General features: G+C 42.0%; 4 protein-coding genes across 11 annotated transcripts; 1 reads left to right on the top strand and 3 right to left on the bottom strand.

Annotated features, from left to right (window-relative positions):
* Positions 1 to 29,544: 29,544 nt before the first annotated feature.
* tgfbrap1 (transforming growth factor, beta receptor associated protein 1) lies at positions 29,545 to 125,712 on the bottom strand. 4 transcript variants are annotated; one of them, XM_078545590.1, is made up of 13 exons: positions 125,421 to 125,589; positions 111,091 to 111,189; positions 109,565 to 110,266; positions 89,042 to 89,236; positions 82,993 to 83,150; positions 81,894 to 81,976; positions 80,648 to 80,989; positions 75,201 to 75,258; positions 69,199 to 69,342; positions 68,194 to 68,340; positions 66,351 to 66,510; positions 65,250 to 65,683; positions 44,819 to 47,121 (listed from the first exon to the last, which is right to left on the bottom strand). In XM_078545590.1, the coding sequence occupies exons 3-13, from the start codon at positions 110,247 to 110,249 to the stop codon at positions 46,933 to 46,935; spliced, it is 2,595 nt and encodes an 864-aa protein (XP_078401716.1). In that variant the 5' UTR covers positions 110,250 to 110,266; positions 111,091 to 111,189; positions 125,421 to 125,589; the 3' UTR covers positions 44,819 to 46,932. The 4 variants fall into 4 exon arrangements, with proteins under 4 accessions (XP_078401718.1, XP_078401716.1, XP_078401715.1 ...); XM_078545592.1 differs by lacking the exons at positions 44,819 to 47,121; positions 111,091 to 111,189; positions 125,421 to 125,589 and adding exons at positions 29,545 to 29,749; positions 125,627 to 125,712; XM_078545589.1 differs by lacking the exons at positions 111,091 to 111,189; positions 125,421 to 125,589 and adding an exon at positions 125,627 to 125,712.
* Positions 125,713 to 125,803: 91 nt separating this feature from the next.
* c7h2orf49 (chromosome 7 C2orf49 homolog) lies at positions 125,804 to 138,607 on the top strand. The gene is made up of 4 exons (XM_078545588.1): positions 125,804 to 126,090; positions 127,973 to 128,142; positions 130,016 to 130,385; positions 137,932 to 138,607. Exons 1-4 carry the CDS (start codon positions 125,992 to 125,994, stop codon positions 137,986 to 137,988), a joined length of 696 nt encoding a protein of 231 aa, XP_078401714.1. The 5' UTR covers positions 125,804 to 125,991; the 3' UTR covers positions 137,989 to 138,607.
* A 23,378-nt stretch (positions 138,608 to 161,985) lies between these two features.
* Positions 161,986 to 162,532, bottom strand: LOC144682473 (trafficking protein particle complex subunit 2-like protein). The gene has a single exon (XM_078544871.1). The coding sequence runs from the start codon at positions 162,463 to 162,465 to the stop codon at positions 162,109 to 162,111; it is 357 nt and encodes a 118-aa protein (XP_078400997.1). The 5' UTR covers positions 162,466 to 162,532; the 3' UTR covers positions 161,986 to 162,108.
* Positions 162,533 to 173,013: 10,481 nt separating this feature from the next.
* On the bottom strand, positions 173,014 to 234,888 carry LOC144682823 (four and a half LIM domains protein 2). Of its 5 annotated transcripts, XM_078545582.1 has the most exons (7): positions 234,763 to 234,888; positions 227,915 to 227,965; positions 209,732 to 209,913; positions 196,484 to 196,658; positions 190,374 to 190,543; positions 182,928 to 183,114; positions 173,014 to 174,121 (listed from the first exon to the last, which is right to left on the bottom strand). In XM_078545582.1, exons 3-7 carry the CDS (start codon positions 209,885 to 209,887, stop codon positions 173,970 to 173,972), a joined length of 840 nt encoding a protein of 279 aa, XP_078401708.1. In that variant the 5' UTR covers positions 209,888 to 209,913; positions 227,915 to 227,965; positions 234,763 to 234,888; the 3' UTR covers positions 173,014 to 173,969. The 5 variants fall into 5 exon arrangements, with proteins under 5 accessions (XP_078401708.1, XP_078401709.1, XP_078401712.1 ...); XM_078545583.1 differs by lacking the exon at positions 227,915 to 227,965; XM_078545586.1 differs by lacking the exons at positions 227,915 to 227,965; positions 234,763 to 234,888 and adding an exon at positions 227,536 to 227,559.
* Between the last annotated feature and the right edge of the window lie 15,900 nt (positions 234,889 to 250,788).

Here is a 250,788-nt window from a genome sequence, read left to right as displayed (position 1 = left end):
TTTTCATAAAAATATCACTGAACGTTACAGACATGGTCAGTCTGCAAGAATCCAAAAGAGAGAGAGAGAGAGTGAGCGAGCAAGCAGAGAGATAGAGGCAGCAAGTCTCTATTGTTTACCATCCAGGATGCAGGTAGGAGCTCACACTTGGATTGAAGAGACCAAGTTCGTGAGGGCTTAAATGAAGCTAGAAGATTTGCCTAGCTTTTGTAACAGGGAGAGATCTCCAATTCATCCCTCACTGTGAAAGTCAGTTGGGGGAGAAGAAGTTGTTATCTGCCTGAAAAAGGAAAAAGGAGCTGAGAATACCTTTAGACTGGTTCCTGCAGAATGAAGTGCCTACTTAAGGGATGGAGTAAAGTAACCATGGCAGGGGGATTTTCGGTCATTGTAAAAGTTAAATGGGAGATCTTTTCCATAGTTTAGTGTGGTGTTTGTGTTTAACATTATGATTTTTGTAAAAGGAAATTTAAGTTAAAAAGAAGTGTTATATAAAAAACCTGACAGTAGGGTGTGCTAAGTCCTGATGTATTGCCCTCTGGTGTAGAATAAGGAATAAAGGAACCTTCTGTTTTTTTATAAAGGAAGTTGGGGTTCAGAAGCAGAATGCTGTGTGTGTGTGTGTGTGTGTATTCTTAATTATTAAGAAGTGACAAAACATTTCAAATGGTGATGAGGATGGGATCATCATTATTAGGAGCTTTAGAGGTTTTTGATCCAGCTACTATGGATTTTGTAGTTTATGTCAAGCAAATGGAACAGCTTTTCATTGTAAATGAGATTGAAGAGGAAAAGCAGCCTCAGTGTTTCTTACAGTAATCAGAATGAAAAATTTCACTACTGAGAAATGTCATATCTGCTGGTATGTGAGGAGCAAAAAGCTTTAAAGAGCTTGTGGACATTTTGAAAAAGCACTTCGATCCCAGACCAGCAATTATTGCCGAGAGATTCAAGTTTCACCGACGAGAACAGCATGAGGGTGAGTCAGTTTCCCAGTTCCTGGCTGAGTTGAGAAAACTAGCGGAACATTGTGACTTTAAAGGTTACCTGGAAGAAGCGTCACATGATCGCTTGGTTTGTGGACCAAGAAATTAAAGAATTCAGTGTAGATTGTTAGCGGAGCAAGAGTTGACACTGAAGAAAGCATTCGAGATTGCGCAAAGCATAGAAATGGCAGAGAAATAAGCTGGAGATTTGAAAGTGCATTCTAACAATGCCAAAGTTAAAATAGTAAAGTCAGGGTATACTCACTTCCAAGCATGTTAGTGCTGTAATGGAATAGGGCATGATGAAGAAGTCTGTAAGTGGAAAACCGCTGATTGTCGCTACTGTGGAAGGAAAGGATACATACAGCATGCATGTAGATCAAAGGCTGATCACAGAAAAGCAGCACAACCAAGAGAAGGGCATCACGAGGAGTACACAGACAAGTTGTGCTTGAAAATAAACAGACAGTTTAAAAAGACACATTACTTGGAAACAAAGTACAAAAATAATGCGAGTCCAGATGAGACAGAAAGTGAAACCAATAGCGACAATGCAGAAGAGCAAGTGTATTGCATTCAGTCTGATCTGAAACTCGGTGAAGGGCTAAAAGTTGCCATTGCCTTAAATGGTAAAATGGAGGTTGACACTCGAGCATCTGTTTCTACTGCTTCAGAGAAGACGTAGGAGAAAATTTTCATGAAATGCCCCATTGGAGAAAACCCTCCTCCAGCTTAGTGCCTACACTGGTGAGTCTGTGGACATACTTAGAAAAATGTCGGTTCAAGCTAAATACGGAGATCAAATAGCAAGGCTACCACTTATCATTGTGAAAGGGGATCATTCATCGCTTATGGGCAGGAACTGACTAAAAGAAATTTGGCTGGACTGGAATAGAATAGATAAAGTGCATTGCAACCCCATGTTGCAGTCCTTCTTAGGCAAGCATACTGATGCCTTCAAAGGTGGTCCTGGGGTTATTAAAGACATTGAAGCCAAACACGCCGTGAAGGCATTAGCTTATCCAAGGTTCTTCAAACCACGTTCAGTTCCCTACTCAATGCGACAGAAAATCGAGCAGGAACTAGAACGACTTGAAAACTTCCAGATAATTGAGAAAGTTGATTATGTAGAGTGGGCAGCTCCAGAAGTCCCAGTAGTGAAGGATGACAAGTCTATCAGAATATCTGGCGACTATAAAATCACCATTAATCCTTTCCTGGAAGTGCATCAGTACCCACTACTGAAAATTGAGGACCTGTTTGCTACTCTGAATGGAGGTGAATTATTCACAAAGCTTGACCTATCACAGGCATTTTTGCAAATGCAGCTAAGTGAAGATTCCAGGAAGTATACAACCATCCGCACACACGGAGGTCTATATCAATATAAACAACTACCATTTGGAATCGCGTCATCACCAGCCTTATTCCAGCAGGCCATGGGCAAAGTACCACAGGGCCTCCCTGGTGTAATCTGCTTCCAAGACGACATGCTCATCACCAGGAAAAAGCTACCAACTCATTTAGAGAACCTAGGCAGGGTCCTGCGTAGACTGGAAAAATACAGCATCCACTGTAAGAAATCCAAATGCTCATTCCTGAAGCCCTCAGTGGATTGCCTGGGGCATGTGATCGCCAAAATTGGCCTCTCAACCTCACCCAGAAAGGTGGAGACATTGGTGAATGCACCACAGCCCAAAAATGTTAAGGAGCTTTATTCGTTTTTGGGACTTGTGAATTACTACGGCAAGTTCATTTCCAGTTTGGCTACCAAGGCAGCACCACTGAATAATCTGCTGAAGAAGAAAGCAAAATGCGATTGGTCACAAGCCTGTCAGGAAAGTTTCAAGGAACTCAAGCAAGAGCTCACTTCTGCTAAAGCCCTGGCACGTTTCAATGAAAAGTTACCTGTCAGCCTGGCTTGTGATGCATCTGGATATGGTGTTGGAGCTGTCATCTGCCACACATTTCCTGATGGCAGTGAAAGGCCCATTGCATATGCCTCATGCACATTGTCCAAGGCAGAACAAAATTATGCCCAAATTGAGAAGGAAGCTCTTGCATTAATCTATGGAGTCAAGAAGTTCCACCAATATTTGTATGGGTGTAAATTCACATTAATTACAGACCACAAGCCTTTAACCTGGTTGCTTAGCCCAAAGTCACAAACCCCAACACTTGCCGCTGCACGCCTACAAAGGTGGGTACTGATCTTATCTGCTTACCAGTACGAAATTACATTTTGCTCTACTGAGAATCATGGAAATGCAGACGCACTTTTCAGACTTCCGTTACACCACAGCTCCACAACCCGAAGTGAAGTCACTGCTTTCCATGTGAACCAGATAGATATGCTACCTGTTAAAGCGCATCAGATTTGACTTGAAATGCAGAGGGATGCTTTGCTCTCCAAAGTTTACCTGTACACACAGAAGGGTTGGTGTGTACCTCAAGAAGTGACTACTGAGCTTAAACCTTACTACATGCATAGATTTGAGCTGACTCTGCAAGATGGTTGTTTGTTATGAGGAATCAAAGTTGTTGTGCCTCCAAAATTCCAAACACGAGTGTTAGAAGAATTTCACCTCAGTCACATGGGTATCATCAAAATGAAAGCGTTGGCTTGCTTACATGTATGGTGGCCACGCCTGGATAAAGACATCGAAAGCATGGTTGGTGATTGTCTTCCATGCCAAGAAACAAAGTCTTCTCCTGAACCTGCCCCATTACATCTGTCGGCTTGGCATGACCATCGATGGCAGAGACTTCATGTGGACTTATTCGGGCCACTTCTTGGACATACGTCCCTGATTGTGGTGGATGCCCACACAAAGTGGCCTCATGTTATTCCCATGAAGTCGACTATTTCAGCAAAGATCATTGATGCTCTCCGGAATGTGTTCACTACTTTTGGATTGACGAAGCAGATTGTGTCTGACAATGGCACACAGTTCACATCATGTGAATTTCGAACATTCCTGAAAAACAATGGGGATCAAGCAGATTCTCATCTCGCCTTACCACCCATCCTGAAATGGTAAAGTGGAGTGTTTTGTCCAAACATTCAAAATGGCCATATTGAAGGGGTGGACGCAAACAGATTGGAAGTTGAAGCTGAAGAACTTTTTGATGCTGTATCGTAACACTCCGCATTCAACAACAGGCATATCTCCTGCTGAGCTGATGTTTGGAAGATGACTGCATACCAGAATGGATTTGCTGTGTACAGATTTGAAAGGAAAGATTGGTTCAAGGCAACTTGATCAGAAAAGATCACATGACACAAGTAAACCAGCTTGTGAGTTTAATCTGGATCAGTCTGTTTGGGTCCAAAATTACTGTGGAACACCCAAGTGACTCCTGGGAAGAAACATCATGCGTCGAGGACCACTGTCTATGATGTTGAATCTTCCTGTGGAATCTGGAAGAGACACACTGACCAGATTAGAGAAGCCAAATTCAAGGAACCAAATTTCCAGGGATCTCCAGTCACAGTGGAAGGTTTCTGGGAAACATCTACTCCAGTTGGTGAAACCCGGCTTGATTCAACTGAAAAACCTTTGGCACCTGTAGCTGCAACTGTTGAACCTGAACAGAAACAAGTGGAACAGCAGAACCTTCCATTTCTAAGCAAACAAACTGAGATACCTAAGCCAACACTCCTCTCTAGACCAAAGTGAATCTGCAAACTGCCTGACTGATTTGTTCCTAGCTAAAGGGGGAGGAGATGTGATGTTTGTGTTTAACGTTCATGATTTTTTGTAAAAGGACATTTTAGTTAAGAAGAAGTGTTATATAAAAAACCTGACTGTAGGATGTGCTAAGTCCAGAATGTATTGCCTTCTGGTGTAGAATAAGGAATAGAGAAACCTGTTTTTTTTTCACACACAGGAAGTTGGGGTTCAGAAGCAGATAGCTGTGTGTGTGTGTGTATTCTTAATTGTTAAGAAGTGACAAAACACTTAATTTAGTGTATAGGTTGCCTACTGAAATAGTGTTTAGTCAATTCTGCTTTTAGTTTGTCTGTTACAGTAAAAGTTTTAAAATCTGAAATCTTGCCGTGTGATCCTTTCAGCATTCACTGGAAGTTTGAATTTCTTTTTAAAAGTTAATCGGTGTCTACAGGGATCATAACAAGTTGGGGACTTATCCAGGATTTTGAATCCACACCCTGGGACAAGTACACTGGGATTTGCTAGAGTTTAAATAAACCAGATTTCGCAGTGAAAGTACCTTGCAACAGTTAATAAAGATTCTGAAGAAGAGTCATATTCAACTCGAAACATTAACTCTGTTTCTATCTCCTCAGTTACTGTCAGACCTGCTGAGTATTTTCAGCATTTTCTGTTTTTAAGATTTCACAGTGACTTTTGCTGTATTAATTGAAAAGTTGTCATGGCTATGTGATTTGCTGAAGCATTCCTCGAAAGACAGGATCTGTCTTTCAGTGCTTTGCAGCAGTTAACAAAGGTTAATTTGAAGGTGATAGCAGAGAAGTTGGAAAAAGATTTAAGAGTAGGTGCTAAGAAAGCAGAGATAGTTGAGGTATTGGCTCAACATTTGAACCTTTAGGAAGGGAAAAGTAATCCAGGTAAAATGCAGGTTGAGTTGGCCAGGATTCAGTTGCAAATGAAGCAACTTAAATTAGAATTACAAAGGGGAAAAGAGAGAAAGAAAGAGAAATGGGAAAAAAAAAACTTGAGCTGGAAAGAGAGGCATGAGTAAAAGACCAAGGGAAATTCCAAAGGGAAGAAAAAGGAAAAGACAGGATTTCAAAGACAGAGAGAGAAGCCAGAAAATTTGAACTGAACAGAACAGGCTTCAATTATGCAAACAGGGAAGACTTGACAATGAGTCAGCTTAAACTCCTGCTTTTGATTTGGCAAGGAAAAGTAAGTATTTTGGTAGGGAAAGAGCCGGAGGTTTATTTGACCCTTTTGGATGAACAGTCTGTGAGGTTATGAAATGGTTAAGACTGCTGTGCTTAATGCATATGAGTTAATTCCAGAACGTCACAAACAAGAGTTTAGAAATCTGAGGAATAGATGGAATCAGACTTTTGTGGAATTTACTAGAGAGAAAGAAATAGTATTTGATAGATGGTATAGAGTGGTGAAGCTTGAGCAAGATTTTGAAAACCTTCGATTTAGAGAGGTAAAAAAATTAAAGACAGTATCCCTTTAGAAATAAGCTTTCGTCTGGAAGACCATAAAGTTTTGAAAATAAGAGAAGCTGCTGTTATGGCTGATGATTACATATTATCCCACAAACACATAGGTGGCAGCAAACCTTTGTTTGCAAGCCCACACAGAAACTGGAGAGATATGAGAAGTGATCATGAACAGGATACTAATTACCATGAGGGGCATGGGAGAAATGAAAAGAAAGATGCTTCTGGAGGTAGTAAAAAAGTCAGTGTGGGAATGAGTATAATTCAAGGGGACCAACGTTTACTTTTGTCATAAGGCGGGGCATGTAAAAGCAGATTTCTGGAAATTAAAAGCTAAACTGGTGGCATTTGTAGGTGTGCCTAATGAATTTTCAGACTACGCTGTACCAGTGAATGGAGCTTGTGACCAACCAATACCATCTAATGTATTCACAGTGGGTGTACATTGGAACATAAAACATAATGGGAGTTTTATATTTGAGAATAAAGGAACTCAATTTTTGTCCGATAAAGGTGTCAAATAGATTTAATGTTTTGAGTCTGTATGACTCCAGAGCTCTGTATTTTGCTTTTATCTTAGTGCCAAATAGATTGTTATTCTTTGAGATACAGGGGTCAGCGCAATCTCTGATGTTAGCAAAAGATCTGAATTTCTCTCTGGAAAGTTCACTAAATAAAAGTGGATTGATAGAGGACATCGATGGAAATTGTTTATCTGTACCATTGTGTAGGGTGAATTTAAACTGTGCTTTAGTCAGTGGTTCTGTTATTGTGGGAGTGGTGTCAAGATTGCCTATTAATTATATTGACTTTATCTTGGGAAACAATGTAACTAGAAACCATGTGCTGCCTCCAGACATTTCCACAAAATCCACTGAAGTTGTTAAAGATACAGATATATCAGCAAAATCAATGGACATGGGAAAACATATGCATGTCTCTGAATCTGTTGTAAAGAACAATGGTTCGACTTAAGAGGGTTCCGGAGATTCAAAAGCTCAGACTTCTGAGATTAAAAAGATACTGAAACCTCAGTCTGACAACAAAGAGTTAAATAAACTGGAAACAGACTGTCTGAATTAAGCCTGCCTGCACACCCTAAGCCAAGGTGTCAAAGCAGCTGCACTCCAGGCTGATGGAGAAACGCCGTGCTTTAGAACAATGACTTGGCTGTAAATCATGCTGATACTGTGGAACTACGAGGACAAATTCAAGTTTTAATTGGAACTTAATTTAAAACTTCAGAAGGATGAAGCTGTTGCTCTTGTGAGAGAGGAGTTGAGCAAAGATTGTGCTAATTGGGGAAAAGAATTGAAAATAATTCATGAACTGGCTAAAAAAAGAAAGTATCAGAATTTTTTGACTGATTATCAACGTGACCCTAACAAGATTCCTAAAGCGATGAAGGAGAACCATAATCCTGCATTTAAACAGGAAAAGGACATGTCAGTTGTTTGATTGGTTGAGACTTTTTTTTCACCCTGTGGGCAATAAAAAATTTACTATCATGAAAGAGAATGGAGATCCAGAGTTAAAAGCTGAACAAAGTGGTTCACTGACTGTGTTTAGGAGTCAACACCCTATTGACAATGTAACATCTAATTCTGAGGAAGAACAAAAGGACATACTGAAGCCACATGAGGAGGAGTTGTGACAGATTTTGTCTCAATTTACAGCTTACAGCTAATGGAATTTGAAAATCGCAGGGATTGTCAGCAAGTAACAGTATGTTTCTTTACAAAGTTACCCAGACTGAACCAATTGTGCCATCAACCAATGACATAGGAACTTAATTCAACATGAGAAAGGAGATTTACTGTGACACAAGACAGAAAGTGAAGCTACCAGTAGCGGCATGAGCTCCCATTCAGAGAGCTGGAGCTCTTACATGCATTTGGTTGATACAGGTTAAACATTGTGATACTGCCAAGATGGACAGTTTAATACTGAAATTTGACAAGGAAGAGATTGATAAGTATGCTGTGTGTAATAAGTTAGTTGTTAAAATGTGTAGAATGTTATCAATTGAAACGTTTTGGATAGTGTTTTTTTTTTGAAAACTCATCGTTTTGATGATGACTTTTCAACTTTTAGATGGGAGGTGTTACAAGTGCAAGAATTAATAAGATTGTTGTGTTTTGGAACTGTCTCTTTAATTTAGGGTAAAATGAAGGGCGTCATGTGACTTACACTGAATTATGCTCACAACAAGCCTAGGTGGCTTGGTTAAAGTTGGGGGGGGGTGCAGGTTTTAAGAAGGTGCAAGATATTCACACCTGTAAACAATAATCCGAGCAGCTGTGCTGATGGTAGATAGACTGTTATCCATCTGGAAAAGGGAAAAGAAGTTGAGAATAGCTTTGGACTGGTTCCTTGAAATTGAAGTGTCCATTTCAGGGACACAGTAGTGGATTTTCGGTCGTTGTAAAAGTTAAATGGGGAATCTTTTCTGTAGTTTAGAAGTTGCCTACTAAAATAGTATTTAGTCATTGTTGCTTTTAATTTGTTTGTTATAGTAAAAGTCTTAAAGCCTGAAATCTTCTTGTGGTGATCCTTTCAGTCAAATTTCTTTTTAAAGGTTATTAGTCTCTATGGAGACTATAACAAAGCCCATGTGCACTCATGGATACTAGAAGGCTTCAACTCATACAATGTGTGTCAACTGTGGCTCAGTGGGAACACTCTTGCCTCTGAGTCACAAGGTTCTGGCTTCAACTCCTCCTCCAGCACTTGAGAATAAAAATCAAGGCTGACACTCCAGTGGAGTACTAAAGGAGCGCTGCATTATGAGAGGTGCTGTCCTTTGGATGGGATGTTAAACTGAGGTAAAATCAAAAAACTACTGCGGATGCTGGAAATCCAAAACAAAAACAGAATTACCTGGAAAAACTCAGCAGGTCTGGCAGCAACGGCGGAGAAGACAAGAGTTGACGTTTCAAGTCGTCATGACCCTTCAACAGAACTAAGTAAAAATAGGAGAGGGGTGAAATATAAGCTGGTTTAAGGTGGGGAGGGGGAGAGAAGTTGGGGGGGGGGTGGTTGTAGGGACAAGCAAGCAGTGATAGGAGCAGATAATCAAAAGATGTCACAGACAAAGGAACAAAGAGGTGTTGAAGGTGGTGATATTATCTAAGAGAATGTGCTAATTAAGAATGGATGGCAGGGCACTCAAGGTTCAGCTCTAGTGAGGGTGGGGTGGAAAGACTGACAGGGCATTACAGGTATAGATTTAAAAATAATGGAAATAGGTGGGAAAAGAAAAATCTAAATAAATTATTGGAAAAAACAAAAGGGGGGGGGGAAGAAACGGAAAGGGGGTGGGGATGGAGGAGGGAGTTCAATATCTAAAGTTGTTGAATTCAATATTCAGTCCGGAAGGCTGTAAAGTGCCTAGTCGGAAGATGAGGTGCTGTTCCTCCAGTTTGCGTTGGGCTTCACTGGAACAATGCAGCAAGCCAAGGACAGACATATGGGCAAGAGAGCAGGGTGGAGTGTTAAAATGACAAGCGACAGGGATGTTTGGGTCTTTCTTGCGGACAGACCGCAGGTGTTCTGCAAAGCAGTCGCCCAGTTTACGTTTGGTCTCTCCAATGTAGAAGAGACCGCATTGGGAGCAACAAATGCAGTAGACTAAGTTAGGGGAAATGCAAGTGAAATGTTGCTTCACTTGAAAGAAGTGTTTGGGCCCTTGGACGGTGAGGAGAGAGGAATGGAAGGGGCAGGTGTTGCATCTTCTGCGTGGGCATGGGGAGGTGCCATAGGTGGGGGTTGAGGAGTAGGAGGTGATGGAGGAGTGGACCAGGGTGTCCCGGAGGGAACAATCCCTACGGAATGCCGCCGGGGGGGGTGAAGGGAAGATGTGTTTGGTGGTGGCATCATACTGGAGTTGGCGGAAATGGCGGAGGATGATCCTTTGAATGCGGAGGCTGGTGGGGTGATAAGTGAGGACAAGGGGGACCCTATCATGTTTCTGGGAGGGAGGTGAGGGCGGATGCGCGGGAGATGGGCCGGACACGGTTGAGGGCCCTGTCAACGACCGTGGGTGGAAAACCTCGGTTAAGGAAGAAGGAGGGCATGTCAGATGAACTGTTTTTGAAGGTAGCATCATCAGAACAGATGCGACGGAGGCGAAGGAACTGAGAGAATGGGATGGACTCCTTACAGGAAGTGGGGTGTGAGGAGCTGTAGTCGAGGTAGCTGTGGGAGTCGGTAGGCTTGTAATGGATATTGGTAGACAGTTTATCACCAGAAATTGAGACAGAGAGGTCAAGGAAGGGAAGGGAAGTGTCAGAGATGGACCGTGTGAAAATGATGATGGGGTGGAAATTGAAGCAAAATTAATTTACTTGAATAAATTAACTTCTCACACTGAACCATTTCTCCTTTAACTCCTCTCACTTCCTCCAAATAAAAGGTGTGGCTATGGGTACCCGCATGGGCCCCAGCTATGCCTGTCTCTTTATGGGGTACTTGGAACATTCCTTGTTCCAGTCCTACTCCGGCCCCCTCACACAACTCTTTCTCCGGTACATCGACGATTACTTCAGTGCTGCTTCATGCTCTCGTTGGGACCTGGAAAAATGTATTAATTTTGATTCCAATCTCCACCCCTCCATCATTTTCACATGGTCCATCTCTGACACTTCCCTTCCCTTCCTTGACCTCTCTGTCTCAATTTCTGGTGATAGACTGTCTACCAATATCCATTACAAGCCTACCGACTCCCACAGCTACGTCGACTACAGCTCCTCACACCCCACTTCCTGTAAGGAGTCCATCCCATTCTCTCAGTTCCTTCGCCTCCGTCGCATCTGTTCTGATGATGCTACCTTCAAAAACAGTTCATCTGACATGCCCTTCTTCTTCCTTAACCGAGGTTTTCCACCCACGGTCGTTGACAGGGCCCTCAACCGTGTCTGGCCCATCTCCCGCGCATCCGCCCTCACGCCTTCTCCTCCCTCCCAGAAACATGATAGGGTCCCCCTTGTCCTCACTTATCACCCCACCAGCCTCCGCATTCAAAGGATCATCCTCCGCCATTTCCGCCAACTCCAGCATGATGCCACCACCAAACACATCTTCCCTTCACCCCCCCTGGTGGCATTCCGTAGGGATCGTTCGCTCCGGGACACCCTGGTGCACTCCTCCATCACCCCCTACTCCTCAACCCCTACCTATGGCACCTCCCCATACCCACGCAGAAGATGCAACACCTGCCCCTTCACTTTCTCTCTCCTCACCGTCCAAGGGCCCAAACACTTCTTTCAAGTGAAGCAACATTTCACTTGCATTTCCCCTAACTTAGTCTACTGCATTCATTGCTCCCAATGCGGTCTCCTCTACATTGGAGAGACCAAACGTAAACTGGGCGACTGCTTTGCAGAACACCTGCGGTCTGTCCGCAAGAAAGACCCAAACATCCCTGTCGCTTGTCATTTTAACACTCCACCCTGCTCTCTTGCCCACACGTCTGTCCTTGGCTTGCTGCATTGTTCCAGTGAAGCCCAACGCAAACTGGAGGAACAGCACCTCATCTTCCGACTAGGCACTTTACAGCCTTCCGGACTGAATATTGAATTCAACAACTTTAGATCTTGAACTTCCTCGTCCATCCCCACCCCCTTTCCGTTTCTTCCCCCTCCCTTTTGTTTTTTCCAATAATTTGTATAGATTTTTCTTTTCCCACCTATTTCCATTATTTTTAAATTTATACCTGTAACGCCTTGTCAGTCTTTCCACCCCACCCCCACTAGAGCTGTGCCTTGAGTGTCCTGCCATCCATTCTTAATTAGCACATTCTCTTAGATAATATCAACACCTCTTTGTTCCTTTATCTGTGACATCTTTTGATTCTCTGCTCTTATCACTGCTTGCTTGTCCCTACAACCACCCCCCACCCCCCAACTTCTCTCCCCCCCACCTTAAACTAGCTTATATTTCACCCCTCTCCTATTTTTACTTAGTTCTGTTGAAGGGTCATGAGGACTCGAAACGTCTACTCTTGTCTTCTCCGCTGATGCTGCCAGACCTGTTGAGTTTTTCCAGGTAATTCTGTTTTTGTTTTGTTAAACTGAGGTGCCATTTGCCTGTTCAGGTGGCTTTGAAGGATCCCATGGCACTATTTTCAAGAACAGCAGGGGAGTTATCCCTGCTGCCCTGGCCAATATTTGTTCCTTAGTCAACATTACAAAAACAGAGTATCTGGTCGTTGTCACTTTGTTGTTTGTAGGAATTTGCTGTATACATATTGGCTGCTGTGCTTCCTACATGACAACAATGACTGCATTTCAAAAGCATTTCATTGGCTGTAACGTGCTTTGAGATGTCTGGTAGTCATGAAAAGTGCTATAATAAATGAAAGTCTTTCTTAAATGTCTGCCTCCATATTTTTTGTCTTTATTCTTTCATGGGATCACTGTCAAGGCCAGCATTTGTTGCCCATCCCTTATCGTCAGAAAACTGAGCAGCTTGCTAGGCCATTTCATAGGGCAGCTAAGAGTCAACTACATCTTTATGGGTCTGGGGTCACATGTAGGCCAGACCAGGTAAGGACCGCAGATTTCCTTCCCTAAAGGGCATTAGTGAACCAGATAGGTTTTTACAACAATCGATGATAGTTTCATAGCCACCATTACTGAGACTAGCTTTTTATTCCAAATTTATTAATTGAATTTAAATTCCACCTGCTGCCATGGTGGGATTTGAACCCATGTCCCCAGAGCATTAGCCTGGGCCTCTGGATTACTAGCCTAGTGACATTACCACCACATCACCATCTCCCCAGACACAGTAGGTCCCAGTGCTACTGGAAGAATGGAAACTCCAAACGTATGGAAACTCAGTGGTTGAATCTGCCCGTTGGTAGTTAATGGACATTTAGAAGTTCTGTCCATTACAAAACATTCAGAAACTCCCTGAAATAGTGAAGGAATAAAACCCTGATAATTATGGGAACTTGATTGTATCAAAGGTTATTTCAAACAGACTCATTATTATTTATCTATCTCGAAAAAAAGGTGTTTAAAGCAATTTTGTTCCAGGGTCAATGCTTACATTTAAGTCCCAAAATTGCAATGGGATTCTTCAGGACTGACCTCACTACAAGTGGTGAATCTGGCCCCACAGATTGTAATAGGCTCCCAGCTCTTCTAAAAGTGGGGCAGTGGCTCTAAAAATCTGCTGCTCACCCTGAAAGGTGAATGTAATGGAGCCAATGGATAATGGAGGCTACATCCGATAGACCCCAAAAATGGGTGTAGGAATCATCCTGCAGGGTTAACCTGTGCCTGTTGCTTTCGATGCAGGTAGCATGCCAACTCCCTGCTGCCTGCTAATTAATATAATTGCAGGGTGCCACAATGTCGAGTGGATGCATGCCTCAGTGGAAGGCCCAAAACGGCGAGAGGCCATCACTAGTTAAAGCTGCACTACTTAAAGCCCCTGCTTAAAAGGGAGGTGCTTTGTGGCTAGAGCAGGTGCTAGAAGTCATAATGGAACTCATTCTGACATGGAAGATGTTGTAACATTGGCAGAGGGCGGGCTCCAAGATTTAATAATGCTGCACTAACGGCGGGTCAAGGAGGTAGAGAGCAGAGAAATTCTATCCACAGTGAACGAGGAGGCCCTCCAAACAATCCCTCAGAAGGCATTAGGACCAAAAAACTGCAGTGGTCAATGCCAGGAATCAAGCCCCAAGGACCTGAATGCAGCACTGCAAAAAGTTCATTGGCCTCAACATGAGTGGTCAATGTCTTATCCTACCATTCGCACCACATGTACCACACCCCCAACATTCACCTACCAACTATCTCTATCAATCAGGATTCACAACAAACATTCATTGCTTCATCTCACAAACTTAGCATTTCTGCAAGCCTCACAACCATGCCTCACAACTTGCACACACAGCCAGCTATTCAACTATGACGGCCATATCACCCAATCATATTGCACTATACTCACTGAGACACATCCCTTTCAGGACAAGATAATGTATAACCCACAGGCAAAAATACCTAACTGGTGGGTGACAGGTGCGACTGCATGCCCTCATCCCAATGGAGGAGACAGTGTTCACCATCATTAGAGTAGCCATTGTTGTGGCCAGTGGCAGGTATGAGAGCATTGAAAATGCCTAATCGTCCTTCTCACATTCCATTTCCCCCTCATCCCACAATCTCTTCAGAGTTAGAATCTGCAGATAGTGTAAGCATGCAGCTTTGTGTGATTAAGAGATGGCTGGAGCATAGAGCTTCAAAATGTCTGTCCAGGCATCAAATTAGCATTATAGGCCTACTCTACATACTTTAGGCAGATACTCACTGCGCACACCAGCCCCAACAACATGACATCTAGTGCCACTTGCACCGTAAGTCTGCGCATATGCTGCAGATGTCGTTTTGGACCTCCAGCATCACTCGTAGTGTCCAAAAAACAGATGTTATGTATCCAAATTTTGCATTTGTGGAAATTGCTGCCGTTCAGGCAGCATTGGATATACCCTTGCAGGGTAGGCAAAGGAGGATGACATTCTTTGGAGCAGGGGGCTACCTTCCAATAAAAGCATAGCTAGCTAGCTGCCTGGTTGGGGGTAGGGAAAGGGATTCATGGAGTGTTAAAAATCATGAAACCTGGATATAGTTCACCCAGATAAAGTTCATCAAGAATGTCAAAATATGTGAGTAGATATACTTTAATTAACATCTAGGCAAAAAACAAATTTGTGATTCACAGTGCCTCAGTGGGTGCCTTGCAAAGTATCTAAACAAGTTTTCTCCTTTTCTATACAATTGCAGAAAATGCAAAGTGCAATATTTTTAAGCTGTGACAAAGAAACGTGAAAAAGTGTGCTCCAAACCTACATTACCAATAGATGCCACACATATACTGCTTAGATTTCATTTGCACCGGGAGGGATATGTGGTTCTCACAGGAATGATTATCTGGGTGACTCTCAATTTCCAACAACTGGATGGCTTGAGTGCACTTTCTGGAAAAGGCTGCTCATGACCACCATGAGTGAATGTATGGAGGTAGTGGATCACTGCAACTGATCCAATTTTAGGAGGTGACCATAAACATATTTAATGTTAAATCAGTGAAGGAATGAGGGAAGATATGTTTGGAGGGAGAATACATCTTTCCAACAAGTAGCCTTTACTTGCATTCATTATTCTTTGGCAGTGCCTTACAAACCCAGGATCTATACTGCTTAGAAGAACAAGGCAACAGACACATGGGAATGCCATCACCTGCAAGTTCCCCTCCAACCCACACACCCTCCTGACTTGAAAATATATCACTGTTCCTTCTTCATCACTGGGTCAAAATCCTGGAACTCCCATTCTAACAGCAATGTGGGTGCACCTACACCATACAGCCTGCGGCATTTCCAGGAGACGACTGATCACCATCTTCTCAAGGACAATTAAGGATGGGCAATAAATGCTGGCTTCACCAGTGACACCCTCGTCCCGTGAACAAATAAAATAAAATTGTAACCTTTGCTCTCTCACTTAGTGACATGGAGGTAAACACAGCACAACAGCAGCACAGTGCACATTACCTTGGTATTTACATGTATTACATCCCAAATCCAAATACACTTTTTTTTCTCTTCTTGGCTTTTCCAAAAATTAGATTGAATCAGCTGGGGCACCAGGAACAAAACGCTTCACATCATGTTGCACCATACAAACACACCAGTTGCTGTAAGCACCATCACAGGTCCACGGACCCCATGGAATCTAAAGAGAGAGTTTAAGGCGGATTTAGTAGCTTGCAACACTGATCACAAGTAAGGAGCAGCAAGTGGAACTGGCAACTGAAGGACAGCAAACAACTGCCAATTAATATCCTACCAACAGACAACCACCAACAGCTACTTCAGAAGACAGTACATGGACGATCACAAACTCATTATGACATTCTTTGGTGCAGTGCCAAACAGCCTTCAAGGGGTGTTAGTGATATGCAGGAAAATGAGAAAAGACTTTGGACAGATATGCCGACGTGCTCCCACCTCCTTCTGCTTTCCCAGGGGCGACTTCTGTGCATCAACAGCAGCCCACCCGGCAGCAGCGGGAAATCAATTGAGGTTGTTAATGATGCAATTAGAAGATATTTTGTGAGGGAAGTGGAATTGATACTAGTGGTGCATGGGACCCCAGCTGTGTTTACAGCTTATCAACTCACAGGAGATGACTGCATAGCGAAGGTTTGGAACACCATGAGAATAATATGCAATCTGCATGTTAACAGTGCAAATCGGCAAGGCTGAGGCCATCCACAGGTAAAGGCATGATTATCACCTGGAGACTGATGTCACGGATGTTTCCTCCAACTGTTTCGGCCCCTTATCATCCCATTCAACACTCTCACTGCAGACACACTGAAGGTTGACGGGCACCTTAGCAACGGTGCACGCTGAATTATCCTCCCTCCCCCTCAATCCAGCTGTTGTCCCGAATTGGTCAGCGATCCCAGAAGCTTGTACCGGCAGTCCCCATACTGCAGTGATCGGGTTTGCAACCTGAAAATGGTACAGAAAAATACTAAAGTGGGGGAATTCATCCCAATATGTGAAGGAATTGCACAGTGCGTGATTCCATTACTTGACAAGATGGTGACTACTTCGCAAGCAACGGCAACAACGGACAAATATTATGACTCACTACCGGAGACCTTGGGCTCTCACTTACAGACTGACTTGATCAATTGGTTTGAGAAAGATCTGACAGTAGGATTCACCCACCTCAGGTAAACAGCTGCTGTAGACGTGTCCAGAACCTGAGACATGGAAGAGAGAAACAATGAAGTTGCTTTCTCTCAGGGCAATGTTAAGAGACCTATACTTCCCTTCGGGGGTCGGAAACTCCGGTTTCCAATGAACCTCAGGCCTCGTGCCTGCACTGGCGGGGAAATGGCCGCACATGCGCAGTTCGAAAAAACGGTCGCTGACCGGCCCCGCGTGCCTGTGCAGAAGGGAAAAGAGAAAATGGCGTGAAGAAGGTCAGAACAACTGATAGGGATCGCCATTGTAGTCAGCGTGTCCCAGGGAGCAGGATATGGGAGGTGGGCAGGGAGAAGGCCCCAACCAGGGAAGGGCACAGTGAGAAGTCCCAAAAAGTAGTCCCAGGTAAGGTCCTGAAAGAAGTGGAGTGAGATAGTTGATGCATTGCTTTTAATTTTCCAAAATTCCCTAGATTCAGGGAAGGTTCTATTAGATTGGAAAATAGCTAATATAACTCCTTTATTCGAAAAGGGATACAGAAAGCAGAAAACTACAGGCCAGTTAGCTTAACATCTGTCATAGAGAAAATATTAGAAGCTATTATTAAAGATGTTATAGCAGGGCACTTAGAAAAATTTAAGACTACCAGGCAGAGTCAACATGGTTTTGTAAAAAGGAAACCATGTTTAACTAATTTATTAGAGTTCTTTGAAGGAAACACATGTGCTGCGGATAAAGGGGAACTGGTGGGTGTACTGTACTTAGATTTCCAGAAGGCATTTGATAAGGTGCTGCATCAAAGGTTATTGTGGAAAATAAAAGCTCATGGTGTAACGGGGAACGTATTGGCATGAATAGAAGATTGGCTAGCTAACAGGAAGCAGAGAATTGGCACAAATGCATCTTTTTCAGGTTGGCAGGATGTGACGAGTGGTGTGCCACAGGGATCAGTGATGGGGCCTCAACTTTTTACAATTTATATAGATGGCTTGGACAAAGGGACCAAAGGTATGGTTGCTAAATTTGCTAATGCCACAAAGATAGGTCAGAAAGTAAATTGTGAAGAGGACATAAGGAAGTTACAAAGGGACATAGATTAGTTAAGTGAGTGGGCAAAGATCTGGCAAATGGAGTATAATGTGGGCAAATATGAAATTGTCCATTTTGGCAGGAAGATTAAAAAGAAACTTATTATCTAAATGGTGAGAGATTGCAGGGCTCTGAAATTCAGAGGGATCTGGGAATCCTAGTACAAGAGTCACAAAAGGCTAGTATGCAGGTACAGCAGGTAATTAGGAAAGCTAAGAGAATGTTATTGTTTATTGTGAGAGGAATTGATTACAAAAGTAGGGAGGTTATGCTTCAGTTGTATAGGTCACTGGTGAGACCACATGTGGAGTAGCGTGAACAGTATTGGTCTCCTTATTTAAGGAAAGATGTAAATGTGTTACCAGTTCAGAAAAGGTTTACTAGACTAACATCAGGAACAAGTGGGTTGTCTTATGAGGAAAGGTTGGACAGGTTAAGCTCATATCCACTGGAGTTTAAAAGAGTAAGGGGCAACTTGATCAAAACATTTAAACATCCTGAGGGGTCTTACAGGGTGGATGTGGAGAGGATGTTTCCTCTTGTGGGAGAATCTAGAACTAAGAGTCAATGTTTAAAAATAAGGGGTTGCTTATTTAAGTCAGAGATGAGGAGAAATATTTTCTCTCAGAGGGTCGTGAGTCTTTGAAACTTTCTTCCTCAAAGCGTGGTGGAAGCAGAGTCTTCAAATATTTTTAAGGCAGAGCTAGATGGATTCTTGATTAACAAGGGAGTGAAAGGTTATCAGGGGTAGGCAGGAATGTGGGGTTGAGGTTACAATCAGATCAGCCATGATCTTATTAAATGGTAGAGCAGGTTCGAGGGGCTGAGTGGCCTACTCCTGCTCTTGATTCATATGTTCGTATGTATTTCCCAGGTAAGGGGTGATGACAGGGGACGGGAGTAGGTCCCGTTAAGTAAAGTTATAAGAAACGAGCAGAGTAATAGGCTTCAAATTCAAGAGCAAGCTGCAGGGAGCAGGCTTTGAGCAAAATGGGCACGAAAGGAGCCCTGAAGATCAGAAAAGGCAGCCAAAGGTTGGTGACTCCATGCTGTGGGCCTTTAGGGTGAAGAAACAGTGGTGTTCTGCTTGGCACCACTGAAGATCTGAGATTGTTTATGGAAAGTGAAGCTTCATTGTACTCGGAGATCCAGGAGAAAACAATCTCAGAAGGTAAGATTGAAGCCAGGCGAGGTGGGTCATTGCTGAAGATGTCCGAGTGGGAGCGACTTTTGAAGAAAATTCCAAGGCAAGATCTTCAAATGTGGAGATTGGAAACCCTTGTGAGAAAGACGAAGTTTCACTCAGATTCGTTGGCTCACAATGTGACAAACGTCTGAATGGTTTATTGGGAAATCCATGCTATCTATTTTGGTCGCATGTGTCAGCTATCGTGTAGTGTGGTGTGTCTAACCACTGTTCGCCTGTTAATTCACATGTACCTCATACTTACCCTGTATGTTAGAGTATAAGATAAATATTGTAAATTGTTTCATCTTTCTGAACTTGGAAAGTTTATTTTTGTTTGTTCCAAACCCATGGAATCTTGTGGCTTTATTTACTTAGTAAGCGTCTTGACTCTCAAACTTTATCTACTTTAAACAAAGTGTTATTGATTTCCCTCCACGTCCACACCTGGCCAAGGATCATAACAAATCACATTTCCAACAAAGCACAATGGTAGACAGTAGAAACATATTTTTATATAAATTTCAGCTGATAATTTTTGAGCACTTTGTTTATCTTTATGCTTCTGTCGGTTGGTAAGATGGTGTAAAATGCTTGTTAAACTAGAGTATACAGAAATGCACAGCTTATTGTTTGGATGCACTTTATACTGCTTCATTCATTTACAATATTTGTGAAAGCATCTGGAAATTACAGAAACAGCAAGCAACTCCTGTGTACTAATCTTCCAAGCTGTAATCTTCCTCTACTACTTCTGTACCCTAAACCAGTTCCTCCTGTTTCATGCTGGCACCTCTTTGGTTTGCAAAGCTGTGCAACATGCAGCAGGTGATGTTTATGTGGGCCAGTTTTGCACAGAGACAGAGATGTCCAGTCCTGACTTTTCTAAATAGTAAACTCTTTGCTTCAGCAATAATGAATGCCCTACAATTTCTAGTTGAGGCATGCACTTCAATGCAGTTACATTTCGTTGCTGTTCAGGAGTTTCACGGTGTGATGGCAGTTAGCAGAGTTTCAAATATTAGGAAACTAATATTGGCTTGTCTTCCAGTGGCCATCTATGAGTCTTTATGTAATGCTGACATTGTTGGCTGCCTTATAATGAAGACATCATGGGTGTTGCCAGAATAACAAACAGACTTGCATTAGGATGTTTCTGTGGTCAGACACCACCTGCAAATTAATTGAATGAAAACACTTTCATGTCAGAAGTAAGTTTACTAATCTTTTTCTAAGTTATTCTTAGAAGTGTAAAGAAAAATGCAAAAGTGACATTTTAAAAGGTTACATTGCTTCAAATACTGGCTTTAAAACTCAAAACCCATTGGCCAAGATTTTCCCAAATGAGAGGAAGTCCCGAAACCAGGACTAAATTCAGGTCCTGCAGCCGCATGGCCGAGTACCAGGACATCCTCCAGGATTTTCCCTGTCTGCAGCTAATTAACATCCATCATGTGGGAGAGCCAGCTAATATCAGGTGGCGGGCAGGAGAGAAGGAAGGCACCATATTTAGTCAGCAGCCTTCATCCAGGTGGCACACGGAGGGCATTGGAAGGGAATTTGAACAAGGGAGGCTGAGAAGGAATGGCTGGAGTCAGAGGAAGGGTGGCTCCAAGGTTCAGTGATGTCTCCCTGAAGGTGCTCCTGCTGGTGGCAAGAACACAGACAGGTGCTCTTCCCAGTGAACGGGAGGAGGAGGCTAGTAAGTCTCGTGAAGAAGGCATACCTTGAGGTTGCTGAGAAAGTCAGCAGCCACGGGACGGTTGCAGAAACATGGGTGCAGTGCCGGAGGCATTTCAATGACTTTGTACAGTCTGGCAAGATGAGTGGTATTTATAATTATAAATTCACAGCCCTGCATGGCATAAATGGCACCTATGACACATGAGACAAGATGGCCAACCCATTCATTAGGCATAACCAGGGGCCAGTGCCCACAGTTAGATGCGGAGTTGACAAACACCAGAGGTCTGTGGTCAGTCAGAGTTAATCACCACATTGACAATACTGAATAGGCACTTGCAGTCAGCCTCCATGTGGCACAATGCTGGAATGGAAAGTGATAGGCTGATGAGTGCAGCTGGGCTAAGATATACATTGAAACAAGAGTGACACTATGTTTGCAGGAGAGGCATACTCACAATGCAAAGGATGGAGAAAAACTGGAGAAGGTGTGCAATTCATAGCATTGAATTTAATGGAGGAGGAAGCAATGGAACTAAGATGGGTTACTGAAGGGCACCCTATCAGTGAGGGCAAGGCAGGCGTGAACTCCATAGAGAATAAGCAGCATGATGGATGCTGGCATCTTCTGACGAGCACTAACTATGGTGCACATGCGGGCCTTGAACGCAAGGAACTCCAGTTCAAAGACCTGATCAAGGACAGCCAGCTGGGGTTAGTTGGAAGCACAGCACCCTAACATGACTTGTGTCTTCCGCAGGTCCGGTAGCGGATAAGGGAACCAGTAATTTCTCAAAAATCACAAGACCTCAGAGGAGAATCCCCTGTCTGAGGAGACAGTTTCACATCAGTCCAGCATACCCTCCACTAGTACAGATACTTTCACGTCAGTGGGCTTTGATGTGCCATTAGAAAGTATGGCGAGCACAGCATAGATGCGCAAGGGCAGCTAACGGAGGCAGTGACAGCTGTGGCCACTCCCCATTGGAGGACTGAGGAGGGTCCAGCGATGCTCAGCTTCATGTCGATGCCGAGTCTCGGGAGTCACTAGCAAAGTGGCGGATGCTGGAACAGCAGCATGAAATGTGTGGATATCGGTCAGAGTTTTGAGGCTGTTCACTCCCATGCACATAAAATGGAGGAGTCTCTGAGCACATGGCATTGAGATAGTGGCAACTCTCATGAAGAGCCATGTGCAGCAAACTACCCAGTGGACACAGGTGTGTGCTGACCTGCGTACTATTAACTTATCCAGAGCTGTATTAAGCAATGAGTGGGTGAAATGGGCCTGAGACACTGAGCCCCATTGCCAGTTGCTCAAACAGTTCAAGTGCACAGGATAGGTCAGATGGGCCTCAAAGGTATGGAGGAGAGACTGCTTGAAGCCCATGGTGGCTCTTTGTATTGATAGTGAACCCTTGGCCCCTTAGATGGTGACACAAAAACTCCATGAAGCCACGTGACAGTGGCAGCTCCTGAACAGATGAAGATGGTCCCCCATGTGCAGGGGCGCTCTCGGGCACAGGCACCCAATGACCATCCAAAATCATTCATCTCCTGCACCAGAGCAGAAAAGACAACAGCCTGTCTCCAAATCAACTGCAAGTGCCAGGAGATTATAGTGTAGAGACACACAAAGGTTTGCATAAATCTACCCACCTGTTCTTGGGGTCTCACTGGGTGGTAGTTTCTTGTTGAATGTCAAAGCCATAGATATACCTGTCAATTTAAAGGTCATTTACATAATATAAAGTCTAGTTTGCTCGTTTCTGCACAGTGGACCTTTCCAGCTGATGAACACTTGACAAGGAGAGCATGAAAAGAAATGCTCAGAATGAGGGCGATGGTGAATTATGTAATGACAGGGTCACTAAAATGGTTAGGGGATTTAATGAAAGACCACCAAAGTTACCTCAGGGAGATATCTGAATCATCTCCAGTGTCTGGAGAAATGTGCACTTATCAGTGAAGTGCATATGTTCCCTGGTATGCACGTCAATGCTGTTGACATCAAATTCATGGTTGTATTCCTATTGGCTACATGGTTTTGACCCATGTCCAACTGTTCCCCCTCCCAAGAAGAGGAGGTGCTGTGTTCAATGAGATTACCCTCTTCCAATGTTATTCCCTTCTAGAGCACCAGTTTGTGCAGAGCACAGCATACCACAATGATATGTGAAACCCTCGATGGGACATATCGCAGGGTTCCTCCAGACCTATCCCGGTATCTGAACCTCATTTTCACCAGATCAATGGTCTGTTAAATTGTGGCCCTTGTAGCCACATGGCAGCTGTGTCTTCAGCCTGTGTTAGGATTCTACACAGGTGTAAAATACCATGTCTTTATAGCATAGCCCTCGTCATCCAATATCCATCCACGAAGCTGAGGCAGCTGGGACTATCTCATGATGGATGAGTTGTTCCCAGGAACCCTGCATACACCTGCAGGATACTTTTGCTAACTGAACATTCAGAGAGTGGGACCTTTCCTTTTGACAAAGTTCTTAATTACTCTTGGTGGCCACATAGATGCAGTCAATTCCCCCTTCCGTCTGGAGTAATCCAGTGTTGGCCTTGAACCCATCACTCCTGCAGTTGGCTGGCTTGATTTGTCTGACACTTGATGTATTGCCCTTCCCTCTGGTACATGGCATCCTTTACCTGCTTGATGCAGCAATGGGTCACTACTGGGAGATCCCACAGATGTCTCCAGAAGATCACTGGAATGATCCTGAGGCATAAAAGCTGAATGCCACAGTCACCTTCACCACTGCAGGCAGAGTGGCCACTACACCCCATTGACCTCAACACTGCATCCAACATTCCCAGACAGGTCTGCTACCACTTGCCTGGACAGAGGCAGATTTTGAAGGTACTGGAGCTCCAACATCTCCATGAAGCATAGCCTCTATATGTCAACCCTTTCTGCTGGGTAGTGTCTTCTGCCAGCATGAGTCTGCATTCTAGGCCCTATGCACCCTCCTTGATTGCAGACCCTAACCACCTCATGAGGCTAGTACTCCTCTGGCTTTTGCAGCCTCACTCCATGTAATTGAAGCTGCTCTCTCCCTCTCACTGGGGTAGAAAATTCAGAGTGAATGCCACCCATTGAGAACTGGAGCCCTTAAGGGTCAAAGCATCTCAATCCTCTTGTGCACTATAAGAAGTGGACCTTGGAGGCACTCTTCCAATAAGCAGCCCTTGATATGGGCTCTCACTGTACAATCCCTCCAACTTTTCAATCCTTGGTTGAATGAACTTTAGCCTGCCTGTTTCACAATGCAGCTGAACTCAATTGGATGTCAACTCCAGCCAGCACTCACCTGCCACTGAGCTCTCGCCTCCTTTTAGCAGGCGAGCCACTAACGCTGGGTGGAATCAGTATGCTCCAGGGAAAATTTAAAATGCACCTCAAAATTGCAGTCAGTTGGCTGATTAACAGCCCCCGTTGTCTGCTCACAAATGCCCTGCACATTCACAATCCCACTGCCTGAATGGCCCTGGTGTTATGATCTCCGTAGAGACCACTAACTTTTAAAAGGAGATTCGAATTTTCAGTTATTAGCTGAAAGAATGAATGATAAGATTTCACATTCTAAAACTTTTACTGTGACAAATAACAAAAAAACACTAAACACTATTTTCTTTTTGTAGATAACTTATACTTTAAACTACAGAGAGGAAAATTCCCCTTTTACGCTTATCACCCATCACACACTCAACAGAATTTCAATTTTACAGTTCTCCCAGCTTCCAATGGGTTCCTGTACCCCAGCTTTGCCAAGTAGTAACTTTGAGTGACTGTTTCCAGGTGCATTACTCAGTTTTTGTAAAGTTTCTTAAACCCACAACCGGCAGTAAAGCCAGTTCCAATGATTCTTCTTACCCTGGCGATGCCAGGAAAAATCTCCCAGAATCCTTAGGTGGCTGCGGGATGCATCTCTTCGACTAGATACCATCTTCCTCCCGCATCTGACTGTGGTAGCTCACAAAGTCAAGCAGCTTTTTCTTTGCTGACCACACAGAATCTCTGCTGTCTTTCTATGATATTCATTGATTTGTATGGAAGCCTGCAATCTAATCTCAAAAAATGGCTTTCTCTGCCCTCTTCCCCATGGTAAGATGAAACACATTACCCTTGCATCCAGGTAGAAATGCTAAATAGCTATCCTTGATACCAGCTCCCTTTCATCTTAGGCTTAAATGGACATCTTACAGCATAAGCGTTTTCAACCCGATAGCAAAACCACCTTTCTGGGACTTTGGGAGACTCAGCATCTATTCAACGCAAACACAGACTGCTGTCATTATCTCCAAGCGTAAAATACCTTGCACCTTCTTCTCAGCAAAATAATCTAAACCTTCCTTTGATCTCTAATAATCAAGCCACCCAGTCTTACTATCAGGTAGACATCAGAATAGGTCACATGACTCCCTTCATTTACAGGGTAATTGGGATACAGGGTAATTTGATAAGGTGGATTCAAAATTGGCTTAGTTGTAGGAGACAGAGGGTGATGACAGAAGGATGCTTTAGTGACTGGAAGCCAGTGTCCAGTGGCGTACCAGAGGGATCTGTGCTGGGTCCCCTATTATTCGCCATTTATATAAACGACATAGATGACTATGTGGGGGGTAGGATTAGTAAGTTTGCAGATGACACAAAAATTGGCCGGCTGGTTAACAGTGAGGGTGAGTGCCTTGGGCTACAGGAAGATATAGATGGGATGGTCAAATGGGCAGATAAGTGGCAGATGGAATTTAACCCTGAAAAGTGTGAGGTGATACACTTTGGAAGGAGTAATTTGACAAGGAAGTATTCAATGAACGGCATGACACCAGGAAGTTCTGAGGAACAAAGGGACCTTGGCGTGTGTGTCCATAGATCTCTGAAGGCAGAGGAGCATGTTAGTGGGGTAGTGAAAAACGCATCTGTGACACTTGCCTTTGTCAATCGAGGCACAGATTACAAAAGTAGGGAGATCATGTTGGAACAAAAACAAAAATACCTGGAAAAACTCAGCAGGTCTGACAGCATCTGCGGAGAGGAATACAGTTCACGTTTAGAGTCTGTATGACTCTTCATCAGATCTTTTTCGAGTCATACAGACTCGAAACATCAACTGTATTCCTCACTGCAGATGCTGTCAGACCTGCTGAGTTTTTCAAGGTATTTTTGTTTTTGTTTCAGATTTCCAGCATCCGCAGCATTTTGCTTTTATCTTAGATCATGTTGGAGTTGTATAGAGCCTTGGTGAGGCCATAGCTGGAGTACTGTGTGCAGTTCTGGTTGCCACATTATAGGAAGGATGTGATTGCACTGGAGGGGGTGCAGAGGAGATTCACTAGGATGTTGTCTGGGATGAAACATTTAAGTTATGAAGAGGGGTTGGATAGACTTGGGTTGTTTTCGTTGGAGCAGAGAAGACTGAGGGGTGACCTGATCGAGGTGTACAAGATTATGAGGGGCATGGACAGGGTGGATAGGGAGCAGCTGTTTCCCGTAGTTGAAGGGTCAGTCATGTGGGGACATAAGTTCAAGGTGAAAGGCAGGAGGTTTGGGGGGGATGTGAGGAAAAACTTTTTTACCCAGAGGGTGGTGACGGTCTGGAATGCACTGCCTAGGAGGGTGGTGGAGGCGGGTTGCCTCACATCCTTTAAAAAGTACCTGGATGAGCACTTGGCATGTCATAATATTCAAGGCTATGGGCCAAGTGCTGGTAAATGGGATTAGGTAGGTAGGTCAGGTGTTTCTCACGTGTTGGTGCAGACTTGATGGGCCAAAGGGCCTCTTCTGCACTCTGTGATTCACCCTAAATTTAAAGCTACATTCTCAAAACATGATCTTATAAACGTCATTCATAACATTGGAAAATTTTCCTGGTGTTAGGAAGCCACTGTCCCTCTCCAATGCATTCTCCTGCCATTTTACTGACCCCCAGCCCTTCCCCAAGTCTGTCACCAAGGTGTTGGTAAAATTCCATTCATTAATTCGACCAAATTTTCAGTCACCTCTCCTAATTTCTTGCACTATGCCACAAAGTCCATTTCTTTATTTTTATTGCTTGGGGACATTTTTCTATACTGGAAAAGGTAAAAAATGCAAGTTGTTATTGTTGTTGCCCTGTTCCATTTGAATTTGTATTTTGCTGATCCTGCATGTTATCATTTTACTGAAAAATCTAAATATTGTGAACTTCATGTGGCTGGAACCTTAAAATGCTGGATAGGTTTGCATCCACACAGAAATATCAAAGCATCACCGAAAAGGTTCCGTTCACTGCAGCCACCCCCCGCCCCCCCAGTACTCTAAATCACTATCTGCTGCTGATTATAATTTTAGTGAGTTTAAATGTTGTACAGAAAAAAGTAAAACTATCTTACACATTACAGTCTAATCATTTAACAGCCCGTCTTGACAGGAACAAAGCAATGTCATGTTATCATGTAGGTTTATAGTGAGGTCAGGAAAGCAACTTTTATCTGCAACATTGTAAAATAACTTTTTCAAATAGTTTTTTAAAAAGTTTTTTTTAAAGCAGTGATAAGGTAATGGGGTGATTACGTTAATAGGGGCAAGAATCGGCAAAGCAGCATTGAGTTTCCAGTGGCTGAGGGGAGACCTGATAGAGGTATACAAAATTATGAGGAGCATAGATAGGATAGATAGGAATAAATTTTTTCCCTTCGCGGGGGTGTCAATAACCAGGGGGCATAGATTTAAGGCAAGGGGCAGGAGTTTAGAGGGGATTTGAAGAAAAAATTTTTCACCCAGAGAGTGGTTGGTATCTGGAACACACTGCCCGAGGGGGTGGTAGAGGCATGAACCCTCACAACATTTAAGAAGTATTTAGATGAGCACTTGAAATGCAATAGCATAAAGGGCTACAGGCCAAGTGCTGGAAAATGGGATTAGAATAGATAGATGCTGAATGGCTGGCATGGGCACGATGGGCTAAAGGGTCTGTTTCTGTGCTGTATAACTCTATGACAATCTATGTCAGCGAAGCCTTGAAGAACAGCAAAGGTGACGCCTAAGTTGAACATCTTTCACCAGCTCTGTCTATGTAAGAAACTGGGCATCACATGGAGAGACATCATAAATGAGGAAGTGCTATAGCGGACTGGTCAGAGGTGCCTGCAGGACATTGTGACGGAGAGCTAACTGATGCTGGCAGTACACGTATTTTGCCTTCCGGACGTACACCCCACCAGAGTGACAGTAGACTGGACACAACCAAATGGCAGAGGAAGATGACAGGGCTGGCCAAAGAAGACTTGGCAAAGTACATTTGAGGACGACCTTCAAGAGCAGGACACCACCTGGGCTGTAGCGAAAGAGATTGTGATGGACCTAGGCCGGGAGGAGTCCTGCTGCCCATTGTCCTGCAAGGGACCTGAGGAACTAAATCTAAGTCTAACTAAGTATGTTAATGGACCAATAATCACATATAGCAGTTTGAGAACTTGAATTCAGTTAAAAAAACAATCTGGAAGTAAAATTCTAGCAGCAGTAAGACTGACCAGAAAGCTGTTGGATTGTTTTATTCACATCGAGAATGAGAAAAAACAGTGAAACGGTAAAGGTATTATGTAAAAACTGTGTAGCTGCTAAATGCTTAAAATGTTAATAGTGATTTAAGGGCAATTTTTTTACATTATAACATTTGATTAAATAGTGCAATTGCTATTAAACATGTTTTATGAACTGAATTATGGTATATTAGCAATGCTAGACCATTTTATGTGTAAACAATTTACAATGCTGTGCTTTTGGACCCACTAGAGGTTTCAATCTCTGAAGATTTAGGCAGCGTATACTATTCCCTCTCCTTCCATTCTGCAATATTTCTGTGGTTACATTTAATAAACAAGGTGGTATGTTTTTGTCTTCACCATCTGGGCAGTAATCTGGCAGGGAAGATTGCTGGCTCTTTATAGATTTTCATTTTGGCAAATTAAAAACTTAGGTGGCAAACAGAAAACCAATTGTCTAAAAGAATTACCAAGTGGATCTTCCAGTATCTTAACCTATTTCATACAGTCCGTATTTTCCTTTAATTATAAATGTGAATCATTATTTTAAGTTTATCGAGTAACATTCAGAGAATGCTTCCAGGAGCAGATGTTAGGCCCATTTGTTTTTAATCAGGTCCCTTACAAACACAAGAATCAGGAATGTTCTAATAGTGTGTAGGTTAAGATGGAGTGAAAACAGCATTCTATATACACATACTTTTGCGGCCACATCATTCTAACAATACAGTTGGACCAAAATTTACTTAAAAAATAATTACGACTTTAATTCTGCCCGCCATTATTAGTATCTAAATCAGCGAGAAGTGTAGTGAGAGATACCCCCATGAGTTGCAAAATGCAATAAGTTGCTGGATAATTTGAACTGCCCAGCTGTCAACTTTTTGAAAACAGCAGCTCACTGTGAACGTGCCCGTGTGTTTCAAGAAATTTTCTGCATTTGCACATTAATTACCAATTAAACTTGCCGCAGTATGTTAGGGCTAGTATGAAACAGAATTAAGTACCCTTTTAATGATAAAATTTATGTTCATGCAGTGCCACTCAACCTCTCCAGCTCAGAAAGGGAACAAGTGAAACTGCGGAGTTTCATTCTACAGGTAATAAATTGTTCATAGAAACTTACAAATTTTACAATTTCTTCTTACTTTTCTTTGTCTCTCTTGGTCCAATCTTCAATTTCCTCTTTATTTCTCTTTCTGTACCTGATTTTACTCTAATTCATCCTATTTCCTTCTGTTTCTTTCCCAATTCTTAAACTTCATTGCATAAGGGGATACATTGTTGGTCCTACCATTCACCTATTGACCTTGTCATGCTGTTCCGTCTCGTACATCCAACAATTTGAGATGCAAAGATTTTTTGAGCTGAAGGATGAAAGAAAAAGTCTAACAGGCCATGCTGTGAGATGCCCTGCTCCAGAAAATTCTGGGCTAATAAATAACAAATGGCTGAATGTTGGCTGTGCTGAAGTGATCCAAGCATGATGGAAATTCATCTATCTGAAGTGTTTCAACAATGGTACATTACACTATTTTTAATTTTTTCAACTATGAACTGTGCTTTTTGCTATTATGATTTTCTCTTTCGTAGTGTTCACTTTTTACTTCAACAGTTTGCTTCCTATGTATAAAAAAACTTTGGGAAATCAGAAACAGCTAACAAGAAACCACATATGCAAGGCTTACCAGTAATCTTGTAAAAGTTCCGAGGGAGGTTGTTGGAACGCTTTGTTGAAAGTGAAGACTTCTGTGGCACAATTGGGCTGCCAGTCTTCCCTCTACAAAGCTTGCATTCGGTCGTACTTTTAGTGTAGAAAATTGTCCTGAGGAACTTCAGAGGCAAAAAAATATTGGTACTGAGTCAAAGAAAGAGATGTTAGGACAACATGACCAAAAGCTTTGTTGAAGATATAATGGAGGTTTGCGTGTACAAATACAAGTTATTGTTGATGGTGAGTTGGTAAGGCAGCACTGTACATTTAACTCATATCCAGATTGACTGAATTACACATTACAGAAGACTGGGAATGATTGAGGAGCAGAAACTCAACCCATCACCAATTGAGAAGTACAGAGCGTTGGTGGCTGAGAGCGAGAGCAGTGCTTCAGGGAAAGAGAAGTGGCAGTACAGGGAATTGAAATGAATGCCCTTGGACCTGAATGCACAAAATGAAACCATGCCCTCAGAGAACAAAAGTAGGAGTCTAAGAGAAGAGTGACATCTCAGGCAATTGATATGGCAGCCCATGGGCAGACAAGCAGATGCTGTAGTCAAGGAACCATCAGGACAGAACAGATGTAGCCGCAGGTAATTTGATGGTTTCTGGTTTGGTTTTAATTTGGAAATATTTATCAACAGAAGGAAATCATTTTGGTCTCTCACAGAAGCACATTTGGAAATGGAATAACATGGAAAATACTTAAACATAACAGGATAGTTTTGTTCTAGTGGGAATATTTTTCAATGCAGTTCATCATTCAAAACTATGCAATAGAATAGAATTTACACTGAAGTTTCTTATACCATGTTATTTTTCAAATGGAATGCTTGAATGCTAAAATAGGCAGTGTTATACAGATTTTAGTTACACTGCAATTTCTATAGTTTAAGTTCTATTTGTACTAATAAAGGGATAGGCAGAATTCAGTGGCACAACAGTACTGTGAAACTATGAACTGATCAACAGGAAATACTACCACTAGGACTATAAAGCCATGTTTATGCCAAGAATACAAGACTTGCTGGACCTGCATGACAACATTCTGTAATAGTGCAAAAATTCTGTACATTATATTGTTGTAGCATATTGTTCATAATTTATGTTTGTGGCACTCACTCCCAAACAATTATTTATTCAGTTAGTCAGCATAAGAAGCCTTGCTGTATTCATATTAAACAAGCAGTGCATCATTGCAATTAAAATACTCAGTCAGCTACCAATTCTGTACAGTATCAATCTTATTCCTTTTTGTTAAACTGGTATTATTTTGCCAAATTTGTCATCATTCTAAATTTAAGTCTGAACAAACCAGCTAGGTGAAAATGTCCCCATAATTCTGCTATTTAATAGAGAGATGCAAAATGAATATAGTGCATAGGATAATTGTCACATGATTCAACAGTGGGACTGCATGAATCACAGTGATAGGGGACCAATCCTAGAAAGATCTATCAACAGTTGGTGCATTGTTAGCTTCTAATAAAATGTACTCCCATGTACATGTGGAATGCTAGAGGTAAAACGGCAGAACCTGTTTTAGAACCCCAACATAACCAATATGAGTAGAGATGGCCCTATTAACATGGGCTGTCACAGTGAGACAGTTTCACCAGGCTACTTAGCATATTATGAAAAATGGCAGGTGTGATTTGTGCCCAACATCATCTTTCTGACCATTCTGTTGCCAGGCAACTTTGTTTAATGCCAAGTTTCAATTGGCAAACAATTAACTTCCAGAATCAAATACGCATAGAGTTGTGGAGACTGATTTTCTGCATCAGCAGGCCTCTGGGAAAATGAGTCTGCTTGCCACCAATTTCACCACAGTTTGAATTAATGCTGCATTTAGTATCTTAGTTGAGAGCTGCCAAAATTGCCTGCCAACAGTGTGGCAAATGACAGGCATCTCTAGAGCCCATGACAATCTGGTTCGGTGTCTCAAGGAAATTGTATTCAGGTTAGCCAGCAAGACGACAGTTGATTATTTTATCCCTTTTAAAAATTATTTTACAGAACATGGCCGTACTGGCAAAGCCAGTGTTTGTTACATAGTTCTAATATGTAATTCTATGAAGTGGTTGTGAGCTGTTTCCTCGAACTGCTGCAATCCGCGTGATGAAGGCTATTAGGGAGGGAGTTCCAGGATTTTGACCCAAAGCTGAAGAAGGAACAGCAATGTATTTCCAAGCTAGGATTGTGTGTGACTTGGAGGGGAACTTGGAGATGGTGATGTTCCCATGTACCTGCTGCATTTGTCTTTCTAGGTGGTAGACGCCCTGGATTTGGGAGGTACTGTTGAAGCAGCCTTGGAGAGTTGCTGTAGTGTATTTTATAGATGGTACACACTGCTACACTGTGTGCTGGTGGTGGAGGGAGTAAATATTTAAACTGGTGGATGGGGTGCCAATCAAACAGGCTATGAACAAAGAACAAAGAAAAGTACAGCACAGGAACAGGCCCTTCGGCCCTCCAAGCCTGCGCCGATCATATTGCCCGTCAACTAAAACATTTTGCACTTCCGGGGTCCGTATCCCTCTATTCCCATCCTATTCATGTATTTGTCAAGCTGCCTCTTAAACACCACTATCGTACCTGCTTCCACCACCTCCTCTGGCAGCGAATTCCAGACACTCACTACCCTCTGCGTAAAAAACTTGCCCCGCACATCTCCTCTATAGTTTTCTCCTCTCACCTTAAATCTATGTCCCCTAGTAATTGACTCTTCCACCCTGGGAAAAAGCTTCTGACTATCTACCCTGTCCATGCCACTCATAATTTTGTAAACTTCTATCAAGTCACCCCTCAATCTCCGTCGCTCTAGTGAGAACAATCCGAGTTTCTCCAACCTCTCCTCATAGCTAATAACCACCAGACCAGGCAGCATCCTGGTAAATCTCCTCTGCACCCTCTCCAACGCCTCCATATCCTTCTGGTAATGTGGCGACCAGAATTGCACACAATATTCCAAGTATGGCCTAACCAAGGTTCTATACAGCTGCAGCATGACTTCCCAGCTTTTATACTCAATACCCCTGCCAATGAAGGCAAGCATGCCATATGCCTTCCTGACTACCTTATCCACCTGCGTTGCCACTTTCAGTGACCTGTGGACCTGTACACCCAGATCCCTCTGCCCGTCAATGCACTTAAGTGTTCTGCCATTTACTGTATAATTCCTGCCTATATTAGACCTTCCAAAATGCATTACCTCGCATTTGTCCAGATTAAACTCCATTTGCCATTTCTCCGTCCAAGTCTCCAACCGATCTATATCCCTTTGTATCCTTTGACAATCCTCTTCACTATCTGCAACTCCTCCAACCTTAGTGTTGTCTGCAAACTTACTAATTAGCCCGGTTACATTTTCCTCTAAATCATTTACGTATACTACAAACAGCAAAGGTCCCAGCACTGATCCCTGCGGAACTGCACTAGTCACAGCTCTCCATTCAGAAAAGCACCCTTCCACTGCTACCCTCTGTCTTCTATGACCAAGTCAATTCTGTATCCATCTTGCCAGCTCACCTCTGATCCTGTGCAACTTTACCTTCTGTACCAGTCTGCCATGAGGGACCTTGTCAAAGGCCTTACTGAAATCCATGTATATAACATCCACGCCCTTCCATCGTCGATCATCTTTGTCACTTCCTCGAAAAATTCGATCAAGTTAGTGAGACACGACCTCCCCTTCACAAAACCATGCTGCCTTTCACTAATACGCCCATTTGCTTCCAAATGGTAGTAAATCCTGTCACAAAGAATCTTCTCCAATAATTTCCCTATCACTGACGTAAGGCTCACCGGCCTGTAATTTCCTGGATTATCCCTGCTACCCTTCTTAAACAATGGAACAACATTGGCCATTCTCCAGTCCTCTGGGACCTCACCCGTAGCCAGTGAGGATGCAAAGATTTCTGTCAAGGCCCCAGCAATCTCCTCCCTTGCCTCCCTCACTACTCTGGGGTAGATCCCATCTGGCCCAGGGGACTTATCCACCTTAATATTCTTCAAGACGCTTAACACCTCTTTTTTGATCTCAACATGATCCAGGCTATCTACACACTCTTCCCTAGACAAATCAACCGCTAAGTCCTTCTCTTTGGTGAATACTGATGAGAAGTATTCATGTCCTGGATGTTGTCAAGTTTCTTGAGCATTATTAGAGCTGCACTCATCCAGGCAAGTGGAGAGTATTTCATCACACTCCTGACTTCTTTGTAGATGGTAGAAAGGCATTGGGGAGGTGAGTCACTTGTGGTTACAAGAGCCAACACTTCCCATTAATTGTTTAGTTATCCACCAACATTCATGACTAGATATAGCAGTACTGTAAAACCTGATCTTTTGGCTGTGGGATAGCTTAGTTCTGTCCACAGCATGGTGCTCCCACTGTTTAGCATGCATGTAGTCCTGTGCTGTAGCTTCACCAGGTTGACACCTCATTTTTAGATATGGCCAGTGCTGCTCTTGGCATGCTCTTCCACACTAGTCATTGAGCCAAAGGTTGGTCCTCTGGCTTAGTGGTAATGGCAGAATGAGGGATTTGCCTGGCTCTGAGATTACAAATTGTGGTTGAGTACAACTCTATTGCAGTTGATGGCCCACAATACCTCAAGGATGCCCAGTTTTGAGCTGGACTGAATGGTCTTCTCATTTCAGTTTACGTTCTTAACTTTCACAGTTTATTTCTAGCTTGCTGCAGAAATTCAATTAAATAGTTTTCAATCTCATCTCAACTGAAACATTTGTGCATGTGTGGTACTAGACCTTTTTAAATTTAGTATGCATGACAGGAATGCTACAAGAATGCAACATTTCCATTGTGTAGAAGGACTCCAAGAAACTGAAAGAATTCAGCAAATTGTGGAAGCCACAACTTAAATATGGAACTTTTAAGGTCAATGTGGGAGGATGAGCTCCAAGTTTAACATGAAAAACTAGTGAAAGTCATCAAGTGGAATTTTTAAAAATTTCTAATTATTTCATTATTGCACTGCTGCCGTTATGGAATTTTTGGGGGCAAATGGCTGATTGCAAGCTTCTCCACAGATTCAGGGATGGTGTGGTGGGGGCTGACAAGGAAGGTGGCGAAATCAAATAGCACAACCCTCATGCACCTCCTCAAAGCTGCTTAGGGCATTTGAGTGGGATAAGTTCTTATAAGCCACATTTATAGAAAGGAATTATTTTAAAGAGTATCTGATATAAGTATTAAATGCAGGCATGAGTAATTGCAGCCAGGTTCTCTGATACCCTTAAGAAAGGTCCTTAAACTGAACTGTTTCTCTCTCCATAGATGCTGCCAGATCTGCTGAGTACTTCCAGCATTTTGTTTTTAATACCTTCTATTTGGGCTGAATACAAAGGTCAGTTTACACAAGCAAGTTCCTATGAACTGTCAATGGCCTTCTGGGCAAAGTAGCACATCTGAGATAGAGGACTTCCAGAGGACCTTCCAGCCTTATCATTGAAGTCTGCTATGTATTGTAGAGAATTAGATACCGCTGAATATTCCCAATTTCTCTACCTGACAAGAACCATATTGACAAAACTGCCAGCTTAGATGAAAACTCTTCATTTTTAATTAATTGGTAGGATTAAGCAAAAGAACAAGTCAGTAAATTAACACCAAGTGCTTACTGGCCTAGATTTTGATATGGTAGTGACAGTAAAACTGTCAGCGTTCGCCATCGTTACTTAACTGAAACAGACAAAAAAGTTTTGAAACTGCAAATGTGCAGAATGATGTGGAAATCCTGAAGTTACTGTCAGTGATTCTACACTTTTCTAGAGGGTGCACTGTTAATGCAAGCCCCAGACTGCGATCAAACTGATGAGAACTTCCACTCTTGTTGTTCTCACTGTGAAAATTGTTCTTAACACGTCAACATAAGCGGGTAGGGATATAGGTCCAATATCTTATCAACTCTCTTCAGCAGCCAGAGAAGTCACCAAAAAAAGATTCTTAACCTAGAAAAAATCCAGTGATATTACTGCAAGGCACTCACTGTTTGCTATTGGGAAGATATTTCACAGGCTTCTCTCTCCCTCTCACTTGACAATGGAAATCCAAGGCTTGTAACAAAACCTTCTTTCTGGACTAAAAAAAAAACTTTTCTGGGGTGGCTAGAGGCTGCTTACTTCACAGGCTTGTCCTCGCACAGCACAGTCTTCAATGGCCACACACCCCATACAGTTTTCAATCTTTCCTTAAATATATTTTTCTCTTTCATCTTTAAACCCACTGTCCTTAACTTTCTTTGGAAGTTACCTTTCCCAGAATATAAAAATCTTTCATGTTGTCTTCATGGTCATTACTTTCGGGAAAAATAAACTTAACTTTACTTCACTCATTTATGATATTTGCCAGTTGTAAAACTTCCTTTATGTCTCTTTGAAATTCAACAGTTAAAAATTCAATTCCTCATTTAACTTCTAATACAAATTCCTATTCATGCTGTATCTACTGGTATCCTATCTTAGCTTGTTCATCTCTACTTCAAAATGCCTGCTTTTACACCTAACCTTTTGATGATTTAAACCTTGCAGTCTGACTGTCTTCAGTTTAATTAACTTAGTCACATACACAAATATACACAGTCCCCACATGCTTCACAGTATCCCACCGTAATATTAGAAAAAATGATATTTTCTTTACAAAGAGGAGAAAATGGAAAACCTAGGACCACATAGCATTCTTCCTGTTGATTTTTTAAAAATCTGTAGTGTTGGTTTGGTAATCATTTTGCAATTAAAACTTTTGCCATAATAAAACAAGGGAGGCCCTTCAAATTCCTGACTTATTCAAACATTCAGGATTGCTTAAAAAACACATTCCATAAAATCATAAGACATAGATGCAGGGGGTCATTCAGCCCATCGAGCCTGCTCCATCGTTCGATAAGATCACGGCTGATCTGATTGTAGCTTTAACTCCACTTTCCCATCCATACCCCAAAACCTTTGACTCCCTTGCCAATCAAAAATCTGAATATATTCAAGGTTGAATTAGACAATGACCCAGTCTCCACTGCCCTCTATGGATGAGAATTCCAAAGATCAACAATCCTCGAAGAAATTCCTCATATCCTTAATTGGGAGACACTTTATTTTTAAAATGTGCCCCCCCCAGTTATAGATTCCTCCATGAGGGGGAACATTCTTTCAGCATCTATCATGTCAAGCCCCCAGAATCTTATATATTTCAATGAGATCACCGCTCATTCTTCTAAACTCCAATGACTATAGGCTCAACGTGCTCAATCTTTCCTCATATGGCAACCCCTTCATGCCAGGAATCAGACTAGTGAACTTTCTCTGAACTGCTTCCAATGAAAGTATATCCCTCCTTAAGTAAGAGACCAAAACTGTATCGAGTTCTCCAGCCATAGTCTCACCCAATGCAGTGAACAGTTGTAGCAAAACTTCAGTACTTTAATACTCAATTCCCCTTCCAATGAAGTCGAACATTTCAAAAATAAAAATACCTGGAAAAACCCAGCAGGTTTGGCAGCATCTGCAGAGAGGAACATTTTGTTTGCTGCCTTAATCACTTGCTGTGCCTGCATGCAAACTTTGAGATTCATATACAAGGACACCCAAGTCCCTCTGCACCACAGCATTATGCTGTGTCTCTCCATTTTAATAATATTCTACCTTTCTATTCTCGTTGCCAAAGTGGACAACCTCACATTTCCACACATTTTACTCCTTCCAACTTTTTGCCCACTCACTTAATCTTTCTATATCCCTTTGCACTCTTCCTCCTATTCTCCTCACAACTTGCTTTCCTACTTATCAGCAAATTTGACTAGAATACAGTCTCTGCCTTCATCCAAGTCATTACTACAGACAGTAAATAGTTAAGCCCCCAGCACTGATCCCTGCAGCATTCCACTACTTACAATTTGCCAACCTGAAATTACTCATTTATTCTGACTCTCTGTATCCTATCTTTAGAGGATAGAACCAACCCTCTATCCATTACTAATTCCCCAGTCACACCCTCTAAGGCTAATCTTTTTCTTTATATTTTTAGAAGCCTTTATTGTCTGATTGTGTATTTCTTGCTAGTTTTTTTCTCATACTCCAATTTCTCCCTCTATTATTCTTTTAGTCATCTTTTGCTGGTTTCTAAAATTTTCCCAATCTTCTGCGCTACTACTAATCTTTGCAGCACGTATCTTTTCTTTCAATTTTATACATCCTTAAATTAGTTAGCCATAGATGGTAAGCCTTCTCAGTCATTTTAATGGAATATATCTTTGTTATGAAATGTCTCCTTCAATGTCTGTCACTGCTTCTCTACCATCTTACCTTTTAACCTATTTTCCCATTTCACTTTGGCCCACTCTGTCTTCATACCCTTGTAATTGCCTTTAAGACATTAGTTTCAGATCCACATTTCTCACCCTCAAACTGAATTGTGAAATTCTATCATATGATGATCCGTTTTACTTAGAGGATCATTTACTGTGAGGTCATTAATTAATCCCATCTCATAACACATTAGTAGGTCTAAAATAGCCTGTTCCCTGGTTGGCCGCAGAATGTAATGTTCTAAGAAACTATCCCAAACACACTATGAACTCATCCACCGGGCTACTTTTGCCAATTTAATTTGTCCAATCGAAATGAGGATTAAAATATCTCATGATTATTTCAGTATCTATCTTACAAACCCCCATTATTTCTTGATTTATTATCTGTCCTACAGGTATTTTGCTTTGGTCTTCACTATAAAAGGACACAAGTAACATCCTGGAAATAGCTAAAAATCAGGAAATGAAAGGGAGGGAGGAACTCGGAAAAATTACAAATCATTAGGGAAGTGGTATTAAGTAAATTGTTGGGGCTGCGGGCTGACAAATCCCCAGGTCCGGATGGATTTCACCCTAAGGTCTTGAAAGAAGTGGCTAGTGAGATAGTTGATACACTGGTTTTAATTTTCCAAAATTCTCTAGGTTCGGAGAAGGTTCCATTAGATTGGAAAATAGCAAACGTAACTCCTTTGTTCAAAAAGGGAGACAGAAAGCAGGAAACTACAGGCCAGTTAGGCTAACATCTGGCATAGGGAAAATGCTAGAAGCTATTAAAAATGTTTTAGCAGGGCACTTTGAAAAACTCAAGGCAATCAGGCAGTGTCAACATGGTTTTATAAAAAGGAAACCATGTTTAACCAATTTATTGGAGTTCTTTGATGGAGTCACATGTGCTGTGGATAAAGGAGAACCGGTGGATGTACTGTACTTAGATTTCCAGAAGGCATTTGATAAAGTGCCACATCAAAGTTTATTGCAGAAAATAAAAGCTCATGGTATAGGGGGGTAACATGTTGGCATGGATAGAAGATTGGCTAGCTAACATGAAGCAGAGTTGCCATAAATGGGTCTTTTTCTGGTTGGCAGGATGAGACAAATGGTATGCCACAGGACCAATGCTGAGGCCTCAACTTCTTACAATTTATATAAATGACTTAGATGTAGGGACCGAAGGAATGGTTACTAAATTTGCTGAATACACAAAGATAGGTAGGAAAATAAATTATGAAGAGGATGTAAGGAGGCTACAACATGTAATAGATAGGTTAAGTGCGTGGGCAAAGATCTGGCAAATGGAGTATAATGTGGGCAAATGTGAAATTGTTCATTTTGGCAGGAAGAATAAAAAAGAAATTTATTATCTAAATGGTGAGAGATCGCAGAGCTCTGCGATTCAGAGGGATTTGGGTGTCCTAGTGCATGAATCACAGGTTAGTATGCAGGTACAGCAGGTAATTAGGAAAGCTCATAGAATGTTATCATTTGTGAGGGGAATTGATTACAAAAGTAGGGAGGTTATATTTCAGTTGTACAGGGCATTGGTGAGACCACATCTGGAGTATTGCGTACAGTACTGGTCTCCTTATTTAAGGAAAGATGTAACTGCGTTAGCAGTTGAGGTTTACTAGACTAATACCAGGAATGGACGAGCTGTCTTATGAGGAAAGGCTGGACAGGTTAGGCTTATATCCCCTGGAATTTAGGTGAGTAAGAGGCGACTTAATTGAAACCTTTAGGATCCTGAGGGGTCTTGACAGGGTGGATGAGGACGGGATACTCCTTCTTGTAGGAGAATTTAGAACTCGGGGTCACTGTTTAAAAATAAGGGATTGCTCATTTAAGACGGAGGTAAGGAGAAATTTTTTCCGAGGGATGAGTGTCTTTGAAACGCTCTTCCTCAAAAGATGGTGGAAGCACAGTCTTTGAATATTTTTAAGGCAGAGCTGGATAGATTTTTGATTAACGAGGGGGTGAAAGGTTATCCGGGTAGGCAGAAATGTGGGGTTGAGGTTTCTTTCAGATCAATAAGATCATGATCTTATTGAATTGTGGAGCAGGCTCGAGGGGCCAAGTGGCCTACTCCTGGCTGCTGCTAGGGGCCCAATTAACTACTCCCACCAGTGACTTCTTTCATTTGCTATTACCTCCATCCAAACTGATTCTACGTCTTGCTCTTCTGAACCAAGATAATTTCTCACTGCTTGACCAATCTCATCCTTTATTAAAAGAGCTACCCCACCTCCTTTTCCTTTCTTCCTGTCCTTCTGAAATGCCAAATACCCATGAATATTCTGGTCCCCACGGTGGTCACTTGGCAACCATATCTATGTAATAGCTATCATATCATACTCATTTATTTCTACTTGTTCAAGCAATTCATCCATCTTGTTACAAATGCTGTGTGCACTGAAATAAAGAGCCTTCAATTCTGTTTTTTTTTTTAACCATTTTTCCCTACTCTGACCTTATTACTGGTACACTCTTATGTTTGTACGCTCTGTCCCTTCTTGACCGACTCGAGTTATCATTACCCGCATCGTGACCCTGCACTATTGCCTTGTACTTCCTCTTTAACTTTCAAGATCTCCCCCTCATGTGAGCACCCTGCCCCCACTATTTAAAATCCTCTCAACAGCCCTAGTTAGATAATTCTCCAGTATGCTGGTTTGAGCATGGTTCAGGTGAAGTCATCCCAAAAGTACAGCTCCCTCTTTCCTCAGTGCTGGTGCCACAAATCGAAACCCATTTCTTCCATACCAATCTTTAAGCCATGCAATTCAACTCTCTATTTACCCTATGCCAATTTGTTCGTGGATCAAGGAACAATCCAGAGATTACCAGCTTTGTGGTTCTGCTTTTTTAATTTAGCCCCTAGCTGCTTATACTCCCACAGTAGAACCTCTTTCTTAGTCCTAGCTATGTCATTTGTACACACGTAGAGCATGACAACTGAATCCTCCCACGCCAAGTTTTTCCCGAATACTGAGGGGATGTCCTTAACCCTGGTAATGGGCAGGCAACACATCCTTTGGGCTCATGCTCTTGGATGCATAGAACAATATCCACCCCCCTAACTATACTGCTCTCTATTACAACTACATTCCTTTTTATGTCCTCCAATTGAATAGCCCCCTGCACCATGGTGTCATGGTCAGTTTGCTCATCCTCCCTGCAGTCCTTGCCTTTGTCCACACAAGATGCAAGAACATGGAATCTATCAAACAATTGCAAAGACTGAGGCTCCTCCAGTTCTACCTTCTAAGTCCCCATTCCTGCCTCAGTCATGGTCACACTCTGGTCCCTGACCACGGACCAAATCATAAGTACTTAGGCTGTCTCCTGGAAAAAAAAGTGTCCAGGTAACTTTCCCCCTCCTTTATGCATTGCAGTGTTCAAAGCTTGGGCTTCAGCTCATTAACTCACAGCCATGGTTCCTCGAGCTGCAGACATTTACTGTAGATGTGGTTGTTGTGGAATACACAGGCCCAACATGCAACAGCTGCAACACTTCACCTGTCCTGCCATCTTTATGGTATTTTATCTAACTAATTAGATTTCAAGTTTAGATAAATCACCCAACTGTAGTTATGGTTATATTAAGTAGCTCAACCTGTTAAGCTATAAATATAATTAATAGTTACATCACCGCAGTCCCAGTTTAAATTACTGCCCCTGTTTAGAGGGATAAAATCTTAAAACTCACCAATCACCTACCAGTTCACCTATTTAATGCTTTTAAACACTCACCTGCTACTGGAGGCTGAAAGAATGTATTAAAAAAAAAAGCACCTCCTTTCCTCTCTGCACCAATTTCCCAAGTTCTCAAAATATTCAAATTGCAATTGCTAAATCAACTTCCTGCTACAGTAATTAACATCTATTCAGGCAACCACTTTCAACTGATTGACAGATAACTGCCACTGCCAGGCAGTTTCTTTTAAGCTGGGCTTTCTTTTAAAACTAACTTTCAGTTTTAAAGTTCCAAGTCAGAGTCTGACTGTTAATCTAAACTATGGGGAGAATTTTCTCCCCATCAGGGGGGTTAAACGGGAGCAGGCGTGCAGCCGATTTAAGCAATAGACGGTTATATCTTCCTCAGTACAGGGAATCAAGAAAATTTCTGGCAAAATGAAATCACAGAAGCTATTTTAAAGTTGTCACTATACTCTTATAGCTACAAATTCCTATTAAATGTATAAAGGGGTCTTAAGATTTGAAACAAGAAGGATGGTCTATCAAATCAACCTTATCAGCTTTGCAGGTTTATACCACATCTCATCATGGGACTGTTCATAAGGAAAAAGTAGTGCTGATGGAGCAAACAGTTACTTTCCAACTGTAGCAGTCCAAGGGTAATTACCTCCAGAATGATCCAATTGATAAACCTTTGGATTTTCCCATTTGCAATATTGCCTGTATTAAACTAGTAGCAATCTTAAGTAGTGGCGTTTTTCCTTCAAACAGCAAAGAATACAGGCAGCTAAGGGCAAGCTGGAAAGAATGGGCAGTACCAACAAAATCAGAATTCATCCCTGTCGGCACAGTGGAAAACCATGCATGTCTGCAATCGAGCCCTACCGCCACATTAGAATGCACAACAGATGACACGACGCAGGCAAGAAATAGACATCTTCAATAACGAAGGGAAACCAATGACGAAACAAGTAGTTCAAAATTAGTCAAATTCAGACAACCTCCCATAGAGAATCAGCTCGGTGCACATAAACATAATGGATCATCTTTATGATAAGGAAGTTTTCACTCGGTAACTTCAGTACAACAATTTTGAATATGAAAGTTAAATTTCCTTTCATAGGTTAACCAAGAAATAATAGTTTAACAGTGGTTGAACAGGATTACTAATTAGGAGTGAAATGATATTTCGACAATTTTTATGCCCCCAAATTTAAAAGGAAAATTGATGTCAGGCAGCAATTAAGATGAAAGCTAGGTGGTGACTTGAAGGCAAGATCAAAGTTAGAGAAATCAAGTTCACATTCCCAAGTTTATGGCAATTTTTAAAAGGAAAACAGGGCACAATTAAAGTTCATATTTCTTTAAGTTCATATATAGAAACCATATATGCAAGAAATTGCAAACTAAACATATGCTTCATTAACCCTTTCATTTTTAAAAAATTCATTCATGGGATGTGGGCATCACTGGATAGGCCAGCATTTATTGCCCATCCCTAATTGTCCTCAAGGTGATGGTGGTGAGCTGCCTTTTTCAACTGCTGCAGTCCATGTGGTGTAGATACACCCAGAGTGCTGTTAGGGAGTGAGTTCCAGGATTTTAACCCAGCGACAGTGGAAGAATGGCGATCTGTCAGAATGATGAATGACTTGGAGGGGAACTTCAAGTGTCTGCTGCCCTTGTCCTTCTAGCTGGTAGTGGTCTTGGGTTTGGAAGGTGCCATCTAAGGAGCCTTGGTGAATTCCTGCAGTGCATCTACACACTGCTGCCACTGTGCATCGGTGGTGGAGGGAGTGAATGTTTGTGGATGGGATGCCAGTCAAGTGGGCTGCTTTGTCCTGGATAATATCAAGCTTCTTGAGTGTTTTTGGAGAGTATTCCATCACACTCCTGACTTGAACCTTGTAGATGGTGGACAGGCTTTGGGGAATCAGGTGGTAAGTTATGCCTTGCAGGATTCCCAGCATCTGACCGGCTCTTGTAGCTACAGTATTTATATGGCTAGTCCAGTTCAGTTTCTGGTCAATGGTAACTCCCAGGATGTTGATAGTGGAGGATTCAGCAATGATAATTCAGCCATTGAATGTCAAGGAGTGATGGCTAGATTGTCTCTTGTCGGAGATGATCATTGCCTGGCACTTGTGTGGTGCGAATGTTATTTGTCAGCCCAATCCTGAATATTGTCCAGGTCTTGCTGCATTTGGACATGGACTGCTTCCGTATCTGACGAATTGCAAATGTGCAGTCATCAGCAAACATCCCCGCTTCTGACCTCATGATGGAAAGAAGGTGATGAAGCAGCTGAAGATGCTTGGGCCTAGGACACTACCCTGAGGAACTTCTGCAGTGATGTCCTGGAACTGAGATGATTGGCCTCTTTTTTTGTGCTAGGTATTATAGTTTGTACTATTAAGGCTGGAACATGCAAACAATATATATTTGAATCAATGACTCAAAAAATTATTGATCAAATGCATGTACTGAAACAATCATAATCTACATCTTATACTGTAGAATTTAATTTTTAAGCACTGGTCAGATAATTGTTCTTGATAATTTGGTGATGTCCATAAACCCATGTTCATCCAAATCCCTGTTGCCTGTATCCTAACCTACAGCACACTTGACTTGCTGGTGTACACTGACTTACATAAGCTCTGGTTCACTAATGCCTTAATTTTAAAATTCTCATGCAATTCTATTTTCCCAATGAAAGAATTTATTAAAATTGCCATCTGTACATTTATACAATTAAGTATGTCACCAAATATTTACAGTGCAAAGTTTAATAGAAGCAGAGCAGTTGAATACAACAATTAAAGTAGAAACTACTTCACCGCATTAGGCAATTTGCAAAGGTTAAAATGTTTCCACTTAGATGTCACCAGGCTTATGTGAGCACACAGAGGAAACAAAGTTTAGATCATAATCCAACATATACATTACTGCTACAAGCACTAATGCATATGCGCATACACTACAAAACCACAGAAACAATAAGTGCATATCTGTGATTCAATAGTAAACATGCACTTTGGTTCAGTTTTTCACATTTGATTACATTGTTTAAAACTTACTGAAATTTTAAACTTGGTTGTTTGCTATTTGAAACAAAAGTTTTTATGTTTTCCCTTTTAAAATTTGGTACAATTCACAAATTGTAAAAATATGCACTTTTTAGTAGAAAATCTTTCACTAAGTTTAGAATACACCTTCTAAAGTATGATGTAACAGAACTGGAAGTTATCATTGATTAAAATTTTTGAAATATATATCAAACAAAATGTAATTGGAGATAGAGGCATTAATGAAGATTTAGTTGCAAAAAAAATTGGAAGGATATGGAGGAAACACTAAAGAAAGTGCAAATCTTGACCTAATTTTTTTTATATCAGTAATCAACATGTTCAAAACACTCTTATCCATTACTGCAAACGTTTAAAAGGTGTAGTAGGGATGGAGTTAAACTGCATCAAATCTTTCATCCAATACTTAATAAAGCCTTCAGCATTTGGGGATACAGAAACACCTGAAAAAGATACATCTGACCAGGGTGGAGGCTCTCTATAAACAAGATTTATAAATTAAATGTTTACTTACTATGGAAGTATAATCAATACAAGATGGAAGATTACTTAAACAAAACTCAGCCAGTTATAAGTTAATTGAGTTATGTTAATATGCTAATAAATTAATGGCATCACTGATAAATATATAGCTGTAGATTAAACAGATGGTTATTAACAGGGTCAAAGGGGTTATTTATTCTCATCTTTATAGACTTAATAGTCAAACATTTTGTTTCATGAAATAATGCTCCAGATCATTTAGATAAATTAACATTCTCAAAGTAGCCAAAATGCTATCTTTTCGAACTGAATAGAATTATGTGAACTAAAGTCGAGTCAATCAGCTTCTCCCCATCCTTTCCCTTTAAAATTCTGTAGAAATTACATGCATATGTCAGAATATACATATTGGAGCATATTGAGCATATTGGAGATCAGACAATCATTATTCTCATGGGTTTTTTATGTTCTCTCCACCCTCTTCCCCCACCCATTGTTCATCAACAGCCTGTAATACATCATCACTGGTGGGAAAATCAGATTAGAAGATGGATAAGAAGGGAAGTGTAATGCTTGCAAATTCATTATGTAAAACAGCTGGTCAGGACTAAGTTATAGATACAAATAAGACATCATACCATTAGCCTGTAAATGGCCTCACAACCCTCCCACTATATACATACTGGCCCAAGTGTGACACATACATCTATAGTTCACCCCTATCAGTTATTCTATGACAGAATTATTAGACAGTCATAAGTCTATCACAGATGTTCAAATGGTCAAAAAGTTGGAGTTCTTTCAGGAGCAGCAGGGGTAGCCCACACATATCCAACGGAAGGCCAAAATTCAAGGGATAATATGATACTTGCACATTCAAATAGAACAATATTCCCAAACCGTCAAGTAGTACAGAACCGAAGTCTAAGTCACCATACTGTGAAGTTAAACATGGCCAGATCATCAAAGATCAGTGTGTTTTCTGCATGTTGCATATTACAGCTAATAGCATCACCTTTAGTATTAGGGAATTTGAAAAGTTCAAGTAATGCTTGGCTGCATTTCCTTTGTAAATCAGTGCAGTCAGTTTCAAATAATGCAAGTTGCTGGAAATCTCTAGCAGATGCAGACTGGTTTCTTTTTCTTCTTCCTTCTTGATTAGCAGCATGTTCCTCTTCCTTACTGTGATCTTCGATAAGGTAGTTTTTAAACTGACCAACTGCCTGGCTGTGGCCAATATTTCATAGCTGATTTCTAGGGCTGGCAAAGTTCTGATCAGTGGCAGACAGGCTGTGGAGTTTTGTAGCACACTGGATGTGAGCAAGACGACCATCTGGGTATCGCACAAAGACTGGCTCAGTGAAAAAGTCCCGGCATACTTGGCAGACTTTTTTATCTGAAAGTGTAATAATGTTTCCTCTTGATTTTACCTGAAAAGTGAGGAATAGAAAATAAAAACAAACAGGGGACTATGTTTCAGCTCATTTCAGTTTAAGATCTTAAAACTTGAACTGGAAAAGTATCTGATAAACTATAGGATACAGTACAAGGCCAACGTGTGCGCCAAAATTGAAACAGTTAAAAATTTTCTAGTATTGTACTGTACAAAACAAATATAGCAGGCATTATCTTCGTTCGTCATGCCCTGGATTTTGAAAAATGACTTTTTGGGTGCAGTTGTATGGAAGTTTCGATTTAACTCATGCAAGCAGTTGCTGCACTCACTGCTTGGTTTGTACCTGCTATTGAAGCTTGCCTATCTTAAGGCTGACAGAATTAGAATAAAATATACTTTGTGCAACATTAGGGCGCAGCCAAAGGCAACGGTATAATAGACAACATTTTATGGCTTTGCTCCGAATGAAATTTTATCCTGGGAGCACAGACAGATATTTCTTAAAGTCTAATGCGTACTCCATACAGAGGTAAAGCCAAGACAAGGCCTCTCATATTGATGCCCAGAACAGACAGACAAGAGTGAATTGTTGGTTATTCCACCTATACTACAGCAGCTGTTACTTGTTCTTCAACTTGGATAGACTTGGGTTGTTTTCGTTGGAGCAGAGAAGACTGAGGGGCCACCTGATCGAGGTGTACAAGATTATGAGGGGCATGGACAGGGTGTTCCCCTTAGTTGAAGGTCAGTCACAAGGGGGCATAAGTTCAAGGCGAGGGACAGGAGGTTTAGGGGGGATGTGAGGAAAAACTTTTTTACCCAGAGGGTGGTGACGGTCTAGAATGCACTGCCTGGGAGGGTGGTGGAGGCGGGTTGCCTCACATCCTTTAAAAAGTACCTGGATGAGCACTTGGCACATCATAACATTCAAGGCTATGGGCCAAGTGCTGGTAAATGGGATTAGGTAGGTAGGTCAGGTGTTTCTCACCTGTCGGTGCAGACTCGATGGGCCAAAGGGCCTCTTCTGCACTGTGCTTCTGTGTGATTGATGAAACCTGCTTAGTTTGAAGAAAGAGACAGTATTGTATTCTCAATAGATTTTAATCAATTTTGTCTCCCCTAGAACTCGAGATGGCCAGAGGATAGATAATGGGTGTCGAAAGCTGGTCACTGACTGAACATTCAAGGTACAGCTTTGGACAATGTTGCGGCAAGCTGTAAAAAGAAAACAATAAATGTACTGCTCTGTGCACTCAGGCAAAAGTTCTTGGGGGCATTGAAGTACCCAAGACAGGCATAAACCTGAATCAAGAAATGGCAATAGTCATAAAGATAAGAGTGGAGTGGACAGATAAGGGAGGAAAATGAAATGGCCAGAGGTGGAGAAGTTGAAGAGAATGATGAAACAGTCGAAGTCACAAAGGATGTCATTTGTGATTTTGACCAGTACAGTCTCTGTGTTGCAGATGTGACAAACCAAAATGCAGGGTCTCATAAGGAATGATGGAAGCTTGAGTGAGGAAACATGCGCCAAATTTTTCTACTACAGAACCATAGTCATCTTGCTTTTTCATTCACTCCTTCCTATTCTTTGATCACATAGGGCAGAAATTTTCACTCGGCAGGTGGGCGTGTGCCTGACCCGCTCGAGCTTGAAATGACGCGCGGTGATGTCGGCCAAACGTGTCGACGTTATCACGCAGTCGCATGATAGTTCAGTCGGAGATCATTAAGTTATCAATTAACAAAGTCTAACAGTTGGCGGGCAGGTGAAAATGCCAAGCGGCCTTTATATTTTTTTTGGAAACTTCATCCACAAAAGCAAATAAAAACAAAATAAAAACTTTAATTTTCCATTAATAACATGTCCCTGCTCATGTGACAGTCACATGAGGGGACATGTTTTATTACATTTTTATTTTTACATATCATCTGCCTGAGGCACAATGAAGGTCAGTGTACAGAGGTCACATAAGTGAGAATTGGTGCAGGTTTGGGCACAGAGTCTGGGGTGAGCTCAAGTTTATGGAATGTTATCATTTATATTCCATTTCCCTTGCAATTAAAATAGGGAATGTTTTGCAACAGTTGTACAAGGCATTGGTGGGACCACATCTAGGGTACTGTATACAGTTTTGGTCTCCTTATTTAAGAAAGGACCTAACTGCATTAGAAGCAGTTCAGAGAAGGTTCGGGCGATTGATTCCTGAGATGAGGCGGTTATCTTATGAGGAAAGGTTGAACAGGTTGGGCCAATGTCCATTGGAGTTTAGAAGAATGAGAGCTGATGTTACTGAAACAGATTGGATGCTGAGAGGTTGTTTCACCTTGTGGGAGAGACTAAAACCAGGGGACACAGTTTAAAAATAAGGGATCACTCATTTGAGATGAAAATGAGGTGAAATTTTTTGCTGTGAGGGTTATGAGTCTGTGGAACTCTCTCCTCCAGTAAGCGATGGAGGCAGGGGCATTGAATATTTTTAAGGCAGAGATAGGTAGATTCTTGACTAACAAGGGAGTCAAAGTGTATAGAGAGTAAGCAGGAAAGAGGCCACAATCAGATCAGCCATGATTTTGTTGAATGGCTGAGCAGGCTTGAGGGGCCAAATGGCCTACTCCTGCTCCTAATTCATACGTTTGTAAAGGACGCAGAGAGATCAAGAAAGACAAGGAGGTTCAGAGTGCCAGGTCACTGGTAATATCACTTGTGACTTTGTTTGGCCCGTTTAAGGCTGTGGTAGGGACAGATATTACGATTAAAATAGGCACAGATTTGAGAGCAACACATCAAAAGGATTTGACAGAAAATGGTGGCTGAGATGGGGTAATAGATTGCAAGAAGGGTCCAGGGTGTTTTTTTTAAAAAAGAGGATGGTAATGTTCTAGTTTTGAAAGGGCGGGAGAGGACGAGAAGAGACAACCATTTACAATATCAGCTAGCAGGTGGGGCAGGAAGGGATATTGGGTGGTTAATAGTTTAGTGGGAATGGAGTTAACTGCAGGAGGTGTGTTTTATGGACAAGCTGCACTCAGAGGTGTAATGGGGGAAAACAAAAGAGACAGGTTCAAAGCGAGGGCTGTGGAGGTTTCCTTTGGTGAGCAAGGAACAGTGAGGTTTGGGGACAAAGATGTCCAAGAGCTCTTGGCACTTGTTAAAGACGATAGTGGGATGAGGCAGGGGACAGCAGTTTAAGGAGATAATTGGTAGAGAAGAAAAGACACAAGTTTATCTTTGCTTTCCAGAATAATCCTGGAGTAGTAAGCAGTTTCACAAAGGACAGCACTTGCTGTGTTCCAGCCAGATCTGGCGATAAATAGCTACACCAGTTATGCATCAGCTATGTCATACCTGGGGAAACAATCAGGATGGGAGAGGGGAAAGAATTTACTGGGCATCAAAAGCAGGCAATGGAGCAAATGAACAGATTGACAGGAAAATAGAACAAGCAGTAGGTCTTCCATCTTCTCGAGCTCATTCCACCATTGTCAGATCACGGTTGATCTGCATCAACTCCTTTGATCCAGATCCTTTGAAACCCTTACTAAACAAAAATCTAACGTTCTCAGCCTTGGAAATTTCAGTTGACCTAGCATCCGCAGACTTTTGAGAACAACTTCTATTACCCTATGAATGAAAACCTCTTTCCTGATTTCACACCTGAATGATCTTGTTCTCATTTTAAAATTGTACTCCCTTGATCTGAATTCACCCAGTAGAGGAAATCTCATCTCAGGGCAAACAACCAGGGTGAGGGGGGGGGGGCAAAAATTTTACTGGATATCAGAAGTGGAGATGAGGAAAAAATGAGCAAATTGACAGGAATATGGAACTAGGGGTCTGAATAGGAATAGGAAAATATGGAAATTTCTATGAACTTTGGCTGAGTGATAGCACTTCCATCAAATAGTTGTGCATTCAAGTGATTTTTCTTTTAATTTGTTCTTGGGATGTAAGTGCCCCTGGCAGGGCCAGCATTTATTGCCTATCATTAATTGCCATTCTGAACTGCCTTCTTGAATTGCTGCAGTGCATGTGGTGTAGGTACACCCACAGTGTTGTTAGGGTGCAAGTTCCAGGATTTTGACCTGACAACACTGAAGGAATGGCCATATAGTTCCAAGTCAGGATGGTGAGTGACTTGGAAGCAAAACTTGCAGCTGGTGGCATTCCTATGTATCTCCTGCCCTTTTGTCTTCTAGGTGGTCAAAGTCACAGGTTTGGAAGGTGCTGTCAAAGGGGGCTTGACGAGTTGCTGCAGTACATCTTATAGATGATACACACTGCTGCCACTGTGCACTGGTGGTGAAAGAAGTGAACATTTAAGACATATGAACATACAACTTGGGAGGAGTAGGCCACTCAGCCCCTCGAGCCTGCTCTGCTATCCAATAAGATCATGGCTGAATTGATTGTTACCTCAACTCCACATTCCCACCTACCCCTAATAACCTTTCACTGCCTCGCTTATCAAGAATCTGCCTTAAAAAGTGTTCAAATACTCTGCTTCCACCAGAGTGCCAAAGACTCATGAACCTCTGAAAAAGTTTCTCATCTGGCCAAAATGTCACCCCAAGTTGTAGATACTGCCACAAGAGGAAAAATCTTCTCCACATCCACCTTGTCAAGACCCTTCAGGATCTTGTATAGTTCAATCAAGTCACCTCATACTGTTCTAAACTCCAGCGGATACAAGCCTAACCTGTCCAAACTTTCCCCATTACACAGCCCGCCCATTCCAAGTAATAGTCTAGTAAACCTTCTCTGAACTACTCACAATGCATTTACATCTTTTATTAAATGAGACCAATACTGCACACAGTACTCTAGAAGTGGCCTCACCAATGCCCTGTATAACTGAAGCATAACCTCCCTATTTTTGCATTCAATTCCCCTCGCAATAAACGATAACATTCTATTAGCTTTCGTAGTTACTTGCTGTACCTGCATACTAACCTTTTGCGATTCCTGCACCAGGACACCCAGATCACGCTACATCTCAGAGCTCTGCAAACGCTCATCATTTAGATAATATGCTTTTTTATTCTTCCAGCCAAAATGGACAATTTCACATGTTCCACTATTATACTTCATTTGCCAGATCTTTGCCCACTCACTTAATGGATCTATATTTCTTTGTAGCCTCCGTATATCCTCTTCACAACTTACTTTCCTAGCTCTCTTTGTGTCAGCAGCAAATTAGCAGCCAGGCCTTTAGTTCCTTCATCCAAATCATTTATACAAATTGTAAAAAGTTGAGGCCCCTGCACTGACCCCTGTGGCACACCACTAGTCACCACAGCCAACCAGAAAAAGACTCATTTATGGCTACCCTCTGTTTCCTGTTAGCTAGCCAATCTTCTATCCATGTCAATATGTTACCCCATACACCATGAGCTTTTATTTTCGCAATAACCTTTAATGTGAGACCTTATCAAATGCCTTCTGGAAATCTATACAGTACACCCAGTGCTTCCCCTTCATCCACAACACATGTTACTTCTTCAAATAACTCCAATAAATTGGTTAAACATGATTTCCCTCTCACAAAACCATGGTGACTGCCTGATTATCTTGGATTTTTCTAAGTGCCCTGGTATAATGTCTTTAATAACAGTTTCTGACATATTCCCTATGACACAGGTTAAGCTGTAATGAAGAGATTAATGTCTATAATGTTATAGGAAATTATTTTAAAATTGGACTTGTAGTAGGGTCTGTGTGTGTGTGTCTGTGTTTTTTTTTGTTTTCTTTATTCATTCATGGGATATGGGCTTCGCTGGCTGGGCTAGCATTTATTACTCATCCCTGGTTGCCCTTAAGGTGGTGGTGAGTTGCCTTCTTGAACCGCTGCAGTCCATGTGGTGTAGGTACACCCACAGTGCTGTTAGGGAGGGAGTTCCAAGATTTAGACTCAGCGACAGTGAAGGAACGGCAATATATTTCCAAGTCCGGATGGTGAGTGACATGGAGGGGAACTTCCAGGTGGTGGTGTTCCCATCTATCTACTGCCCTTGTCCTTCTAGATCGTAGTGGTCATGAGTTTGGAAGTGCTGTTGAAGGAGCCTCGGTGAATTCCTGCAATGCATCTTGTAGATGGTACACACTGCTGCTACTGTGCGTCAGTGGTGGAGGGAGTGAATGTTTGTGCACGTGGTGCCAATCAAGTGGGCTACTTTGTCCTGGACGGTGTCAAGCTTCTTGAGTGCTGTGGGAGCTGCACTCATCCAGGCAAGTGGGGAGTATTCCATCACACTCCTGACTTGTAGATGGTGTACAACCTTTGGGGAGTCAGGAGGTGAGTTACTCGTCGCACGATTCCTAGCCTCTGACCTGCTCTTGTAGCCATAGTATTTATATGGCTTGTTCAGTTCAGTTTCTGGTCAATGATAACCCCCAGGATGTTCATAGTGGGGGATTCAGTGATGGTAATGCCATTGAACATCAAGAGGCGATGGTTGGATTCTCTCTTGTTGGAGATGGCCATTGTCTGGCACTTGTGTGGAGTGAATGTTACTTGCCACTTGTCAGCCCAAGCCTGGATATTGTCCAGGTCTTGCTGCATTTGGACACGGACTGCTTCAGTATCTGGGGAGTCGCCAATGGTGCTGAACCTTGCACAATCAGCAGCGAACATCCCCACTTCTGACCTGATGGAAGGAAGGTCATTGATGAAGCAGCTGAAGATGGTTGGGCCTAGGGCACTACCCTGAGGAACTTCTGCAGTGATGTCCTGGAGCCGAGATGACTGACCTTCAACAACCACATCCTTCCAGAGGAGGATGAGATGGATCATCCACTCAGCACTTCTGGCTGAAGATTGTAGCAAATGCTTCAGCCTTACCTTTGCAGTGATGTGCTGGGCTCCTTCATCATTGAGGATGGGGATATTTGTGGAGCCTCCTCCTCCAGTGAGTTGTTTAGTTGTCCACCAGCATTCACGACTGGATGTGGCAGGACTGCAGAGCTTAAATCTGATCCGTTGGTTGTGGGATCGCTTAGTCCTGTCTATCACTTGCTGCTTATGCTGTTTGGCATGCAAGTAGTCCTGTGTTATAACTTCACCAGGTTGACACCTCATTTTTAGGTATGCCTGATGTTGCGCCTGGTATGCCCTCCTGCACTCTTCATTGAACCAGGGTTGATCCTCTGGCTTGAAGGTAATGGTAGAGTGGGGGATATGCCAGGCCATGAGATTACAGATTGTGTTCAAGTACAATTCTGCTGCTGCTGCTGGCCCACAGTGCCTCATGGATGCCCAGTCGAGTTGCTAGATCTGTTTAAAATTTATCCCATTTAGCATGGTGGTAGTGCCACATAACACGATGGAGGGTATCCTCAATGTGAAGGCAGGACTTCATCTCCACAACGACTGTGCGGTGGTCACTCCTACCGATACTGTCATGGATAGATGCATCTGCAGCAAGCAGGCTAGAGAGGATGAGGTTAAGTATGTTTTTGCCTCATGTTGGTTCCCTCACCACCTGCCGCAGACCCAGTCTAGCAGCTTAATTGTGTGGCTTAATTGGATTAAAGCCAGCTAGTCTGGGTGCTTTGATATATAATAGTTTGGTATGTTAATTTGATAAATGTAATTAAAAGGTAAAAAGAGTATATTTGCATGTGTTGAATAAACCATTCAAAAGAATGGGTAAAAGCTTGCGCCTAGCTGGGAGACACCCAGCAATGTGTTTATATTACTAATAAAGCTGGTGGAATGAAAGGATTATTGTTAGGAGAGGTAATTTTTTTTTAAACTAGTAATGCAATGGAAAATTTACATTCAAGGGAAAGCTCAGTATAAACCAAAAGGAGTGTGTGTGTGAGAGTCAGAACCATGTAAGATCTAACCAGCCTGTAAGCCAACAACTGTCTGTAAAGGAACCAAATTGCAAGGGACCTCATTTTGAATTCATAAGGTTAAATGTACTTTGCCTGGTGTCTGTTTAAAGTCTATGGGTTACTGTTGCCTTGGTGAAGATTTATCTGGGAGTGCTTAATTTGGGGACTTGCTGAAAAGTTATTATGGTAGTAGTTTGTAGACTGTATGTGTTTAATTTGTTGTTAAAATTAATAAATGTTTAATTTAGTTTTATATAAAAACCTCTTGAGGCTTGGCGGTTTTACTCCTGAATTCAGAGCTGTATCTCAAACATGCTAACTGAAAGTATAGGTTATGACATTTGTTCAAGTTTCCCTCTGGGACTTAAACAACTCAGCCTTTATCAACTGCTGTGGCATAACAAAGCTAACTGGCCTATAGTTTTCCGCTTTCTGTCTCCCTCCATTTTTGAATAAAGGCGTTACATTCACTATTTTTCAATCTAATGGAACCTTCCCTGAATCTAGCAAATTTTGGAAAATTAAAACCAACACCTCAACTATCTCACTAACCACTACTTTTAAGGCCCCAGGGTGAAGTCCAACAGGACCCGGGGACTTGTCAGTCCACAGCTCCAACAATTTGCTCAGTACCACTTCTTTGGTGATTGTAATACAATTAGGCAGAGTTAGCATGATTTTTTGAAAGAGAAACAGTGCTTGACAAGTTTATTAGAGTTCTTTGAAGATGTAATAAACAGGGTGGAGAAAGGGGGACCAGTAAATGCAGTGTATTTGGATTTCCAAAGACATTCAATAAGATGCCATATAAAAGGTTACTACACAAGATAAGAGGTTATGGTGTTGGGGCTGATATATTAGCTTAACTAACAGGAAACAGAGTAAGGATAAATGAGTAATTTTTAGGATGGGAAACTATAACTAATGGAGTGCAACTGGGATCAATGCTGGGGCCTCAACGATTTAGAAACATAGAAGATAGGAGCAGGAATAGGTCATTTCGCCCTTTGAGCCTGCTCCGCCATTCAATTAGGATCATGGTTGATCCTCTATCTCAACGTCATACTCACGCTCTCTCCCCATGCCTTTAGAGTCCAGAAATCCAACCATTTTGTTGGATTTGCATCCAGTCTGTCCATCCCTGTCAGAATTTTATACGTTTCAATGACATCCCCTTCTCATTCTTCGAAACTCCAGTAAATACAGGCCCAGTCGTCCCAATCTCTCCTCATATGACAGTCATGGCATCCCAGGAATCAGTCGTGTGAACCCTTTCTGCACTCTCTCTATGACAGGTATATCCTCTTTTAGGTAAGGAGGCCAAAACTGCACACAATACTCCAGGTGTGGTCTCACCAAGACCCTGTACAGCTGCAGTAAGACGTCCTTGCTCCTGAACTCAATTCCTCTTTCAACGAAGGCTAACAGACTATTTGCCTTCTTAACTACTTGCTGCACCTGAATTCTTGCTTTCAGTGACTGGTGTATAAGGACACTCACGTCCCTCCGTACAGCAACATTTCCCAATCTATCGCCATTTAAATAATACACTGCCATTTTGTTTTTCTGACCAAAGTGGATAACTTTACACTTATCCACGTTATACTGCATCTGCCATGTATTTGCCCATTCACTCAACCTGTTTGAATCACCTTGAAGCCTCTTAACACCCTCATCATCGCTCACATTCCCACCAAGTTTCATGGTATCAGCAAACTTGGAAATATTACATTTGGTTCCCTCATCCAAATCATTGATATATATTGTGAATAGCTGGGGCCCAAGCACTGATCCGTGTGGTGCCCCACTAGTCACCGCCTGCCACTCTGAAAAAGACACGCTCATTCCTACTGTTTCCTGCCTGCTAAACAATTCTCAATCCATGCCAATATATCACCCTCAATCCCATGCGCTTTCATTTGACACACTAACCTCTTGTGGGACTTTATCAAAAGCTTTCTGAAAATACATATACACCACATCCACTGGTTCACTCTTATCTATTCTGCTAGTAATGTCCTCAAAAAGCCCCAATAGGTTTTTCAAACATGATTTCCCTTTCATAAATCCATACTGACTTTGTATAATCCCGTTCATATTTTCTAAGTGTCCTGTCATCACATCCTTTACAATGGACTCTAGCACTTTCCTTACTACTGATGTTAGGCTAACCAGTCTGTAATTCCCCGTTTTCTCCCTCCCTCCTTTTTTAAATAGTGGGGTTACATTTGCCACCCTCCAATCTGCCTGGGCTGTTTCAGAATCTACAGGATTTTGGAAGATGACAACCAACGCATTCATTATTTCCATGGCCACCTCCTTTAGTACCCTGGGATGTAGATCATCAGGCCCTGGAAATTTATCAGCTTTCAGTTTCACTAATTTCTCCAGCACTATTGTTTTAGTAATTCTAATTTCCTTCATTTCCTGCTTCTCACTAGAGCCTTGGTTCCCTAGCACTTCTGTGAAGCAATTTGCACCTTCCTCCGTGAAGACAGAACTGAAGTAGTTGTGTATATGCTCTGCCATTTCCATTCCAAATGGAATCTTTGTTCTCGATTATAAATTCTCCCATTTCGGACTGTAAGGGACCTACATATGCCTTCTTTTAGCATGTACAAAGACAAAAAAATGAGTGAAACTTTTACAGTTCGCTTTTATGTTCCTTGCATGTTTACTCTCGTACTCTATTTTCCCCATCTTTTGGTCCTCCGTTGCTGAATTCTAAACTGCTCCCAATCCTCAGGATTGCTACTTTTTCTAGCAACTTTATATCACTCCTCTTTAAATCTAATACTACCCTTAATTTCTTTTGTGAGCCATAGTTGGGCCACTTTTCCTGTTGTGTTTTTGTGCCAGAAACGAATGCATAACTGTTGCAATGCATACATTTGTTCCTTAAATATTAGGCATTGCCTAACCATCATCATGCCTTTTAATGAAATTCCCAATCTAGCTTAGCTAACTCTCACCTCATACCTTTGTAGTTTCCTTTTATTTAGGGCGCTAGTTTCAGATCAGACTACTTCACTTTCCTTCCTAATGAAGAATTATGTTATGGTCACTGTTCCCTAAAGGACTCTGAATAACATGATTATTAATCCCTTCTCATTGCACAATACCGAACCTAGGATAGCCTGTTCCCTAGTCGGTTACTCGACATACTGGTCCGCCATAGTATTATTGCCAATTTGGTTTGCCCAGTCTATATGTAGATTGAAGTCACCCGTGATTACTTTAACACCCTTGTTAGATGCATCTCCAGTTTCCTGTTTAATGCTGTCCCCTACCTTACCACTGCTGTTTGGAGGCTTATAGATAACTCCCACTAATGTTTTCCACCCCTTGCTGCTTCTTAGCTCCACCCAGACTGATTGCATATCTAGATTTTCAGAACTAATGTCCTCTCTCACTATTGCACTGATTTCATCCATAACCAACAAAGCCACCCCACCTCCTTTTCCTTTTTGTCTGTCCTTCCTAAATATAGAGTACCCTTGGATATTCAGGTTCCCCACCTTGGTCACCCTGCACCCAGGTCTCCGTAATCATAATCATATCGTACCCATTTACATCTATTTGTGCTGTTAATTAATCTACCTTATTGCGAATGCTCCGTGCATTCAGATACAGTGCCTTTAGAGTTGTTTTTCTAACACTTTTATACATTTCTTTTGTACTATGACCAAATTTGCTGCCAGCCCTTGTTTCCCTTGCCTTTCACTTTTGCTTTCTACTCTTTTGTCTTTCATTCCTATCCTTGATTCCCTCTCGTGTCTCCCCGCTCAAGTTCCCACCCCCCCTGCTAATCTGGTTTAAGCCCTCCCCACAGTACTAGCAAAGAGCCCTGCGAGGATATTGGACCCAGTCCTGCTGGGGTGCAACCTGTCCAGCTTGTACAGGTCCCATCTTCCCCAGAATCGGTTCCAATGCCTCAGGAATCTAAATCCTCCCCTCCTACACCATCTCTCCAGCCATGCATTCATTGGGTTTATTCTCCTATTCCTGATCTCGCTAGCACTGAGATTACTACCTTTGAGGCCCTGCTTTTTAATTTATTTCCTACCTCCTTATATTCTGTTTTCTGGACCTCATCCCTCTTTTTACCTATGTTGTTGGTACCGATATGGACCACGGCCTCTGGCTGTTCACCCTCCCCCAACAGTATGCCCTGCAGCCGCTCGGAGGCATCCTTGACTCTAGCACCAGGGAAGCAACATACCACCCTGGTGTCATGTCCGTGGCCACAGAAACTTCCATCTGTTCCCCTTATGATAGAATCTCCTATCACTATTGTTCTCCCACTCTTTTCATTCTCCCCCGCCCCATGCAGCTGAGCCACTCATGGTGCCACGCACTTGGCTCTTGCTGCAATCCCGAGAAACCATCTCTCCCAGCAGTATCCAAAATGGAAAATCTGTTAGAGAGGGAGATGGACTCAGGGGACTCCTGCACTAACTGCCTAGTGCTTTTACTGTGCCTGGAGGTCACCCATTCCTTTTCTGCCTGTGCAATCTTTACCTATGGTGTGACCACCTCACTGTACATGCTATCCATGAAGATCTCATCCTTGCAGATGCACCACAGTGACTCCAGCCGCAGCTCCAACTCCGAATTGCGGATTTCGAGTAGCCATAGCTGAAGACACTTCCTGCGCACGTTGTCACCCTGGACATTGGAAGTGTCCCTGACTTCCCACGTCGCACAAGAGCAGCATTTCACTTGGCTGAGCTGCCCTGTCAAGGCTTACCCTTAAATTACTCCCTTTAGTTTTACACCCTCTAGTTTAGAGAATATTAAGGACAGAATACCCACCAGGTTCTACTTACCAAGGTTGCTGCTCTTCTTACTGAGGAAAGATAGAAAATGAAAGGATCCCTCCTTCCCTCTTCACCAAACTCCCTCTCACACCAAACTCCAACTTAAGCACTCTATTGCAGCCCAAAGCAGACAAAAACAGCACTGTAGATGGCTTGCTTTTATGCTGTCTGAATCTAGCTTCTGAAAACCTGTTCAACTTGTTAACTAGCTGCAGCCGCAAGCAGAGCCTGTCTAATCCCGCTTTTATAGATTGTCCAAAACTCACCTTCTCCCAACTCAAAGCGCAACTTTTAGTTAGCTGCTAAGTTAAAGAAAGATTAGGCTTGGATGATGGGGCCGAATGTATTATGACCAAATTTGATGCAAAGGTATGTGGGAAAGCAAGTTGTGAGGGATACAAAGCATCTGCAAAGGGATATAGATAGGTTAAGTGAGTTTTTTTTTATTCGTTCATGGGATGTGGGCACCGCTGGCTAGGCCAGCATTTATTACCTATCCCTAACTGCCCTTGTTCAGAGGGCATTTAAGACTCAACCACATTGCTGTGGGTCTAGAGTCATATGTAGGCCAGACCAGGTAAGGACGATAGATTAAAAACAAAAAGATAAAAACAAAAAACTGCGGATGTTGGAAATCCAAAACAAAAACAGAAATACCTGGAAAAGCTCAGCAGGTCTGGCAGCATCGGCGGAGAAGAACAAAGTTGACGTTTCGAGTCCTCATGACCCTTCTTTTGGTTATCTGCTCCTATCACTGCTTGCTTGTCCCAACACCCACCCACCCCCGTAAACCAGCTTATATTTCACCCCTTTCCTATTTCTACTTAGTTCTGTTGAAGGGTCATGAGGACTCGAAACGTCAACTTTGTTCTTCTCCGCCGATGCTACCAGACCTGCTGAGTTTTTCCAGGTATTTCTGTTTTTGTTAAGGAGGGTAGATTTCCTTCCCTAAAGGACATTAGAGAACCAGATGGGGTTTTCTGACAATCGGCAATGGTTTCGTGGTCATCAGACTTCTAATTCCAGATTTTTATTGAATTCAAATTTCACTACCTTCCATGGTGGGATTCGAACCCAGGTCTCCAGAGCATTACCCTGGGTCTCTAGGATACTAGTTCAGTGACAATACCACTATGCCACCACTTCCGCAAAGATTTGGCAAATGGAGTGTAAGGTGGGAAAATGTGAGGTTGTCCACTTTGGCAGGAAAAATAGAAAAGCAGAACATTATTTAAATGGATAGGGACTGCAGAATGCTGCAGTACAAAGGGACCTGGGTGTCCTATTACATGAATCCTGGAACACTCTCCCTAACAGCACTGTGGGTGTACCTAGACCATATGAACTGTAGTAGTTCAAAAAGGCAACGCACCACCACCTTCTCAAGGACAATTAGCAATGGGCAATAAATGCTGGCCCTGTCAGCAATGACTACATCCCATGAATGAATAATTTAAAAAGTCAGCATGCAAGTACAGGAACTAATTATGGCGTCAAATGGAATATTAACCTTTATCGCAAGAGGGGAGAGAATATAAAAATAGGGAAGGCTTGTTACGACTGAGATCACACCTAGAATACTATGTACAGTTTTGATGTCTTTACTTAAAGAGGGACATACTTTCATTGGAAGCCGTTCTGAGAAGGTTCACGAGGTCCATTCCTGGGATGAAGGAGTTGTATTATAAGGAGAGGTTGGCCTATGTTCACTGGAGTTTAGGAAAAAGACAGGTGATCTTGTTGAAATGAGATTCTGAGGGGGATTCAGAAGCTGTTTCCCTTCGCGGGGGACTCTAGAATCGGGTACACGGTTTCAAAATAAGAATCTCCCATTTAAGATGGAGAGGGGAGGAATTTCTTCTCTCAGAGGGTCATTAGTCTTTGGAATTCTCTTCTTCAGTGAGCAGTGGAGGCTGGGTCCTTGAATATATTCAAGGTTGAGTTGGACAAATTTTTTGATCAAGATTGTCAAGGGTTATGGGGAGACAGGTAGAAAAGTAGAGTTAAGGCCACAGTCAGATCAGTCATGATCTTAATGAACAGTGGAGCAGGCTCAAGAGGCCAAATGGCCTACTCTTGCTCCTATTTCTTATGCTCTTATGACCAAACATAACCCTTAACCAACATCTCAAACAGATTATCTTGTTTGTGGCACCTAGGGTGCCAACTGGCTGCTGCATTTCCCTACATAACAATATAGAGAACACTTCTGAAGTAATTCAATAGCTATTAAGTGCTTAGTTCCGAGTGTGTGGAAGGTGCTATATGCAATGCAAATTCTCTTTTTATATCAAACTCCTTTATCATTTTAAACATCTTGATTACAGCATGATCTTGAACTTCTAAACGTCTTCCAATAATTTAACCCTTTAAACCCAGGTATAATTTTACTGAATCTGCCTTACAACCTCTTCCGAGGCCAATATATCCTTCCAGTGGTGAGATTGGGTCTGACCAAGGCATGGCACAATCAAAGCACAACTTCTGCTTCTTTTCAAGGCTCCTTGGGATAATGGCCAATATTAAATTAGTCTTTTAAATTAATTTTGCACCTGTACATTTGCTTTTTGTGATTTGTGTACCTTGACAACTAAATTTCTTTGTTGTTCCTCAGTTGCTAGCCTCTAATGATCAAGAAAATATTCTGATTCATCTTTCTTGGATCCAAAGTTGATTGAACTGCACCTGCCAGTTTTCTTCAATCACTTAATCCATCTATGCTCCTTTGAAACATCCTGTTGCCATTTATGCAGCTTACTGAGCCTCCTCATTTATTGTCAAATGTAAATTTGGATAAGCAACACTTGACCCCTAACCAAACTGTTCCAGTACAGCTACAACAGTGTCATCTACCTGGCAATGTAGAAAATTTCCCAGATATGTTCTGTCCAGAAAATGGTCAAATCCAACTCAGCCAATTACTAAAACAAAAACAGAATTACCTGGAAAAACTCAGCAGGTCTGGCAGCATCGGCGGAGAAGAAAAGAGTTGACGTTTCGAGTCCTCATGACCCTTCAGCAGAACTGAGTGAAGTTAGGAGAGGGGTGAAATATAAGCTGGTTTAAGGTGGGGGGCGGGGGGAGAGAAGTTGGGGAGTGGGGTGGTTGTAGGGACAAGCAAGCAGTGATAGGAGCAGATAATCAAAAGATGTCACAGACAAAAGGAACAAAGAGGTGTTAAAGGTGGTGATATTATCTAAGAAAATGTGCTAATTAAGAATGGATGGCAGGACACTCAAGGTACAGCTCTAGTGGGGGTGGGGTGGAAAGACTAACAAAGTATTAGTTGTAGATTTAAAAATAATGGAAATAGGTGGGAAAAGAAGAATCTATATAAATTATTGAAAAAAAAAAGGAGGGGGAAGAAACGGGGTGGGGGTGGGGGGAGGGGGAGTTTAAGATCTAAAGTTGTTGAATTCAATATTCAGTCCGGAAGGCTGTAAAGTGCCTAGTCGGAAGATGAGGTGCTGTTCCTCCAGTTTGCGTTGGGCTTCACTGGAACAATGCAGCAAGCCAAGGACAGACATGTGGGCAAGAGAACAGGGTGGAGTGTTAAAATGGCAAGCGACAGGGAGCTTTGGGTCTTTCTTGTGGACAGACCGCAGGTGTTCTGCAAAGCGGTCGCCCAGTTTGCGTTTGGTCTCTCCAATGTAGAGGAGACCACATTGGGAGCAACGAATGCAGTAGACTAAGTTAGGGGAAATGCAAGTGAAATGCTGCTTCACTTGAAAGGAGTGTTTGGGCCCTTGGACGGTGAGGAGAGAGGAAGTGAAGGGGCAGGTGTTGCATCTTCTGCGTGGGCATGGGGAGGTGCCATAGGTGGGGGTTGAGGAGTAGGGGGTCCACTCCTCCATCACCCCCTACTCCTCAACCCCCACCTATGGCACCTCCCCATGCCCACGCCATATCGCCATTCCTTCACTGTCGCTAGATCAAAATCGTGGAACTAACTCCCTAACAGCACTGTGGGTGTACCTACACCACATGGACTGCAGCGGTTCAAGGCGGCGGCTCACCATCACCTTCTCAAGGACAATTAGGGATGGGCAATAAATGCTGGCTTAGCATTTATTGCCCATGAAGGAATAAAAAATTTCTCTTCATTTAAGTCATTGATATATGGTATAAAACTAATGGCCCAGTAAGATCCCTGGGGAATGCCGCTGGTCATATCCCTCCAATCAGATTATTCCTATTTCTGCCCCTAACTCCCAAATATAAAGCCTTGTTCACAAGATTACTTCCAATTGTTGTTTTACTAACAATTTCCTGTGGAACCGCATCAAATGCCTTCTGGAAGTCCATATAGACACTTTCCTACCCACTCTGTTAGTGACAGCTACAAAAAAATTGAACTAAATTAGTTACACATGACTGACGCTTCATAAATCCATGCTGACTTTCTGATTGCTCTAACAGTTCAACTGAACAGAGGGCCAATATTGAGGTAGTTGAGAATTTCAAGAAGTGATTTTGTGGGGAGCTTTTTTCAGGGCAACACAGAAAGAAGTGGGATATAAAATGGTGAGGGATTTGGGGAGGTGATCAGCGATAGTCCTGTCTGTGACTAAAATAATGGGAATACAGAGGACAAGATGGCAAGCTTGAGGTAATGGTTAGAAAAATGGGTGGGAGAGTTCAGGCGCAGCAAGAGGTTAAAGGAAGACAAGAGAGAGTGAAATTAAAGGAGAGAGGGCAAGATGAGTTGACATGGATTGAAATTACAAACAAGCCATTGTTCAGAGTAGAAAGTGAGGAAATCACTTTAAAAAAATTGTGGTGGGGCTTGGGTGGGCAGCAGAGAACAAAATTCGGATCAAAATCGTTAGGGGTGGAACAAAGTGAGGTGCTCAAAAATGAAGGTGCACGAGCAAGAGGAGGATGAAACTAAGGTGAGACTTGATAAGGACCATGGCAGTGATTTGGGTGTGCGAGGTACTGGAAAGTATCCAGAAGGATAGAGTTTAATAGCAGTAATGATGTTGTCACCCATAAGCCAAGTTTCCATTAATACAATTATGTATGTATGATGTCAATGCAATCATCAATTTTAAAAGGTGGTGAATGACAAAGACGAGTAACAAAGGGAGATGCAGAGGAGTGATAATTACTGATCAGCTGACAGAGTCCATGAAATCAGTGGTGGAAGGGATCAGCAAGATGCAAAGGAGTTTGGCAAGATTAGCCCAAGTTCTTTGGGAACAATACAGAAGCATATCAACAAATAAAATATTACCTTTCAAATATATTGGTTCTGGAATTATATTAAAGCCACTATAGAAGAGTATAACTAAGATAAAGAGGACTACATTGGTATATTATGTAGATATTGCAGCTTATTTTTAGTTATTACCTTAATATAGAAATTCAAATGCAAATTTAGAATAATTCTATTCATAGCATTTGTTATTTTAATTTTTTTCTAATTCACCTAACACATGGAAGATTGAAAAATAGCAAGTAATTTAAGTGCAAGGTTTCCTTCTACTGAAAGCTACCCACCTTTGCATATTTATAATTTAAGTTTTCGGATCTTGCCAAGCCTGATGAAAGTTCTGCTGTGCATTTGGAATGAAAGCTCCCTCTCATTGCTCTAGTTAGGAATGGTGAAAGTAGTTGTATTGACCAATTTTCAGGGACCAGCTGTAAAACGCGAATTGCATCAAACTCAACAGCACGGTTATTTAGAAGGTCCACACCAGCCATTGCTAATGCATCACTGGTGACACCTGGGTGCAGGTAAAGTGCTAATAACATGTGGAAGAGCCTCTGCCGGCATGAAGGATCCTTTCCATGAGAATTCCACAAACAGTAGTCCTCAGCTGCTTGGAAATCCTTTAACTTGTGAACCAGGATTTCAAGAGCTTTCTCATGCTCTTCCAGTTTTCCGTGTAAAATTGCACATTCCATGTAGAGGTCAGTGTCTTTAATTTTGCCTGCAAAGACAGGAGGGAAGAACACATATTAGTTTCCAAGTTAAGAAATAAAATGCTGCTTCTATCCTTCTAGATGGCATAGTGTAAAATGATCACTTTTCAAAACTATCTAAGTATACCCTTTTATTATACCGTCAGTTATAAAAATATGAATACAAAGTGCTGCACACAACAAGTCAGGTACAGGTCTCTGCTAAGAAATGCTCTACTGCTGCCAGCAGCTTGATAAAAATCCAATAGGTGGGACCACAGTGTGCACAGATTTCTCCTATTCAGGAATTTCCTGATCTATACTCAAGGGAAACCTAGATATCAGTCCATGCTTGCCTATGTAAAGCTACTTGTTGGCCTTCCAGCTGTAGGCATCAGCTAATGTCATGAGGGTAGCTCACTACTGAAGGAATGTCTGAAAATTATGGGTCGCCTTAGGTTTGAAAAACATGACTGGCTCTTGCCAAGATAGTTAGATAAATCTAGCATTTAGGTTGGAAGAAGCAAGGTTGTACATTGCAAGTATTTAGCCATTTTTTTCTCCTTTTATGCAATGAAAGCACAGGTTATATAAATAGATTTCTTTCAAGCCAATATGACAAGTTTAAATATTACAAGTTTTATTTTGCATTGCTTTAAAATGTTGAATGAACAGCAATATGTTGGCAGGAATTACCTAGCAAAAGATGAACTCTATAGAGGTTAGAGTGCTGCAGCAGGTTCTTGAAACTGCGACGTGCTGAAATTAGTTCTTCTGAAATGTTCCCTGCCTGGGAGTATAATCCTAGAACTTTGTCCAGGTACAATACAGCCAAATGAGTGTGGTACTTCTCCTTCTGTAGATGTAAATATATCAAGGATAATTCACTCCAATGATTAAAAACAAGAAATAAAAATTAACAGAAATTTGATGTACAGTTTGGGAGCTATCAAATAGCCAGATAGACCACAATTGTCTTTTATAGTCCGTACATTCCTAAATGCCTATCAAACCAGATTTAGACAACTAGAACAGTGGCCACAGCAACATATACAGCAACTGAAGATGGACTGTTAAATACAAGGAGGCAATTCTGGGAATAGAGTAGGAATTAGACAAAATAGGTAAGTGATTAAATGGAGTCAGTTTAATAAATATTTGTTTAAGATTACTATTACAAAACAGGACAAAAAGGACACGAACACAAATTCAAACTAGTCAAGGGAATATTTCAGATTGATGTCAGATTTTTTTTCACACAAATGCTGAACAAATGGAATAGGCTTCCAAGGTGGAGTAATGCAGGTGATCCATTGAATGTTTAATCATTGGATTCTGTGATGGGATGGAGGGGAGGGACAAGCATGAGAATATGACCTTTCAGAGTGCATAAGGTTTGCAGGGCCAAACAGTCTTCCTCTTCTAAAAATCAATCTTGTAGTCATCTATGCTAAAAAGCAATTTCTAGCATTAACTTTCTAAACTAAAGGAATGCATTCCACTAAAAGTTACTTCAAGAGTGACAGCTACTTAACTGGCACAAAGGGATAACTGTACAATTCAGTTTTCTATTGGGTGTTTGCATAGTTTAAATATTCCAGCAAAAACTATGGCCCACGTGGTTGGGGGTTTTGGGGTGGGGGGGGCTGACCCCCAACCCTAGAAGCAAAGTCAGCGTGGAGCCCGCTCCTCCACACCAGCCCACCCCACAGCCATAAACATGCTGTGGTGGGCTAAATAGGTGTAGTGTGGGACTTCTGCCCTTAATGGGGAGGGAGTCCCGCCCTCAGGAGCTGCTACACAGTCAGGCTGGCCGGCAGCTCCAGCAGTCCTGGCAGGACCAAGAGCACATTAGTGGGTGCTGCGTGGACTGCAAGCAGGAACAAAGCGGCGCAGCTCATGGATCCCAGAGCAAGGGAAGTCCATCGTCTTTTTTTTTGGGGGGGGGGGGGGGGAAAGAGGGGGTTTGGGGAGTTTAAGGAGTGGGGGACGGGTTGGATGGGCATGGTGTGTTTAAAGAGCAGGAACATAGGAAGAAAGGGAGGGTACTATCTTGGGGAGTTGCCCCAATGCACAAAGGGCACCCTCTGAAGATAGTGCCCCCCACTTCCTTTCTCACCCTTTAAAAAAGTTTTTTTAAAAAGGCGGCTTGCCCACTCCCGCCCAACTGCCCATGCTGTGTTCTGGTGTGGGCAGCATGATTGGCTTGTTAACAAGCTCAACTGACCCTTGATTATTTAAATATGGCGGGCGGCCTGTCGATTTCAGCACCCGCCCACCTCGCTGTATTATGGGGTGAGCGCAGGGGTAGGTGGGAAAGTGGTGGTGATTGGTCCCTGCCTTATTTTATGTGTGCCCCCTCCCTCCACCTGCCGGAAACATGCCCGGAGTGGGCACGTAAAATCCAGCATTAAGTTGCAAGTTGGGTTTTTTGATCTTGGGTCTTCCCAAATAAAGAATATTGTGCCCCATAAATACCGGGCAATATTTTTCAATTTCAAAGCTGCATATTTAAACTATAGGTTTGCTGAAGATTTACCTGAATATTTCTTTCAAATACCAAGTGTTCCAAGTATACAACAACAGCTTTCTTGTACTTGTGAAGGTAGTTGACAATGTCATCTGGATTCATACAGCTCGTCTGGTTTTCATCCAAAGGGCGCCTTGTGAAAATTTGTATGCCAACCTACACCGCAACAGCAAAACGATAACTATATCACTGCAGGGATCCTTAATTTACCTCATCCTGAAGACTTTCCACTGACTGCTAAGTTTCTGCTAACTTATCACAGAACATAAGCTTTGGGAATTTCTCAGTTAAACCATTAAAAATAAGCTTACAATTGCTTGACAGATGATGTGTTTACAAAATTCACTCAGGAGTGGACTTAAATGACAGTCATAGGTTGAGTTCCCAGAGCTTGTCTATGTAGCTCAGAAGTATACAATCTACAACTTGTTCAGGTAAATGAGTATTTTTTTAAAAAGAAAATATCTTCCAGAGATTTGTTCAGCACCAATTCTGAAGCCAGCTGGTACTTAATTATAAATTTTCTAATTCATAAACAGGTTGTGACTTTTAATTTAAACCTTGCCGTTCATTTTTATGAAACAGATTCACACATTGTGGAGAATATTGTTCTATTTTTCAATTTTCAAACTAAAGATAAACCATTATCTTTTTAGCCTCTATTTCGTTCACCCAATAGGATCTTGCATCAATTTCTCCAATACACTGTTGGTGCTTACGATAGTAATTAATAAATATATCCCCTTCTATATAAGCTAAACCTGTGAATACAAGTAACTCAAGTTCAACTTGTGCTATAAGAAATTAATTCAGTGTTAGTTTTTTTAAAAAACATATATTACATACGTATACATTAAAATCAGTTGCATTTGTAAACTATTATGGGGCAGTTGCTCTTTGTAAATTATGCATTCAAATCTTCAGATGAGACCAGATTGCAAAACAGTAATAATAAACATTAAGACAATGACAACTCATCTAGCACCTGCAACCATGAAATTAAAAAAAGCAAACCTCTTCATTTTTCAGCAAGGCCCAGTCTGCATACTTCCACACCAGTTCATGGTTAGGGCAGAAACTAAGAAAATCCACAATATACTCAAAAAGATCTGAACGGGTTGCATCTTGGAGCTGTCCATCAACTATCTTCACCCACAACTGTTAGGAAAAGAAAGGAAAAAACTAGTTGTATAAATGCCTCAAATTATCAGACATAATGGGCCAGAACTTCTGAGGAGTGGCAATCAAGGTCAGATTGCCACTCGTTTTTACTTATCTCAGTCGGGAGCTGCACATTTCTCTCTCGCTCTTCCAGCTCTGGGCCTAGTGAGAAATGTGCAGCGCAGCAAGTTCCTGAGGCGTTCAGCCTACTGCAGCACAGTGGAACAGTGAAGAAGGGCAAAAGAAGGAGGTTAAATTGGAGTGGGACAGGTAATTGAATTGATAATTGTTGGGAAGTGAAGCCACATCCCCTATTTACGGCGTTAGCTGCCGTAAAGCAGATAAACTTAAAGGTTCCAGCTACTTTGAGAGGCCAGGGAGAATGTAAGTGTATAAGGTAAGTGAATAGGCTGTGGGGGGATGCAGCAGGGGTGTCACTTGTATAGTTACCTAGGAGCTAGAAGTGGTTTTAATTCTAACTTTTCCTGGGTAACTATTCTGCTAAGAGTTGGAACCCTGCAAAGTCTTCAATTTAAATCAAAGTATTGGATGGTTCTAGGTGCAGGGTAATTGCCCATCAGAAGTTTAAACTTCCTGGGCAATTCCCATGCAGTCCTTGTATGGGGGCTTCTGGGGGATCCCCCAGCACAGCTTCTGCGTACCTCCTGGGTACGACTCCCACCGCCCCCAGAGATCGGAAGCTCTAGGCTGAGTGCATAATTTGAAATAGAAAAGGCAGTTATTGAGCTGGAGTTTGCAATCTATATACTTATGTTTTTTTTTGCCCAAATAAAGCTAAGTATAAAATTACAAACTCAAAGGCTTTCACCATGTGCACAGTCAATATGTCAATGTTAAACCTCCAAACTGCCACACCATCACCCTTATGAGAACAACTGGTGCATTTCAGCATTGAAGAAATCAGAATCTAATAGCCTTGTAATTAATGGCTGACTGAACAGTGGAAATTGATGAGGTAAATGGGAGATACAAAGTCCCTTAATCTTAAACACCTCTACCTGCTCTCTTCTAAAATGGAGACAAACACAGATTAAATGGCTACTTTGCCAAACCCACGTTCTATTCACAAGTATGACTCAACCTTCCTGTCAATTGTCAATTTAGTTGCCTGTCCTACTTCAATTTAACTTCCACCTTTTGCCCTTCTTTACTGTTCCAATTGAGCTCAACACAGACTTGAGGGACAACACTCTTTTTGTCCTGTTTCTTTTTAAAAGTTCTGCAGCAGGAATTTCTTAGTTCTGACAAAAGGTCTACACCTCAAATGCTAACATATCCATTCTCTCCAAAGATACTGTTCGGCTTGCTAAGTGTTTAACATTTTCAGGTTTTGTTTCAGATTTTCAGCACCTGCAGCATTTTGCTTTTTCTCCTCTTAATGTTCTTTGTTGCAACAAAATGTCTGCTTATATCCCATCATCATCCCTGGTACTTTAGTAAATCTCACTTACACCTTCACAATGACCTGGCCATTTGTTCCTGAAGTGAGGCACCCAAAATCTAACTGCAGCCCAATCACCAATTTGTACAGATTTAACATTGCTTCTTTTCATTTGTATTTCAGTTCCCATAGTAATCCAAGTACTCATCTTAAAAATATACCAAATTAATTTTTTTTAAATTAAATGAGGATTATGCTGGCAGCCAAGACTAGACTAAGATACAGATTTGTGCACTTGTTTGAGAAAGCCGATGAAGACTGTGACCTTGAACTGAAAGCAAGTCCCTTGACCTAAACCTCTTCATCACCCTCTATTTCATTAAGACATGCGTTAAAAGACACCTCTTTTGATCAAGCTTTTAGTCGTCCCATCTTCTTGTGCTGTGTGCCAATTCTTTTTTTGATTACACTACCGTGAAATACAGTTTTGCTCTGTTAAAGGCACTATATAAATGCAGGTAGCTACTATCATTAACTTTCAAAAAAATATTTGTTGAAAACAAATATAGCACAAAGTAGGGGTAGCTTGAATCAGGGCTGCTATTTTCACTCAGTTTCTGAAGTGAGTGCGGTACAATGACTTGGTTCTCTTTTTAATGATTAAAGAACGAATCTCATCTTTCACATAGCTTCAATTTTACATTCTGTAATCAAAACATCAAAAAGGAGCATGACAAAGAATAACGTGATGTGCTAAAATATTAAAAATTAACAAGACAAACAATAAAAGAAATTCTGCAGTGAGCGGCATCAGAACTTGTTGCATTTAAAAATAGTACAAAGGTGGCATAGTAAACTGCCAAACTATGCAGATAGCACTGAACTGGGTTTCAAATAAATTGGGAAATCTATTACTTGACAAATGAATATTCATTAAAAACTATTTCAAGTCAAGTCAGATTTACGTTAATTATATACGGACAAGCTGACAATCAGTTCAGAGATCTGCAACACTCTGAAAAACGATAACAAGCCACAAAGGTATGAACTGAGCTATACCCAAGGGGCACATTTACTTATATTTGATTTCCTTCATGCCTGTTGGGAATTTTAAACTGATTCTGCATTCACAGTCACTACTTTCCATTACAGCAAAGCCTGCATGCCCCTGACTGCTCAGTGAAGGTGACATTTCTTAATACAACCACGATCTGTATAATCGCATTAACTTCTCCAAAATTTGCAATCTTTCCTATTGTTGTTTTCCAGAGTGCTAAGAAATATTTAAAAATTGGCATGAACAGAAAGTAGTGGGACACCACAGAAAAACAAAAGGTTGAGTGTTCATTTTAAATCACAGACATCAGTTTAAAAAAACTACTGAAGGATTTCACGCTATTTACCAATTATGTTTTAATTAAATTTTGGTAAGGCTGAAACCATTGTTTTTTGGTTCTCACTCCAAACTCCATTACCTAATTACTGACTCCATCCTGCTCTCTGGCAACAGCCTGGGATTAAGCAAGTTTGTTTGCAATCTTGGTGTCACATTTGATCCCAAGATGAGCTTCTGACCTCATATCCGCACCATCACTGAGCTCACCTATTTCCATCTCTAACACTTTGCCTGTCTCAACTCATTTGCTGCTGAAACCCTCATTCGTGCCTTTGTTATTTCTAGATCCAACTATTCCAACACACTCTTGGCTGGTCTCCAACATACATCTTTCCATTAACTTGAGGTCATTCAGAATTCTGCTGCCCGTGTTTTAACTCTCACCAGGGACCATCCATTTATCACCCCATAAATTTGCTGACCCAGATTGTCTCACAGTCAAGGAGCACCTTCCTTTAAAGTTCTCATAATCATTTTCAAATCCCTCCATGGCCTCACCCTTCCCTATCTCTGTAATCTCCTCCAGTCCCACAACACTCATACCTGCACTCCTCTCATTCTGGCCTCTTGGGCACCCCCGATTTTAATTGCTCTACCTTTGGTGGCCATGCCAACTACCAAAGCCCTAAGCTCTGGAATATCTTCCCTACTCCTCGCCACCTCTCTACCATGCTTTCTTCTTTTAAGGCAGTCCTTAGAACCCAACTCTATTACCAAGATCTGACCTAATATCATCTTATGTGGCTCGGTGTCATGTTCTGTTTTATAGTGCTCCTGTGAGGTGCTATAGGATGTTTTATGTTAAAGGCATTATAAGTTATTGCCATGCTAGCCCATATTATGATCACTTAAGATTTACAGGAATAATACATTAATACACTGTGTTTGCATTCAGACACCCTTTCTTAGTTAATGTCATGGGCCTGAGTCATGGGCCTGCTGCATCTATAGTTGCTATCCAATACTAGATTTGGAGGACCAATCTACAAACCAATCTTACTGGATTGCCCCTTTTATGGGCAGTGGTCTCCACCTGGGGGAGGGAGGGGTAGGTGTTAGGGGAGGAGAAAAATCTCAATGTCTCTAGGCAGACCTTTATATTGCTAGACTCAACTCGCATAAGCACTTCACCTACAATTGCTGTGGGAAGGGATTTGCATTACATATTATGGTCAAAAGGGCACATTGTTATATATAATTGCACATTTTAGTAAATTCTCATAACCAGCTATGTTGGACAGCAGTGAATTTCTCTGTTGATCCCAGTTAGAATCAGGAATTTTAAATAGATGCTCTTCCTAGATGAAGTATTGACTGACCTTCCTAGATGAAATTTTCAATCTCATTGCATTTACATGTGCTATTCTAATTCCATAACCAGTAAAATCTCCAAGTCAGAACATTACGAACAACATTGACATTCAACGCCACTACCATCGCTGAATTCCCCCACTAGCAACATCCTGCGGGGGGGGTTACCACTGACCAGAAACTGAACTGGACTAGCCATATAAATACTGCGGCTACAAGTGCAGGTCAAAGGCTAGAAAATCAGCGGTGAGTAACTCACCTCCTGACTCCCCAAAGTCTGTACATCACCTACAAGGCATAAGTCAGGAGTGTGATGGAATACTCTCAACTTACCTGGATTAGTGCAGCTCCAACACTACTCAAGAAGTTTGACACCATCCAGGAAAAAGCTGCCCACTTGATTGGCACCCCATCCACAAACATTCACTCCCTCCACCACCAACGCACAGTGGCAGCAGTGTGTACCATCTACAAGATGCACTGCAGGAACTCACCAATGCTCCTTAGATAGCACCTTCCAAACTCGCCACAGCTAACATCTAGAAGACAAGGGCAGCAGATGCATGGGACCACCATCACCTGGAAGTTCCCCTCCAAGCCAAACACCATCCTGACTTGGAAACATATCACCGATGTTCTTTCACTGTTGCTGGGTCAAAGTCCTGGAACACCCTCCCTAACAGCACTGTGGGTGTACATAGACCACATGGATTGCAGTGCTTCAAGAAGGCAGCTCACCACCACCTTCTCAAGGTCAATCAGGGATGGGCAATAAATGCTGGCCTGGCCAGCGACACCCAGATCCCATAAGTGAATAATTTTTCAAAAAAGCATTCCATCGTAATTACATGAAACTTCTCTGCAGGAATCCCAATACGTGTTCTCACAGCAAGTGATTTACATTGGGCTATTTCTAAACCAAGTACTTATCGTACATTTCATGGCATCACCATCTACAACAGTGAACTTTCACTTACCCTCATAATTGCTCGCCCTCAACTGTGAGAAGAATCTATTTAATATCATTGTATATGGACCCATCAACACATCATAGTTGTAAGCAATTTCATGTTGCACTAAGACTACTGTGTTCCCCAATTGTGGGTGCCCTGCAACCAGCTGCAAATGAAGTACGAAATTGCTTTGATTCGTCAAGATTAGAAATCTGAAATAAAAGCAAAATACTGCGGATGCTGGAAATCTGAAACAAAAACAGCTGGAAAAAATCAGCAGGTCTGACAGCATCTGCGGAGAGGAATACAATTAACATTTCGAGTCTGTATGACTCTTTATCAGAACTTCATCTGATGAAGAATCAAATGGACTCGAAACGTTAACTGTATTCCTCTTTTGGAAACCTGAAAGTCTGGCTGAGTCCTGCACTATATAAAAAGCACCTACATCAGTGATGTGCTATTGACCACCACAGCTTCCATCACTACTTCCACCCATTTGAGTAGCTAGAAGACAAATGTAAAAAAAAGTCTGGATTGTTCAAATTTAGCAAGCTTCATGACACATGCACAGAAGGCAATGAAATACAGAAAATTAGCCAGCCAAATCAGCCAGCTTATGATGGCAGTGCTCCTGGGCTATATAGCTGAGTCATTATTCATATTTCCCCCCTCCTCACCCCAACTCACTAATTGAGAGACTTCAATCTATTTCCTCCAGTGAGTCGCGCCAATGCAGAGATCACAGCGAGTAACAAAGGTATTTAAATAAGGTGTGTAAGCACCAATTTACCTGCAGTGCTGCTTCATTTTGACCATTATGATGGTAAAGAAGACCAAGTGCAAAATACCTATGTTCAGAAAAACACAAGTTAAAACATTAGTTCACGTACCTTAAAAATTCAAGTGTTATAGCATTTAGCTGGATTTCGGGTGTGCATATCTTTTGTACTAGACATCAGAAAATACTCAAACTTTTTTTTAAAAAAAGATACATTCGAGTTGCTTTCATGGTGTTCCTAACCTTGGGTACAGGCAATCTTTTCATCTTATTACAGTATCACTTTCTATAATACCCAAGTCAAGTGGCCATTTAAGTGGCCCAAGTGAAGCAGCTTTAAACTGTGGAAGATTGGGGGGCTGGGGGAGTTGGATATGGGAGGAGTCAGGAAAAATTAAGCAGTTTAAATGAAGGATTTAGAAGATTCAGGAAAAAGGGTAATTCAAAAGTCGTAAGAGAAAAGACAAGTTTGTAACACAGTAACAGTTTGGGTAGATTGGGCAAACAAGATCTGGAATAATAGAGGAATGCATTCAATTTAGTTATCTAGGTCAATGTCAAGGAACCAACTGGGGAAAGGCTATTTTAGATGTAGTTTTGTGCAATAAGACAGGGTTAATTAATAACCTTGTAGCAAAGGAAACTCTGGGGAAAAGTGACCATGATCTGATATCATTAAATCCAAAACTAGGGTACGAAACCGGAATAAAGCAAACCATGTAGGTACAAAGGGCATGGCAGCTAAGGTAGGTCAGCAAACTAGATTAAATAGATATGATAGTAGATAAGCAATGGCAAACATATAAAGAAATAATTCATAATTCTTAATGAATACATATTCTGGAGGAATAAAAGCCCACAGGAAAAGTCATCCAACCCTGGCTAACAAGAGAAGTTAAAGATTGTATTAGATTAAAAGAAGCAGCTGATAATACACTGTAACCTCTCCAGTCCGGAATTGGGACCAAGACATTTTTGGATTACAGAATGACGTTAGAATGCCTAACCACAAGATTGTAAACCGTAGATATAAATATTTACCTGAAACATAAAACAATGATAAAAATTATAAAGCAGTACTAAAAGCTGTTTTACTTATCCAAATACTGTTTCTTCCATTAAATTAAATTCCATTTAAAGAATTTAAATAGTTTTTCATGCTGCTTCTTGATGTCATAAACTGTCAAGTTGCTTGGATCTGCTCAAAAAATTTCCGGACAACTGGTGATTGTGAACAATAGATTTCCAGATTGAAGAAGTTAGTGTATTGACAAAAAAGTAGCGAGAGCATTGCCAAAAAAGAGAGAGAGAGAGAGAGAGTCACTCACACAGAGAAAACAGAATTGGAGTAGACCAGCAAGAGATATAAAGGCTTTTACAATCTTTGTTTATCAGGTATATAAATAAAGTGGGATTGATGAAAGTAAACTTGTGTCCCCTAGAGGGAGGGAAGGAGAAATAATAAAGGGAACAATAAAATGGCAGAGACATGAATTAATACTTTGCACCTATCTTTTCAACAGAAAGACACAATGAACATTTCAGAAATATTGGGGAATAAGGGTCTAGTGAGAATGAAGAAATTTTTTAAAATTAAAAAAGTTCTAGAGAATTATTTAAAAATTGACAAATCCCCAACATCAGATGGGCTATTCCTTGAGGTTTTAAAAGAGCTAGCTACAGAAATCGTGGATGCAGAGGTTTTCATCATTCTGAATTTCTTAGATTTTAGAACGGTTCTCATGGATTAGAAGGTAGCAAACATAACCTTGCTATTAAAGAAACAAGGGAATAAATAAAACAGGGAACTGTAGGTCAGTTAGCCTAACCTGCAATAAGGAAAATGCTAAAATCTATTATTAAGGACATGGTAATAGCACACTTTGAAAATCATAGTACGATTGGGCAGAGTCAATATGGATTTGTGAAAGGGGAATGATGTTTAACATCTCTTAAGAATTACAATTAACAGGGAAGGTAAGAGGGAACAATGGAAGTAATGCTAGGTATGTAGGATGTATTTCCCAAAGACTGGCAGGTAATATGAAACAGCATGTCCCTTCTGCTGTTTGCAGTGGGCAAGGTATGGCCCATACCCAACCAGCCCGTGCTTGCAAAACTCAAAACACAGTGTCCAACATTAGAAGCGGTTCTGCAATTGGACAACATTGCTAAATAATCCTCAGTGTGCTAAGAATTACACTGACAACCAATTTGAGATGGTCAGTTGGACTCGCAGTGCGGCACATTTGCATGTACTGGAAGCTACATATATTAATACACAGGGCACTGATCTTTGCAGGCAGAAAGAACATTTACACACACTGCACATGTTTCAGCTAAATAAATGACATCCATTTGCTGGTTCACTCCCTAGGGCAATGTCTTGACCAGAGTCAAGCTGCCTGGTTTAAATTTCAAAATGCTTGGCAGTTAACAGTCAGTCACCATCAACATCGCAACGCTTCTACCAGTTGACAATCAGTACTATTCTCATGCAGTATAAATATGTTGTGTCGCATGACATTGGTATTTTCTTGTGAGCTGTCCTGATGAGTGCAACTCCAAAACCTTTGACAAAAAAGTCTATTTTTTCAGCAAAGGGAATAATACGTTAGCCTTTATTATTGTTTTTGTACCACAATCCCTTTGTAAAGTCTTACGAGAATTTTATAGGACCTTGATGAGACCACACCTGTAATTCTACATACAGTTTTGGTTTCTTTACCAAAGGTAGAATACACTTGCCTCCAAATGGGGATGCAACAAATGTTCACTAGATTGATTCCTGGGATGACAGATTGTCATATTCGGGGAGATCATGTAGAATGGACCCATATTCTCTGGTGTTTATAAGAATGAGGGGTCATCTCATTGAAATAAAAAAATTCTTAAGGGGCTTGACAGGGTAAATGTTGGGATGATGTTTCCCCAAGCTGAGGAGTCTAGAACTAGGGGATACAGTCTCAGAATAAGGGGTTGATTATTTTGGACTGAGAGGAAGATAAATCTTTTTCACTCAGAGGTTTATGGTTCTTTGTAATTCTGTGTATGGATGATTATTGAGTATATTTGAGACAGCAATCGATAGATTTTTGGATACTGAGGGAATCAAGGGATTTGGGAATAGTTTGTGAAGGTGGAGTTAAGGTTGAAGGTCAGAATCTCTCATTGAATGGTAAAGCAGGCTTGAAGAGTCAAATTGCCTATTCCTGCTCCTATTTATGTTTTTGTTCTTTACACAGGAGTTTAAGCATCGAGTGGTTTGTAGTCAATCTCACCATTGCTATCAGGCTGACTTCAAAAGCCTTTAGAATATTTAGTATGCTACAGAAATTGGATAGCACGTTGGATACTTTCTTTAATGAATATTCAGTAAATATATTGATTTAATGTTGCAACTAATTTATCCTTAATTTTACTGCAGTTTTTAAATCTTTGAATTCTAACTTCCAAACTAACTGCTCTCATATATGACAAGAACCTTTTGGTTTTGGGCTCACTATATTTAGCGAGAATGATCTCTTGGTCTTCTTTACACTATACATCTTATATCCTGTTTAAGAAAATTATTTTACTCAGTGTCTATTACTTTATTCTCCTGTAAATTTGACAATTTTATAATTTTTTTCCACACTTCCACATGATCTATTCGTCCATTTTGGACATTGCACATTTAGCATATGTTCAATTTTCGTGGGCAATTCTACTTCATACTCAACATTATATCGTTTTGGAAATATTGTATTTTATTTCCATTGAGTAATCACTAACATTTCCCAGTTTCTTTCATTTAATTTATTCCTCATACCTTGGCCATCAATCCTTTCATTTATTAGCCGAAGTATAGAATATAACAGCAGGGAGGTTATGCTGGAACTATACAAAACATTAGTTAGGTCACAACGTGCATACACTGTGCAGTTCTGGTCACCTTATTGCAGAAAGGATATAATTGCATTAGAGAGGGTACAGAGGAGATTTACGAGTATGTTGCCAGGACTGGAAAATTGCAGCGATGAGGAAAGATTAAATAGGCTGGGGCTGTTCACAATGGAACAGAGGAGGCTGAGGAGAGATTTGACTGAGATGTACAAAATTGTGAGGGGCCTGGATAGAGTGGATGGGAAGGGCTAATTTATTTTAGCAAAGAAGTCAGTGACTAGGGGGCATAGGTTTAAAGTGATTGGTGGAAAGATTAGAGGGGAGATGAGGAAAAACCTTTTCACCCAGAGGATTGTGGGGGTCTGGAACTCACTGCTTAAAAAAGGTCGTAGAGGCAGAAACCCTCAACTCACTTAAAAGGTGTCTGGATATGCACCTGAAGTCCCGTAACCTGCAGGGCTACGGGCCAAATGCTGGAAAGTGTAATTAGGTTGGATGGCTCATTTTTTGGCCGGAGCAGACACGACGGACCAAGTGGCTTCTTTCTATGCCATTAACTTTCTATGATTCTACATCCCTCGATGTAATTTTAGCCAGGCTCAGCACAGTCCACTGGCAAAAGGCTACATTTATTCACACTCAAATTGAGCATCTATTTTAATGTGTAAGCAGCATGACCATCCAAAGAAGAAGTAGGAAAATCAGTAACTGTTAGATCATCAGAATGGAAGCAGGTTATCATAGGGCTTATTTGGATTCTGTTTCTAGTCCAAATAAAAGCTAACCAAACTTGTCAATTCTATTGATTTAGTAAAAGGAAGACAGGGTACACGATTCATATAAATCACATTATTTTGATCCCTGTGTAATAAGTATCCAATGAGCAGAGCTAAAGATGAAGAAGGTAGCTTAGAATGTGATATGGAAACCCAATAATTAAAATGTCTCTTTCATTGTCTGATAAATGTGGAAAAGCAATTGAAAAGCTAGAACTCTAGGATAAGAAACAGAATAGTATAATGTAAATCTATAGAAGTTATGCTGCAGCAGTGCAACTAGTCAGATTGCTTCAGAAGTGTATTCAGTCTTAGTCACCATACCATTAAAATATCTGCCTGCATTGCAAGAGGTACAGAACAGAAGTATAAAACTAATCCCAAATGTAAAGTGCATGAGACATGGGTAAAGATTAAAAAGGTTTACAGCCTTCAAAGAAAGCAGTTAAGTGGAAGGCTTCAAGTAATAGTGTACATGCATTACAAGCAAATGATTACTTCACTAAAAGCTAAGAAAGCAAGGTCATTGGAAATAAATAGAAATGAGGTAAAATTTCTTTTAATTCAGATATCAGAGGCCATTTTTGGAATGGTCTGTTAGACAGAGTGGGAGGGTCAAAAGCAAATTGGAGGCAGGAATCACAGGATTCATTTGGATCCTGCTTTGAGATACTTAGGGATGGACATTGTTTAGGCCAAATGGCTTTTCTCATCCTTGACTTTTCTTATGTTCTTCAAACACAAAAGGCTATGATACCCACCAAATTTTATGAAATACAAGACAATTGAGTTACATACTTTTTGTGTTTTTCCAGCCAGGGAATACTGTCCACTAAGAGACATGAATTTTCAGAAACCAACAAATCCAGCAAACTGTCATGATTAGCTTCAGCATATAGTTTCAGCAAAGCTGTATCTATATCTTCTTTATAACCATTTGCTACTTCAGTGCTTCGAATCTCATTCAAGTAGCTCATAAGGAAGCGCTTGCACTTTGTAATCTTCTCTTGGTCACCCTGCATTAGTTGATTTAAATCAGCATATTCATGTAATGGGGGGTGGGACCGTATAAACGTAGAGGTTGAAGGAAGCAGTAATGGATAAAGAGACATCAACTCTCTTACATCAAGTTGGCCAGTCCTGTTGACAAAGACAAAATTAAAATAAACACAAGTTATCAATGTTTAATAGAATATGCTCATCTGGATAGCAAAATGTCTCAGGCTGTCTTAAAGGAACTACTTCGTCAATAAATGGCATTAAATAGCTAGATATGAACTAACAATTGACACAAGTATGAACTGGAGGAGTGGGAGCAGGCTGATTGGATAGCTCTTTCAAAGAGCACATACACAATGGGCTGAATGGCCTCCTCCCGTGCTGCAAGATTTTATGACACTTAGAGCAATAGTTCATTTAAGATTGTTTGACAGAAATACATAATTGGGTTAGATCAAGTTGAACCTTTAGATGAACAGCAGAACAAATAGAATTCTGAAAATTTTTGATAGCAACTGCAATGGTTCATTAAACACCATTAAAGGCAATGGATTGCACGACACTGAACTAATAGATTGGCTACCCAGATCAGACTTGAGTAGCTGTCATAATTATACTGAATCACGTAAAGCAAATACCATGACGGAACAAATTGCAGTTTGTATGTAACAAGGATGGTTATTGCTTTCCTAAATTTGATATTTGGACACTCCTCCCCTCAACTATTCTTTAAATACAATTGGGTGTAGAATTTAGTAAAACTAAAACAAATAAAAACAATATTTTAAACATAACAGATTTAGTAGGTAAATAATCCTGTGTGTGATGGTAAACCAATTTGCCAGATATGATATTTGTTATTTAATTAATAGAGAAAAAAAACAGCCTTGTGAAACATACAACAGATATGTAATGCATGATCCTTAACATTGGGATTAATGCAAACTATTAAAGGAAATTAGATTTGTGTACCAACACTTCAGAATTAACATACAAAATCAGGCAGCTATTAACTGATTTTACACAGTACCAGGGATGCTCAAACCTGAAGAGTTCTTTAGCTTCTAAAAATTGAAGCTGGCCAAACTGTATAAATCCTGCTTGCTGCAGAATTCTTCTGTGCAAACCCTGCATATTATAAACAAAAATGGTTAGTGAAGTATGAACACCATTAAGTAGACATATAGTTAGCTAAAGCCTTACAACAATCAACATGGACTAACAACTGGAGCTAAAATCTTAAAAACAAACAATTGAAAGAGTTAATTTTTTTTAGATGCAATCACCACGAGCTGTGCATGCATCATCTAGAAATATAAAACCCCATGGATGTTGGTTATGCTCTCATATCTGATCATTAATTATTCATATAAATTTTTTAAAGATTAGCATATTGGGGCTAGTGTGACTTAAAAACATATTTTTCTGCAAGATGAATACTGCTTCAATCCATAACAAAATCATGCAATAAAAGCCCTCTAACCAAATACTACTGCATCCACCTCAAGTATTTTGCAACGTGCAAAACAAAAGTAATACACTTCATAACATTAGCAAGGTAAATGCGTGATGCAGTTTTATTTTGGTGCAGAAATTTTCACCATGCACTGCACTTTTAATATTTCACTCCTAATATATTATTTATTAGTAACTGCCCCCGGGACAAGCTGAGAACATAGAGGGGTACTTATAGTGTTCAAAGTTCACAAAAAGCATGTTTTTTTAAATACACAGACTTGATTAGAGTAAAACAGCTAAACATAATCATATTTGAAGAGAATATAGAATGCATCACATTCACTTTCATATTTCAGCAAGTTTGTAGGAGGCCTAGGGGCAATACTGAACTGCAGCAACGATAAATAGTAAAGAAACATAGATCCGTGTTTGTCACCATGTCAGTAATGGGTGGTTATCAGGAGAAAGCCCTGCTTATTTTCCAAAATTGCAATGGGCAGTACTTGATGTGGATGATGAGATATAAGTGGAACAAACAAGAAACATTATAAACCTCTGGCAATAAACAATGAATGACCCAGATAAATATAAGTCCAATATTCACCATTTGAATACATTAAACAAACAATGGTCTTTACATTTAACAGAATAGAGTTAGCAGTTTCCCCGCTTAAAATCCTACTAACCTGGAATTTCTCTTTTGGAATGTTCCGTCGAGCTCCTTTTGTTAGAAGTAGAAGTGCTTCTTCTACTCTCTCACTGGCCAGAAGATCTTGAATTTGCTTTTCCAAAGGCAAAGGTACCAGGATATGTACTTGTTTACTTGTGGCTAAAATCAGTTTCCCTATTGAGTAACAGACCTAACAAATCAAAGTCTGCAAATTTACGATTCAGCTAAATATACTGCCAAAAACACAAGTGAGTGCAAATAACTAAATAACATTTATGTCATGGTCTATGTTGTTCAATTAAGAGAAAATGTAATTCATTCTGATCTAATCTGGACATTCAAGGTCAAACTAAAGATTTGAACTAAAGCAGAAAATACTGGAAAGACTCAGCAGGAAATACAGCATTTGTGGCAAGAGAATGAGTCAACTTTTCAGGCCACCTGAAACATGAACTGTTGCTCTCTCCACAGATGCTGCCTGACTTGCTGAGTGCTTCCAGCATCCACAGCATTTTGCTTTTGTTCTGAAGATTTGAACAATTATTTAAAAAATCATTAGCTTCAGAAATTGCATGCTACATAACAGATATTGGTCAACAACCTCAGGCAACCTGTTATTAGGTATACATTGTCCTTCTAAGCCCAAACAGTTGATAAATTGACTAAAATATGCACACTGAACAATTCTCATGCCATAACCTCTACAATGTAATCTTCAACAAGGACCTTCATTTTGCTGTATCTACCAATATAAATATTAATTACTTTGAAAACTCTAGGAACACAGGAGGTGAAACTTTTGCCTGCCCATGACATCACTAGAAACCCACCTGCTCTTGACTGACTTAACACCACTGGGAAGGAAGTAAACATGGTACTAAAAGTACAGAAAAACAAATGTAGAAAATACATAGAAAGTGCATATTGAACAACAACAAAGGAAGCTTCTGTTGTGACAAGAACCTCCAGATTGTTAGATCCTTCCACAGATATACCGTTGATGGAGGAAGGGAAGGGACAGACTGGCTCTTTGGCATTCCCAAAAAGAAGCCCCAGGAATTATGGAGGGATTCCAAGACAAAGCAGTCTGCTTGATTGGCACCCCAACCACCACCTCAACATTCACTCCCTCCACCACAAGTGCACTGTGGCTTCAGTGTATACCACATACGATATGCGCTCCAGCAACTTGCCGAGCCTCCTTCAACAGCACCCATGACCTCCATCACCTAGAAGGACAAGAACAACAGGTGTGTGTGTGGGAACACCACAAGTTCCAAAGTCCCCTCCTAGTCTCACACCATCCTGACTTGGAAATATATCACTGTTCTTTCACTGTTGCTGGGTCAAAATCCTGGAACACATGGGTTGCAACAGTTCAAGAAGGTGGCTCACCACCACCTCATCCAAGTGTTAGGCAATAAATGCTGACCTTGCCAGCAATACCCATTTCCCATGAATGAATGAAAAAAGATTGATCTCAGTCAGTGCCCAAGATGAGATTGCAGCATAGCCTGCAACTGAAAGCAATAATCCTGTAACTGCTGCAGACACCTGATGTGTTAAATGTGTCATTCAGGGACCTTGAACAATATGTATTATCCTTGCAAAAAGAAAAATCAATCCCATAATCAGTGTTAAAAATGCATTGGAGTGGTTGGGGAGGTTGGAGGGGTGGGGTAGGAGAGGAGAAAGAAAGGAAAGGAAAGGAGCGAGAAGGCAGAGCAACTTTCAGACCTTAAAGTGTTTCAACTTCTGAGTGATAGAAACTGATGTGTATTGCTTGATTTTTTTGCTAGTATTAAGTGGACCAGAAAAAAAAACAAATCCAGAGTATGATTACAAAATAAATCATGAGAGAAGGAAAGAGACATGGGTACAAAAGACAACTTCAGAATCATGTCAGGATGCATTTCTACAGGAGGTGATTAATATTTGAATGGTCTCCTGGATAGAGCACTGAAGGTAAATACTCAATCCATTCATAAGACAATTAGACGAGGTAAAAGCAAAATACTACGGATGCTATAAATCTAAATTTAAAACAGGAAATGCTGGTTCGAGTCATATGGACTCGAAACATTAACTCTGTTTCTCTCCCCACAGATGCTGCAGACCTGCTGGGTTTTTCCAGCATTTTCTGTTTTTCATTAGATGAGGTAGATGGGCCAAAGACCTCCCCTCATTTATATTTCCTTATCTGCACTAAAAACAAGTTATTGTACCAGCCTATCTCATTTGTACTGATCCTCGTTAATATTGTTTTAGTTTATTACTGTGGCATTAGTTGTTCTGGACCCTCAAAAGTTACTCGATCAAGTCCATTCATTGAATGAGCAACTTTCCCCAGGTAGAAAAATATCATACGGTGGGGAAAGAGGTAAATTAAATGGCTGCTTGTTGGGGAAAATGTGTTAAAAAGGTTTTTAAAAGAACAAGCGGTGGGCAGAATTAGGGGAGGGAGTTTCAAAGAGTTGAGCTAAGGTGACACTCTCATCTGAAACCACAGCCCTCTTTTTCTCCCTAAATCTCTCTCTCCATGTAAACTTCCCATCCCATATTCACAGCCTTCCCCCATGACCTTGTCATCTCACTTGGTTTTGTTAGCCCCATTGTATCAATTAAAGATAAAACCATCTCTGATCAATTCCTTGCATTATGCACCACTCACATCTCCCTTCCAGGCCTCTTCCACCTATCTCCTGCTGTATCCATCCCTGGAAAACCATCCCCCAATTCTACTTACAACTGCACTTTCAAAGTCCCAACTATATCGCATTTGGCTCACTGTTCACCACAAAATTTCTGCAGCTACTGATTTACTCAACTGCACCATTATCTCCATCTTTGGTGCCCTAGCTTCCAATAAAACCATTGCTCTTTCCATCTCACCCTGGCATGGCCTTCATCTCCACTCCCTTAAATCCAAGGGATACATACTTGGAAGGACATGGTAGATAACTTGATTAAGTATTCACCACCAGATCTGGCTGGACCACCTAAAACATCATCGGTCCTGCTCTCATTTGATAAAACTGCTCACTATTTCAGCATCATCCCAGAATGCAAATACACCAGTTTCTTTTCTCAACTGCATAGAAACTTCTTAAACCACTCTCTCTGTCCCGTCCTTCAAGTGTAAGAATCTCATGGACTTCTTTGTCAATAAGATTAAGACAATCTGATCAGCTGCCTCTGCCGCGTCCCTTCCTTCCACTAGTCCACCTGGCCAAACTTCCTTTAATGCTCCCTCCTGCCCTAGCCCTGAACTTGCATCTTTTTCTAGATCCTCTATCCCCCCCTCATGCCCCCTCTGAGCTCATACTGTTCATGAGATCCACCTCCTGTTCCCTCGATCCTATTCCCACTAAACTGCCCCTGCTGGTCTCCATGTTAGCTGCTACTGTAAACAGTTCTCTCTCTTCAGGTGTTATCCCACTCTCCTTTAAAACTGTTGTCTTCACCCCTCTCCCCCTAAAAAAAAACTCTTCATCCCACTGAACTTGCAAACTACTGTCCCATCTCCAATCTCCCTTTCCTCTCCAAAGTCCTAGAACATGTTGTCACCTCCCAAATCCATTCCCATCTTTTCCAGAATTCAAGGCTTGAATTAAACAGTTCTTATCAAAGTCATAAATGACAGCCTACGTGATGGTGATTAAAGTAAACCTTCCCTCCACATCCTTCTTGACCTGTCTGCAACCTTTGACAGAGCTGACCACACCATCCTCATCCAACACCTCTCCACTCTTGTCCAGCTATGCAAGACAGCACTCTCACATGGTTCCATTCTTATCTATCTAATCATAGCCAGAGAATCACTTGCAATGACTTCTCTTCCTGCTCCGCATTGTTACAGAATCACAGAATAGTTACAACACAGGAGGCCATTTGGTCCAACATGTCCGTGCTGGATCTCTGAAGGACTAATTCGCCCAATGCCACTCTCCCACCTTTTCCCCATAGCCCTGCACATTCTTCCTTTTTGCATAACAATCCAATTCCCTCTTGAATGTCTTGATTGGACGTGCCTCCACCACACTTTCAGGCAGTGCATTCCAGAATTAACCACTTGCTTGAAAAGGCTTTCTTGTATCATCATTGCTTCTTTTGCCAATTACCTTAAATCTGTGCCCTATTATTCTTGATCCTTTCACTAATGGAAACAGTTTTTCCCCATCTACTCTGTCCAGACCCATCATGATTTTGAATACCTCTATCAAACCTCTCTCAACCTCCTCTTCTCCAAGAAAACAGTTCCAGCTTCTCCAATCTATCCATGGAACCGAAGCTCCTCATCCTTGGAACCATTCTCGTGAATGTTTTCTGCGCTCTCTCTAATGCTTCTACATCCTTTCTAAAGTGTGGCACCTGGAACGCAATACTATATAGTCAAGGCTAAACCAGTGGTCTATACCAGTTTAACGTAACTTCTTTGCCTTTGTACTCTCTGTCCCTATTAATAAAGCCTAGGATGCTGTATGCTTTATTTACTTCCTCTTGCATTCCTCAAGGGTCTATCCTTGGTTCCCCCCTATTTCTCACCTACATGGTGTCTCTTGGTGACAACATCCGAAGGCACAGCTTTAGTTTTTACAGGTATGCTGATAACACCCAGCTCCATCTCAACACCAGCTCTCTTGGCTCCTCCACTGTTGCTAAATTATCAGACTGCTTAGCCCACATCCAGTACTGGGTGTTAATAAGAACCAAGCCAGTTGGTGAAGTTGAAACCAAGACAGAACTTTTCTTTATAGAGAGTTTATTGACTTTGTTCAGTCTCACAGCTCTCTTCACACCCCCAGTGTTGTGTATCCTAACAATATAATTAACATATCATTAACACTGGATGAACAGAAATTTTCTCCAATTAAATATTGCAAAGACTGAAGAAATTGTTTTAGGTCCCTGAACCAATCTTCATTCATTAAGTACTGTCTCAATCTCTCTCTTTGGCAACAGTTTGAGATTAAGCCAGCCTGTTTGCAACCGTGGTGTCACGTTTGAACCCAAGGTGAGCTGCTGACTCCATTTTCGCGCCATTGCCAAAAGTACCTATTTCTACCTCTGTAACCATGCCTGACTTTGCCTATCTCAGCTCTTGTGCTGCTGAAACCCTCATTCATGTCTTTGTTACCTCTAGATTCAATTATAACAACACACTAATGACTGGCCTCCCACATTCTACCCTCTGTAAACATATGGTTACCCAAAAGTCTGCAGCCCATGTCTTAACTCGTAGCAAGTCCTGTTCCCTAACATACCCTAAACTTGCTGACCTACACTGGCTCGCAGTCAGACAACATCTTAATTTTAAAATTCCCATCCTAGTTTTCAAATCCCTCCATGGCCTCACCCCTCCCTATCTCTAATCTCAATCAGCCCACAACTCAGGTATTTGCATTCGCCTAATTCCAGCCTCTTGTGCACCCCAATTTTAATTGCTCTACCACTGGTGGTCGCACCTTCAGCTACATTGTCCCCAAACTCTGGAATGCCATACCCACACCTCTCCTCCTCGCTACATCATTCTACCGTGCTTTCTTCCTTTGAGATGCTTCTTAAAACCAACTCCTTTGGCCAAGATTTTGGTCATCTAACCTAATATTTCCTTATGCGGCTAGGGATCATATTGTGTTTTATAATGCTCCTGTGAAGCAACTTGGGACTTTTCATTTTGTTAAAGGTGCTATATAAGTTTTGGTGTCATATGACAGTTTCTCCAAGAATCAGAAGCAATACATTACTGAACTTCATAATGGAGGAAAACAATCTTTACAGAACTCAAATTTTGTTTTGAAATTGGTGGCAGTGAAATCTAAGCTCAATGTGTAAATAAAGTTGCAAAATAAGTTAAAATAAGTCACTGTCACTTACCAAGGAGGCTTGCATAGCCTTTGATTTTTGACATTGGACACAGCTTAAATATGTAGCAGAAAGTGCTCTTCCCCTTACCCTTAACTTTCAAGTTCATAAAAGAGATATTTTTGAAGCACAATAGAGTAATTTACTAATACTAAAGTAACTGAACCCAAACAAGCCAAAAGGTACTTCCTTTGAATTACCTTCAAAGTCTTGTAGTATGCGGCCATCTCGGAATGGAATGGTCTGCTTCTTTTGCTGGTCAAGCATGCTGTGCACAGTAACAAATTCCTCATCCAGAGCTACCACATAAGGAAAACATACAGCTGCTCCAATCACATTCTCTGACCATTGAACAGGTGCACGTTGGGAGATTCCTGCGGCTGTCACAAACATTCCTGCAAATTTTTTAAAAAGAACAGAAATTAATGAGTTGCAATTACCATATCCCCAATGCCTTGCAGCAAATTTGCTGTCTGAATGGTAGGCATTTGTTAATAATTATAGGACCTACACTACTGAGAATAAAAGTGTTAATTCACACATTTAATTACAAGCAATGTTTCAATCCTTTCCCATTCCCAAGGCTCCTGGCTAGTGCAGATTGTATTAGAGGTGGTTTTCTTCACTCCTCAAAGAAAGGTGCATGAATTTTATTACCAAAATATGCAAGACCACTTGATGTGCTGCTGGTGTCCATTTGATCAGGATAGCAGCCATGTGTTGCATCTCTCAACAAAGTCAGCTTAATTCAAAATTGTTTAGTAGAATTACTGGAAAACTCATTTTTAGAAGAAGCACAAAAAAAAATCACCAAATTATCAGTAATCTTGAGTAACAGTTGATAGAAAAAAAATGATTTCTGCATGAACTTCTGCAGGTTATTTCCACACGTTAAAAAGTTGATAACATCTTGTAAACCTTAAGTCCAATTCTTGAGTTTGTTTTGCTTGTATACAGGAGTGAAGCATTTCGGAAGGGAGAAAACACAACTTTTTCCATTCAGGCCAGCCAACATTTTTTCTTCAAAGGCTGTCTCCAGTAAATTGTGATTGTACTGCCAAGAAGGCACGAAGAAAACGAAACATCTAAAAGAAATTTGTTTCTCTTCCATATTCTTTTGTTTAAATTCTGATTTTTTTTTTAAAAAAAGGACAAATGGCTGGACTGATAATATGGCTGCAGCTGACATGATTGTAGTTCTGGAAGTTTCTGAGCAGTTTAAAATTGGACAAGGGCTAACTCATCAAACTCCTGGAATGTAACACTCCCTTGTATAAACATTCCAGCCATGCTAACACAAAGGATTAGTAGATGAGACCAGCCAGCTCTGGGAAAAGGCAGAGGTATTGGGGCTCCTCACCACCATTGTGCTAATGGTTCTACAGTTACAATAATTCTTATTTTGTCTATGGTCTTTGCCCTGTACCTCTTTCTCTTATCCCTCTTTTGTTGTGTGTGAATGTACAGGGGTTACATAGCGACAACTCCTCCCCGCGTTGTGTGCGTGTGTAAAGTAAACTAACCGTCTGATTTTACCCTATCTAGAGTTCGTTGTGGGGTTATTAATAGCAGATTGGATCACTCCAAAAATTGAGGAGTTGGGGAAAATATGCCACCACTTATAAAGAGGGAAATCAAAAATCAAAAACACCTTTTTGTTTACAGATAGGTGGTAAGAAGAGAAATTAGGGCTATGTTAAATTAAACCCCTCCTCCTGTCCATAACAGCAACACTGTCATAGTAATTAACTCTTGGCATTAGGTGGCACTGTTAAAACATCTTCCAAAAAACTTTAGCCTACTGGCAGATTTGTGCTACCAGGAGCTTTGCCATTAAAAATTGTGATACACTTCTAGAATCTTTTATTAAAATAATGTGTTTAGGTAATAAGTGAGATTTGTACTACAAATATGTTACAATGACTGATTTTAATGTCACCAATCAGTTCTATGCATCAAAAATGTAGAGCACTTAAATCCTAATACTCCCTGTTTACACAAACTAGCTACATTCTGAGGGAAGTAACTTCAAATACCGCCCTTTGGCATGGCGTCCCGGATAATTAGTGAAAAATGCTGACAAAATTTAATCATCCTACTTTCATATTTTCCATGACACTTTTATCTGATTTGCCTTTCTTTTTCCTCCAATACATAAACAGGAACTCCCAAATGAGTTAGTAGAAAATGGTCAAATAATTTAACAGCACTTGATGAAAACAAAAACAAATACATACACAAAACTGAAAATCCAATCTCAAATTCTGCAGGCAAAATAAGGTAAAACCACTTAATGTTGTCTTTGGAAATTATGCATGTATTTTCTAGAAACTTAGTTCTGGATTAATAGAAATGGAAAGCAGGGACATTATGTTAAAAATATATAGAACTTTGGTTAGACCACACTGAGTACTGTGCACAGCTCTGGTCTACATATTACAAAAAAAAGAAAGGATACACAGGCACTGGAAAGGATGTAAAAAAGATTTACATCTGGATTTACCTGAACTAAGAGGTTAAAACTGTCAGGAGAGACTCAACAGGCTTGAACTCTTTTCACTAGAAAATGGAAGGCAGAGGGTTGACCTACTAGAGGTCTTTAGAATTATGAAGGGGTTTGAGGGGGGTAAAGGTATGGATATTTCCACTTGTGGGGATGTCTAAAATTAATCTAAATGCAAGATAGTTACTAATAAATCCAACTGGGAATTTAGGAGGCACTTCTTTATCTTGAGAATGAGGAGAAGGTGAAACCTGCAACCAGCTGCAGAGGTTGAGGTGGATGTACTTAAGGGGGAGCTAGATAAACACTTGAGGCAGAAAATAATAGAAGAGCATGCTAATAGGGTTAGATGAAGTAAAGTGGGAGAAGGCTCAAGTGGACCATAAACATCAGAATAGACCTGTTGCTGTACTGTAAAGTTCTGTGTAACTGTGTTTTAAAAACGCATAAATTCAGGGTAGAAGTTATTACAATCGTATACATGGAACACAAACACTACTTTAGCTTTCAAAATACATTTTTTTGTTAGGAAATAGAGATAGTTTAAGTTAGTTATATTGGTATCTGTAGGCGTTAGGAATGAGTTTTACTTTAAAGTTTAAATTTGATTGTATTTCTGTGTTAAGAAAGGTCAAATTAAGTTTTAGTTTCACTTTAAAAAGGTGCCTGCATTTCTAATGAGGTTTTTTATGACTAAGCTAGGTTAAATAAAGGGTGGAAGAATTGGGCTGTTGCCTAGCAACAGGGGTCCAGTGAGGCGGGTCCCTCCCACAGACACACAGAAAAGCTAGAAACGGCAGTTTGTTTTGGAAGCTGTTGGAGTTCAGCTGGTTTTGAAGACAGCTGCCAGGCAGCAGCAGCCCAGGAGACAGATAGCCAGTCCCAAGCTAAGAAAAAGACCCAAAAATCCAGGGGAGTGGAAGTCCCAAGCAGACCTTCTAGTCAAAGGCAGGACAGGAACTTGGAAAAGGTTCCGTTAAGTGAAGTTGAGAGTGAGGGGCAGAGAGAAAGGCTCCAAGCTTCAGATTTAAAGAGACAAATGCTGCAAGAAGCAGATTTAAAATGAGAACAGCTTACAAGAGGAAAGAAAGTCCAAAGAGACAACTGAAGGTCTGTAACTCTGGTATGGGCATGTGAAGCAATGTGTACTATTGACGGCTGAGTCGGTGAGAGAGAGTGAATGGAAGATAGCTTGAATGCATGCGGTGACTCGGGGAAGAGTAACATCAGGAGAGTTCAAAACCCTGGAGGTGAACCTTGCAGAAGGCATCTGAGAGAAAGCACCAGTTTGGGAGAAGATTCCAAGGCAAGGTCTTGGAGAGTGGAGATTAATTATCCTCTTGTGAAAGACGGAGTGCAGTGAGACAGGTCGGCTCACTGTGTGACAATCGTCTGGAGGGAGTGGAGGAGAGACACATAGCATGTGGTTGAGGTGGCATCTGTCACTTAGTTTCAGAGTGTGGTGTGTCTGACCACAGGGTGCCTATTGGTACATGGGCTGTGTACTTACTGTACACATGAGAGTATAAGATAGCTTTTGTAACTTGTGTTATTCCTACAAATCTGTATATCTGTAACGGTATAGTTGTAGGTGAAGGAGTATTGTAATATAGTTCATTTTTCTTGTTTAATAAATGTTTTATTCTTTTGTTAAAAGTTCATCAGCTGACTCCTGAGACTCTGTTCAGTAGTTACTCTCCACGTACCTAAACAAACAAATAAAAGTTAGGATCTATCAAGTTGGGTTCCACTCTGGGATCAGGCTTGTTCAGGGGTAACCTAGGCTGGGGATCATAACATTTTTTTAAAAAGCTTTTTTTCCAAACAATGAAGCTGTTACGATAGGTGTCATATGGAAAGCACCAATGATTTGCTTATAGGTGCCAGGAAAGGTCTTACAGTATGGCTGCAAATTTTTGTTGACTTCCAAAGATAACCAAGATTTTGAAACTTTTCATCTTTATTTCTCAAGGTCCAATACACCACACACCATTCTCAAGATGACTGATGTGTAACCTGCGACAGGAATATGGCAGTACATTTCAATAACCAGCAAGTAAACAACAATTTCCCAGAAGGAAGAGAGAAGAAAAATTGAAACAAGTACTTGATTGCCCAAACTGGGAACTCATGTGTAAGTGTTTCCAGTAAAGATACCTGGAGGTTCAATCATCAATCCCCTTCTCTTATTGATAATTTCATTAAAGTCAAGGGTTTCCTTCAAAGCCCACTTAATGTCACTAAATGATCTTCTGCCTATTCCTTCAGCAACTATAACGTGCATTAAATGCAGCCAACATCGTTCTGGAATTAGGTGCCTCATTTTGCAGTGTATCTGCTTCAGCCCAGATTAGTGTTGCATTCAGTCTTTTTGACTAAAATCTCCCATTTTTTTGGCATGGGGTGGGGAGAAAAAGAGGTGGGGAGTAGGGGAGGAGTAGTGCGCTTGTACACAGCAAGCAGGCAGAGTGAGAAATCTCTAGATTACTGTACATAATGTTTTCACCTGACTAGATATCTAGATGCTTCCAGTGCAACCATTAAAGTCAAGGTGATACGGTTAGTATTGTTATGGTGAAGAATTACAAGGAGATTCCCTAAAATGTATTGAGGATTGGGACAAAAAAATGCTGCCACAAAGCTTCTGCCTGCAACACAGATTGTTTTTGGTATTGCTACAGCGGAAGCAACTTTCTCATTTTGTATCCCCACATCACATGCTAAAGTCAATGAGTCAATGTCGCTTAATTAAAAGCTCTTGAATCATTCATCATTTATATCTTTAACTGCTGCAGGCATCATAGCCTCACCTCATCATATTTATGGTCACATTGGTTGTAATGTGTTGCTGAAAGACGCACTTTTGTATTCTTCAATGATTGAAAGGCTGAATATCACTTGTCACATTTGCGGCTAAATAGACAATTGCTCAAAGCTGACTCTCTTTTGTCTGAGATAACGATCCATTATCAGCATAAACATTTATTTTGCCTGGACAATTCTCAGAACCGCCAAAAAGTTTTGATATCATCCCAGGGTTATTGTTGCTTTTGTATGACATCGAATATAGGCTCCTGAATTGCATCCGTTTTGCAGATTTACCAGCTCAATTAGCACATAAGCTGACACACTAGAAGTATGCACAGGAATAAATAAAAAGAAAAGATTCCACAGCCTTTCTGGCTGGTCTTAAAACTAATACATCTTTCTTGAATATCTACCCAATTCTCCCTTTCACTTCCACCACCCAACCGCGCACCTCAAACTAATCCACCTTCTGCAAAAAAATAATTAAAACAAAACTGCCTAGACCTACCTTGCTCTTTTTCTCCACTTATTTCCCATAACCTGAAGTTAAGAGATTTGTTTAGTGAGAGTTGGTAAAACAGACTAAACTCATCTGCATGGCTTAGCTTGATGTGGTGACAATTTTCAGCCATTTTTAGCATCGCACACTGTACGAAATCTTCCATTTCGGCTTCCAACACACTCAACAGCACAAAGGTCATGTTGGTCAAGATCTCAAACGATATCCTGTCCAACTGTAGCTCAGTATTGTTCCTCATACTTCAGCTTGTTTCTGCTTATTCAGCCTTGTTAATATTGCATCCTCTGCAGTTCAACTTTGTGACATTGCTTTCTTGGGTTTCCAATTTTACCTGTTGCAACATCAACATATCTCTCTTAAATGTTCTTCCCCCTGCAGCCCACAATGCGCCTTGCAGAGCTCCATTCTCTTTCACCTTATTTGAATGTTACTTCAACATCATTCAGGAGTACAGGTCAGGATCCAGTAGCATTAACACTCAGTTTTATCTTTCGACTCTATCAATTCCAATCTATTATATTGGGAACTGCTATTGACATCAAGACAAGGATGACCAGATTTCTGCCAATTTAATATTATCAATACTTAAGCCAGCCTCTTAAGTTTCCCATCAGCACCTATCATGCCTCCATCACCATAAGTTAAATCCAAACAACCATATTACTGTTCTATTCAGAAAACTGTTATGGTTTATAGATTAGCTGCTAAAGGGTATTGAGACACAATTGAGTTCATCAAATCCATTGACCTTAAACATTAATTCTTCCTCCATAGATGCTGTCTGAGCTATAGTATTTCCAGCATTTGGTTATTTAAGATTTCCAGCATCCACATTATTTTGCTTTATTAGACGTGCATTGTAGAATCATCTAGAAAAAGCAGTTTAGTAGAGAATCACAGCATGACACTGGAACAGGCAATCCTCTGTCTTAACAAATTTATCTTTTTTAGGGGGTAGACATTGTGTTTCTTCATTTTTGAAAAGCCTTTTGAGAAAGTGTTGCATAGAAGATTACCAAGTAGGATTAACTCTTGTAGAATTGACAAGCAGATTTTAGTGAATCAGTTGCGTTCACAGAGGTCAGGTAATAACGATAGTAACCGCGTGTGGGGAGCAGTCACTAGTACAATCCAGCTAGGATCCACATTAGATTTACTGTCTTTATTAATGATCTGGGTGGAGACAAAGTAATGGTCACAAATTTGCTAATGTCATCAAAACCCATGCAACAGTGAGAAATTTTGGAGAAAAGAATTAGTCCACAGGTGGATCTAGACGTATTTAGGGCATGGGTTAAAGTTTAGTAGATGACTATCAAACGTAGGCAATGCTGCTGTATGATAGGCATATATAAACTACAAACATGCCAATTCAATACTGTGGAGTAGAAAAAACAAACTGCAAGCCATAGTTCATAAAAAAACTGAAGGTCCATGGCCAGTATCTCTCAACTGCAACTCGTGTGAATAGGCTGCTTCAGTATATAGTTAGTTCAATTAAGTATAAAAACTAGAAGTACAGTTCTTATTATGTACAAGGCCTTGCTAGGGCCATATCTATATTACTATGGCTAGTTTCTCACTTAGTGAGGGATACTGGGATCTTGATCTTGGAAAAGGTTCAGAAGTGGACCACTTGATGGATACTTACTTGATGGATACTCATCAGGATAGGCTTAGGAGAACAGGAGCGGAGTGGGATGGGAAGGGGGAAGGTAGTCAAGTCTGGTAAAATACATTGAGAGTTATCATTTAGGCCTTTGAAGTAATTAAGGAATTATATTCTGTCCAAGTGTACAAATTATGTGAGCTAGATAGGCAGGGGAGGACAAGGAGGCATCAGTTCAAGTTACAAAAACAGTTAGGTGAGACTTTTTTTGCGGCAGGTCTTCAACCTCTGAAGCAGTGTGTCGTAACATGAGGAGAGAGTGGATTTGCTGCAGTTAAGTTCCAGCTAGTGGAAGGTAACGCAAGTTATCAAAGGTAGGTAGGTTAGTTAAGACTAGTAATACAAATCAATGGTCTCCAAAACCTTGCTTGATTACAGTCAGGGGTTGAAGAGGAATTGCCCACTGATTTTTCTGATTGATGTCAGATTTCTTAGTTCATTTGCCTATCCCAGGCAAGTATAATGATCAAGGGCAGCGCTGATAATATGTTTAGCAGTTGCAGCATATTGGGATAGGAGAAGCTTAATAGATCAGTTAGTCTTTTTTTCCCCTACACGTTCATGTTCAAAGTCAGCTTCTTCCTCCACGTCCGATCCATTTCTAAGGCTGGTCTCTTAATTGCAAAGCATTGTCACCTTCTGCTCCTAACTTTCCTTCACTTGTACAAAGACAGGAATACAAATTGATAGAGGCTCCTTTGCTTTTCAGTTCGTCTGGGAGAACCTGATGCTGATACTGAATGGAACAACTTGATTTTCTAGCAGTGACTTCCCTCATCTTGAGAATAACACAGCAATCTTCCACTCACTTGAGTAAATAAAGCAAGAATAGGACAGGAAACAATGTAGGCTCCACACAAACTGTAAAAACAAAAATCTTGACAATAAAAGGAGACAAATACTGAAATGAAAGCTCAGAAAGTAAAATCACCTCAAAAGAACAGACTGCCACTAAATACATCCGCGGATATGGCTAAAAACATGAGGAAATATTGAGGATTGACATTTCCAAGTTTTTGTAATGACTCTGCCTCAACACTACAACTTACCTATACAAAATCCTACTCTCCCACAGTTCCTCTACTGCCCACGCAAACTGACTCCACTAGCTCTCCATGCCCCAAAACAACTTCATTTTCTAGTCTCCATGGTCTCACTCCACCCTATCCCAGTGATCTTCTCTAGACCTGCATTCCAAATGCACTCTTTGATCCTATACCCCAACCGATTTACCTCTGGCTTCCTATTCTCTCTAAGCGACTATTGGTAACTGCTCCACTCTACTGCAGAAAATCCATCACGATCACTCTGCCTTGCTACCCACTTCCTCATTTCAAAAGTCTCCCTTTCCCCACCCCCATCCCAACCCCCATCATTTCCTTTATCTTCCTAATACAAAAGCAAAACAGTACAGATGCTGGAAAGCTGAACAAAAAACAGAAAATACTGGAAACACTCAGCAGGTCAAGCAACATCTGTGGAGAGAATAAGAGGTCACCTTAACTTAGTTTCTCTCTCCACAGATGCTGTGCAACCTGCTAAGTGCTTTCAGCCTGTTCTGATTTAGAGTCATAGTTAGCTGTACACAAATTAGCTGTTGTGTTTCCTACATCAGTGACGACACTTCAAAATGTACTTCATTGGCTTTGAAGTGCTTTGAATCATCCGGTAGTCATGAAAAGAGCTATATAAATGCAAGTCTTTTCTTTTTGCCTTCACTGTAAAGTAGTAAGACATCTTTCTGAACGGGACTAGTGCTACGGAAATGCAAGTCATTGACAAAGTTTTTCCTCATTTACCAGCCATATCAACAGATGTATATTGTTCTGTAATCTGAGAAACCTATTAAATTTTTCAAATTTAATGACTGCAGCTGAGCTCTTATCCACCTCTCACTTCAACTCGTTAATCGTAAAAGAAAATTTCGGCTTGTTTTCACATTCAAAGAAACTATAATGATTGAAATCAGTGTTCTGCACTGAATGACATATTCCAATCATGATCAAGAAAGCCTTAAAACTTAATCAAAGCCAATTACATGGATATGGTGATGGGAGGGCGGGGAGGTAAGAGAGCTGGCTAAAGTTGATTGGTAAAAAGACAAAGGTATGGCGGTTAATAAACTGTGGGAAACACTTAAAGAAACAATTCAAAATGTTCAACAAAAATACATTCCACTGAAAGACAAAAACTCAGTGAGAAAGATCCATCTGTGGTTTATGAAGGTGGTGTAGCATAGTATTAGATTAAAAGGAGGGGCTTATAATGTTGCAACAAATAGTAGCAAGTCTGAGAATTGGCAGTGTTTCAGAAACCAGCAAAGGACCACCAAGAAGTTGGTAGAATAGGGAAAAAATAGGAGCATAAACCAGCCAGGAATATAAAAACAGATTGGAAGAGTTTTTACAAGTATATGGGGAGGCAGTACAGTAGACGACTGATCCAGAGGCCCAGGCTCATGCTCTGGGGGGCACGCACTCAAATACCACCACAGCAGCTGCTGGAATTTAAATTCAATTAGTAAATCTGGAATTGAAAGCTAGTCTAATGGTGACCACAAAACTATTGTCGATTGTCACAAAAAATGATTGGGTTCACTAATACCCCTTAGGGAAGAAAATCTGCCATCCTTGCCTGGTCTGGCCTACGTGTGACTCCAGAGCCACAGCAACATGGCTGGCTCTCAACTGCCCTCTGAAATGGCCCAGCAAGCCACTTAGTTGTATCAAACCACCACAAAGTCTAAAATGAATGAAACCGAACTGACCACCTAGCTTCAACCTAGGCACTGGAAATAATAATGGCACACCCAACCCTGTTGACCCTGCAAAGTCCTCCTAACTAATATCTGGGGGCTTGGGCCAAATTTGGGAGAGCTGTCCCACAGACTAAACAAGCCAAAAATTACATAATCATACTCAACGGAATGATACCTTACAGACAATGTCCCAGACACCACGATCACCGTGCCTGGGTGTCTGTCCAACCAACAGGACAGACCCCATCAGAGGTGGTGGCACAGTGTTATACAGTCGGGAGACAGTTGCCCTGGGAGTCCTCAACATCAACGCTGGGCATGAAATCTCATGACATCAGGTCAGACAGGAGCAAGGCAACCTCCTGATAAAAGCAAAATACTGTGGATGCTGGAAATCTGAAATAAAAACAGAAAATGCTGGAAAAACTCAGCAGGTCTGACAGCATCAGTGGAGAGAGAAACAGAGTTAATGTTGAGTCTGTATGACTATTCTTCAGAGCTCTGAAGCACTAACGCTCAATTCCGGTTTCGCCAGGGCCATTCAGCTCCACTAACACTCAAGAAGCTTGACACCATCCAGGACAAAGCAGCCCGCTTGATTGGCACACCATCCACCACCTTAAACATTCATTCCCTCCACCAACCAATGCATAATGGCAACATTGTGTACCGTCCACAAGATGTACTGCAGCAACTCACCAAGGCTCCTTCAACAGCACCGTCCAAATCTGCGACCTTTAGCACCTCAAAGGGCAAAGGCAGATGCATGGGAACACCACCACCTGCAAGTCCTCCTCCAAGCCATGCACCATCCTGACTTTGAACTATATCTCCGTTCTCTTACTGTTGTTGGTTCAAAATCCTGGAACTTCCAGCACTGTGGGTGTTCCTACAACACATTGATTGCAGCAGTTCAAGGCAGCAGCACACCGCCACCTTCTCAAGGGCAATTAGGAATGGGCAATAAATGCTGGCCTAGCCAGTGACACTCATATCCCATGAATGAATAGAAAATAATAAACTGGAATAAACAAAAAGGAAGAGAGTAGCTAAAGAAAGAATTGGAGCCTTGAAAGCAGAGATAAGTGAAATTATTACTGGGAATGAGGAAATGGCAGAGACACAGACAAAACATTTGTGTAGCCTTCCAAAGTAGAAGACACAAGTTACATACCAGAAATTGAGGGTAACCTAGGTGCAAATAAGTGAGGATATTAAGGTAATTAATGTCAGCAGAGAAAACATAATGGAGAAGCTCAAGGGACTAAAAATCCAACAAATTCCCAGGCCCTGAAAGCCTACCTCTTAGGGTTCTAAAATAGACAGCTGCAGAGATAGTGGATGCGTTGGTTGTGTTTTCCAACGTCCCCGAGCTTCTGGGATGGTCCCAGCATATTGGAAATTAGCGAAGTCAACACTGCTTTTCAAGAAAGGAGGGGGAGAGAAAACAGGGAACTACAGGTCAATTAGCCTGACATCAGTCATCAGGAAAGTGCTGGAACCTATTAAGGAAGTCTTAACAATGCACTTAGAATAGCATAGTATGATTAGAAGCCAACAGGGTTATACGAAATGGAAATCCTGTTTGGCGAATTTATTTGAATTTTTTTGAGGGTGTTAACTAGTAAGGTAGATAAAGAGAAACCAGTAGGTGTAGTAAACTTGGATTTCCAAAAGGCATTCAATAAGGTGCCACACAAAAGGTTAATACGCAAGATAATGGCGCATGGAGTTGGGGGTGATTTATCAGCATAGATAGAGGATTGGTTAATGGACAGGAAGCAAAAAGTAAGTATAAATGGGCATTTTCAAGTAGGCAGGCTATGACGAGTGGAGCGCTGTAAGGGTTAGTGCTAGGGCCTCCGCTATTTAGTCTCTACTAATGACTTAAGACACAGAGACAGAGGGTAATGTGCCCAAGTTTGTTGACGACACAAAGCTTGGTTCGAATGCAAGCTGTGAAGAGGACAAACAGGTTGCAAAGAGATATAGACAGGTAAAGTGAGTGGGCAACAAGATGTCAGACGGAGTATAATGTGGGTAAGTGTGAAGTTATTCACTTTGGACACAATAATAGAAAAGCAGAATATTTTAAAAAATGCATGAAACTTGTAAACATTGATGTTCGGAGAGACTTGGGTGTAGTCGTACAAAGAACACAAAAAGTCAGCATGCAGGTACAGCAAGCATTTAGGAAAGCAAATGATATGTTAGCTTTTATAGCAAGAGGATTTGAGTACAAGAATAAAGAAGTCTTGCTACAATCTTATGGAGCTTTGATAATATCACACCTGGAATACGGTGTGCAAGTTTGGTTTCCATGTTTAAGATTTAAGGAATTGGAGGCAATATAGTGAAGGTTCACTAGATAGGACAACCCTCTTTTCCCAGGGACCAATGAGGATGGGCTGAGTAAATTGGGTCTATATTCTCTGCAGTTTAAAAGAATGAAAGGTGATCTCGTTGAAACATTCAAGATTATGATGGGGCTTAGCAGGGTAGATACTGAGACACTATTTCCCCAGACTGGGGAATCTAGAACAAGGGGCGAGTTTCAGGATAAAGAGCCGATAATTTGAACTGACTTGAAGAGAAATTTCTTCACTCAAAGGATTGTGAAGCTTTGGAATTTTCTATCCCAGAGGGTGGCCATAATCGAATATATTTAGGCTTTTGGTCTCACAGGAAATCGAGGAATATGGGGAGTGTGCGAGAAAGTGGAGTTTAAGCCCAAGATCAGCCACGATCACCTTGAATGGTGGAGCAGGCTCAACGGGCTGTATGGGCTTCTGTTCCTATATCTTTTGTCCTTATGTTCTTAATCAGAGGCTGGACAAAAGGATCAGGTATGCAGCAACTAGCTACTTCCACAGATGGCACAAAAATCAAGTAGCACAATGACAAGAGCTTAGCTTTTTACCCCCATGGAATTCTTCCCACAGAAAATTACTAAATTCACAAGAAACATTTATAATTCATTGCATACATTATACAAGCAGTCCCATACTTTAGTGCAGAAATAGGATAGCCTACAAATAGTTAAATAAAATGGGACAACTCTGAACAACTAAACGATAGCATAGAATGAGAATGATATTGAACAGAAACTTCACTTGACCTAGTCCTCTACAGAAAAATCATTTAGCTGATGGATTTCAAAAATTACATTGAGTGTAGATCCCAGATTTTTCCAGGAGTTTTTTTTAAAATTGCTAGATCCTTTGTATCAATATGTTGCATGTCTCAAAGTTTCCCTCAGATCATTTAAAGATTAGTATACTAGTTGAAATGTTAAACAATATTTTGCACAATGTGATTTGCCATTTTTCTATAGTTTACTTTTTCTAATATTCCTCAACATACACTGAACCTTTTAGCGTGCTTTTTTTTTACACTTCAAATAAACAGAAAATAGAAAAAAAATCTAAAAACATATTTTACTCAGCCTACAGAGTTTTATCAATTAAACTAATATATGACTCAGCAACTATTCTGAATAATTTGTTGAGCAACTATTTATTAGGGTCTTGCAGGGCAGCACTAATTAATCAAGCATACATTATTAATTGGATCTATTTTAAACATAATACCTTAAAACATAATCCAAATACCTATGCAGCTATACAAGTTCCAGAGAAGTCAGTTTTGAGCCTTGCATGACAAAGTTGTCCCAAAACTTTGTCACATAAACAGCAAAATATTCTTTCTACCTTGCAGAATTAGCTGCATAGAACAGGACCACAGCCATTTCCGGTCCATCCAGTATTTAAAACATGTTACAGAGTTAATATGCAACTGCACATTTCAGCAGAAGGTTTTCTTTGGACAGGAGAGATAGTGGGGGTTGCAAACGAGTATGTTATCCACTTTGGAACAAAAAAACATTTGCCAGCATTATAGGTGTAATGAACCACAATTACACATCTTTTGCTTAACTATATAAATTCTGCATATGAGAACTCTTAATTGATGAATTTGGACATGCGATGCACTTAAAATTCTGTCCACACTTTTAACACAAGTACATCAGACTATGAATCTCTACACAAGGAGTATGCAACAAAGAGGAATAAATCTACAGAAAAAAAAATCTGATTTGCAAGAATTATAGAGTGGTGATATGAAGGGAACTTTAATTATCCAAATATTGATTGGAATAATGTTAGAATAGAAGGAAAGGAGAAAGGATTTATGAAATGTATTCAGGAGAACTTCTTTGACCAGTACGTTCTTGGTCTAACTAGAAAGCAGGCACTGCTGGATCTGGTGGGTAATGAGGTGGGCCAAATGAACCAAGTGTCTGTCGGGGAACAATTGGGTGAGACTGATCATTGTAGCATTATATTAGTAATGGAGAAGAACCAGGAACAATCCAATGTAGAACTTCCAAATCGGAGAGGACTAACTTCAAGGTGATGTGAGGGGGAACTAGCCAGAGTAAAATAAAATGGTAGGTAATAAAAGGGAGCCTAAAAATCTTCTACCGGCATGTTATTAGTAAGTGGGTAGTAAAGCAGGGTGGGTCCTACCAGAGAGAGAGGGCGAGATATGCTTAGAAACAAAGGGCAAGGCTGGAATATTTAATGAGTACTTTGTGTTGGTGGTTATCAAAGAGGAAGCTAAGCTGGTAGAGGTAATGGGTGGGATGAAAATTAAGACAAGATCTTTTGGAAAGGCAGGCTGTGCCATAATCTAATAAACTTCCCTAGATACAGGGGATTGGAAAGTAGCAAATGTGACACTCAATGTGAATTCAAGAAAGGGTGCAAGGGCATTTCTAGTTACTACAGACTGGTCAGTTTCAGTGATCGGCAAAGTTTTAGAAACAAAAATTGAGGAACAAAAAAAATCAACAGCACTTTGAATTATTTAAGGCGAGCCAGCACAGATTTGTAAAAGGCAGGTCATGTTTGACTATAATCTAATTGAGTGTTTTTGATGATGTAACAAAGAAGATTGATGAAGAGAATGCAGTGTATGTTTTCTCTATAGATTTAAGAAACCATTTGACAATGTACCACATAAAAGACTGAGTAATAAAATTGAGGCTCATGGAACAGTGGGATCAATGTCAGCTTAAAAAATTAAGGATAAAAAAATTGGCTTAAGGAAAGAAAATAGCAAATTGTGGCAAATGGTTTTTTTCAGATTGTAGGGTGGTAGACAGTGGAGCTCCAAAAGGTCAGTGCTGGGACCACTGCTTTATGACTTGATTTTGGAACAGAAACATTACCAAATTTGCCAATGATATCAAACTTGGAGGTGTGGCAAAGACAGTGATACCAACCGACTGCAACATAGATTGGTTAGCAGAAAGGGCAGACAAGGGGCAGATGGAATTTAAAACAGAGAAGTATGAGGTAATGCTTTTTGACAGAAGGGATAGGAAGATGCAATACAGATTTACTAACTGAGGGTGATGGAAGCAGAGATGATCAACTATTTCAAAACAAAATTGGATAGGCACTTGAGGCAAACAAATTTCCAAGGCTACGGGATAGAGTTGGGAATGGGATTTACTGGATTGTTCTACAGAGAGCCAGCAAGGACTTGATAGGCCAAACAACTTTCTTCTGTGCCTTTAGGACTCTATGACTGTGCTCTTTGACTCTATGAAAGATTTCTAATTTTTACAATAGGCAACCCAATTAGAAATGTACTCATTGTTTGGTGATGTTTCAAAATCAATTCAAAGAATCTTTTGTTCAATTAATTATTTTTAACAAGCATGACACAGAATGAGGACATTCAGTGCATCATGCCTATGCCAGCTCTTTAAAAGAATTGCCCGACAAGTTCCCTATAATTTTTGCTTTAAGTATATATCTAATTCCTTTTTAAGTTACAGCTGATTCAGTTTCCACCACCCTTTCAGGCAGAGCATTCCAGGTCATAACTTTCTTCTCCTCTAGTTCTCTTTCTGAAGGCAGGTCTTGGCAATCATTCACCAAACAAAGTGCTGTGGTTTTTTTTTTAAAACTACAGATAGGTCGAGAAGGCAAGCTCCAAACCTCTCCTCAGCTGGAATGGTATCAAACCCAGTGCTGCTGGCATTAATTTGATCCACATGACAGGCGGCATCCCACATAACTAGCTGCATAAAAAAATTTTTTACATCTCCCCTTCTTTTTTCCTAATTATATTAAATCTTTGCCCTCTGGTTACAGACCTTCCTGCTAGCAGAAACAATTTCTCTCCATCTACTCTATCAAACCCCCTCATTAATTTTAAATATCTCTATCAATCTCCGTTTAAACTCTTTTCTGCTCAAAACATAATCCCAGATTCTCTAATCTTTTCATATAACTGAAGTCCCTTCTCCTTCATGCCATTCCGGTAAATTTCCTTTGCACCTTTGAAACAATGCCAAGGCATTTTTAAAAAGTATATTCCTCAGAAATGGGTGCATTAATGTAGCTGATGTCTAACCAGTGACTTGGAAAAGGTTTATCATAACTTCCTTGCTTTTGTGCATTACTTCTCTAATTCAAGGACCTTGAACGCTTTAGCAGGGTTAAAGTATTCAAGTTAGTCTGTACCAAATTATCCTGTCACCTTCAGGGATTTTTGTATGTGAATTCCAAGATCTATGCTTCTATACCTCCCTTTAAAATTTCATGACTTAATTTACATCGCCATTCATCCTTTTTACCTAAACACATCACTTCACACTTGTCTGCGTAAAATTTCACCTACCATGCATCTCCCCTTGTCCTCTAGTCTGTGTTCAACTCCCTCATTGTTTACTACATTTCCAACCTTCGTCCCACCTGCAAAGTTTGAAATCACGTCCTCTGTCCCCAAGTCGAAGTCATTAATATATCAAAAAGAGCAGCGGTCCCAAGACTCCAGCATAATGCCACCACCAAACACATCTTCCCTTCACCCCCCCGGCGGCATTCCGTAGGGATCGTTCCCTCCGGGACACCCTGGTCCACTCCTCCATCACCCCCTACTCCTCTACCCCCACCTATGGCACCTCCCCATGCCCACGCAGAAGATGCAACACCTGCCCCTTCACTTCCTCTCTCCTCACCGTCCAAGGGCCCAAACACTCCTTTCAAGTGAAGCAGCATTTCACTTGCATTTCCCCTAACTTAGTCTACTGCATTCGTTGCTCCCAATGCGGTCTCCTCTACATTGGAGAGACCAAACGCAAACTGGGCGACCGCTTTGCAGAACACCTGCGGTCTGTCCGCAAGAAAGACCCAAACCTCCCTGTTGCTTGCCATTTTAACACTCCACCCTGTTCTCTTGCCCACATGTCTGTCCTTGGCTTGCTGCATTGTTCCAGTGAAGCCCAACGCAAACTGGAGGAACAGCACCTCATCTTCCGACTAGGCACTTTACAGCCTTCCGGGCTGAATAGTGAATTCAACAACTTTAGATCTTAAACTCCCCCTCCCCCCATCCCCACCCCCTTTCTTCCCCCTCCTTTTTTTTTCAATAATTTATATAGATTCTTCTTTTCCCACCTATTTCCATTATTTTTAAATCTACAACTAATACTTTGTTAGTCTTTCCACCCCACCCCCACTAGAGCTGTACCTTGAGTGTCCTGCCATCCATTCTTAATTAGCACATTCTCTTAGATAATATCACCACCTTCAACACCTCTTTGATCCTTTTGTCTGTGACATCTTTTGATTCTCTGCTCCTATCACTGCTTGCTTGTCCCTACAACCACCCCACCCTCAACTTCTCTCCCCCCACCTCACCCCCCACCTTAAACCAGCTTATATTTCACCCCTCTCCTAACTACACTCAGTTCTGTTGAAGGGTCATTGGACTCGAAACGTCAACTCTTTTCTTCTCCACCGATGCTGCCAGACCTGCTGAGTTTTTCCAGGTAATTCTGTTTTTGTTTTTGTTTTGGATTTCCAGCATCCGCAGTAGTTTTTTGTTTTTATCTCTAGTGACGTAGTCTACTTGGGTTTCAGCAAGGCTTTTGATAAGGTCCCGCATGGGAGTGTGATAACGAAGGTAAGAGCCTATAGGATCCAAGGCAATTTGGTAAATTGGATCCAGAATTGGCTGAGTGGCAGGAAGCAGAGGGTGATGGTCAAGGGGTGTTTTTGTGACTGGATGCCTGCTTCCATTGGGGTTCCACAGGGATCGGTGTTGGGTCCCTTTCTGTTTGTGGTATATATATATATATATATATATATATATATATGTTACACACGCACACGATTTAGACTTGAATGTAGGAGGGTTGATCAGTAAGTTCACAGATCACACGAAAATTGGTGGGGTGGTAAATAGTGAGGATAGCCTTAGGTTACAGGAGGATATAGATGAGCTGGTCAGATGGGCTGATCAGTGGGAAATGGACTTTAATCTGGATAAGTGTGAGATGATGCACTTGAGTAGGGCAAACAAGGCACAGGAATACACGATGAATGGTAGGACCCTGGGAAGTACCAAGGATCAGAGGGACCTTGGTGTGCATGTCCACCAGTCCCTTAAGGTAGGGGGGACAGGTAGATAAGGTGGTTAAGAAGGCACGTGGGATACTTATATTCTATGCCTCGGCTAATAAAGCTAAGAGCAGGGAGGTTATGCTGGAACGGTATAAAACGCTGGTTAGGCCACAGCTAGAGTATTGCATGCAGTCCTGGAATCTGCATTATATGAAGGATGTGATTGCACTAGAGAGAGTGCAGAGGAGATTTACCAGGATGTTACCTGGGCTGGAGAGTTTTAGTTATGAGGAGAGATTGGATAGGCTGGGGTTATTTTCCCTCGAGCAGAGGAGATTGAGGGGGTGTCATGATTGAGGTGTATAAAATGATGCCATAGATAGGGTGGACAGGAAGGAACTTTTCCCCTTGGTGGAGGGATCAATAACCCTTTAAGGTAAGAGGCAGGAGGTTTAGAGGAGATGTGAGGAGGAATTTTTTCACCCAGAGGGTGGTGGGAATCTGGAACTCATTGCCTGAAAGGGTGGTAGAGGCAGATACCCTCATGACATTTACGAAGTATTTGGTTATGCGATGCCATGGCATACAAGGCTATGGGGCCTAGTGCTGGAAAATGGGATTAGTTAGTTACTTGTTTGACCAGCGCAGACTCGATGGGCCAAAGGGCCTTTTTCTGTGCTGTAGACCTTTATGACTCTAAACAGCTTTGGTCCCCTTATCTAAGCAAAGATGTATTGGCATTGGAGGCAGTCCAGAGAAGGTTCACTAGGTTGATCCCAGGTATGGAGGGATTTTCTTATGAGGAGGGGTTGAGTCGGTTGGGCCTGTACTCATTGGAGTATAGAAGAATAAGAGATGACCTTATTGAAACATAAAAGATTCTTAGGGGGCTTGACAAGGTAGATGCTGAGAGGTTGTTTCCCTTTGTGGGAGAGTCGAGGACCAGAGGGCATAATCTCAGAGTAAGGGGGTGCCCATTTAAAACAGAGATGAGGAGGAATTTCTTCTCTCAGAGGGTACTCAATCTGTGGAATTCTTTACCAGAGAGGGCTGTAGAGGCTGGGTTGTTAAGTATATTCAAGACTGAGATAGACAGTTTTTAATCAGTAAGGGAATCAAGGGTTATAAGGAAAAGGCAGGAAAGTGAAATTGAGAATTATCAGATCAGCCTTGATCTCACTGAATGGCAGAGCAGACTCGATGGGCCGAATAGCCCACTTCTGTTCCTACGTCTTATGGTCTTAAAAGCTCAACGACGTTTGACAGACATGATTATTGCCTTTAACAAGTCAGTATTGGCTGTTATTTATTAAGCCCTGTTTTTCTAAGTGACAATTTATTGATTTGAATTGATATCATACACTCACTTTGCCTCCTTATTTTTTTTTCTGTTCTCCTCTGCACCATGCAGCCTTAGAGATTCTCTACTGTAATATGAATCTCATTTATCATAAACCTCTTTCATTTTAATCCCAGTTTCTTTTGTCGTTTGGGACCTTTAGCTTTGGATGTCCTCCTCCCTCATAGGAGTGCTTTGAGTTTGCACCAAACTATCACCTCTTTGAAAGCCTCCCATTGCTTACTTATTGTTTTACTCGATTATGTGCTTCCACTCCGCCTGGTCCAGATTCCTTTTCAACACTGGTGCACACGGTGCAGAAAAGAATATTGAGGCTCTGTGGCAGAGTTGCTGCAATAGCAAGGCGCATTGTCAATTTTTCCTTGCATTACCCCCTAAACTAAGATCTTCTCTCCCCTCCAGTTCATTTAGGGTTCCAGAACACAGTATAGAATCAGAATATTATATCACAGAAACATTTGCCTTTCTCCTTAAGCAGTCTAATTGAATTCCACTCTTTTGAGTAATGGTGAATCAAATGTGCTTTTATGAGACTATATAATGGATTCAAAACTGGCAGCACTTATTGAAATAGATAACTTATCCACCATTTTATCTGGAATAGTTAAAAGCCATATCAATCTATAAAAATAGTAATCATATACACCAAATGACATTGAATATCATAATCCAATAAACTTACCCAATGCACCTGGACCAGCTAACAGAAATTCCTCTCGACCAATCCGCTTTACAATCGGTCTTTTGTCCTCACTATTATATGGAAACAGGTCCTGTGAAGTTCCTGTGTTATAACTCAAAATAATATATTGGGTGCTCATTGCCAAGCAAAGGAAGTACCCATCTGCGGCTATAGCAACCGGCTGCTCCGGTGTGGAAACTTCTTTTATTAACTGGACACGGTCCTCATGCACTGCATATATTTGTACAGTTTTCCGCTTCATTGAAATGGCACAAACCTCAACACAGAAAGGATCTCCAGTCACTGGGTTCTCGTTCACAGCAAATGCAGTTATTCCTCTGATTTTAGCTCCTGATTGTACAGGCTCCAGGTTGATCATATTCAATAAAACCACAGTATTGTCACATAGAACCATAAGTCTATTCATAGCAGATGCTGCCTTTAGCTCATTCACAGCTTTTTTTAGCCCCAGATATTTGTGTAGTTGTTTTGTCGGAGTAAACGCAAGTCTCCCTGAGGTGGATGCTTTTTCTTCCAATAGAAAGTGATAAATACAGCAGTCACTTGTTCCTACATAAAGATTCTTCCCACAACATTCAATGCAGTCAATGGACATCCAAGTTTTGTCTCCTATCAGCAGATCCTGCCCAAGCACAGGAACAAGTTCAAATGCCTTCACACTCATTGTGTCTTCTCAGTCATCTAAAAAGGGACAACAATATAATGAATCATAAAATATATGCACTATCAAAACAATAGAGCCTCAAACCCCTCAGAAATTAATGGCATCCTTAGCTATTTTTTTAAAAATGTTGACTAAAACGAATTCTATAAGGTGCCCTAATTCAACATACAAAAAGAAAATCATCCCACGATCCTATCCACAAAAGCAGTATCTAAAACTTTTCAACAGAACTAACAGCAATAGAAGTGGTGAATTCATTACTGCAGTGGTAACTACACAGCTTAGGTTTTAATAGAAAAATTATGGAATTTGTGATTTTGGTAACATGACTATTTAATGCACCACAGCTAATTCACAAACCTCAAAATACTGAATCGCATCCTTAACATTAGGTGAAACAGCAGAGCACAGGAAAAGAGAAAGAACAAAAGAGTGACAATGTGTTATTCAGATCATTATGGCCAAGTCTCTCTGGCATGGAGTCAACTCCAAGACAACACGTGACAATGGAAGTGAATCAACCTTCAAACTTGGCTCACTAAAGGAACCGGGATATGTAGATATGTCATTGTGGGCTCTGATTCTTTCTAATCATAGGAAATAATTCTATAAGCCAATGCCCCAACAAGTGTAGTCATCCTGGCTGGAGAAGCTTATTAATACTGTATGCTACTAGACAGCATGGTTGTAGCTGGTAAAACTCCACAGTATTTCTACGTTCACATGGAATTCCTGTTGCTTGGGCATTTGCAAACCTGTGCCTCAGCTATTAGGGCTCGTTAGATGTTTATTTTATTCATGGTAAACCCCTTACAGACTTACCCATCTGTGCTCAACTCACCAGTCAGAATAAAAAGATAACTGACTACTGACCAAGTCATCTGGCAACAATTTAAAAAATTACCAAGTTTTTTCCAATAACTATGATGTAAAAGATAATCTGTAAAGTAAATGACAGTAATGGGTCAATATACAGCTTTGATGAAAAAGCCTATGTAACTATTCTGACAACCTTTAAGTCAATGCCAACATGATTGTGAAATTGAATGCTGGATATCAAATCAATGCAATCTACACTGGAATTCTATTGAAATAAAATCTTCACAACATGCTGAAACACTTAGTCACAAATGTTTTGAATCAATTACTAGCCTGTCCCTCAACAGCTCAATAAGTAAATGTGGTGCAGTGCTCAGCTAAACAAGCAGAGTCCAAGATTTAATTCCTTTCCTGAGCCAAATTAGCTTATCTCAGCTGGAGTAGCAATGCAGTAAATTATGTCTCCAGTTGGAAGTGCTACATGGCTGGATTCAGCTGCTATGTACCCAGCAGCTGATACTCATTGTTATGGGGCACAGGAACAGGAGTAGACTATTTAGGCCCTCGAACCCGGTCTGCCATTCAGATGAGATCATGGTTGATAGGTTACTTAACTCCATATACCTGCCTTTGCCCCATATCCCTTAAAACTTCTGTTTAATGAGTCTATCAATCTCAGATTTATTAACAATTGACCTGGGCTCAACTGCCATTTGTGGAAGTGTTCCAAAATTCCACCATCCTGTGTGTGGAGATGCCTTTCCTAGCCTCATTCCTGAAAAGTCTGGCTCTAATTTTTAAATTTTTAATTTGAAACTATGACCCCTAGTCCTAGACACCTCAACCAGCAGAAATAGTTACCATCTACCCTAAGCATTCCCCTTAATATCTGAAAAACTTTGATCAAGTCACCTAAGCTTCTAGGTTTGAGGGAATAGAACACTAGTTTGTGTAATTGTTCCCTGTAAATTAACCCATGGAATCCAGGTATCATTCAAGTAAATCTACACTGCCAATATATCCTTCCCAAAATGTGATGTCCAGGACTGCTCACAGTACTCTAGGTGTAGTCTGACCAGGTCTTTGTATAGCTGAAGCACGACTTCTGCCCTGCCGTATTATAGCCCTCTAAATATAAAGGCCAGCAATCCATTAGCTGTTTTGATTATTTTCTCCAAATGTTCAAGACATTTTAATGATCTATGTACTTGGGCCCTCAAATCTCTATAGATCGCCATTTTTTTCCAGAAATAAAACTGATCCATGCAATCACTTGGCAATATAGAACTTGAATATTGTTGAAAAGAGAGACATGTTATTGAAGCTTTTTGTCTTCGAGTGCACTCATCAGGACAAATGCAAGAATGCCAAATTTCAAATGATCACACAACAATTCATACAACAGGAAAAGAGGGTGCTGATTGGTTGGCAAGTCAACTCTGATTGGCCAAGACCTTGCCACAGACATAGCAACGGGGAACAATAGGCTCCCCAAGCTAATTCAAAGGTAACTTGAAGGTAATTCAAAGCTTGAACATAATCCTTTTTATTGCAGAGAATAAGCCCCTGCATATGAATGTATGTCGTTTCTAACAAATTAGCCTGGAAAGGCAAAGCATCTCAAAAATTTGAACAACCAGTTTAGCAAGCTGTTTCACACTGCTACTACGCAGTGGCTACTCACATGGCATTTTCTACTAACAGGGTGCTGTCATCAGTCCAAAGCTGCCAGTTTTGCTTATTTGCTTAACCTTTTGACATCTTTATAATTTTATGCTTCCATCTGCACTGCTTACAATGCCACCTATCATTGTCATTGACAAACTTGGATATGTAGTTTTCTACTCTGAGTCGTTCATAAATACAGTGAATAATTGAGGCCCCAACACATCTTGCAGAACACCACTTATAGTAACCAATTATATTAGCTGCCCAATATCCCTACTCTCTTGCTTTCTGCCACTCAGCCAATTTCCTAAACAAGTCAATAATTTGCCTTCAATTCCATCAGCTTCTGTCTCTCTTCGGGGGCTTTATCAGATGACTTCTGGCAGAACATATAAATAACATCCATAGACACTTGCCTGTCCACTACTTTAAGTCACTTCAAAAAATTTGATCAGGTTCATCAAGTGTGGCCTACCCCTTAAACTCCATGCTGGCTCTCTTTAATCAGCTGAAAAGTTAAGGTGTTCATCATTATCCTTAATTGTAGACTCTAGTAATTTCCTGACAACAGATGACACAGGGCAACACAGGACTAATGGTCACTTAAGAGAAGTATCAGAGGCCTGTTGGCGCTCACGAAACTAACCTTGTATGCGTCACCACCTTCCGTAGAAAATAAAATTGGAAAAATAATTATTGACCATGTAAATAGTTAGAGCCAATCCAACATCCATTTATATACTGACATAGATATTTGTGACTCATTGCACAATTCCAAATACAAACATGCAGTTTAAATGTGACAAAGCATGAAATGTCTAAAATGCCGCTATCTTACAACAACTTATATAGCTCTTTAACAAAATGAAATGGCCCAAGGCGCTTTACAGGAGCATTAAACAAAGTTCAATTGCAGGAACTACAGGAGTCTCCCTTTCTGCCACAGGGACGATCATTGCAAGGATCCCCTCAACCACCTTTTCCCAGTGGCTGAGAAACCCCTTCCAGAATGACAGTGCGGTTTTTACTCATCAAGGGGCATGACAGATATGGTCTTCACTGTGTGGCAAATTCAAAAAAAAGTGCAAGGAACAGCACCAATCATCGTACATGGCCTTTTTCGACCTTACCAAAACTTTATACTATCAACCATGAAGGCTTATGGAGTATCTTTGTCAAATTTGACTGCCCTCAAAAATTTGGCACCATCCTCTACCTATTCTATGATGACTTGCAATCTGTGATCTTCACCAATGGAGCCACCACAAACCTTATCTCTTTGAAAAAAAAACAAAAATACCTGGAAAAACTCAGCAGGTCTGGCAGCATCTGCGGAGAGGAGCACAGTTAACGTTTTGAATCTGAACGACCCTTCAACAGAACTAAGTAAAAATAGGTGAAATATAAGCTGGTTTAAGGTGGGGTGGGACAAGTAGAGCTGGATAGAGGGCCAGTGATAGGTGGAGATAACCAAAAGATGTCACAGACAAAAGGACAAAGAGGTGTTGAAGGTGGTGATATTATCTAAGGAATGCGCTAATTAAGGGTAGAAAGCAGGACAAGCAAGGTGCAGATAGCCCTAGTGGGGGTGGGGTGGGGTGAAGGAATCAAAAATGGCTAAGGTAGAGATAAAACAATGGATGGAAAAATATTTAAAAATAATGGAAGTAGGTGGGAAAAGAAAAATCTATATAAATTATTGGAAAAAAAAGGGGGGGGGAATTGGAAAGGGGGTGGGGATGGAGGAGAGAGTTCATGATCTAAAATTGTTGAACTCCATCCCCACCCCCTTTCCGATTTCCCCCCCTTTTTTTCCAATAATTTATATGGATTTTTCTTTTCCCACCTACTTCCACTATTTTTAAATGTATTTCCATCCATTGTTTTATCGCTACCTCTTAGCCTTTTTTGATTCCTTCACCCCACCCCACCCCCACTAGGGCTATCTGCACCTTGCTTGTCCTGCTTTCTACCCTTAATTAGCACATTCCTTAGATAATATCACCACCTTCAACACCTTTGTCCTTTTGTCTGTGACATCTTTTGGTTATCTCTACCTATCACTGGCCCTCAATCCAGCTCTACTTGCCCCGCCCCTTAAACCGGCTTATATTTCACCTCTCTTCTATTTTTACTTAGTTCTGTTGAAGGGTCGTTCGGATTCGGAACGTTAACTGTGCTCCTCTCCGCAGATGCTGCCAGACTTGCTAAGTTTTTCCAGGTATTTATGTTTTTGTTTTGGATTTCCAGCATCTGCAGTTTTTTGCTTTTAGCTCTGTGAAGACTGGGGTCAGACAACGCTGTGTCATTGCACTAACTCTCTTCCCCATTTTCCTAACTGCAATACTGCACCCCACCACTAGCAAATTAGCTACAGGAATGGAGATAATCTATAGAACAGACGGGAAATCATTAAGCCGCCTTCAATCCAAAACCAAAATCACTCCAACCTCAGTCACAGAACTTCAGATGACGTTTGTGTGCGTGCTCACTCAGAAACTGAGCTCCAGATTATTGTTGACTCCTCCTCCGAAGCATGAGAAAATGGGTCTTTCACTAAACACCTGGAAAACTAAGGTTCCCTTCCAACCAGCTCTCACAGCACAACACCTCCCCCCATCAATCAAGATCATTGGCGATATTATGGAAAATGTGGGCCAATTCCCATATCTCAGGAGCCTCCACCCAACAAAGGCAGACACAGACGACAGAATTTATTATCACCTCCAAAGCTCAGCCTTTGGCCAACTGAGGAAAAGAATATTTGAAGATCAGGATCTCAAACGCGAGACTAAGGTCATGGTGTGCCAGGAAGCAGTGATCCTTGTGCTCCTCTATGCTTCAGAGACTTGGACAACCTGCAGCAGACACCTCAAAGCACTGGAGAAATACCGCCAGCGGTGCCTTCGCAAGATCCTTAAAATCCAGTGGCAAGAAAGATGGTCCAACAGCAGTGCCCTCTCCCAAGCCTACATGCCCAGCATCAAGGTGCTAATCATTCAAAACCAGCTCTGCTACGCAGGACAAGTCGCTCATATGCTTAACACCAGACTTCTGAAGCGGCTGAGCCACCCAGAACTCGATTGCGGCAAGAATCGCCCAGGAGGACAGAGGATACGATTTAGGAACGCACTCAAAGCATCCTGAAGAGGTCAAACATCCATGACCCCACCAACTCAAGGGGTCTCTGACTTCTGACCAACCAAAACGGTGAAGGCTCACCCCAGAAGTCACTTAACACATCAAGAGACTTCATCCAGAACATGCAGAGGCGAAGTCCAGAAGTCGGAGGGACCATACAACCTCCAAGCAACCCATCTACCCAACCCTCCAAGCTGCACCTATCCCGCATGTAGCAGAGTCTGCAGATCACACATTGGATTTATCAGCCATCTTAGAACTCATTGAACCGGAATGGAAGCAAGTCATCCTCAATCCGAGGGACTGCCAGAACTGCCCGAGAAGAGAAAACAAAATATGACACCAAGCCACATCAGGCGATATTAGGTCAGGTGACAGGTAGATTTTAAGTGCCTTAAAGGAGGAGTGTGAGGTAGAGAGGCGGAGTGGTGTAGGGAGGGAATTCCAGAGCTTAGGGCCTAGGCAAGTGAAAGCACGGCCACCAACGATGGAGTCATTACAATATGGAATGCACAAGAGGCCAGAATTAAAGAAGGGTTGTGGGGCTGGAGGAGATTACAGAAATAGAGAGGGGCAAGGCCATGGAGGGATTTCAAAACGAGGACAAGAATTTGAAACTCTTAATGCAATTCTAGGATAATTCCAGCCCTGGAGTCCAGAGGAAAAGCAGAAAATGGGCAGTGGGGGGCGGGGGGGGGGAAGACAGGGAATAAGGAAATAAAGGATGCCAGCTGTTGCTTGTCCCAGTCTCCTCAGCGTAAACATGGAATTGTTGAGACCAAAAATGTTCAGTAATGAGGAAGATTGACTGGTGTCTCAACTGGGGCACAATTAGATGAAAATGCTAAACTTCTTTAACTGTATTTGTTAATTGTCAAGCTTTTGTATATCTAAAACCATAACAATGGTGAAAAAGACCATTCTCCCCATCCTGCTAATTGTTTTCAAGAGGCCATAGAATGAACTTTACTAATCTCCCTATATGAACAATTTTCCTGTTGAAAATTTCAGCTCCAGCACCCTATTTGACTCTGAGCCAAGCTTCCAATTCTACATCCTCTCCATCACAAAAGACGACCAATTCCATCTCCCTAACATTACTCGACTCCAGCCATATTTCAGACCACCTGCAGCTGATGCTCTCAATCAAGTTCTTGCTCCTTCCAGACTCAGCTATTCAAATATTCTGCTGGCCAGTCTCTCAACTGCTATGCTTCCTGTACATAAGCCTTGTACTGAGATTCTGATATTTCACTTCATTTTGGAGGAGGGGCGTGGGATAGAAATCAGGTAGAACTTAAACTGTGCCAACTTTGACTGAAAGATAATGCTCTTGCTTGAATCATAAGACCCTGCATCCAAGGAGATAATCTAGGCTGACACTTCAGTGGAGTACTGAAGGAGTGCCGTACTGTCAAGGCTGTCAAATATCAGATGCAGCAGCAAACTGAGGCCACATAAAAGACCCAGAGCAATATTTATAAATTAGGGGCATTCTCAGTATTCCTGATTTATTTTATGCCTCAACTAGCTCCACCAGGACAGATTCTCAAATCATATCTTATTGATGTTGTGTGGGATCCAGTTGTGCAAAGGTTGGCACATTTCCCTACAACAACGACTACTTCAAAAGTTACTTCATAGGCTGTGAAGCACTTTCGACAACCCAAAAATATGAAAGGTGCTATATAAATACAGGTTACACAGAAAACACATCACATTATACAACAGTTTCCGAAACTCATGGTTGCAATGTAGCGGGCTGCTGTATCCAACAGGTAATGCCTACATAATGTATTTTCTCTATTGGTAGTGCTGTAGCAATCCCCTTAACTGGGGTTTCTGCTTTTTCTTCAAATTATGTCCCTGCAAACAGTTCCACCTTTTATGAGTATTTTTAATACTCAGTTTGAATGCATTTTTCAGTTGTGCAACTTCAGCCTAGAGGTCTGCCATATAGAAATAAACAAACAGCACCAAGTCAGTGCCCCTCTCAGCTTTGCTTTAATAATCTGTTAAATGGTTCTTTGCCCCCCATGACACAGCTCTGTCCAGATATCAAAGTCTCATGATCTCTGGGTTATGACATGAAGCGTGAACAAATAAATAGCCCAGGAGAGAATATGGGAGGAATACCAGGGTGCAGAAAATACTGGGAGAGACAGATAGCACGAGTATAAGGAAAACTAAATTAATAGATGGAATCGGAGTAAGAGAGAAAGTCATGAAGTCTAAGTCAGTGTTACTGTGCATGTATGTGAACGCACAGAGTATAGTAAATAAAATTAGGAAGTTACAAGCGCAGATTACTGTGTGGAAATATGATGTGGCGTTAACAGAGACCTGGCTTAATGAAGGGCAGGACTGGGTGTTAAACATTCCTGGCTGTTAAATAGGCATTCAGAAAAGATAGGAAAGGAAGAAAAGGAGGAGGGGTGGCAGTATTGGTTAAGGAGAGCATTGCAGTGCTGGAGATAGAGGATGTCCCAGAGGGTTCAAAGACAGAATCAATTTGGCTGGAGCTAAGGAACAAAAAGGATGCAATTATATTGCTCGGTGTAGTCTATAGACTGCCAACTAGTGGGGCAGATGTAGAGGAACAAATCTGCAGGGAAATTACAGAGAGATGCAGATATTATAGAGTAGTTATTATGGGGGACTTTAATTACCCGAATGTAGCCTGGGACAGTAGTAGTGTAAAGGGCGAAGAGGGGCAAGAGTTCCTAAATTGCATTCAGGAGGATTTTCTACAGCAGTAGATGTCCAATCCAACAAGAAAAGACACACTGTTGAACCTGGTTCTTGGAAAAGAGGTGGGCCAAATAAATCAAGTGTCAGTGGGGGAACATTTAGGGGACAGTGACCATTGTATCGTAATGTTTAGGTTGACGGTAGAAAAAGACAATGTGCAATCCAGAGTAAGAATAATTAACTGGGGGAGAGCCAACTTAAATGGGGCAAGAACAGGGCTGGGCCAGATACACTGATACCAAAGGTTGGCAGAACAATGGGCTATCTTCAAAGAAGAAATGGTTCGGGCACAGTCAAGGTATATTCCCTCAAAAGGGAAAGGTAAGGCAAACAAATCCAGAGCTCCCTGGATGAAAAAGGAGGTAGAAATTAAGATGAAGAAGAGGAAATGTGCTTATGACAGGTGTCAGGTAGGAAATTGAGAACCAAGTGGAATACAGAAGTTTCAGAGGGGAGGTGAAAAAACAAATAAGAGAAGCAAAGGGGGATTATGAGAAAAGACTGACAGCCAACCTAAAGGGGAATCCCAAAGTCTTATATTGGCACACAAATAGTAAGAGGGTGGTAAAAGGAGGAGTAGGGCCCAAAAAGGGGGTTTATATATGGAGGCAGGGGGCATGGATGAGGTGTTAAATGAATGCTTTGCATCCGTCTTTGCCAAGGAAGCAAATGCTACCAAGGCCATGGTGATAGAGGAGGAAACTGTCTCTAGAAGGGTTCAAAATTAATAAGGAGGAAGTGTTGGATAAGCTATCAGTACTTAAAAGTTGACAAAGCATTGGGACTGGATGAGATGCATCTAAGGATATTGAAGGAAGTAAGAAAGGATATTGCAGGGGCACTTTCAGTCTTCCCTAGACTCAAGGGAGGTGCCAGAGGACTGGAGAATTGCAAACATTATGCCCTTGTTCAAAAAAGGTTGCAAGGATAAGCCCAGCAACTACAGACCAGTCAGCCGTGGAGAAGCTTCTTGAAACCATAATTCAGGATAGAATTAATAGTCACATGGAAAAATGTGGGTGACTAGGAAGAGCCAGCATGGATTTCTAAAGGGGAAATAGTGTTTAACTAACTTGGAGTTTTTTTTTGAAGAGGTAACAGAGAGGGTTGATGAGGGTTATGCTGTTGATGTGGTGTACATGGACTTTCAAAAAGCATTTGATACAGTGCCACATAACAGACTTGAGAGAAAAGTTATTGCTCATGCAATAAAAGGGACAGTAACAACATGGATACAAAATTGGCTGAGTAATAGGAAACAGAAGATAATGGTTAATGGATATTTTTCGGGCTGGAGGAAGGATGTAGTGGAGTTCTCTAGCATCGGTATTGGAACCCTTGCTTTTCCTAATATATATTATGATCTAGATCTTGGTGTGCAAGGGACAATTTCAAAATTTGCAGATGATGTGAAACTTGGAAGCGATGTAAACAATGAAGGACAATATAGAACTTAAAAAGGATAAACAAGTTGGTGGAGTGTACAGATAAGTGGCAGATGAAGTTCAATACAGAGAAGTGTGAGTTGATGCATTTAGTAGGGAGAACATGGAGAGACAATACTAAGGGGTACAATTCTTTAGGGGTGCAGGAGCAGAGGGACCTGGATGTATATGTGCATAGGTCATTGAAGATGGCAGGACAGGTGGAGAGAGCAGTTAATAAAGCATATAGTATCCTGGGCTTTATTAATAGGGGTACAGAATACAAGGGCAGGGAGATTATGCTGAGTTTATATAAGACACTAGTTAGATCTGGGCTGGAGTATTGTGTACAGTTCTGGACGCCACACTATAGGAAGGATGTGAATGAACTGAAGAGAGGGTGCAGAAGAGGTTTACAAGAATGGTTCCAGGGATGAGAAACTTCAGTTATGAAGATAGATTGGAGAGGTTGGGGCTGTTCTCCTTGGAGAGAAGATTAAGAGGAGCTTTGATAGAGGTGTTCAAAATCATGAGGGGGCTGAATAGAGTAGATAGGGAGAAGCTGTTCCTGCTCATAAAAGGATAGAGAACAAGACGGCACAGATTTAAAGTGATTTACAAAAGTAGTAAATGTGACAAGAGAAAAATCTTCCTTCACACAGGGAGTGCTTTGAGTCTGGAATGCATTGCCTGGAAGTGTGGTGGAGGCAGGTTCACTCGAGGCATTCAACAGGGTATTAGATGATTATTTGATTGGAAACAATGTTTCCAAAGATACGAGGAATAAGCAGGAGATTGGTACTAAGTCATAATGCTCATTCGGAGAGCCGATGCAGACATGATGGGCTGATTGGCTTCCTTCTGCGCCGTAACATTGTGATTCTTTTAAAAACCTGTATCAGCAAAAAATACTTTATTGTCCAGTGCTGTGCAATTTCCACAAAGTTTCTTTTGTCTTGATTGAATTTTGTTACTGGTTGCTCGGCATCATTTTAAATAGAGAAATAAATTAATAACTGCATCCACACTTATGGGTCTTTGGTAGAGAAAAAAAAATACCTTGTACAAAGGAAGCCAACAATTAATTACTCTTTGTCCCACTCCCAATCAACCAGATCACAGCCCATTCCTACTGCAGCTGGTGAGCACTGTTCATCCACCGACATGCTCACACGTCCAATCCAAAGCAAGACAATGCCTGCACTTTTCCTTTCAATAAAATGGTCAGTGGTCAGGATTATCCTCAAATCTGCTTCCACTTCACTGGTGTTACATCACTAGCAAAGTGGGAGCAGATACAAGGAATTTCCCAGTGAATGAGTTCCAATGATATGACTGAACTTCATATTAAAGCCCAAAAATATACAGCAGCAGAATTAAACAGTTTTGTCATTCTAGTTATTTTAAGTATTTAGGGTTACCAGCTACCAAATCATGAAGCCTGGCAGATGTCATCCTCATTGAGGGACTGATGACAATAACGACAACAACCACTTATATCTACACTCGCAGTAATGATGAAAAATGCTGCTAGAAAAAGGAGGCACTTATGGATTAAGAATCTATGAAGGAGGCAGCTCAGCAAAACAAATCTGATATGAGTCAGTTTCAGTGACTCGCCTCTGAGTCAAAGTTGTGGGTTCAAACCCCTCCGCAGAGACTTGAGCATGAAATCGGAGTTGACACCTCAATGTGATAGAATGCTGCACTATCAGAGGTATAATTCTTCAGATTAGAATTAAACAAAGGCACCCTCAGATAAATGAAAATGATTCAATAACACTACTTGAAGATCAGGGGAGTTCTCACCAGTGGCTTCGAGAACATTTACAACTCAACCAAAATGAATCAGAAAAAGAATCATAGAATGGTTACAACATAGAAGGCCGCTATTCGGCCTGTACATCTACCCTGGTTCTCCGCAAGACTCACTCAGCTAGTCCCGCTCCCGCACCTTTCCCCCATAGCCATGCAGATTTATTCACTCCAGATAATTATCCAATTCCCCTTTGAAAGTCATGATTGAATCTGCCTCCACCACACTCTCAGGCAATACATTCCAGATCCTAACCACGCACTACACAAATTTTGATGGCAGCACTGTTTCTCCTCATGATGCCTCTGGTTCTTCTGCCTTTCACATATTATGTGTCCTCTGCTTCTCAATCCTTCTGCCAACAGGAACAATTTTGCCCTATCCAGATCCCTTGTGATTTTGAACAGGTCTATCAAAACTCCCTTCAGCCTTCCCTCCTGAGGAAAACAGCTCAAGCTATCATGACTGAAGTCCCTCACCCCTAGAGCCAGTCTCGTAAATCTTTTCTGCACCCCCTCTGGTGCCTTCACATCTTTCCCAGGTGCCCAAACATGGAGATAATGCTCCAGTTCAGGCTGAACCAGTGTTTTATACAGGTTTATCATAACTTCTTTGCTGCTGTGTCTTTATCTATAAAGTCCATGATCTCATATGCAGTATTAATTGCTTTCTCAAACTGCCCTGCCACCTTTAATGATTTGTGCACATATACGCCCGCCAGGTCCCTCTGCTACATCCTTTATTTTGCCTCGCCTCATTCTTCCTACCAAAATGAATCACTTCACACTTCTCTGCATTAAATTTCATCTTCCACCTGTTTGCCCGTTCCAACAGCCTACGTCCTCAAAGTCTATCTCTAACCTCACATTTCACAGTACTTCCAAATTTTGAAAATTGTGCTTTCCACACTCAAGTCTAAGCCATTAGCATAGATCAGAAAAAGCAGTTGCTCCTAATATCGAGTCCTGGGGTACTTCACTGTATACTTTCCACTAGTCTGAAAAACAATCCATTTACCCATTCACAACTCTCTGCTGCCTATCACTCAGCAAACTTTGTATCCATGCTGCCACTGTCCCTTTTGTTCCATGGGCTTTATCTTTGATGATAAGCCTATTATGTGTCACTTTATGAATTGCCTTTTGGAAGTCCATGTACAACACAATAGCCTCATTACCCTCATCAGCCCTCTCATACCACACTAAAAAAACTATTTACCCTTAACAAATCCATGCTGGCTTTCTTACTAAATCCATACTTGCCCAAGTGACTTAATTTTGTCCCGGATTATCATTTCTAAAAGCTTCGTCACTAATTAGCTTAGACTGACTGGCCTATAGTTGCTGGATTTATCCTTACACACTTTTTTGAACAAGGGTGGAATATTTGAAATTTTCTAGTCCTTTGGCACTACCCCCATAGCTAAGCAAGATTGGGAGATGATGACCAGTGCGTTCACAATTTCCACCATTACTTCCCTCAGTATCCTCGGATGCTGTCATCAGGTCTTGGAGACTTACCAATGTTAAGTACAGCCAACCTGCTAAAACTTCCTCCTTTATCAAATTTTAGACCAGTCTCAACAGCCTTCTCTTTCATTATGAAATATGCAGCATTTTCTTCCTTGGTAACAACAGGTGCAAAGTATTCAATTTAGTTCCTCACCCAGGTCCTTTGCTCCATGCACAAATCTGCTTTTTGGTCTTTAAGTGACCCCATTCTTCTTTTCACCACCCTGACTCTTCACATAAATATAGAAGACTTTTGGATTCCCTTTAATGTTAGCTGTCAGTCTCTTCCCAAACTCTCGCTTTGCTTCTCTTCTTTCCTTTTTCACTTCCTCTATGAACTTTCTATATCCTGCTTCTCACTTGTAATATCAATGTCATATGCACCCTTTTTCTGCTTCATCTTACGCTCCCTTTTGTCATCCAGGGAGCTTTGGCATTGTTTGTCCTACCATTCTCCATTGCAAGAATGCACCTTGACTGAAGCCAAATCATCTCTTTAAAGGCAGCTCATTGTTCTGTTAAAGTTTTGCTTGTCAATTTTTGATTCCAATTTACCTGGGACAGATCTGTTCTCAGCCCACTGAAATTAGTCCTCTCCCAATTAATTCTTTTTACTCTGGATACCTCCCTGTCTTTTTCATAGCTGACTGAAACCTTATGGTACTATGAACACAATCTCCTAGATGTTCCACCACTGACACTTGATCCACTTGCCCCACCTTATTTCCCAGGTCCAGCAATGCCTCCTTCCTTGTAGGACTGGAAACACACTGATCTAGAAAATTCTCCTAAACACACTTCAAAAGCTCTTCTCCCTCTCTTCCCTTTACACTATTACTATCCTAGTCTACATTAGGATGACTAAAAGTCCCCATTTTAACAACGTTACATTTTTTTTGCATTTTTCTGTAACATCCTTGCAAATTTACTCTTCTATATCTTCCCCTTAGTTGGTGGTTTCAAGAAAATACCTCTATTGTTTCTTAGTTCTAACCAGAGATTCTGTCCTCAATCCCTCTCTGACATCCTAACTCATCAGCACTGTAATATTCGCTTGAATCAATATTATCACATCTCCTTTCTTTCCTTACCAATTTTTTCTGAACATCTTGTATCAAGGAATATTTAGCACCCAATTCTGCCATTTTTGAGCCACATTCTCTTTATCACCATAACATCACAGTCTCACTTGACTAACTGCACCTCACCAACCTTATTCACTACACTCCATGCATTTACATATACATACAATAAACTTACTTTAACCCTTATTGCATTCCTTCTTACTCTGACCCTCTCACTCACATTATCTGTCTCTCCCACATCTTCACGTATCTTGTGTTTTCTCCCTGTTACCCCCCTGATTCCGATCCCCCTGCCAAGTTAGTTTAAACCCTCCCCAATAGCACAAGCAATCCAGCCCACAAGGAACCAAATACAGATTCTGTTCATTAGCACATGGCTCTTTCTGGGACCTTCCAGCACATAAATTGCAGCTCTATTTCCTACATTACAACAGTTTTTGAAGTGTGTTCAACAGTTTGGGCAAACATGAATGTTATTTTTATAACACCTGTTTTTTTTTCCTTTAAAACATAACAAAATAATTATTTCTCCCCAAAAGACAAGTTAAATACACAAACTCAGTCCAGGCAGACAGAATTGCCAAACAGATACAACATGAAGAACCAAACCTCAGCACTGACCCAACAGCAGAACTCTCTGGCTTCATCCTCCCTTGACAACAGTGGACAGCAAACAACCAAATCTGCACAGAGCATGGATAATGCAGCCACTTGCTCCATAAGTAGATGATGACGGATAATGTGAAGTGCAATTGTGGCCACAAGCCCCAGACCATGGTACACATCACATTAACCAGCCTATTTGAGATCTGTTGTGAGAAGGACCTTATTTCACCATTCAACATCTCAGAAGGCCATTGAATGGATGGCCAAACTAGACACTGCGTTATAAGCTGCTTTCGTCGTACGGAACTAAAACTCAATAACAGAATAAACCTGTGGCACCAATATTTAACTGAAAATGATTCAGATTCACCTATGGACGTGTAAATACAGCTGGTTTCTTAATCCCCACTGAATCGACGCTGTCCCTTTAACCCTTCCCCAACGCGGCACCGAGTTCAGTTTTTCATCCCTCTCAGTATTCAGTAACCCCTACAGATTTTAATCAAATTAGATATCGCCAACCACCAGGTCTTCAACCCCGGTGACCTCCTCTTACCCAAGCCTCTCGATCTCAGCCCCACACCTGACGTCCTCCTGCTGACATCCGGCGCCCTCCCATGTGTTTCCGATCACGTGATATCTGCGAGGCGAGCCCAGCCCGGGGTATCACGTGATCTTGACGGTTACACCCCCCACCTTCTTCCTCCTCCTCCCCTGGAGGCGGCGCTGCCGGCTCCCTCGGACTTGTCTGCTCATTGCCCGAAGTCCCCGCTGGGCGTCGCTCACTCCCTCTCCCCTCACTGGGAGCCAGGTTCGCGCCAGCGCAGTATCTCAGAACCGGCGGCTCCCTGGCGGTGACGTCGAGCTCTGGTTGGTCGGAGCGTAGATCACGTGGCGCTAGCATTCTGGGATATTTGGAAGATGGCGGTTCCCGTGGCTGAAATGAAGGAGTTTGATTCGCAGCTGTTGCTGCACCCGGAGATCCTGTCTGGGGAATTCCTCCTGCACCTTCTGCAGCAGGTGAGGCGATGAGGAGTGTACACCGCTTTATACTCCTATACTCCGAGCCACAAAAGGAGGTTACAGACGGGCAGTTCTGCAGGGCCCGGACCCTGGGTGGTGGTGGTGGTGGTGGTGGTTGTGTCTGCTGGTGTTTCCTATGGGAAACTGGATCCAATCCAGTCATCACTTGAAATAAGCAAGCAGGCGAACCAACGGACCACTAAACCTGGGACAGGTCCGAGATTGGGCGCACTGGCAGCAATCCATTCTTGAACTAAACTAAACTTGTATATTTATGATAAAAACAAAAAACTGCGGATGCTGGAAATCCAAAACAAATATATTTAACAAGTATATTTATGACTTGGTCGATGACAAAGCAAACTCGTCCAGTTTGGATAGTACAAAAGCAAAATACTGCAGATACTGGAAATTTGAAATAAAAATAGAAGGATGAAGAATCATCGACCTGAACCTCGGTTTCTTTCCACAGATGCTGCCTGATGTGCTGAGTATTTCCTGTTTGTATGACAAATTGGAAAATGTTGCTTTAGTTGTGCTTTTTCAAAGTCTCAAGGAGCACAAATAAAGATTGGATTCTTGCAATTTTAGTGATAAGGTTAGGTTGGAGAAGCTGGGGTTGCCTTCCTTGGAGAAAAGGAGATTGAGGGGAGATTTGATAGAAGCGTACAAGATTATGACAAGTTTAGATAAGATAGACAAAGTAAAGTTGTTCCCATTAGCTGGCAGTACAAGGATTAGGGGATACGGATTTAAGGTTTTGAGGGTTTAAGGGGATGTGAGGAAGAACTTTTTATGTAGCAGGTGGCAATGACCTTGATCTCACTGCCCATGAGGGTGGTGAAAGTGGAGACAATGATTTCAAAAGAAAATTGGATGAGCATTTGAGGAAAATAAACTTGTAGGGCTACAGGGAAAGAATGGGGGAATGGGACTGACTGGATTGCTTTACTGAGAGCTGGCATGGACTTGTTGGGCTGAATGGCCTTCCTTGTGCCATAACGATTATGACTGATTTGAAAATTTCCTCATGTTTTTCCTTTTGCCTTGATATTTCCTCCTTAGTTAAGGTGGCAGTCATAGAATGCGGTAGTTGGGAAAATACAATAATTAACTACTGAAAGAAGGCAAGATTAGGTAATGGTGTCCTGAATTTATGTTGTAGATGTCTGACCTCTAACAGGTTCTGTACTAATAGCCAGATATGAGGGTCTTCACCCAGTTTTAAATATCAATATTAAATAAAATGACTTACTAAAGATGATTGTTTAACGCATTTGATATGGGCTTGTTTCCTTTCAAATTGTTCCAACTGGGTTTCCTTCAGTTGTGATTTAGAATGAGTGCCAATAAATCAAAGTCATTGCATTTGCAAGTATGAAATATCACACTAAACCTGTGGATTTCAGCATGGGGCCTCAATCTCCACATTCTGTTGAATGTGAGGCATTACTGTTTCATCAGTTACTGTGTCATCAGGGAGTTGATAACGTTGAATTTGTTGGAGCTGCACTTTACCCGGACAAATGGAGAGTATTCAATCGCACTCCTGACTTATGCCATCTAAGTGGTGGACAAGCCTTGGGAGCCAGGAAATAAGTTGCAGTATTCACTGCAGAATTCTTAACCTCTTGTAGTCACAATTTTTACATGGCTAGTCCAATTATGTTTCTGCTCAATGGTAACCACCACCCCCAGGATGTTGATAGTGGATAACTGAGCAATGGTAATGTCAAGGGGAGATGGTTAGATTCTTTCTTTTTGGAGATGGGCTTGGGGTTGTGTTACAGTGAACAGTTGGCAAATAACATGTACAGTGTTGCAGTTATCAAGTGCAATTGTTTGTGGAATTTAACTAGATCTGCATGGTTTTCTTTAGAGAAAAATAACTACCGAGAACCTGCATGATGCAGAGAAGGATCAGATTGTGGAAATGTACATTCAGCATGTCATTCCACTGCCACAGAGAGAGCTGCCCAAGAATAGATGGGGAAGAATGATGGCTGAAAAAAGAGGACAACAGTCCATGTGTGCTACAGAGAGTAAAAGGCATGTAATTTGTGTATTGTGCAGTGAATCAAAAACATTCATCAGTTTCTTTGATATTGTATGAACTCCTAACCATTTCAGGTTAGGTTTTTGTTTTAAACTGAATCGGGTGATGATTATCAGCGATGGTTTTCGCACACAATCAGCATTAAGAAACTGAAGTGCACACTATGGCAACAAATGTTTATTTGCATGTGAATAATGGTCTGCTAACTTCAGAATTGGTCAATTAACTTATTTTTTAACTAGCAGTTTTAAAAGTTTTTTCTGTTCCAATTGGCTTAGTAAAATTCTCTTCCATTTGTAGCTATAATGAATATTACAGAACACAAAAGAAAATTGTTTGAAGTTACTAAATTATCTCTGAAATTCAAGTGGTTTCAATGAACAGGAAACTTCAGCTGCAAATTTTTGATTATGAGATTGCAGTATTCATGTCTTGCCATTTTGTTCAAGAATGCTTCAGTGTAATTTTGCTGAATGTAAATTTGGATATGTGCGTGTGTTTGGCCTGTCGTATTTGTATTCATTAAGTTGGGCCAATTGTTGCTTAATATTTATAATTCACTCATGCAAACACGGCATTGCTGACTATCCTTTTCCACTTCAGTGTTATCTGTTTTCAACCTTCAAGATAATCTATTTTGCTATAAAATGATTTGTTTTGCAGTGACTTGTGCAAATGCTTGGTATGATATGTAGAAAAAGCTAATAAATATCCTAAACACATTTTGTGTAATGGCTACAAGTAAACCCATAATGTCATGGTACTAGGTGACAAAGATGTAACAACGTTTTGATTGAAGAGTGAAGCATTTTAATTTGACTATGTACAGTTTATGTATGATATCAAAGATCTGGTTATCAACATTAATGTGTCATACTCTATTTGCAGTTCATTTAAACACAAGTAAGTTCATGGTACTATAGCATCCAACTACTTGTAAAATATCTTTGTAATCACTTATATTTTTTTAATTCTTTGGTGGGATGTGAGCAGTGTTGGCAAGGCCAGCATTTGTGGCCCATCCCTAATTGCCCTTGAGAAGATGGTTAGCTACTTCTTGAACATCTGTAGTCCATCTGGTATAGGAACTTCCATCGTGCTTTTCGGAAGGTAGATTGTTTTCTCACCCAATGACAGTGAAGGCAATATAGTTTTAAGTCAGGATGGTGTGTGGCTTGGAGGGGAACTTGCAGGGGGTGGTGTTCCCAAGTGTCTGCTGTCCTTGTCCTCTAGATGGTAGAGGGTGCGGGTTTGGAGGGTACTGTCAAAGGAAGTATGATGAGTTGCTGCAGTGCATCTTGTATATAGTATACACTGCAGTCACTAGTAGTGGAGGGAGTGAATGTTTAAGGTGGTGGATGGGGTGCCAATCAAGCAGGCTGCTTTGTCCTAGATAGTGTCGAGCTTTTTGAGTTTGTTGGAGTTGCCTTCATCCAGACAAGTGGAGAGTATTCCATCTGTAGATGGTTGACAGGCCTTGGGGAGTCTGGAGATAAGTTACTCACTGCAGAATTCTCAACCTCTGACCTGCTTTTGTAGTCACTATTTATTTGGCTAGTCCATTTATGTTTCTGGTCAATGGTAACCCCCACCCCCCAGTTGTTGAAGGTGGAGAATTAAGCATTGGAAATGCCATTGAGTGTCAACAGGAGATGCTTAGATTCTTTCTTATTGGAGATGGGCATTGTCTGGCACTAGAGTTATGCGAATTTGTTGAAAAACATTAAATAGTTCCTCAAGAACATGCTTTCTATTGATCAATATTTTATACAGAAGAAAGAATTTATGATTTTACATTTCAAGACATTCCTTTTTGCCATTTTAATATGCCATTCAGTTTACAACTTTTTATGACTTATTTTGCAGACCAATAACAGAGGGCTCGAGGAAAAGGCCTCTAATTGTGTTTGATGGCAGCTCTACAAGTACAAAAATAAAACTCAAGAAGACCGAAAATGCAATGGCTGATCAAGTAAAGCAGTTGCCACCAGGGATCATAGGCACCAGCCCCACGAATAAACTTGCTGTCCAGCCAAGTGGCACAAATATTCTGACCGATAATAATGCAGTCATAAGTCCAATTCGAAATGTTGTACCTAGCAATGGTATGGCTGCCACGAAGCATGGAGGCAATATGCCTTTGAAAACCTCACCATTGCCTTGCCCAACATCTGGAGGCACCAACTCCATAAAACTAAAGCGAGCACTTGCAAAAGATGGAGAGGGAGATGCACCAGTAAGTTTTAAAATTTACCGTTTTTAGCAGACCTAACAGGACATGCAGATGTAGATTTTTTGCACGCTTGTGTAATTGAGATGTAGTAGCTGTAATGTAACTTTTTATGGAATTTGCTTAAATGACGATGAACTATATCAGCGGAAGAACAGGTCCTGTTGAAGAATAACATTAGATCAGCTTGTTTGTTATATTAATTGGAAATGATTTCATAAAATAGCATTCTGTAATGGTTCAAGTTAGTGCATTTGGTCCAATAAACATAATCGTGTCTGAGCTTACGTTTTGTTTGTTGTTTTTTCCGACTGATATTTATTACCTAGCATAATTAGACATATTTGAATAAAAATTGATACACAAGGCATCCTAGTCCAAAGCTCACATTCCAGCATCAGTTCTCACTGCAGCCTCCTAGTCAATGTGTTGTAAGTTATAATTCTGTTGTTCACTGGATGCCCTTGTGCATACATGTAGTCTTAATCTTTAGTTCTGTTCAAATCATGTGTGCCTCCTGCTGGTTATTATTCAGAATAGCCCTTGTACCACTGTCAAGTGTGAGTAAGCTGGTATAAGTTGCTTTTCACTCTCCCTGCAATTTATTTTTTAAAAGGAAAGCTTAGTCAGGATTTAAAAAGTTTACAGAAGTACTGCAGAGCTAAGTACAGTTGTAAAAGGGGCACTATTTCAAATTTTCGTCTGTTTGTTGCTGCTGTGAACTTTTAAAGTAACCTGTTGCTGCATTCCAAGAGGTATTATTAAATCTTTATAGAATACCAACTTCTTATGAGGTTATCTTCAAGTTAATGTCTCATGGTGGTGAAGCATTTTTAGGTGCTAGAAGCCTCTAGAGTAAGGTCTGAAATGTGGCCCATGAGCTACATCTATCCCTCTATCGCTAAGACTGAGGAATTCAGTCCTATTTCTGCTCATAGCTCTTATTTGTTTTCTTTTTCCCTGTTTACATTGTGGGCCTGGGGATTGGAAAGGAATGGTTATAGCACAGCTGTCTCATTGATAGATCTTACATTGTAACACTGAAATTTCTTAATATCTGCGAACAATGATATGAAAGTTAATGGGAAAATGGATGTAAGACTTATGGGAATGATTTCCCTGCTCTCTGGTGCTGTACAGAATCGGCACACCAGGTGTGCGTGAATTTCCTGTCCCTGCCACTTGATCAGGTCCAGGCCAGAAAACTGGGACACAGCTACAATCCCTGGACCCCATAGTCTGATGTTCTGCTGGAGAAAAGGTTATACTTAACTTGGGGACCTTCAGCTTGCTGCTTTTCCCCTTGGATCCTCTAATTTGAGCAGAGTCCTCATGCAAAGGACCCGTGCTGGTTGACACCAGCAATGCCACTTTTTGCTTACATTGTTAAACATTATTGGGTCTTTCCTGTGTCTGCTGCAGGCTCTGCTCCACTATCTGAGGAAGCCCTGGAAATTCAGGTGCAATGTAAAGAGTGCAGAGACCTAGCGTAGCTAGTCTTCATCTCTTTATTTTTCTTAAGCTTTATTTCTGGAGTACGGGTTTTCCCTGGGCACAAAGGAATTTGGCCCCTATTTAGAATCATAAGATGATTCGGTACAGAAGGAAGCCATTCAGCCCATAATACCTGTGTTTGTTCTGTGATAGAGCTATCCAATTATTTCCAACATCCTGCTCTTTCCTGATAGCCCTGTCAATTTTTTTTGTCTTCAAGTATTTATCCAATTTTTCTATCAATATTACTATTCACTCTGCATCCAACATTCTTTCAGGAGGTGCATTCCAAATCCCTGACGCTATTGTATGCATCTGTGTGCCTGTGAAGACTAGTATTGAAAGGCTATTTGGTGACAGTGGGCATCATGTTGAGGCACAGTACCTCATACTTCAGTTTTTCTACTTGCTGACAGAATGAGTGAACATAGACATAAGATAAAATGTAAAAGATTTAGGACACAGAACAGACAAGACCCCTATGCAGACAATTGTGTGCTGTGGAGTGGACTGTCAGTGCAAGTTATTGAAACAGACTGTGTCAACTTTTAAGAATAGGCTAGATCCATACTTGTAGGAAACAGGGTAGGCACATGTGATTAGGACAACTGCTTTTGTAAAGAACAAACATCAACATGAGCTAGCACATTGATTTCTGTCACCAGTAAATGGATTTTCCATGTGCAAGTAGCCGTTTGGTTCCCCATCTCTTGAGCAAATCAGCATTGCTCGCATCACAAGTCTTCCTTTAAAGACTGTTTGGTACTATCCTTACAAATGATCAACACCTTAATCAGAACTGTAGATGGGTGGAGGGCCTGCCTTCAGTTAATAGGAGAAAATTACTGGACAGCTTACTTTCACATTAAGTGCTTGACCTGCTTTCAGTCAATTGACTGCTAAGTTAAAATGACAGGAAAGAAGGTTGATAAAGAAACTAATCCTAACAAGAAACCATCAGAAATCAAAGTAAAAAATGAAAATGTGTATCTGACCACCTGCATCCAGATTGTAGTGTCATTAAATATGAGAAGATGACTGCAAAGCATGTTTGACTGGAAAAGCAAGGACCACTTTGGTGGATTAGGCACTTAAAATTTGATGAGTCTTTAGTCATATCATGGTAAGTTTACTGAGGCAAAGTAATTCATCCTACTGGACAGATTTTGAAGATAAGATTTGTTAAAGGAAAATAAACATTAGGTTTCAGGATGATTTGGATATCCATGAAGAGAGCAGAAAATCATTGGCTGATGCGAAACTTTTGCAATAATTGTAATGGCCTCTATAAAGACAGCCTTCTAAGCAAAGAATTTTAGTTCAAAAGAAGGAATAGCTTTAAGAAGTTTGAAGGGATGTTTTAAGGCGTAAGTTGACTAAAGTAGGACAGTATACTCAAACAAACTTTCCAAAAAGTTTTGACATGCATCCAAGATACAAATAGCCTCTTATATTGGATTTTGAATTGTATGGATAGGCCATTCAAGCCTACAGTATCATTCAATTAGATTGTGGCTGGACCCGTACTTTAACTGCATTTAGCTCTACACTTTGATGGCCTTACCAAATGAAAACCTATTGATCTCAGGCTTGAAAATTTCAACTGATCTAGTATTTACAGCCTTTTTGGAACAGAGATTCAGATTTCCACTACCTTTGCATGGAAAGTGCTGATTTCACTCCTAAATGACTTAGCCCCTTATTCTATATGTGCACCAGAAGAAATATCTTATCTGTGTCAGCACATCAAATCATTTTATGATTTTAAATGCCTTGATTAGTTCACCCCTCAACCGTCTAAACTCAAGAGTATGCAAACTACCTTAATGCAACTTGTCCCTATAATTTAACCCTTTAAACTATGATGGAATCTGCATTGTTCCTAGACCAGAATACCCTTCTTGAGCTGAGTGTAGTGCTTCTGCTGGGGTCTGGCCAAGGCTCTCTGCATCGGAAGTATAATTTCCTCTATATTTCAGCTCTTTTCAGATAAAGGCCAACAGTCCATTAGCCTTTTTGATTACATTCTGCACTAACTATTAATGATTGGTTGTACATGGACACAAGTTCCTTTGGTGAGTTCCTCGTGCCTCACCATTAAGAAAATGTCCTATTCAATCCAAAGTGGATTATCTCATGCTTCCCCACATTTAACACCATCTGCCATAGTTTTTCCTCAATTAATCCATATACATTTGTAACTTCCTGCTTTCTTCTACATAACTTTTTATGCTTTCAAGCTTAGTATTATCTGTAAGCTTGGTTAGCCAGCTCTGTTCCTTAATCACAGTCAATGAAATATATGGTGAAAAGTTGCAGCTATTCCTTAGGGAACCTGACTTACAGAAGAATACAGTAAAGGAGAAGGCCACTTTGTTCATTGTTCATTGCTGGCTCTTTGAAATCAAATTGGTCCTACTTCCCTGCTGTTACCCATAGCCAAGTAATGTTTTTCATTTTCACATATACATCCAATTACCTAATGATAGCATTGAATCTGCTTGAGCAAATTTTCAGGCAGTGCATTCAAAATCACCATATCTCAATGCCTAAATTATATTTTCACTCGTTCATGGGATGTGGGAGTTGCTAGCAAGGTCAGCGTTTATTGCTCATCCCTATTTGCCCTTGAGAAGGTTGCAGTGTGCCATCTTCTTGAGCCGCTACAGTCTTGGGTGCAGGTATCCCCGCAGTGCTGTTAGGGAGCTCCCAGATTTTGGGCCAGCAATGATGAAGGAGTGGTGATATATTTCCTAATCAGGATGGCATGTGACTTGGTAATGGTGTTCCTATGCATCTGATGTCCGTGACCTTCTAAGCTGTTGAGATCACAGGCTTGTGTGGTACTGTTGAAGATGCTTAGGTGAATTGCTGTAGTGCAGCTTTTAGATGGTCCACACTAAAGCCTTGGTGCACCAGTGTTGGATGGGGTACCAATCAACCAGGCTACTTTGTTGTGGATTGCATTTCTTGAGTGGTTTTGGAGCTGCACTCATTCAATCAAGTGGAAACGATTCCATCATATTCTTGACTTGTGCCTTGTGGTTGGTGGAAAAAGCTTTGGGCAGTTGGGAGGTGCTTCACTCGCTGGAGGCCTACCCTTGTAGCTATGAGCATTTATGTGACTGGTTCAGTTAAGTTTCTGGTCAATGAAATTCCCCAGGGTGTAGTTGATGGGGCATTCAGTGATGGTAATGCTGTTAAATGTCAAGGGGAAGTGGCTGGACTCTCATTTGTTGGAGATGGGCGTTGCTGGGCACTTGCATGCTGCAAATGTTACTTGCCACTTATCAGCCCAAGCTTGAATGTTGGCCAACTTGCTGTTTGTGCTTAGATGACTTCATTTGCAAGGCGTTGTAATGATCAGCAGACATCCCCTCTTCTAACCATATGTTGGAGGAAAGGTCATTGATGAGGCATCTGAAGATTGTGGGGCCAAGGACATTGCCATGAGGAAGTCCTTCAGTCAGATCCTGGGGCTGAGAAAAATGGCCTGCAACAATCACAACCATCTTCCTTTGTGCTAGGTATGACTCCAGCCAGCAGAAAGTTTTTCCCTTGATTCCCATTGACATCAATTTTACTGAGCTCCTTGATGCCACATTCAGTTAAATGCTGCCTTGATGTCTCAGCACTGGAATTCAGCTCTTTTGTTCTTGTTTGGAGCAAGGCTGAAATGAGGTCTGGAACTAGGTGGTCCTAATGGAACCCAAACAGAGTATCTGTGAACAAGCTGTTGGTGAGTAAGTGCCGCTTTATAGCACAGTTGACAACACTTTCAACGTTGATGATGGGGTGTTAATTGATCATATTGCATTTGTCCTGCTTTTTGCGGGTAGGCCATACCTAAGCAATTTTCCACTTTTCTGGAGAGATGGTAGTGTTGTGGCTGAACTGGAACATCTTGATTAGAGGCGCAGCTGGTTCTGGAGCACAAGTCTTCAGCACTACAGCCTGGATGTTGTCGAGGTCCATAGCTTTGGTTGTATCCAGTGTTCTCTTCTGTTTCTTGATATGATGTGAAGTTAAATTGACATTTCTCCTAAAGCGTTGCCCAGAATTAGACACAGTACCGCAGCTAAGTCCCAACAAATGATTTTAAAGATTTAGTCTAACTTGCATTGCACTTAATGGCCTGGAATTTTCACTTTGCTACCTGCGCAGCCTGCATGGCATTCACCATTAATATCATTGAGGAATGTAGTGCAGGCAGCGGCAGGCAGTGCTGTCTGCCCTTGGGGAACCTGTGTTGTCTACATAGTGGTGCTATACAAACAAATTTTTTCCTCCATAATTTACAAACCTGGAGAGCGTTGGAAAATTATAGCTAATGCATTTACAATATCTTTGCCCATTTCTTTAGATATCCTGGCATGGAAGTTGTTAGGTCCTGGAAATTTGCCCATCTTAAAGTATATTATTTTCACCATTATCTTTTTTGAAACTTACATTTGCACCTCATTACTTTCTTCCTATTGCTTTTTTGTAGCTGTCCCTGGATTTTCATTTTTTCCTTGCATTTGTGTAAACCTTTTCTTTGTTTCCTTCACTACCTTTATGAATCAGTTGCAAAGGTACTGAAGAGCTAAGTTAAAACTAGACACAGACATCTTGCTGAAGCTAACTTGCCCTCTAAAGCTAAATTATCATCTGTGGCCTTAAAAGGGAAGTGAAGCTCTTCTTTCGTGTACTAAAATTAGTTGTTGCCCTTGAATGGTTTGGCCATGGTTTGTTTCCTTCATGGATGAAAACTTATTTTAGATCTAGGACCAATGGAAGCACCCCCCTCAACCTCACTCTCTCGTTTTTCTCTTCTCTCCCCGATTCAACACCACCTCAGGTTTAGATAAAATAGTTCTATATTTATGGTGCATAGAAAGCAATAACCTTTCCGGAAAACAGAGATCATGACCCAAGCCATCACCCCACAGTCCACATATTTGCTGATCCATCTTTTGCACTTCGTGCAGGAGATCTGAGGAAGTTGTGAAGTTAGGTTTCAACCATTTTCCAAAGGGGATTGTATTTCTGAACAACATTTCATGGGTCTGGGAATGTAACATTCTCCAGTGTATTCTTGGGGTCTGGATGAGAAATCTAATCATCAACTGCTTTCAGTTCATGATAGTAGTGCTGTAGAAACTGAGGGATTCTTTCTCTGGCTGGGCAAAAAGGACCTGATGAAGGTGATTGATCAGTGCTAAAACTGCAGCATAATTCCTGATTTTCATTTCTGTGAGGGAAGTGCTAATGACAGATACGGGAATTTTTTTGTCCTTTTTAAAACTTGAGTTAATGATTAATTTAGTGAGTTCCTCAGACAATACCTCAAGCATCTCTCTTTCAGCAAGGGCATTGGTGCTGATTCTACTGTCCAAACTACAAAGCAATCAAGCTCTGTATCTGTAGCACTGGCGTTGATTGAACTGACACCAATTCCATTATTTCCAAGGAGCCAACTTGCAGACAAGGCAATTACCCGGAAAATTCTAGGAGGAAAAATGATCTATTTTACCAGCTGGGTATTTCCATCATTTTCTGTTTTTATTTCTGATTTCCAACATCCACAGTATTTTGCTTTTGTGAAGATTAAAGCATTGTTGGTCAAAATTATAGGGAGAGGATATCAGCATCGTGCATTGACAAACACCTGCTTTAGTTGTCCAACTTAAGTTTTGTGCTTTACTAGATTAATCCAGGCAGTGGACACCATACGATTGAGACACCTGGGGTGCATGGCATGGCCTTCCTTACACATCAACTTAATGCTCTATCAAACAAATAGGCAGAAAATCTGTTTGTGTTTGCTTATGTTTGTTTGATGTTACACTGCACAGTTGGAAACTGTATTTTGCTCATACCTAGTGCTGATAAGACACAGACAAAGCATTTGTGAAACCTTTGTAAAGTCTAAATGCAAATTGCATTCAGCTATTACAAACGTACTTTCAATCCTGGTGCCAAATTAATGAGTACATTATTGCGGTTATATACATAGGCACACAGAACAATTGAATAGTATTTAGTATTGCAAATAATACTTTGTTTTTGCCTGCAGGTGGAATTAAGATCTACAGAGCCAAAGAAAAAGATTCAACATGTTACCTGGCCATAAGGTCTGACAGTCCTGTTACTACATTTTTCATTTACATCTTATGATGTAGCCATGCCAACTAACCTGTTGGAAATGGCAGGCTGGAAAACCAACTGGGAATGAGGCACCCATTAAACAATTAAAAGAAATCCATGATCCATTTTGGTTCTTTAAAATAGACCAACCAGTGAAATAGCACCTTTCACTCAACAACTTTATACTACATGCAATTTATAATACTACTTTAGAACAATGGATTTTTTGTATGTAGTTACTTTCTATTTGTGAAAGGACCCAATTTCCTTTTTGAATAGAACTAGGAATATTATGTCACATCAGGTATAGTACATTGTTTTATGCACAATTTACACAAGTCTGTATTTTAATATGTATACGTTTGGTCTAAATTTGGGACTCATTTTTTAAAAATTGACAGTTAATGCTCATAAATCTGACTTTGTTAATATTGCGCTGTATTTTCCCTTTTAACATGTCAGTTTTCAAATTTAACTCATGATAGAACATATGGCATTTTAGTGTTGCAAACTAAAGTCCGTGAAAAAAGCATAATAGTTGATGTTTCTGTTATGAACTAATGGAAACTTGTGTATGCCACATGAATAAATCCAGTGAAGACAAACTTCAGGATAGGCAGTTTTTCATTGGTTCCGCTATTCTGCTATAAATGTAAATTGGTACTATCAATTACTTTATCAATGGGCGTTAAATTGCCATCTCAAATTTTAAAGTTCCATGTGTGAAAATGGGGAAAGTTATGTCAGTAACTTGAAACCTCTTTTTAGTTGTTCAGTGTATCTGTCTTCAGCTTCTGGATTCATATCATAACATATAAACTAAGTCCTTAATGCATCAACCAGGAATCTGTTCAAATCTTTTCTTCATATAATAGTTTGTCAATTAAATAATTCCAATGGAGGACCCACATACAATAAAAGTTCAATTTATTATTGCATATGATCACTTCTTAGAAATGTCCCAATGTCCTTCACAAATGTTAAGTTACTTTACAATCCCATTGCTGTTATACAATTCACACATTGAATAGTTATCTAATAAGCAGCTCTGACTAAGGTGTAAGAAACAGGCTTGAATATATTAGGACAGGGGTACAATTTAGGTAATTAGCAGATGTGATGTATGTTTTTAAATTTTGTTGAATTATTATGTTGTGCCTATCAAGGTAATGGATATTAGTACAGTGTTAGGATATGAAACAGTTTCCCATTTTGGGTATCCAGTGTTAGCATCAAACACTCCATGGTCAGGTATATCACAGCTAGTTGCAAAGTCTTTGCCTCAATAATCTGTCTCTCAACAATGTGCCTTACCTTACAGAAATACAAATCAATGTGATATTTCCAGTTCCCTCAATAACCATCTTTATGCCCTTAGAGATTGCCAATTAGTGCCAAAATAGGTGTAATTAAGTGGAATGGCCCATGAAGTTGAGACTGCCAAAGATTTGGTTTTATAAGAAAGTACACAAAGCAGGAAAGACAGGATACCTTCATCCTGGCAATTTGGGTTGGAATCAATCACAGATGCCAGAGGTGAAAAGCATTCATACCATAGTTACAGTCAGAAGTTTATACACATGCTACTTCATATAACTTAGAATTGACCAGACAGTATGGTTAAAACTGTGGTGCATTTGCTTTGTATTCCAATGCTATGATATGTATGATGTAATTGGTAGTGTTGAGGCCATTTACATGATATGAGACCAGCTGTGTAACATCTCCCTTAAATTTTAGTTTGCACAACACTGGACCTCAACAATTATCTGTCAGTAAAAGAAGCAGTTTTATTAAATTATCAAATTAGAAATCGTATCCCTGAGAAGAGAATTTAAAAAAAAAACAAAAAAATTTTGACTATATTATGTAAAGAAAGAATTTGGATTCACATAGTGCCTTTCTTGACCTCAGAATGTCGCAAAGTGCTTTATAGGCAATAAAATGTTTTTTGAAGTGGGTTCACAGTTGTAACATAGGAAACAGAGCAGCAAATTTGCACACTGCAAAGCCCCACAAACATCCATGTGATAAATAACCAGATAATCTGTTGTTGCTGATGGTGTTGTCCGAGGATTCTCCGGGCCTTCTTCAAGTAGTAGCGTGGGATCTTCTACATCCACCTGAGAAGGCAGACAAGACTTAGGTTTAATATCTTGTCCAAAAGATAGTGCAGCATTCCCTCAGTATTGCACTGACTTGTCATTTGGTTTATGAGCTCAAGTTTCTGGTGTAGAGCTTGAACCCATGGTCATCTGACTCAGAATTGTGTGCACTACCATTGAGCTATGGCAGACACCAAGAATGGGCCACTTGTGAAGTGTCCTGGATGGGAACACTGTGACAGTTAGCGCCTTGGAGTCTAGAGCACCGATGCTGTGGTGGTGTAGATGTTTCTGTTGTCTGTTGGCATCAAAAAACCAAACAAAAGACCCAAACTCTTTGGGAATTAAAATCGGAGAACAGGCAGGCAATGCTTAAGGGAGACATTTAAACACTGGAGGCAACAGGAAGGAGAGCAACAAGGCTGATTCCTAATGTTAGAGGGATTGTGTTATGATAAGAGACTTGTGGGACAATTATAACCTAACCCTGTAGTAATATATTGTTTTTAATGATTGTTATTCGTATGCTAGGCTCCACTTCTCAACTACACAACCATTAAATTCTGCATACAGATTTTATTAAGGGGAGGTTCAGATTGTTGTATATATTATTAATCTCCAGATTGGTCAGTAAATCCATAGCTATTTTACACTCAGCTTTCGGAATTAATTGTAATAATATAATTGTGTACAAAGAAATGTTCCACCACCGATATTAGATTAAAATTCCTGTCAAAGTATGAGCTCCAGATTACCAAACTATAATACCTGTTATCTTTGGACTCCTCTTGATTGCTGTTACAGCAATTCTGTAATTCTGTAAATCACTTATTGTTTTGTTGGATATAGCAGAAGTTTACAAAATATTGTCTTAGATGTGAGTCATTTTTGTATGAGTGGTAAAAAATAACCATGACTAAATAAATATTTTTGAACCTTTAATCTTCCCTCTGTATTTTCCCCTCAACATATAGATAAATATAATTGGCACCATTCGCATATTCTTCATACTTGGTTGATTTAGAGCTCAGTGCAGGTAACTGATATGTCCTGAATACATTCTTAGGAGACAAGTGTATTTTAACAGATGATTTCCACAAGTTCTCCTCAAAAGAGTAAAATTCAGATATTTTTCTTCTTTTAATTCTTTCTGGGCAATGTTATGAACTCTGTATAGCTGTAACTTTATTTTATAGATGCCTCAACTGAAAAAGGTATGCTGAGTGAAGAAATGGCCCTAAAGGATGTGTGCCATTTTTGGCTATTCTCTTGCTTTGTGGCCAAAATTATATACAAATGATTTCTATTATGTGTTAAGAGTACATTTCAGTTTTCAAAGTCAAAATGTATTTGTTACAACATGTAAAAAAAAAATTGCCCGTGTTTTGTGCACTGAAGGATGAAATTTAATGCAAAGCTACATGTTGGACTAACTCTTGATTTACCAAGGCATTGTGCAATGGAGTACTGGGACAATAGATTTGTAGCTGATGTGAGCAATTCTCCTGTCAGCTGGGCTTCCAAGGAGCTGTGAATTCCCACAAGAAGAGAAATTAATGTAAGTAATTCTCTGCCACTTGCACGTACATCTTAACGCTGCCAATTACCACATGGGTACCCCAGTAGAGGCCTGGGGTAAACCAAAAATCTTAATTCAAACCTTTTGAACCAAAACATGTACAAATTTAAGTATTAACAGTTTAACTGATATAACAGGTCAACTGCTCACTTGACTGATTTAGTGGGCACTGGTGAGTTGCATTTTATGAACATTGATCGCTATGCAAATTTAAGAAACAGCGTTCTCAATTTTAACAGAATACAAATAACCACATACAAATCAGAAGCTGCCGCTGAAATATATAGTGCTGTAATTAGACCAACACATTAATCAACATTGAATTCTGCTCACCAAAACGTGAGGGAAACAGCCAAGCCCCCAGAGGCTGTGTAATGAGGCTGATTCCTACCCATGGAGTCATAAGGACAAACCAGAACAACTGAACTCTTGAATAAAAAAAAGTAAGGAAGTGATGTTGAATTTGTACAAGACGTTGGCTTGACTAAAGTTGGAGTACCGCATGTGGTTCTTTGCATTTCATTGTAGGAAGAATATTTCAGACATTGAATGGGTACAGTGAAGACTTGCCAGATTTTTTTTACGAAAAGCAGACCAGAAAAATGGATTTATTCCAATGGAACAAAACAAATTAAGACAAGATCTAACAACAAAGATACTGAAGATTATTAACACTTTAGAGAGGGTAAAAGATTACTTCCATTGGTTGATAGATTGATAACAAGGGGGAAAGACTCAGGATTATCACTAAAGCAACAAAAGAAAAAGTGTTATGGTAAGACCATTTACTTTCTTAAATGGTTAATGAGGCATTAAATATACCATTATAAAAGAGAATCGGAAAAGTATTTGGAAAGGAAAGGCATAAAATATATGGAGAGTAGAGTTAAGAGTAAGATAGCTTCAACTGAAGGTCTAACATTGGTGTAGAAGCAGTGGGCCGAGTGGCTTTCTGTGCTGTAATTTCTAGGAATTCTTTAGCCTTGAAAGGTGCATGAGAGAAGCTTTCTAAAGCTATGTGAAATAAGATGGGGGAATAATAGAGTTAAATCTGGAACATTATTTATTGTTAAGCCACCACTGTAGGGTATGTGGCATGTATCAATTATCAATAAGCAAACTTAGAACTGATGCCAAGAAGCACAGAGTGATTAAGTCCCCAAATAGCCTTGTAGGTCAGAAATTAAGGAAAAAACTCTGAAATTTGGGATACCACGGGAATTAATACTGGACCATTGCTTTTTTCAGTGTATTTAAATTATTTGGAATCAAAGAAAGGATTAAAGCTGAATTTGCAAATTATGTCAAATGGGGGTAGTGGAATTGAAACAGTAGGTAAATGGCAAACCAAGTAGAATAGTATTGCTGAAACTCTGTACTATCATTCTGTACTACCAAATGACTACAAGTAGAATAGGTTGGGGAGATTAGCTAGCAAGTGGAAAACGTCCTTTAATAAGGAAAATTGCAGGGAAGGGAAATGGTCTAAGCTGCAGGATTCAGCATAGGAAAGGTATTTGAGTATTAGTTGTATAGCTTACTAATGTCAACAGCACATTTATGGCAGCAATAAGGGAGAATGTTTAGATGATGGAATGTATAGTCTGTGTGGTTAGCACAAATTCCAATAGCTGTTTACAAGCATTTTCAAGGTACTAGTATGGCCATGCCCATAGTACTGTGTGCAATTCTGGTCAGCATACTTCAGCAAGATTATTCAGGCACTGGTGTCTAGCTTAAAGCCTCTGAACAAAGAGGAGATTTTTAAAAGCCTGTATTGTTTACTCTAGAAGAAAAGGTTCAGGCAAAATATCATTTTAGCAATTGCGATCCTTAAATGATAGACAGATTGAACCCTGATGGGACATTTTAGATTGCCATAAAGTTATACCTAGGGGACACACAATCAAGTTTAGAAGTGCACAGAATTTAAATTTATTTCCTTTACACAGAGGGTGATCAACGTGTGGATCAGTGGAGGTGAACACTATGGAAGAATTGGATAGGTATTTGAGGGGGTGATGATTGCAAGGTATTCATTTTTGGAATTGCTCAGATGGGCTGCCAGCCTTGTACTTTCCTCATGTGATTGATTCAAACGGTCATTAAATGCTGTAATAGGTTTTTATGGAAGGATAAACTTTAAGAAACAAATAGCCTCCATCTTCTGTACTCACATTTGTATTACAATGACTTTCTACAATAAGTGATTTCAAAATACTACAGCAACAAACGTACTTAAGACTCCTTAACACCCATTATGTGATTGATAAAAAGTGAAACTGGCTTTGTATGCTACACATCAGTAGGCTGGTCATTATTATACCATTTTGTTACAGACACACAAACAAGATACTAGGTCTTGTGGAAAACAAAACTTTGTGATGACTCAAAATTTCCTTCAGATATAGAAATAAAATATTTCACAAATATGTAGGGCTTGTTATTAATCCAGAGACTGCTGTAATACTCAGATTTCACCACTAGATGACACAGGAATTGCATACAAAATCAAATGGGCTTTAGCGAACACGTTTACATTTTTTGATTCCAATCAAAAGCCACATAATTTCTGCTTAAATGGCATGCGATTGAAGTGTATGTGCTGGTTGTGTTGAATTCAAAAGTGAATTATGGCAGCTGGAATATATATTTGAGAATCCCAGGCAAATAATCAGTTGTTGATGGTGGAAACAGCTGTGGGACAATTGAAGAAGTGACAAGATAGATCTGGGCATCAACAGCCTACAGGCAAAAGCTGGCCTCATTCTTCTAAATAACACACAAAAAGGGTAATTTATGAATGATGAAGAGGAGTGAGCCAAAGATGGAACACTGCAATACCCAAGAGGTGACTGAAGGTGAGGTAGGAGAAGTCTTTTGAGACAAAGTAATGTCTACAATGTATCAGGTAAGGATGGAAGCAGCAGTGCTGTGAAGATCGACTGTAGAGACACTCAGAGAGACTGTCAAAAGCAGCAGAAAGACCAAGGTATTCGATGAGGATCAATGAAATATGATCAGTCACCTTAGAAGAGACTTGACCAGTCGAATGCATTCCTGGCCAGCCTCCCACGATTTACCCTCTGTAAACTTGAGGTCATTCAAAACTCTGCTGCCCGTGTCCTTATTCGCATCAAGTCCCCTTTACCCATCCTCCCTATGTTCACTGACTTACATTGACTCCCAGTCAGGAAGCATCTTGAATTTAAAATTCTCATCCATTTTTTCATATCCCCCCATGATCTTTCCCCTCTCCAGGCCTACAATTCTCCAAGGTAAATCTGGCCTCTTGAGTATCCTCAATTTTAATCACTTCACTCTTGGTGGTGCCTTCAGCTGCAAAGTCCCTAAGCTCTGGAATTCCCTCCCCAAACTCTACTCCTCTTTGTTTTCCTCTTTTAGTTTACTCCTAAAACTTACCTTTTTTGTCTCTCTATGTGGTTCTGTGTCAAATTTTGTTTTGTAATGCTCCTGTGAAGTTCTTTGGGGTATTTTGTTACATTAAAAGTGCTTTATAAGGTGCAAATTTTTGCTGATAATTACTTTGCTGAGCATGGTTTTAGTGCTTTAAGTGGAGGCATAGATGTGAGGTAATGACATGATCTACGGCTTTAAAAAAAGGTGTGAGATGGGGCAATAGTTGGCAAGGATGGAGGTGTTGAGAGTAAGAGAAAACATTGTTCACATCCAAAAATGGGCAGGGAGGTAGCACAGGGAGCAATCCATGTGCTTGAATGGATCAGCCTGAGGAATGCTTAACAATCGGCCTCATTCCCCATCATCATCAAACTGACCTACTGGGGACTTCTAATGAATCCTTAGCAAAGGAGGAAGCTCCACAAATATCCCCATTCTCAATAATGGGGGGAGCCCAGCACACCAGTGCAAAAGACAAGGCTGAAGCATTAACAACAATCTTCAGCCAGAAGTGCCGAGTGGATGATCAATCTTGACCTCCTTCAGAGGTCCCCAGCATCACAGATGCCAGCCTTCAGCCAATTCGATTCACCCCATGTGGTACCAAGAAACGGCTGAAGGCACTGGAAAATGCAAAGGCTATGGGCCCTGACAATGTTCCAGAACTTGCTGCACCCCTAGCCAAGCTGTTCCAGAACAGCTACAACACTGGCATCTACCCAGAAATGTGAAAAATGACCTATGCATGTTCTGTGCACAAAAAGCAGGACAAATGCAACCCAGCCAATTATCATCCCATTAGTCTACTCTTGGTCATCAGTAAAGTGATGGAAGGGGTCATTGCTATGACGTGGTAAATTATGTGTGCCAGGCAGATCAAATCCAAGGGCAATTAGGGATGGGCAACAAATGCTGGCCCAGCTAGCAATCACATCCCATGAATTAATTTTTTAAAAGCCTCACATGTTGGGCTGCTGCATTGCAGGTCTTAGGCAAGTCTGTAAAGGGGACCAGGAGAAGCAGGGAGGACAACCACAATTTGGGGGGTGGGGGGAAGGTGGACAGAGGTGGCAATTGAGAGAGGGGGTGGGGGGTTTGACCAGCAGGGAGTGTTGGCAGGGATCATGGAGGATGATGCTCAGTTTTCGGTAGTTCAGGCAGGATATCAATTCTTGAAGGGAGTATAGGGCAAATTTCCCAGACTTAAAGGGTTAGAAGGGTAAATTATGAGGACAAGCTGCATAAACATGACTTGTGTTCCCTCAAGTTTAGAGACAAAGGGGGTGATCTATACAAGGTATTGAAAATGATAAAGGAATTTGATAGGGTAGAGAGAGAAAAACTATTCCTTCTGGTGAGAAAACCCAGAATAAGGTGGCATAATTGTATAATTAGTGATAGATTATTTAGTGTTACAACCAGGAAGTACTTGGAAATCTGAAGGTTGACTGATTGTTTTTCCTTCTGGCAGCCTCTGTTTTCCACCATCTGGTCATTTCTTTAGACCTCTGCTTTCTCCACACCCTTCCTCACTGCTGTCTCCAGGAACTCCGGTCACCATGCATTGACTCCAATTCCAGTCAACATGATCCCTGCCAACATTCCCTGCTGGTCAACCCCCCACCCCCTCTCCCAATTACCATCTCTGTCCACCTTCCCCCCACCCCCCAAATTGTGGTTGTCCTTCCTGCTTCTCCTGGTCCCCTTTACAGACTTGCCTAAGAGCTGTTGCTAGCAATGCAGCAGCCCAACATATGAGGCTTTTTTAAAATTCATTCATGGGACAAGGGCATTGCTAGCTGGGCCAGCATTTATTGCCCATCCCTAATTGCCCCTGAGAGGGTGGTGGTGAACTGCTTTCTTGAACCATGCAGTCCATGTGGTGTAGGTACACCTACAGTGCTGTTAGGGAGGGAGTTCCAGGATTTTGACTCAGCGACAGTGAAGGAACGGCGATATATTTCCAAGTCAGGACAGTGAGTGACTTGGAGGGGAACTTCCAGGTGGTGGTGTTCCTATGTATCTGCTGCACTTGTCCTGCTGGATGGCAGTGGTTGTGGGTTTGGAAAGTGTTTCTTGCTTGCAGATATGCTTGTATTACAGACCTAGGTAACCTGTTGGTCTCGTGCCGATAGCAATCTTGCCATAAAGCAGGTTTTGTGGTTGGAGCCGTCATCTGTTCAGCTCACATTATTGTTGGATCCAGTGCCCTTGATTTATAGGGGCTAAAGGATCTGAGTTGCACACTTGTTTTGGGGTGACTGAGTTGGTACCAAGACAGAGAACATCCAGACATCGTTGCTAGAATAAACACATGCTGTTTATTTACAAACTAAACTCAGCAGCTACATTTATGTGTTCACAACTTAAATCTCTGACCTTACTCATCAGTGACTAACTCAAGACTCTCTCACATAGAGGTAGCCTGCGCTACTCTGCTCTTGGATATTAAGATCATGTGACCTTACATTACAATACTTGTCTTAAAGGCATATTATATATCAGATTACAACAATTATGCAGCCAACAGCGTTGCTGCTGACTCGAGAGTAAACATGCTGGGGATCCCTACATGCTGGTGTACTTGCATATGTGCACTCTGTCTTCCCAGGAGATGCCCAATACTCATCTAAGGCAGCAGAGGTGAAAGCTGTCCAGCCGCTTTTCTTGGCTTGCATTAGTTGTCCATTCTTCGCCACTGTACAGGAGGGTGCTGAGGACACAAGCCTGGTACACGTGGAGCTTCATATTTTCAGTTCGTTTGCTGTTTGTCCACAATCGACTTCTCAACTTTGACATTACAGCTGTAGCCTTGGTAATTCTGGTGCTGATTTTGGCATCAAGGGGGAGTTTGCTGTTGATCCAAGGTATGTGAAGCTGTCGACTACCTTCAGTGAGAGGTTGGCGATGTTGATGAAAGGTGGAGCCCATAACTTCAATATTCCTGAATCTGATTACCATCAACTCTGGCATGCAGGTAGACACCCTCATTTGAGTTGCCAAAAGCTTACAATAACAGCATAGGGAAAAATATGCCTAAGAGAGTTGGCGCCAGTTGCAGCCCTGCTTTACCCTGTTGCTGAATTTGAACGTGTCTGATATTGCACCATTGTAACAGATGAAAATGTGCATGTTCTTATGGAAAGAAGAAATGATGCCCAGGAGTCCAGGCGGGCAGCCTATTTTGCAAAGCAGTTTAAAGGGTCCATCTCTGCTGACAAAATCAAAGGACTTGGTGCGGTGTATGAAAGCAAAACAGAGTGGTCTGTGCTATTCGTGGCACATTTCCTGTAACTGCCAAAGAGATGAAATCATGTTGACTGTCAATCTGCCAACTCTGAAGCCACACTGAGATTCGGGGTAGATGCGTTGCACAGTGTTTGAGGTATTGCTCCACCCACCTTTCCATCTGCTCACCAGGTTCAGTGATGACCATCACTGGAGGGAGCTGATTGGTTGCTGCTGGGCCCATTGCTTTCTTAATTTCTTCATATATCCCTCTAGCGTCCCCAGATTCAGCAGCAGATTATATGCTGTTGCAGAGTTTCAACCAACATTGATTAGTGCAGTGCCGAGCAGTCTGCTGAGACTTGATTCTGGCAGCTCTGAAAGCATCTAGGTTTTTTTTTGCTGGGGATTTGCTTGTAGGTCATGAGGACTCTCCTCTTGGTTGCAGTAACTGACTCCATTTCAGTCCAATAAGTCTCAAACCTGTCAGCATCTCTAATCATCTCAACTCTAATCTATTTTCCTGGACACAATGAGTGCAGGGTTATAGATGGTGATGCGCTGATGATCCCACTTTGATACCACACTCTAGCCTTGGGTATTGTTGAATGGAAGGGTCTGATCAGGGATGTTGAGGAACTTCTAGATCCTTTCTGGGTCAGTGGTACAGCAAGTGTTGACCCAAGGATGACCTTTCTTCTTTGAGTGGTATAGCTTCCTTGGTTGAAGTCTGACCTTGCTACACACCAGGAAATGGTCAGTGTCACAGTCAGCGCTGTGATGGCTATGAGTGATAAGGACACTTTTGTACATCTGGTGATGATGAGAGCTAGCTGGTTCCAGTGGTGTGATCTCGGATGTCTCCACGATACATTGTGGCACGACAAAGTAACTGTTTGTCAAAGAGTCCATAGCAAATGCATAGCTCCAGTAACCTCTGTCTATTTTCATTCATCTTGCTGATTCCCTGGTGCTCTATGCACATTGGCCAAACTGTGTAGTCAGTGCCCATCATTACATTGAAGTGCCCTAGAAGGTACAGTCTCTTGGTGCTGGGAATCCTGTTGATGGCAGCGCCAAGCATCTCGTGGAATTGATCCTTGGTATCTGGGTTGGAAGTGAGTGTCGAAGCATAAATGCACATGAGACTAACTGGGCCCACGCTTGATGCCAAGCGAAGAGTAAGAAGTCTCTGAGCCTTCTGTGGGGGTTGGGGTGTTCAATCATGCAAGTATAATTTTTTTAATACTGCAAAACCCACGCCATGCTCACGTATTCCCTCTTGAGTTTTCGCCTGCCAGAAGAACATGCAGTGTTTCTCTTTAAGGGATTCATTTTGAGCAAACTTGGTTTCTAGCAGCACAGCAATGTCCATATTGAGCCTTGTAAGTCCTTTGTTAATCACATCTGTCTTGTGTGCGTGATCAACCCGCAGAAGGTCATCACTAAGGCCAGAACACATGGTCCTTACATTCCAGCTGGCAATGCAAAAGACTGGTTTCATCATTGTTGAGTTTGTCTTGCCTGGTGCATAGATTAGCAACCCGCCTGTCAAAAAATGACTCTTTAAGCTCCAGGCACCCATTGAAGCAAGTGGGCCATGGCGGGACAGCACATAACTGTCTGAGGGCTGCCCAGCTTGAGGCAGGTGGTGGTTATCCAATAAGATGCAATAATCTCTCCCACCTTGTGGAGAGAAGAAACCCTGGCTCTCGTACTCTGCGCAATCGAACAAGAGCTTATAACTAGTCACTATTTCTTCCCGTGTTGTGTAAACCCAAAGCTGGAGCATCCTCTCCAGGTTGCAGCCTTGGCAAATCTTACAGAGTTTTTTTTCTTTATTCTTTCATGGGTTGTGGGCATCGTTGGCAAGGCCAGCACTTGTTGCCCATCCCAAATTGTCCTTGAAGTGAATGGCCTTCCCAGACCATGTCAGAGGGCATTTAAGAGACATGTGGGTCTGGGGTCACATGTAGGCCAGATGGCAGAGTTCCCTCCCTAAAAGACATTAGTGAACTAGGCGAGTTTTTTAAGACAATCAGTGATAGTTGTCATGGTCACCACTCCAGATTTACTAATTGAATTCAAATTTTATCAGCTGCCATGGCGGGAACCCATGACCCCAGAGCATGAGCTGTAACATCACCACTACCCCATCATCTTTCCCTGGAGAGTTGCCTAAACATTAGGAACCCGTCTCAGCATTGTTAGTATTTTCCAAAGGAAAGGATGAAACCAGTGCCTTTTGGTACCAGCTCTGCTGTCAGAATTACTGGAAAGCTGCCTAATAGATGCCAGGTTATCATCTGCGGGACTCCACTCTGGATTTTCTGTCAGGGTTTACTCCCTTAGCCTTATTCTCTCCCGAGACACTCACAAGGCATTGAGGCTATTTATCTATAGTTGTGGTAAATTAGTTTTATTTATTATTCAATATAGTGAATAGTTTAAAGGGACATTACTGTAAAATTCCATGGGCAGTGAACCTGGTTGTTATACTGGGATTGTATCTGCCAGTGCCCTCCAACTAAAATTCCCATTGAAGTATATGGGGTAAGTGAGAGGGCATCTCATCTGTATAGGGTGTGTGCACAGACAACATTTGGGGCATAACTTTGGAAACCTGCCTGCCCCATGTCAGTAAAAGTTCAAACCTTCCTGCCCATCAGTGAGGGGGAGGAGATGTTTCTCAGGCCCATGTCCCCACCCTTGCAATAGTCCTCAAGCAAGTGAGATAATCCAGGATAACATTTTTTTAAAGTTTTTCTTTTTTTGTCAGGCAACTTGCCATGCTTGGACCTCAAAAGTGGGGACCCTATGCAAGCCCAGTGGAGGCTGGTACAGTTCATGGGTCAAAGCTTCTGGTCTCTGGATCTTCGGAGACCAGATGTACGACTGAAGATGCACATCAAGACGTGGAAGTTCTGACATGCAGACCTACGTGGGAATTTCCCGGGAAGTATAAACTCCCAATGGGCAATTCCCCTGCTCCCCCGACCCTCTGTGAATGTCTGCAACTCTGAGCTTGAGCCAGAGACTTGGGAGAGATCTGCAGTACTTAATAGTTACCCAGGAAATGTTAGACAGATTAAAATGTGGTCTAACACCTGGGTAACTCCACAAGTGACTTCCCGACCTGACCACCCCTGATCACCCGACTAGCCACCCCACTCCAAAGACTTAACCACCCAACTAACCCCCAGCGCACCCCCCTCCCCCCACCGACTGGCCCCCAACCACCAACTACTCCCCTCCGATCACTCGACTATCCCCTGACCCAACCCAACTACTCCCTGACCCAACAACCCCTCCCCAATCAGATGCAACTACCCCCCCAACCAGCTGACTATCCACCCAACCCAACCCAACTACCGCCTGACCCCAACTATCCCTCAGCCCAACTATTCCCCAACCACAAGACCTAGCCACACCCACTTCACCCACCTACCCATTTCACCCACCTACTCATTCACCCACTTACCCACCTCACCTACCTACCAATCTATCCATTCACCCACCTACCCACCACAGCCTCTTACCCAGACCCCACCCACCCACTTAGCAATTCACCCACTCACCCATTCACTCATGCCTTCACTAACCATTCATTAAAAGATTGGGCCTTTAAACTTACCAGAGTATGCACAGCTAGTGCCATAAAAGGGGAGCAGGTCCTGTCTACCCTCGACTCTACTCCACTCCAACAAAATTCCCTGGAAGATGTTGCGATGAGCATTTCTTTGACAGGATCAGCAGATCCCAGAAGAAATTCGCAGCATCATCAGGTCGGGAGACCATTTGCACGCTGCGCAATACAATCAGCGTTGCTGTTGCTTGAAAGATTCAGGCTCATGTTTTTTTTATTCATTCATGGGATGTTAGCATCGCAGGCTAGGCCGGCATTTTTATTGCCCATCTCTAATTTCCCTTGAGAAGGTGGTGCTGAGCTGCCTTCTTGAACCGCTCTAGTCCATGTGTTATAGGTGCACCACAGTGTTATTAGGAATGGAGTTCCAGGATTTTGACCCAGCGACAAGTACTGATTGCCACTGCTATACTAGTTCACAGTGGGTATTGGAATGGAAACTCTAGCTTACAGGCCCTCTCACTGGGGCTTTTCCCTCAGACCCGATCCTTTGCCTTATTTCCATCCTTTTCAATGGAACCAAGGAATTCCTGGAAATAGTGGAAACATGACAAATCCAGGTGTCCTTGGGGGTTCTGCTGACCTCCCTCCTGAGTTATTGCAGGAGACCTGTTGAATTCCTTTGGAATTTCAGGGCCATTGTCAATATCTATTGCTATTGTTTGACAAGCACACCGACTGCTCTGCCACAGGTAACTGTATAGTTTTCTGTCAACAATGGAATATATGAAATAGTTGCTTCTCCTCTCCAATAATGGCCTATACCTTGTCCAACCCCCTGGAGAATTTTGTCTTGCACTTAGCTGAAGGACGCCAGTGTTGTGAACTATTTTTTCCATTCTGTGTGTTCAATGCCAATATAACTTGCTGGGTGAGTAAGAGTGGGGATTACATAAAGGATAAAGTTCTCTCAACAATCCGCCTGTGTGTCACATTTGATGTCCCATTCTCACAGCAGACATCTGTATGGCCTTCTTTATGTCATATTAATTTATTGTCAATTAGTTTTGAACTATTGACTTTCTTTCTTTCCCTGATACAGCAATGGTACAGTAAATCCTCACTTAAAGTTATAGTTGCATTCTTGAAAAGTGTGACTTTAAGGGAAACAACTTTAAGTGCATTAGATTTTCCCATTACAACCAAGGTAAAAGCTGTAGTTAAGTTTTGCATGATCTTTCTCATCAGAAAAACACATTAAAAAATTATAACCTGTAAATTGAAATACTTTACATTGCTAAATTCCTATATTGGTAAATGAAATAGCATTTAAAATCAAAAAATAAAATAAATATGCAGACTCTTTCTACTAATGTCCTGTTTGCTGCCTCTCGTCCTCGCTGCCTCTCCTGCTCCCTGACTGTAGTAACTGTAGCTTCAAGGAATGCAGCGACTGTAGCTTTAAGACCTATTGTACTGTGTAGTATCACCTGACAGTGTGAACGAATCAGCCAGAAGTGCAGGGAACCTTAGGGGTGAAGTTTTTGTCTAGTTGTGGTCCTTGATCAAAGTATGTAACTGCTGCTGAAGCCCTGTAAATAAAATTAATTTCTTTCTTATGAGAAACCAGCCTGGAAAATCAAGCCCATAACAACTGGCGATGAGGATAAATTGTTTCCGGCGCTGTCCCTTGCCTAGTGAGTGTGAGTGTCTTGTTTTAAACAGAAGAAAGGGAAAATATACTCACCAGGTATGCCACTTTTTGGCAGGATCAACCCCTTTGACTCATCCACAGAGGATTGGAGTCAATATAACGAACACCTTGGTTTCTTTTTCAAGCAAACAAAATAACGGTGGAGGAAAAAAGGAAAGCAATTCTCCTTGGCGTCTGTGGAAGTAAAACTTATAATTTAATCCATAGTTTGACAGCCCCAAACGCTCCCGATTCGAAGACCTTCAGTGAATTGGTAGACCTCGTAAGGGGTCATTTTCAATCCAAACCCTCTGTAATCATGCAGACGTTCAAATTTAATTCGGGAGTATGAGCACCGGGAGAGACCATAGCAACATACTTAGTGAAGTTGAAACAGCTAACTGAACATTGTGACTTTGAGGAGACCCTAAAAGATCTGTTAAGGGATCGTTTGGTCTGCAGTGTGCATGATGATACCATTCAACGACAGTTAATAGCTGAAGTAAATATCAATTTTAAAATAGCGTTGGAAGGTGCTGAGCCAAATTCACAGGCCTTACAGGGTGTACAAAATTGTGCCGTTTTCCAGCTGGGGCTGGCCATAGCACGAAAACTAGGGAGTCAGCTAAAAAGTGGGAAACAGTCCCTACAACCCAAAAATTTTAAAAGTATACAGGAGACAGCTCAGCAGCAAATCTGAAAATGAATTGTTATCGATGTGGAAGTCAACATATCCCTGAAACTTGCCATTTTAAAGAGGTGGAGTGCTATTATTGTAATAAAAGAGGGCACACACTGAAGCAATGCAAAGCAAGATTGAGACAGATTCCCAGGCAGCAAACTAAATTGATCGAAGTGCATAATGTGGAAGAACCAGAAACCACTAATTCTGATGTTTATTCTCCATTTAATGTGAAAGTAAGGAAAATAAAGCCAATCACTGTTACTCTGCAGGTCAATGGAAAATCTTTGATCATGGAAATGGATACCGGTGCATCAACCATTGTAGTGGGGGAGCGCACATTCAAATATTTAAACAAGGGTACTCAACCATTGAATATGGAACTGACTTCAGCCAAATTGAAAATGTGTACTGGTAAAGCCATACAAGTATTACCACTGTCCCTGTTTATTATAAGCACCAGACAGCACAGCTCCCTGTGGTTGTAATGGAAGGTGAAGGACCAAGCCTTTTAGGTCGTGATTGGTTGAGGGAAATTAATCTTGAATCGCCAGTGAGATTTCCAAAGGAAGCAGGAAGAGTTCCTGAGTTGGAAAAGGAACAAGGCAAGGTAATTCAGAATGAGTCTGGAGAGTCAAAGGACGTTTACAGGATGCAGGAGGACTGTGTAGCCATTCAGCAACCTGAGGAAATGCAGATTGTCTTAAACAGCAACATGGAAGAACAGCAGAAGAAACTCAAGGAGACTCTGCTAAATTACAGAATTCAAGATGAAGCAAGTGAACTTCGCAAAGAAAATAAAACATGTTGAAAGACCTTCACACACTATAAGGATCCCTCAGGTCAAAGTTTGTACCTCTGGAAAGTTACCAAGAGAAACAGGAAGAATTTAACATCACTCTGAACAAACGGAAGAACCAGTTGGAAGAGAAGATGCAGCAATGTTCAAGGTTCCAGGAGGAAGTCAAAACATACAAGAAGGAGGCAGAAGAGCTGAAGATTCAGCTGAGTGAAACAAAAGAAGCATTAGAAGGCAAAGTCATGGAACTTTCCAGAATTCTAGTGGGTGATGAAGCCATGGGTAGCTCAACCCCTGAACTGAACCAAGTTGGGATTTCGCCTGAGGGAAGCCTGGCCGACTGCAAGGTCAAAATGAAGGATGAGACTAAACTCCATGGAAGACAGAAGGAGACAAGATGGAAGATGGTTCAGAAAGGACAATGAATGACCCCCCCCACACACTGCTACAGGTTCAACACCTTCAGAATTATGCTGCCTTCATATGGGATTAAGCCTGGTGCTTCCCAATTTGGAGGGGAAGGTAGAGAACAGTCAAGGGAATGAAAAAGAGACTCATGATTTGCATAGTCAAGAGCAAGAATTTACTGTAGGTGAAACTGTATTTGTACGAAACGTCGGTGGTGGATTGAGTCGGTTACCTGGTGTAATAGTTTCTGCAGGAGACCATTGTCGCACCACATAGAAGTGGAGAGCTCGATCACCCAAAAACACGTGGATCATTTTAGAAGAAGATACTCCAACAAACTGATGTCCCACCTGTCACCATTGTAGAACCGGTGGTCCCCGTTGTGATTGATCAGCCAAGGATAGACATATCAGATGTCTCTGTCGGAATGGATAACACTGAACTGCCTGTGCCTAAGGGGGTATCTGATGTTGCTGTGATTTCAGAAAATGAAGACTCAGTAAGAGATTCTAAAGTCGTGGAGCTACGACGTCCCACCTGAGAGACTAAACGTATAATTTCATAACCCGTGTATATATCTATAATGCCATGAATGTAGCTGTTCTTGTAAATATAAATTGTAAAAAAATACTTGGGGGCGGGGGGGAGGAATGTAGCAACTGTAGCTTTAAGAAATGTAGTGACTGTAGCTTTAAGATTTATTATACTGTATAGTATCACATGACAGTGTGAACAAATCAGCCCAAAGCATGGGGAACCTTTGGGATGGAGTTTGTGTCTAGTTGTGGTTCTTGATGGAAGCATGTAACTGCTGCTGAAACCCTGTAAATAAAGTTAATTGTTTCTTTGGAGAAACCTGCCTGGAAAATCAAGCCCATAACACTGACCTTCAAATTCTCCCCCGATCCTGCTCACCCACCATCTGGCTCGCTCACATCCTGCTCCCTAACACTTCGTCTCACTACTTCTCCTGCTCACCGAACATCCTACTCCCTGCCCTCTTCTCCCAAACCATCACTGAGTGAGGGCTCTGAAGATGAGTGGCGAGAAACAGGAAGAGGAGCTTCAGCTTACAGGAGTTAAGAGGGTCAGTGAGAGGAAGGGTCAGCAATGAACAGGAGAGTTGGGAAAGAGGAGAAGCCACAAGCTGGAGGGTCGGCAGTAACCGAGAAGGCCAGAGAGAGGGACAGGCCACTCCAAAATTGCGCCAACCACGTCATGTGACCTTAAGTCAGACTTGGCACAAAGCGACTTTAAAACAAAACTCCCAATGCTAAACGCAAATATGGGCCCCATTAACAGATCGACATTAAAGTGGAGTGACTTAAAATGGGGCAACTTAAAATGGTGACTTACTGTATTTGGGGCTGAAAGCAATAAGTTGGGGCTACCTTAGTAGTTTGATTTGGGAAAAGGATGCACTTCTTCAGAATGCAGTGGGTGTTACTTTATTACTGTAAGAACTTTGGCTGATACATGTCTGGAGAAAAATATATCCTAGGTTTGCTGATCCTCGACATTGACTGATTTGCTTTTATGCTTCAGGCTCAACTGTAATATTTGTGGCTCTAAGATAGGGTTTCTGCTGCCGTCTGATCATGCTCTAGTGACTTTGAGTGCTTATAACAAACTTCTATTTAACTCATGGACTTGGAGATTGAAATTTTTTCCTGCATATTAAATTTGTTCTGTTCAGCCAAGCTCAGCTAACAGCATTTCCGAACATCAAACAGGGCCTTTGATATTTCTTATTGGATTGTGCCAAGACAAATAGCAGCCTAAATTTGTAATTGAACAAAAATGAGGGCGAAATGGTAACCATGCTCATATAGCATGCCTGTTTTCATGGGCTTGGAGGTTGAACTAAATTGGCCCCTGTGCCTGTTTAGTATGATAAAAGAGAACTACCAACACTTCTCAGGCCTTTATTAACAATTTGCCTAACAAGTGGCTAATAAATTAAATGTCACTAGCATCAGTTAAAACCAACCAATTTCTCTTAAAGGGGAAGTGAACGGTGGCTGCAAGTAACAGGTGCTGGTGGAGGAAGTCAGTAGGTGGAGGAATCTCAACTGTCCGGCTAGCAGCAAGAAAGTATCCTGGCTAGCTACATGGCAGCAAAGGTGGCTGAGCAGGTCAGTACCAAAGGCATTGCCCCAAGGACCTGACTGCTTAACCTTTTATTATTTGTAGCCTCATTGCTCACAGTGCTTCCCTCCCCCACTTGCCAATGCTCTCCGCCAACCATCCAGCACACTTCGCACCACCTCCTTCTGCTTTTACAACAGCGCTCTAAACCTGCTCCTGTCCTCATCACTTCCCTCAACTCCTTCACCTTTCACATACCAGCAACCCTATTCTACCCTGACATGCACATCTTCAAAACTTTTCACAGGCTAACACTAACACAGTCCCTTTCTCTCTTCAGGGGCCATTGCAATGTAATAACAGGAAGCAGGCAGTCACAGGAGGAGGCATAGCATCTATATTCATTCTGTTCCTCTAGATGAGAGCATAATGGATATTGTGTATAGGGGGCTGTCAGGTGTGTGGCTTTGGGAGAGGCTGAAGGAGAAGCCCTGCAGGATATTTAGTCATCTCATTATCTATTCCTTCTCACTGAAATCTCACCCTCATACATTATGCGTGGCAAAGGTCTGCTGCTTTCAGAAGTCACTCACATGTCTCTGCTTCCCCTTGCCAATAAATGCTAACCTTTGTTCTTCTCTTACCTGATAGAACCTGAAATTCTAGAGGGCACAACAGAACTGGAGGAAGAGGGGGATATCCTTTCAAAAGATCCAGTATTACTCAATGTGGCTCAAACTAGCACCATCTCAAAAATTGGCACTCGGTGTAGTTTAGTGGTTAGATTAGAGAGGTCTGCATTCACTGAAATTCACTGAACACAAATGTGAAGTGCGAGGGCAGGTGGATAGGATGGCCTAGGAAACAGGAGGGCAAACTCGCCTGTTGCAGAAGATGGTGCTGAAAACCATGAACAACCAGCCTACTAAAGGTTATTGTTGGCTATATAGCATAAACTTCTAATCCAATGGGCAGACTGTCAGTGAATTTCAGTATAACAGCATGGAGCATGAGGAATCTAAATTCAATTTGAGCTTGAGTCTTCACAAAGAGCATCCAGACCACACAGTCAAGCATTGAGTGAGTGGTCAACTGTATGAACAGTCAAACTATATGAGCACTGCAATGGGACGCACAACGATGAAGCCTCTGGTGGCAGCTATTACAGCTTTGATAGAAGCTCATACTGCTGACAGCTTGACTCTACGCTCCGCCATGTCCTCTGACTTGCAAAGCATGAAGAGTGGCATTGATACTTCGAGAGTGACTCATTACTCCTGCACTGTGTTCAAGCACAGAATAGTGGGAGTGCTGAGGAACAGCTAGAATAGCTCCTTGGGAAAAGCAGGTCCTTTTCTCACTCAGGCTGACAGCACACCTGACAGAAGACCTGCCACACATCACACAGTGTCCTTGCTGATCCAGGACAGCTGGCTGGACCTGGATGCCCTGGCTGTTGCTGAAATATTGCAGTCTATATAGTCAGATTTACCTGATGCCATCCAATGTGGCTATCTCAAGAGTCCTTTAGCAGTCTTCCACCTTCCTGTGTAGCCACTGGAGATACACCTTTCAGAAGCATTAGAGTACAAATGAACATACATTCAAACATATGAATTAGCAGCAGGAGTGGACCATGGCTCCTTCAGCCTGCTGCACCATTCAATAAGATCAAGGCTGATCTGAATGTAAACTCAACCCCACATTCCTACCTATCCCCAATAACCTTTCACCTCCTTGTTAACCAAGAATCTATCTAGCTCTGCCTTAAAAATATTCAAAGGCTCTGCTTCCACTGCCTTTTGAGGAAGAGTTCCAAAGACTCACAAACCTCTGAGAGAAAAAATTTCTCCTCAACTCTATCTTAAATGAGCGACCCCTTATTTTTAAACAGTGACCCCTAGTTCTAGATTCTCCCACAAGAGGAAACATCCTCTCCACATCCACCCAGTCAAGACCCTGCAGGATCTTAAAGGTTCCAATTAAGTCGCTTCTTACTCTTCTAAATTCCAGTGGATACAAGCCTAACCTGTCCAGCCTTTCCTCATAAGACAACCCATCCATTCCTGGTATTAGTCTAGTAAACCTTCTCTGAACTGCTTCAAACACATTTACATCTTTCTTTAAATGAGACCAGTACTGTACATAATAATCCAGATGTGGTCTCACAACTGTCCTTTACAACTGAAGCATAACTTGCCTACTTTTGTAATCAATTCCCCTCACAATAAATGATAACATTCTATTAGCTTCCCTAATTACCTGTTGTACCTGTATACAAACCTTTTGTGATTCATGCATTAGGACACCCAGATCCATCTGAATCTCAGAGCTCTGCAATCTCTTATAATTTAGATAATAAGCTTCTTTTTTATTCTTCCTGCCAAAATGAACAATTTCACATTTGCCCACATTATACTTCATTGGCTAGATCTTTGCCCATTCTCTTAACCTATTTATGTCACTTTGTAGCTTCCTTACATCCTCTTCACAATTGACTTTCCTACCTATCTTTGTGTTGTCAGCAAATTTAGCAACCATTCCTTCAGTTCCTTCATCCAAGTAATTTATATAAATTGTAAAAAGTTGAGGCCCCAGCACTGATCCCTGTGGCACACCATTCGTCATATCCTGCCAACCAGAAAAAGACCCATTTATACCAACTCTGCTTCCCGTTAGCAAGCCAAGCTTCTATCCATGCCAATATGTTACCCCTACACCATGAGCTTTTATTTTCTGTAATAACCTTTGATGTGGCACTTTATCAAATGCCTTCTGGGAATCTAAGTGCAGTACGTCCACCGGTTCCCCTTTATCCACAGCACATGTGATTCTTTCAAAGAACTCCCAAATTGATTAATGGTGATTTCCGTTTGAAAAAACCAGGTTGACTCTGCCTGTTTGCCTTGAATTTTTCTAATTACCCTGCCATAACATCTTTAATAGTAGCTTCTAACATTTTCCCTATGACAGATATAAGGCTGACTGGCCTATAGTTTCCTGCTTTCTGTCTCCCTCCCTTTTTGAATAAACGCGTTATATTTGCTATTTTCCAATCTAATGGAACCTTCCCCGAATCTAGGGGCAGAATTGCCGACGCATAAAATGACGTGCGGTGATGTAAGGCGTGCGTCCCAACGTCACCGCGCATCATTTAGATTTTCAGTTCGGCAGGCGCGCAGCTGAGTCTGCTGTGAGCCCGCCGAACTGTCAAAGGCCTATTAGGGCCATTTAAATATCAATTAAACTAATAAACTGAGCTGCCCATCCAACCTGAAGGTTGGCAGGCGTGTGAAGAGCCCAGGCAGCCTTTGCATTTTTCATGGAACCTCATCCACAGGCGGGATGAGGTTTCATGAACGTTTTAAAAGTGTTCTAAAAGTTTTTAATGAAATTAATGGACATGTCCCAGCTCATGTGACAGTCTCACATGAGGGGACTTGCCCTTAAAATTTTTGTTTACCTTTAATCAATGTTTCATAAGTGAAAGTAATCTCCCTGAGGCACCTCTGTGCCTCAGGGAGATTTCTGTGCTCTTTTGTGTGCATGTGCGAAAGAGCGCACTCCCGGCTCAAGGAAGCCCTCCCACCGCCCGCACAGGGAGTGCACAGCATTTTCAGGTGCGAGTCACGCTGGGCAGGCCTTAATTGACCCGCCCATGTAAAATGGCAGCGCGGGCCCAATTGGGGGCGCCAATCAGGTCCGCGCCTGCCCACGCCCGCCCCCCACATAACCCCCCCCCAATGGGGGGAAAATTCTACCCTGGGGAATTTTGGAAAATTAAAACCAATGCATCAACTATCTCACTAGCCACTCCTTTCAAGGCCTTAGGCTGAAGTCCATCCAGACCTGGGGATTTGTCAGTCCGCAGCCCCAACAATTTGCTCAATACCACTTCCCTAATGATTGTAATTTTCCCGAGTTCTTCCCTCCCTTTCATTTCCGGCTATTTCCGGGATGTTATTTGTGCCCTCTATACAGAAGACCGAAGCAAACTCCCTGTTTAATTCGTCCGCCATCTCCCTGCTTTTCATTACCAATTCCCCAGGTACACTCTTTATAGGACCAATGCTCACTTTTTTTATACACTTTTCTTATTTAAATATCCATAGAAACTCTTACTATCCATTTTTATATTTCTAGCTAGCATTCTCTCATACTCTAATTTTTCCTTCTTTACTAATCTTTTTGTCATTTTTGCTGTTCTTTATATTCTTTCCAATCTTCTGACCTGCCACTGCTTTGCGTAACTATATGCTTTTTCTTTAAGTTTGATACTGTCTTTAACTTTTTTTTTAGATTGAATCAAAAATTTTATGCAAATTTAAGTAACAAACACTGTAGGCTTGATGAAACTTTCAGTCCATAAATTAAAGTAGAATCCAATGGCATCTCGTGTGATTTTCCATTTTATTCAGGACATTTGTGTCACTGAAAGCTGTCCTGGAAACATATCAGAGAAGCTGGTACACAGCACAGAGCTGGAGGAGAGCAGGAATTCCACAGAGTTTCAGGGCCTCAGCAGACCTGAACCATCATGCTCGAAATCATGTTACCAAAGACCTTGGACTGAATCAGTTCTCCCGGGTTGTAGAATGGATTGCACAAGACATCTGCGTAGGAGTTATGGAGTTTTCTGAACATGCTGCGGATTTCGTTGTCCCTCAGCGCAATGTTGGAAGAATCTATAACAATAACAAATTTCACTTTAGTGTTGGTGACATAGCCATATATTTTATAATCTTCACTGGGGTAAAGCAGCCCCAAGTAGAGCTCCCTCTGATCCACGGGTGCCTTCCCAACTGCCGAGATCTTCTCCTCCACGACATCCATTGAAGTGTGAACCGTGTAGTGAAACTTCAGCTCATTCTCCATTGGAACTGTTTTAATGTACAGTGGATAGTTCTCCTTGGCGATGACTGCCACACACAGCGCAATCTTGCCCATAGTCAGTTAACCATGGATGGTGAGCCCTCCACTTGGTTTTATTCTTTCTCATTGGAATGTAGGTATTCTACGTATTCGGAAACATCCTTTAAACATCTGCCACTGAAGTTCTATTGACATATCCCTTAACCTCATTTGCTAGTTCACTTTAGCTAGCCCTGCCTTCATGCCCTCATAATCACCCTTATATAAGTTTAAACACTAGTCTTGGGCACACTCGTTTCTCCCTCAAAATGAATGTAAAATTCAATCATATTATGATTGCTGCTCCATAGGGGTGCCTTTGCTAGGAGGTTATCAATTAGGGTCGTGAGGACTCGAAACGTCCGTTCTGCCGAAGGGTCGTGAGGACTCGAAACATCAACTGTTTTCTTCTCCACCGATGCTGCCAGACCTGCTGAGTTTTTCCAGGTAATTCTGTTTTTATTTTGGATTTCCAGCATCCGCAGTAGCTTTTAGCTTTTTGTTTTTATCTCTAGGTTATCAATTAATCCTACCTCGTTGCTCAATGCCAGGTCTGGTATAGCCTGCACTCTGGTTGGCTCCAGAACATGCTGTACTAAGAAACTATCCTGAAAACATTCTATGAACTCCTCATCTAAGCTACCTGTGCCCATCTGATTTTTTCAGTCTATATGTAGATTAAAATCCCCCGTGATTATTGCTCTACCTTTCTGGCAAGCTCCGTTATCTCTTCTTTTATACTCTGCCCTATTGTGTAATTACAATTTGGAGGCCTGTAAACCACTCCCACAAGTGACTTCTTGTCTTTACCATTTCTCATCTCAACCCAAACCACTTCTACATCCTGGTTTCCAGAATTTAGGTCATCCCTCTCTGATGTGCTTATACTATCATTAATTAATAGAGCCACCCCTGCACCTTTTTCTAACTTCCTGTCCTTCCTAAATGTCACATACCCTTCAATATTCAGGTCCCAATCTACGTCATCCTGTAGCCAAGTCTCTGCAATGGCTATCAGATCATACTTATTTATTTCTCTTTGTGCTATCAGTTCATCTGTTTTGTTTTGAATGCTAATTGCATTTAGATATAGAGCCTTTAGTTTTGTCCTTTTATTATTTTTGCAGCATCTAGCCTTATCTGCTGATTTTCTGTTAGAATTGCACTCTCTGTCCCTTCCTGTTAATAATTTCTCATATTAATACCTTTCTCCCTTGTCTTGTCTCTATTCTTTGGTTTACCTCATCTTCCCAGATGTGATACCTTGCCTCCATTATTCAGTTTAAAACCCTCTCTACTTCCCTAGTTGGGTGGCTCATTGAGACACCAGCCCAGTATGGTTCAGGTGTAGACCATTGCAATGGTACAGATCCCACTTCCCCCAATACCCGTGCCAGCGCCCACGAACCGGAACCGACTTCTCCCGCACCAGTCTTTGAGCCATGCATTCATTTCTCTACTCTTATTTGACCTATGCCAGTTTGCACATGGCTCAGGTAATAATCCAGAAATTATTACCTTTGAGGCTCTGTTTCTTAATTTGGTGCCTAGCTCAACATACTGACTATGCAGAACCTCCTTCCTCATCCTGCCTATGTCATTGGTACCTACATGAATCATGACCACTGGATCCTCCCTCTCCCACTGCAATTTCCTCTCCAGCATTAAGCAAGTGTCCTGAACCCTGGCACCGGGCAGGCAACAAAACTGCCTGGACTCTTGCTCTTTGCTACAGAGAACAGTGTCAATCCCCCTTACTATACTGTCCCTACTACCGCTACATTCCTTTTTGCTGTCCCCCACTTGGATGGCTTCCTGTACCATAGTGCCACGGTTAGTTTGCTCATCCACCCTGCAGCCCCCACACTCATCCAAACAAGCTGAGAGAACCTCAAATCTATTGGACGATTGTAGAGGCTCACACTCCTACACTCCTGCCCTCTGGGTCCCTTACCTGTCTCACTCGCACCCTCCTGTTCCTGGCCATTGCCCAAATCAGAAGACCCTATCCTAAGTGGTGTGCCTCCTGGTATAAAGCATCAGGATAACTTCCCCCCTCCCTGATATGATGCAGTCTGCAGCTCGGCCTCTACCTCAATGACTCTGAGCCAAAGTTCCTCAAGCCGCAAACACTTACTGCAGATGTGTTTGCTCTGGATCACAATGTCACATGCTACAGCCTTGACACATCACCTGTCCTGCCATCCTTAATGTGTTTTAAATAATTACTTAACTATATTAATCACTTACTTATGTTGCTTTCTTATATATTTTATTAACTTTACCACCAGATTGTGCACTATTTTAAACCTTAGGGATAGAATAGAAGTTACCCACTTACCAGATTGTCACCAAACAGCTAGCCCCTTTCCCTGCAATAGAGCAAGAATCAATTTATATGGGATGAGAAAGATAGGAAGAGGAAATGAGCAACTCCTTCTCCCCCTTCACCAAACTTCCCTCTCACCAAACTCCAAGTCTTCACTCAGTAGGCGAGCACACAAAACTGGCACTAGGATTTTTAAATTTATTTGATCATGGGTTATGGGCATTGCTGGCAAGGCCAGCATTTAATACTCATCCCTAATTCCCCCTAGAAGGTGGTGATGAGCTGATTACTTGAACCACTGTAGTTCACATGGTATTGGCACAACCACAGTGCCGTGAGGTAGGGAATTCCAACATCAATGAAAAAAGAGCAACATAGTCCCAGGTTAGGATGGTGTGTGGCTTGGAGAGGAACCTGCAGGTGGTAGTGTTCCGATGCATCTGCTGCCCTTGTTCTTTTAGGTGGTAGGGGTAATGGATTTGGAAGGAGCTACAGTGCAACTTGTAGATGATAAAAACTGTTGCCACTGTGTGCCCGGGATGGAGTGAGTGAATGCTTAAGGTGCTGGATGGAGAGCCAATAAAGTGGGCTGCTTTGTTTTAGATGATGTTGAGCTTCTTAAGTGTTGTGACTTGTGCCTTATAGATGGCATACTCTTCTTCATTCCCAAACTGGTGTTCGAAGTCTGCTGAAGATTACACTTACTTTGGTAATTCTTGCATGTGTCTCGCTGTCAATACGAACGGCTTATCCGTATTGACTGAGTGAAATGGAGTGAAACCTTGGGCTTGAGATAGGGCTTTCCTGGAGCAGGCTGGTATATTGCTTTGTGCTGATTGTAAGGCCGAAGTTGTCACATGCATTGGCGGACAAGTCCATGCTGCATAGTATATCCAGCCCTGAACCAGCAGCTATGTACAGTCATCAGCAAACAGGAAATTGTTGTGTCAACGACTTTCACTTGAGCTGCCTTCAGAAGCTTCTGAAGATCAGATACAGGACAAAATACCAGACACTGAGGTGCTCACCCAAGCAGGCATGCCAAACATCCACATCATATTGAGCCAGTCACAAATGAGTTGGGCTGATCCTGTAGCCAGAATACCTGACATTCGCTTACCAAAGCAAACCCTCTATGAGAGCTTGAGTCTGGGGCGAACTCTCATGGTGGTCAGAGGAAATGCTACAAGGACACTTAGGACTTTTAATATCGGCTTTACGTCCTGGGAGAAGCTTGCCCAGGAATGCTGCACCTGGCACAGCCCAATAAGAAACGTTGCAGCCTCCTTCAAAAGCAAGCACATAGCAGAGACAGAGAGAAAATGCAAGAAGTATAAATCCAGAGCCAGCAACTCATCCAAAACTCAGCTGTATCCTGTCCTACTGCAGAGCCTTCCAGGCCCAGATTGGCTTTAGCAGTCACCCACCAGAACCCTATCAAACATCCCAGATGATGAACATGGTCACCTTCGCCTCGAAGGTTGAACGTGGTCATCTTCACCTCACAGGATGAACAAGAGTTGGCAGGAAGACTTTGGACAGTCCAGAGATGAGTTACTCTCTACATAATATCCAACTTCTGACCTGTTCTTGTGGCTTCAGTATTTATGTGGCTGGTTCAATTAAGTTTCTGAATGCTGTTGAATGTTAAGGGGAGGTGGCTAGGTTCTCACTTGTTGGAGCTGGTCATTGCCTGGCAAATGTGTGGCACAAATGTAACTTGCCACTTATTAGCCCAAGCTGGAATGCTGTTGAGGTGTTGTTGCATACAGGCACAGATTATTTCAGTATCTAAGCAGTTGCAAATGGAACAGAGCACTGTGCAATCAGCAGCGAACATTTCCACTTCTGCCCTTATAATGAAGGGAAGGTCATTGATGAAGTAGTTGAAGATGGTTGGACTCAGGACACTGTCTTGAGGAACATCTGCAGTGATATCCTGGGACTGAGATGATTGGCTTCCAACAAGCACAACCATCTTTCTTTCTGCTAGGCTTTCCCCTTGATTCCCATAGACTTCAATTTTCAGTCACTCTCATCTCACCTCTGGAATTCAGTTCTTTGGAACAAGGCTGCAATAAGGTGTGGAGCTGAGTGGCTCTTGCGGAACACAAACTCCACATCACTGATTATTATTGATCAGTAACTGCCATTTGATAGCACCATCAATGACAATTTCCATCTCTTTGCTGACGATTGAGTATAGACTGATGGGCACTTATTGCCAGGTTATTTTTGGCCTGTATTTTGTGGGCAAGACATACCAGGGCAACTTTCCCCATTGCCAGGTAGGTGCTAGTATTGTAGCTGTATTAGAACAATTTGGTGAAGGCACAGCTAGTTCTGGAGCTCAAGTCTTTAGCCTACAGTTGAGATGTTTTTGGAGCCCACAGCCTTAGCTGTGTCCAGTTCACTCTTGATATCAAATCAAATTGACTGAAGGTTTTTCACAAAGGTGATTTTTAGCTTGCCATGTTCAGATAAGCAATTGTAAAATGAAGAAAGATGAAACATCTTTATAAACATCTTTCTTCTTGGTTTATTGCTGATCCTGATATTCTTAGTTTCAATATCATGGAATACGTAAAAGAATTTAAAGTTAATGGCAGCCTCCAATATTAGCATATAGACATTTCAGCCTGCTGAAGGTGAACTGAAGGTTGTAACACTTGAGTTGCATATGGACCAAGTAGACAACCAGGCTTTCCCTTTACAGCTGACCCTTTACTTACTTCTCCAGGTGCTATGTTTTACCATGTCGGCGATCATGGTTCTCCAACTTTCATAGTCCTTGATAACAGACAACATCTTGGTGTGTTCTCAAATCTTACACCTGATCTGCTGAAGCTGCCAGTATATTTCCTCCTATGTCTTCCTCTTGCTCTGCTATCCTCAGTTTTACCAGTCAATACCAGATATTCTAGTTTCTCTCTCCTAAGTATGTGCCCAAGGAATTGCAGTTATCTCTGGGTGATCATTTGTAAAAGTTCTCTGTGTGCCTGCTTTCCTCAAAACTTCCTCATTTGTTATTTGTATTGCCCAACTAATCCTTATCCGATGTCTCAGAAACCACATCTCTGTTGCCTTTATCTTCCATTTCCTTGTTTATATTCCAACTTTCATATCTATATACTAATGTTGACCAGATGTAATATTTTAGTAATCTCATTCTGCTTTCATAGAGATGTCCTTATTTCTAAAAAAGGTCTGACATTTTTGTGGAGGGTTGTTTTCCAAATTTCATGTGCTTCCTGATGTCTTGATCACTTTTCCCATCAGATGTTGTTAGGCTACCCAGTTAAGAAAATTATTCTACTTGTTTTATTTATTTTGATTTACTTGCTTACTGGACTCAATAAGAACAAAATATTTTCCCGTCATGAGAAAACCTTTATTTGCATCAGTTGAAAATAGCTGGATGATAGTGTGGTCATGTTTCCTTTGAGAATTAGAACCAGCAGTGACAGTTTAATAATTGGGGTCATCATTAATATTCCATGGAACCCTGAAATGAACTATTGCAAATTGGTGCACTTTGGAAATATGTTACTGTTGTCAGCATTTCCTGATCTCCAAATTGATGGTGTGCTGCTCTGATGTAGTTGTTAGCCATGGCTTAGAGATGGAAATCTTGCCTCTGAGGTAGGATGTTGTGGGTTCAAGTCCTCTAGAGACTTAAGTACAAAATCTAGGCTGACACTCCAGTGCAATACTGAGGAAGTGTTATGCTATCAGATCTACTCATCTTTCCGATGAGATGTTAAATTGAGACTACATCTCCCCTCTCAGGTGGATGTGAAAGATCCCATGGCATTATTCCAAAGAAGAGCAAGAGATTTCTCTCCAGTGTCCTGAACAATATATATCTTTAAACCAACATCACTTGAAAAAAACAGATTATCTGGTCATTATCACATTGCTGTTTGTAGGACCTTGCTCTGTGCAAATTGGTTGTTATGTTTCCTTGATTACAATAATGACTGGACTTCAAAAGTACTTCACTTTTGGACATTCTGAGATTGTAAAAGACATCCTGCTCATTGAAAATTTAGGCCATATGAAAATCTTTCATTTTTCTTCATAAATACATATAACTTGCTGTGGGTTCACTTTCAGAAATGTGCTACGCGTTGTGCTTTTTGGACTGGGTATATTTCTGTATGTAGGCTATATATATAATATATACCTGGCCCACTTTATTTTTGTAGAGTTCTAAATTTGGGTGATTGACAGCACTAAGAGAAGTAATTTTGTTCCCCCATTCACAATTTGTTATTTACCATTTACTGCATAGACACGAGCATACAGAAGCTTTCCACCAAGGTAATACCACAAACAATTGGAGTTAACCTGGCTTGAATCTGTATTTGATTTCCAAATCCATTGTATAAAGTTTAGTTAAACCTTAGAAAATAATTTTTTTACAGTACATAAGAAGGCAATTCAGCCCATAGCGTCTGTTCTGTTTCTTTGTTATAACCAATCCAAAACTAAACTCACCGTACTATCCCTATAGTCCTGCATTTTCTGATTCAAATATTTATTCACATTAGCCTTAAAATATGCAGTAGTCTCAACCATTCCATGATCCAACATGTGTAGAGAAGTTTTCTTAGCCTTTCATTCTTTCAATGATGGTTTTAAATTAATTACTCCTTATCGTTGACTCCCAGAGGAAATTGAAGAATCCTGCTTTGGATGCCGCAAAGTAGGCTTCATAGTCTTGAGTATATTAACAGCAACTCTTTATCGACAACTCATAACTAAATATTTTATATATGTATAAATATATATTTATGTATGGGAGCTAGAGGTACGAAGCTGACACCATCCTAGGCATTTACACATCTCTGTCCATCTCTAGACTGAACCTGGCACTGGGTCATGTGCCTTCTTACATCACTGTGTGGGCAGTACTGTACTCAGTCCAACATTAACCCTGTATGTACCAGACTCTCCTACTACAGAAATAGCATTTCCCTATTCATGCTACTAAAACTTAAAAACCTCCATGAAATATTTGCTTAGTTTTTTTCTGCTTCTGCGCACATTCTAAATGTAACTGCCAACATATTGAATAAATTTGCTGTTAGCTCTTTATTCGCACACTCAGTGCTCCTACTTACAGAACTCTAATTCTGTTGGCCTAAACTATGCATTTAGTTTACTGAACTTACATTTTCAGAAAATTATGTATTTGAACCCCAAGGATGTTCAATGTCCCTTCATCAATTATATACAATATGCAATTTCTTGTTTTTAATTCTAAAATGTTATGTTTAGTAAACTGTTGCTGCCATCATTCTATCCATCCCTTTACCTTGCCCGTGTTAACTGAACTCTTTATAGTGTTCACTGCTTGCCAAATGTTATTTTTGTGAGTATTAGCAAGAAATATTTCAAGACTGTTTTCACTGTACCCAAGTCTGAGTCATTTATATTTACTGAAATCCCTGATATATATCACTTTCTAATCAAGGAACACCATTTTACTCTTAACTGCTTCCTGACAGTCAAACAACTTTCTATCTCTTCTACTACATTTGCTCTTATATTAGAGCCCTCAATTCGTCAATCCTTAACAGGCCTCTTGTGAGACATCTTCAAAATGCCCTGAAGATCCATTGATACATTTAATCCATTCCCTTTCACTAACCAATTAATCACTGCTTCAAACAACTTCATGAAATTTGACAAACACAATTCATCTTTTTTCTCCAATAATTTCCTCTTAAAGTTCTGCTGCTGTATTCTTATATGATGATCTTGTACTCCTATGTAGTCTCAAATGTAACATTTCCTCACAAACTTACATATTGGCCAGAATTTTGGTTTGGTGTGTGGGGGTGTCGGGCATGCATCCCAATGTCAAGATCTTTAGCTTGGTGGGCGCGCACCGGAGTCGGCTGTGTGCCCGCCGAACTGTCAAAAGGCCTATTAAGGCCATTTAAAAACTAATTAAAGTAATTAACTGAACTGCCCATCCAACCTTAAGGTTGGCAGGCAGGCGAAGAGCCCAGACAGCTTTTGCATTTATCACGAAACCTCATCCACTAATGAAACTTTTTTTTTTAAATTCATGGACATGTCCCACCTCATGTGGCACTGTCACATGAGGGGACATGTCTGAAAATTTTTTTTTCTTCTTTATTAAAATTTTTCTAAATGTAATTAAACTCCCTGATGCAGCTCCATGCCTCAAGGAGATCTCTGCACTCTTTCTAGAACCAGGGGACACAGTCTCAGACTGAGAGGTAGGCCATTTAGGACTGAGTTGAGGAGGAATTTCTTCAGTCAGAGGGTGGTGAATCTTTGGAATTCTCTACCCCAGGGGGCTGTGGAAGCTCAGTCACTGAGTATGTTTGAAGCAGAGGTCGATAAGTTTCTAGATACCAATGATATCAGGGGATATGGATATAGTGCAGGGTGATGGCATTGAGGTAGAATATCAGCCATGGTCCAGGTAAATGACGGAACAGGCTTGACGGGCCAAATGCTCCTATATTCCTGTGTTCTAAGCCAATCCCTCTAACACAGTCTTCTTTTCAGAAATTGCTGCAATATTCCACAAATATGATCTCTTTCTTCCTGCTCAAGCTCTTCCCAATCTTCCTTCATTTTTCCAGTATGGATGTAGAAAGCAGAACATACCACCCCTTAAAGCCTTGTTTTATGATCTGCTCAAACTCTTGCTGGGTATCCTCAGGCAGCCAGCCAGGAAATCAGAATTAGATTTCAGGCTGCTGCATCAGGAAGGTCCACCATGGGTTGGGGAGGGAAGGAGAGGGATGAGGTGGGCAGGAGAGGAAAGGAGTAGGATGAGGTGTGGAGATGATCAGGAGGAGTGAGTCAATTGGACGGTATGAATGGGACTGAGCCGGAGCTATAAATGGTCTGCACCACTGCAATAGAGCAGGGAGAAACCAGATTGCTCCTCCAAGCTCCATATTCTTGTTTAAGTATTTTTTTAAAACAAATTTACTTTTTTTTATAAAAGCAAAATACTGCGGATGCTGGAAATCTGAAACAAAAACAAAAATAGCTGGAAAAACTCAGCAGGTCTGACAGCATCTGCGGAGAGGAATACAAGTAACGTTTCGAGTCCATATGACTCTTCATCAGAACTAAGGAAAAATAGAAGTGAGGTGAAATATGAGCTGGTTGAGGGGGGTGGGACAAGTAAAGCTGGATAGAGGGCCAGTGATAGGTGGAGGCAAAGAAGAGATTTCCAAAGATGTCATAGACAAAAAGGACAAAGGGGTGTTGATGGTGGTGATATTAGCTGAGGAATGTGCTAATGGTGACATTAAGGGTAGAAAGCAGGACGAGCAAGTGACAGATAGCCCTAGTGGGGGTGGGGTGGGGTGGGGGGAGGGGATCGAAATAGGCTAAAAGCTGGAGATAAACAATGGATGGAAATAAATTTAAAAATAATAGAAATAGGTGGGAAAAGAAAAAATATATTGGAAAAAGGGGGATCAGAAAGGGGGTGGGGATGGAGGAAAGAGTTCATGATCTGAAGTTGTTGAACTCAATGTTTATAATTTATCATTTTTAAAATATTTTTTTTCGATCCCTTCCCCCCCCCCCCCTACACCCACTAGGGCCATTTGTCACTTGCTCGTCCTGCTTTCTACCCTTAATGTCACCATTAGCACATCCTTTAGCTAATATCACCACCGTCAATGCCCCTTTGTCCTTCAGTCTATGACATCTTTGGCAATCTCTTCTTTGCCTCCACCTATCACTGGCCCTCTATCCAGCTCTACCTGTCCCACCCCCCTCAACCAGCTTATATTTCACCTTAGACCTGCTGAGTTTTTCCAGCTATTTTTGTTTTTCCAGCATCCGCAGTATTTTGCTAGGCCCAGATTTCTTTCATTTTAATATGCACATGTACTATTGTATTATGAAAGTCAGTCTCCCTTTGCCTCCACATCACTTCTTACTCTTCAAGGGGCATTTGTTCAAGATTACCTTAATCAAAGAGAGGAAAAGCCTCATGGAACCTGACTAGAGATCTGAACAGGAGAAAGGTGAATCCAGGGAAGGGTAATAATTTATATAAAGTAGCTGCTGAACTGGGGGGAATTGGTTGTAACTAGCTCTTTCGAAAAATACTTTGAAAAGTACATTGAACCTAATAGACAGCACTACTCCAAAGAACTACATTAAACAATACATTGCATGAAAAAATCTTTATTTTAAAGCCATTTTTAAACAAATTTGGGGCATTTAAGAACAATGGGAGAGTCAGTTGTGACTTTGTTAAAAAAAAATCACATTCCATCCATTATGTACCACAGTATATTTGTTGTGTATGTTTTAATTGTTGTACAATAGGATCAATGGCATGATGAACCTCGTCAGGAGTCAAGCTTCAGATGCTGTGGTTATTGATACTTTCTTCACAAATTCAGGATATTGGAGAAATATACAGGAGCATATTTCTTCTTTGGCACACATTGTGTATCGAAATACTAATGGCTGAGAAAAATAGAGATGCATGGTGATACCTTCAACCAATATTCACTTCACACATATATTCATGCAGTATAATAAAAATGTTATTTTCAAATTTATTTTTACTAAATGTGAATGCATACAGCAGGCCAACGTTAGCTTAGTAATAAAGTCTGCAGATGGACCTTTGTCACTTCTGTCTGTTGCCAGGTGGTTCAATTGGTAAAGTCACTATTTAAGTTTAGGACAAATTTATTGTCCTAAACTTTCTAATTTACATCACATTACTTCGATAGTTTTTAAAAAAAACTCCCCAATGTTAAACTCTCCAACAATAAAGTTGAATCTTTACTGATATAATGTAGACTGCTATGTTTTGGTATTCTTATATCATTATGGTATAGGGATATTTAATTTTGCTTGCTCATGTTGGTGCATGCTTACTAGATTAAAATATTAAACTTTCACTTGGAAACATTCCAGTGCATTCATGCAAACCATCTGTGAGTTCATAAACAGTTTGTAAACTGTTTTTTTACCAAATTGTCAAGCAAAGTAAGAGAAAGTACAATTGTGGATCATTCATAAAAGAGTAGGTGATAGATAGCCAGATAGGTTTGCTTTAATGCAGCTGCAGTCAAAGTTGCCATAAAATCTTTTGCTGCCCAATTTGTTCTCACAGGTTCTTGCCACACTCAGGGCAAAGGATGTCATCTCGTTCTGTGAGGAAACCACGCCCCACTAGTGATATAGCACATTTTTTACAGTTGAAGCAGTCATTATGCCACTGGCGCTCCTCGAATGAGATGTACTTGGTTCCTCCAAGGCCTGGAAAAAATTAATTGCAAAAGGAAGGTAAATAGATAGATAAGGTTTAACCACATTACACGGAGGGTGATAATTATATGAAACAGATTGCCAAGGAAGCAGTGGAGGGAGATGGTACCAGGAAACTGCATAGGTATTTGACAAAACACAATTTCGGGTTGTTCTGCTTTCATGCCTTTAGTCCAAATTCCATGACTTGATCAGACTAAACCAAAAAAATGCAAAATCTCCTTATGCTGCTTAAATCGGAACTCAGTTTCAATCCAAACTTCATTCCATTACCAAGATCATCTATTTCCAATTCCACCATATCATCTGCCTCACCCCAATCATTGTTGAAACTCCCATCTGCATCTTTGTCACCTCCAAGCCTTTGTGCCCTCCGAGCCAAGCCTCAAAAACAAGCCTAACCTGCCTCAAACCTGCCCATATCAGGTTTTAAAGGAGGCAGGATGGGGATGGGGGACAGGGGTGCTGGAGGCAGAAAACCAACCTGTGCAGGGGAGGTGATTGCTCGTTTAAATATTTTGATGAGACTGCATACCTCCGATTTTGGCTCTGGCTCATCTTTAACACTGGCCAGCTGGGTTTCATGGGCCTTTGGAAGCCTGATAGCTCAACAAAGGGGAGCACAGCTACACAGAAGAATTCTACACCATTGTTTGATGGCCAGGATGCAAGTTCATCCCCCCGGCCCATCAGGCCAATCTGGTTCCCACTCCACGTTATCATACACACCTTCCCGAAAATCATTGACTCGTCCCAACCCCCAAAAAAATCACTGACCCCTCCACAATTACTGACACCCCCAACAATCACCAACTCCTCCTAGCTATCAACGATTTCATCCCAACCACAATCACTGACCCCTCCACAATCACCAACCGCACCCCCAAGATCACCGATATCAGATATCGCCGATCCCCACCCACAGTCATTGACCTCCACCTGTGATCACCAGCACCCACACTGTCAATGACCCTCCTCACAATCACTGACCCACACACGTGATCCCAACTCTCCTGAGAACAAACACCCCCACCTCACTAACCCGCTATGATCAGGGCTTTCCTCAACCCCCCAGATTCTGACCCAGGCACACGATCATTGAACGCCCCAGGCCGTCACCGGCCTCACCCCTGCACCCCCCCCGCATTGGAATTCCCACAATCACAGACCTCCTCCTCGGCCATCAGCCATCACTGTCAATCAGGCCGACTTCTGGGTGGGGAATTGGTTAAAATATAACCACATGTTATGGAGTTAAAAAGGTCATGCCATTTGGAGAAACCTGATCTTCCCAAAAAGAATTCCTCCTCCACATTTGGAAATCCTGCCCTAGTAAATTTCCGGGCCATTGCAGCGGTCGTTATATCATATTGCCTGGCTTTTGTCAAATTTAAAGAACTCTATTTTAAAATAAAGCAATACCATGGTACATTACTACTGAAAAAACCCTCATCACAGAATCACAGAGTTGTTACGGTATAGGGGGAGGCCATTCGGCCCATCGTGTCTGCACCGACTCTCTGAGCATTTTAACTTAGTGCCAATCTCCTGCCTTTTCCCCGTAACCCTGCACATTGTTTCTATTTAAATAATCATCCAATGCCCTCTTGAATGCCTCAGTTGAATCTGCCTCCACCATACTTCCAGGCAGTGCATTCCAAGCCCTAACTATTCACTGTGTGAAAAAAAATTTTCTCACCTCGCATTTGCTTCTTTTGCAAAACACTTTAAAACTGTGCCCTCTGGTTCTCAATTCATTTACGAGCAGGGCCAGTTTCTCCCTATCTACTCTGTCCAGACCTCTCATGATTTTGAAAACTTCTCTCAAGTCTCCTCTTAGCCTTCTCCTCTCCAAGGAAAACAGTCCCAACTTCTCCAATCTTTCCTCATAACTAAAGTGTCTCATCCCTGGAACCATTCTCGTAAACCTCTTCTGCACTTTCTCCAACACGTTCACATCCTTCCTACAGTGTGGCACCCAGAACTGTACACAATAATCCAGCTGAGGTCTAACCAATGTCTTATATAAGATCATCATAACCTCCCTGCTCTTGCACTCTATGCCCCTATTAATGAAGCCTAGAATACTGTATGCTTTAGAAACAGCTCTCGCTACCTGTCCTGCCACCTTTAATGACTTATGTACATACACACCCAAGTCTCTCTGCTCCTGCACACCCTTTAGAATAGTATCCTTCATTTTATACAGTCTCGCCATGTTCTTTGTACTAAGTGTATCACCTCACACTTCCCTGCATTGAACTTCATCTGTCACCTGTCTGCCCACTCCACCAATGTGTCAATGTCCTTTTGAAGTTCTACACTGTCCTCCTCATAGTTTACAATTCTCCCAAGTTTTGTGTCATCCGCAAACTTTGAAATTGTCTCCTGTACTCCAAGATCTAGACCATTTATATATGTCAGGAAAAGCAAGGTTCCTAATATCAACCCCATAGGGAACTCCACTACAAACCTTCTTCCAGCCCAAAAAATACCCATTAACCATTACTCTCTGTTTCCTATCCCCCAGCCAATTATGTATCCATGTTGCTACTGTCCCTTTTATTCCAAGACCCATAACTTTCCTCACAAGTCTGTTGTGTGGCACTGTATCGAATGCCTTTTGGAAGTCCATATACACCACATCAACGGCCTTGCCCTCATCAACCAACTCTGTTACCTCTTCAAAATCTCCAGCGAGTTAGTTAGACATGATTTTTCTTTAACAAACACATGCTGACTCTTCATTTTTCCATGTGACCATTAATTCTATCCTGAATAATTGTTTCTAGAAGTTTCCCCACCACCAAAGTTAAACTGATTGGTCTGTAATTGCAGGGCAGATCTTTACAACTTTTTTTGAACAAAGGCGTAATGTTTGCAATTCTCCAGTCCTCCAGCGAGGTGCCCTAATCTAGGGAACATTGAAAGATTATTGCCAGTGCCTCTGCAATTTCCACTCTCACTTCCTTCAATATTCTTGGATGTATCTCGTCCAGCCCTGGTGCCTTATCAACTTTAAGTACCGACAGCTTATCCAATATCTCCTCTTTATCAATTTTAAACCCTTCTAGTCCCTGAGTTTCCTCCTCTGTCACCATGGCCTGGGCAGCATTGCCTCATATATAAAGACAGATGCAAAGTATTCATTTAACACCTCAGCCACGCCACTTGCCAATCCCTTTTTGGTCCCTAATCGGCCCTACTCCTCCTTTTACCACCGTTTTACTATTGATGTGCTTATAGAATACTTTGGGATTTCCTTTTATGCTAGTTGCCAGTTGTTTTTCATAATCCTTCTTTGCTTCTCGTATTTGCTTTTTCACATCCCTTCCCAACCTTCTGTATTCAGCTTGGTTCTCAATTGTATTTGCTACCTGACACCTGTGAGAAGCACACTTTTTCTTCTTTAACTATTTCTATCTCCTTTGTCATCCAGGATACTCCAAATTTGTTTATCCTACCCTTCCCTTTTGAGGGAATATATGTTGACTGTGCCCAAATCATCTCCTCTTTGAAGGTAACCCAGCTATTGTTTTTCCTGCCAACCTTTGGATCCAGTCTATACGGCCCAGCTCCGTTCTTGCCCCATTGAAGTCCACTCTCTGCCAGTTGATTATTCTAACTCTGGATTGACCAATGTCATTTTCCATCATCATCCTAAACCTTATGATACAATGATCACTGTCCACTAAATGTTGGCCCACTGTCACTTGATCTACTTGGCCCACCTCATTCCCAAGAACCAGGTCCAGCAGTGCCTCCTTTCTTGTTGGACTGGACACATAGTGCTGTAGGAAATTCTCCTGAACACAATCTAGGAAGGCTTGTCCCTCACTGCCCCTTACACTACCACCACCCCAGTCTATATACGGGTAATTAAAGTCCCCCACTATAACTACTCTATGATGTTTACACCCTCTCAGTAATTTCCTTGCAGATTTGTCCCTCTATATCCTTCCCACTAGCTGGTGGTGTATATATTACATCGAGCAATGTAATTGCGCCCTTCTTATTCCTTAGCTCTAGCCAAATTGATTCTGTCCTTGAATCCTCTGACACATCCTCTTTCTCCAGTACTGCAATACTCTCCTTAACCAAAAACGCCACCCCTCCTCCCTTTTTCCCTTTCTGAACACCTTATAACCAGGAATATTTAACACCCAGATCTGTCCTTCCTTAAGCCAGGTCTCCGTTATCCCCAAAACATCATAATCCCATAAGGCAATCTGTGCCTGTAGCTCCCCAATTTTATTAACTATACTCCATGCATTCACATTCATGCAGTGTAACCCTGAATTAGACTTAATTACTTGCTCCCTTACTCTGACTCCATCTACTAATTTACTATTTTCTATTTTAGTACTAGCTACCTCTCCCAGCATTCCGTGCAGCCTGGTATTATTTTCTAATGTTGTCTCCTGGTTCCCACACTCCTGCTGAGTTAGTTTAAACCCTCCCCAATAGCACAAGCAAAACGACCCGCAAGGAACTCAGTCCCGGCTCTGTCCAGATGCAACCCGTCCAGCTTGTACAGGTGCCAACTCCTCCAGAGCCAGTCACAGTGTCTCTGGAATCTAAAGCCCTCCCTCCTGCACCATCTTTCCAGCCACGCATTCACCTGTCTTATCTTCCTATTTCTGTACTCACTTTCAAGTGGGCACTTGGAGTAATCCAAAGATTACTACTTTAGAGGTCCCACTTGCTAATTTTCTACCATCTCCCTAAATTCCAATTCAGGACAACATCCCCCTCCCTACTTATGTCATTAGTACCAATGTGGACCACGACCTCTGGCTGTTCGCCCTCCCCCACAGGAATGTCCTGCAGCCGTTCTGTGACATCCTTGACCCTAGCACCACGGAGGCAACAAACCACCCTGGAGCCAGGTTGATGGCTGCAGAAACACCTGTCTGCTCCCATAACCAAAGAATCCCCTATCAGTGCTGCCTTTCTGCTCTTCCTCCACACCTCCTGTACAGCTGGGCCACTAGTGGTGCCATGGGCTTGGCTCTTGCTCCAAGGATCCGCCGTTACCCAGGATGAAAAACTGATTTAGTGAGCGGGACCTCTGGGGACTCCTGCACTACTTGCCTGTTTCTCTTAGACTGCCAGACGGTCACTCATTCCCTATCTGACTGCTTCTTCCTAACTTGTGGTGTGACCACCTCTCTGAACGTTCTATCCACGTAGTTCTCTGCCTCATGGATGAACCTCAGTGACTCCAGCTGCTGGTTAAGCTCTGGAACGTGGAGCTCAAGCTTGTGCAGCCGATGACACTTCCTGCACATGGGCTCATTTGGGTCACGAGAAGTGTCCACGACTCTCGACATGCCACAGGACGGGCATTCCACTTGGCTGAGCTGTTCTGCCATGCCTTAACCTTAAACTTTTAAATCACTTTTTTACTTTAACTTTAGTTACTTTTACTTACTTTAACCTTATTCTTGTACTATTAACTATAAACTGGTGATTAGTAGAAAGTAGAAATTCTTCGCCCTTACTCACAATTCAGCTCCCCTGCCTGTACCTATAAATTCTTACTTTCTATGTGCTCACTTAGAAATTTACATTTCAGTACTTGAGCTGTTTTCAATCTCCCGACTGTCTCTCCACTCTCGCTGTTTTACCTCCCAAACTCCCGCAGCTTTACCTCCTGAACTCCCGCTGTTTTATCCCTTGAACTCTCGCTCAGGAGGGTTATTTTGGAAGTCAATGGGAATTTATTTTGTAATTCACTACATATATCAATTCAATTAGGATACCTGATCAGTGTTAAATGTAGATGCAAATTTACCATACATTATCTACCATAAGTGAGAGGGCCCATGTTGCATTATTGAAACTGTCAAATAATCAGGTGTTCAGCTTTTAGTCTAAACAACTAGTGCAATAGGAAATAATATTAAACAAAGCATTTTGTAGTTTTAGTCACCAAGGAGATGAAAGAGTCAAGTGACTCTTAGCTGTACAATGAAGTTCCATTGTAATTTTTATATGCAAAATAAATAGATTACAAACTAGAATTTATTTCACAATTCTTGTCAGATAAAGGACTTTTTTGTAGATTCTCACTGGAACTTATTTCTGACACCTCCAGCGTGATGTCACCATCAAACACATTTTCCCCTCCCATCCCCTTTCAGCATTCTGAAGGGACCATTCCCTCCACGAAACCCTGATCCACTCCTCAGTAACCCCCATCACTCTCCTCCCCTCCTAAGGCACCTTTCCATGCAAGCACAGGAAATGCAACAACTGCCTTTTTATCTCCTCCATTCTCATCGCCCAAGTTCATAAACACTCCATCCAGGTGTAACAGAGATTTACTTGTCCTTGTAACTTATTATGCTGTATTCTCTTCTCATATTGTGGTCTCCTCTACATTAAGGAGACCAAACGCAGACTGGATGACTACTTTGCAGAACACCACTGTTCAGTCCGCAAACATGACCCTCATCTTCCAGTTGCCTGTCATTTTATTTCTCCACCTTACTCCCACTCTGACCAGTCTGTCTTTGGCCTCCTGCAATGTTCCAATGAGACTCAAGGCAAGCTCAAGGAACAGCACCTCACCTTTCAACTGGGCACTTTACAACCTTTTGGACTCAACACCGAGTGCATCAAGTTTAGATAGCAAACTCTGCCCCACTTTGATTCCTTTTTCTTTGCTGGTTGGGTTTTTTTCTCTCTTATTTCTCTCTTTTAACTTTTACTCTGCTTTCAGGCAGCAGCTCTTCATGACCCTGCTATTCACACCTCCTCCAGACACATCTTTTATTTCTTAACTTGTCCAATTGCCGATCCCTTTGGCTTTGCCATTTAATCTCTCCTGTCTGCTGTCCTATCACAGAGCTTCCCTTTTCTTTTTTTTCACACCATCCCTCTTTCATTTGCTCAATACCTATTACATTTTAAAATTCCTACAGTTCTGAAGAAAGGTCACAACTGTGATTTGGTTTGGACGCTGTGGTCCCCGTCCCGCTCTGACTAAAATGTTGGTGTTTGGGGGGGGTGGGGGAGAGAATGCCCCAGCTCCCGATGGCTGCCCCACTGTTATTGTGTTAAGTGGCTGGAGGTGGTACACCCACTATCTGGGAAGGAAGCACCACCTCAGAGAGCTGCTAGCCTATCAGGTGGCTGACAGCTCCCCAGTCCCAGTAGCACCACTGGGAAAGGTGGCCACTGCTGGAGCTACAGCCAGTCCCGATGAAGAGGAGCCTGGACTCAGTGGTAAGTCCAGGGTCTTGCTGAAGTCAGGCTAGCAGGCCCCGATGAGGGGAGTTGGGGATAGGTTTGACAGGCTGGGGGAGAGCAGGGTAAAGGGAGGGATGACTTTGAGGTAGTGGTCTCCAATGGGCCCAGTGGGACTGCAAAGGAGGCTGCCCTCACCTTGCCTGACACCAGCCCAAGCAGCTAAAGCTGCCTGGCATCAGACATGGCGTGGCCCTCCCCGGCCAACAGTAAAATACCTGCAGCAGCAGGATGAGACCCTTAGGTGATCATTAATTGTGTGCCAAAGAATCTCAATTGACCCAAGGGCAGGCGGGTCACCCAACAGGTTCTCCATCCCATGTATATTTGTGGAGGGGGCAAGATTGGGCAGCTAGCTGGCGGGCATGGCACCCGCTGGATTTTATGTGCCCTCCCCCACCTTCCATCACGCTGACGGGAAATTGTAAAATCCAGCCCATTATCTCTGTTTCTCTCTTCAAAGTTGCCGCCAGACCTGCTGAGTATTTCTAGCATATTTTTGGTTTTATTTCAGATTTTCAGCATCCATGGTATTTTCTTTTTGTATAAGTAATCAGATGTGATGCTTTCACAATCAAACCACCTGATGGTTCTCATTGTCAAAGTTTACATTAATTCTGGAACTTTTTTAGGATACAAGAAATAGGAGCAGAAGAAGGCCATGTGACCCCTCCAGTCTGCTCCGCCATTCAATATGATTATGGCTCTTCTGCCTTAACTCCACTTTCCTACCCACTCCCCATATCCCTTGAATCCATAAGAGACCAAAAATCTGTCTATCTCAGCCTTATAAATATATATTCAAAAATGGAGCATCCACAAACAGCCTTCTGGGTAGAGAATTTCAAAGATTCACAACCCTTTGAGTGAAGAAATCTCTTCTCATCTCAGTCCTAAATAATCGGTCCCTTAGCTTCGAGGAGATAAACTTTATACACCGGCAAGAAACGGCACAACTTAAAAAAGAGAAAATTAAACACAAATAAGGGGAAAGTGCAGCTTGCAGACGAAACAATGAGGGTAATTTACACCTTCCTCACCTGAGCAGTAACCTGGCAGAACATATTGTCACTGCATTGTGGAACCAGGCTGACATTTATCCCTCCCTGCCTCTCTACTTCTCTTTCCCCCTTTGAGACGCTCCTTAAAATCTACCTCTTTGACCAAGCTTCAGTCATCTGATTTATATCACTTTGTGTAGCTCAGTGTCATATTTTGTTTGATAATAGTCCTGTGAAGCACCTTGGGACAATTGATTATATGAAAGGTGCTATATAAATATAAGTTGTTGCTATTGCTTTTAATTGAATGAAAACTGGGTGAGTTCTACAAGAAGTAACTGCTTAACTCAGCTGAATTACTACCCAGGTGGCGAAGGTGAAAATTATTCCCCATACATTACAGGAATCAGATTAAATCTAAATATTTTTTCTGTACCAGATGTCAAGTGAACATGTCTTACTGGGCAAGCAGTGCAAAGGTTCATTTGAACTCTTAGTGATAATTTCCTCCTTCTACGATCACATTATAATGAAGAACTTACCTGTGATTGGATTGGCACAACCAGCACATTTTTTGGCATAGAGATTGCTGAAGCAATCTAGGCAATAAGCAAATTCATCCCGTGAGGTGAAACGTTGTCCAGCCAGTGGCATTTTACATCCTGTGCAGAGAAAGCACTCTTTGTGCCAGGGTTGATCATGGTAAGTAACACCTCCAGTCGTAATAGCCTGGGTGGCAAGATGAAATATTGGCAACTATAAGTTACTTCATCTTCAACAGGTAATGATTGATAACACTGTACCAGATCTTTAGTTAAAATATTGAGCGTACAATGGGGAGGGGACAAACTATATTCATTTTATTGTATAGGTGAAAATTTGTCCACGTAACAGAAGAAAATTGAAATTAATTTTAAAAGTTACTGTTGTTTATGGGAACAGATGTCAGACTTTTACAATGTCATAGCCATGTTGGTAAAATGATTCAGTGCGCTATTTCACTGCAGTTAATTAATAAATTTGTGATACACTAGCTTTAAATATTTGCAAATTTTCCCACAGCATTGCATCAGCTGTTCAAGTTTCCATTGAAGAAAAAGAGTAGGCCATTCAACTCTACTGCACCATTATTGGAAATGGCAGCTCCTTTGTTTAAATCTCAATTATAAACTCTTCCTCCATGTCCCTTAATACCTGTACTTACTTTGGAAGTACCTGTCTCTCTTTTCATCATCACCATCAACATCTATGATCTTCAGAGACAGTGAGGGTAATTTTCACTTTGGGTGAGAGCAGTAAACACCCATCTGCAGATTGATTGTGGAAAGGAAATTCAGGCAGAGTATATAACAGGTGACCAAACTGAAACTGCAAAGGTTTCAACCCACCAAAAGTTGAAAATCAGCCCTGGTCAATGTTACAAATATAGGAGAAAAAGAAATCTGGATTTACTTCACAAACTAATTTCAAAATTCTAAGATTGCATCCATTTGTTCTGGATGCAGCAGCTAGAATAAATCATTCCCTATCACTTATTATCTATAAGGATTTGCTGATTGTCAGTATGTCAGACTGCGATGACTTCACCGAGCTGTCTTCTTCCTTCAGGCTGCTTATCACAGAGCTCTCTGCACGTACCTTTTGGAAGAAGAAACGCGAGCACATCTCATCCTACTCCATAGAGCAGGCTCTGGACTGGAAGATGTCTTTGGAGGCCTCCGAGGCAAAGTGCGAGGCTTGCTGGCTCCTCACCTCTTGGAGATCCTCCTTGACATCAGCCCCATCAACTGCAGGAATAATAAGGCATGCCCCGTATCTCGCTCAGTGAGGTGTTCTGTAGGTGGGGGATACCACTTCCAGTGACCGACGACCAAGATTCACACTTTTCAGGGGAAGTTTTTAAAGCTGTACAGGAATTGCAACAACTTCAGCATAAATTGCACATAACCCACTAGCCACAATCCTTAGGGTCACAGAGAGAGGAAATAGAACTATAAAAACTATGCTGAATAAGATATGTACAGAATACCCCACTAAACGGGCAGATATGCTTCCATTATGTCTAATGGCAATAAGATCTCCCCCACATAAGACCACAGGTGTAAATCTATATAAGGCCATGGCTGGATGGCAAATGAAAATCCCAGGCCGCTTGACTTAGGGAGGGAACACTCCGTCAACATCACAGCCATGCAGTCAGAAATGGATACAAAATTCGACTGAGCACACAACTGGAGTAAACAAACTGGTGGTGAGAAACACAGGCAAATCACAGAACCAAATTAAGAAATATTTTGACAGGAAAGTAAACCCATTTCAATATAATGTAGGATATCACATGATGTTGCGAAACTACACTCCCAGGAAACGGTCTTGATGTGAAATGTACAGGACTGTACACAATCATGGACAAATTTAATCCTGCCTATTAAATGTTGCATTTGGGCCTAAGCAGGAACCAAAGTTGAAATGGTTCCACATTAACCATTTAAAAACTGTGAAGAATGAATGCTAGGCTTGGTTTTCTTTTGTTATAAAGGTAAGCAAGATGAAGTGCCTTCCAGCATTCTAACTCATTCTTGTAATCACGACCGACAGTCTGGGACAGTTGCAATGACTATATATCCAGGTCAAGAGCCAGCAGGAAAAAACTGGGATGATAAAGAAGACAGTGATGTCTTTGCCTCTAATGAGATACCAATAGCATCACCAGCGACGAAAGGGGTAGAAAAGCCATGGAATTTTACAGGACAAATCAGAGGCTTCGTATGTACTCAGGAGGTGGGAAAGCCTCTGGGAATCATGCGCCTTTGATTGCACACTGAAAGTTATGAGTATGCATTAAGTGCAAGTTTAAATGGAAGACAGATAAGAATTATACCAAAATGAGAAGCAGTGAGGTATTTTTCTTTAGACAAAGAAATGGGAATAGATGAATGGGAATCAGTAGGAAACTTATGGGACCCTAAAACCATTCCAACCCGAATTGCAATTTCGGCCCCTAATCGTTACAAATTATGTGGGCCTCGTTGATGGTCCAAATTAGATTCTGGGAACTATATGTGTTTGCTCAGCGATAGTTTTAGAGAATAGGTATCCACTCTTCAGCTACCCAAGGGATGGAAATCCATATGGTATTGGAGATCAGGTTAAGGATGTAATGGGGTGTAAGAGTTTTAAACACTGTGAGGGGAGAGATGGATCCATAGCAGCTGGAGGAGCCTTTCAGGCTAACGAAACAAGAGAACCGAAGCCATCCTATATTAAATCAGAAGTGAAAATCTTTGCATAGGCCCTACCTGCCTGTCACCTCTCTATGGGTCACACAGGTAGTAAAGTTAGTATCAGAAAGGAAACAATCAGCAGGGAAGGAGCAGAGCATTATTAGTAATGAGTATATCCAGTGTCCTGAACGTCAACCTGGTCCCCAAAACGAGTTTGTTGTTATTCCCATGCATAAGGTATATAATAATGTACAGGATGAAGTTCTATCTGTCACTGTCAATTTGACAGCCCAAGGCCTACCAAACTGGTGTCCCCAGGAAACTATGGAACTGGTGAATAAAATGCTAGAGGTGTTATATTGTGGGACTTTTGGAAACAAGCAGGAATGATGGAAGAGGAGGATAAGGTAAAAGAGATATATGGTGTGTATCAATGGAACAGGCAGAGTAACGTGAGTGAGTTAAATCTCACCAGAATGATGGAATGAGCAGAGCGCAGAGAGGTCTTGTAAATTATGTTGCCACAACTTTTAACACCGGAACAGCTGGGATATAGCATCATTACACTATTCAGTTAAGCAAGTGAGGAATAAGTTAAGGAAGATATTGACAAAAATGAATAAGGTAGAGAGCAGAGAGTTGACTGAAGATGGAACCATGACAATATACTTAACAGATATCTTAGAAACTTTAGAGTCCCATGCACATACAATTACCAAATTAATAAGGGAAGATGGAAATGCAAATGATAAAGTGATGTATGCATAATGTATGGGTCATGGTTGATAGAACATACATTTCTAACCTATATGTTCTAACCTATGTAAAGTATTGAGTGGCTAACTGCCATCCTGGATCTCAGACAATAATTTGAGGGCATTATCAAAATTTAATCTCAGGAACACTATATGTTAAGTAAATGGGCTAGCTCACATCTATCCAGTACAACAAAGATGTCATCAGTATTCTAGCAAGACCAGATTATTAGGTCTGGTGCTGCATTACCCCATTCTAAGTCACTTAACTGGGCAAAACCCCATCTTTAGAGTGGAGAGTACTGGTGTAGTAAAGGATGAGCATGTTGTCTGGTACCAAGACCACCCTGAATATTTAGCATGGATAAAGGATAGCACTTGGGTGTCCTCAGATCTGAAAAGATGTGAGGAAAGTAGAGATGTTATTATCTGTCCATATAAATGTCACGAAGTGAATGGCCCCAGCTTGTGGATTGACTTGGGGTCAGAAGTACCCAACTGCACCTTGAAAGTGACAAGAGGAAAGGAATTTTCAGCTAGAGTGGCATACCAAGGCAACAGAGAATATTGTGTTACCACCGTAGAGAAAAGTATATATATGGAGGACAGACATGTGATTGCAGGACTCAGACCTTCTGCTTAAGACCTGAATAATATGTTGTGGTTGGAGGGAGACTCCTCCAATCCTTACATCGTCATGATGATCTGATCACCCAAGCCATGGATGAGATAAAAGAATCATTACACCAGTATGTATCAAAGTTTGGTTGTGACATTCCTCCACTCCCAGAACACCTAACACATTTAAGACAGGAAATTTACCATTCCTCTGAATGGTATTATGTATTGAGGCAAAGGAAACAAGAAAAGGAAAAGGAGATATAGGAAGTAGATGATAGCAGCTGGTGGGACAGCGGTTCAAATATTGAGGTAACCTCCTGGATAAGAATAACATCACATATGCTATTGTATGTTCAGCTGGTTATTTATGTGGTATTGGCAATCACCCTCAGGTATATGAGAGGTGTGATTAAGAACCTGAGAATGAAAATGTTGGTCACTGAAACTATTTTAAAAAATGAGAAATTACTGTGAAGAAGGGTATGAAAGGCACTGGGATTGAATGTAAAATTGTAGAAGGTTGTAGCATATTGTTACAGAAAACTTTACAATATTTCCAAACCTTGATTATTGAGGGATCAGATTCCTTTAACTTCAAGGTGAGAATGTTCTACGATTAGGCTTTCTTTTTATAATTATAATACTATTAGGCTTGGCTGTCATATCCTTAAATATATTCATTGACATTGTATTCTGTCTATAACATAACATATCCATCATGTTTTGCAGTTAAGTTAAATATTAATTAAAGTTTTGTACAAGTGATATGAAATGCTGAGAAGCAATGTAAAATGGTTAATTCAGTTAATATAAAACTTTACTGGAAATGCTTTAAACTATGGACAGTCTCAGGGAAACTTCTCACCCTCTGCCCAGTAAAAGACAGTAAATATACCCTATCCAGTAAAATGTTGTAAAAACAGACTGTGCACATTGACTCTTTTAAGCTGACATTATTGGGTAAATGACCAGAGAGCCACAGCAGCAGGAGATGTGACCTTTCGGCCTAAGAGCTGTGAAAGACAAAAGGCATGAGTTGCATTGAGTTAACAGTATGAAGGAAGTGTGAGACTGAAGCCCATGCAAATGACAGAGACATGAATCATATGATCATGAGGGTCTTGAAATACATGTCAGCTCAAGGTATAGCTTTGGTAGAACAATGAGGTAATTACCAACCAATTGAGTAGTTAGGAAACGAGTTTTACCTAATATGGAACAGAGCCAGGGTTGGAAAAGGGTATAAAGTAAGAAATTGTAAGACGCCAAAGCACACAGCATCATCGTGAAGAGAAAAAAGAAGATAGGCTTCAATCAAGAGATGAGTGCCATAGTCGACCAGAGATCGAGGAATAGTGTTCCCCAGTGAATGTGACTGCTTACTGCTGTGTTTTGATAAGTATCATGATTTATACTTAATGTGATAAACTTAATAAATTCTGTGAAGCTTGTGAAAACACGTTTATACCCGACATGGTCTGTAGCTAGTCTGAACTGACAGTCTCTTTTAGATCAGCTCCCCCAAAATAGTATGTAATTGTAATTGTAATTGACCTAAGTCTAACAACTAAATTAAAACAAACTCCAGACCTTACATAAACACGATGAGCCAAATGGCCTCCTTCTGTGCTGTAACATTTCTATGATTCTATGATTCAGTTATAACAACATAAAGACAGTGGAAGGGTCAAGAAAGGTGGTGGAGAGTTAAAGCTGGGTGTCAGCAATTTAAATGCAGAATCAACACCCATCTCTGCAGATGATGTCTCAAAGGAGTAACATATGAAAAAAGATGAGGGTGGGGGCCAAGAATAGAATCCAAGGGTTACAGTGCGGGGTGGGATTAGAAGTCATCACTGAAAGTCAGCTTTCTATGATTGGATAATTATGATTGAATAAGGTAAGGACAATCCCCCCGAACCTGACAATGGAGGAGGGCCATTGGAGGAGGGTGGTGTAGGTGATCATGCCAGTGGCTTCAAAGAGGTAAAGGAGAATAAGAAATGGTAATGCAAACAATCATAGAGATTATGCCATTCATGACCTTGGTTAAGGCCATGTCAGTGCAGTGGGAGGAATGGAAATTTAATTTGGGAGGTGGCAACATGCAGAGCAAAGAGAGACTGGAGTAGGAGTGGTAGTTTGCAAAGACAGAAGTTTTTGAGAAGGAATGTGAAGGTGGTTTTGGAAGAGGGTGACACTACCTGAGGAGGAGGAGCCATTTATAATCTAAAGCTGGCCTGGGGACCAGGAAACTATGTTGGGTGACCAACAGTTTAGTTGGAATGGGGTCAAGGAAACACGAGGTGGGCCACATGGACAAGATAGGCCCAGAGAGGGCGAGGGCAACATGGGAAAGAGATTGAGAAAGATGTGGTTCATGGCTGGGTAGGGGAGAACTTGAGGGGAGTATTAATTATTGGGCAAGGGAAAGAGGGAAGAAGCTGTAGATGGGTGCAGCTGAATAGGGACAATCCCTAGCTTGATGGTAAAAATGTCCATGGCTTCCTCACCCTGGGGAGACGGTGGTGAAATGGTGATGTCACTAGACTAGTAATCCAGAGGCCCAGGCGAATGCTCTGGGGACATGGTTTCAAATCCCACCATGGTAGCTGGTGGAATTTGAATTCAATTAATAAAAAACACTGGAATTGAAAGCTAGTCTCAGTAATGGAGACCTTGAAACTATAACTGATTGTTGTTAAAAACCCATCTGGTTCAAAAATGTCTGGGGAAGGAAATCTGCCATCCTTACCTGGTCTGGCCTACATGTGACCCCAGACCCACAGTGGTTGACTCTTGACTGCCCTCTGAAATGGGCTAGCAAGCCATTCAATTCAAGGGCAAATAAGGATGGGCAAAGGCCAGCGATGTCCACATACCATGAAATGATAAATAAATTTAAAAATCACTTGTTGAAGGCAAGGGCCAAAAAGGCAGCAGAAAATGGTTGGTACCTAATGCATGGTTGAGTTATTTTAATTTCCAAAAGTTTGTCCTAATTTCCTGCCTTTGCATGCCAGCAGTCTTGGCTAAGTAACAATTCTTCACTAGTGAAGTCAAATTGTGAATGGCCTTGGGATCCTCAACAATCTGTTTGATGAATTCCAAACTCACTTTTAACTGCTCTCAACATTTATGTGCAAATTTCAAGTAGGAATTGCTAACCAACATTCAGGAGTGGAAATCCTGGAAGATTTTTCTTTTCCCTAGGTTTAGTGGTGCTGAAGTCAACTCTGGTGTCCCTGGTGCCTTCCACTGGATTTAATTAGCTTAACACAAAGAAAGCTGAGCTTTCTTGATTTGAATGGCCCTGTGCCGCATCACACAATTGGTTTAGTTCCATTGAAAGAATTACCAGCCGCAGACTTTGCAATACGTGGCTCACCTTCTTGCACTGCACACAGTGCATGGCAAACTGCTTTTCATAACAAGGCACACAGTAGTTCTCATTGTCCTTAGGAATGAAGCTTTTTGTGCCCATTGGTTGTTGGCAGCGGTGACAGATGAAACAAGTCTCATGCCAGCTGTTACCCTTGTACTCCATCTTGCGACTGCCTATGTTTTAGTAAGAAGTGCAAAGGAAAGTTAAAATCCAGATGCTACCTCTCCTATTTCTACCAAGAAATTTTTAAAAAGTAAAGAATATGCAATAGATCTTCTTATAAGCAGCCCATGGAGCATGCTGTACAAGACATTATTATTAGATCTTGCCAGCTGAAGCTGAACTGAGCTAATGACCTGTAATACAATAAAATTAAAACATCTATTAAATTACGTATTCTCAGAATATGTGTCAGCTAAAGACACTAAACCATGAACAAATAATTCTTCTCCTACCATCTGTTTGAAAGATAGCAAAGTTTACCTAGTAAAGATCAACTTTATTGATACTAATGTTGTGGAGTCATTCTCCTGACCTCAGCTCATTATTCCTGGTTCAGTGACAGCCACAAAGGAAGAGCAATGGCAGAAAGGACTACCAATGCATTTCTGAAATTAGTATCTGTTGCAGACATCTTCTTTCAAAAATATGACATTTGGAGCATGGCTTTTCTCAGCATTGAATCTCTTCAGCTGTTACCTGCACATGTGTGTGTGTAGCATGTGTATGTGGTGCAGTGGGCGGGTAGTGGCATTACTTGGGGAAAGGCAACTTTGAGTTTATGACAGAACTGTTCTAGTTTTATTTTTAAATGAGTGATCTCAGTCCCAATGACTTTCAATTCAGCAATGGGACTAAAATCTTCATGTGACAGCAACCCTCTCTATGATCATTCATCATGGCATAACATTCATTTTTGACAGTTATCAGCCGGGCCAAATGATCATCAACTTCATATGATAGTTGGATATAACATGCAGGATGTGGCGGATGCACCATGTGGTCATCATCTATTTGCGGTGGTTGAAGTTGCATATAACAGCCATATCAAATAAACAGTAAACAGTTAAAATGAAATGTGTTATGCAAATGACACTTTGCTGTGGCAGGCCCGTGATGAAGTTGAAAGGATGATTGCCCAACATTAGGTTTGATAATAGGTCTGAGGATTCGGCTTAGCAATATTTCAATATTGCCACATATGCAGAAACAGAATTAGTCAACACTGATGCGGTAAATGACACCAGGCAGCTGTAAAGACTAATAAGCCAGAGAATGAATGAAAACATTTTCTACCAGTGTCCGAAGAAGAAAGAAAGAACTTGTGTTATATAGTGATTTTCCTGACATCACAAAGCCAATGATGATTTTTTGATGTGTAGTCAATGTTGTAATGTAGGGGAACACAGCAGCTAATTTGTGTACAGCAAGGTCCCACAAACAGAATGAGATGATTTGTTTTTGGTGATGGTTTAAAGATAAATATTGAATAGGATAGCAGGAAAATTCCCTAGCTCCTCTTTGAATAGTGCCATGAGATCTTGTACATCCACTTGAAAGGGCAGTCAGGGTACGAGTTTAACATCTCATTTAAATGTGTCAGTACCTCTGCCAGTACAGCTCTCTTTCACTACTGTGTCATGTCCCAAAGACATGAAAAAGATCATAAACTGTTTAAATCAAACTTTATTTTCTGCTTATGTGAAAATGGACTTTGCTGGACCAAAATATGGCTGATACAAGTCACATGATTTGCAAATTGGCTACAGTTCTGGAAACTTCCAACAGTAGTTATAGGACAAAAGCTCAACCCTCATCCTTGTGGAATCTCACGCCTATCATTGTGTGGACCCATTAGAATCAATAAAACCAGGGACCAGCAGGTGGTCTGTCAACCCCAGCCTTGACTTATAACAAAGCAAGAGCCATCGAAACTTGTCATACCTGTGGAGGTGCTAATAGTCACCATCTATCTGCTAAGGTGAATAGTGGATTTTGACTAGAGGCATAGGAATTGCTCATTAACCTGAAACTGACTCATCAATGGGCAACAACTCATGATCTAAGCTCTTCTGGCCTTTGGAATGTCTTAATATTACATTCTGAGACTCCCAACTCAGTTTGCTGTAACATCCAGCCTGTCAACACAAAAGCAGGGCTCCAGACTGACAAAGTCTGCCTCAAGCCATCACCTGCAGAGCAGACCAAGTCTCTGTATACCAACCTCATCTCGCTGTGACACCACCAACTTTAAAGGGCTTCTGCAACTCCTGCTTTCAGCTAACTGAACTCGCCTGAACTTCACCTCCTACATGAAGGAACCCTCACTGGACACTAACACTCTGAACTCTCGCATTCACTTGAATTAATATCCATATGGTTCCAGTTAACTGTCAGTTACCATTAACTGGTGCATTCTCCATGGCAACGCCTCTACCAATCAGAGTCCACTTGCCAACCAATCAGCACTCTCTTCCCATACAATATAAAGTTATTGCATCCCCCGGCATTGGTATTCTTGCGATTGTCCTGATGAGTGTAAGACGAAAAGCTTCAACAAAATGTCTTTTTCAGCAATACTCAAGTTCTGCACTACCAAACGACTATTAATATACATAACTTTTATCCTTTTTTCTTTTAAGTTATTTGTATTGCAAAACTCCTTTTTCCTATCTCCTTCTTGTGTGCTTGTGTATGTATGTAGTTGCGACCATCCCCCAGGTTTGAACGAATGAGTATACTATAATCTGATTTAACCCTAAAGAGAGTTTGCTGTGGATCACTTTAAAATTGACTTCACAAACAGAGGGTTGGTGAAACAGCCATGGCCTATTTCAAAAAATGAAGACACTTCTGCTCACGGACAAACAGCGGGAAAAATAAAAGAGTTCAGTTTGCCTCTCTCCCCTGTCTGTAATGATTGTCAGCTTAGATTATGTTTGGGTCTCTGGAATGGGGTGTTTGAACCCATGATCTTTTGACTCTGAGGCAAGAGTACTATCACTGAGTCAAGGGTAATACTTGAAACAGAGTTGTCTTGATGATATATGAACAACAGCTACATTTTTGGGAGTACAGCAGTAAATCAATAACTCATGTATACATATGAAAGTGTAATATAAAGCTTATTAATAATTGAATTTTGACAGTTTTGCTGCAGATGTTAATTTACTTCTGCTATCCTGCTGACATCGGTGCAAACAGAACAGAAAACTACTACAGTCCTTCAGACAAATATGTAACTCAACAGTTTACAGAGAAAGAAAACTGCACTGATTTCAGTTGTCAGTCTTTAGTATTGGGAGCTTCTTAGTCTATTTTGTGACCTTTGAGATTTGTGCAAATCAGTCATAAGAAAGCCATTGTATGCAGAACTGTCAGTTTTATTCTGATATAGAACACTCCAACTAGCAGCATAACTTCTAATTCTTAAATTCATTGGCTTCAAATTGAGATCAATTTTATTGCTGGGTTCCAGAGTTTTGGGATCAGCTGGAGGGTGGGGTTCCATGTGGGTGCAAGTGTCACAATGGGCACATCAGTGGTGCCTACCTGCTCCATGTAGCTGAAAAATCAAATGATTATCAGCATGGATGATCCCCCTCCCTCCCGCCCCCCCCCCCCCCCACCCCTCCCCCAACCATCCTCACTGGTGGCTGCTACACTTTATCTCACTTGGCATATCAGCTTCCAGTATGCTGCTGGATCCCAACTGTGCCAGGCAAGTGCTAACTCCCAGCATGTGGAGTCCCTGATGACATTTACCTAGTAAGAAGTAGGAGGAAGTTCTACCCCTTATGAGGCATGTCAGAAAATGCTAGAGATGGCACATACCACAGCAACTCTCTCACTGATAGCTGTGCAAAGTTATAGTGAGCGAGACCCTACAAATATTTGGAATCATCATGGGCGGAATTTTACGGCCCCTCCAGTTGGCGGGATTCATTTTAAGACCATAAGACCATAAGACATAGGAGCAGAAATTAGGCCATTCGGCCCATCGAGTTTGCTCCGCCATTCAATCATGGCTGATAAGTTTCTCAACCCCATTCTCCCGCCTTCTCCCCGTAACCTTTGATCCCCTTACCAATCAAGAACCTATCTATCTTGGTCTTAAATACACTCAATGACCTGGCCTCCACAGCCTTCTGTGGCAATGAATTCCATAGATTCACCACTCTCTGGCTAAAGAAGTTTCTCATCTCTGTTCTAAAAGGTCTTCCCTTTACTCTGAGGCTGTGCCCTCGGGTCCTAGTCTCTCCTACTAATGGAAACATCTTCCCCACGTCCACTCTATCCAGGCCTTTCAGTATTCTGTAAGTTTCAATCAGATCCCCCCTCATCCTTCTAAACTCCACCGAGTATAGACCCAGAGTCCTCAAACGTTCCTCATATGTTAAGCCTTTCATTCCTGGGATCGTTCTCGTGAACCTTCTCTGGACCCTCTCCAGGGCCAGCATAACCTTCCTGAGATACGGGGCCCAAAATTGCTCACAATATTCTAAATGTGGTCTGACCAGAGCCTTATAAAGCCTCAGCAGCACATCCCTACTTTTATATTCTAGTCCTCTCAAAATAAATACCAACATTGCATTTGCCTTCCTAACCACCGACTCAACCTGCAAGTTAACTTTAAGAGAATCCTGGACTAGGACTCCCAAGATCCTTTGCACTTCAGGTTTCTGAATTCTCTCCCCATTTAGAAAATAGTCTATGCCTCTATTCTTCCTACCAAAGTGCATGACTTGGCAGGAAGAATAAAAAAGCTTATTATCTAAATGGTGAGAGATTGCAGAGCGCTGAGGTTCAGAGGGATCTGGGTGCCCTAGTGCATGAATCACAAAAGGTTACTATGCAGGTATAACAGGTAATTAGGAAAGCTAATAGAATGTTATCATTTATTGTGAGGGGAAATGATTACAAAAGTAGGGAGGTTGTGCTTCAGATAAAAGCAAAAAAATGCGGATGCTGGAAATCCAAAACAAAAACAGAAACAGAAATACCTGGAAAAACTCAGCAGGCCTGGCAGCATCGGTGGAGGAGAGCACAGTTGACGTTTTGAGTCCTCATGACCCTTCAACAGAACCAGTTTTGTTGCTCTCCTCCGCCGATGCTGCCAGGCCTGCTGAGTTTGTGAGGTTATGCTTCATTTGTACAGGGAATTGGTGAGACCACATCTGGAGTATCGTATATGTTATTTAAAGAAAGATGTATATGCGTTAGAAGCAGTTCAGAGAAAGTTTACTAGACTAATACCAGGAATGAATGGGTTGTCTTATGAGGAAAGACTGGACAGGTTAAGCTTGTATCCACTGGAATTTAGAAGAGCAAGAGGCAACTTAATTGAAACCTTTGAGACCCTGAGGGGTCTTGACAGGGTGGATTTGGAAAGGATGTTTCCTCTTGTGGGAGAATCTAGAACTAGGGGTCACTGTTTAAAAATAAGGGGTTGCTCATTTAAGACAGAGATGAGAATTTTTTTCTCTCAGAGGGTTATGAATCTTTGGAACTCTCTTCCTCAAAAGGCAGTGGAGGTAGAGTCTTTGAATATTTTTAAGGCAGAGCTAGATATATTCTTGATGAACTGGGGAGTGAAATGTTATCGGGGGTAGGCAGAATTGTGGGGTTAAGGTTACATTCAGGTCAGCCATGATCTTATTGAATGGCAGAGCAGGCTCGAGGGGCTGAGTGGCCTACTCCTGCTCCTAATTCATATGTTTGTATGTAGGTATGTTTACATCAGCCAACTGTCAACATTGCCACCACCAATCAGGTGGACACTTCCAGTTCTTTCCCTTATCATAAGGTGGTGAACCCTGTGACTTAAGGGAACCTGTCTGAAGGAGCAGGGAAAATACTATTAGGAACTATTTTCCTCTGTTCTGTAGAAATTAGAAGCAACACAGATGGTGACCCAGGTGTTTGCCTAAAGCCTCCTCGACTGGAGGTAAGACTGGGATTGTGCAATGTATCAATGAGGAAAGGAAATGAAAGAACATTTTTACCATACCTACTGTTTTGAAGAATCTAACTTCTATTAGAAAATGTGTTACACTTAAATCAGATAACTCCTGAATCACCACAGGTCTAATATATGTAAACTTTGTTCTAACCTGGAATTATTGTCTTCTTGCAGCTCTGACACTTGGAGGAGTACTCATTCGAATAGCATTCTGTACAGAGCAATTGATCGTCCTTGGCAGCGAAAGGCTTATCCACCAGTGACCGTTTGCACTGGAAGCAATGGAAGCAGGCTTCATGCCAGTGGCGATCCTTATAGGACAAGTCCTGTCGGAATCAAACAATACAATAAAGATGCAAAGCTGAAGCATCTCAAATTGTAGATTAAATGTTTAACAGTTTACATTAAAGTTCATGTTCCTTGCTTCAGTGGGTTAGGGAGAATTTTGGATGTGTCCTGCTGATAACACAGATGTTTTTGGTTTACATTTTTGTTTGACAATTAAACGCATGAGCTGTACAAAAATGATCTTGCACATATGACAGGAAGTGCTGCAGTAATAACTTAAAAATGTAGAAGTGCAGTAACTCCCGTGGAGATTTATCTTTGTGGAAAATGTGAGCAAAAGCTAGCAAACTACTTTAGAAAACATGCTTAATGTCAAGAAGGTATAATAATTCTCATGTTATTGGAGTTTATTGTAAAATAGAGTAATAGTGGGATGTGTCTGTGCATGTGTGTGTGTGTGTGTGTGTGATTTAATTGAATTAGAGGCAGCTAATCTGGGTGCTTTGATCTAAGAGAGGGTAGGTTTGAAACGTTACTTAGATAAACATGGGGAAGTTTACAAACATAGGTGTCAAGGGAACATTTGCATCTTGAAATAAACCAGACTAGATTGTGTTCAAAGGAGGGGTGAAATGTGTCACCTAGCCAGGTGAAGTTTAGAAATGGTGCATTTATTTTGCCCAAAGATTGCTGGTAAAACTTAGTGCTATGAGAGGGTTTTATTGTCAGGGAGATAAAGTCCAAAGACATATGAAACAATGGGTATTTGCATTCAAAGAGGAAGATATGTATAAAGAAGAGAAGACTGTATTGTAAGGGAAAGCATTTTAAGATCTTGTGTGATCTTGTAAGTGTGAAAAGCCTTCAGTATCTATGTCTCAAGCTGCTGTCTTCAAGGGACTGAAGTTAAGAGAACTGACTTTGAATTGGATTGTTCAGAGTATTGTGTTCTTTGCCTGGGTCTTTTAAAATCTGTGTGTCTTACTGTTGCCTTAATGAAAGTGTAACTGGTAGTTGATTGATTAAGGGGATTTAGAAGTTATCATAGTGGTAATTTGGAGATCTATGAATGTATTTAAAGTCATTTCTTCTATTAATAAATGTTTAATGTAGTTTTGTAAAAACCTATAAGACTTGGTGGTCTTATTACTACTGAATTCAGGGCATTCATCTCAAAGTTTATACAAATTGCAAAACAAGTTGTGGCAGCTGTTTCAAGTTTCCCTTTGGGATTTGAACAACTCAGCATTTACCATCGGCTGTGCTATAACACTTAACCATAATGAAAGTAAAACTGGAAAGTAGTTTTCCTTTAAAACTGGTCCCTTTTATTGCAATTTCTTTTACTGTTACAGCACATGCACACTTAGTTGATGTGGCGCATGTGGCTCAGTCTACATATTATAGAGACAGAGTGATGGATAGCAAACATTAAAAAGTGGTTCATGAATGAACCAGGAGACTGCTCTGGTCAATTTGCTTGCTGTCACCTCAGTGGGTGGGCACTGTCAAGCAACAGCTGTATGAACATAAAAAAGACATGAAAACACCAACTGGTCCAACAAGCCTCTCCTGCCCTACATGGTGCAACTTACGGACACAATTAAACCCATCTCACCCAGCACATCACCCCACCATAACCAAACAATATGCTGGGAGAGGCAGAAAAGCAGAGAAATAAAACCTGAGGGCAAAATCTCGATAAAGTTCTTTTCTGTCCCCAGGAGCAATCAAGCAAACTCCAGTAGATGATGGTGAGGGTGTACCACTATCCCACATAAACCCAACTACTTCTGTAACTCAAGTGTAGCCCACTTATAGGAACTTGTCTAATTCCATCTTGAACTCTTGTTGGAAATCACACTCACATCTTGCATTGATAACTTAATCCAGAGGTCAATGACTCAGTGCAAAAAGAACCCCCTGACAACTACCGTAACTCTATAGTTTACAAGTATATTGCACAAACAGTGCCAAATATGACATGTTTCGTGTCAAAGTATTGTCACAAAAGGGAAGCTTACATCATTACCCTGATGGTTTAAAGAAATACTGAAATAAATCAAATAAATTCAATGGAAAATCATCCTGGCATCATCTCCCAAATGTGAAATATAATTTGTGCTCTAGCTTGTCAGAGTTCCGAAGAAGACTTGAGATGTTAACTCTGTTTCTCTCTCCACAGATGCTGCCAGACCGGCTGAGTTTTTCCAGCACTTTCTGTTATTATTTATAGTCTCCTGTTTTGAGTTGATCTTGACCAGAGTGGAAGTGTGAGTGGTACAATTAGCCTGTACCTTCCTGGATTAGTGAGGATAAAATTAGCAAGTGTTTATTTATTATCCAATCATTGTCCTGCTAAAAATGAGAATGAATGATCATCAGTTGAGTACGGGGCTGGCCTGCACTATGATGTAGGCTGGAATCATGTGCTCTCACTGGTGCCGAGCTTGGAGGCAGGGAAGGCATTTATTTAGGCGGGAACCAAACTGCCTTCCCTCCTCCACCAGAATTAACTCTGGACAGCAAGGCCCATGGTTGACCTTCCTGCCACGCCGCCAAATAAGGACAATAAATGGCCAATTAATGATCATTTGAGGACATCACCCCGCCGCCGCTGGTATTAACCCAGGTCCAGGAGGGGCTGTCACCATACGGCATGCAAGACAGGTAAAACTGTGTGACCAGCTCATCAACTCCAGGGTGGGGGCGGGTCCCTCAATCAAGGGCACTCAGTGCTTGATTGCAAGACTGGGCATCGGGGAGGGGGGCCCGTTGAAAGCTATACCCTGACCCTTGCTGCCAACCCCCTCATCCCTCTCTGCATGGCTGCCACCTTACGAAACTGCACCCCTCCCCACTCAACCTCCCACCTACTTTACTTACCTGTGGCCTGGGTAGTTCTACGATCCTGGAACTCCAGTGCTTGTCCTTCCAGCAGCAGCCACTGTCTCCCCAGTGTCGCTGCTGAGCACAAAAGCTGCTGGCCTCTATTGGCCAGCAGCTCTTGTTAGGTGAGACTTCCAACTGGCTCTTGATTCCAGGAAAAGGCCCGTGGCTGGCCACACCACTGCCTGGTTGGTGGCTGGTTCGACAGGCCTTCCCAAAAAAGTCAATACAGGTCTCTCGCTAGCTGGTAAGCGAGTTCCCCAATGCCTCAACAAGATTGCACCCATAGTCTGTGGTAAACCAACCTGTCTTGACTCACAGTTCAAACTCATACATAGTGGATAACTACTTGGGTGACATAGTAGAGGACAGCTGTCACATGGTGAAATATGAGTTGTAATCTTAAAAAAAAGTAATAGAAAGAGATAATCAGAGGAGAAAATGGGACAAGAAAATAAAAGTTGTACAAAACACTTTGACGACTACATAATTTGTGACTATATGGCCTTATGTACCCATTTTATTTATTTTTTATTTAATAACCTATTATATAAGAAAAGGAAAGTGGTGGTGAGTGAGATAGAAACATGACATAAATCTCTGGGTTTAGAAAAAATTTGAAAAATATTCAAACTTCAGATCAGGAACTGCTTCATTGTGTAGACTTGTTTAACAGCTGAAAATATATAAAGACAACCACATTTCCACAATATAATGTCCCAAAGCAAGGTACCCAAGTGAATTTCTTGGGACAAAAAAGGCACACAAATAGCTCAGCAGGCAGTGCATGGCATATTCTGGTACAGAGCCCTACAAAATGTGTGAAGTATGAGAGTGCGAGAAGTGCGTGAATTGTGTGAATGTGTGTGAAGTGTGTGTGTGTGTGAGAGTACGCATGCATGCATGTAGTGTGAGTATGAGTGGCCTTCATCAGACTTGGCAACACCAACTTCCTATGGTCAGATATAAAGACTATCTGCTGAGGCAAGGCATTGGAGAGTTGTGGCATGCTATGGAATTACGCCCAACTAGAAATCATTTTCAGAAGAACAGAAGAGAAATTTAGGAAGAAAGGTCAGAAATCTTTCTGTTTAACATATAATCAACAAGTTATTCAAAACATGGCCATCTTGTGATATGAGAAATATCTCCAGAGATTCATTCAACCTCACTTTGGAGACAGTGTCAAATCAAGATCTGGTCATGCTATACCCTCCGTGTTCCTTGTTGCAGTTTGAATTGTAAGTAGATATCAGTGCTATTATTCAGCTCTACTTCTTTTTAAACTCTAAAGGAGCAAATAGGTCTGTATTCAGGGAAACAAACATACAGAAACTGCTGATAAATGTGCCTCGTCTGCAGTCACTCTGATAAACATTTAAAGCTTCTCCAAAGTCTGTCATGTGTCTCCTGTGGTTTGTCTCAACCAGTCAAGATGTGTTTTTTATGACAATCTGTCAAAGAGTTATATTTCCTGAAAAGTTTATGATAGGTGATGGACTGATACCAAAATAATCTTAGCAACACATGTTGCAAGGGCCTTTTAGCTTGTGATCTCAAGTGTAAGGCCACATTTTCCATCCAATTTAACAATATGACATGCCTTACTATAGTTAACCCTCAAAGGAACACCATTTATGAGTCTAGTCAGTTAATACAATGAAAATGACCTATGATCTATGTTTTTCTCTTTTACAAGATTTAACATGCCTTAGCATTGGTAGGAGTGACCACTGCACACAGTCGTTGTGGAGACGAGGTCTCATCTTCACATTGAGGATACCCTCCATGGTGTTGTGTGGCGCTACCACCGTGCTAAATCGGATAGATTTCGAACAGGTCTAGGAACTCAAGACTGGTCACCCATGAGGCGCTGTGGGTCATCAGCAGCAGCAGAATTGTACTCGAACACAATTTGTAACCTCATGGCCTGGCATATTCCCCCTCTGCCATTACCATCAAGCCAGGGGATCAACCCTGATTCAATGAAGAGTGCAGGAGGGCATGCCAGGAGCAGCACCAGGCATACCTAAAAATGAGGAGGTGTCAATCTGGTGAAGATATAATACAGGACTACTTGCATACCAAAGAGCATTATCAGCAAGTGATAGACACGGCTAAGTGATACCACAACCAACGGATCAGATCTAAGCTCTGCAGTCCTGCCACATCCAGTCGTGAATGCTGGTGGACAATTAAACAACTCACTGGAGGAGGAGGCTCCACAAATATCCCCATCCTCAATGATGGAGGAGCCCAGCACATCAGTGCAAAAGATAAGGTTGAAACATTTGCTACAATCTTCAGGCACAAGTGCCGAATGGATGATCCATCTCGGTCTCCTCCTCAGGTCTCCAGAATCACAGATGCCAGTCTTCAGCCAATTAAATTCACTCCACGATATCAAGAAACAGCTGAACGCACTGGATAGTGCCAAGGTTGTGGGCCCTGACAATATTCTGGCAATAGTACTGAAGACTTGTGCTCCAGAACTTGCCGCACCGCTAGCCAAGCAGTTCCAGTACAGCTATAATACTGACATCTACCCGGCTATGTGGAAAATTGCCCAGGTATGTCCTGTACACAAAAAGCAGGACAAATCCAACCCGCCCAATTACCGCCCCATCAGTCTACTCTCCATCATCAGTAAAGTAATGGAAGGAGTCATCAACAGTGCTGTCAAGCAGCACTTTGCTCAGCAATAACCTGCTCACTGACACCCAGTTTGAGTTCTGCCAGGGCCACTCACCTCCTGACCTCATCACAGCCTTGGTTCAAACATGAACAAAAGAGTTGAACTCCCGAGGTGAGGTGAGAGTGACTGCCCTTGATATCAAGGCTGCATTTTATTGAGTGTGGCACCAAGGAGCCCTAGCAAAACTGGAGTCACTGGGAATCAGGGAGAAATCTCCCCACTGGTTGGAGTCACACCTAGCACAAAGGAAGATGGTTGTGGTTGTTGGAAGTCAGTCAGTCATTTTGGGGGAGGCAATGGCGCGGTGGTATTGTCACTGGACTAATAATTCTAGGCCTAGGTTAATGCTCTGGCGACCGGGGTTTGAATCCACGGCAGATGGTGGAATTTGAATTCAATAAAAATCTGGAATTAAAAGACTAATGATGACCATGAAACCATTGTTGATTGTTGTAAAAATTCATCTGGTTCACTAATGTCCTGTAGGGAAGGAAATCTGCTGTCCTTACCTGGTCTGACCACATGTGACTCCAGACCCACAGCAATATGGTTGACCTTAATTGCCCTCTGAACAAGTGCATTTAGGGATGGGCAATAAATGCTGGCCTAGCCAGCGACGCCAACATCCTATGTGTGAATTTTAAAAAACTTAGCTCCAGGACATCACTGCAGGAGTTCCTCAGGGTAGTGTCCTCGGCCCAACCATCTTCAGCTGCTTCATCAATGACCTTCCTTCCTTCATAAGGTCAGAAGTGGGGATGTTCGCTGATGATTGCACAATGTTCAGCACCATTCGCGATTCCTCAGATACTGAAGCAGTCCATGTCCAAATCATCAAGACCTGGGCAATACCCAGGCTTGGGCTGATAAGTGGCAAGTAACGTTCATGCCAGGCAATGACCATCTCCAACAGGAGAGACTCTAACCATCGCCCCTTGACGTTCAATGGCATTACCATCACTGAATCCTCCACTATCAACATCCTTGGGGTTACTATTGACCAGAAACTGAACTGGACTAGCCATATCAATACTGTGGCTACAAGAGAAGGTCAGAGGCTAGGAATCGTGCGGCAAGTAACTCACCTCCTGACTCCCCAAAGCCTGTCCAACATCTACAAAGCACAAATCAGGAGTGTGATGGAATAATCCCCTCTTGCCTGGATGAGTGCAGCTCCCACAACACTCAAGAAGCTTGACAGCACCCAGTACAAAGCAGCCCGTTTGATTGGCACCCCATCCACAAATATTCACCACCGATGCACAGTAGGGGCAGTGTTTACCATCTACAAGATGCACTGCAGGAACTCACCAAGGATCCTTAGACAGCACCTTCCAAACCCACAACCACTACCATCTGGAAGGATAAGGGCAGCAGATAGACAGGAGCACCACCACCTGGAAGTTCCCCTCCAAGTCACTCACCATCCTGACTTGGAAATATATTGCCGTTCCTTCACTGTCGCTGGGTCAAAATCCTGGAACTCCCTTCCTAACAACACTGTGGGTGTACCTACACCACATACACTGCAGCGGTTCAAGAAGGCAGCTCACCACCACCTTCTCAAGGGCAATAAATGCTGGCCTAGTCAGCTAAGCCCACATCCCCTGTATGAATAAAAAAATACATGGAAAATGACCAGTAAAAATGCTGTGCAATAAAATGATTGTTTTATGAAAACTGCGTGCAGCAAGCTCAGATTGTTTGGCCACAAATGTTTGCTGTAGTTTTAAACTCCAAATTAATCAGAAAAGATTTTTTGAACCTAATAAATTATTCTGTTCAGTAGAAGCGGAAATTAGAGAAGATAAGTTTTTGTTTTAGAATAGCATCTGAGTCTTAAATAACTAAAAGTGCAAATTATTAAGTATTGTCTATTGCAGCAATAAGAAAATAGCCACCATGGCTGGTAGAGAGCATTGTTCTCCATAGCCTGATTTGTAATTCTTTGGGAGGCAATTCATTTAACTAATTCAGTTATCAACAGAAAAACAATTTCCTTTGCCAGTTAGGAGAGTGACATTTGCAGGACTCCTCTAATGAGCAAACCTTGCCAAGCCAGGACCCAGGAAACTTCACGTTAGGTATGTGATTATGCATACAACATACATACATTATAAAATGTGTACGACATTAGGCAACATACATAGGTCATTGTGCAAAGTGAATTGGTCAATATGCAATGTGCATATGTCATTGCACAACATGCATAGGTAAATGCACAATGCCAACAGTCATCATGCAACATGCCTAAGCCATCACGCAACAGGCATAAGCCAACACGCATGGAGCAGCACAAAGCATATCTAAAAATGAGGTGCCAACTTGATGAAGTTCCCACAAGACTACATGCATGCTAAGCAGCAGAAGCAGCATGATATAAACAGAGCATAGTAGTCCTACAACCAACAGATCAGATCAATTCACTGTAGTCCTGCCACATCCAGTCATGAATGTTGGTAGATAATTAAAGAACTAACCAGAGGAGGCAGCTCCACAAATATCCCAAACCTCAATGACGGGGAAGCAAGAGACAAGGCTGAAGCATTTGCAACCATCTCCAGCCAGTAGTGCTGGGTGACTGATCCATCTCCTGAGTTCCCCAGCATCACAGATGCCATTTTTCCACCAATTTGTTTCACTCTATGTGATATCAGGAAATGGCCGAAGGCACTGGAAATAGCAACGGTCCTGACAATATTCCAGCAGTAGTAACGGTGCTCCAGAACTAGCTGTGGTCCTAGCCAAGCTGGTCCAGTGCAGCTATAATAGTGGCATTACCAAACAACGTGGAATATTTCCCAGGTATGTTACGTCTACAAAAAGCAGGACAAATGCAACCCAGCCAATTACCACCACACCACCCACTCCCCCAACAGCCCCCTCACAGATGCTCAGTTTGGATTCTCAACTCCAGACCTTAATACAGCCTTGGGTCAAAAATGGTCAAAGGACCTGAACTCCAGAGATGAAGTGAGAGTGACTGCACTTAATATCAAGGCAACATTTAAGTGAGTATGGGCCCAAGGAGCCCTAGCAAAATTAAATTCAATGAGAATTAGGGTTAAAAACTGTCCACTGGTTGGAGTCATAACTAGCACATTGGAAGGTGGTTGTGGTTATTGGAGGTCAATCATTTCAATCCCAGGACATCACTCCAGCTGTTCCTCAGGATCGTGTCCTAGGCCCAACCATCTTCAGCTGCTTCAACAATGACCTTTCCTCCATCATAAGGCCAGAATTGCGGAAGTTCACTACAGATTACTAAGTGTTCGGTACCATTCACAAATATTCAGAGGTTAAGTTCCAATAGCTGTTTGGCAATAAAGACCGAGACCAAAACTGACTCCTTCAGATAGAATTTTATTTCTGGTGCATCAATCTCTACAGACAGAACTCGCCTCACTTGTTTTCCCTTTTACTCTTTTGAGTTAACCAATTATGTTTTCCCTTTTATACATCCAAATGGGTACTTAGGTTGTTAACTGATAATTAGCAAATGAACTCCTGGTGAGTTAACTGTTTTCTTTCCCAACATCAGGTCCAAAGCCATCCATTCCCATATGCAACAAGACCTGGATGACATTGAGGCTTGGGCTAAACGTGACAAGTGGCATTCATGCCACAGAAGTATCAGACAATGACAATCCCAACAATAGAGAATCTAACCATTTCCCCTAGACGTTCAATGGTATTACCATTGCTGAATCCCTCACCATCAACATCCTGGGTTTACCATTCATCAGAAACTGAACTGGACCAGCCGTATAAATAGTGTGGCTACAATAGCTGGACAGAGAGTGGGAATTCTGCAATGAGTAACTCATCTCCTGGCTCAGAAAAGCCTGTCCACCATCTACAAGGCACAAGTCAGGAGTGTGATGGAATGCTCTCCATTTGCCTGGATGAGTGCGACTCCAACAACACGCAAGAAGCTTGACAGCATCCAGGACAAAGCAGCCCACTGGATTGGCACCCCATCCACCACCTTAAACATTAACTCCCTACACCACCATAGCAGCGGTATGTACCATCTACAAGATGCACTGCAGCAATTCACCAAGGCTCCTTCGACAGCACCTTCTAAGCCTGTGACCTCTACTACCTAGAAGGAAAAGGGCAGCAGATACATGGGAACACCACCACCTGGAAGTTCCCCTGCAATTCATTCACCATCCTGACTTGGAACTATATTGCTGTTCCGTCACTGTCACTGGGTCAAAATCCTGGAACTCCCTCCCTAACTGTGGGTGTACCTGCACCACATGGACAGCAGTGGTTCAAGAAGGCGGCTCACCACCACCTTCTCAAGGCCCAATTCCATCAGATCCCAGAAACAGATAAAATAAAATGCGCATAGATCATCACGCAATGTACATAGATCATCACACTATGTGCATAAGTCATCATGCGATGTACATGGATCATCATGCATCATGTACAAGTCATAATGCAACTTGCATTGATCATCATTCAATGTGGGTATGTCATTGCGCAACATAAATAGATCATCACACAACATGACCCAAGAGCAAGGAAATTCAGGTTTTGGAAAGTGAAAAACAGGGAAAAAAAATATTTTTATCCATTTATCAATCTCAGAAAATTCAGGGACTCATCAACAGAGATTGTTCAAAGAAAAAAACGTTTTAAATGTTGCTATTGATGTGTGGGCCAAGACAGTGCCTGCAGGCTATTCTACCATACGGGACATCACACCTAAAGCAAAATCCACAACAGGAATGCTCCTCCTTGGCCCACAAAAATACACTGTGCAAAACAGATTGTCTGCTCATTATAACTTTGCTGTTTGTGGGATATTACTGGCCTGTGAAAGACCTGCACCCCATTCCCACAAAACTCCATCCAGTTTTTGGAGAGAGTTCTGAAGCCCAGGATCATGCTCCTGAAAACTTTGTCACTAAGTGAGAAAATTAAAACAGCCTCACTTAAATTTGTCGCCCTTAATTAGAAGAGCAGGAGGTATGACCAAAACGGAGGGCTAGGTTGCCGAGATAGTGTTGAACAAGTACATGAAACATTTTTATAGAAAAGGACAAGGATTTTGAAATCAACGGTTTGGGACATGGGCAACCACTGAAGGTTGGCAGGTCAGGGATAATAGGTAAGCAGGATTCAACATAATCAAGATTCAAGAGGCAAAGTCCTGATTGAGCTTGAGTTTGTGTAGGAAGCTTGGGAGGCTGGCAGGGGGAGCATTGCAGAAAACTAGCCCAGAGGTGATAAAAATCATAAAAGGGGTGAAAATTGCAAGAAAGTAAACAATGTCAGTGGTTTAACACCTAGCATATGGTTCATTAACATATAGTCACCAAGTAGTAATAATAAGCTCAAGCTTATATCTGTGATAGCTTCTCAAGAATGTTGCATTCCCCAGTTCATCAAAACTCACATAGTTTCTGAATGGATTTGATGTTTGTGCACAGGAAGAGAACATCAATGAGTGAGTCATTTGAGTCTAATTTTGTGTACATTATGAGACTCACTTTTAACTATTCACCATCAATGTAACCTGATGGAGCGCATTGTCTGCTCTTTGTTGAATCTGCCCAATCTTCATTCCATTGATTGAAACAAAAAGATCAGCCAGGCCCTGCCAAAGAACCTGCTCCACCTGCTCACCACCCAGGTGGTGACCTGGAGCTCCACAACCACAACTACACTCCAACCCTCCAATCCCTCTGCTTCTACTGAATTTGCAAACAATGCTGAAGTAGGCCCAAGGATTGATTAGTGTCCTGATCTATCAAACTGTTAATGGTGCAGGATACAAAGAGCAACCTAAAGAAGTTAGAAAAATGTGAATGACTTTGCATGGAAGATCCAATTGAGAAAAGGGGGAAGAAGAACTTGGAGCAGAAAAAAAGAGCACCCACACTGGCTCAGCAAGTAGCTGAGACATACAGACCTGAATGTTTCCAGTTTTGTCGTCAATCTGCGTTGAAGTAACTCATCTCTATTGTGATGTTTGTTGAAGAAGTAATTGGCCAAATTGCTGCCTTGTTCAGGATAAGAAATTTGGAGTGTGTTTGCTCCTGATCGATATTCAGTAAGCCCTGCTGGAGGTGCACATGTGAGTATTGAATCATGATGCAATTGAAATTGGCAGCAAGATTTGTTTGAAAGGGACTGCCATTCCCACTGCTATTGCTCACATTTGTGAGTCTTAACAGTGGGTTTCTAGCATCCATAGAGTTGTACCCAAATATTTTCAATACTTTCATGGGGTATGAGGGAGAGTATTTTGGCTGAGAAACTTGGTGAGATAAGAAGAACAATGGTTCCCTGACACTAGAAACTCTCAAATTAAATACAGTTGAAATTGTGATGCGTACCAGGTAAAACGATTGCAAATATGAGGAGGCACATGGCTTCAAGTATTGGAATACTAATGCTGAGTGTCACAAACTAGATTGATTGTTTGTTCAATCCCCATTCAATTAACTTTCCAAATGGATGTGCTAAACTAGTGGGGCACTGAATGGAGACTACGGCAGCCTCCTACAGCATGAAGGCAAATCCAAAAAGGAGAGTTACACCAAGACGGTACACAACACATCTTAATGTAGGAAATAGCAATTGTGAGAGAAAGACCAATGGCCATCTGGTTTGCCCTCTTCTATCCTGGTAGCCACATCACACAACAAAAGTTGATAATGGCTATCTATCTCTGTCAATTAGCCCCAACAGATCCAGACATAACATGAGAAAAACCACAGTAGTAGAGTGCCTTGGAACCCATAGGTTCAAAGTCACCTGTTCCTCCCAGGTATGCTACATTTTGCTCCACATGTCATGTCTCAAATTATACTTGTATACTGACAGCTACTAGTAAGTTTTCAGTACCGGTGGTCTTTGCAGCAGCTCAGTGTTGCTGCTGACAGTGCAGGTGCATATGAAAGGCAAATTCATCTGAAGACAGTGACTAAGTTACAAAGAAAAGGCACATGACAAAATAAAGTTTGAATAAACTTCAAATGCTAAACCTGCTACAATCTGTTCTTAATAATTTGAAGTAGGTTTTTGGACTAAAAATCTGAATTATCCAATAATTTCAATTAAGCAGCATAAATAACACAGCAAAGTGAGAATTTAGTATGCAAAGCATTTGAATTATCAGACAGCTTGAATTAAGCAACTTTGAATTAACCAAAATAGACAATAGTTAAGATGCACAAAGGTGTTTCACAAGTTACGTATTTGATTTCCACAGGTGAAAAATTCTCGTCTCGCCTGCACTATATGTCTTGTCAATTCCTGCCCCCTAATAGCAGATGGACAGTAATTGCTGTTGTTCTTAATTTTTTTTAAAGGCTGCCATTGAGCACAGCACAATAATAAAACAGCTAACTCACACTGAATTAATATTATCAGCAATTTTGTATGGCAGAATCCATTAACCCAACCCAGTGTACAGAACGGAGACAAGTATTGTTAAAACATCAGACCCCTACATTGCATTACATGCAGCCACACCTCAGTGAATGAAGATGATGGATCATATACCTTATTGTCACATGCAATTGGTTTCTTGCATTCCTCACAGGTATTAGAATAAAGGCTTTCGTAGCACTTCACACAATAGGGATTCTCTTCTCTAAGGATGTATTTCTTCCCAAAGAGGGAATCCTTGCAGTAGTGGCAGTCAAAGCGTTCTGTCATTGTGCTTTCTGGAAAGCTCTAAGCACCTAAAATTCAAAACAAGAGCAGGAAATTGAAACAGCCCTGATTATCTCAATGCATTTCAGCGCATCTACATTTGACTCAGTTCAGTCATAACAAAACTAAAAGCATTTAAAGATCAACAGTTCTCGGTGTGAGGTCAGAAATGTAAATTGTGGCAGATTGTCAGTCACCCACCGTTCCGCTCGTCAGACACGAGCTAAGGTGTTAGATCACCAGCTCCTAGAATTCATGCAGTTTAAACTGCTGCACATCTAGTATCTGGTGAGTGTCGTGTTGAAGCAATTGAGTGGCTGACTGCCTAATAAAATCCTGTGTCATTTTACCATATAAGGATATAAAAGCTAGGAAATCATTCTCTCTCAGAGCTTCGCTACAGCTGGCAGCTGACCCTTCTTCTCCATAGGTTTATTGTTTTCCACATTGCCTTCTGTAATTTTTCCTAATGAGTAAATCACCAGACTCATTTTAAAGAGCACAGAAACATAGCAGGCCTTCACAAGGGCCTTGTAAAAATATCCTGAGATAATTTATTAAAATAGGTGAAGGTATCATGAAATTATTATGACTTAAATGAATTTCACGTTCATTGTGTACAAATAAGTCATCTTGTTCTGAATGTAGCCATTCAACCCATAATGTTGTAGCACTGTTGTAAAAATGTGTAAAATGAAGAAGGTTAAATGCAGGACTTTGAGGAATTTCTTTTTTACTTTCTGTGTGGATAGTCAAATAAATGGATCAACATAGATCTACATGTAGGTTTATTCTTATTACCTGTTTCCTGAGTGAAACCTACTGTCTAATTATTGAAAACCACTAAAGTGTTTTCAATATTACACAGGATATCATAAATTGATTCCTGGTTCCTAAATTGTTTGGTCTTTACATTGGGATCAATCTGCGTTTGTACTGTTAAATTTGGTTTTAGGGCGGAATGGGGAATGTGAGAGCTTGAGTGTCCAACAGAAAATGACTCCATTACAGTGTGTCCATACAAATGTTAATTTATTAACCCTTAAGGGTTTAAATCCAGTTCAAAATAACTTTAACCATAATCACTAAAGGAACAGATTCACAGGACTGTGTCTCAAATGATGTAAAGCATTCATTCCTCCTAAATTTTCAGTACCATATGAACGAACCAAACTGTAGTAGCTTTAACTTTGTGCCACTAATTGCATTCACAGAGGATGAGTTGTTCCTGGTAAGGATTTGGATGGTAATCCAGGGTTTTCCTTCCAACTAGTTATAATAATGTATTAACATTTTAGGATCCTATGGAAGAATTTACTGTTATTGTTTCTTCAGCTGTTGTACCAAGCCTGCTTAGGAGACTATTAATCCATAATGTAAGGCTTTCTGCAGGGTTAATCACTCCTTCAACTCAATTACTGGATAGAACTTCCTTTCCAGTCCAACTTCTGGTCCCTTCAGGCTCTTTCAGCCAGTGGAAGTTCGCACTGGAACCTCTGCCACCAAGGATGTCTATTCCCATTTGTTACACCAGTGCCCAGGACATATCTAAAACATTTATTAATCTTTTATTTCGTACCAGTGTTGAGGCGCACTTAATACCAGTAAAATCATCTTCAGTCCTGTAGTCGGGTGACTACGGGCACCATGGGGGAGATTTTGGTGCCCAGGTGGTAGGCTAAGCCGGGGAAGGGGGTGTGGTAAAATGCTGGGAAGCCACATCAGGATGGCTCCCCAATGCAGCCCTGCTGCCTAGGAAGTTAGCCAGCAGTGAGAATGGCAGCAGCCTGGCCTTCTGCTGACAGAATGCAGAGGGTCAATTTGGACAATTATTGGCCCAATGGAGAGCTATCTTCTAGGATTGCTGGCATTTTGCTGGTGGGAGAGTGGACTCTGCTGCATGGGGACGATGCCAACTGCATGGAGGCAACCACCCTGCAGTCTCTCAGCTGAGGCTATCGGAGGCTCCAAGTCCAATGGATGCCTCCGGCATCAATGGCTATTCTGCGGCCTCAGTACCACCACTCGGTGGGACCTCCCTCTGAACTCCGGGGCCTACGTGCTTGGCCTGGGCAGAACAATGACATCTTCCGCCCTTGCAAGATAGCCTCAAGATGGAGGCATCCTTTTACTATCCTAATTGCCTTACCAGTGGCCACTTGACACGGTGCTGCTGCTGAGACTTCGGAGCTGACAATCCTCTGATTGGGCTGGAAACTCTTTCGAGTTATCAACAGTCACAGATTGCAACTCTTTCGAGTACAATCACAGTTCTTGGTTTTCCGGGAGTGGGACATGAACCCACAACCCTCTGATTCAAAGGCGAGGGTGCTATGAACTGAGCCACAGCTGACACCTCCGATTGGGCTGGAAACATGGAGCACCCACCCACTGTTCTTAATTGGATGGTGGGCCGGGCAGTAGCCAATGAAAAGGCCGTCCTCCAGAAGATTGCCGCTGCGGTCCCGCTGTCCACCCATGGGAGCTCGAGGCCCTCAAATAGTCCCAACTTTTGGACTGACTTGCTTCTGAGAAAATCCTGGCCCATCTCATTGAATGGTCATCATTATGTTTCTAATAAAGAACGTACCTGTTGTGTCTTCGAGATCTTAGAAAGTTGACCAGCAACTCAAAACTCATGAAAAATCAGTAGAAAAACAGTTACGGGTCATGTGAAATGTTTGAATGTTATGAAAGAGTTTGTTTCCTGTTTGAAAATTGCTTGCATTTTTAGTCTACCGTGCTTTTGCATTTCTTTGTATTTTGTTCTGATTTTATTTTGTACTTTTTATCTTTTATTGTGGAGGTTTCGCGTTTGGTCTTAAGCAGTTCTTGTTTCCTCCAATAATTGTGCTTTGCTCCCCCACAGTCATAAAATTAGATGTCAGTTCGTGGCACAATAGTCCATAAATCTCTTGTCAGTTCCAATAGCAGAAGTAGCAACGTTGTGCAGCATCAGCCAGCTGACAGCAGAGAGGCAAACGATGACTATGCATTGCAAAACTGTGAGATGCATTTTCTTATTTTAATTTTCCAAACTCAGAATAATAATTGTAGCTTTAATGTTGGATGCAGCAGTCTGGACAGTTCATATGCCTTTCAACAACAAGTGTTTATCTGAGTTGTTGCAAAACTGCAGATATGAAACCTTGATATTTGACTGACTTTCTGGCGATATATATATTCAAATATGCAATGACATAGCAAAGGGCCTGCACAACTGATAAACAGTATCATAAATTCCAAATTTTCTAATAATGCTAAAGTTGACATTATACGTAGTTCCAGAACGAAAAACTATAGAAGAATTTTTCACGGATTATCCAGGGACCTCTGAAATCATAGTTGTCAATAGTCCACATATAAAAACACAATGGGTGGAATTTTCCATGTCTGCTGGTGTTGGGTGAGTTCGGCGGCATGAGCAGACGAAAGGTGAAAAGGCCAAAAATTGGTTTCATGACGTTGTGAAACCAGTTTGCGATCCGTTCAGCCCATCGATGGTGGGCCGCGTTTCCCACTATCGGACATCAGTAACCTCATTGTAATACATCTGCATATCATTATAAGGCCAGCCCGCCGGTCTCATGTCCCTGCGCTGGATCGTCCATCGATGTCGGTGTGTTTCACAACAGCATATAAGTGATGTGCAACTGTGAGCTGCACTTTGCTTGGGACTTTGTAGACAGCACCACATCACTTTTAGGGGAGGCTTACGAGGAGGTCTCTACCTACCAGACTAGCCATAAGGTAGGGGTGGCTTTGTATGCCTAGGGTTTGCTTGGGGAAGGGGGAGAAGTTGCCTCAGGTAAGGGAAGAGGCTGCAGGGTGAGGACTGTACTGGGGAAGGGGGGTATCCCAGGGTTTGTGTGGGGCATAAGTTGATCTGTGCAAGTGGCCTCAAGATGGTGAGGGCTGAGGAGGCAGTCTCCAGAATCGATGATACCAGATGGCAATGTGAGAGTGTGTGTGAGAGAATGAGTGGTGATTTCCCTTGAGCTGGCAGTGAGTGAGATGCCAGTGCATTTGTGATGGGCTTGAGTGTGTGAGTTTAAAGTGCTGAGATGGTTGCCTTACCCTGGCGGCACAGATGAGATCATTTGTACTCTAATTGGATTGGACGGCCAACCTCTCCTGAGCAGCATTGGTACTGATTACCATTGCCATCGCCTACCAAGCCAGAACGGTAATTTTGCTGCCCCTCCTGCAGTCAGAGCGGGGGTAGAGGACATCATGCCGGGCCTCCATAGCATCCAAAAGTTGTTCGAGGGACATGTCACTGAATCAGGGGGCTGCAGTCTTCTTACCTTTCGGGGCCATGTCTTATTTACAGCAGTCGTGGGCTGGAAGCCCTGAGAGGTGTGTGAGGGTCTGTATGTTAAATGTGGTGCCCAGCGTGATGAAGCGGCGAGGTGACAGCGTGGTGGGCAAATCGGAGCCCGCCCGCCATCGAAGCGGCGTGTTTCCCAGGAATGCAAAATAAATGCGGCGGGGATTGGGTTGACAAGGCGTGAGAAGCCGTCATTGCGGCCGGCTAAAACGACATTTTTACCACCCACTACCGCACTTAGTGCAAATCTGAGACGATTCCGCCCAATATTAGGAATTGCATGAAATGCTTTTATAGAGAGGGGTAGACCATTCAGCCTGTTCTGCTATTCAGTTATATCATGACTAATCTGTACCTCAATTCCTAATCTGTACCTCAATCCCATTTACTTGCCTTTGATGTTATCCCTTGGTAGACTTATATAACAAAAATCTATTAATCTTCATTTTGAAAATTTTAATTGATCCACCATCCGCAACCTTTTGGGGAGAGACCACCTGATTTCCACTATCCTTTATGTGAAGAAGTGCTTCCTTATTTAATTCCCATGGCTCTGCTATAATAAGACCATGACCCTTCATTCTAGATTCAATCGTTAGAGGCAATAATTTCTCTGCAACCTCTGTTTCAAATCTCGTCATCATTACAAAAACCACAATTTGATCCTGCCTCAGATTTCTAAACTCAAAGGAATACAAATCTCTTCACGCAACCTGTCCCCATAATGTAACCTTTAAATCTGAAATAAAAACAGAAAATGCTGGAAATACTCAATGGGCAGCATCTGTGGAGCAAAAAACAGAGTTCACATTTTTGGTCTATGATCTTTTATCAGAACTGTCTGACCTGATGAATATTTCCAGCATTTACTGTTTTCATTTCAGATTTCCAGCATTCGCAGTAGTTGGCTCTTGTATCATTCTAGTGAATCTGCACTGTATTTTCTTCAGGGCCAATATATTCTCCTTGAGCTGCAGCACTCAGTCTGAACATAATACTCCAGAAGGGGTCTGACCATGCTCTGTACAACTGAAGAATCACTTCCTTCACTTTTTTCAGCCCCCTTGAGATTAAAGGCTAACACTCCATTAGCTTTTCTGATTACTTTTTGTACCGTACACTAGCCTTTACTGATTTGTGTACTTGAATAACCAAATCACTTTCTTTGTCCCTCACCATTAATAAAATGTTCTGCTTTGTCTTTCCCAGAATGAAAGTGGATGATCTCAATCTTCCCCAAGTTCAAACACATCTGCCATTGTTTTGCTCACTCATTTCAGGCTCACTTTCTAAATTTCTGCTCCTATCTGCAAACTTGGATACGCAACTCTCTATTCCTTTGGGCTCCCACAAAACACCACTTGTCACACCTCACCTGACAGAATGCAGTCCCTTTATTCCCACTCTCTGGGCAGAATCATCCCAGATTTGTGCTAAATGCGGTAGCAGGCCGGCCGCAATGGCGGTTTTTAACGCCATATCATCCCAAACCCACCGCATTAATTGTGCATTCCCGGGAAACTCGCCATTTCCATGGCGGGCAGGCTCTAATTCCCCCGCCACACCATCACCTCGCCACTTCAGCATGCTGGGCGCCACATTTAAATTTCAGTCGCGCGCACACCTCTCAGTGCTCCCAGCCCAGACTGCTGCAAAGAAGACATGGACCTGAAAGGCAAATAGACTGCAACCCCCAGGTTCAATTACGCATTCCTCGAGTGCCTTTTGGACACCGTGAAGGCTCACTGTGATGTTCTCTACTCCCGGTCTGGCCGCAGGATCAGCAGGAACCTCACTAATCTGGGTTGGGAGGTGGTGGCAGCAGTGGACAGCGTCAATGCCCTTCAAAAGTGGACAGCCACCCAGTGCCGCAAGAGGATGAATGATCTCCTCCATTCTGCCAGGGTAAGTCACTCTTCTCATCACTCTCAACTCACACACTCACAAACCCATCACACACCCACAGGGCCCTCACTCACTGCCCGTTCAAGGGACATCATCATTCACGCTCTCTCACACACCTTCATTGTCTTCATCCCATCCCACTTGCCACCCACACATGCCTGGCATACTTACCATCTGGTCTGGCAGGCATCCTGCTTACACTCTCTCCATTTCTATTCATGCAGGACAAGCAGGCACACAAAAACAGGGAGAAGTTGCAGAACAGTGGAGGAATGTTAGAAATCAAGGTCCTCACAGACTTTGAAAACAGAGCCATCCAGTTGGCCGGTGACAATCTGGACCGTTCCTGTGCTGACAGTGAGGTCGGCAGTGCTCAACCAAGTGAGGATCCAGCAGTGCAACATCCATCAGACAACCATGCAGAGACTGATTTGTCCTGTTTCACAGGCCACTGCCATGCACTAATTATCACTCCTTGCTTTCGCAGGCACATCTGGGAAACAGCCAAGAGAGTCCATGACTCAGGACCTCCAATCAAGTCCCAAAGAAACCTCCAAAGAGGGATCTGGAAGCACCCTCCCTGATGTCCCGTCACAGCGCTCACCCACACCCACATCCACACCCTCCACCAGCGCAGACACACCTCAGTGGGACTTAGCTTTACAATAGCTTCAGGATCACAATCTGGTGAGCACATCGCATTGTCTGATCCACAGCAGGCGACGGCAGGAACTTCCCAGGTGTCCAGGATTTGGAGAACTGCTGGAGGCTAGAAATTTGCTAAGTCCAAGTCAGATGGTGAGCCTCTGGACTCAATAATGTCGCAGTTTCTGGAGCTGCAAAGGCAAGCTCAGGAACATCAGGAAGGGATGTCCGCTGCACTCCTCAGTTTGCAAGGCACAATGGAGGAGTCCATCCGCCTTCAGTCCGAGGTGATAGCGCTGGCATGCCAATGCACTGAGGTCAACACTGGTAGAATGGTGGCCGCCGTGGAGACTTTGGTCCAGGACATTGCTCCTGTACTGTTGCACCAGCTCAACTCCATCACTGCTGCTATAGTTGGGCTCCAACAGTGTGTACGCGAGAGGGTTTCCGGGCAGTTCAATCTAACTCCAGCTACCCCTTCTCCTCAAGGAGTCAGCCAGGGGCCCTTAGGCACCCATAGGGAGGAGGATCAGCAGGTGTACCCCTCCCCACTCCCCCTGCCCCGGGGGCTATCCGTCCATGTGACTCCAGGAGTGTCCGGCCCATGTGAATCCTCTCTTCTTGTGATCCCAGCAGCTCCAGCTCCACAGGCCGAGGGTGGTGCCACACAGCAGGACCCCAAAAGCAGGCCGGGGCCCTCCAGATCTCACCCCCTGAGAGGATGCCCACCAAGGTCACCACAGACAGGGCATAACAGTCAGCAGCTGCCTCCACCTCTGCTGTGGATGTCCAGGGAGCACCAAGATGTAGTGACAGGGTTAGGAAAGTTAAGAAGGTGTAGTTGCACAGCCTGGGAAAGGGTGTTAATCACTTGTAAATACTGTTCACTATTGTCAATAAACTCCCAAGAATGTCTCCCTGCCTATGGCTCCTTGCTCTGATGAGCAGTGTGCATGTCACTCAGATGTGAAACCTTTCTGCACAAGATAAAGGCAGGTGTCTCAGTCCAGGCTTTGTGCAGCCTCCAGACCAAAGTGATGGTCCAGCCTCACACTCCCTGGACACACTACTGATGTCTGCACCCCGATGGTGCTTGTCATTGCTGCCAGAATGTCGTGGGCAGGCGTCAGAGTTCCGTCATCCTCTCTGTGTGCTCTCAGCACCTTTAAGGTGGGGCTGGCCCCCATCTCTTCAGCATCTGTGACCAGTGACATTGTGCTCCTGAAGGGGTCAGGTGCTGAAGGCGGACAAAGGACCAGACGCTTTTAAAGTTTCATGTCTGCATCTCTATGATGTGACCCTGATCACAGAGCGCAAATGAGCTGCCCTCAGCCAGATAGGAGTCAGACATTCTCAGAGGCTATGTGAAGATCTATGGAGTGTCCTCACTGCATGTCGTCATCATCCTTCTGCAATTGAGTGACTTTTAGAGCCTCCGCTGCGTCTCCACGACAGGAGCATTATCACAGAGGGTATGTGCGCTGAGTCAAATGTTCATAGATTTAATGTGAGGATCTATGGTGACTCCTCACTGCATGTCATCATCATCACCTAGCAGATATGAGAGTTTCCCGATCCTGCCTTCCTCGTCTGGCCAGTGCGATGGCCTCATCATCGTCATCATCGCCTTCGAGGACCTCCTCACCCTCATCTTGGTCAGCATCCTCATCGGAGGAAGCCTCCAGCTCTTCCATCTCCTCCTCAGCCAGCTCCTCTCCCCATTGCAGCACCAGGATAAAGGACACAGCAGACAACGACAATGTGTGACACTCTTTGTGGACTGTATTGCAGGACTCCACCCAGACCTGTCCAGGCACCAGAGCCTCATTTTCAGCATCCCGATGGTTTGCTCCACCAAGTTGCGAGTTGCAGCATGAGCCTCATTATACCTTCGCTCTGCTGCAGTCTGAGGCCACCGCACGGGTGTCATCAGCCATGTCCTCTGCGGGTAGCCCTTGTCCCCGAGGAGCCATCCCTGCAGCTTCTGTGGACCCTGGAAGGTGTCAGGGATCTGTGACCGACTGAGAATGTAGGAGTCAAGGACACTCCCTGGAAACCGAGCGCAGACCTGCAGGATACGTTTCTTTTGGTCGCACCCCAGCTGCACATTCAGTGAATGGGTTCCCTTGCGGTTGACATAGTTGAACGTGTATTGCGATGGAGATCTGAGTGCCATGTGAGTGCAGTCAATGGCACCCTGCACCTGTGGAAACCTGAGATCTGGGCAAATCCAATCGCTCTTGCTTCCTGGCTGTCCTGGTCCCGGGCGAAATGCACAAAGTTGTGTGCCCTCGCGAAGATGGATCCATGACCTCATGGATACATTTGGGGGTGGAGGCTTGTGATACCCCACAGAGGTCACCTGAAAGGAGCCACTGGCGTAGAAATTGAGCCACTGGCAGTGGATGCCCTCCATGTCCCCGTGGCAGTAGCTGGCAGATGTGACCAGCCAGTTCCCTAGACATGCACAGTGTTTAGCGACACTGGTTCTCGCCTATCTGCAGGAATGAAAGGCAGCGTCTATAGACCCTGGGTCTGGCCAGGTGCCAACCAGTGATGGCTTGCTATGGCTCTTCAGCAGCGTATGCAGGAGCCCCAGCCTCCCCTTCATCCAGAGGGTGCTGGTCCTCCCTCTGCATAGCCAGGTGCCACAGTCGCTCTCATCTTAATCATCTTCGCTCTCTGTATACCATGAGGCGTACAGCCAAGTCACCAGGCTACATGATCCTGATGTGCTTCTACTGCAGGATGAAAGAGAGTGATTTGTGTGTTAGCATGGGTGCACTAAGAACCTGTCTTGGTCAAGTCTGATGGCCCCTTAACGCATCCCGGAGAGTGCTGGCCACCATTTGGATGGCCAGAGGTTAGTGCACTGCATGGCTGCCCGAAATCCCACCCACCTCCACCCCACTCCACCGAATGATTGGCAGCAGCTTTGCCCATTGGACTGTATGTTGTACTTTCAGCTCAGGCACAGGCATTCCCCTAACCCTCGCTGCAAGGCTGTGCTGTTAGCTTGAACCATAGAGGAGACTGATCCAAACCGGGATGATGACATTGCAAGGGGCTGTGAGCACCTCCACCAGTGACTGCTCCATGGCCAACTATAGAGCTTTAGCAAGGAGATTGTACAACGTGTCCAGTTGTCCAACTGTTCTGTAGTCCGCTAAAACACTCATTACTTTGCAGTTCGTGCCCAAGGGGTGAAAAGCTCTGAAGCACTTGATGGCACTTTGATGCCTCTGCATTGCTTGAGTGGGCAGAGAAGCTAGAGGCCCGACTCCAGCCGTATCAATGTAGCTGCGCCTGAACTGTCTTAGCTGCAGGGGAATGGTCACTTCATGCAAGGTTTCCCTAATGCATGGCTGCTTCTCTCAGTCACCACCCCCCGCTGCACATGTGTTTGTGTGCTACCTTCAACTGCAGGGTAGCCCTTTCCCTGCCGCCTCCAAGTCACCTCAACCGCAGGGCAGGCCTTGCCCCCCCCCCCGCACACAACATGCCTCAGCCTTGAAGTCCACAACAGGTGACCTGGGCGCGCGCTCCACAATGTTACTGGGCACTCACCTCCGAGTTCCCCTCAAAGTGTTGCCCACCAAGGGCACACCTTTGATGATCTGTTATATGTGATTGCACGCTGACGTGGGCAGATGATCCAGCGGGGGGGCAATGATCCCGGCGGGCTGGGTTTATAATGATATGGAGATATATTACAATAAGGTTTCCGATGTCTGATGGTGGGAAATACGGTCCGCCATCGGCAGGCAGAGCAGACGACATCGTGAAACTGATTTTTGCTCTTCTCGCCATATTGGCCACTCACACCACTGAACACACCCGACGCCAGCGGGCATGGACAATTCCGCCCTCTGCCTCCTACATTCCACCCAATGACTGACACAACCCACAAAGCAATCTTCAATTCTGGGCACTTATATTTTTGCTAATAATCTCTTGTGGCAGGCCTTGTTAAATGCCCTCTGGAAGCGCATATCGAAAATGTTCATAGCATTTTCCTGTCCACTGTTTTAGTGACCTCCAAAAAATTTAACTAGATTAGTCAGACAAGACCTACCCTTCACAAATCCATGCTGGATCTCTTTTGATCATCCTGTATATTTATTGCACAGGTCCTCATAATTCATCTAGTTTACAGGTATTAATTAATGCTTTCACACATAGGACAAAACCTAGTTCCTTGACTAATTTCCAGATCAATTAATCTGCCCTAGTTGAGTAGTCCCTGGGTGCTTTGTGTGAAGGACGCATAGGTGTATATCGTGGAGCACCAATTCCCAAAGATCAAGTTTGAATTCATGTTCTCAATAATTTGCAAAAATCTCAAGCTACTGATACTAAAAAATCTTGAGGTAGGATCCAAGGAGGTGATGAAGACAAGGCTGGGAAGGCATAGTAATTTTCAGGAACCAGCTTTGGCGTAATCCCAACATCTAGCTGGAGGACATTTTGACCCATTTGAGTCTTAAGTCAGATAGCCAATTGGAAAGATATTCTAGGAGAAATAAGCCTGAAAACCTGTTATCTTCATCATGTGATATCATAGACAAGCAACACATGGCAATTTTCACACACATTATCTCAGCGCATAAGCTGATGGAATTTAAATTCAATTACTAATAAATCTAGAGTTAAAAGCTAGTCTCAGTCATGGTGACCACAAAACTACTGGAGTGTCGTTAAAAACCCACTTGGTTCACTAATGCCCTTTAGGGAAGGAACTCTGCTGTCCTTACCTGCTCTGACTCCAAATCCACTGCAGTATGGTTGATGCTTAACTGCCCTTTGAAATGACCCATGTACCAAACCACTACAAAAATGTTGAAAAGGAATAAAATCAGTTGGAAAAAATCTGGGTTGTGCCAAAATTGGGAGAGTTGTTGCACAGATGAGTCAAGCATAGTCATACTCACGGAATCATACCTCACAACTAGTGTCACAGACACCACCATCACCATCCCTAGGTATATCCTGTCAACCAGGAGGACAAACACAATTCAGGTGATGGTATAATGATATTCCAATGGGACACAGTGATCATGGGAGTCCTCAACATTGACTCAGAACCCCATGAGGTCTCATTGCAAACATGAGCAAGGAAACCTGCTGATTACCACGTACTGTCCTCCCTCAGCTGATGAATCAGTGCTCCTCCATGTTGAACACCACTTGGCAAAGGCACTGAGGGTGGCAAGGGCAAAGAATGTACTCTAGGTGGGGGACTTCAATGTCCTTCACTGAGCCCTGAAGGACCTATCTGCCTGACAGGGCCTGGGGAACCAGCAAGAGGGAAAGCCTATTTGACTGGCCCTCACCAATCTACCTGTCGCAGATTTGTATCTGTGCATGACAATTTTTATAAGAGGAACCATTGCACAATCCTTGTGAAAACAAAGAACTGAATCTTCCTTTTGCCTCAAGGATCCTGGGAATGCGCTGCACTTCCGCCCGGAAGGCAGAGTGGCTGGCCACATACAATCATACAGCAGCTAACCTATCAGGTATGTAGAAACATGGGTCCCATCCAATCATGCGACCGGGATGGGTAGGAAGTTGCTGGCCCTGCCATTACCTCACAGGGTTGAAGGTCAGGGCGCCATATTTAAACAGCACCTGAACAGGCATCCATTCCTTGCAATTCAGCAGCATCAGTCTGACAGTTTGTGAGGAGTTTGTAAATGTGAGCAGTTTGTAAATCCTGGATCTGCTGGCACCTAGACAGCAACATTTTATGGGGAGACCAAGAGATCTTACAGGTGTCTCATTCTGGGTGGAATCTGGTTACAATGAGGGTGACACCATCCTGTCTGCCAAGTCACTTGATCACCCTGGCATCTGCAGCTGGAACTGCACCATCCGCTCCCTCATTAACATTAGCTTATTCCCCTTCTTCCTTGACTGAGGAGGCATCCAGCTCCTCCATCTCCCAGTCTGCAAATTCATCACCCCTTTGCTGCGTAAGATAGTGTAGGGTGCAGCAGGCCCCAGTGATCCTGCAGACTCTCTGTGGTGGGTATTGAAGTGGTCCGAAGTCTGAAGTCTGAGTGGTCCAGGCAGCGTGGAACCTCGTCTTCAGCAGTCCGATGCTCTATTCCATTGTTGTTCTTTTGGAGGCGTGGAAGGCATTGTACCTCTCCTCTGCTGGGCTTTGTGGGTTCCACACAGGTGTCATGGGCTAGGTCTTCTATGAATATCCCATCCCCCAGGAGCCATCTCTGCAGTTGCTGAGGGGAAACATACTGCTGTGGCACCTGGGAGTGACTGAGGATGTAAGAATCATGAGAGCTCCCTGGGAAGCGAGCACCCCTGCAGGATTCATTTGTGGTGGTCACACACCAGCTGCACATTGATAGAGTGAAAGCCCTTTCAGTTTATGAAGGCTGCTGGATGATCCCAGGGAGCTCTTAGCACCAGATATGTGGAATCAATTGCCCCTTGTACCTGTGGAAAACCCGCGATGGCACCGAATCCCACAGCTCTAGCTGTCTCGCTTTCCGGGTCTGTGATGAATTGCACAAAATCATCGGCTGTACTGAACAGGACATTGGTGAGCTCCCTGATGCATTTGTAAATGGCTGACTGTGAGTTGCCACACATGTCCCCGTGTAGAGCACTGATAAGACTCACTGGCATAGTAATTCAGTGTGGTGGTGATACTGAAGCTACTGGCTTGGTATTGCCTCCCAGTGCACGAGGATGTAGGTCTTCCTGAAGGCCTTCCATGAATGATGAAATCCCTTGACATCCCCAGCCACCTCTGACATTTGCAGGGAGTTACTCAACCTGTGGTATATTCTATCACAAGCCATTGTTCGACGCCTCACTGGCCCCTGGTTGCCAGCATCCTGAGCTGCCTGACCCTCTGCTTGCACACTTGGATGGTGTTCTGCCAGTTGCTGTGCCTATCCCTGGGCCATCCTCTGCTGGTTCTTCTCCAGCTGCACCAAAGCGAGCAGAAGCACTGGGTGCACTTGACCCATCTTGTCTACCGGAGGTGAACTGCAAACTGACGGCAGGCAAAGATCTGGTCAGCATAGCCTTTAAGGCCCTCCCTCCTGTCCTGAGCACGCTTCACCAAAGGGAAGCCCTATACTTTGCATCGGCCACACTCTGGTCTCCACTCACCCCACCATGGACAACTCCATCCTTGAAGTTTACTCCAGAGAACTTTTGGTGTTGTTGCAGCCATGTCTGTGGACACTAGCACAATGATCCTGGAACTAGAAGCCATCACCTCCTTCAGTCACCTTTGACCTTCTCTCCGTTACCTGCCACCCTCACTTCATTACCCTTGCCCTGCCTTTGGTGATCCCCCACTCACCCTTGACCAATAATCATTCACCCTAGAGCTTCCCCGTCACCATCGATCAGCTCCCCGACATATTGGAACTGCCCGCCCTTACTCTCAACCTGCCATCTGCCATCCTTGACCCTCATTCCATCCATTATCTTTGACCTGCCCTCTGTTACCCTTGCCTCTCAGGATCTCACCATTGACCTCCCCTGAATAACCCTTGATCTCCCCACAATCATGTTTGATCTATCCATAGACATTGATCTTCCCTGTGTAGCTTAGTTTCCTCCCACTGTCCTCGATGATCTTTTGTAGGGCTGCTACCTCCCTCAGTCAGTTTGTTCCCCCTTCACAGGGACCTCCCTCCCTCAGTCAGCCATTCCCCTTTCCCCTTTCACAGCCACCACCTGATCTCAATGTATCAATGCATGCTGTCCTGTAGTCCAACAAATCTCCCTATACAAAAAAAGCAACTCCTATTATTCCAAATCCACCAGGAAGACTACCTCGCCTCCAGCACGCCATCTTTAACCAGTCGTGAATCTGAAGGCACGTGTTTCTCATTTGCTGCATATTTAATTCTGAAGGTGCAACTTAATTTGGCGAAGTTGTGTTTTAATGAGCATACATGACATGCTAATGCTAATGACATGCTAATAGCTCCCCACTGCTTGCCGTCAGGGTGTAACCTCAATCCGGAGTGCAGAGAGCATGCCAGGAGCAGCATCAGCCATACCTAACAAACAGGTGTCAACCTGGTGAAGCTACAACATAGGACTATATGTATGCTAAACAAAGGGAGCAACATGCAACAGACAAAGCTAAGCAATCCCAATGGGTCAGATCTAAAGTTCTGCTGGCCTTGATAGGAACACTCAGATGCCATGAAAAAAATCTTGAAAATGAGCCAAGCTAATAAATATATTTAAAAAAAGTCAATAATTCTTCTCCCAGTTAGGAGAAAAGTTGGGGACTCTTTCGAATCATAGGATCATAGAATGGTTCCAGCATAGAAGGAGGCCATTTGGCCCATCATGTCTGTGCTGGCTCTCTGCAAGAGCAAATTACCTCGTGCTTTCTCCTCCCAACCTTGCAATTTTTTTCCTCTTCAGATAATGATTCAACTCCCTTTTGAAAGCCATGATTGAATCTGCCTGCACCAGGCTCTCAGGCAATGTTTTCCAGTTCCTAATCATTCGCTGTGTAAAACGGTTTTCCTCATGTCGCCATTACTTCTTTTGCCACCAGAGTGCCAAATCGGTGTCCTCTCATTCTCGATCCTTCCACCAATGGGAACAGCTTCTCCCTATCTACTCTGTCCAGAGCCCTTGTGATTTTGAATAGTTCTATCAAATCTCCTTACAACCTTCTCTTCTCTAAGGAAAGCAGCCCCAGCTTCCCCAATCTATCTAAATTACAGCCCTGATGGCATCTCGTCATAAATGATGTAAACAAACAAGCCTGCTTTTTTCTGGAGGACCAGACAGCCAGCTCAAGCCTTGCCAACGCCATCAGTAAATATTTAATGCATTACAGTACCCAATATTCCATTCTACTATAGATTCGTATTTACTTGAAGCACATCAATAATGTAAATGGATTTCAGTCTGTAGTACCTAACCTCCAGATCCTGAGACATGCCATGTTGACTCCATGAAAAAAGAGAATCACTCTACTGTGGGGAAATTAATGGCTTCTATCTTAGGTGCCAATCCAGAAGGTATCAGCAAGCAACCAATGCACAGCAGGTCAGGTACAACTATTATAAAATTGGTGATTTTTAAAAAATAAATGCTTCCTTAAGCCTGGCTGCAGCAATAACAAGACTTAAACAAAGCAGAAGGAAAGCTGACTCGCAGTAATACAGCAGCTAAGGACACAAATCCACCAACATATTTCATTGTTTAAATCTAAACAATTTCTTAAATTCATTATAACTAAGCAGCCCAAGGTGAACATTTTGCTTAGATTCAGCGTAAGGTATAGCTTTGTCAAGAAACATGTGGGAGAAAACACTGACAGGAACTAAGGGTGCTTATGCACTCCAAAAGAAAGCTGGTGTCCAGCACTGTGAAATGCAGTCCTGAAACAAAAGGTTTAGCCCTCTAGCAATGAATTGAGCAGCACTCTTGTTGGTAGTTGCCATCAGAAGTGTTGTGTGTTGCTGCAACTCTATAGTTCCAAATTAATTGCAGCATCAGAGAATTATAATTTGATATAGAGAAGCTTTTAAACTGAGCTGATGTTCTCACCTTTCTATTTCTTACTCTAATTAGCACTTTTCATAGCTAAATCTCTTTGTTACACAGAAAGATATCCTGGAAAGTCAGAAATTTATTAAACCTTTCATTAAAACAAAAGGGCAAATTGCAACCCATACATCCCTTAGTGAAATGAGGTAATTCCCTAGGAGCTGCAGCATTCCATGCTGATATCATTGGCATCTATGCAATGAGATGAATGCTGTTGAAATGTACTGTTATGTACCGAGACAGGGCACAATCTAATTCTGGTTTGAACTTTCCATTTTCCCAAAGGACTCCTTGTTTCAAGTCTAAAAAGACAGCTTGCCAATAATAACACAACAGGTGCCAATGTGGTGTTTTGAGTGTGTCCACTGCCTCCTGGTGGTCTAAATGTGTATGTCATGACAAAATGATGACTGTGAAACTATTATGGAAATGACACAAGTGGGCTTAGTTCAGTTAATCTCACCCATTTATATAATGTTTGACTGTTTTAAATACCTTAAGTAAAGTATTTTGTTGTAACAGTTTACTTTTTGTACTTGCCCCATTTTACCCCATATTTTCTTCTGAACAGTGATGTTTTTCAGTAAGGTTACTGCTTTTAGGTCAGTAGGTCCTAGGGTACTCTGTGATCATCCAGCAGGTTAGCATCTGTGAGTTGATGTGTGTCAGCCTTTTCCCTTCTCAAACCTTAGGAACTCATTTGAAGCAATCAAAATCTATCTTTTTAATGTTATCCCTAGCTTCAAAATGGAAAATTGAAAAAAAAACAGGAGAGTATGAGAACAACAGATGGGGAAGTGATAACACAACTGCGCAAAATGAAAATGTAATGTTTCCATTCAATTACATTTTAAAGAGTTTGTTTTTTGTTTTAGGTTTAACATTTATTATTGAATTAATTACATTAATTGAAAGCACATTCTTCCCTCAAGCAAAAGTACCAAAAATGCAAATTAACTGATCATGCATTTCACTGAGGTTTATGCCATGTTGCTGAATCAAAATAACTGTTGTATTTGCCTACAATTCAACAGTTATTACACTTTAAAAACATATTTGTTTAGAATGCTTTGAGACATTTGAACAACATAATAAGGCACTAAGTACAAGAAGTATCTTTTTCAATAAAAGACCTTGTATTAACTCTATGGCTTGTGCTTTAGTGTTTGTTTCATGTGTCACAAAACATAAGATTTACAAAACTTACATTGCCACAGAGACAGTCAAATGCACCTGCTGGCAGTTTAAAGGTTAATGCAGTTATTTCTTAAGCATCCTGCTTAAACAAATGAATTCAAAAGCACAATAGCTGTAAAAAGACAGAACAAAAGAATAAGATACAAATGTTAATGAGAAATCTTTGTAAACTGTGGAAAATAGACCTGAAACACATAAAGAGGTGTTATTAAATTGTAGTCGGCAGTAACTAAATTGAACATTCGACTGCCAGTAGCTGCAGGGGAATAAGTACCTCACAAGTTTTGTAAGTTTACACTTCATGCATTGTGATCCAGAAACAAACAGTAATATTACAGCAGTAGAACTAATCAAATGTGATCTATTGAAAATATAAAAGATATACTTACATTTATATCATGTTTATCATACTGTTAATAAGTTCCAAAAGAACACTGAAGCTATTTTGGAATAAAGGAAAGGTTTGCATTTATATAGCAACTTTCACATCCACTAGACACCTCAAAGAACTTCACAGCCAATGAAGTATTCCTCAAGTGTATTACTGTTGTAATGTACTTAAACACAGTGGCTAATTTGGTGCACACAAGCTCCCACATGCAACTATGTGATAATGACCAATTAATCTGTTTTTGCGATGTTAATTGAATATTAACCAAGGCACCAGGGACAATGGCACTGCTCTTCTTCAAAATAGTGCCATGGGATTGTCCATGGAGATAAACATCAATCGCTACTGGAGGACTATAAACTCAGTGAAAAAAGCTCTTTGGCTTTCCCAAAACTTGCTGGCTTTCCAGCGCAAAGAGCTGTTGACAACTGAGTGTTCCAGGCTGGAACATTCCAAGGCACAGGACTATGTGCTGAGGGACGCACTAAATTTTGGGGCAACAGGCGCAAATGCTCAATGGGAAAAGGCCATTGTCCAAGCCTTCCACCATAGTTCACTGGGGGGCCAGAAACCATATAAAATCCCAGAGAATGTTTGACGTGAAATATAAATGTACACTGTAAATATAATGCATAATGACAAGTGTAGTGAAGCACCTCATGTCCTGTATTAAAAGAAAGTGATCTGTATTTCACTTTATATAATGTCATATTTGAACGATTATGTAATGTATTTTTACAAATTTTATGAACAAGTATATTTTTGTGAAAAAAATTCCCTTAGAGAACCTTCAGTTTAACATCTCATCCAAAAGACTGCATCTCCAGTATCTCTGCAACCATGATATTTTGTGCTGCAGTGGGACTTAAACGTGACACCTTATGATTTTGAGGCAAGGGCGCAACTAACTGAGCCACAGCTGGTACAATATGCAGGTGTTATTGTTACAGAAGTGAAATATTATAGCATCTGTGGGGAGAAACAGAGTTCACATTTCAGGTCTGTCATCGACCTGAAACGTTAACTCTGTTTTGCTCCACAGATGCCTCCTGAGCTACTGAATATTTCCAGCATTTTCAGTTTCTATTGTTAACAACCATTTGGCAACAGTAACACCACATAAACAGCAATGAGATTTAAAAAAATCACATAACCTATTGATCTATGACACAGAACTACTTTTACAAAATAAATGAAAATGAGTGTGAGAGGAGGACCCTAGGACAGGCAATCAGCAGCACCTAGAGGAGAGTGCAAGGGGAGGATCCTGGGGCAGGCAGTCAGCAGCACCTAGGGGAGAGTGCAAGAGGAGGACCCCGAGCCAGGCAGTCAGCAGCACCTAGAGGAGAGTGTGAGAGGAGGACCCTGCGTCAGACAGTCAGCAGCGCCTAGATGGATTCTGACATACTACCATCATCACCATCATCACCCTCATCTACAAGCACAAGGGGGAAAGGGAGGAAATTAGAAATTGGCGACCCATTTCACTGTTGAATGTGGACTATAAGATTCTGTCCAAGGTCATCGCCAATCGGGTCAAATCCGCTCTGGAATTGGTGATTCACCCTGACCAGACCTGCTCTGTGCCAGGCAGGAAGATCTCTGACAGCCTCGCGCTGCTCAGGGATACGATTGCCTATGTACAGGACAGGGGTGTGGATACCTGCCTCATCAGCTTGGATCAGGAGAAGGCCTTTGACAGAATATCGCACACCTACATGGGGGATGTGCTCTCCAAAATGGGGTTTGGGGAGGGAATTCGAAATTGGATCCAACTGCTCTACACTAACATCAGTAGCGCAGTCTCAATCAATGGGTGGGAAACAGATAGCTTTCCGATTAAATCTGGAGTCAGGCAGGGCTGTCCTCTCTCGCCTGTCCTTTTCGTGTGCTGCATAGAACCCTTTGCCGAGTCCATCAGGAAGGATCCGGGCATAAGAGGAGTGACGATCCCAGGCAGTGGAGGCACTCAGGTAAAAGCCTCCCTGTACATGGACGACGTCGCCGTCTTCTGCTCGGATCCGCTGTCGGTGCGCAGACTGATGCACATCTGCGACCAGTTCGAACTGGCCTCGGGAGCCAAGGTAAATCGTGGGAAGAGCGAGGCCATGTTCTTTGGGAACTGGGCTGACCGATCCTTTGTCCCCTTCACTGTCAGGGCTGACGGCCTGAAGGTGCTGGGGATATGGTTCGGAGGGACCGGGGCATGCGTTAGAAACTGGAAGGAGCGAGTGGCTATGGTGAAGAGGAAACTGGGCATGTGGGAGCGACGCTCCCTCTCCATTGCGGGTAAGAACCTGGTCATCAGGTGTGAGGTACTCTCGCTGTTGTTGTACGTGGCGCAGGTCTGGCCCATTCCAGACTCCTGCGCGACGGCGATCACTCGAGCCATCTTCCGCTTTGTCTGGAGGTCGAAAATGGATCGTGTCCGCAGGGACGCGATGTACAAGCCTCTAGATAAAGGGGGAAAAAACGTGCCCAACATCGCCCTCATACTGATGGCCACCTTTGTGTGTGGCTGCATCAAGCGGTGCGTAGACCCTCAGTACGCAAACACCAAGTGTCACTACGTGCTGAGGTTCTACCTGTCCCCGGTGTTGCGAAGGATGGGTCTGGCCATGCTGCCGCGGAACGCTCCAAGTAGTTGGACCGTGCCGTACCACCTGTCCCTGGTGGAAAAATTTATGCAGAGAAACACCTTTGACCACAAGTCCATCAGGCAGTGGTCAGCACGTAACGTCCTAGAGGCCCTGAGGGAAAAGGAGAGGGTGGACCCTGTGGGATGGTTCCCCGAGCAGACTGTCAAAGTCATTTGGCAGAATGCCTCATCGCCAGAACTTTCCAACAAGCACCAAGACGTAGCTTGGCTGGTGGTGAGAAAGGCCCTCCCCGTCAGATCCTTCCTACACGCCAGGAGGCTCACCCCCTCTGCACGTTGCCCTCGAGGTGGCTGTGGTGGGGAAGAGACCATTGTTCACCTCCTTGTGGATTGTGCCTTTGCAAAGAAACTCTGGAGAGAGATGCAGTGGTTGCTGTCGAGGCTCATCCCGAGCAGTTCTGTGACACAGGACTCTGTGCTCTACGGGCTGTTCCCAGGGACACACACCGAGACAAACATCAACTGCAGCTGGAGGATCATCAACTCGGTGAAAGACGCGCTTTGGTCTGCCCGAAACTTGTTGGTCTTCCAGCGCAAAGAGTTGTCCCCGACCGATTGTTGCGGACTGGCACAATCCAAAGTCCAGGACTACGTGCTGAGGGACGCACTAAAGCTTGGGGCAGCTGCTTCAAAGGCGCAATGGGGAAGGGTCGCTGTCTAATACCTTTCTACCACAGCGCACCGAGAGACTGGGAACTGTTTAGAGCCCCTCGGGCTGTACAGATCAAAATGAAAGGCTGTAAATGATTGTAATATTGTTTGTACTGATGCACCTGGTGATACATTTTGTAAAAGTTTAACCTGGATTGTACCCTTGTAATGTTGTTTTTGAAATGGTTTGGAATGTGATTGAAGATATTTTATGAATAAAGTATATTTTTACAAAAAAAAAGTCAGCAGCACCTAGAGGAAAGTGTGAGAGGAGGACCCTGCAACAGGCAGTCAGCAGCATCTAGAGGAGAGTGCGAGAGGAGGACCTGTTTCTACCTGTCAGAGCCCAAGTGTGATGCCAAAGGAAAACAGGTAGGTAACCCTAGGTGACCAACCTAAAACCCTTCCGTGTCAGGAAGGTCAGTGGATGAGCAGTGGCAGACATTTAAGCAGATAGTTCATAACGCTCAGCAAAAATTTACCCCATCAAAAAGAAGGACTCATTGAGAAGGGTAAACCACCCATGGTTGACAAAGCTGGTCAAGGAGACTATCCAATCAAAAACTAAGGAATGCAAAGCGGTGGAACTAGTGGTAGTCCAGAGGATTGTGAATTTTTTAGGAACCAGCAGCAGATGATTAAAAAGCAAATTAAGAGGGAGAAAATTGATTATGAAAGTAAATTTTCAAGAAATATAAAAAACAAACACCAAGAGCTTCTACTCAAGGGTATATAAAAAGAGAATGGCTAAAATGAGCATGGGAGCCTTGGAGGAAGCAACTGGAAAATTGATAACGGGGAACAGGGAAATGGCAGATAATTTAAACCAATATTTTGCATCGGTCTTCACGGCGGAAGACACTATAAACATCCCAAATAAATCAGATAAGCAAGAAGCTAATAGAAGGAAAGATCTTGTAACAGTCTCTATCACGAGGGGCAAAGTATTTGTCAAACTAATGGGACTAAAGGCTGGCAAGTCGCCTGTATCCAAGGGTTTTAAAGGAAGTGGCTGCAGAGATAGTGGAGACATTGGTCAAAATATTCCAGAGCTCAATGGATTCCGGGAGGGTCCCAGCGGATTGGAAAACTGCTAACGTGGCGCCCCTGTTCAAGAATGGAGGGAGACAAAAAGCAAGAAACTATAGGCCAACAGACAGCCTAACATCTGTTGTTGGGAAAATGCTAGAGTCCATTAATAAGGAAGAAATAGCAGGGCATTTAGAAAAGCTTAATGCAATCAAACAGAGCAATGGTTTTGTGAAAGGGAAATCATGTTTGACAAATTTGCTGGAGTTCTTTGAGGATATAACAAGTAGAGTTGTTAAAGGGGAACCAATAGATGTAGTGTATTTGGATTTCCAGAAGGCATTCGATAAGGTGTCACATAAAAAGTTATTGCACAAAATAGGAGCTCACGGTATTGGGGGTAATGTATTAGCATGGATTCAGGATTGGTTAACACACAGAAGACAGAGAGTCGGGATTAATGGGTCTTTTTCAGGTTGGAAAGACGTAACTAATGGAGTACCAAAAGGATCAGTCCTAGGGCCTCAATTATTTACTATCCATATTAATGACTTGGAGGCCGGAGCAGAGTGTAATTTATCCTAATTTGCTGACAGTACAAAAATAGGCGGGAGGCCATATCGTGATGAGGACATAAGGAATCTGCAAGGGGATATAGATAGGTTGAGTGAGTGGACAAAAACTTGACAGAAGGAGTTTAATGTAGGCAAGTGTAAGGTCGTGCACTTTGGTAGGAAGAATCAAAAGGCAGACTATTATTTAAATGGAGAGAGAGTCCAAAAAAGTGCAGCACAGAGGGATCTGGGTGTTCTTGTGCATGAAAGACAAAGAGCGGGATTTCCCACACCCACACCGCAGGGATCTTCCGGTCCCGCCACAAGTCAATGGACTTCTGGCTGGGGCGCTGCCTCACCCACGGTGGGTCCCACCTGCAACGAGGCCAGAAAATCCTGGCCAAAAAGTTAGCCTGCAAGTGCAGCAAGTAATCAAGAAGGCAAATGGAATTTTTCCCTGTATTGCCAGGGGGTTGGAGTTTAAAAATAGGGAAGTCTTGTAACAACTATACAGTGTGTTGGTGAGGCCACACCTGGAGTACTGTGTACAGTTTAGGTCTCCGTATTTAAGAAAGGATATACTGGTATTGGAGGCAGTTCAAACAGATTCACTAGGCTGATTCCTGGGATGAAGGGGCTGACTTATTGTGAAAGGCTAAACAGGTTAGGCCTTTATTCATTAGAGTTCAGAAAAATGAGGGGTGATCTTATTGAAACGTACAAGATTCTGAGGGGGCTTGACAGGATAGGTTTTGAGAAGATATTTCCACTAGTGAGGAAATCTCGAACTAGGGGACATAGTTGCAGAATAAGGGGACACTCATTTAGAAGTGAGATGTGAAGGAATTTCTTCTCTCAGAGGGTAGTGAATGTCTGGAATTCTCTACCCCATTGGGTTTTGGAGGCTAGATCACTGAAAGTATTTAAAGAGGAGGTAGATAGAGTTTTGAAATATCGGGGAGTTGGGGGCTATGAGGAGCTGGCACGAAAGAGGAGTTGAGGCCTGGGGCAGGTCAGCCATGATCTTATTGAATGGTGGGGCTGGCTTGAGGGGCCGAATGGCTTACCCCTGATGCTATTTCTTATGTTCTTAACTATATAATTTAAGGTGATATTGGGCCAAAAAGCTTCAGATTCAATTCTTGGTCCAGCCTGGGTTAATTGGTTTCGGTTGGGAAGGCAGCTATGGGTGTCTAAATTCTTGCTTCTTGTTGAGCTTGGTTATGACATCCTGTGGTTGAGCAATCTGCTGACAATGTCTAGACTAGCCCATTAGGAATGGCTACTTTTGCGAGGCATCAAAGTGCTGCTGAAAGCTGTGGAAATGCACATCAACAAAACTCAGCACCTCCTGAGAAATGGGGAGAAAATTGAAGGTGGAAAATTGTGCATAATGACTAAATATAAGACATTTAGTGATAAGAGCATAAAGCCATAATTTCAAGATTAATAATCATCGCCATTTAATTACTGAAATACTGGAAATATTCATTAGTTTCTCTAATTCGACTTGTAGTTCATGGTGTAAATACCCAGATCTGAAAATGTTGTGCAATGATCACTGAGGGTGAACAGTCTGATTGTTACTTATAATCAGGAATTGCCTCACCTAATAAGAGAAGTGTTACAATGGATGAAAAAACCATAAACCAATCTTTTGGATTAATTTTCATGGATGTTCCAAATGGACTAATTATGGGGAGAAACCAGATGCAGATCTATTTGCAGTATCAAATTTCTAAATTACCCAGTAACTATTAATAGATCTTTTGCTTTATTAATGTGTTAATTGAATGACCCCAGAGAGTAGGGGCAGCAGTTTGTTGATATTTAATTGGACCAAGCACCTAAAGCTATCTATTTAAAAGGACAATGGAAGGAAAAACAATGACTAAATAAAATAATTATGGTAGAAAAAGTCAGTGTAAAAGTTGGAGAGACACCAGTCCTTACCTCAAAGTTGACTGCAACGGTCTTCACTTCCAAGCAAATGAATGATAGAACGAGACAAGGGGAGAGACCCACTGCTTTATTTGACTGTCAAAGCTTCATATTTGGTAGATGACACCAGCAATTAAGCAGATAGGGATTCTTTTGCCAAACAGTCTATAAATACCATATCTCTCAAGCAACTGCTGTCCTCTGGAGATAAGAACCACTATTGCGGTGCACAACTCCCTACCTTTTAAGGTAGCAGAAATTTAACAACACATGGCCTGCAATGGAAAGCCTGTACGGGTAGAAAATGTAACCGCTTATCCTGTTACCTCAAGGACATACTATAAAGTGGGAATAAACTATGGTCATAATCAATTATCATTTGTCTTATTTCTATAACTTTACTGTTGCATAAGCAACTGAATATTTCAAAGAAGAAACTCAATACCTGGTATTTAGACTCATAGATACAGAATCATTCCAGATTATGAAACATTCTTAATGAGCTCTGCTGGTGACCTTCAGGCTGATTGTTCTAATCTCTAATCAGTAAACCTGTGCAGTCATGGTCATGGTCAGGTTTAACAATTGTTCTCACAGTAAGATCAGTGTAATCAAATATAACTAACTTTCAGCAGAAAAATTAGTAAGAAACAAGCACAGAAGCTGCAACAGAAGAAAAAATTTCCATTCATTTTAATACAGGAATGAGAGGTCACAGGGCTGGATTTTACCTGCCCCGCTGGGCGTGTTTTTGGTGGTTTGGGGAGGGGGGTGGGGGCATGTAAAATATGGTGGGTGCCCAACCCAGCATCTTCCCACACAGCCCTGAGCTCACCCCCATAATGCAGGGAGTGGATGAGCCCCAAAATCAGCAGCCCATCCAATAGATAATCATGGGTCAATTGTGCTTGATACCCCAAGCCAATTGACCCTGATAATGCACAGCCCACATCATAAAATGGTTGGTGTGCGCAATCAGGTAGGAGTGGGCAGCCTGATTTTTTTTTTTAAATTTTAATTTAAAAATTCTTCAAAGGACAAGAAGAAAAGAGGGGGTCTGTCTTCAGGTGCTGCACCTTCCGGATTGGGAGGGGCACCCCCCCTGCTAAGATAGAAACCCCCTTTTCTTCCCACCCGCCTGCTGCATTAAATTCACCATCCCCACCCCCTCCACCCCCTCCCTCGCCTGCCTAAGACCCCAGACTTACCTGTCTCCAGGATCCATTGAATCTTCTTCTCCTACCTTGTCCCGGCAGTGCCCACTAATGCATTCTTGGTGCTGCTGGGACTGACTGAGCTGCCAGCCAATCCGAATAGCTGCCAGCTCCCAAGCGCAGGATTCCTCCCCAGTGAGGGGCAGAAGTCCCCCACTGGCCCTGTTTAGCCTCAGCGAGTTATGGATGTGGGGTGGGCTAGCGTAGACAAGTCAGCTTGCTTCTGGTTGGGGGAGGGAGGGGGTGGTGATCTGTCCACCCACCCGTAATATTGTGCCCACAGCCTTAAATCTACCAATCCATTTTTTAGATGGCTGCTATCTATTAAACATTGCGTGGCTGGTAGCATAGTGCTAATGTTACTAGACTAGTATAGCAGACACCCATGCTGATACTCCAGAAGTGCCAGTTTAAATCCTCCCATAGTAGTTTGTTGGGTTTAAGTTTAATTAATAAATAATTTATTATTACCACCATCAGTAATGGTGATCATTAAAAATGATTGTTGTAAAAAATACCTGGTTCACTAATGTCCTTTAGGGAAGGAAATCTGCTGTCCTGACCCGATCTGGCCTACATGTGACTTAAGGCCCATAGCAACATGGTTGACATATAACTGTCCTCTGAGAGGGCCTAGAAATCCACTCAGTTGTACCAAACCACTGCAGAAAAATTAAGTAAGAGGGAAAAAAAATCCAGATGGACCCCCAGCAGCATCCCAGGCAACAGAATTGACAAAGGCGCACCCTGCAAGTCCATCTTACTAACATCTGGAGATTTGTGCCAAAATTGGGAGTGCTGACCCACAGACTAGTCAAGCAGCAGCCTGATATAGTCATACTCACTGAGTCATACCTTACAGCTAATGTCCTAAACTCCTTCATCGTCATCCTTGGGTATGACCTATCCCACCAGCAGGATGAACGCAATGCAGGTGATGGCATAATGATATTCCATCAGGTTAAAGTGAACCTGGGAGTCCTCAACATCTGGACCCCATGAAGTCTCATAGCATCAGGTCAAACATGGACAAGGAAACCTCCTGCTGATCAGTACTTACCATCTTCCCTTAGCTGATGAATCACTACTGCTCCATGTTGAAAACCATTTGGCAGAAGCACTGAGGGTGACAAGGGAACATAATGCACTCTAGGTGGAGGATTTCAATGTCAATCACTGAGAGATGACTCGGTAGCACAGCTGCTGGTTGGGTCTAGAAGGACATATCTGCCAGACTTGGCCTGCGGCTGTTGGTGAGGGAACCAGCAAAAGGGAAAAGATATTTGACCTCACCCTCACCAATCTACCTGTTGCAACAACAACAGCATTTACATTTATATAGCACCTTTAACATAATGAAATGTCTCAAGATGCCTCACAACAGCATTTTTTAAAAAAGAATGAAAGCGAGCCACATAAGGAGATATTAGGTCAGATGACAAAAAGCTTGGTCAAAGAGGTATGTCCACGACAGTATTGGTAGGAATGACCATTGCAATATCCTTATGAAGTCAAAGTACTGCCTTCGCAGATATCCTCGGGTTGTGTTGTACCACAGTCCTAAATGGGGCAGATTCAGAACAGATCCAGCAGCTCAAATCTGGGCATCCATGAGACACTGTGGGTTATCAGCAGCAGTACAATTGTATACAACCTCAATCTGTTACCTCATGGCCCGGTATATCCCTCCCTTTACCATTACCACTAAGTCAAGGGATAAACCCTGGTCCAATGAAGAACACAGGAGAGAATACTGGAGAAGCACGAGGCATACCTAAAAAAAATCAGGTGCCAAGCTTGTAAAGCTACAAAACAGGACTAAATAAGATCATAAGATTGTAAGCAAAATGTGCTGAAATAGGCCATTCGCGCCATCAAGTTTGCTCCACCATTCAATAAGATCATGGCTGATCTGATTTTGGCCTTATATCTACTTTCCTACCTGTCGCCCATAACCTTTACTCCCATGTCAATCAAAAATCTGTCTAACTCAGCCTTGAATATATTCAATGGCACAGCCTCCACTGTGGAAGAGAATTCCAAAGATTAACAACTCTGCGAGAGAAGAAATGTCTCCTCATCTCCCTCTTAAATCAGAGACCCCTTATTTTTAAACTGTGTCCCTAGTTCTAGATTCCCCCGCGAGAGGAAACATCCTCTTAGTGTTTGGCCTGTCAAGCCCCTTCAGAATCTTATGTGTTTCAATAAGATCATCTCTTATTCTTCTAAACTCATGCTAAATATGAATGCTAAACACTGGAAGCAGCATGCAAAAGAGCTAAACGATCCCACAAGCAACAGATCAGATCAAAGCTCTGCAGCCCTGTAAATGATGGTGGACTATTAAACAACTAACCAGTGAAGGAGGCTCCACAAACATCCCCATCCTGAAGGATGGCAAAGCCCAGCACATCAGTGCTAGAGACAAGGCTGAAGCATCTGCAACAATCTTCAATCAGAAGTACTGAGTGGATGGTCCATCTCGGCCTCCTCCTGAGGTCACCAGTATTATAGTTGCCAGTCTTCAGCCAATTCAGTTCATTCCACATAATATCAAGAAATGCTGAAAGCACTGAATACTGCTAAGGGTAAGGTTCTGACAACATTCCAGCAGTAGTACTGAAGACTTGTACCCAGATCTAGCTGTGCCTCTGGCCAAGTTGTTTCAGTACAACTACAACAGTGGCATTGTCAGCTGTGGCTCAGTTCATAGCACCCTCGCCTTTGAATCAGAGGGTTGTGGGCTCATGTCCCACTCCCGGAAACCAAGAACTGTGAATGTACTCGAAAGAGTTACAATCTGTGACTGTTGATAACTCGAAAGAGTTACAACAGTGGCATCACTGACAAGGTGAAAAATTGCCCAGTTATGCCCTGTCTACAAAAATCAAGACATGGCCAATTACTGTCCCATTAGCCTAGTCTCAATCGTTAGCAAAGTAATAGAAGGTTTTGTTGAGAGTGCTAACAAGCAGTGCTTACTCAACATGTTAACTTACCTGCTCACCAATGCTCAGTTTGGGTTCTGCCAGGGTCACTCAGCTTTAGATCTCATTACAGCCTTGGTCCGAACTTGGACAACAGAGCTGAACTCAAGAAATGAGGCGAGACTGACTACCCATGACATAAAGGTAGCATTTGACAGAGTGTGGCATTAAGGATCTTTTGCAAAACTGGAGTCAATAGGAATCAGGAGGGAAATTCTCCACTGGTTGAAGTTGTACATAACACAAAGCAAGATGATTGTTGTTGTTGGAGGTCAATCATCTCAATCCCTGCAGGAGTTCCTCAGGGTAGTGTCCTAGGCTCAACAAGCTTCAGCTGCTCTTTTCTGACCTTTCCTACATCATGCATCATAATGTCAGAAGTGGAGATGTTCACTGATGATTGAACAGTGTTCAGTGCCATCCGTGACTCCACAGATACTGAAGCAGTCTGTGCCTGCATGCAGCAAGACCTGGACAAAACTCAAGCTTGGGCTGATAAATGGCAAGTGACATTCGCACTGCACATGTGCTAGGCAATAACCATCTCCAACAAAAGAGAATCTAACCACCTCCCCTTGGTGTTCATTGTCATTATCATCACTGAATTCTGCACCATCAATATCCTGGGGGTTACCATTAACCAGAAACTGAACTGGACTAGCCATATAAATACTTTGGCTACAAGAGCAGGTCAGAGGCTGGGAATCCTGTAACGAGTAACTCACCTCCTGACTCCACAAATTCTGTCCACCATCTACAAGGCACAAAATGATCAACAACTTTTCTTTAGATTATGCCCCTTAATTCTAGACTCTCCAACCGGGGAAATAACCTCTCAGAATCTACCCTATGAAACACTCACAGAATTGTGGGCCAGATCTTCCAAGGAGCGACAATCACCATCAGATTGCCACTCTGCTCAATCTTCCCCCTGCCATTTTTGCTGGGTCTTCCAAGCCTGGCTTTACCAGAAATGCAGAGTGCAGCATCCCTCGGAGAGTTCCTTTGCAGCAGTGTAGTGTCAGGGGAAACACAGGACACGACCCCTTTTTATGGCACTAGCTGCTGAATGGTAAGTTTAAAGGTCCAGTTTGAATGTTCGTGAATAAATGTTGATGGATGGGTGAATGGGTGACCGGATGAATGAGTGAACGGGTTGGGTGGCAGATGGGTGAGCTGGTCAGTGCATGAGATGGAAGCTGGATGAGGTGGTAGGTGGTTAGGGTGGCAGGTGAGTGAGGTGTTAGGTGGGTAGGGTGACAGGTGGGTGAGTTGGCAAGTGGGTAGAGTGGCAGGTGTATGAGGTGGTAGATGGGCAGGGTGGCAGGTGGGTAAGGTAGTAGGTGGGAAGGGTAGAAGGTGGATGAGGTGGCAGGTGGGAAGGGTAGAAGGTTGGTGAGGTGGCAGGTGGGTAGGGTGACAGGTGGGTAATGTGGCAGGTGAATGAGGTGGCTGGAGAGTGAGGTGGCTGGAGAGGAGGTGGCTGGTAGGTGAAGTGGCTGGTGGGTCTAATGGTAGGTGGGTCTAATGGTAGGTGGATGAGGTGGCAGGTGGTTAAGGTGGCAAGTGAGTAAGGTGGCAGGTGGGTAAGGCAGAAGGGGGTGAGGTGGCAGGTGGGAAGAGTGGCAAGTGAGGGAGGTGGTAGCTGGGTGAAATGGCAGGTGGGCGAGATGGTAGGTGGGTAGGGTCGCTGGTGGGTGAGGTGGTCGTCACAACTGGGGGTAGTCGGGTGGTCAGGGTAGTTGGGGTGGAGGCTCAGGGAGGTAGTTGGAGCGTTGGTGTGAGTGATTGGGGTATCCGTTCTGGAATTACCCAGGTGTTAGACTAGGGTTTTCCTGTCCAAACTTTCCTGGGTAACTATTCAGGTAAGTAAATTGGAGCTTTTCGAAGTCTCTGACTCCAACTCAGAGTCAGAGACATTCTCGGCAGGTCCCGGGGAGCAGGGGAATTTCCCATCAGAAGTTGAAACTTCCTGGGCAATCCCCATATAGGTCAGCATGGCAGGATTCCTGCAGGGTCATGATGTGCATCTTGGATGTACGCCCAGTCTCCGATGATCCAGAGACCATTTCAACATTTCAATGAGATCACTTCTCACTCTTCTAAACCCCAGAGAGTATAGACCCATTCTACTCAATCACTCCTTAGTCAGCAAACCTCTCATCTCAGATTTCAATCTCAGGAACCTTTGCTGCACCATCTCTAGGGCAAATATATCCTTCCTTCAGTGCGAAGACCAAAATTATATACAGTGCTCCAGGTGTGGTCTCGCTAAAGTCCTGTCACTGCCACTATCAATTGTTGGAAACAGTTAATATTTATATATATGTCATTAGAACAATGCATATCGAAGTGTGACTCTTGCCAGTGGAATGTCTGTCAATTGTTCAGTCAACCATGAGGAGCATTATAGTTTATCCTCATTCTTGACCCAAGCCAATGTGCACAAGAATTTTGTAGCACAGGTCACTGGATAGTGATCAGGAATTTAATCTTGGTTTATTTTATTTCTTTTTTGCTCCAGGAGTGCTGAGGAAAATGATAGCGCTCCTACCATCCCTTTGATTGAAGATTGACAGAAGTCCACAATACCTTCATGGGTGAGTACATTTTCTATGCTCACACATGGAAAACAGCTTCCTGGTAAGATATCTGTGGGGGCTCAACAATCAACAATTGTTATAAGGAAGAAACATGCATTGTTCCAGTGCAGCTACAGTACAGATATGTACACAAAAAGCAGGTCAAATCCAACACGGCCAATTACTGCCCCATCAGTCTACCCTCCATCATCAGTAAAATAATGGAAGGAGTCATCAACAGTGCTATCAAGTGCCACTTGCTTAGCAATAACCTGCTCACTGATGCCCAGTTTGGGTTCAGCCAGAGTCACTCAGCTCCTGACCTCATTACAGCCTTGGTTCAAACATGAACAGAAGAGCTGAATTCCTAAGGTGAAGTGAGAGTGACTGCCCCTGACATCAAGGCCGCATTTGACCGAGTGTGGCATCAAGGAGCCCTCGCAAAACTGGAGTTAATGGGAATCAGGGGGAAAACTCTCTGCTGGTTGGAGTCATACCTAGCACAAAGGAGGATGGTTGTGGTTGTTGGAGGTCAGTCATCTCAGCTCCAGGACATCTCTGCAGGAGTTCCTCAGGGTAGTGCCCTAGGCCCAACCATCTTCAGCTGCTACATCAAAGACCTTCCTTCCATCATAAGGTCATAAGTGGGAACTTATGCTGATGATTGCACAATGTTCAGTATCATTCCCGACTCCTCAGATACTGAAGCAGTCCATGTCCAAATGCAGCAAGACCTGGACAATATCCAGCCTTGGGCTGACAAGTGGCAAGTAACATTTACGTCACACAAGTGTCAGGCAATGACCATCTCCAACAAGAAAGAATCCAACCATCACCCCTTGCTGTTCAATGGCATTGCCATCACTGAATCCCCCACTATCAATATCCTGGGGGTTACCATTGACCAGAAACTAAATTGGACTAGCCATATAAATACTATGGCTACAAGAACAGATCAGAGGCTAGGAATCGTGCGATGAGTAACTCACCCCCTGACTCCCCAAAGCCTGTCCACCACCTACAAGGCACAAATGCAATGGAAGACTCCCCACTTACCTGAATGAGTGCAGCTCCCACAACACTGAAGAAACTGGACACCGTCCAGGACAAAGCAGTCCGCTTGATTCGCACCAAATCCACAAACATTTGCTCCCTCCACCACTGACGCACAGTAGCAGCAGTGTGTACCATCTACAAGAAACACTGCAGGAATTCATCAAGGCTCCTTAGACAGCACCTTCCAAACCACAACCATTATGACCTAGAAGGACAAGGGCAGCAGATAGATGTGAACACCACCACCTGGAAGTTCCCCTCCAAGTCACTCACCATCCTGACTTGGAAATATATCGCTGTTCCTTCAATGTCACTGGGTCAAAATCCTGGAACTCCCTTCCTAACAACACTGTGGGTGTATCTACACCATATGGGCTGCAGCGGTTCAAGAAAGCAGCTCACCACCACCTTCTCAAGGGCAACTAGGGATGGGAAATAAATCCTGGCCCAGCCTACAAAGCCCACATCCCGTGAATGAATTAAAAATATATATAGTACAGATTGAGTTATTTATGTGATAAACTGCATCAGCATAGATGTATAGAAAACTGCTGTTTATTAAGGGACTATCATCTCAAATACTTCGCACATTCATTCTAGAATGTGATATTCCAAAATGATTTTGGAATAAGCCTGCCAGCATTCCCAAATCCTTATCACAGAATCACACAATTGTTACAATGCAGAAGGAGGCATTCAGCCCATCGGTCTACACCGGCTCTTCAAATGAGCATTATGACTTAGTGCCATTCTCCTGCCTTTACCCTGTAACCCTGCACATTGTTTCTATTTAAATAATCATCTAAAGCACTCTTGAATGCTTCGATTGAACCTGCCTCCACCACACTTGTCAACTTTAAGTACCGATGGTTTATCCAACACTTCCTCCTTATCAATTTTGAACCCTTATAGTGTCACCGTGACCTTGGTAGCATCTGCTTCCTTGGCAAAGACAGATGCAAAGTATTCATTTAACATCTCAACCATGCCCCCGCCTCCATGTGTAAATCCCCTCTTTGGTCCCTATTCAGCCCTACTCCTGCTTTTACCATCCTCTTACTATTTGTGTGCTAATAGAAGACTTTGGGATTCCCCTTTATGTTGGCTGCCAGTCTTTTCTCATAATCCCTCTCTGCTTCTCTTATTTGCTTTTTCACCTCCCCTCTGAACCTTCTGTATTCCATTTGGTTTTCAATTGTGTTTTCTACCTGACACCTGTCATAAGCGCACCTTTTCTTCTTTATCTTAATTTCTGTCTCCTTTTTCATCCAGGGAGCTCTGGATTTGTTTGCCCGACCTTTCCCTTTTGAGGGAATATACCTTAACTGTGCCCTAACCATTTGTTCTTTAAAGGTGTCCTCTTGTTCAGTTACAATTTGTCCCACCAACCTTTGGTTCCAGTCTATCTGGCCCAGCTCCATTCTTGCCCCATCGAAGAAGGCTCTCCCCCAGTTAATTATCTTTAATCTGGATTGCATAATGTCCTTTTCTGTCCTTTCTAGGACTGAGTGCATGCAGTTGTTGAGTAAGAAAGTCTAACTTTTTATTTTGTACAAACCTGATTTAGTTTGTAGTGGGCATTAAACTGAAAGCTACAGTTTAAAGGTTGCCAGCCTTAAACAGGGTTTTTCAAGGGTTCCAGTGAAAGAGCAGCTTAATTAAGAACCAGCTGAAACTGGATCCTCATTAAGTGACTCAGATAGGCCTTTTGTGTTAGGAGCATGTATAAGTAGCCAACTTAGAGTCCGAGCTGCAGACATCGTGCCATACCAGGGAGGGGGAAAGTTACCTGGACACTTTGTTCTAGGAGGCGATCACCCCCCCTCAGGTTAGGTCATTCAAATTTGGTCTGTGATCAGGGACGGGAGGGTGTGACTGCAGGTGAGGCAGGTATGGGGATCCAGGGGGTAGCATTTGAGGAGCCTCGGCCCCTGCAATTTTCCAACAGTTATGAGGTTTTTGCAAGCTGTGTGGACGAGGGCGGGAACTGCAGAGAGGATGCATGAACTGACCAAGGCACCATGAAACAGGGAGACATTCAAGTGGGGTGAGGAAATAGGAATGTAGTAGTGGTAGGGGACAGTATAATTAGGGGGATAGATACTGTTCTCTGCAGCTGTGAGCGTGAGTCCTGAAGGCTGCGATGCCTGCCCGGTGTCAGGGTTAAGGACATCTCCTCAGGGCTGGAGAGGAACTTGGAGTGGGAGGGGAGGGATCCAGTTGTCATCGTCCATGTTGATACCAATGGCATTGATACGATTAGAAAGGTGATTCTGCTGAAAGAATTTGAACAGTTAGGATCTAAATTAAAGAGCAGAACCTCCAAGGTAATAATCTCAAGATTACTACCTGAGCCACGGGCAAACCGACATAGGGTAAATAAAATCAAGGAATTAAATGCGTAACTCGAAGATTGGTGTGGGAGGAATGAGTTTCAGTTCATGGGGCACTGGCACCAGTACTGGGATAGAAGGGAGCTGTTCCAGTGGGACAGCCTTCATTTGAACCGTTCTTGGACCGGTGCCCTGGCAAATTGAATAACTAGGGCTGCAGAGAGGGCTTTAAATTAAAGAGAGCGGGGATGTAGGCTTACAAAGCAAAAGGATATGGCAGCATTGCAGGGCAGCAATTTAGGTAATGATACCCAGAGTGTGACAGGAAGGGACAGAGTGTACAAACATTAAAAAAAAAGCAAATAGAGTCAAAAGGGAAAAAATAGTAAAAAGGCAAAATTAATGGCTCTTTATTTAAATGCACGTAATATTCAGAACAAAATTGATGAATTAACGGCACAAATCGGGGCTAATGGGTATGATCTTACAGCCATTAAGGCATTATGATTGCAAGGAGATCAAAGCTGGGAACTAAATATTCAGGGATATTTGACTTTTTGAAAGGACAGGCAGGAAGGAAAGGATGGCGGGGTAGCTTTTAGTACAAGAGGGAATAAGTATGATAGCAAGAAATGACCTTGGATATGAAGATGTAGAATCCATTTGGGTGGAATGAAGAAATAATAAGGGAAAGCAGACAATGGTGGGGGTAGTCTATAGGCTTCCTAACAGTAGCTATACGGTAGGACAGAGAAGAAATCAGGAGATAATGAAGGCATGTAAAAAAGGTAGTGCATTAATTATGGGTGACTTTAATCTTCATGTAGATTGGAAAAATCAAATTGGCAGAGGTAGCCACGACCGTAGAGGGTATTTGGGATAGTTTCCTAGAACAATATGTCGTGGATCCAACCAGGGATCAGGCTATTTTGGATCTGGTAATGTGTAAGGAGTCAGGTTTAAACAAATGATCTCAGAGTAAAAGATCCCTAGGAAACAGTGACCATAACATTGTAGAATTTAGCATTCAGATTGAGAATGAGAAACTTGGGTTGATAACAACTATGCTAAACTTAAATGAGGGTAATTACAAAGGAATGAGGGCAGAGTTGGCTAGAGTGGACTGGGAAAGGAGTTTAGCAGAAATGACGGTTGAACAATGGCAGATGCTTAAGAAAATAGTTCATGACTCACAACAAAGATATACCTCAGTGAGGAAGAAGGATTCTAGGAAGGGGCTAAACCAACCATGTTTAACCAAGGAAGTTAAGGATAGTATCAAATTGAAAGAAAAAATATACATTGTGGCAAAGATTAATGGTAAACCAGAGGATTGAGAAAGTTTTAAAAACCAAACAAAAAGGGGGAAAATAAACTTTGAAGGTAAACTAGCAAGTGATATAAAAACGGGCAGTAAAAGTTTCTTGAAATATATAAAAAGGAAGAGAGAGGCCAAAGTGAACACAGGCCCCTTAGAGAGTGAGGCTGGGGAAATAATAATGGGGAACCAGGAAATGGCAGGGGAGTTGAATAAACACTTTGCATCAGTCTTCATGGTAGAAGACACTAATAGAATTTCAAAAATACTAAATAATCAAGGGGGAAAATGGGGGGGAGGAAACAAATACAATAGCTATCATCAGAGAAAAAGTACTAGGGAAACTAATGGGGCTAAAGGGCGATAAGCCCTATGGACCTGATGGGTTGCATCCTAGGATATTAAAGGCAGTAGCTACAGAGATAGTGGATGCACTGGTGGTAATATTCCAAGAATCCTTAGATTCTAGAAAAGTCCCAGAGGATTGGAAAGCTGCCAATGTAACACCCTTAATGAAAAAGGGAGACAAAAACAGCTAATTATAGGCCAGTTATCTTAACATCTGTCACTGGGAAAATGTTAGAGTCTATTATAAAAGATGTATTGGCAGAGCATTTGGAAATACAAAATATAATCACGTAGAATCAGTACGGCTTCATGAAGGGGGAATCATGCCTGACAAATTTATTAGAATTCTTTGACAGGTAACAAGCAGGATAGACAAAGGGGAACCAGTAGATGTAATATATTTGGATTTTCAAAAGGCATTCGATAAGGTACTGCACCTAGGGCTACTTAATAAGATAAGAGCCCATGGTATTGGGGGTAGTATATTAGCATGGATAGAGAATTGGCTAATAAAAGACAGAGTTGGGATAAGGGGGGCATTTTCAGGATGGTAACCTGTAACTAGTGGAGTGCCACAGGGATCAGTGCTGGGGCCACAATTATCTACAATATATGTTAATGACTTGGATGAGGAAAGTGAATGTACTATCACCAAGTTTTGCAGATGACACAGAAATAGGTGGAAAGGCAAGTGGCGATGATGACAAAGTCTACAGAGGGATATAGACAGATTATGTGATTGGGCAAAAACTTGGCAGATGAAATATAATGTGGGAAAATGTGAGGTTATGTACTTTGGCAGGAAGAATAGAGGAGCTGAATGTTATTTAAGTGGAGAAAGATTGCAGAAAGATGGAGCAGAGAGGGATTTGGGGGTCCTCGTGCATAAATCACAAAATGCTAGCATATAAATTCAGCAGATAATAGGGAAGGCAAATGGAATGTTGGCCTTTATTTCAAAGGGAATGGAGTACAAAATAGGGAAGTCTCGCTAAAACTATAAAAGGCATTAGTTAGACCACATCTAGAATACTGTGAACAGATTTGGTCTCCTTATTTAAGGAAAGATAAACTGGAACTGAAGGCAGTTCAGAGAAGGTTCACTAGGCTGATCCCGGGTATGGAGGGATTTTCTTATGAGGAGAGGTTGAGTAGGTTGGGCCTGTACTCATTGGAGTTTAGAAGAATGAGAGGCAACCATATTGAAACATATAAGATTCTTAGGGGGCTTGACGAGGGTAGATGCTGAGAGATTGTTTCCCCTTTGCGGGAGAGTATAAGAACAGAGGGCATAATCTCATAGTAAGGGGTCACCCATTTAAGACAGAGATGAGAAGGAATTTCATTTCTCAGAGAGTAGTCAATCTGTGGAATTCTTTACTGCAGAGGACTGTAGAGGCTGGGTCTTTAAGTACATTCAAGGCTGAGATAGACAGATTTTTAATCAGTAAGGGAATCAAGGGTTATGGGGAGAAGGCAGGAAAGTGGAGGTGAGCGTGATCAGATCAGCTATGTTCTTATTGAATGGCTGAGCAGACTCGATGGGCCGAATGTCCTACTTCTGCTCCTATGTCTTATGGTCTACTGTCATCCTAAACCTTACAATACAATGATCAACTGTCTCCTGAAAGTTTCCCCACTGACAATTGATCTACTTGGCCCACCTCCTTTCCAAGAACCAGATTCAACAGTGCATCCTTTCTTGTTGGACTGTACATATACTGCTGTAGAAAATTCTCCTGAACACAATCTAGGAATTCTTGCCCTTTTCCACCCTTTACACTACTACTCTCCCAGTCTGCATTCAAGTAATTGAAGCCCCACATTTTAACTGCTCTATAATGTTTACACCTCTCTGTGATTTCCCTGCAGATTTGTTCCTTTAAATCCTTCCCACTAGTTGGCAGCCCATAGACTACACTTGGCACTGTAATTGCACGCTTTTTGTTCCTTAGCTCTACCCACATTGATTCTGTCCTTGAACCCTCTGGGACATCCTCTTTCTCCTGCATTACAATGCTCTCCTTAACCAGTACTGCCACCCCTCCTCCTTTTCTTCCTTTCCTATCTTTTCTGAACACCTTGTACTCAGGAATATTTAACACCCAGTTCTGCTCTTCCTTAAGCCAGGTCTCTGTTATCGCCACAACGTATTTCCACATAGCAATCTACGCTTGTAACTCCGGCATCTTATTCACTATATTCTGTGCATTCACATACATGCACAGTAAATCTGATTTAGACTTCATGACTTTCTCTCATACTCCAACTCCAACTATCAACTTCCCGTTCTCAATACTAATGCTATCTCTCCTAGTATTTTGTACACCCTGGTATTCAACCCAGAAGTCTATGTGAAAGATGTGACATTCACAAAGGAAGAGTATATTCAGGACATTACTTAATAATATAGAGTCGCTGTTATTAATAGCGATCAGATCTTTAAAAAAATGTATAACCTGTGTAACATTTTTAGGGGCTTATGGATTCATTTGACCATTTAGATTTTGAGGGGTTAGTGAGCGGTTTCCTGAAAAATAATATTTTCAGCCTAGTAGGGAGACTTGAGACAGAACAGCAAGTATGAAATTAGATTCAAAAAGTAAAGTTACAAAAACATATAGTTGTTCATTTAATGTTTCACCCCAGAAAAAAGATAGAAATTTTATTTCACACATATACTAATTTCATAACATATTTCAACTCCTTGGCTGGGATTTTCCGGCCCCATCATGGGGGGAACCCACCGCAGGAGATTCGGCAGCTCAGCCAAAAGTCCATTGACTTTCGGCAGGACCGGACGATCCTGGCAGTGGGCCGGGCTGGAAAATTCTGCCCAACTTGGGTTGCAATAAAAATCTGCAACATATTTCAGTCTTATGGCCAGGATTTTACTGTCCCTCCCACCTGGCGGGATATTAAGGTCCCGCTGAACTGAATGGAGATTTAAATGGCTCGCCACATCCTTCAGGGTGGGGGTGGGTGGTGGAGGGGAGACATGCTGCAGTGGGGCCATAGAACCCTGGCCTATGCTCTGGTTTGGCTGTTTCAGAGATTTAGACTGGTTACTATAGAACTGAGGATTGCCTACAGTATTGATCCAACTAACCTATAATAATCCAAATGACCAAATTAATCCATCAGCCTGTAAACATGTTGTACAAGTCACAAATTAAAAAATTCTGACCACTATTAAAATAGGAACTTCATATTATTCAATATACTCTTCCCTTTGTGTGTCACATCTTTCACATAATGTTCTTGGCCACAACGATTTAGGAATGCAGCTAGGATTACCATAAAATAAATTTAGCACAACATATTTTCGCAGGAAGGTGTGAAATATTGCAGGGATGATCCCCTACTAAGTATTAACTTATCATACAGTCACTATCAATATCGTTTAGCACATATGAGCAGTAATTCAATCTGCAGTAGTTTACTATCCAATGCTGATAGCTGGATGCTGCAGCACTAACTCCCTTCGGAAGGTAACTACAAATCCTCCAAATGGTGCAGAGTTTCAACCAACTGGAAGCTTGACAAACATTGTAAATGATGATAGATAGATTCACACATAATTTTTCAGCTTGTATTAGGCAGAATAGCATGAGTGTGTGTTAGTTTTTCTTGCATTTTGCAGTGGTAATGTTATTTTATAAAATACTTCCTGCAAAATATAAATGTAGCATGAAGCAGAGAGCATAATGGGCTGGATATTGCTGGAGAAAGGCAACTCGGTGCATGTGGCATTAGTTAAATCTTTTCCTGCACTTTCAGCTTAAAAAACATTTGTACCATAAATTGCTGCAAGTGTGAGCTCATAAGAGCAAAGTTATGATAATGGCACATCCGGGATTTCAGTGCCAACCCTCCTGAAATAGCGGGGAAGCTACCGGAATCGGCATCTACCTCCCTGTACCAAAGAAAGAAATCTGGGAGATTTTAAAATGATATTTTAAGCAAATTGTTGTAGTATGCCCTTAAGGGGTGGCAGCATGCCATCACTAGAATGGAAGTGTGTCTTGTGATCCAGTCTCAGTTTCACTTTGGCCTGTGAACAGAAAACAGCAGACCCAGCTCTGCTGCCAATTTCTTCAAGCTTTCTATCCATGTATATATGCTCTTATGTGCCTAGTTTAAATAAATGATCCCACAACATGCTTACACAATTCTTTGAGTGATTGGAGCCTTTATATC

The sequence above is a fragment of the Cetorhinus maximus genome, chromosome 7, assembly GCF_964194155.1.
Source record: "Cetorhinus maximus chromosome 7, sCetMax3.hap1.1, whole genome shotgun sequence".
In the NCBI taxonomy this organism is placed as follows: Eukaryota; Metazoa; Chordata; class Chondrichthyes; order Lamniformes; family Cetorhinidae; genus Cetorhinus; species Cetorhinus maximus.
Note: the sequence above shows the minus strand (reverse complement) of the source record. Positions and strands in the feature narration are given on the sequence as shown.

Coding starts and splice junctions, on each gene's coding strand:
- tgfbrap1 (XM_078545589.1), bottom strand. CDS start 110,249: ATGAGTGTGAAGGCATTTGAACTTGTTCCTGTGCTTGGGCAGGATCTG. Junction 83,151..89,041: donor CATACTACAAGACTTTGAAG/GTAATTCAAAGG, acceptor GTTACTCAATAG/GGAAACTGATTTTAGCCACA. Junction 75,259..80,647: donor TGGCTGGAAAAACACAAAAA/GTATGTAACTCA, acceptor TTCTGAACATAG/GTATTTTGCACTTGGTCTTC.
- c7h2orf49 (XM_078545588.1), top strand. CDS start 125,992: ATGGCGGTTCCCGTGGCTGAAATGAAGGAGTTTGATTCGCAGCTGTTG. Junction 126,091..127,972: donor TCCTGCACCTTCTGCAGCAG/GTGAGGCGATGA, acceptor GGTTTTCTTTAG/AGAAAAATAACTACCGAGAA. Junction 128,143..130,015: donor TGTGCTACAGAGAGTAAAAG/GCATGTAATTTG, acceptor CTTATTTTGCAG/ACCAATAACAGAGGGCTCGA.
- LOC144682473 (XM_078544871.1), bottom strand. CDS start 162,465: ATGGAGAATGAGCTGAAGTTTCACTACACGGTTCACACTTCAATGGAT.
- LOC144682823 (XM_078545582.1), bottom strand. CDS start 209,887: ATGACAGAACGCTTTGACTGCCACTACTGCAAGGATTCCCTCTTTGGG. Junction 190,544..196,483: donor CAAGAAGACAATAATTCCAG/GTTAGAACAAAG, acceptor ACTAAAACATAG/GCAGTCGCAAGATGGAGTAC. Junction 174,122..182,927: donor TTGTGCCAATCCAATCACAG/GTAAGTTCTTCA, acceptor AATTTTTTCCAG/GCCTTGGAGGAACCAAGTAC.